This window comes from Solea senegalensis, linkage group LG18 (genome assembly GCF_019176455.1).
Source record: "Solea senegalensis isolate Sse05_10M linkage group LG18, IFAPA_SoseM_1, whole genome shotgun sequence".
Taxonomy (NCBI): Eukaryota; Metazoa; Chordata; class Actinopteri; order Pleuronectiformes; family Soleidae; genus Solea; species Solea senegalensis.
The window spans coordinates 6,751,421-6,966,523 of record NC_058041.1 but is presented as its reverse complement, the minus strand read 5'-3'; the positions used below and the strand labels follow the sequence as shown (position 1 = coordinate 6,966,523).

Genomic DNA, 215,103 nt, shown 5'->3' with positions numbered 1-215,103 from the left:
TTTAAAATCATTAAACATCATTAAACAAGCAGATGTGAAAGTTAAAGTGGTTAAAATTGGCAACATCAGAAAGCTGCAGTAAACAGTAATGTTTTCAACCCGGATTTAAACAAGCTGACAGTTTGTGCACACCTCAGGTGTTCAGGGAGCTTGTTCCACAGGTGAGGACTATAGAAGCTAAATGCAGCTTGGCCCTGCTTGGTTCTGACCCTGGGGACTCTGAGTAAACCTGTCCCTGATGACCTGAGGGGTCTGGATGCTTCATACCCAACGAGCAGCCCAAGACAGTACAGGATTTTAAACACGGTCCTTTGACACACAGGGAGCCAGTGCAGTGATTTAAGGACAGGTGTGATATGGTCCATTTTCTTGCTGTTGCTCAGGACTCTGGCAGCAGACAAGGTCACATTTACCCATGCACCTGTAGCATATTTTCTGTCTTGTTATGGAAACACAATAAATGATGCAGAAAAATATTGAATGACCACTAGTTTGTCATTGTGTGGTGATTAACTATTGACCAACTGGTCATTATCTAATAATTAGTCAATAATCAGTTAATCCTTTGGTGACTTCCCTGTTTTAAAGTGTTACAACAATACTTCAACAATCCAATGATGCGGCAAATATTGATTGGCACAGTTGTTTAAGTGCTGGATCACTTCAGGCCAAAACTCTTCCGTATTTGAAATGTCTTACTTTGTCAAACATATTTTTACTCTGTCATGGTTAGTTTAGAAGATGAAGGGATGGTAAAAATGTCCAAAGTCACCGTTGTACATGTCACAACAGTATTATTGTTGTTACTGGAAATCTATTACACAATCAGAAAAAGAAAAAAAAACACAAGTGTTCCCAGTCTGTAAACGATCCCAACAAACCCCGCCCCCCGGGGATTCCTATTGGCCATCAGGAGCACGTAAATAAACAGTTGCGCCCCGTGATTGGCTGGAGCTCCTGTGGATGTCCTGCAGCTGCTTCGCCACTGACTCCTCATTCGGAGGCATGTTCGCGAGGACGGTTCGGCTCGGGCGAGTTGCGCGGACCCTCAGGTTTGGACACAGAGGAACATTTGCAGCAACAATGAAGCTCGTCAGGTTTATCATGAAGAATGCTGCTTTGGCCAGTGTGCCCAAACATATCGAGCATTTCTCCAAATTCTCCCCGTCGCCGCTCTCCATCAAGCAGTTTATTGATTTCGGTGAGTACTGCTGCACTGCTGGATAATAATGTGGTGTAGCGTGAAATGCTGCTGGAGCCGTTTTGTGTGTTTTGCAGAACTGCAGGTTGTGCGGGCTTGCCCCTGTGAAGGCTGGGCTCTGAGGCAGCAGAATAGTGCTCATGACTGCACAGAGTTGCGTCAGCTCAGTTCGTTGTCCTGTCTGGACACTGTCCCCGTGAGAATCAGCTGTTGTGCAAAATCTGCACATAAACAGACACAAACACTGATATTAGGTTGCGCTGTTACTTTTTTAATGTATGTACATATATATATATATATATATATATATATATATAAAGAAAATGATTGAAGGTCATGAGTTTCTCACATCTGCAATTTGCCAACAGTTCAAAATTCAGGCTACATCCAAACAACCCCAACCTTTATTTCTACAGGTTAATTGCTTTTGTGCACCTGGGCTGAATTTTCTAAACAATATATAATGTCTATGTACTGCACAAATACACGTCATGTCTGTCTCCCGAGTTTTCATTTTGAGTTATTTACAGATTCCCGAATTGTAGTTTCTAAGCCTTCCAATAATGTCTAACACATGGCAATCTACAAATATTTGAAGCATTTGAATGTCAGCACTCCTCAAATTAGTTTTGTGAGAAAACCACTCTGAAGGTTTGCATACAGCAGTGGAGATATTAGCTTAGAGGCATTGTTGGGATGCAGTTGGAACATCAGTTGCCCCATTTTAGTGGAAAAAAACATTAGAATGATCTATTTTTGCACACACACACACACCAATTATTGATAGTGAATTTGACCTCTGCATTTAACCCATCCTTATTACACACCAGATGGGCAGCACTTATCTTCTAATGGGGGGATTGGATGCCATGCTCAGGAGCACCCTGACATTTCTGTCCTGCTTGGGTCTGGTCAGTCAAAACATCGTCCTCGATTCAACAAGTTCCCGTCATGTAACTCCTTTTCAGAAAAACATCCACGGGTGATAGTAACACAGAAAACTGAACTTGTTGTCTTCGCCAGCAGCAGTTGTGCAGTTACATTATTATTATTATTATCATTATTACCATTATTATTGTTATGTTTATTATTATTAATAATTATATTTGTGCAAACAGAGGGGATGTTGATTTTAGCCTCTGGGCAAATTACATTTGTTAAAAAAAATGTTCATTTTCATCACCAGTGACTTTAAATTAAAATATTATTCACTCACTCACATCCTCTACTGCTTTATCCTCCACATGAGGCTTGCAGAAGGTGGTCAATTTAGAGTGTCTTTGTTTTATTATCTTATTAAACTCACAGATAGAGGCTGTACATGACTTTGGTTTTGTCTCTGTGTCTACTCAGGTTCCATCAACGCTTGTGAGAAGACGTCCTTTGTCTTTTTGAGGCAGGAACTCCCCGTGAGGCTTTCAAACATTATGAAGGAAATCAACCTCTTGCCTGATAAACTGCTCACAACACCGTCTGTGCAAACGGTCCAGAGCTGGTAAGTCAAACAGAGGGATGTGGATATATGCATTGCTATGTTATATTATTATCCAACCTCTTTGGAAAGTGTTTACAGTACTGTGCAAAAGTCTATTGTTGAAGATATTTTTCAACATGAATGTTTTAAGATGAATAAGTTTTACGAGCTGTCGTTCAGGTATAAGGGTAGATCACACCAAACTGTTGACACTTACACGTACTCTTACTGTATACATACTTCCTGTGTTTTCTGGAAGCATTGATAAATGAACAAATCCAACTGTAGCCTGAGTCTGTAGCACAGTACTGTATCAAAACACAACAGAGGAAAATATGCATGTGGATTTCAGCCACTGTGATAATCCACTGAAACCACTTCAGCCTCTGTGTTCCATCCACTCGTGACTGAGAGGTAAACAGCCATAGCTCATGACTTGTTTACTGCTCTATATTTCCTCACTGTGTCAACATCAGGCTCAGTATTTGAAAAGCAGCCGATGACCATGCCATCAAGAGTGGGGGAGGTGCTTTCAGCTGTGAACTTTACCCTAGTTTCTCGTCACGAGTCACATGACCTTGTTTTCAACGGGTCTGTTGTTCTTTCCAGTGTGAGAAATGCAAGCTGACAATAATGTCTTTGGATTAGTAAATAGAATTGCTTCTTTTTATTTTACGTGAATGATTTGTTTGTTACTTTGCATTTTAATGGATGTCTCTGTGTGTTTATGACTTTTGTCAGGTACATCCAGAGTTTAATGGAGATCCTGGAATTCTTAGACAGGCATCCTGACGACCACAAAGTCCTGGGAGAGTAAGTTTCAAATGTGTGTCATTCTGAACTGCTGGCTTGTGATCGGATTTCATGTTTTAAAGAGACTCGGCGTTCCATGTACACTCAGGCTCCCTTTACACCTGGCATTAGACTGCATTTTCTGTCATCGGACAGTATTGAGTCACATGCATTTACAACGTCAGATTTATACTCGATTACAGTCATCCCCTCACGTGTCACCTTCCCTTCACAACTCATGGCTGGATGTCTTTTTGTCCGTCCTTCCCAGGTTTGTCGATGCCTTAGTTACCATCAGAAACAGACACAATGATGTCGTGCCAACCATGGCCCAGGGCATCATAGAGTACAAAGAGGCCTTCCCCCAGGACCCAGTGACCAACCAGAACATCCAATACTTTCTGGACCGGTTCTACTTGAGCCGCATCTCCATCCGTATGCTCATCAATCAGCACAGTGAGCATAGTTTATTTTTACCCGTTGTATTATTCGTTAGAATGTGGATTATACAGAAATTAGAATATGTCATAATTCAAGTCAAACGATAGTAACATATGCATAGAAAAGCATTGCATTGTTCATGTCACCTTGTTTATACAATACAGGATGTGTCACAAATAAGAGTCTTGAATTAGCACATTAGTAAGACAGCATGCGTCTCATGCCGGCAAACTTTAAGAGTACTATTAGTTACTGTCAGCTTTTAGAGGTGACTCCAGTCATGTGAAACAAAAGATTGTTGATTCATATCATTGTTATGATAATGTGGTGTTAGGAAACTACTGTTGCATGAGGGGAATGTTTTTGACCGATTTGACATTTAAATCTTACGTTCATGCCATTATTATCTTTCATTCATCTCTAAAACTGTATAACTGTTGAATAGCTGTCAAACACACCAGCAGCAATGAAAAGCTGTTAAAAGTTAACATTAAATGCCGTTTGACACATTGCTTCATGTTAAAGGTGTTTTCACTCATTTTTGACCTAATCTTGTAAAGACAAATCCAGCTAACAGGTTTTGGTACTGAAATACAGATACACAACTGGATGCTCTTTGATTAATGTGTGTGTTTTTTTGTTGTTCTCTGCAGCTCTTATTTTTGATGGCACCACCAACCCCGTTCACCCCAACACCATTGGCAGCATTGACCCTCACTGTCAAGTCGCAGATGTAGTTCAGGGTAAATATCAAATTATGTTTGATAAATTAAAGTCATCAGATAACCTGTCTGTCTCTTTTGGCTGTAAATATCACAATATCTCACCTTCTTGTATCTCCCTGCTTTTTGTCAGATGCCTTCAATAGTGCCAAGATGCTGTGTGACCAGTACTATTTCCGCTCCCCTGACCTGATTCTACATGAGATGAGCCGTAAGATCACACTGTTTTAATTCAGCAGATTAAATGCCGTCCCAATGGGGCAGACGTCCTCGTAGTCGGTTGGTGATATTTTAAATTTAGAACAAACAAAGCCAGCCCTTCTGTGTATACATACAGTGTAAGTGGTCTTAAGTGAGCTTGCATTCAACCAGATGGATTTGACGGGTTTCTAATTATAGCACTAAGCCGTTACTTTGTGGACACACACACACACACACACACACACACACACACTTTCCTCTCCATCATCATGAACCATAAAGCAAGTGCGAAGCAGAATCATTTGCCACCTGTGGAATTAAAACCTAGTGGTGAATGAAATGAATATTGTTTTCCCTCCCTGTGCAGGTAAGACCAAGAACCATTCAATAAGCATGGTATACGTGCCCTCTCACCTGTATCACATGCTGTTTGAGCTCTTCAAGGTATGTACAGTACACTCAAATGAAATGTACAATGATTTCCAAGAACCCTGTTAAAAGGCACTTATTTTGCCATAATTTCCCCCTTTCTTGTAGAATGCTATGCGAGCCACCATTGAGACACATGAGAGCAGCAACAACCTACCACCCATTAACGTCCTGGTATCTCTGGGAGGCGAGGACATGTCCATCAAGGTGGGTTGAAAATTACAACATGGATGAATAATGTCATTTTTCGGTTGTACATTATAGCCAATACTTTATTTATAGTGCACATTTTGTTCCAGAGGCAAGACCAATAGATACTAAATGCCTGTGAGACTATACAGTATGTGTCTCAAAGGATATGTAAAACACACAACGCACTGTTTAGACCCTCATTTTAGCCCATGGTAAAAATAGCAGCTCCTTCCCCAGCTTTGTTTTTGCAAAGTGTGTCTGTGGTTTTGCATTCTGTTTCCTCCCATCATATTCAGTGCACACACTAATAGCTGGTGTATTACACTTTGAAATGGTCTACAGTAATGAGTGGGATTTCTTCACCTGTGAATATGAAATTTTTTTTTGTTTCATTCAGTTGAGTCATTAAAGTAAATTACCACCACAACTCTTCACCAAAACTTCACCATCACTAACAGGCACTGACTGGTAATTCCTCCATGTTCTCATGCTCAAGGCCTCACATCATCCTCTGTCTTTGTCCTCCACCCCCCTCTATTTCTGCCCCCTCCTGTAGGTGAGTGATAAGGGCGGTGGTGTCCCATTTCGGAGGATCGAGAAACTTTTCAGCTACATGTACTCCACTGCTCCTGCTCCACAGATAGGAGAATACACACGGCCTCCACTGGTAAGTAGAGGAATAAGAATAACACGTTTCGAGTGTTAATATATTTTACATTTAATCTTTTTTATTTAGACTCTTACCTCTTTAAAGTTTGGTTTCCTTTTAACAAGCAAACCTGTTAGTTACACTTGCTTGTAATGTGACATTCAAAAATCTTGATCTCCCCTCCATTATTCAGGCTGGCTTTGGCTACGGTCTGCCCATCTCTCGTCTCTATGCCAAGTATTTCCAGGGGGACCTGCAGCTTTACTCCATGGAGGGTCACGGCACAGATGCTGTCATCTACTTGAAGGCAAGCCAGACGTGTTGGTCTTGCATGAAACTGTAACTGGATGTCAAGAGCTTAAACGGCCTTAGACAATTGTCTAAATGGCTGACATAATGGTCATGCTGGATGCATGTGCAGTATGTGACAGCTGCAGTGATGATCTTGTGCAGCTCAGGGAGCGTCTCTGTGTTCTGCTATGTTTTATATAGGGTTTTTTCTTTGAAAATTCATTCAAATATACCATTAAATCCTCTAAATACTCCTCTGCACTCAATACCAGGACTCTTCAGGATACAGCTGCACATTTCTGTTAATGAATGGATTCAGGGAACTGAAAAGTTGGAGCGTTTTAACTTCGGAACCCGAGCAGCGCATGTTGCGTTTGTATTATGCAACATATTTAGGCACTGACATTGTGAATAAATATCGTCTTCATTGTCTATTTTTGCTGCAGCTCATGGTAAAAATAAATGAGACTTCCACTGACAAAAAGAGCTTTACAGCTCTCGCAGCCAGTGTTTGCCAAAATGTTACCTTTGTTATTTACAAACTGAATTCTGGAGACTTGAAGAGTCAGTTCATTATGTTCCTGGCTTCAGTTATAGCCAGAGGCCTGTTTTTCAAGTTGCTCATTATACATTTGGCTGACTTTTGACAATACATTGTATAAGGAACACTTTTTTGTCCATGAGTGAAGAATTTAAAGCTGCAGTCAGTCATTTTTGGTGATTTTTGTTGTTGTTGTTGTTATTTGTCTTGTAGAGCTGATATTGTTAATCAGCTTCAATGTCATAGATGTATGTTTTATATTTAAGTTATATACTACAACAACATTTTGACGTATCACCATGGATACTAATAACACTGTGGCTTCTTGTCTCTTCAGGCTCTGTCCACAGACTCCATTGAGAGGTTGCCGGTGTACAACAAAACTGCTCTCAAGAACTACAAAGTGAGTCAAGAGGCTGACGACTGGTGCGTGCCCAGCAAAGAGCCCCTAGACCTGAGCACCTATAAGGTGGCCAAGTGAAGATGCCTTCAAACCAGGGAACCTCCAGAATATCTGTCTTCATAACTCTGCGTCATTGCCTGCTCAAGCAGATTGGGGATGATCTGGTTTTAGCATTAGCATGCTCATGTTCCTGTTGTCCTTCCGGTTCTTCATAAGGGAAGTACACAGATCGGAAACAGCTCCTGACAGAGAACAATTTACACCATCACCTTTCAAAATGTAGCTCCAACATTGCTTAGCATCAGGGGGGGAATGTGTGTGTTTGTGAGTGGACACAGGGCTCAGAGTCACTCCCAGGTCGGGAGAGATGGAGGCCACGCCCAGCATGCTTTGGGATTCATGTGATTCTGACAAATGCAAGTTAAGGCTTGACTTTTCAAGTAAAGCAAATTTTTCATTTAAACAGGGGGGAAAAACCTGTTGTCGAGCATTTGAAACAGATTCACTAATGACATTAAGATACCTTTGGTGGAATGACTCTTCAGTTTGGCATTTCAAAGAACAAAGAAGCAAAAATGATGACTTCCTTTTTTTCTGTCTTAATCTCCAGTTAATCTTATCTCCGCTGTTTTACACCGCCCACATACAAGTGTGTTAATATCTGAGATCATTCAGACTACAGACATACTCTGCCTAAACCTGCAAAAAGCCAAGCAGTGTTGGAAGTTTAAAGATGGCGTCTTCTGTAGGAAATGCCACCCAAAGCTTTACAGTAGCAATATTGCCCAAAGGCACATTCATTGAAATGACTTGAACAATTTAAACAGATACATTTGATGCACTTTGTTATGTTTAAAGTGCTATACTAACATTGAATTCTTCACCAAATGTATGACTTGTGTGGATTTGTGTTGGGGATTTTGATATTTCACTCCAATTGATAAGATATTTTGTTATCTTTAAAGTCAGCTTTTTGGACCAGCCGGAATACAACAAGCTGTCCTGTGTGTGGATTTGCATTAATTGCAGAGGTTATTATGTAATAGAAACTACAGCACCACAGGGCCCAAGCTCTTTTTGCTTCAGGCAGATTTTAGTAGGAGCTGTAAAACTCCAGGAGACAATTCAGGCTGTGCTTGAGTTCTGTACCGGTCAGTGATCCTGTGAGGAGAGGCCAGTCTCACATCGTTTATTACGCATTTGGCAAAATGAAGATAAAATGCTTTGGGTCCACGTGTGTTCAAGATGAGTATTATTTTTTTCTTCTGTTGTATTTATCTTTGACCATATAGTATGTGAAATGTTATTTTTATAGCTACACACTGTGACTGAAATGATTGTAAATACTGTAAATACAGTCCAAATGATTAAAAAAATAATAACATTCTCCGTGCAATGTGTTACCTCATATTATGCTTGTGGGATTAGACTGCACTTGACTCTGTTGTTAAGGGGATTATATTAGAGTTTCTACCCTGCAGCGATTCCAGCGAACAATGCTGAGGCACATGAAATTTGTGCTGTGGACATGGACACACAGGATTTGCCAGTAGATGTCTCCTTGAATGTATGAAGACTCAAGCCCCTATTATGCCACTGAAGTGCACTGGATTTCTTAGCCCAGAGCCTACTGGGATAGAGGTCGTCACCACAGAGGAACAGACAAGTGTGCTTGAGATCAAGGGGAATAAGAGACACATGCAGCTCATGGGTTCACAACTCAAGTCATTAATAAAAATAATAATAATAATAACCGGGAAGCAGCTATTAAATAATGATTCAATTAGAGATTTAGTGGAGGAAAGGTCGGTGCAATGGCAAAAGCAAACTGTTGTTTGCTTTTCCCTATGTGTGTTACCTTACTTTCACTCTTACTGTGTGTCTCTGCCCTGGATATAACCGACTGCCCCAGCCTGTAGCCTCTGCTGTCATAGCATCTACACTAACAGCCATAGTCCAATATTTGATTGTGGGAAGGAAAAAACAAATAAAACTGGCAAAGTACACCTTTTACTCTGTGTTTCCGAAGATGTGTGTACATCATACACAGACACACAAACAAGAGTGTGAGTCTTTGTTGCCAGCTGCTCGCTCATGGGGGAATGGATGAAACCAGTGTAGACTGGCTTTTTTTATGGAAAGTGTCCAGAAATAACTTTTTTTATGATCCCATTAAAAGATTCACTTGACTTGACAAGGGAGTAAATGACTCAGCTTGGGCTATTTGACATATTATCTCTCTGTCTGTGTGTGCGTGTGTTTCATTGAGACCTCCCCGTCATTGAACAAGTCAAATATTGGTTAAATAATAATAAAAAACTAAATATCTTGTAATATTTGATCTCTTAAACCCATCTTAATATGCAATATAAATATAATATTTTATTCCTGTGGTTTAAGTTCAATGGTTTATTGTACGTTTTTTTTCAAAGTGCTGCAGCACACGTGAATCAGGTTAAAAAGTCAAATTTCACATCACAACAATGCTGTGGTCGCCCTCTAGTGGTCTGTTTAACAGAAACAAACACTTCTTCAGAGGATTAGTTTGCACCTGCACTTGTAGAAGGATGTTATTAATGTTATAAATCCTTAAAAATGAGCAGAGTTTTCTGTATGTGATATATTTTGTCCAATGTGTCATTTTGGCATCAACTGAATGATTCCCAGCTATTTTAACAGTGTCATCATTATTTTTCCTCCAGTTTAATCAGCAAGACATCTTAAAGGTCAGTCTTATTATAAAGTATATACCACTTAGTTGAAATAGAATCTACATCTATATCTACACATCTGAATAAATAGAAATTCAGATGTTGGATTTTTACACTTTGTCCATCTGTGAAGTAATTACAATGAAAAAAAGGACAACTTTCAAACTTCTGCCACTTACTCTGCCGACCACACAAACTGACTCATACAAACTCTGTGTTTGCAACGCGTCTGTGAAAAGTAACACTTGACTGAGAGGCAAAAATGCTGTGAACAATAACAACGGGTAATAGTCTTTTGTTTGAGGATCACTGTCAGATATACAGTACAAGGTCACACTACCATAAGGAGGTATGTGTTTGTTGTGAGTGGAATATGCATTTTGAGGTGACACTGTAGTAATAAATACAGTATTTTAAATGATCCTTTTTTTATCCTCTCAGTGTCTTTTCCTGGTGAACTCCTCACACAGCGCCCAAACCAACAGTCTTTGTGATTGCACACAAAGGAACAATCACTAAATCACTATAATACTCTTATTATTACTGTTATTTACTTCTTCCACTAGTAGAAAATATAGGTAAGCTTTGCAGCTTCATTTTGTGCTTCTGTCATTTGTACATTGATCTGCTAAATAATTGCGCATGTCAAAACAATTACATTATTCAAATCTCAGGACTAGTTATTATAGTGAGCAAACTACAGTAGGTGTCAGATGTCTTATGCATTAAGTTCACGTTTCCTTAAACAAAACAATCCAACAGCATACGAAGGCAATGATTCAATGGGATTGATCAGTGAGTAAATGAGTCCTGTCATCATTTCCATGATGCTTGTGCAACTGTTGTTGTTTTGCAGATGGTTGCCAGTAGTTCCGAGCTGTGACTGTGTTTGTAACGCTGTCATCGAGTGCAGCGTCGGCTGCTCAGGGAACACATTCTGTGAGTGTGAGCTTTGTTCACCGATGCTGCAAAGCTAAACGGCAGATGGAACGTGAAATTCATTCATTATGCAACAAACCTTCCCCATTTTCCCCAGATGTTGTTTCATGCAGACAGAACTGTGCTACGCTTTCACACTGAGCGTAGAAAGAGAATAGAACATGCCGCTCGTGTGAAACCGATCACTTACACAGTCCTGTGACAAACTCAAGGACTGAGCTGGCACTCTGAAGTGTAGAAAACCAACCTGCTGCTGTTCAACCAGCTGCTGTGTTCAAGGTGATAGAACATTCTTCAGATTTTCTGATTTGTAGTATACTCTGCAATCAAATATGTTGCAAATTGGTGATTGGTTGGACAATGCAGAGATTTGTCACAACTTAAAGAAAGCTCTTGGATAGTTTCAAAACCAAAGAAAGAGAAGCAGATCTCTGACCCACTCCCAAAGTTCTTTCAAGGCCTGACATAACAGCAAAATCCCGCCATCTTAAAACTTCAAACACTGCTTGGCTTTTTGCAGGTTTAGGCAGAGCATGTCTGTAGTCTGAATGATCTCAGATATTAACACACTTGTATGTGGGCGGTGTAGAGGAAAACAGCAGAGATACGATTAACTGGAGATTAAGACAGAAAAAAAGGAAGTCATCATTTTTGCTTCTTTGTTCTTTGAAATGCCAAACTGAAGAGTCATTCCACCAAAGGTATCTTAATGTCATTAGTGACGCAGATGGAAACATTGTGAGGAATCATTTGGCTTATTTATGCATTGTTTTTGCTCACATGCACATAGTTAGATGAGGAGACTGATATCATTTGTTTTGAGGGCAATACATATGAAGCTGCATTTAGGGAATCGGTGGCTGCAGCAAGGAAACAAGAGATTTTATGTTTCGAGCGCTGGAGGCTGTGGTATTTATGCTACACTGAGCTAAACATCTTCTGTCTGTAGCTGTAACAAGTACAAACAAAGTGGAACATCATATCGCCCTCATTAATCACTTTTCTTTTTTTCACAGTTTTAACATTTAGTTTTAGTGTGCTATTTCTAACTTTATATTGATTGCTAACAACTCTGTCTGTGTATATGTCATTTACTGTAGTATCAAAAGTAATTATCCGTTATAAAATGCACTTAAGTTTCAGAAGTAAATGTATTAAAAAAGTCTTTCAACTGGAAGGTTGTGGGTTCAATTTCTGTGTCCTTGAGCAAGACACTGAAGCCCATGTTGCAGCGCGTGGAGGGGTATGATAGATGTGTGAATGAACTGTAGTGTAAAGCAGCTCATCAAGACTAGAAAAGCTCTATATAAATACAGACCATTACCAACTCTTCTTCTTCTTCTGATTTTATTTGATAGTAACGAGTGACAAAGATAGGTACAGGAAATCTAGTGGAGTACACGTAAAAGTGTTGTACTTAAGTACAGTAACAAAGACACCTTAAATCTGCTTTTGTGTAAGAAAAGTGCTCTATAAATAAAACTGGCTTCCCTTAATCTGTCTGTAAACAGCACACAACAGGCATTTCCCTCGCTTTTACACTAGGTGGCGCACGTCCACTAATGTAAACCTGCTGTATAATCTGCTGAGTGTGTTCTTGATGCTCGGCTCCTGGAACAGGAGTCTTCTTTTAGACTCGACGTGACCTCACTCACCAGAGGAAATGGTTTGTTGTGGTGATACCTGCGATAATGGTTCAAAGCCAGTGGGGTAATTAAAAACAACGCTTCATCCTCTGTGGTTTCTCTACTTTTTCATTCATACACTCTGACAGCCCTCATTTGTCCTTTTATGGTAACACAGGGCATAATAAAAGTCACGCCAGCACATCATGGTTTTCCTGCTGCGAGTGTTTAACAACTTTAAATGTGGCCTCGTCACCGCTGAAATATGTACCGGGAGCAGCGGAGGGAGCAGTGGTCTTCACGAATACTTGTAATTCTTAGTAAGTTAGACACAGGAGGACCAGTCTGACCAGCACCTCTCCGCAGGGCGAGCAGGGCGAGGAGGGCGAGGGGGGCGGGCACTGCACGAGGACGCTCCCGTCCTATTGGTGACTGGTCCGTGTGTGTGTGTGTGTGTGTGTGTGTGGAGTACAGGAGACAAACTCCAGGAAAACGGACGGCGCTGGCGCACGATGCGGCTGCTTTAGTGACACTTTTGTGGCGCAAAGAGAAGAGTCTGTGTGGACATGAGGATATTTTTTGGGGGGGCAATTTCTAAAAGTAAGGCCACTCCGTACAGCCGCGGGATAATTTTATGAGCGCAATTACAAGTGTGACTGTGACGGTTACTAATGAGATTGCGCAGCGACCACACAGCTGTCCACTGAGGAGAGGAGGTGCCGCTGAGCGACACCCGCCAATGTTCACCTTTGGTTGGAACTTCACAACAAACGGTTAAGACAGAAACGTACGTTTCTTAATTGTTTCCCCTCGCGCTGCAGTCAGTACAAAAGTGGGATAACAAAAATGGCAGAGCACGAGAGTCTGGAGTTTGGAAAAGCTGACTTTGTGCTCCTGGACAACGTGTCCATGGAAGAATTCATGGCCAACTTAAAACTCAGGTAAGACAAAAAGCCTCACCTCACCTTCACTGAACACAAACACACGCTCGGGGGAACGAATAGTGTGAGTCCAGTCATGTGTGGTGACACACGGAGTTGTCTTTGTAACACACAAGACACGAATGTCGCTGTCAACAGGTGCTGCTGAGTTCAACAGTTTCCTCTCATTGTGTTGTTATCAATGACCAGAGCGTGACGTCACTACGTCCACATGCACACCAGTAGTCGGACTAATGACCTTATTTTGAATAACACTATTATTCAGTCAGATAATGGGTTTACACAGAATATTACAGAGAATAGTTTGGGTTATGACTCACACTGCAGAAAAAAAACACAAATAGGACTTTGTAATCTGATTTAGGGGACAGTTCAACTTTTATTTTCATGTCATTTTGATTTGAGCGGTGACAGCAAAAAACAATAAAACAAACAATAATAATAACAATAGCATTCTGTTTGGGCCACACGGGTGGTGTAGTGGTTAGCATTCTTGCCTTTGCAGCAAGACTGCATGGAGTTTGCATTGTGTGCGTCAGTTTTCTCCATGTTCTCCAGTTTTCTCCCGCAGTCCAAAACATTCAGATTTGGGGATGAAGCAAATTGGACACTCCGTAGATGTGATGGATGTGGATGGTTGGTTCGCCACCTTTCGCCCTATGCCAGCTGGGATTGGCACCAGTGCCCCCCACAACCCTCTTGTGGTGGATAAAGCTGTAGAAGATGAATGAATGAACATTCTATTTGCTATACTGGACATACAATATAGTTTACAATGCTGTCAGACAGCCTTTGAACAGTTGATCTGCCACATTGTAACACAGCTCCTGTTATTGCACATGTTGAGGAAAATATAGCACCTAAGAAAGTGGCTCGCTGAGAACATGGCAACCATCTGAAGATATTTCATATATAGCGAGGCACATCAAGGCAATTCATAAATCGTTTTCCAGTTCACCCTCTCCGAACAGGCTGTGCTGTGTGTTTAGGGCTGTCTACTAAATGTAACACCCTGACTCTGCAAAAGCACTTCATACACTGCTGCGTCAGTGTTTTATTCACCACATTGTTAGAATAGTCAGTGATACAGATGTTGTTGCTTCACCTATGTTTGGATTTTGACCTCACATAACAGCTCTTGGGTGCAAGTACAATAAACTAACTGTGACTATGAAAAGTTGTTGGAGTATGAGCCAGAGTGAGTGTTGCCTCTGATCAAACCGGTATTTCCCCCGTGAAAATATGCTTTAAGAGACTCCACCCAGGGCGCACACACACACACACACACACAGAGCTCACTGTTGTGTGGGAGCAGATTCTCCTGCAGACCAGTTTCTATCAGCTGTGTTGTCAGTGGCTGGGTGTCAAGCATGATGTCAAGCATGCTTTGTGAATGAAGAGAGGAGTGAGTGTGGAGGGTAGCGTTGCGTTGCACCTGGGCTGTGACTTTCCCCCCTGTCCCCTGTCCTCAGCCCGGCCATCTGTGATGAAAGTGCAAGCTGATCCCTAATGGCAGTTTTACAGAGCTGTTACTCAGCAAGATATGGTGCCTGTTACAGTAGACGGTTTTGTGGAGGGAGATCATCAGTTCAGCTCTGTACAACAATCAATTTCATGTGGGTCCCACTCAATAAAAGTTATATTGAGTTATTTCACCATTAATACATTTATATTGTGAACTATTAATCGTTGCGTATCAAAACAAACACATTTTGAAATGATGTGAAATATCATCATTAAAAATGATTATTTCAATGTCTTCTTCTTCCTAATAAGTTTGACTTTTTTCGTCTTCCAGGTCATTTGAGTTTAAGAGCCCTGCTCTGTGATGTTAAAGTGATTGTAATATGTGTGTCAGTATATGGATCCCTTAACGAACAATTGTGTCATCATAATACAATTAAAAATAAGCCTTTGTCCAAGTTTTAGGGAACATGTTAATGCTGCAATGCATCACCTTTGGTGATTTCATTGTTCTGCCTCTGTTTGTTCCTGAACAAAAAAAAACAATCTAACATTATTTTTTATGTGTTGTCCTTTATCTGGAAAGGGGAATTGCCAAGCAATACTATCAGACCTGACTGAGGGTCAGCGCAGCAAACTGCTATCAACCACTGTTTTTAGAGTTGGGGGGGAATTTACTTACTGCAACTTTTCATGGGCGGTATTTGCATTGTCAGTATGGATGTCCTAATCCTGATCTAAAGAGTCATTAATTTTAACCTCTTGGACACTGGCGATCACTCTGTTTACCTCTCTATAATCCTTTAATTCTCCAGCTGCAGAGCTTTCCACATTTGCCGTCTGTCGGCAACTTTATCCAGCAGGTGCTTAGCTGTTCTCCTGCTCTGTCTTTTCTGTTTAAAAACAACACTGTGTTTGTACAGGAGTAAAATTTTGTGAGTAAGCTGATTTGTCTAAATTGAGCAGGGCAGACTTTTACTTGACTTAACGATGAAATGGCTTGACAGAAACGTGGGACATTAGAACATCAATATCTTTTTTTTTCTAGTTCACAGTTATCAGTATTTGATAAAGACTTAATTAGAATGTTGCAGCAATAAAATGAACAATCTGAAATAGAGGTCTCAAACACATTAAGTAGAACATGGCGAGTGAAACAAGTAATAGCCATTTAAAATCCCACATAGTAGTAAAAATACTTTATATCCACAACACAATTTTAGCATTATACTGTATAAATCATTATGCTGGATAAATGATTCATTTGCAGTCCATGCATGTTGGGCATGACACGTCATTTCAGTCTCTATAATTTCGTCGTTTACCGCTTCCTGCTGCATGAGTTAATAAATTACATTTCACAGCCAGCCTATATACAGTATTTTACACAAACTGCCAGTAAAGTAAATATTTAGAAGATGTCAAGGACACTGGTTGGATGTTGTTTTCTTTTCATGCTGGCTAACAGGCTGTGTGGTGTCTCTTTTTCCTTGTATGGCCACAGAGAGTGAGCTGCAGAGCCTTGACAAGAGGAGTTTCCTTGGCACCAACATGTTTTTTAAACCCTGCTTATCAACATGATCGATAAGTCGAAAATGGCCATGATATGTCACCGGGGATTAAGGAAACCCGTTTAGATGAGAAATTAAACTGGCCAATGTATTCATCATTTTAAATTTGATTAATTGCCTTCAGTTTGTTTTGTGGAAAAGGGCAGTTCGTCACAGATTCATCCGTCAGTTCATGTGGGAGTGGATCCTCAAAGTACCTGGCAACCTCAGGTCTCTGGAGAGGAGAGGGAGGGGGAAAATGCCGTCCAATAATTTTATTTGGAATGCAGTACCCATTTTAAACTGTTACTTGCGTCTTACATGTAGTCCTTTTGAAACGACGGATTTTAACATTTGAAACAGGGTTTGAGAAAGTACTTAATAGACATTTAATGTCAACAATAGACCTAACAGTTTAGGAGATATATTGATAATATGTCAGGTTGTGAGGTGTAGGAGGAGAAATCATGTTTCATCAAGAACAAAAAGGTTGTGGTTAACACTGTTTTTATAGCCATACCTTTTCAATTAGATGGACATATGTGGCGTGAACAGTAGCTTTGGCAAGCAGTAGTTAGAGTAACCAAACAGCAACAGGCCTCTTTTTTTCTCCCCCAAGTCTCTCCCATTTTCTGTCTGTTTGTTTTCCCTCCAGCTAGACATCTTGGTCCGGAGATGGCGTGTGCAGATTGTTATTTGTAAAGGGTGTGGCCAGCGACCAGTGCTTCCTTTTGCTCCTTTTTTTCCGTAGTCTGAGGGTGTGCGTGCACTGTGCATGCATGTGTGAATATGTTTTCCTGAATGGGAGTGAACCACTTGACAGAGGGATGAAGAGAGCACGAGGCATCCATATGTCCTGCGACAGTTGTCCAAAATAGTAGTGCTGGAGCACGTTTGCACATTTCTCCTGGGTGTATTTTACAACATTTGTAGAACCTGATCCTCGCTGTTGAATGTGTGCCGTAATAAAAAGCTCAGATCTAGACACACGTCACAAATTCATTTATTTGAACAATCTTTACAAGTTTCCAGAAGAGCACACTCGGCATTTTGTGTGCTTTGAAAGGCTTGCCCTTTGAAAGACAAATTTTGTTCACTTCTCCAGAGCTTGAAATGTGAAAATCCCCAAATATTTTTATTTGCAGCGGGTAAAAAAAGCAGAGCTTTGGTGTGGAAGCCAACCCTCTCTTCATAACCCCACCGCCTGAGCTTGGCGAGCAACCGACTGAGTTGCCCTGCTGTGCGGGGGAATTTCTACTTTCTTGGTTAAATACCTGCCATGTTGAGTTCCTAATCAAGTCACCCAGTGGCTGCATGTGAAGGACGGTTTTGGAAAAGGCTGCTCGTTTTCCCTCAGAACAGCCGGACACGCTTGTTCAAGTTAGCATTTACTTTGTTTGACTTGAGGTTGAACTTTGTGTCCTGTTCCAGAAAGACTCCCAGTCTGGAAATAGAGCCTGGCAGATGCCTAGTCTCTCTCTGTAGAGATGTGCGATAGGATAAGAGTTCAAGGCAAATTCCCGTATGGGTCTTGGGAAATTTTCCTGAATTGCCGCGTCAGCAGATAAGACGTCATGGACCACGGCTGGATTGGCGTGTGTTTATGTAGGAGAATCATCGCGTATGTAATTAAAAATGAGTCACGACCGGAAGATATAATAGATTATAGATAAGAGGGCAGTTTTTAACTCTGATCGCTCATTCATTCCATAAATTGACGCTTAATTGATGCCCACAGTGATTCCACAAGTCATGCAGACTTTACCGTGGAGTTCCCCTAGAAAAAGCCAGTATTTAGTGTCTTAAAAAGGACGGATGCTAAGCATTAACCTGTCTATATATAAGTAATATACTATATATATATATATATATATATATATACATATATATATATGTATATATATGTATATTTGTATGTATGTATGTATGTATATATATATATATTTATATTTGTATGTATGTATGTATATATATATATATATATCTATATATGAGAAATGAAGACAAAGTATGCAGAAAATGAATACTAACATCTCTTGGTTAAAGCATTCTGTGAGTTTAACTGTCCTGTAAGCCAACAGTGTGTGTGTGTATCCGACCGTCGAGGCACAGTTTTATTGCTGCTAAATGTTTTTATAAGGCAGCATGGTTTTGTCTCTCCTCAGGAATCCAGGGAAAGAAAAAACATTCTTGCAAAACTGCTGCGTGTTTCCCAAATAATTAGGGAGGGATTGTTAAAATTTTTTTGCTAAATTGGCGTCCGATATTCCACCTCGCATAGTTGACATGCACTGGGCGATGTCTTTTTTTATTTATTTATTTTTGCTGGCCAATGAAAATAGGTCAGTCTTACACCTTCTTTGGGTAATATCAGGGTTTTTATTTATGGAGGTTTAAGATTGTGAAATCCTTTTGTTTGGCGGTATGAGCCGCTCCAAGTGATTTGGCCTTTGAACCTGTTAGTGGGGAGTTAAAGAGGACTTTGAACAGGAAGCCTCCAATAATACGAGGCACGCCAACCTAGCAGGAAAGCTGGTATTTCCCTTGCCTTTGCTGCTCACGTTTCATTGTTTCCTGCAGCTCCTCTACCTAACCTTAGCTGGGAATCTTGTGTGCAGCAGATGGGACATAAATGAGATTCAATACTGTGGTGATTTTATTCTTAGTTATTCCTGGTTATGCAACTCACAATCCTCGTCTGTAAATTCACTCTCTATATCTAGTGTGTCATAAATGTGGCCATAAATTTACTTTACTGGATAAAACTACTTTATTAGAGGTGTGGTGCAAAATGTCTCCTCCTGAATAAACAAAAGGATCAAAGAATCAATAATATATGGCTCAGATGAGGTTTGAAACTCAGCATCAAAGATCACCTGTTGAATTCCTCAGTCTCCTGGATATGAGGCAGTAAATAACGCTGTACCAGTTACAGGTGCTGGCATCCGGGGTCTTTTCCTCAGCCAGATCCTTATTTACCTTTTTTTATTTTAGGCCTTTGTTCTTTCCTAAGCCATAAAACCAAAGTCCACATGCAGAACACACAAGCCATACACTGCAACAATGACGGGTGATAACGTGCAGCAGATGCCTCTCAGAATATGAATCCCAACGGTTTAGAAACATTTTATTCTTCTTAGTAGTGGTTAGTAACTGGAATAGAAATATTTATAGCTGGATATTTTGGTATTCTCCTGTTACCTTCCTGTTGATTTGTCGAGTGGCACTTGCCAATACAATGATGAGGCTTTAAGATGCATGATCTGAAGCAGACAACAGGCCAATTTAACCAGTTTTTTTTTTGGTTTTTTTAGGTTTATTTCTTCAAATCTCATGAAAACATGCTTTCGTGCCTCAGACTGACGCTCCCTGGAGATTTTTTTTTGTTAATCATGAAAAAAAAACCAAAAAAAAAAACGTCTCCCATGAACAGGCGGATTCATAGAAGGCTCTGAGAGAAATGCCTCGTAGGCCTTGCTCCCCTGCAATCCAGCAGCCAGCAGTCCAGTCTCGCCACAAGAATTTCCATACAACCGTCTGTAATCTGAAACACATTACCATCCTTACATAAACAGGGGCTGTGTTTGGTGTAGCTTTATTCCCCTAAAATAAGTTCACCAGCTCTCTCAGAGAGAGACATCTCATTTGTGGACTGCCTGAGTTGGCAGGCGGGGTCGAGAGTGGGCCATTTTAGCACAAGCTCTTAGTTCTTCACTGTGTTAGTGCCCCTGTGTTATAGGCATTTTATAATATTCTACTGTTTCATGTCAAAAATGGCTGGCCTGCTTGAGCCTTACATTCACATGCTGTGTGAGGTTATTATGAGGTTAACTCTCTGAAGACTTGTAAAGTTGTAATTTTGTAATTTTGGCATCAGGAAGGCCAACAACAAGCTCAGGCTTTCGCATGGTATTGTATGCCTCTTGGGAGGAAGGAGATGTATTTATTTAATTTGGCAATCCTGCTTCATGATATTGACAGGAAAGGCAGGGAACAGTGAGCGTTAGCAGAGGCTATTTAGAATTTCACCCTCTTTTTATTGTTTTATGTAATAGTTTGGATGTCCAGAGATTTAAAGGCTAATTGTTGCTCGTGTCATTAGTTCAGTCTCGCTGCAGGATTTGATGTCAGTAGGTGACACACTGAAGCTGTCTGGCTCTGACTGCAACATTACCCCCAGACACAACTTCCCAGAAGCCCTTGTTATCTCTCTCTCTCTCTCTCTCTAGCTCACTCCAATACACACACACACACACACACACACACACACACACACACAGGGGACATGATGCACTCATGAGTTGCCGTTATCTCATATGAGAACATCATTCACTCAAGTCATGAGTGTTCATTTTTTTCAGGAATCATTTTGCATGGTGCTGTTGTTTGGGAATCGGTGATTATGTGACTCAGGCAGCTCATGTTATCTGTGTGTCTTTTCTTTCTTTGTGTGTGTGTGTGTGTGTGTGTGTGTGTGTATGTGTGTGTCCAAGGCAGCAGCAGTGATGTCACCCCCTGCTTACAGCATTGTATTGTTCTCCTGTCCACCTGTTGAGGCTGTGACCTGAGCCACTGTAGTGGTGGAACTGTTTACTCACTTTCACAGCCAGCTCTGCACATCACATAGTTCACAGTGACTCACACACACACACACACACACACACACACACTCCCCTGTATTATTTACCGATACTGCTGTATGCACTCTTTATTTTCTCTTTGTTACGGTAGTATCAGTAGTTCCTAGGTTTAAAAGAACGTGCACTGGAGTCAATGCTACTTTAACTTTTTCCCTTTAACATCTAACACTTGCCATGAAAATACGATGATGATAACTGTTTGAATGATTGAATTAAAAAAAGGAAACTGTCCAAAAAACAAATAAAATCAGCATTATATTGGCTGGACTGATTTCTAAAACTTGGCCATAGAAAAACCCATGTTGGCCTTTTACTTGTAGAGTTTATTAAGGTTTTGTGTACTTGCTCTAATACCATTGTGAAGTGTCTGACAGTTATTACTTCGTTTTGTCTTTCCCTGTCCATTTCCTCCCTTTTGTCTATTAATGATGTTGCCCATTGTCCATCTCGTCTGTTTTTGTCCTTTTCTCTCTCTCTCTCTCTCTTTCTCTCTCTCTCTCCCTCTCTCTCTCTCTCTCTCCCCTGCTTTTAGCCCCAATAGAAATAATAGGCCTCTCCAGAAATAGCATGTTGAGTAATGTCTGGTTCTTTTGGATCGTTTTCGTCTCTCCTTCTCCGTTCCGTCACTCATCCCATTTTATGGCGGCCGTCCACTGCAAGGCTTACATCAGCCACTGCTGGCCAGTGTGTTAAAGTGTGAACAAGTTCTGGATTAGTATCACAGCTAAAAACCCCTCAAATCCTCCACCACCACCAACCTCCCTCCATATTCCTGTTTTAAGAAGACTCTGTGTCATTTTTTATAAATAAATATATGTATTTTTAGATTGGATTTAGTGAGATGATTCTACTCCTCCCCTGAAAATACTTTGGTGTGTGTTGAGGGGTGTGGTGGTCAGCTGTGATCCCAGCCAGTGAAGAAAAGAGAGTGAGCCACCTGATCTGCAGCTTGGCTGTTTCCACATGCCTCCCGTTTCCCCAGAGTATCCAGACTTTCCAGCCTCATGAGAACGTCTCGAGTGTGAGAGGCCTCATTTGCCTGATGTACTCCTGCCACTAATTAAAGAAGATTGTTTTCTAAGTGTACACGGGCAATGAATGTAAACTTGAATAATGAATTTGAATGAATGGTCACTGTGTAAAGTCGCTGTCAAGCAGTGAAAAAAGTAGGAGGAGGAGCTTCTTTGAAAAGTAAAACTGCAGGCATGGATGTGGTCACCATGGTAACAGTAATGCAGTGACCATTCCTTCATCCATCTGTAAGGTGCTCACTCCTTTTCCCAGAAGCGTCTTGTTTTCATGGCTGTTTTTGATGTGGTTCAAAGAAATATTAGAAAAAAATATTATTAAAGTATAATTTATGGTGTTGGGAAATTGTGACACACATTTTTGCACTATTCTGTGGTGCCATTGTTGGATTCCACTTAAAGCTGACGAGTGATGGTATTATGTTGTCAACATAATTTAATGCTCAAGATAAAGTTTGTTACCAGTTTCTTAGCAGTGGAAACACCTTGCAGTGCATCATCGTCTGCCTCTCTCTCTTTCTGATATCATATCATTTCCTGTAAACATCTGTACTAGAGTAACTGAGGAGCTTTTTGCATCTTTGCTGGTAGCAAAGCATGTTCCTGACTCCCGAGGGATGGTGGATGTGTAATGTATACAGACTGTATAGGAGCTGCTGTTTTAGCACCGAGCAAAAGTAACAAAGCGGCGGGAAAAATCCCTAATGTAGAACACAGATGTGTGACGGCTGCAGAGCGCGAAAGAGGCAGCTGTCACACTGTACATAAGACCGCGATGACGGAGAGAAAAGTTGAAGCACTTTTGACTTGTTTCTGGTGGCTCTCCAAAAAGGAAACGAGTGCTATGTCTGAGAATTGGTCCTTTTTTGACAGGCACGACCAGACTAGTTTTATAACAGAGGATGTCCTTTATTAGCCACGCTGAGGAGCAGTAGTCCTCATATGCACTGCGTTGCATAATGATACGCCTCACTCAGCCAAAACTCACATTCCACCTCCGCCTTTAGTCACCTTACCTGGCTTTATTTATTTTCTTTTTATATCCCTTTAATCATAGAAGTCAATGACACCCAAAAATAATTCATTGTCATTATCATATCATTCATTATCATCTCCACAGCCAAAAGTGATGGCCCCACCATCCTAAAAATATATGTATTCATCATAGAATGTGTTGATAAAGAGAAGAAAAGTGTCAAATTCTTACATTTGAGACAAAAAAGATCAGTTATTAGGTTTCCCTTTTTCAGTTAATGAATAATTTTTAAAGTACAACAATACAGGTGATCCACTGTATCAGAGTCTGCTGTTTTTATAAGAGAACCAGTTTTTGAAAGGACTAGAATTCCCTTACCCAGCAGGCATGGGGATAAGCCCCTAAAGCATTCTGCTATTGCTCTAAACAAGAGCAGTGTTGATAATGAACTCGGAGATGAAACTAGAACAGCCACAGATTATCTCCTGGCCCTTCATAATTCCTAGGATGAACCCTGAAGTTCAGACACACAGTGATGACAACACGTGCAGGGGAAGCTCTCAAAAATATGGACCACAGGCTGCAACATACAGCACTGATATAGGACACAAACACAGAGAGATATCAGATTATCAAATTACTAAATTGGTACAACTTCAAAAGTACAAAACGTGTAAGTCAAATTAATTTCCTTCAGCAGAAACTAACAGGTTGAACTGTCTAGGACGCATCAGAACACGCATTACTTTTCATTTTGGAATTGCTCCGTATAGAACTTTTTTATTGGATCACACTGGGTGATTTCACTGTGCTGAGATATTGTGATTTTTGCAACAAATAAAATAGAGACAGTCGTAAAATATCATAATTAAACCATTGTGTGCAGCTCAAGGGCATGTAGACATGAAGAGGGTGGCATTTTCACATCATTATTTGAGTCATAGTTACCTCTCAATTCTTCTCTGGTGTTTTTTTGTTTTTTTTTTGCTTTTTTGTGGATAGAGGGGAGGGATATGCTGGTGAGAAAAGGTCATAAATCGCTCACACTCCTCCCTGAGTTAACCATAAAAAAGACCCACCCAAACAAGATTGGAGACAGCGGTTGAGCTCGGCTTTGGTCTGTAATTCATATCTGATGAGAGTGTGTCATGTGTGTATGTGTACATGCAGTACGTTTGTTCAACAGTGTGTGACATTAGGCTTCCACAGATATTTTTAGGGCAGACAGAATCATTTTCCCTGTTTTTATGTAAAACAAAAAAAAAATCTTTGAAGTCACTTTTTAAACATTAAACCATTTCTCTCTCTTCATGTTTGTGTGTGTGTGAATCAGAGGGAGATGGAGTAGAGATCTGCTGGCATCAATTTAACTGAATATCACAGTGAAACACTCTGATAATAACAATGCAGCCAACAATTTCTTTTAGAGTCTCTCAGCGATGATTGGGAATTTTCCGTGGCCACTGTGAACACAGCAGCAGCTCCTGCTTTTATTAGTACTTTTATGTTTTATTGGCTACAAGAGAGAGTCCAGAGAACCAAGCCATTCTTTTCATCTCCTGCTGCTGTGCCTGTGACTTGTTCTGCTAACCTTAGCAACTGGAGCGAAGGTTAGAGTTTACATAGGTTTGCAGTGTTAGGTGTGAGAGGTGGTTGTTTGTGGTGGTTGTACAGCTGCACCTATTTTGTCCACATTTATTAGAGAAGTTGGTGCCAATCCCAACTGACATAGGACGAAACGTGGGGTACACCCTGGACAGGTCACCAGTCCATCACAGGCCCACATAGAGACAAACAACTAGAGTTGACACAATTAATCGGTCATTTATCGATTATTAAATTCATCAACAACTAATTTGATAATCGATTCATCGGTTTGAAGCTTTTTTTCATGATTAAAACAAGATTTTCAGATTGTTTAAACTTCTTAAATGTGAATATTTTCTTCATTTCTTTGCTCTGCATAACAAAGAAATCATTAAAAGTTATTCATTTTGGTTTGTGGTCAAAACAAGACCTTTGAGAACATCATCATTTCCAGGTTAGACGAACACAGATCAACATTTTTTAAGGTTTTCTGATATTGTATGGACTAAACGATTAATTGAGAATTATGATTACGAAAATAATCGTTAGTTGCAGCTCTACAAACAACCATTCACACTCGCACCTATTGGTCAAATTTTTTGACTGCGGGAGGAAAGTGGAGAATCTGGAGAAAACCCACTCACACGCACACACAGTAAGGCCCTTGTTTTGACCGGGTCACAAACCCAAAGGCACTACACCAACTGTGTCTCCCGTTTGCATGAACTGTGTGATCTTTTTCCTTTCTTCCTCCTCGCTTCAACCTCTTCTGTTTTAACTGTGTTTGTCACTGTCTAATTTCCTGTCACCTCTCCTCGAGTCGTCCTTTCTTGGAAGGACATCACAAAGCTTCAGATCAGGCAATTAGAGACACACTTCTCTTCACAGCTGTACAAACTGATAAAAGTGGTAAATGGCTGGTATGTTAATCTCATTTGAGAATGTTTCTTTTGAACTTCAACTGTAATTTGACCTGTGGTTTCACAGACAGTTTCACAACAGACAAAACCCAAAGAAAAACAATAACAACATGATTTGCAAACATACATTTCGAAACTGACATTAATAGACGTACTGTCAAACTGAACTGGTGTTGCTCACTGAACATGTTGTTCATTTTTAAATGGGTCTATTTGGGGTGAAATAATTCATTTGAGAGTGTGTGTGTGTGTGTGTGTGTGTGTGTGTGTGTGTTCAAGTGTGCAAGAGTAGGGGGTTCATGGCTGAAGGTCAAATGTTTGGGAACCACTGATTTATTGCATGAAGTCAAACTAAAAAAAAACAAGCAAACAAACCATCTAACCATGACCATGTAACCAAAATTCAATCTGGCACCTATAGATAACATTTCCGTGAGTCCATTATGACCCATAAGGTTATCTAATATCTGTCTTGTGTGTCGTTTAAATCTTCCGTTAATGACAGTGCAGCAGATGGAGGAGGCCGGTGCCGAGTCTGTGTTGACACAGCTTCACAATAACACAAGGTGATGTCACTGAAGTAATTACTGGGAAAAGAAAGCAGTCTCCATGTGTCACGTTGTGTAAGGAAGCATCTTAAATAACTTGGTAAATAACTAAAATCAACTAAAAGGTTCAAATTTAACTTGGATAAAGCTCAGTTACCTTGATGTTAAAATGATTTCATTTCTAGCTGATCTTGATTACATAAAAAAAAGAGAGAGATTTCAACAGTATTTCTAGACATTTACAACCTGTTTTGTTCCAGCTGGTGCACTTCACTTCCCATTTGTTTCCTCCATTAAAGCCCCTCAGTGGCCATTATGTAAAAAAAAACCCTGTACACCTATTCATTATGGAGAGAGGAGACAATGTTACCTTCCTTCTATACTCACCCAGCTGGGATCTCGTATACACTCCTTCCACCATGTGGACCACTGTTGGCAATCCCGCTAGAGGCCATTGTACATAATGCGTTACGTGGGCAGCTCGTTGTGTTGGCCCGTGCAGAGGGAGACGGACGGCCTGTCTCGGACAAAGACCTGCAATTGACATTTGAACAATGGAGCGGGCACACAGCAGCCTCCTGACCAAGCAGAGGGACGGCACAATGAGTCTTTTTCTGCTGCACCAAGGGTGGAAGAGCTAGTATGTTAGCACAGCTGCTTACACTGTAGACATGATGGTGGACCTGCTTATTCATAGCAGTTTGAATTAACTTGTCAAACCCCTGAAGAGTGGTTATTTTGCATTTCTTGCTGAAGTTATACCTATCAGTATATAAGATCGTGACCATTATTGAATACATTTTCTTAATTGTTGTGTCCATAAAATGTCAGAAAACGTTAAAAAAATGTCGATCATGGAAATAATGAGGTTCTTAAATGTCAGAAGAATTCAGTTGTAATGACTTCTTTGTTATATGAAGCTAAGAAATTAAGAAAATATTTACATATAAGAAGCTGAAATAATAAAAAAAAATGATTAATCGATTATCAAAATAGTTGAAGATTAATTGAGTAATTGTTTCAGCTCTACAGCGATCATTATTTTTAAGTGTATTAATATTATTGTTAAACATTACTCTACTATGCACATTGTTTTATTCCAAAATACCAGTTTTGTAAACCCCAAGTTGAGTTAAATCCTCAGCTGAACAAGCAAACCATGTTACATAATCTGTCCACTGTTGTTTGCATCCTGTTGGATGCACAGAGAATGTGTCAGAGTCCATGGAACCATGTAATCAATGTTTGGTCCTTGGTAAAATAGAACTCATCTAAAGAAACTATCTTATAATTCCATGTGTGCTTTTCATCAGTATACTCCCAGATGTTTTTACTAAGACCATGACAAAGTTTAGAGAAGATAACGTGGATCAAAAAGGCCAAAGCTCATTTACACACTCTTTAAAAAGTCAAGGTCTAAAGAATTGAGATGTAACGGTGTCATGGACATCTGTCAGCAACTTCACCATTAATGACTTCTTCCTCAGTGCTTGGTTTGTGCTTTAAGGAGTACGTCAGCATTTTGGTCTTGAAATTGATGAATCTCGATATCTGACAGGGTCTCGAAACTGACTGGTTTCCTGGCAACTGTTTAAACCCTTTGTAACAAATAGACCTTTCAGGAAAGTTTTGGAATAATGTGCTTTTTGGCTTTGTTTGAGTTTGGGAACTGTGAAGAAATGGATCATTCTTCTCCGTAGAGAAACTGGGATCCTGGTCCTATTTGGAGAGGAAGGAAGTCAGACAGGCAACAGGCAGAGGGAGAGAGGGAGGGAGATATTTTGTGTGTCAGCAAGTGTGTGTGTGAGAGAGAAGGGCAGGGCATAAAAGAGGTGTTTAAAATAATTCTGCAATAATTCAGAACTGGAGGAAGGAGATCAGAGTCCGCTCAAAATTCGAACAAGTAAAAGGGGAGCATTCACAAAGCAACACACAGGCCTGTTACAAAGTGAAGACTCACTGTCTTAGGAGAAATGCATGGTATGTATCTGCCTCTGTGGGTGTGTTATCACCCTGCCCTTCTGTACTCACATAGTAGGAAGTGATAACATTGAGTATATATTCAATACCTTACCTTATGTGTCTTAAAACAATACAAAGGGTCACAGGTCACAGTTACATTGAACATTGCTCTTCATGACGTACATGAAGTACATCATTTCCATCACAAAAAATTCCAAAAGTATGTAGCCACCTGAAAGGTGATCGTTAAAGTGATTATTTCAAAAACTATGGGCTTTTATGTGCTGCTTATTACTATCATCCTATACTTGCAGCAGAGACACGTAGCAGGATTTAACCCTGGGTAAAAACAATGTTTTTGTGGTGACGACGTCGTTGTTGACAGTAATAAACAAGTGTGAAACAACTTCCTCAGAGCTTTGGACAGATGAGAAACCACAAAGCCAGTATTATAATATATCCATGTAAACACATTATTGTTGAAATGTTCCTGGCCATAAAAGATGCATTAAATATTAAGTGATTATGAGAATAACTGAATTTGGAACATTCTTCTGAAGGAGTCTGAAAATCTGCTGGTTGCTTTTATGGCCTCCCAGTGGGATTGTGCTTCTATGATGCCCTGGTGTTTAAGACTTAAAGAGAACTCAAGACTGGCACATGAATTATTTTAATGCAATCCAACGTCTTTTGAAAGACTCAAATTTGTTCTTCAGCAGCTCAGATGAACACAACTCTCACAACACACTCAGGAAAAGTTTCTTCTTCTTTGATGATAATGTGAATAAGAATGTCTCCCAATTGTCCCAAAACTACTCCTTGATAGAGAGTGGTGTTGTTTCTCATTGTTAAGTTTCTTCTCTCTTTGAAGCATTCATCTGTTAAAGAATGCGTACTAATAAACAAAGGAAGTGAGCGTATTGTTTTGGCACCAGAAAAAAAAAGTCACATAAGACTCATGTATTTTACTTCCATATTATATGAACTTGTGTCCTCAGGTTCGAGAAGGGGAGGATTTACAGTTATATCGGAGAGGTGGTGGTGTCCGTCAACCCCTACCGTGCCATGAACATCTACGGCCGCGACACCGTGGAGCAGTACAAGGGCCGCGAGCTGTACGAGAGGCCGCCCCACCTCTTTGCCATTGCTGACGCTGCTTACAAAGCCATGAAGAGGCGGAACAAAGACACTTGCATTGTCATCTCAGGTAACATGGGAAGCCCCCCACTCTGAAGACTAAAAGAAGCTCATTGTGGACGTTTGCTGACAGAGAGACGGTGTCTTTTGCTTTGTTTGGCTTTTATGTAAAGGCTTTCCTGAATTTTCATTTGTCCTCTTCTAGTCATCTGATTTTCGGACGGAGAAAATATTGAAAAATTCACCTGCACTTTAGTTTTTCTTAAAAGAAATTCACCCTTTTCATAAAATGAGAAACTACGTGGAGGATGAAGCACCACCCTGTGGTTAGAGGGGGAACTGAGCCCTTGTGAAGCTTGATAAGCTTGTCTTGAATCCATACGAAAGCACAAGGGCAATATGTTTATTTAGTGTCACATAGAGATATATATAAATATATATATATATATATAGATGTGTAACTGCCTTTGTTTAACTTGGGATCATATTACGTCTGTCGGTTTCATTTGCAGGGCTTAACTTCCCCAGAGAGTGGTTTATTTCTAATGACCTGTTTGCACTGCGCTTTTTATTGCAGGGGAAAGTGGAGCAGGAAAGACGGAAGCGAGCAAGTATATAATGCAATATATCGCTGCTATCACCAATCCTAATCAGAGGGCTGAAGTTGAAAGGTGAGCTGCTTTTATTGAACACACACGGTCCGTGCACAGGTGGCGATTGCTGGCGAAACAGCAAATCATATCTGCTATGACTCTCTGTTCTGGTTACACTAATGAGACGCCAGATGCACGCAATATTTTATTCTAATATGTAGGCTGTGTCGAAACTGAACCACAGGCTGCACAGAAACATGTATCTCCTCTGGCAAAGCAGAGTTTCAGCCCAAAAGAAAAACAGCCTCTGGCATTTCACTGCCTGACCCAGCTTCAGTGTGTTCATAGATTCTTCCTGGGTGTTCAATTGTCTTCTTGACAGTGCAGTTACTTGTATTACAGGTTATCTTTTGTTTTCTTTCTAATCACAGGAATCCTAATTTGAAGCAAGCTATTGTCATACTCCAGGACTTGATACAGCCAGTAGTCAAAGATCATACTCAGACATGGTTACACCTCGCTTAGACTTTATTCCCTGATAGGAGAGCGGGTGGTGGCTGCACCTGTAGATAAAGGACATTTGAATGGTATGAGAACATGGTTGTGAAATTGTCAGAAGAAAAAAAAGAGATTAACTTTGATACAAAGTAAACTAAATGCAGGTCAAAGACAATAAAAACATTTAATTCATGGATAAAGTTTGATGGTCAGTCTTACTGTTGGACTTTAAATGGTGGTGAATACAATTTAATGACAATACATATCACTATATTAGCATTTATTTCTTATTTTAGTGTGATATGTAATTGCGTACTAACCACTGTTGCTATTAATACTGGATATAGTATTGTAAAATACATCATTTATTATGAACTGCCTGTTTCTACCAAGTACCAAGATGAAACAAAGACACTGAGAGGTTGGCAAACAATTGTCTTGTGATCTTGGCCCATCTGTTTTTCTAGATATTTGTCCTTTATTGCACATGCTCCACACTGTACATCATTTGTTTAACCTGGTTGCACTAAGTCGACTACTTTACCTTTTGAATATGACCCGTTTTTCTCCACAGGGTAAAAAACACGCTGCTTAAATCCAACTGTGTGTTGGAGGCGTTCGGTAACGCCAAGACCAACCGCAACGACAACTCCAGCCGCTTTGGCAAATACATGGACATCAATTTTGACTTCAAAGGAGATCCCATCGGAGGCCACATCAACAACTACCTGCTGGAAAAGGTAAGACTGGCCTCAGACGTAACCTGGTGATAATGCAGGCAACAATAAAAACTCTCCGGATTCATTATGTTGTAAAAACATGCACATGTCCTTCTATAGAAGCCAACATTATACTTTCTACCCTAAGTCTATGTTAATCAACACAATATTATATTTTTATTATATGATGGTACAAGGAAACAAGGAAGACAGATGAAAGACAGACACATTCTTTACTTTTGTCCTCATGAAATACTGAAAAGTTTCCCCATTTCTGCTTTGTAGGAGCTACTTAAATGGGGTGAGGCTTTTAGGCTGCAGTTGACCTCGTGCTTGTGTGTGTTTTTTCTTTTTATCTCCTGCCAATAGTGCAGGGTGATTTTCCAGCAGGAAGGAGAGAGGAGCTTCCATTCATTCTACCAGGTAAATGTGTGTTTGTTTACATTTGCATTGGCATGTGAAAAAGGCACATATTTGTGTTTTGCATATGAAAAACAGACCTTGATAAGAATCAATGCAATATTTCTGAGGCTTCAATAGAATCTTTATTCCTTCATGTTGGAGTGTCAGTGTCAGTTGACAACCAGCCACAGATGTACTGACTGTGTTGCTGGGAGAAAATGGAGCAGAAAACACAGGCTGCACCACATGTATGAATAGATATGTCCGAATTTATAGTTGGCACCATGTAAAGTATTGTAACCGTATACTTTGTTGGCCAGCAATGCAAACGCACAACTAAAAGCCCTGGATAATTTGTAAGTAAACTTTGTGCTGACTCTGTTCCACCACCAGCTGCTCAGAGGAGCGCCAGATTCCTTGTTACGCTCGCTTCACATCCAGAAGGATCCAACAGCCTACAACTACATCAAAGTCGGAGGCCAGATTAAGGTACTCCTTATATGTTCTGCACACTCACGCACGTTTTTATAATTGTTAGTATGCAAACCACAAAAAAACACAGCCTACATGTGTCTTCTCTTTGCGTCTTTCACGCCCATCTTTGGGGAACAAGCGTAAAGTGTGAGGCGATGACACTTTTTACTGTATGGCGCACAAGTGTGGCCTTTAAAGAAAGAAGTCTTCATTTAGACATCTGTTGTGCTCAGCGGCCTTTGTTGGAGCTTAATGAATAGGAAGAGAACTACTTGACAGCAACACACGTCATGTGACATCATGGAACATGGATTGTTCAACCAACCAGCTGAGGTGGCGGTTTCTGCCCCAGTTTTTATATTTTATAGCCCGACATCACAAAAGGAAAAGCCGTGACTCTGGAGTAGACCATACATGTCTCAAATCAACCATAGGCCTATTTTAAAAAAAGAAGTCTTCTCCATCTCATTCTCTCTCTCTCTGTGTCTCATTCCCGCTCTATTTCTGTCTTTGTCCGCAGTCTTCCATCAATGACGGAGCTGATTTCAAAGCTGTAGCCGATGCCATGAAAGTCATTGGCTTCACAGGCGACGAGATTAATACTGCTTACAAAATCCTGGCCACCATCCTGCATCTGGTAATATGTGATATGATGACAAATCCCTGCCTATGTTCTAATGCCAGAACGTTTTTTTTTTTTCATTTATATTTGTGTATTTTTAACTAAAATTTGTGGACTTTACTGTTTTTTTTTTTTAAAATGAGATAAGGACTTATTTTCCCTGCCTGCCCCCTGCACTGCTACTGTATAAAGAATCGCTCCCTCAGTCAGGTCCGATGGTATTGCTTGACAGAGCCAGTTTTCACATGGACACAACAAACCACAAAATTTACCAGACATTATTCACTGTAGCATCCGCCTAAAATCATTCAAACTAGTTTAGTGAAACTGTGCCTTTTAACCAAATGAAACTTGAGCCTAATGAATCCTTACTCTGTCATGTCTCTCTCCAGGGAAACCTAACGTTTGGTGTGGACGGTGACGTGACGTTGATCGAGAACACAAAGCTGGTGTCTGTGATCAGGGAGCTGCTGTCCACAAAGGAGGAGAACGTGGAGAAGGCCCTGCTCTATCGCACGGTGGCCACGGGGCGAGACGTGATCGAAAAACAGCACACGGCACAAGAGGCCAGCTACGGACGCGACGCTCTTGCCAAGGTTATTGTTGGAAAGACGGGGAAAAAAAGATTACATGTTTGTCGTCACCGCACAAAGTGGGAACGATCCACACTGGGTTGCTGAAGCATGAAGGGTTGTCACATTTCACTTCATGCTAGGTGTATTTTTACTGCGGTTCCCACTGATTCCCACAAGCATGTGAGTCACAGTGTTTATGGCTCCAGTCAGAGGCTGGAGGCTGTGAAGGGGAAAACAATGTATGTAGGCAGCTTCAAGACACCATGTTGACTCACTGACATTTCATGACATTTAACTTCCCACCTATTCATATGTTACTATGTGTGTGACTAACTGCTCTCCGCTCTTGAGCAAGGCACTTGCTCACCAGCTTGCAGTTTGTCAGCTGCCCACATCTCACATGGAAATTGTCGTCCTCAGGCCATGTATGAGCATATGTTCTGCTGGATTGTGGGACGAATCAATGACATCATCGAGGTGCGAAACTATGACGCAAAAGTCCACGGTAAGAACACGGTCATCGGGGTGCTGGACATCTACGGCTTTGAGATTTTCCAGAACAACAGGTTAGTCCGTCACCGTTTGTATTCCGTCATTTTGCACTGAAGTGATGTTGCGAAAGTTAATCTTATTTCTGTTTCTTGTGCTCCAGCTTTGAACAATTCTGCATCAACTACTGTAATGAAAAGCTGCAGCAGCTGTTTATCCAGCTGGTGCTGAGGCAGGAACAGGAAGAGTATCAAAGAGAAGGCATCCCTTGGAAACATGTATGAAAGACATATTTCGGTTTGCGTATATTTACTTTGTCAGTGTGGATATCTGTTTTTATTTTAACACATCCAGATATACTCATCTCCTTTGACCTGAAACACCTTTTACGTGTCGTCCTAATTTTGCTCCTTCTGTGCTCCTGTCTCCTTCATCAGATTGATTACTTCAATAACCAGATCATTGTGGATTTGGTAGAGCAGCAGCATAAAGGCATCTTCTCTGTCCTCGACGAGGCTTGTATGAACGTGGGCAAAGTCACAGATGAGGTTTTCCTCCAAGGACTTAATGGCAAGCTGGCCAAACACGCCCACTACACCAGCCGAAAGGTAGGAAAACACTAAATATACTGTGTGTCTGATCAATCCAAAGATTATGTATTTATGTTGTTGTTTAGACAAGCACATGACAGATATTTCTGTCACTTAGGGTGGAGTACTTTTGTGGTATCCCCTAATAATAAAAAATGTGTTGATCATTATCAAATTGTAATCAAATTCAGATGTCTAGTGGCTAATGGGTCTAAATCTTGTTTGACATCTACATGACACACATACTCATTATCGTGCTTCCTTTCACTGCTATTAGTCCACTACTTTTTCCTTTTTTTTTTCTTCTGGATGTTATTTATTTATAAGCTGATCAACCGTTAGTTGAGTTGCGTTTAGCATAAGCAGTGTATAAGCTTTAGATGATGCACGGTGTGGCTGTGTAACTTGAGAACCACAGAGGGCTGATTACACCATGCTGTAAGTAACCATTAGAGCCAGAGGAAAAGCTTGGACATAATCCTGTTTAATAAAAAGGAAGGCTTACAATCTAATTCACTCTAATGGGCTGTGAGCTGAAACTTAATCCTGAGGAAAATAATGTCCTTGTTTTGTGTTTTTGGATTTTAAAAAAAAAGGATTAAAAGTGGTACAAGTCACTCAATTATCACTAATGTGGGATCACTATATTCTAGTTTATCTGCCCGTGTTAAAGGTGGAAAGGGTTTTTGTGTCCCCGATTCCCCGAGTAGACTCCAAACCACAGTCGTGTTTTTATTCAGACGGCTGCAATTTCATCTGCGTACGCATGGGGGCGTCAGCTGTCAGAGCAAGAGCGGGAAGGAGTCTGACTCAACACTTTGCACAAGTGATGTCACTGCCAGCCAATGGGAGTGTATAGAGCTATGGTATTGGAGAGGATGTGTTTAGACATTTATTAGGAAAGTCATGCAGAGAAACTGGAGTACTGGAGAGAAGAACGGCGAGTGATGCAGTTCAAAATAAAAAAGAAATGATGACATATGCTAAGTAAACAAACATCTGAGGCTACAAAGTGAGCCACTGTGTCTGAAAGCCTTTTCAAATGCTTCCCGAAAGCTGCAATGCAAAGAGAAGAAAAAATATCGAGCCAACCCGGTCTGTACTGACCCTGCAGACACTGTTGCTCAGTGAATAAAGTGCACAATTAGCAGGAAGCTGAAGCAAGGTTGAATCAAGATGAGATAAATATTGCACTGTGCTCTGGGGCATATTGATTGGAGAAGCCTCCTTGCCTCATAACATCTGGGAGTCGATATGCCCCCCTGCTGCTCTGTGACCTGCACACTTTTAAAGGCCCGTGAAATTAAAGGGTCTGATACAGAGCGATCCAGCTGTTACTTCCTGGAACCAGTATTGGCATGAATCAATATTAGTCGGCGATCTCATTTTTTGTGCCGTCCCGTGTCCCGTTGCCAGGCAACATTGACATAATGGACATTTTCTCAGGAAGTAGTGTAAACTGTAGGGAGTGTTCGTAGATCTCCGGGGCGTTTTTTGAAAAGGATAGACTGTGAGTATTACCATTTATATTAACAACCTTGAAAATGAATTCATCTCAAGTGTATTAGAGATGAGCTTATCACTTGCCAGTCTAATTGTGTGTGTGTGTGTGTGTGTGTGTGTGTGTGTGCTTGTATTTGTGGCTTTGTGAGGACCAAATGTCGTATAGACTATACAGAGTGAAGACATTTTGGCTGGACCTCGCACCTTTAAAGGGCTTTTAGGGGTTTAAGACCTGGTTTTAGGGTTAGGGTTAGAATTGGGTCTAGGTAAACAAAGCAGTGCAATAGATGGAGTTCTGTGTAAATGAAGGTTCACTTTCACGACTGAAAAGAAATAGCAAGCCTCTGGTAAATAAAATGAAAATCTGTTGCTGCTGAAAGTGGATAGACTGAAATGACTGAAATTCTCCTTTGACGACATATTTCATGTTGTTACAACAGAACATCGTGTTGCTAATATAAATAATATTTGAAACTACAACCTGCATAAATGCAGCGAGTAAATGCTAAAGATACAGTATTTTCACGACAGTGACCTTGATGTTGGATTTACTGAAATTCATATGATTACAGTGGCTTAAAAAAAGAAAGTGTTAGTGTGAACTTGTTATCCATAGGTATTATATGATATTATAGAGATTTGTGTACATTTATTGATGTCGAAGGTCTTATATCTGAAAGCTTATATCAGCTGAACTTGTCTAACTCAATGTTGTTTTTGCTCTTAGCACCACTCAGTGGTCAGAGTTATAGTTGCAGGTTTTTTTTAACCCATGAAATGAGATATTGGCATACTGTTCCTGGTTGTTGTGGCTTTTCAAGTGGTTGTTATAAAGCCGACCTAGTGAAACCCGAAATGAAATGTGATGTTGTTATTTTTGTTTGAATTCTGAATTTTTTTTATTCTGCTCTATCAATCATGCTCTTAGTTTGCAGCCCATGTGTTTATTACGTTAACATGGATATAGATTTTCTATTCTATGAGGGGAATGAACTTTGACATTAGTTCGAACTAAAGGAAAATAAAAAGAAGAAACCAATTCTTTGTGTGTGAACCAAAAAAGTCTTCCTACCCCACACTCACTGCAGATTAGCTCTTGGGAGAGTTCTGAAAATGTCAAGACTTTAAAGGCCTTCAGCCTGATAGCTTTTTTCATGTGTGCCAAGTCTGCCAGCATGAAAGTGTGAAGGTTTTTTTAAAAAGGAGGAGACGTGTGAGGTGAGAAGGGGATGCACCTCAACCAGAGGAACGATTGAGTCCAGTAGGAAAGAAGTATGAAGCTTGTACATTGAATTTGCTGAAGCACACAAGTCAGTGTTATGCTTAAAAAGTATCACATCTTTCATATTATAAGAGGATTAACCGACAACATGACTGTGCAGCTGCACTCTTTCTCTCTTTTTTAAGCATTTCCTGGCCTGAAAACCATTGTGCTCAGCACCAGATGGCAGCAAGGCAAAGTTAGCACCTAGATTGTGAGGTTGAACAGCCCACAACTAAAAAGGCAAGATGTTGTGAGCAGATCAGTGCTAAGAGGAGAAGAATGATTATGGATTTTTATATTCATCGTCACAAACATCTGAGTAATGTTGGCTTTACTCTATGTCTCCTGGGTTTGTTCTCATCAGGTGGTGATTAATTGGACTACCTGTCACAAAAATGAGAATAAATAAATAAAAATTTATTTATTTTTTAGAAATCTTTCAAAAACTTGTTTAAAACTAAACATTTTATTGTTATATATTTGGCAAATCACAAACTGAGTTCACTCTTTTATAGCCACATTTTAGCCATGTTACTGGGCTTCTTCTCTGAGAACATTCAACCAGTAAAACTAAATGTTCTGTTCAGGAATGGAGGTAAATAACTATTTATAATTTTAATCAAGAAATAATAATGTGCTTTCGTATTTTTCCAGTTTTTTTAATAATTTTTAATAATAATAATCATCATGATATGTGAAAAATATAATTGCTTCTACATACTGTTGTATTAACCATTACAGAAACATAAAATGATTTTTCTATTACGTTAGGGCAGCTGTGGCATAAACCTTCTATAATTTAAACCTAAAATGTGTGTAAACCTCTTGAACGCATGGTTACAAGGGTTTAGCATAAGGATAAAGTACTTGTGTTACTTCCTAACATGAAATACAATTTCGAAAGACTGTTGGCGAGGCGAAAAAAATGAACTCACAGTCCTGTCACAACCTGTGTCTTCGTGCCGTCACTGCCACGAAGCGAAACAAAAGCACAACTGTATACGTGACTGCGTGTCGTCAACATGTGCCTCAGTGTGCAGCACTATTATTAAAGTCTACTGCTAAGAGTCGAGGAGCCTTGGCAGAGGCTGAGTCACACATCTATTCAGATGATGTTCTGTAACACGATCTGTGCCGTGTGTCCTCACACTCTGGATGATGCCGGACTCCATCTTTGTGATGCTGTCTACATGTCTGCAGCACACATACACACACACACACACACACACATACTCTAATCATTCATTCATTCAGATACTTCAAAACCTGCGTTACACACTCACGTGCAGTGACACATGACTGTCAGGGCCATGAAAGGAGGGAGAGGAAGTTTCCTTGAGTCACAGATGCAGCCTGCTGTGACTTCCAAACTACCATTCCAGATCTCAATATGTCATGTTGCTTCGCAGTCTGCTGATGGCAAATTCTTTTTTTAGTGGATTCCAGGCTTCTCAGCCTTGTTAATGAATTAATCAGGGGCCTTTGATGCGTGGAAGCCACAGGCGTGTTTACAGAGCTCAGTCGCTGGAATATGATCTGCTGCCAGTGATGCTGCGCTCTGATTTCTTTGTGCTTCTGCGTTGACGCAGTAAAAATCCAACTGTCTTCAGTTTTTTTTTTCTTCCCCCACGAGGTTGCGTTTGCTAAGCTCTGCCGTTTCATCACACTGAAGTTTAACTACATTCATTCCTAATGACTTCCTCACTTTTTTAGCTTTTACTGCAAATACGAGCTGTTGAGCAACGTAAAGGCATAACTTTTGCTCATAAAGGAATGATCAATACTGTTTGCATTCAGATATCGATCGATTAGGAATGAGGATTCCAATCTGTGCCACATTTCCTACAGCATTACATTACAAGGTCAGGTCCACTGTACACTGCAGCTTAAGATTTCTGTTCTTGGCTGACAGGAGTGAAACCTACACAAAATATTCTATGACTGAGTAATAGTGATTGAAACTTAGATAGTAATCCCCTGATATCAGTTTTTTGTTTCTTTGTCACTGAATAGATTTATAACCTAACTGTTCATTAGACAACGTTGTTATGTTGTACAACAAACCAACAGATTTCAACCAACATATCTAATTTCACATTTCTTTCCTGCAGTTTTGTCTTCGGCCTCTCTTTGTCTCCGCTCCTCCTCGTACTCCCCCGTGATTTGCTTTGATCCAAAGTGTTTCATCGTTTGCTGACACATTAGTTCCTGTCGGAGCAGCAACTGTTTCTCTCCTCAGCTCTCTCTTTTGACAATCACCTGAGCACGTGGCGTGACAAGTGCAGCATACTAACAGGATGCAATGTATGCACGTGAGTGTGTGTGTGTGTGTGTGTTCTGCACCTGCTGCCACGTGTATGAATGCATGTAGACGGCTGCTCTAACTGGTAAAGCCTTCACTGGCCATGTGTTGGTGATGCTAATCACTCAGTCACTCTTATTACCTTCAGGGAAGGCTCAAGGTCAACGTTAGCAGCATCAAGGACACGGAGGACTTCAGCTGATGTATATTATGTGTGGCATGTGACATCCAGTGCGCCATTGTCAGGCCAGTTTGATAGGTTTTATGCGAGACGTACTCATACACAGTATATTTAATAGTTAAGTCTGTCCATAACCAAGGATGCAAGGATGCAGCTTGACATACAATGGCTTAATAATACCCTGACAGCTGCCACTCGGTGCACATGGGCAAGAAAAGCAAAATCCGTCCAGTCATCTGCCGCCTGGGTCTGCTCCCGTGTTACCCGCTGTGATTTGTTGACAGGTTTGGAGACAGTCAGACGCTGCTCCTCAGGAGATCTGGCTTGTTTCCTGTCAAGTCCAAAGGCTACAGAGCAGCAGGGCACAGGTGGCAAACAGGACCTGCAGGTGCTGGAGGGAGAAAAATGTTAGAGTCAGACTGAGGTGGGATTCTCTCAAACCGGGGCTCACAGTGATCATTGTATGCAGAGACAATGAAAAGTCAAGACACGATTTGATTGATCTGATCCACGACGATTACAGCAAACAAAAATCTATTGTTGAAATATTAGAATATGAATTTTAAGTCTGAATAAATGACTAATTACTTATCTTTTAAAGGGATTAACACCGTTCTTCCAAAGCACTGACTGTAATGTGGCTCTGTCACTATGAAGTGCAGCTGAATATACAAAAGAATCGGTTAAAAAAGTGTGGTGGATTTTAGCGTGTGTGTGTTCTCGCTCTGCTCACAACATCTTCACTGTGATAAGAACTAAAGGTGAGAAAGTCGCATGGAAGCGTCTTATCATCACTTCCTGTCACATTAACATCAGGTGCTGTTACTGCGTGTACCTGAGACACTCGGTGCGCCGTGTTCTTGTTATTTTGTCTCTGTCTGTCACTCGACTTCTCACCTCACTTCTCCCTCTATTCACAGCTTTTCCACAATTTTTGTCTTGTTGGTAATGTTTCTGCTCACCACCACCACCCTTACGCCCTTACGCCCTTACGCCCTGTTCTGCCTTCTGAAAAATAATTTTCACCAACCATATAAACACACCTGAGCAAAAAGTATTTAAAATTGGATCATGTCACAGTTCACTTGGCTCGTTTATATGAACAAAATAAAATAAAAACAGTCTTTCTTGTGACTTCTGCACAATTATCACTACTTTATATCACTCATAAAAATGAGATATAAAATGAATCATAACTTTGACTCAACAACACATAAGAAGATGAAAAAAACCCACACATTTTGAAGCCTGAATATGTGACCTACAAACACACACCCTGAGGATGTTCAATATAAGGAGTTGTGTATTATTCCCACGGCAATTTACCAATTTACCTGTGAACCCTAACCCTCTGTGCGTTAACAACGATCACCATTTCTTGACGACAGTATCACACACTCACTAAACAATTAATTGGGCAAATAATCAGGCGCAGTTGTCTCTAGTACTCTTTGCAGCGTTTGTGGCCTCTGACTTTGCTGACTCCGCCATCCTCCTGCTTAACATTCATGTGGTGATTTGCCTGAAGCTGCTCAGCATAATCACCATGTTTTACTGCTTGAATTAGCATCACTAGCATTTCCTCTGGACTGGCTTTGGGTTAAGTGCATCGCTCCACAGTTAGGTCTTTAAAGGGGGAATAAATTACATTTATTCCCCCTGCACACACCATACCGTTACTTATTTCTTTAAAGCACAATATTTGCCTGTTTTTAATCTGAAGTCTGTCTTGTTTTTATAAGAAAGTAAAGATGTTTAAGACTAATTGTAAAAAAAACCCAAAACATTATTGTTATTTATATATTTAGTTGGATTTTATGTCCCTCTTATGTGAGCAATATTAATATTGATGTCAGTATTGATGTTAAACGTGGCACTCTGATGTCTGATTTTAGAACATGTGTGTTGTACCAGACAACTGATTTGCTTGCCTTAATGTAAACTGTAATATTTCCTGTAATGGAAACTATGAAAAAAAGAACCGACAGTCCAAAGTTTGCTTCATTCACACTAATTAAAAACGGAAAGTCAATAAAATCGCACATTAAGACATTTTAGCGATCAACTCTTTTAATTTGTTAATTTTTGTTAATGTCTGAGACCAAACCCATGTCCACGATGTAGGCTACACTATGTCATTTGGAAGGAGCACATGCAAAAAAGGGGTTAGATACAACGGTCATGTTAATCTCTGCACTTCCTCTTATCATTACTCTGACCTTGTTTGGTTTCCATTAGTTTGCCCTAGCTTTACACACACACACACACACACACACACACACACACACACACACACACACAGCCACCATTAGGTAAATCCCAAATGTGGTGGAGGTGGGACTGATGAAGCTGCCAAGAGTGTGTGTGTGTGTGTGTGTGTGTGTGTGCGCGCTGTGTGATGGACTGTGACTGATTGAGATGGATGATAGTCAGCGTGGCTTCCAGCAGATGCAGTCTGTCTGTCTGACAGTGCATCTGTCTGTAAGTCTGTCCGGTTTGTCTGCGTTCACGTTTGTGTTTCCTGGTAATATTAATTAATTCTCCCCAGGAAAGTGTGTGCATTTTCAATGTCCACACAGATTATGTGCTAGACTGTGTAGACAGTTGGAAGGATTTGGTTTCGCTGTCCATAGGGAGAGAGAGTCCAGGCAGCCTTCAAATTAAGATCTTGAGCAGTGGGAGCTTATCGGAATGGAACCGCGACCACTACATTAAGCAGTATGCCATTTTAGAAAGTGTTGCTACAGTATGTAATCTTTCCTAATAACCTTTTCTGTCCTTTGTTTTCTGAGTGCGCAGCTGTCGGCAATAAAAAAAACTTCAGAGAGGATCAGTGCGGGCGTTTGAGCACTTCAGTAGTTTCTGAGGTGTCAGGGAGGTGAAGAGTCTTATGATTTCACTGAGGAATTTCACTTGAATGTGTGAGAGATTTACTGCGGGGCTTTTGCAGTTTGATTTCCAGTATTTCCAGTTTGCTGTGTGTGTTTGTGCTCGTAACATGTAGGTGGACAGTGATAGTTAAGACTGTTAATTTGTAAGGGTTGTTTCGGGTTGGTATCATTACAAAAGAATCAAACACATTCATTATCCAGTAATAGATGTAGTTATTATGCTAAAGGCTATTCCATTACATAAATTATTGATTGAAATGCTGATTAAATGTTTCCTTTTCCTTTTTTTGTGGGGGTGGTGTTTTAAAAATGAATGTTACCATGGCAACAGTATCAGCCTTAGATTTGTGAAACATGCTCATTCACTTTCTGTCTGTGAATGAAATTTCATGGAATATGCATCAAAAGTGTGAGACTAATCTTCAATCTTCTTCCTCCAACATCACAACAAATTGTTAAATGTATTGTAAAGAAAATATAGATAATAAATATGTCGTCGAGATTTTCCATAGTCTTCTGTATCTGTGCCATGCTGCTTGCTTTTTTTCCCCTCTTTGTTTCCCGTAGCTTTAATCTCTCTGCATCCAGTAACCTCAACCTTCTGTCCCTCTGTTCTTGTTGACATTGTGATGAGAGAGCAGGTCCTGTCTGCTTCTAATCTCTTGATGTCAGCGTAATACTTTTAGTCGGTCACCCACTGTGACACGCAGACACGCTCACACAAACAGAGTTTCTTTCTTCCCACGTTCCCCCGGCTGCTTTGCAGTTCTAGATAAACCGAGCAGCTTCATCACACTCATCACAGGCCTCTCTCTCTGCATTGCTATTTTTTGCTTCTTCCTTCTCGGCATCACACGTGTACTTTCACACTCTTTTTCTTTTTCCGCCTGCGCCGTCTCTCCCTGTCACATCGCATTCATTCCAGTTCTTGCTCAGCCCTCGTCTCATCGTCTCTCTTGTGCCCACATTCTTGAACTGTATACGTTACCGTCTTGCCCGTTCTTCTCACTCACCGTCTCCCATCCCTCCCATGCTCTTTCCCTGTCTGTCTTCACACAACCTGAGTGTGTTGGTGTTCTTCACACCTCTGTGTCTTATAAAACTGGCGTGCTCGGACATGTTTAGAGTCACAACACAGCACTACTTTTACCCAAACAGTCCAGATGTGGGAAAACACCACATCCGAAGTTCAAGGGATGTTGTCCTCTAAAAGCTTCTTAAAAATAGTGTGTACAGTATCTGTGTCCCACTTTTAAGGGTTTTGAATAATAGCAAAGTGAAGATGAGATTCTTTTTCTTTGCTTTTTTTTTTGTTGTTGTTGTATTTTAGTTTTCTGAAATGACCTTCGCCGTTGCTCACTCGCTGTTCTCTGTCACTCCGCAGCTCTCACCGACCGATAAGAGTTTGGAGTTTGACAGGGACTTTCGCATCAGGCACTACGCAGGAGATGTTGTGTAAGTATCCTCATTTATTCACAAGAAGCCTTTACTGGTGACTCACCTTCTTTTTGAAATTGTTTACATATTCATGCCTCAGATCTTCCTACTGAAATCACAGACGGGTGACGCGTGGAATGCTGATGATGTGTGTCCACAGAGCCCCATCGAGGCTCCATTTGACAATTTCATACTGAATTACGAGCATTTCCGTTTCTCCCAAAAGAGAGCCAGAACACAAAACACTCCACCAATGAAAACCTGTGTTGCGTCTTACTCAACATGAATATCAGTGAGGTCATGACACACATTTACACTCGTTTTAAGCTTTGTTCTCTGTTATGAAAGGGTCTACGTGCATTAAGATAAATTGGGCCAGATGGAGAGTACATCTCACATTGGAGTCTGAAGCGGTGTAATCACACAAAACAAAATGACGTTCAAATGGCACTTTTGCCTGATGACGATTGTAGAACAGTCAATGGTTATAGCATCACATTTAATGCGTAACCACACGCATTTATAAATCCCCATAATGTATTTTTGTGACCGTGATTCTTGTGGCTACAGTTCAGAAAGCAGAATGAGCCGTTCACTCATAAGAAGGTTGAAAAGCCACTTCCTTCAGTCTGCGTGCTGGAGTAACCTTTGACACGATGTTTGCCGGACGTGTGCATTTGCGGGGGGAAAAATCACCGGAAACAAAACAACAAAAGCTTTTTGTTGTTTTAAACAATATGGTTTTAAAGATATAATATGTAACATTACTGCATGATCTAAAAAATGACGAGACACATTTACAGTAGAAAACATGTTCCAACACTCTTTAAATCCATAGATGTCTGTATTTCTATTCATAGTGTGTGTATTTGTCATGGCTGCTCACAACAATTCCCATGATCCCTCGCTTCGTCCCGATGTCATCAAACATGCGCTGTTATAGCAGCAAGCGTTCAGACACTTTAAAGCGTCTCCACACAAACACTGATGTATACGCTCATGAACATTAATCGTCGTCGCACATTTGTCCCCCTTTTAAAAAAGGACCACAAACCAATCCCCAGTCCCTCAAGTACTTTTCACACAAAAGTGAATAAATCACTCACTCTAAGCCCCTAAAATATACTCTGAGGGAAACACGTTGAGCCCATTTACGAGAGCTGAGTGTCTGCCACCCGCGGGATGACTCAGCCAGAGGAGGAGGAAGGCCCAACTGGCAAACCTGATTGATCCCTGAGCCACTTAGGCCAGGCAGGAGGCAGAGTGCAAAAAAAACATGTTTCATCTGCTTACATGGTGACATGTCGCATTCTTGTCAGGGCTGTCCTATTTCTTAAGGCTCAATTTCAACTCTTACATCTTGTCATTCGATTCCAAAGGTCCTATGATTAAAGGGGGAGGGGTGAGACTAGACCGTCAATATTAAATGGGTCAACTTGGATAAGGATGTTAGGACGAGGTCTTGATATGTCGCTCTATAATTACAGTTTGTAATAAATATAACAAAGGTGCTTCCAAACGTGTGTGTGTGTGTACGTAAAAAAGCACTTCCTGCCTTCTTTTCCCAGGTACTCAGTGGTGGGTTTTATTGATAAGAACAAAGACACTCTGTTCCAGGATTTCAAGAGGCTGCTCTATAACAGGTGAGACAGACACACACACACAGTTTCACCTCCACCTCCTGTATTATTTCCTGCGGCGCTTTGATTTCCTGACACTCCCCTAGAAAGACGAGCGCAGGACTTTGTAAAAACTAATCTCCTCTCAGCTTTTTCCTCCTCCTCCTCCTCCTCCACTCTGCTGAATATGAATGTGAGGTCCAGTGATTCTTGACACAGGACAATTTGAGATAGCAGATCCAATCTTTTGTTAATATTTCCTGGTGTGGGTGTTGTATCCTGATACTACAAGAGAAAAATCTTGGAAACATTTAAATATAATTGCCTGAGCTCTTGCTCCTGAAAACATTTGGAGTAGAAAACAAAGCTGTGACTGCAGCTTTTCATCAAAGTTGTTGGCAAGTCTTTTATCATTTGAGATATTTCATATAAAAAAGAACGATAGAGGGAATAGATTTTTCTGTAGAATAGCTTTTTTTCACCTGAATCACTACTTATTGAAATATTATATTTTTACCTAAAATTACTTTTGCTACTACAAGCCCGAAAATTCATTTTTTTCTCTTTCGGCCGTCCAGTTCTAACCCAGTACTGAAGGGGATGTGGCCTGAGGGCAAACTCAGCATCACTGAGGTCACCAAACGTCCACTGACGGCTGCAACGCTCTTCAAAAACTCCATGATCTCACTGGTGGAGAACCTGGCCAGCAAGGTGAGGAGCACTGACCCTGAGAAACAATATCCACACTGAAATGTGGGTCAAATGTTGCCGCTACATACTGGGGTGAAGACTGTTGATATTCTGCATCTATTTTTGGAGTAGATTAATAACATTTTTCAAAAAGTCTATTTTGTCTTGTATACTACAAATGTGATTAAGGCTTGACGGTTTGGGTAAAATATCTTAATTGTGATTTTTCTGACACATTTCATTTACATTTTAATTCTTTAAGTCGAGCTTCAGTTCAATATTTACTGTTACAATTAATAATCATTTTTGAAAACAGTGGAAAATGTGTGTTTCTGCTCCCTAGAAGGCAAATTGTCTATAACATGCATCCATCCATTTTCCTCCATTATCCTTGGTTGGGTGTTATCAGGCAAAGCAATCTAGTCTCACTAGTTGAGTGTGGATTATTTGTGTCGATCGTTGCCTCTGCAGGAGCCCTACTATGTTCGCTGCATCAAGCCCAACGATGTCAAGTCGCCTCTGCTGTTTGAGCACGAACGCTGCCGCCATCAGGTGGAATACCTCGGGCTGCTGGAGAATCTTAGAGTGCGCCGTGCCGGCTTTGCCTACAGGCAGACATACCCACGCTTCCTACAGAGGTACCCCGACATCGTCATCTTCCAAGCAACTTAATCTAGTGAAGAAGAAAAAAAACACTTTCAATCCAATCAATTCAATCCAATTTAGTGAAAAACAACACCTTTGACCAAAGTGAGTACAGCAAGTGACACCCTCTGTCATCACACCCTCACATGGAGTGAGGGGATTCTTACATACATGCCTGGAAAAACCTAGAACGCTCTGAAACAGCATCAACCAAAGAGGAGACTCAGACACTTGTTGTAGCCCCCGGTCTGATTCCCCCGGCTTTCACATTTCACCCACTGCCCTCCCAGAAACCATTGTGGTGGATGGAGGATTAGGTAATGACTCTTTTGCATAATGTACTCTCAAGTCTTCCACTTGTGTCACTTGAATCCCCCTCACTCATGTATTAGTACTTGGTTCTTGCATCACAGTGCTGACAGTCAGCCGTGAAATGATTTCGGGATGTGGTCTAGAAAGGAAAGCTCAGACTCTCTGGATTTTGGAAGAGAATATCAGAAGAGCCACGTTTGACCCCTCTCCTTAAAACCTGTATGACCCATAAAATATTGTATTAAAATGGCATTATTTTCATTCTCGGATATTATATAACGTGAAGTAAAAAATGAGAAAATGAAAAGAAATGAAAACCTTTTCAAGTACGGAGGTGAGAGAGTCCGAAAATGAAATACGTTGTCAATGTCAGAAGTCGAAGATCTCATAAATGACCGCTTATTTTTGTGAAGTTATTCACCGCTGCATTTTTCTCATGCGAGCCCTTTTGCGTCCTCCAGATACAAGATGATCTCAGAGTTTACGTGGCCCAATCATGACCTGCCGTCAGACAAAGACGCAGTAAAGAGGCTCTTGCAGGGATGCAGGTTTGACCACGACGCGGCCTACGGCAAGACTAAGGTCTTCCTCCGCACACCGCGGACCCTCTTCAGCCTGGAGGATCAGAGAGAAGAAATGGTCCAAAGGATCGTCCTCTTTCTCCAGAAGGTGAGTCAGAGTCTACCTCAGAGCAGAAGTTGACACAGTTAAACAGTTTGACACTTGGAAGATTCCTAATGTTTGAAATAAGTCGTATAATATGGAGTTTTACTTCATATATTCCTTTTTATTTATCTCATTCCTCTCCCTGGTTGTGCCTTGGACCAACAGACTGATAAAGAGGAGTATTTAGTATTCACAAACATCCATCAGTGTTAATGCTACTGATTGCCAGTAATCACCAGCTATAATCTGATTAGAGCCTTGGAACAACATTATGAGGGTGTTATGCTTTCAAGGTCTGAGTCGTGTTTTCACTTGAGTTCACCAGTCCTTGTTTTGCATTTGAATAAACTCAGTGACTGGAAACATTCTAGTTCTACTGAATTCTTAGACAGGATTTCACAAAGTCTGAGCCATAGAGCGGGTATAATTTAGCGTTATTACCTCAAACAAGGAGGTTATGTTTTCATCAGCGTGTGGGTTTATCTATAAGTGTTGTCCTGCTCTAAGCAACTTCCTGTCTACAGTTTTTGACGAATCGTACTGAATTTTTTGTGACGGGTCGGGGATCATGCAAGTATGTTTTCCCAGTACATTTTGGAAAGAATCGACCCACTGATGACGTCATAAAGTCTCAGGGGTTCAATAAAAACAGGGTTTGCTGGGGTTCAATATGTAAACATTTCAAGTTTAAGCCTTGGCTGGCGGAGTTCTGCGTTCGTTTTCCGTCTTTTGATGTTAATGCTTTGATACCTCTTTCCCAGTCGTGAATCCTCAATCACACAACTCTTGTACAGTTATGAGATGAAATAAGTGGATCTTATATTTATAGTTTGAAACGTTGCTGTTTTGGACAGTGGTAGAGCTGAAACGATGAATCGATTATTAATTAATCAACTATTTTGATAATTGAATAATCGGTTTGATGCTTTTTTCATGATTTAAACCAGATTTCCGATTGTTTAAGCTTCTTAAATGTGACTATTTTCTTCATTTCTTTGCTCTGGATAACAAATAAATCATTAAAAGTCAATCATTTTGGTTTGCGGACAAAACAAGACATTTGAGAACATCATTTCCAGGTTTGACGAACACCGATCAACATTTGTTAACGTTTTCTTATATTCCGAACCATCGATTAATCAAGAAAATAATCGACAGATTAATCGATTATGAAAATAATCGTTAGTTGCAGCTCTAGACAGTGGCACTAATGATTAAAATGAAATAAAACGAGTTCAATGCAGAAAATTCAGCTCAGTGCCTGCAGATTGTGGCTGACGCATTTGGAACAATATTGTTAAAAATATTGTTCCAAATAAAAACTCAAAGAAAAAGGAACTCCCTTTTCAGTCCTAGCTGATATTTTACAGCCTAAATAACTAGCTCCAGCATTAATATAAAAATGTGATGACTATAACATTGTGTTCGGTTTTGTTTTCAATCCTGAGCTTCTATGAATACTGATCACCATGTGTCTCAGTATTAAGTGTTTGGGATGCTCGTTATGCATCACAGGTTGGATGAAACCTTCAGGTGAGAATAAGTTAGAATCAGAAGATGATCGCGTTACATGTGTGTACATGTTACAGGTCATTGTGCAGAGTAGAACTTTATTGCTTTGACAGACGGAGACACTGGATGTAAATGAGGAGCTCGGCTCCAGGAGGCTATTAAATTAAGCACTTGCTATAAAAACTGCAGATTCTGTCCACACTGGACACATTTCCCCAACTGTTATTAGATTAGAATCATGTGGACAGATTCCTTCACACCATGTTGCTTTTGTGTCTTTCTCAAGGAGTAACTCCAAGCGTTCAAACATGAAAGGATCTCCCTGCCAAATTGACTTCTGTTGCAGATTGATTGCTCGACCTCTGTATTGATCTAGACGACCCTTTACGGGTTCTTCCCACAGACATACGAGAGGGGGGCGTTTCTTCTACCTTTCCCTCAGGAGAATCCTATCTTGTATCTCCCAGGATAAGCAGGCTTTAATAATGTAGGGGAAGCCCAGGGGAATAGTAGCTTTTCCACCAAAACAAGCACAGCATGGCACTGCAGGCTCTTTTTTTATCTTGCCCTCTGTCAATGTGAAGGCCAAGCATTTGCAGTGTGTGCTTGCCCACAGAGACACGCATGCTCGCTCACGCTACACGCACTGACACACAGAATCATCACATCGTGATGTGACACCAGAATTGACTCCTGTGTCTTTCATGCTGTTGCTCAAACAAACATCCCAGCCCAAGTCTGACCTGCTGTGCAAACCAATCCCGTTATCAGCACCTGGCACACCACACAGCCTTATGCCAGTCAGGACCGCGGTGCCAGGACTGTCGGCTTACAAGAGAGGCTCAGTCTCACTTCCTGTGCCTCGTGGGGTTTATTGTAGTCGCTCTTTATTTGCTCCATCAGTGGAGCTGCAAGATATGGTGATACATTTATATATAATTGGTACAATTTATCATTTTTTTTTGGCATCTTTTATCGTCATTGTGTCATCTTGATTTTTTAGGCAGTGGAATACCAGCATCACTGTTTTGACACATATTTTGTCTTCATCAAATAATCGCAGTGTCTTCAGATTTAGACGTTGCACTTTTACAGTGCGACTCATCCATGAATGACAAAATTCTGCTCGCTTCCCAAACACAGGTTGCTCACAGTGCCACGGCCCAATCAATCTGCACAAGCGCTGTGTTTTTCTTACTTTACCCTTTGAATTACCGCAACCTCCATTAAAGAGGGGAGGCGTGAGGGGAAAGTCACTGGGGGCATTTAATCCAGCCATTCTCTGCGTTCTTCAATCTCGTCCTCCCAGTCTTGTGCTTCATCCACTCACTCCACCCAGCCTCAGATTTATTACCCAGTTAGACCTGGATGCATGACCCATCACTGCTCTACCTCCTCTTGCTTTGTGCAACAGTGCGTCAACAGCAATGCTTGAATCTCTGTGTACGACTGAGCAGTTCAGGCATTTTAAGAAATGGTCACTTGAAGAATGGCGAAAAAAAAAAGCATTCAATCCAATGTAAAGAAAAAAAAAGAGAGCTTATAAAATATACACAAGCCACCCTCCCCCACCTTCCATCTTTGTTAAAATGAATATTTCATAAATTCAAGCTCAGTCATCCACATCACACTAACTGCCGCTGCTCGTCTGAGTAGCAACAATGGGGGGAAAAAGAGGACGCCCCCCCTTTCCCCTCCCCTCCCCTCCTGTGTATTCTGAGCTGCTGACTTAATTGCTTTCCAAAGCTTTACATAGGTTTATCAGATGTGGCGTGTGTTATGTCTCGGGTAGAAAGCTTTTTCCATTGTGACCACTGGGGGCTTGTCTGGGCATGAGCTGAATGAATGTGTCCGTGTCGGAGGAAGAGCTGTGGGGAGAAGTCATATCTTGAGGCAATGAATAGGTTTGTTTTGGGAGAAGCTGAGTGACGTGAAATGACTGAAATAGAGGCGACATAAACTGTCCAGAACTGATCCGTCTCCTCAGACCTCAGCAGGAACATGATCTCTCATCTTTTTATTCCCTCTGAACCTGCTAAGTGCTTCACTTGTCATCACCTCGACAGAAACTTGGATTGGTTAATGTCTGTAGTTGATCAAAGGAGTTTCCTTTGGTTTCCTTTCCTGTTTCTGCTTGAGGTTTCTAAAGGGTTTGGATTTATGGAGCTTTTCTTTAGCTTTTCTAGTCTTGATGAGTCCAGACAGTTATGGCCATTCATCCATTCACCCATCAGCATGTAAACTAGCTGAGCGAGGAATCGAACCCCACAACCTTAAACCTTTTAACACTGACTTTTTTTTTGCTTATTTTAACCATGAAAGGACCAAAAAATGTCCTGTAACTCAGTGATTTTCGCCATTTTTTCCAGAATAACTTCCAATATCTAGCAATTATTTATGATTTACTGTTAAAATTCTGTCTTAACAATTTAAAAGGAAGAAAAACAAACAGGTTTAGTTTGAAAAACACTGCAGTTGTACACAGATAACAGATTTTGCATGCTTAATTTGAAATTTGAACAGTATAAAACATATTAACAAACACATTGTGTTGGCTTTGACGTGCAACTTCTCAGCTTTCAGAAAGCGTTGGGATTTTTCTGATAGCACAAAACGTCTAACTACAGTAATGCAAATTGTGTCGTCAGTGATGCACTCGGTTTTAAAAGGGTTAAGTTGAAAGACGACTTGCTCTACCAATGAGCTGCTGTCTACCTGTTTATTAACGCTGATGGCTTTCTTTCTATTGTAAGTTCTTGTCCCTACTAAATAAATTTTTTTATGATGTGTTGAAAAAGAAACACCATCGATGATTTTTTCTTTGAAGTCTTGGCATTTTTTTTATTACATCTGCCCTAAACCACAGTATGCAACTGACCTTCAATTTTTCAAGGCTGACTTTGGTTTTTTTTTATCTTTCAACGCTGCAATCCAGAAATAACTTGTTGAAACTCGCCCTCTTTTAGGAAGTATATAAAACTCCAAAACACTGTAACCATGGGGGCTGTCTCCATGGCAACTTCCATTTGGAGTGCATTCATGGTCAACACAGTTTTTTCTTTTTCAGATTTTGCTCATCGACGTCACTATTCAAATCCTCACTAAACAATCATTGTAACATTGGTTTTAAATGATTCCACATCCATCCATCCTAAAGAAAAAAAAGCTTTTATATTGGCTTCACCCTGAGGATGCCTGCGTTGCATTTTGGTTGAAAACTTGAAATCTGAGTAGAATTTTATTTGATTTAAAAGTGAAGTCGACACGACACAACCTTACCTGTCAACTGTTATCAGCTTTATTAATATGTAGGGTTCATAGTAATTAAATAAAAGGGGACACATATTACATGCATTTGTATTCACGCACATGCTTTTTTGGAAGTACTAAATCACGTCCGTTACTGAGAAAAAAATAATAATGTTGGCCTGAATTAAAGGTGAATTGGCATAAATTAAGCTCCCTGTGTGAGTGAGAAAGTTAAAGCATTTGTGACTGGTTTTGTCAGCATGTTAATTTATAATTGTTTGCCTTTAATTAAAAACAAATAATGTTAGATTGCATGACACAAGAAAGAACCCCAACCTTGTTAAAAAAGTAGCTTTTCTACTTTAACTTGAGTAAATTTTTAGACCAGTACTTGTATTTGTACTTGTTAAAATGTTATCAAAGTACGGGTACTTTTACTCGAGTAGAATATTTCAGTACTCTTTCCACCTCTGGTTGCACAAAAGATATTTTATGCAACGTGTTGTTTTTTTTGTTTTTAGTTGATAAATAGTGATTTACTTTGTCAATAAGCTGATTTTATTTGTGCGTGATCCTTCAAACATGCCTGACTAATGCAAGTCATTTTAAGCTTATACTGCTGACCAGTGGCGATATTCCTCTAATCTATTTCCTCCTGTCCCATTCAATTGATGGATGGACCGTCCAGAGCCATTCAATCTCTTCTTCAATACTGTCCCTTTCAGTAGGACTGTGTTGGGGAGGATCCACCTCAACACAGTTCTTTCACGTCATTAGAGTATATTAACTCTGAGCTAAACATTGAATATGATACAGCCCTGGGATTCAAGATAAGAGGGATTCAGCCTCTGATTATAGTGAGTATGCACTGCTCACCCAAGCTTTTTATTGACTGACGATAATGACTGCTGGCCTGAGCCGCGGCCCAGCGTCTTCCCTTGATGCGTTGCGGTGGGAGCACTTTGCAGGTTCACTTAATTGTGTCACACACTCTTGATCCCGCCTCCCCTCCCTCGCCCACCGCGTGTATCGAGCATGTCACTGGGAAGCCCACTCAATATCCCCCAGAGGACGTGGAAACTCGGGTGTTCCACATTGGATCGCAGTGGAGCGTGTCAGTGGTGCACACCGGTCTATCTGTCTTTCCGTGTGAGAGTTTGGACATGTCTTCTTTTATTCTTTCACAGTGAGGTGAAGGGTTGTTTAAAGACAGCCAGGGCTGCATCACAGTTGATGTCCTTTGGTTAAAGCAACAGTCCTCAGTGCTGTACGATTAAAAGACTTCCAGTTGTAAGTCATGGGTGTTGTCTGTGTTCTCAGCTGAAACCTCCCACCTCTCACCGTGTGATTTGTGAATGCTCTTACCCAGTATGCATTTCAATTCTGCCACACCCCGCCCCTCCCCTCCCCTGAAACAAAACCACAACATGTTTGGCTTTGTTGCGGTGGCGAAATCCTCAATCTGGCTTTGATGATCTCGTAAATCCTGCGCCTGGTGCAAGGTGAGGGCAGCCTCCATGATGGCAGAGACTCTAAAGGGATGATCAGAGGGCTTTATTGGCCAGAGGGGGGCGGGAGGGGGGCAGACTGTCAGGGGCCTTGTTATTGGTCTGATTTATCCACAGTTCCCTCGAGTGCCATCTTCATCAGCTTGCTACCATCGTCGCGGCCAACCCGCTCTGCTGTTTGAGGGGCTGAAAGTGTGTTTATGCCCCGATTGTCTCGTCATAATTCTAACCCCTCGCCACTTTCCACCTGTCTCACACCTTAATGAGGCTCCACAGACGTCGGAGACAGTTTAAGTCTGTTGTTATCTCACTCACTGTGGCTTTATGGTCTTTTCTTCTCGCCTCCAACCCGAGTCATTTACAATGTAATTAGTGATTTATTGCTCAAATTAACACAGTTGTTGCTCTGGCAAAAAGGACTGTGCATCATGTGGACACCGGGCAGGCAACATTTTCACTGAGATACCAGTGAAAATCAGATTTAGCCACTTTTTGCTTTGCGACTGTGGGTATTCTGTATTCTTTGTTCGACATGCTGAGATTTTTCTACATTTATGTTTCTAAACACCATCAATGCTGAGTTTATTATATTACGAAAGCCCGACACTATTGCCACATCAATAATGGAGAAACAAACATAATATAATATCATTTACAGTAGAAAAAAACCCATAGAATACCAATATGTGCCCTAGAAAAAACTGCAAAAAAAAAGAAAAAGAGGGAGGCCCATAAATATCATACTAGATTTAATTGTGTATTTTTGGAAATTCAATTTGAAATCACAATAATACGATGCGATTTTACAAAATAATAATTGGTTGCATGTTTGATTGCAAGCTTCGTTTCACTCGCAGTGTAGTATTTACACCATATGGCCACTTTGCCAATCATGTTTTGAGATGATGATTTACCATAATGTGCCGAATATGGCTCGCCTCTTACACACAGACGACTACATCAGCTGCCGTCGAGCCAGAAGGTGGAAATTATTCATTTTCTCCAACTGCCGTCACCATGAGCATGTGGGCGAGTGATCTCAGGGGTCACGTAGTGATGAATATGTACAGTAGCTGTTCTTGAACGACGTATTGAAGCTATGATCCAGTTCTGCCATGTCGGCCTAAAAGCTATGAGGAATTTTGTACACAGAAAGCAGGTCAGTATTTTGTATCAGTAATTTAAAACTGGGAATCCAACAAGGCCAATTTCAGCCTACTGGACAAACCACATGATTACACTAACACGGAAGCTTTAAAGATCATAAAATAAAACCCTACTTTTCTGAGACTGGCCTAGTGCATAGATTGCTGCCTGACCTTCTTTCATTGTTCTCAGTTAATAGTCAGTTATTATGACTCTCACAGCAGAGACGACTCCATGCTGCATTCCTTTAGTCCAAAAATGAGGTTACACATTATAAAATAATGCCAAAGTACAACATCAACACATATTCTAGACTGAATATGTTGCAGATAATACTGTTAAAAGGTTATCACATTTCGATGGACATGAAACGAGGATTAACCTTCCAGTCGGACATGACTTATCTTCTTTTTCGGGCCATTTATTACGGCACCAGTCCCATCAGGTGAGAACAACCTCCTCCACAGTTTAAATATGCAAATAGGAAATCCTTTTTCTTCGCCCGCTGGCCTCCCCCACACTTAAATATTCATGATCTCCATGAGCACTGTGCATTATTGCAGTGAGATGAAATCCTGGAGGTGGCCTGTGAAGCAGAGTGTGTGTAGCTGTACTATTGCTGATTGCATAGTGTTATTGAGGTACAATGTAGTCATTTAAATATGTAAATAATTGAGAAGGTGTGTGTGTGTGTGTGTGTTGGAGAGAGAGAATACAGTGAAAGGTGAAGCATATGGAGGTGATTTTTAGTGAGAGTGGATCAAGAATTATGGTTCCCTTGGGTCCTACTTACATCTATTATTCATGTTTTAGAGGGTCTAATAGCCATTCAACCTGTGCTTGGTTACAGGCATGAGGGTCCTTATTTCACTCCATATTTTTGCCTGAATCCATTCATTTCCACCGGAAATTAATATCTAACAGTGTCTAGTGAATTCTAATAATATACAGCGATGATATAATTTGTACAACTGTGAGTTGAAAAACACGCACATGTGGCACACATTTGTAGTCGAGCCACTGCAGTGCAGTTGTGCTGTATTTACAGATGATTTAGATGTTAAGGCACAAGGTGGAGCCTCTTCATGGTCAGCTTTTTTACCACCAGTGCGTAAAGCCTAAAATAGCCTGGGGGGGAAGTGATGACAATTCTGCTAAATAAATCACATCTAGATGTAGCAGTTCTAAATGTCCCATAATCCTTTCTGCATTAGTGCAGCTCCTCCTCAGCTTATAGTTGTCAGTTGTTAAATAGCTTATGAGTCCTCTTGTGAGCAAAGAGTGAGAACTACTCATTTTTCTGAGATTGCAGAAGAAATGAATAAATGAGACGATAGCAAATTCTTTTGAAATGTATACAAAGATCATCTCATTATATTACACTGCGATAAACGATGTCAAATAACAAAATGAAATCAGTGTAAATAGAAAAGCATAAAAACATGAAACATTTAAAAACGATACAGAGCATAGTAAAAATGCATAAGAAGTAAAACAAACAAACAAAAACAATGAAGTCCAACTCAACCTGTGTTAAACGCCATGGAGTAATAGTAGGTTTTCAAAGACATCTAAGAGCCGAGGAGCTGCCATAAGAAAATAAAATGAGAAAGACACATCACTTACAAAGAAAGAAATGGTGGTGAAATGATAATTATTGAATATAAAACTGTATCGTCTGTCGTCTCCAGGTGTGGAGGGGCACCATCGCCAGAATGCGTTACCGGCGGATGCGAGCGGCGCTCGTCATCCTTCAGGCGTACCGCCGCTACAAGGTGAAGTCCTACATCCGTGAGGTCATCCGTCGCTTCAAGAACGTCCGCTCCATGAAGGACTACGGCAGACACGTGAAGTGGCCGACGCCCCCCAAAGTCCTGCGCAAGTTCGAGGAGGCGCTCAAGAACATCTACAACAGGTACTCAGACGGGGTCGAGAGCAATGCCGGTGATTAAATAAGTAAACGGATAAGTGATAAGTATGAAATGAGACCACATGTAAATGTTGAATAGTTTACTGTGTGTTCAGCCAAGACGGGGATGTATCTCTTACAGCCAAAATGTTTTTAAATTTGCCCTTTGTTGGAGAAAACTCAGCAGCAGGACACAAACACATCGGGCCTCATGTGGTACTTTACATCCAGATCACTCCATTTGAAGAATCTTACACACATTTCCTTTTGCCTCGGGCTCACACTGGTCATTGATTTTCTTCCTCCATCAAAGACTTATCACGGCCTTTCATCACAACGTGTGTTTGTTTTGTTTTTTCCCATTTGAAGCTGAACACAGTTGGGAAAATAGCCGTCCTAGAAAATGATGTTGGCTGTCAGGGTCTATGAGTAAAAGGCCAATAAATACACCACACCTGGCATCTGCTGTAGTCCTGCTCTGTCACTCCACTGGCCCAACCATCAAGGAACTGTACACTACTCTCAGTAGAGAAAATAGTTGTGTTTTTTTCCCCCTCCATACTCTTGATTTTCTCTTTGTGTGTTTTGATGTGTTTACCTCCAGGTGGTGGGCATGGACACTGATCAAAGGCCTTTCTCCAGAGGAGACTCTGCAGGTGAGGGCCAAGGTAGCCAGTCTGGAGGCCCTGAAGGGCCACAGGACGGACTTAGGCCTTCAAAGAGCCTGGGAAGGAAACTATCTGGTAAGTAGGAGAAAATCTGTGAATCTATGTATCAGCTGGTGTTTGTGTCTCTAAAATTAATTTCAGAAAATGCCTGTAAAATTCATATTAATGCTGTAATGTATATGATATCAATATTTCTTGATTCATAACAAGAATCCTACTTAATCATATTATTATTATTATTATTATTTCAAATAATACATGACCATCATCTATGGTTTATTTTAACACATACTACATACTACGTCTTACATGTTTATGTTGATTCTTTACCATACCATACCACCAAGATGTTTTTGATGTTCACAACATCTATTTATTTAAATAATCAGTCTCTATTAAAATAACTAAAGACTGGATGTAGATTATCTTTAACATTTCCAACAATTATTTAACGATTTTATTTTGTGTCCTCTTATGATGTGCTGTCCTCCGTGACACAAATGTGGCAAGGGGCCAGTGAATATAACTAAACATGAATATTGTATTATTGATACTTCTCCATTTAGGGGTCGCCACAGCGGATTATCTGCATAATAGATATTTGTTCTTGTTCAAAAATAAAAACTTGAGACACGAGAAACAAACACTAGACAAGTGAACAAATCCAGTAGTGGACCCTGAAAAGTGATTATTCGGGGCTGTAATAATGAATTGGACAGACAACCTAAAGAGAGAACTGGCATCTTGTCCATTTAAAGCACTGTCCTGATAGAACAGGTAGATTTTTAATGACCTTTAAGTGAGAAGGACTGTAAATAAGGTGTATTGGGTTGATATGAGCCGGAATAAGTAACTGTTAACTAACTACTTTCTATGCTGAAGTGTTTTTAATGGGTTCTCTGCGTGTGTGTGTGTGTGTGTTTTATTTAACAACGTCTCACAGAAGCGAGACAGCCCCGACACAGCAGCGTCATTCACACTCGTCTCCAGCGAGCTGCAGCGGAAAGACAAATTCATGAGAGTCCTGTTCTCCTGCAATGTGCGCAAGGTGAATTTAACCAACACTGACCACACGCACACACACACACACACACACACACAGTCCCAAAACGTATCTAGATAACAGATACACCCAACTGTTGGTGTGTTTGTGAGGGCTTAACTGTGTCCTGTGGGGTGACTAATGAGGAGCATTGTGTTTCCCAGATCAACCGTTTCCACAAGGCAGAGGACAGAGTGGTGCTCATCACTGACCGCCACCTGTACAAGATGGACGCCCTGAAGCAGTACAAGCCCATGAAGAGCATCCCCCTCTATAACGTATGACACTTTCTGTTATTAGAAAAAAACAAACACCACAGGGTATCATGTTTGATGACATATACTGCACTTATTAAAGCATTTTAGAGCAGGTATTGCCAATATCCTTTGCTGTGAATCCAGCCAAGGGGGGCGGGGCACATCCATTGTACTCCTAGTGCTGGTGCCAAGCCTGAATCAATGGGTGGGTTGCATCAGGAAGGACATCCTTGTGTAAAAAAGAAAAAAGAAGATGATTCATAATGTAGAGTATACTGGCTGAATATAAGTGATTATAGATGCAAATTCAAAAAGCACTGCTTCATGTTTTTGTGAACCAGTGTGCGTTACATTGAGAATGGCTCACGCAGAATTGCTTTGTTATTCGTATTAAATTGCAGACTTTACGCAGCCTGAAAATGAAAATCTAACGGCGCACAATACTTATGAGTTTCATATTTATATATGAAGAGGAAATATGAATATGTGACAAATTAAAAGCTCACGTCTGCCTCGATTAGAGATTGTAAGAATTCAGGAGAGGCAGTTTACTCACAATCTAACACAGTTTCTTTGGCATCTTTGGCAATGTGATAACAAATTACATTCGCACTCAAAAGTTATGTTTATTTTTATGACTTGTATCTTGTTGTTTGATTTTTCTTAAGAACACCTTCAGGCTGTAAATGATTATGACCAACCTGTCATTTACGCGTCTGTTGCCACAAACTCAAAGATGTGCAACTTGATGGTTATAAAATGAAGATGAAACTCTCTTTATGGTCATTTAACCAGCAAACACAGATTCACAGGTTTAATCAAAGGAAGTAGTGAAAATGCTGGTACTTTAGTTTCAGTTCTACACCATACAACACAAGTAATTTTTCCTCTTTACAACTCGTACAGTTTTATGAGATTTTATCATGGATTGGTGTAAACTCGTTTATTGTGATTGAAAACAAGTATTAGCTGAAGCTCTATTTGAGATTAGTGCTCTGATGCACCGGCAGAAGCTGAGGTGACACATGACAGCGTTACCTCTGATTTCCCACCAGTCCTAGTTTATATTTGGCAACATTTCAATTATGCAAAACTTTCTCTCACCTCAATAATTGGCTTGTTTGGATTCTTATTCATGCTCTGATAGGTCGCCCGCACATGAGGCTGTTCCCATGGCAAATGTATCCTGTGTGTGTTGACTTCATTCAACAACAACAAGTGCTGCAAAAAAAAAATATTGCATTTCCCCCAGTCATCTCACACACTCTGCTTTTTCCTTTTAATGTAATGACCTAGTTAGAAAACAGCAAATACACTTTTAATTTCCAGTCTTTATTCTAAGCTACCTGCACTGATTCTCAGCCTCGTCATGTAATATTCCGCTGATCTTATGCTTCTTTTTTATTTCCTCATGGCTAAAATCCTCTGGGAGGCACAAACTCAACAGCTATTGATCAGCTTAATCGAGCAAATGGATTTTGTCGTACTTAATGAAAAGAAAAAGGTGTCACTGATAGAGAGGAGAAACCGAGAGCAACAAAGTTATAAATAAAACATGTGCATGATACAGAATTGAATAAGACACTAAGATAAGATAAGAAGATAAGATTTTGTGTTTTTTTTCTCTCTGTAAATGTGTTTAATCAACATCCGTGCCACTATTTGACAATTTAAAAAAACACATTCTTCCCAAATTCCCATAAACAAATTACAGATGTATATCAAACCCGTTATCTAAACACACTCTACACTTCAGCAGCCGTTTGAAGTGAAGATAACCAGCTACTGCAGTATACCATGTCCTCATGCTGAAGGTTTAAAAAAAAAAAATCATATCACTAGAGCATATGCATGCTAATTTATGCAAGGTCTTTCGCACAAGCTGCAATATTGGAAAACATGAAAAAGAAAGTGATATTCCTCATTAATGCTGTATTATTGCTAATACAGCTCAGTGCACCACCGACCTTGGAGGTGAGAAAGAAATAAGACAGGAAGAGAAGGTGAGAGCACATTAATCTCTGTGCCCCCCCCCTCCCTCGTCATCTGGTGAAATGAGTGAGATATGAAGCTGCTCTGCAGTGACAGCCATGACAAGACATCCCAGTGTTCAATCTGACAAAGTGACAAGAGGGAATTAGAGAGCCTGGAGACGGACACGCAAAGCTTGTATCGCTGCATCTGGAAGTAGAATGTGGAGATGGGAGTTTAGACAGATGGTGGCAGAGGGAGAGAAAGAAATTGAGGGAGACGGAGAGCAGAAGTTAAGGGGTTTTGTAGTTTAATGGTCATTCAGGGTGTCACACAAACTCTTGACTTGATTCATGAGGCTCCTTCTCACACCCAAGGCACACTGGGAGCCATCAGAGTTGTAGGACAGAAACAGGGGACTTTGACCAAGGCACTATAATATACAGAATTAAATATTCTACTTTTTGTTTTTTCCAAAGCCAAAAACAAACTGTAAATCTAGCGACAAGTGTTGTTTATGTATCAACAGCCTTAAATAATTCTATTCCCTTTGAGCCAAAGAGCTTCATTAAAGTCCAAAAACAAAACGAAAACACATCAGTGAGTCACACTCGTGCACTGACATGTTCCCGTGTTACTATGAATACTCACGCACACACACATGCTATTTTATGATGACTCAGTCCCACATCCACAGTCATGCTGTTGTTAAGAGGCACAACAAGGTCAAATGTTTACGAACTGAACGATTTTGGTTTGAGGAGGATTTGCGCAGTAGATTCACAGTCGCCAGCTGTGAGCCCGAGACTGAAACACTGTGACACTTGTGAAGAATCTCATATCTTTGTTCCCCTTAAAAAAAAAACCTCATCTCTTTTTTCCTTTGTGCTCCTGTTGTCTCATGATGACGTTGTTTCCTTTTCTACAAACACCCTTACACTTGTGAGTTTGCCTCGTGTCTTGATTTGTTTCAGCTAAAAATTGTATTTGTGTAAAAAGGTAAATTATTAATTGGTCATAATTTGTGGTGGATCATTGCTACTGCTCCGTTGAATCCATAATATTAGGCTTATTTAAACGGCATTGGACAGTAGATTGGTCAAGATAAAAGTCAAGAGGAGTAGCAGAAAGAAAACACGTTGAGGAGGAGGAGGAGGATGAGCCAGCGATAGGGATCTAGACTGAGAGTCACAGCAGCGTGACGTGGAGCTATATTGATCGTAAAAGGTCAAACAGAGGGGAGAGCAGTTAGCTCGTTGTTGATTAGCACCAATGGGCTAACACCGCAGAATGCTCTTGGCTGTCCTACACCGTGTACTTAGTGCCGCTCCTGCAGGGCAGCAGAAGAGAATGGCCCCGCTGATAGATGGAGAGTACTTTAGTGAGGAGCCAACAGCCATCTGCCAAAGGATTTATGCACCAACTAATGCCTGCGCCGCAAAAGTGAGATCATTGCGCCACATTTCTCACAGAATAAAGGAAACACTGCTCAATAAATATCTGATCTGAAGTGAGTCATCTCACAGCTTTTCACCGTCTCTGTTCACCTTTCAGTTTCCATCTTTTTCACTCTATTTCTGACTCCCCCCCATACACACGCCTCTCCCTATCTTACTGTTGTCTTTCCCCATCTTTCCCTCTCTGCTGCCGCTTCTCTCTTCCCGTCGTTGTCATGCCAACTTCCCAGGAGACAGCGTTGTCATGGATACCGAGCAGCAGGGCAGATCAGCTGATGTCTGGTGTCGTTCAGGCATGTGCACAAATCGGTCTCTTTTCCTTCCATTTTTTTTCTTCTGGCAAAGCTTATTTTTGATCCCTGCTTCTTTTGTTCTCTGTGCATTTTTTTCTCGCCTTGTTTGTTTGTTTGTTTGTTTGTTTGTTTGTTTGTTTTTCTACATATTGATCCCTCCAAACACCACCAAGCTCCAGTGTGTCCATATAGACGTTATAGTGAACACTTAAGTTTTATGAACAAAAAAGTGGCTTCTTTCTGGAATAATTTCTCAAATAATTCAAATCTATTAATACATAAGATCTAAATGAGGATTTGACTAAATTGTTTTTGCTAAATTGATCATTTCAGATGACTATTTTTTAAATGTCCACTGCAATGCACTCACAGCCTCACAACATGAAGGGCTGCACAGCTAAGCTGATTATATTAAAGTCATTTGATCACCGAGCCTCCAGTGTGTGCTCGTGCTGCTCTCGTCACCCCTCATATCATTACAGCACTGTTGGGATGTGTTATATAACCAATAAGACTCTCCCATAAGAATAAACCGGGGGTTTAAATTATGTCCTCATGACAACCAGTGAATTCAGACCAGAGAGCGCGTGACACAAACCACCGTGGTCCAAGTTGTCTCTCACTAATACTGTAGTGCCGAATAGATGCAGAATTATACACAATAGTCAATACTTGATCAAATTTCTCATCAACAGTCTAGGATAAAGTAGAAAATCTTAAATATAAGAAGCAGGAATAAGGGAACATGATCAGCAACGACCAATCTCACTGTAATAAATCAGGAATTTTCTGTTTTAGTTTGGATTTCCTACAGATTGCACAGCATGCAGTCTGGGGCCTTGAATTAGCACAAATGAACTCACAAATCATTGCACAATTTAGCCTTTAAATTCTATACTCTTTATCATTCTCATCGCAGTAATGAAATGTTTGAAGATCCTCAGGTTTTTTGTTGTTATTTTTTTCACATTTGCCGCAGATTGCAGTGACAAACAAGTGAGCAGATGGCCGGGTAGATAAATGCCTCTAATGGATTTCATACTTGGGGTAAAACTGATTGAGCGACTTAAGACAAAAGCAAACGCAACAAGGAAACAAATCAAAACGTGTCATTAGCCGATTCATTAGAACACAGTCGCTCGTTCCAATCAGTTAAGCCTTTAATAAAAATGTAAATGTCACTGGTTTCGCACAATTAACTGCGCTTGGATTGCGAGACAGAGAGGTATTGCTCAAGGCCCTCATTCATGGTGATGATTATGTGTAGTGTTTGTTTCTGAAGTCACGGGCGTCACGCTGGAGCTAAGTAAACTAGCTAGATGTGTAGCCGCCGGTGACAGACTGTCCCCGTTCATCTCCACAGCGTCACAGTGTTGGTGAGTGGATATTAATGCATGTGGCTGACTGCCCCATGGCTGTTTCCTTCACACTCAAATGCCTGAGCTCAGATCACAGAGACATATCACAACACAAGGGAGGAATGTAGAGACATTATAGGATAGTATAAGACAGAATACTATGTTGTTCCTGTTTTCTCTGTTTTAAAGCCGCTCTGCTTTCAATTGATATATCGGAAGTGCTTGGGCCGATACCCAGTATCGATATTCCAGTGGTTGTTGCTGGTCTTTGAAACAGTGGAAGCTCTTTTCAGGCCCAGTTATTGATGCGTACATTCTGCAAGTGAGCAACCAGAACAAGGAAACGCGATTATTATGTATGAACAAGATGCTACAAAAGTGTTACAGTGTATATGTACAAACTAAAATAAATACACAGACTTCAGACTTCCCCTCGTGTCCGCACCCCGCCCACTGCTTCATTGACTCCCAGAGAAGCTGAACTTCCCTGGAAGTGACGTTTTTGCCGCATTTCACAAATCACCGTCGAGCTCACTGCAGTGAAAAAAATCTATTCTGTGTCGTCCCATAGAGAATAGTTGAAGTTGAGCTTCTAGTGGTTTTAATTCAGAGGCTTCTACGGGAATACGAAAATCCGTGATAAACAGCTGATTCTGAACGAAGCAGTTACACAAGTTCTAATAGCACTATAGCACATGTTTAGTATTGAAATGCAATTACAACACAGTACAGTTCAGTAGTGAAATTAACATAATATTTTGCCTGCACATGTCGCATCAGAGGTAGATATACATTCTTAATTGAGCAAAATAAATAAATGTAAAGTTAAGTACTAGTTGTAAAGGGAGCCAGTGTAGAAGTCAAGGAGGTAGAAGCCTATTTCTCCTGCTGGTCATGAGTCATAATGTCAGATCTTGGTGTGTTTGCAGATATAGACGATAATACATTTTAAAGCCAATATCGTGCCGATAATACCTTGCATTCCTAGTCCTTTGAGGTCCTGATCAATACAGTTTATTTCAGCACAGAACTGGGAGGAGAAATCCGACACATCTATAGCCCCCAGATGATTTATGTGTTCATTCATTTATGTGGTTGCTTTTGCTGAGTTTTTGTGGAACAATCCCTCCCTCTGTATTTGTGAAATCAATTGAAGTAGGTAATAAATAATGGATCATGAAGATCTTTTAGAATAGAAAATATAATATCATTTTACTGTGCCTATTATGACTGTCATTCACAGCTGTGCCTTTTCTGCTGTGTCAAAAAATCTCCTTGAGGAAACCAGTAGCATGGTTATTGTTTGGGTGGTTGTGGCATCAATGCTTCATCTTCTGAGATACACAGAACAGTTTAAATGGCAGAGTTTAATGGATAAGATGTATTTCTACATATAAATGTTATTATACGTTTTTTTTTTCCTATTGAATGAAGAGATTTGCTGAACCACACCACAGTCCTCTGGTCCTCTCCTTCCTTTGGATGTGAGGGATGATGATTTGTAGTGTGGTGCAGTCACCCCGGGGATTTCATGTCCTTTGGGCTGTGTGTAGATTCAAACTCCCTGATAAGCATGTGTGCAGCTGTGTGTGTGTGTGTGTGTGTGTGTGTGTGTGTGTGTGTGTGTGTGTGTGTGTGTGTGTGTGTGTGTGTGTGTGTGTGTGTGTGTGTGTGTGTGTGTGTGTGTGTGTGTGTGTGTGTGTGTGTGTGTGTGTGTGTGTGTGTTTGTGTAAATGCTGCATTGGTGCTATAATAGATTTCTCCATGCGTTTTTCCTGCCCGTGTGCATGTTTCTGTTTCTCTGCAGTTTCCACAGTAAGCACATGTTTATCTGTGTTAAATTGTATGTGTCCTGTCTTTCATGGCTCTGTCACAGGTGACAGGAATGAGCGTGTCCCCTGGGAAGGACCAGCTGGTTGTGTTCCACACCAAGGACAGCAGGGATCTGGTCGTGTGCTTGAAGGGTATGGTCCCTGCCAATGAGAGCCGCATTGGGGAGCTGGTCGGCACCCTGCTCAGCCACTTCAAGAGGTAAGCAGTGGGGGAATCAGTGGGAAACAAGTAGTGGTTGAGGTACTCGTTTATCGGCCAGTTTCATCTGTTGTCCAAAAAAAAGTTTGTTTGAGAAATGACCTGTGGCTGAGACCATGGCAAAGGTTTCAGCCTCTTCTAATTACTATGCACACAAAAAAATCACTCTTCGTTAATAGGCGGTGTTTCCCACAGGTTGAGAATTTACTTGAGGTGGTGGTGGGTGGCGTATAATCAATGTGCGAGCAGAATCTCATGTGGCCAAGGCTATTTTCTCTCACCGTAATTACCAGGTGACCTCTGAATGTTTCACACACACACACACACAGGTGATTGTTAGAGCACCAAAAAAAAAAAGCCCACGAGTTCCCACTCAACGTCTGTTGCACACAACTCAGACAAATGTGTGGCCAGTGATTAGCTTGAAAAAAATGAAATAAGGTTGTTTTGATCACTCGGATTCTTGTTGAGTTTCAGTGCTAGCTCGTCCTTCAAATGGAGATTTTTTTAGGGGCACGCTTCTGTATTTTTTTCCACCAGATTAACCAAATCCAAGGAAACTAATCTCATGAAAATTGCAGTTTTTTTTACTTTTGTTTTGTGTGTTTGTTTGTTTGTTTGTGTGTGGTGATGACATTACATTGTTGAATCTTTGAAGGGGTGACCCTTGAAGCCTCCCTAGTGAAGCTGATAAGCCGAAACACTTCAAATGACACAATATCAGATCAAATACTTTTGGCCCATAAGTGAGGTGCTCACCTCTGTATGACCTGTATGAGGCTGGAGGATTATCGGGCAGTCACAGCTGTCCTCATTTAAACCGCAGTGGTCAGTTAAGCTGTGCTGAGCGCTCTCTTCAGGACAGGACAGTGAAGGCGAGAGTTAGTTTTGTTTCCACCCTCCAAAGCAGAGGAACACACTAATATAGATGCTTAAATGAAGTCACCATGACACCTTGAATTCACTTCTGGAGCATATAAATCCTTATTTGTCACTTAAAGACATTCTAGAATAGGCAAACAGCACATGTTATGTTATGTGTTTGTTTTTTGGGTGATCACAATACGGTATAAGGTTACACTCACTGCATGTGGATTTCTTGTCCGTCCCACTTAACATTAGGTGAGGTTTGATAAGGGCAGTCAAAATGTTCCTCTGATTCACAGAGAGCTGTATTATATAACAGAAAGAGTTGTTGTGTAACAGACTACTGTTGCTAAACTACCAGTCAAAGAGTTATAGAATGTTTATGTTGAAAAACATTTTCTTTTGTCCATCACACTTTTGTGAACACAATATCTTTGGTACAAATGTTCACGAATGTAAAACAGGACTTTGGTTAAATAATAGTGATATTTCAGGAACTTCTTTCAGATTAAGCAGAAACATACTGTTACCCACTTGTAACATACACAAAAATAGGACTTTATTTTTAAATCATGATGGTTATGGTCAGGGGTGAGGGTCACTGTGACCTCAGATGTGAGCGCTTTGTGGCACTGACTTATTAGGATTAATAATGAATCTTTTATTTTTACATGAGGAACAATCATGTACCTGCCATGGCCAAGGTCAAAGGTCACTGTGACCAGAAACAACTCAATGGTACAGTGGTACTGTCACTCAAATCGGATCATTCTTATTTTTTGGCCCATTGATGAAGCATGTTTTTATTTAATTTGACTGGTGTTTGAACAGACTCCTGCACAATGTGTGTGTGACTGTGTATGTGGGTGAGAGACGGAGACAGAGAGAGTGTGTGCACGCTGACAGATGGGCATTCCTCTCATATTGGTGTGTGTGTGTGTGTTTGTGTTGTCTCGTATCAGAACCTTTTCTAGCTTAAACACTGACCTTGTGAGGACCAGTAGTCCTCATGGAGACCAAAACCTGGTTCCAATGAATCAGTTTTTTTGTCACCCACTTTTTTCCCACTTAAATGAAGAATCAACTTAAAATCATTATGATGCTTCTGTGTTTGTCTAATTTACATTCTATTACAGACTCGGATTCAATCTTTTACTGTAAAACTTGACTGAGACACAGTAAGTAGGGCAGTGTAGGGCTTTTATTTTCTTTGAAGGAAGTGACTATGACATCGAATATTTGTCAATTGTATTTATTCTTTCTCAATCCCAGCGTCCTCTGTTGTTGTTGGAATGAGACATGTATCTCAGATCTACTGTCTGATGATCGAATAACACATTTAGCTCTGGAAATTAGTAAAAATCTGTATTTTTGGGTGAAGTGGCCTGTTAAATGAATCTAAGTCAGTGCATTTTCCTTAAAAGGATAGCTCCTTGAACCCGTGTGTGTGTGTGTGCGCGCGTGTGCTCCATCATTGCCAATCTGTGATGGTATCTCTTTCATTGTGGAGCTCACTTCTCTGTAGGTGTCGGGCTATGAAAGGCCTCCGCTGGGCCTCACGTAATGACCCGCCATGTGCTTTGCATGCCGACTCATCCATCATTGTAAAACCACCGACAGGACAAAGGGCACACGGTGCATGTGCAAATATGCCTGTTTGTTTGCTCGCATTTCTGCATAAGGAGGAATTCCTATGAGGAAGCGTGCGTGTGACTGCGCTTGTGGCTAAGTATCTCCACAGCATATGATCTTTTGCATGCAGTGTCCCAGTATATCGCCACTCCCTGTACACGGCTTTAACCTTTATCTCTCCTTCAACATGCTGCAGAGTGCACAATATGCACAATAGTCAGCAAGGCAGCTTACAGCAGCAGCGCTTTATCCACTTGAAAGTGACAGCGAGGCAGAAGCAGACTGTTAATAAACCCTCTTCCTGTCATGTCTGTGTCTGGCTATTTAAATGTCCATGTGCCATATTTGTTTTGAACAGTGTTTTTTTTTATTTGCATGTCATTTTGAATTAGATTTTGGATACGGTTTAAATAGTGAAGTAATATCAAGTAGTTATGTATCAATACCACTCAGAGTTGCCACAAACCAAAGTGATTCTCAGCAACTCATTCATAACAAGATCACCCTCTTATCAGCCATGACACACCACTTGTCTAGAGACATACTTTATTCTTATTTTACCCATAAATGAGGAGGGATTAGATTTCCATGCTTTCAGCCCTCCTTCCCCTTCACTCCTCATCTTTCGTTTCCCCGCTCTCTCTCTTTTTGCATTCTATTTTTGGCTACTTCTTTGTACTGATCTCAGTCTACCCCCCACCCCCGGAACATCCCCCTTTCCTCCTACTCATCTTTTTCTGTCGCGCCTAGTCTCCCCGTCTCTTTTTATCCCCTGGTTTCGTGCTTCTTCATTTCTGGGGAGAAGGCAGCGATGAAATATTTATGGATGTGCTTCTGCTCTGGCCTATATTTAGACGAGTTGTGTAGACACTCTGCACCCTGCATCTGTCTCAGAAACACTCTCTGTAAAACCTAGTGGACTGTTCAGGCGATCACAGTGTTCCACCCTCTCTAATTGATAACCAAAAAAAAATTGTCCAACCAAGAGATGAGGAAACCTGGCTTGATTTGAAATAGACTTGTTTTAGACATGGGCTTGTATTCTAAATGTACCGAGATTATTTTATGTATGCTTTAACTGATTTTCTGTTTAATTCACTGTGGTTGCTTTCTGCATATCGACCCATTGATGAAATAAAGGTAAAGAAATCATGCAGCTCAAATAGATCCATCAGTGCAAGAGTCATGTTTCAATAATGCATTGACAGACTAATGTTCCTGGTTTCATTCACTAATATTTAATGACTTCTTCCACCTTTTTATTCCATAAAATAACTGCTGACTTATCACTACATACATATTTCACATTAAAATCCCATGCAAAGTTACTTATTTTAGCTCTTAAATACAAATGAATATATCATAATAATAAGTAGTAGAAGAATTATAGACTATGACCTGTCATTATACCCATCAGTATGACATGAATGTGTGGGTGCATAGTGTTTTGTAGCTGGTTTCTCTGTTAACGACCAAACCGTGAATGAAATAGAAATGGAAGCTGTGATTTCAGATGAAGAGGAATCTGCTGTGCCCTGAAGCAAGATGTTTTACCCATGCTACAGTAGACTGGCTGAATGATGCCCAGAGGGCAATCAGAGGTTGGAGGAGTTGTTATGAGTTGAATAGGCAGTTTTACTTCATCTTTTATAATTTTTTTGAAATGTCTTCTCATTCATTTGTCTTACTTTGCTCATAGTAATTCTTTTGCTGCAGTCTTTCCTACATCACACCTTTCCCATTGAGATCTGAAAAGTTAAATGTGGAAATGTCCCACCACATCCTCAATTCTCAGATGGCAAACTTCTTCTACTACTACTAATAATAAAATACTTATTCTATAAATGTGTTTAGATCATGCCGCTGTGCAAAATGTGTTTACTCTTTTTCTCTGAGCCGTCCTATGACAGCTATAAATCCCAAGATCTCATAATCTCCACTGTCTTCCTGTCATTGTAATTTTGTGCGTTGTGTAAGCAGCTGAAATTGGTTTTTCTTAAAAAAGCTCTGTGGATTGTTTCTGTAGCAACAGCTTGACTTTGGTTCCACCGACTGCTACCTACCACTGCTGACAGTGTCCACAGTGACTGATTGCTTGTATGTGGGTGTGTGTGTGTGTGTGATGGGAGTCATTGACAGGAAGTTATTAGCCCTCGGCCAATGTCCTCTTTGACTTTTGTTGAATCAAAAAAAGACGGATGCCGCTTTAACAAGCAGATAAACGTAGCATTTAATGGGGACACATTTTATAAAGAACGGTCTTACTGTGCAAATCCTTTTCATACAACGACGCTAAACTCAGTTATTATATGTTCAGAATTTAAATGGAAGATGTACAAATACATCTTCCATTTTGCTATTTTTCTCTTTATATTGAAAATTACTTTTTGGGAGTTGATGATCCACTAGATTTCAATATATGGGCTGCGTCATAAGAAGAAGTTTAGTGGGAATCCATGACTAACTGTTGCTTAGATAAATCTGTCTGAATCAAAACTGCGGGTCTGTGAAGATTTTCCGTCGCCAGTGTTTTGGGGAAACTCTGGATTAATGGATTAATCGATAAAGAAAATACTCATTTGTCACAGCCGCCGATGGTTTATTCTCGAGGTTAAGAATTGATGTCAGCGTGACATTTGTCTTAGTTTCTCTCCCTTCCTCCTCAGCCCAACCTAAACTGTCCAGATCCATCTCAGAGATAGATGTGTACACATTTACCACCCTCATATCTGTCTTCAAACACGACTATGTCCATTCATAATTTCTCTTTCTTACTCTCTTCCAACCTTCACCACCACCACTTGTCCTTTTACCTCCCACTCGCTCTCATTCTTCCTCTCTTTCCCCTTCTCCTCCCCCCTTTCCCATCCTACGCCATGAGTCAGCATTAGTGTGCAGTGCACAGTCTTTTATCGATCTGTGGTACACTGTTTATGCCCTTACTCCTGCCCTCTTCTCTGAGGACCCAAAACATTTAGCCCCATGTCTCTGTCGCTGCCAAGCGGATTGGATTTGTGGGAGCGCGGAGTCCTTGGTCGGTGAACAAAAAACAGGATGAAAAACTGAAGGATTGTGGGAGAAAAAGTCTGGAAAAAAACGGGGAGATGGGAGGAGTAAAAAGACGTGGAGTATGAGATCTGTCGTATTGATCAGCCTGTGCGTTCCTGGTTCAGATGACCTATCCAGAATCACGTTAGTCTGCAATAGTGATACATGGCCATGAGACATGTCAGTGAAGTTTACTCATTTGTGTCGTTTGAAACCGTTGTGTTTCTCCACAGTGACACGTTTAGGTGTATGAAGTCAAGACGTCACCTATAAGAATCTGAACTCATCAAGATTCACTATTTGACTTAGGTTTTAATCCAGAATTTAGAGACCACCTACAACCAGGCACCTATCTTGGGCAATAGCAGCTGTCATTCAAATGGGGGTCCACTCATGTGATCGTTAATTGTCTATTTTTCTCTAAATGGGAAGATAATGAACCTCATTTACAAAACTGAGAGCTGAAACTACCAACTGAGACCATTGACTCCTAATGAAAGTCTTTACTGACGTTGTAAATCATGTCGGGAGTTTCCCCCAGGTGGCTGTTCAGTATATTTGTACTTCCTGGTTAGCTTTAACCAGTTAAGTGGAAGACCGCATCCACTTATAAACAGTCTAGGGCTTGACCATAAAGTAATTACGCAAAAACAAAGGAGCAGGATGTGAGGGCTGGTGCCCATACCTGTTAAAAAGATGAGTGAGATGAACAGAATGGCAGTAAAAGATTAAAAGAAAATGTAATTGCACTAATGTAAAGAGCATGTGATTTGCAGCACATCATGTATCTTTCTTTCACAGAAAGTATCCGATTTGTTGAGTGTTTTAGTTGCAGAGGCTAGTACGTGTTTAAGAATAAAGACTGTAGTTGAATAAATGTGTCAAAGTGCATTTTTTTGTTCATCTGGAGATGAAGCTAACATTATTTATAACAGTGAGACAAAAAGGCGATGACAGGGAGGGTGGCAGAGAGAAGTGATGACAAAAACAGAGAGAGGGAAAGCCGAGCTGCCTTTGTCTCCCTCACCAAGGTCACCCCTTTCTGCTGAATCAAATATTTCAGACTTGATAGAAGTGGGCTTCTTTCTACTCCTCTTTCCCTCCATCCCTCCGTCTCTATTCCCTTTTTTCTCCATCCATCACCCGTCCCACTGCTATTCCTCCCCCTCCCCCACCTGTTTTTCACTTCACATTCCACTTCTCTCCATCCTCCTCCCTCCCTCTCTCTTCTCCTCTCTCTCCTCTCTGTGGTGCTGCGGCTGCAGTTCCCATGGCAACCACTGGATCCATGCATGTCTGATACATATGCCATCCATTAATAACCCTGTTGGCTGGAGATAATAATGGCACATCTCGCCCCAGACCACAGACAGAGGAATAGAGACAGAGCTACATGCTAACAAAACAATGGAGTAGAGAGCAGGAAAAACAGGAGAGGGATGGAAATGTGTATCAGAGAGAAAGAGCTTAACAGACCGTTCAAAAATGATTCATCATAGTATTTATTATAAACATCCTAAAATATTTGTGTGTGCATCTGCCAGATGTAAAATCACTCTCAAGGGTGAAGACGGCTCCCATGCTACTTATTATTTGATTCATCAAGTTTTAAAGATTTTTTTTCTGTATGCAAATGTATTCTACAGGTGCATGTGTTTACACAACATTCCACATTTTAAGATTTTGCCTCTCATGTATCAAAAAAGTGTTGTTTATTTATTCGCAGTAGTTTATTGTTTAAGAAGAAGAATTAGATGCTGCCTCCCTTTTGGTTGCCAAAGGGTCTTGAAGGATAATCTTTGTGCATTGTTGTTGTATAACTTCCAATTCTCCCAAGTCCCAAGTTCCCAAATTCTCCTGCACACATAAATGAGACTTAGACGCACACTTGGAGTCCTTGTTATGTGGGACAGTGTGGAGGCCGGCTTGTCTCATTGGCACGGTGCTGCAGCCTGAGGGAGGAGGCTGGTTGTGGATGGAGTTATAGATGCCAAGTGGCCAGGCCAATTTGTGTGTGTGTGTGTGTCTGCATGTCTGTGTTTATGACCGCAATATTAGACTCTTCTTTTCTGACTGTTTAAGTGAAAAGGTGTAGTATGTGTCCAGGATTTCTGAGAATATGAGTTACTCTGACCTACTTTTCCTCTGCAGAGACCTTTAATACCGAGCAATCTTTCTGTCACCATGTGCTACACCAAGGACAAACACACTTTGCAGTGTATGTTAATTTGTCAAAAGTGATGATCTTACTAAAGCCTCTTTTGCACTAAAGTCAGGTAAACAGACCAAAAACAAACATTTATCATTCCCATTGCCTGTGGTTGGTCTGCATTCTGGTGTTGATCATGTTAAAGTTGTTTTTTGTAACTTTTACCACAGTTTTCACTAAAACAATGTTTTAGTGAAACAATGTTCACTAAAAGATTCATAGCTACCAGCTACGCTAATTTCCTGATTATGAATGGGCATCTTAGTGTTAAGCTGGAACTGATGGCAGAATTTGATCGCTTCCAAAAATTAAGCAGACGAAGAAGGATTAGCTCACCCAGGTCTTATGTTCTCATTAATATCATTTGGATTCATAGCCAATAAAAGCCTGCGCGCATTGGCGGATAATTTGACTCAAGTGTGAATTCCGATTAAACGTATTCATACTGGTCAAAACCCCATTTAAACTTGGGATTAAGTGGGATTTTTGACCAGTGGGAATGAGGCACAATACATTTTTCTAATGTCAAACACTGGCACAAAAATGCATCCATGTGAATGTGTCAGGGATAAAGAACACTTTGTGAATTGGGGATAAAATGACATGAGGAGTCAACAAAAGCACTGGATCAGTTGTTTTACTGAATTAACTTGACAATCCATGGACCAAACCAAGCCGTGTGAAGACATCACTTTAGGATCGAAGACATTTTGATGAACATTATTTCTCCATTTTCATTTCAAGACATTTTACTGATAGAGCTAAAAAAAAACAGCTCTTTTCACAGCACTTTTCACAATGAAGCCTTCTAATTTAGCTTTGACCCGTTGACAGATCCAATACTCAGAAAAAAAGACATTTAAGCCTCATTTAAATGCTGTCTGAGATAAGAGTTGTTTGTATCTAAAGTTTACACAGTTTGCGTGGAATTCCCTCTGCCTCTGAAGTGTATTTGGAATGCTGTCACTTCATTAGCATTTATATTTCATTCAGAAACTGCTTTTTTAAATTGTGTTTATCAAAGCGTTCTGCTCTGAATGGCTGTACAGTACAAAAATACATTTAAACACTGTCCCCTGCTGTTAATTAGCTTCTGTTTTTGAACACCAATCACAAACACATAGCAAGTGCAATTAACTTGAAAGGCTCCCTCCAAATTTGCCTCCTGCTGTCACACCATTAATTTAAGACCTCATCTTTTTTGTAGGATTTATCGACAGTATGCATCTTCTGTCGGCTTCTCCAATTTAGACGGTCACCACAGCAGATCATTTGCCTCCATCTTGCCCTATCCCCTCTTCTGTGATACCTCACATGTCCTCATGTCCTCCTTAACAACATCCATAATCTCCTTCTCTGTGGTTTTCCTCCTTTTATTTATTTTTTTTACTCCTGCCAAGCAGCTCCATCTTCAACATCCATTATCCAATATAATCACCATCCCTCGTCCTCTCCCTCGTCCTCTCAACCTTGCCTATGTTACTTTATCTCCATATACACACACACACACACACACACACACATGCAAATGTCTTGTATATAAGCCTTATATATAAGGTCATCTGTTAGCTGCTGCTTGGCCACTCACTTGCAAAGAGACTGCCTCTGTATTCCCATGATAATATATACATATGTGTGTATGTATATATATATATATATATATATATATATATATATATATATACACACATATCATCACTTACAATAGTATAGCATCCGTCTGTCACTGTGGATAAAAGTATCAGTTAAGTGCCGTACAGTTAAGATGCTTCAGTTTGAGCCTTGCTATAGCATAGACTCCATCTCATCATTGACCTCTACATTTGCCCCACAGTCCCCACCCCCAACCCCCAAACACACATGTTCCACCCAGCAACAGCGGCATACCATCTTCCATTGTCAGACCACTTATGATTGGCCTTATACCACTCTCTCCGCCCTCCTTCACCCTTATGCCTTTCCTTTTCTCCCTGCCCCTGCTCCTTCGTTCTCCTGCCCATCCTTCATTCAGCTCCCGTCCCCGCCTCCTTTCTTCATTTCCCACCTGCCATTAATCTGCCCCACCTTATGTTTTTTCATCAAGCTTTATTTCGCGTGTCCCCCCTTCCGTCTTCTCCCCGTCCCTTCACCTTTCTTCACACCCATACTTCATCTTCTTCACATCACTTTAGTCAATGCACCTCTCATTCATCTTGTGCTGCAAAACCAACTTCTGCAGCCTCCCATGTCCTTTAATGTCTGCCTTTGCCTTTGTCCTTCCCTCTAATGTCCCAGAGTAAATCAACCTCACTGACCTACGATAGACATATATCAGCTCATTATGTAGATCCAACAAATGGTAAAACATGTGTGTCAGGTAAGCACAGAGGAGTTCAGAAGCATAAAGGACTTAAAATTCTTCAGTCTGCTCAGACGTCTCATACAGCTATACATATTCTTTTTTAATAATTATAAAATACACCGTATATGTCAATAAAGTAAAAATAATAGAAGTCGTTTGTGTAGAGGTTTCACTTTTAAGACTTTATCCTTAAAACCACAGTGAAACTGATTGATTCTCCATCTTCAAACCTTCCCACCACAGAAGCAGCATGTCAGCAGAAGAGAATAGATGATCCTTTGATTGACACATTGATTGGCTTTAATGAACAGAATTGGAGGCGCAGACACTAGAAAAGTGAGTGGTCTCCCTTCGGTAATGAGCAACTAATTAAGGCTGCCTGTCTTTGTCTCTGTGTGTTTGACTCACTGTGTGCCAGCTTATTAAGTTACACGACATGTTTTCAAGCCAACCCTTACTCATGCTTGACATGGTTAGAGGGTCCGACTGATCACTGAGTAACGTTTGACTCAGTAGTTTCATGGTATAGAGAGAAGAACAATGGTAGGATTCAGAAGTGGGTTGACCTACACACTTGTGTAACCCTCCCACTGTTTGGCTTTTGTGACTCGCCAGTGTGGGACCATTTCCACCATCTGTGCTGCGACTGCAGTGTCCCCCAGAGACAAGCGTGTTTGCTCCGTACATTTCCGGTTCTGTTTCATGTCCCGCTGATCACTTAAACAGGGTGATGTAGAGGTGACGAGGCTGTCTTTTCTTTAACCAAGGCGTCTCCGAACACAACAGCTTGCACAAGTGGTGGTTATTGATAGCCGTCACTCACCCGCTCACCCTAGGGAAATGGGGGAGAGTGTATCTCCAGATGCCATGTGGTCAACGCGCATGTTGTAGCCCACTCCATTTTCTCTCCTTGCAAAGAGTTGTAAGGAAAACATGTCATACCATCCACCGGTTATCAGCTGCTTTAATTGTCACTATTAAAGTGTAATTTAATCACATAGTGAAGATCGATATTTATATGAATGTACATTTCTGTTATTGGAGACACTTGTAGTCAGCAACTCTATTTCTTCACTGCAGCATTCCCACATCTCGCTTACTGTGCAGAAAGAAAGAGAAGTACTATGTGGGAATATTAACAAGGAGGCCTGATTTAAACCTGTTTTTACTGTTCATATGTTGCCACACTTCAAGTGGAGCCTTAATTGAGTTAATCACGTTAATAAAGGCAAATGTATCTTGAGGCACTGCCGTGCACTGATACTGTATATACGGCAGTGATGGAAAATTGGTTTACAATGTAAACCAGTGGCCACTTTGGCACAGTTTATCACCACTCTCTTTGTCTGGCTTGTGCAAAGCCCTGGAGCAGGACTGATGCTCAGCAACTGTGTGTGGACTGCTTTGCTTTGATGTAAGACTCACTTGGCAGCTTCACCTCTGAACTCCACTTCTCTATGTATACTAAGAACCGACCGCCCCACCCTTTTTGTTCTTTCTTTTTATATCTTTTTTTTTACCCCCTCCATACACATTTTAATCAATACCATTTTTGCTGTCAGTGCATTTCCCCTCTGCTAGTCTATTTAATGGCCTACTTGTTAAGCTCTCCTGTTGTGAGTACAGCTCTTTTGTCTGCAGCAAGTAGAAAAGATAACAGCTGAGAGGTGGAGATACACAGGGAGAGGGGAGGCAGCAAGCTGATATAAAAGGAGATGTCCTTACCTGGACCTGCTCTACTGTTCTGTACCTCAGTAAACACTGCAAGCAAAAGGCTGCCCATGGCATCATTTGTTATAATTGTTAAGATTCTCAGTTATCTTAGTCATTCTCAGTCAATTCTAAAATAAATCTTAATTATTTCCAAAAGGTTTTCCGTTCTCCATTGGACCTAGATTATAAAATGTCTTTTTTCCTGTAGTTTTGTGTTGTCTAACGCAATAACCACTGAGTGAGATAATAATGCATTTTATTTATATCACACATTTAAAACGACTACATTTGATATAATAATAAGCCTCAAAGTGCTACATGGCAAGAGCGATAAAAACACACAGTGAAACACCCAGGAAAGCACATTAAGAGCCCATACATAAGCCATTTATATGCTTTTGAGAATAAAAAAAGTTTTAGATGAATTTTTTTCAGCATGAAAGTGAAATTCTAATTGATTAAAAGTCAGGTTAAAAAAAAGGATAAGGAAGCCTCCTAATGCAGAAATAATCTGCCGATGTTTCACTAATTTTATGTCCAAACTCTTGCAATATTAAGCCTTTTTTTTAATTTTGAGTAAAAACTTCTGTATCATTCTTCAAATAGATAATCGAAAAAATCTTCTTCTAAGAACATCTGCATTGTCTCGCTCTCTGGAGCTGGAACATTAGTAAATCATGTACAACTGTGCAGCAATGCTAGTGATAGAACTGCACTGACGTTAGCCTGTGGACAGTCATTACACTTACACCCTCCAGGAGCATTTCCTGTGTGATTGACACCATGCTTGGCGTGTGTCTTTCCATTTCCTCTGTAGCGTGAACGCAGCACACTTAAGCACGTGCAGCCATGTGAGACAGAGGCGGCGAGGGGGGCGGGCAGGTGGGAGTGTGTGACAGTGAAAGGAAGATGTGCTGTGTCAGGTCTGGTGTTAAAATGCAGATCCATAAAGTCAAGAGGGTGAATGTGTGGGAGAAGACAAAAACACATCCTCTCTTCACTTTTTTTATCTTAATGCTCAGGTGATTGAATTATACAAGTTAAAATACTATAGTGGTACTGAATCTTGGGTTTTGCCATTTAACGATGACATGAAGATGAATATTCTGATCATCTCAAATATTCAGTCATGCAATTGTGAAATAACTGTGTCAGACATCTTTGCGTCTTCATTACATCATCGTTTTGATATGAAGGTTCTGATTTATTGATGAACTCACTTAATTATACCCCAAATGTTTCCGAAAAAGCCCACATTGGTGTATTCAACTCAGGAGAGATCGTTTTATCATTATTGTTATTGTTATTATTCCCTGTAGCATCCTCCACTCTGTCTAAATTAAGAGCAAACCCTTCACCCATCGACTGACGTACGAGCATTAATGCTTTCTCTATTTGTTTGAAAATACTGATTATTTAAAGCAATTCAACTGTAAATGAACCAACAGCGTGCTGTTTTTTAAAAGCTCACATGTGCTCCTGCTGTGGCTGACAACAACATGTTCATAATGTGTGGAGAAGAGCCTTTGTTAAATCTTCGTAAAGGCTGACACACACACACACACAAATGCACATGTTTTTTTTCTCTTATTTCCCTCTTGATTTCAGTGTGGTCCCACAAACTAAAATATGAATGTATGGACACTGTAGTTTCCTTTTGTTTGTTTTTTTATTGAAATTAAGTTGCAGCACCTGGTCAGAACTGTGTGAGAGGAGGAGGTGGAGGAGGAGGAGGAGCACCGGGTCTTTGAGACATATGGACCTATTGCTGGAATCTAAACATCACTGGTCTCCTACTTTTTTTTTTATCTGTTTTGTGACCATTTCATTCCTTCTGTCCTCGGTTCACCTCGCACAGATGCAAATATCACCTCCCGTCGTTTGTCCCCATGATTGAATAGGATTATGTTAAGAACAGACAAAGAAAGAGACACCGACAGACTTTTAGAAAATGGCTGTCTCGCCATTTGAAGCGAGGAAACTTTGATCAAATCCTCAAATCACTAATCTTTAAAGCAAGTCAGCTTTGCAGCGTGGTACTCCTCCATCTCTCCCCCCCCATCCAACCTGCAGCACTCATATATTTTTCAGCAGCAGAGGGCTTGGGGAAGAGCCAGGTACACTATTAGAGGGATGACTCAGATGTGGTACTGGATGGCTTCATAGACTGAAGGTAATCCTGGCTCCTCAGCCCCAAAATAGCCTGAATCATTGTTCCTACCTCTTTCCCCCCTAACTCTCTTTTTACCACACTTAAATCACGCTGATGCCTTTTTCGCCGCAACAAAATTTGCACTTACTGCATGTTCTTCATTTTCTGCAGAACCTCTTTTTCTTTTTTCACCACTTTTAGATTCACCTTGTTCGCCCTCTTCCACCTCTTTTCCTCCAAAGACGGGCAAAACTCTTTTGGGGATAAAGTGAGCTTGGACTTACATGCTATTAAGGGCAAAGGAAAGAATCGATTTTTCCAGGCCGATCCAGGCCACACAGTGAAGGACAAAGTCTGCCCTCGGGGCTCTGACTGCATGGCTCAGACCAGCTGCGGATGGAAAGGCCATCCACTGACCTTAAGACTCAACTGATCTTGTTTCTCTACTCTCAGATGACACCTTCTCTGGGATTTTATTGAAATGCCAATGTAGCACTGTGGCGCCGGCGCCGATGCATAAGCGAGGTGTACTTAGTATTGGCTCTGCAGAGGCGTGCATGTTTGTGTGTCTACCTGTCAAACGCTGTCCTAAAGGGACAAGTGTCACAACATGCTATGCACTTGACAACTGTGGACAAAAGCTGCGCCCCAAGGAACAAGTGTGTCTTCTGACAGCGAGTGTGTGCGTTTGCATGCGTATGCGATTGTACTGTATACACACACTCTATTTGTGATCATATTCCTGTGTTTGTGAGCCAAACCCAGTGTTCCCGCTGTTGTTTTCACATGACGAGAGACGGACACACAGAAAGAGTAACGGTACCATCGGCTGGCTGGCAGCCATGACAGATGGGAGAGGTTAGTTCACTAAGGGGGTTGCCGTGGAAACCATCATCAGCGCTACCCGAGTATTTCAACTCACTTCCTAAGCTGTGATGCAGAGCTGCGCACACACACACACTGCAGAGGCGTGCAGCGTGGGCAGCAGCAGCAGCTTTTCTCCTTTTTTTTTCTCCTTGTTTATGACTTATTGTTGTGCAATGTGTCAGCTTTACCTGTTTCATGACCAGGTTTAGAGGTGAGGGACACAGACGGGTGGCTTTGTTTCAATCGAAGAGGAGCTGCGGATGATGGGAGTGTTTGAAAAATGACGCAGCCGTTGTCGTTTTAACTGTGTCAGTGAGAAAAGTGTGTCACAGCCAGGACTACAGAGGAAGGGGATGTCTGTTGTGCTTTTAGCTTCCCATCGCCGCCCCTCCTCTCTGGACCACTTCTACATTTACATTAAACCCCGCCCCCACCCCAGCTGGAGCACGATTATGGCACATCATCGTCTCGCTCCCTTTCCCATTTAGATTATGTTACATTCTCCCTCTGAAAGACGGCCTCACAGTTAATGCCGGTTTTTCTCGCACTCTTTGATTCCCGTCATCGATCCTGTTTAAGAGCAAATGAAGCAAAGCACCCATTCACACAGAAACGCTCTAACTAGATGTGACGGGCACTAAAAGCCAATCCACTGTTGTGCTGCTGCCCGGCAGCACTATATGGATCATTCCTTCAACCGCTCTCCGGCATGAGTTCTCCTGTAATTCATCATAATGTTCTTAAGTCTCTACACATACACATGTGAACACAGGCGCTGTATGGGTTTTTTTGCGTATCTGCAGCTTCATAATTTTGCACATACCCTCGTACAAACTACACACTGCAGCTACCGACTATCAGTGAGTCTGTAAACCAATTAGGAGCCGAGCATTTCCCACTTAATACTTTTAATGAGTGGGTAATGCGCTTCCTTGTGTAAGTAAGTTGAGGAGATGGATCCCCACTCTCACATCGTTAAAATAAATGTGAGATTTCAGCCAAGGACAAGGAAGGAAGGAAACGGTGAACCTGTGTCCAAAGCTCTCTGACCAGAGGATAAAGTCTTGTTCTTGAGTTTTCCTCTCTCTTGAAAAATAATAAAAATAATAATAGTATGTTTTGTTCTTCTAATTTTTTCATCTTTTTCATTAAGATGCTAAAGTAAGTTGTAATTATGAATCCTATTGCAGTTGCAGGGTCTGGCAAAAATAATCACAATATGACTTTTTGACAATATTGGGCAGCTCTTGTGTTTGTATATACATATATGTATGTATATTTATATATATATGTACATATATATATATATATATATATATATAATAGTAAAGCACATTTTTATTTCTTGAATAAGATGTCAAATTATAGTTATTTTCTTGCATTCCTAAACAGAAACATTAGTTTTAGTGGTTGATGTTTGTCTTGATTAATCTCTCTCTGTGTCATTGCAAATTGTATGATACTGCGGTTTTTGTGTTACTTTCATTAGGTGCATATCGAAGCAATGTATTATTCTGCACCCATACCCGTTATAACAGTTATATCTGTTATGCAAAGTACACATATTCATATTTTTCATTTTGTCTCATGAAATATATGCACAATCATTTGCATTCTCGCGATACTCCAGGCAAAGATATACTGCATGTGTGACTGAACATTGATCAGGTCTGATTTATGGCCCAGAGACCGTTAACAGCTCAGTAGTGCTGCATGAAGTAAAGAGTTATGGGGTTTTTTTGTGAGATGATGCCGCTGTGTATGAGAGCAAGTATGATTTATGGCCTAAACAACCTCTCATACTTCCTCTCAGGCACACATGTTGACACTCACGCATCTACATACAGTATATTCTCGTGAATAAGCAATGACTGAGTGTCATGTGAATCCACGTAGTTGAGGTGTGATTTGTTAAGAGGGTAATAAGGGTGTAAACACATGGAATAAACATGAATTATACCATACATTAATGTGGAAGTTCCAATCTTAACACCTGCTCAACGTTTCCTTTTTTTTCTTCCGTGATCTTGTGTCGTCTCTGCAGCGAGAAGAGGAAGCTGCAGGTGAACATCGTGAGTCCCATCCAGTGCAGCATGAACGGGAGGAAGTGCACGGTCATCGTCGAACCCAAGATCAACCAGTCACAGCCGGACTTCACCAAGAGCCGATCTGGTTACATCCTGGCTGTTCCTGGAAACTGAAATGGGTCGAAAAAACAGTGGCAGCTGATTCCAAACCAGGCCAGAATCATAATTGATGAATCACTACGTCGGGTTCATGTCTTGTTGTTTTTTTTTTTGCAGAGCTGCTGATGATGTGGCATCATCACAGCGGCTCTGAAGGAGGATTGAGAGTATTTGAATCTTCAAATTGCTAAGCCATGCCAAAATTAACCTTTTATTAATATAATTTCTTTGCAATATTACGTTGAAAATTAAGTGTACAATTTGCTTACATGCAAAATCGTCATAGCTGAATATAATGCACTACAAGATCATCCATCAAGTGATGCTCTTCTTTTTCAACCCCAAAATGATTTGCTATGTGCAATATAGAGTTTAGTGGATTGATTATTGTCAGGGTTAGAGAAGATATCGCAGATACTGCAGATATTGCATCTTCTGTTGCATAATTGCACAAATTAAATGTAAAGGTTTTGCCGGAATCGTTATTCCCACGCAATTCAGCAGCAACAGAAGTGAAACCCTAAAAAAATTAGGATATATATGAGAAATGTTCAATCAATTTGCTTTAAAGTAAAAGAAGAAAACAGTGGTTGTAAATTATATTCTAAGGAATAATAATGTCAAAGACCAAAGTAGTAAATGAGAGGAATATAGCTTATTAAATGTTTACAGTCACGTATGGAAACATCCAAGTCACTGTTTTCAGTCACAGGATGTTAAGTCGGATGTGTTGAGCATATCCGGAACATCACAGCCTGTAACATACAAAGTGCTAAATTTTGTTAATTTAAATCCTTGCATCTTATATTCTCTTTTACTTTTTATAACACTATAACAAAAAGCAGCACAAGATCACAACTATGTGTTTACTCAGCAGCAGCTACACTGCATTTCATGTGCAGAGGAAGAAGACGTGTATGAATATGATAACCAAAGCTTTCGCTATTTTTGGTTCATAAATCTTCTCAAATGTAAGTCTTAACGCTTTCGCTGAGCAACAAAGTGTTGCTGGCCAGTACTGTATAATCCCACGTTAAATCCCGGGCCCTGAACTAGGTCTCATTTGCTGTCAGGTTGTCTCATTTTGTCAAGTGAATAGCCGAACGACTTGTCGTGGCCCTCAGTCCTTTGAGATAGTCTTCTCCTCTACAAATATCTGCTTCATGTGAGTGTGTGTGTGGATTAGTGCTCTCAGTTGTCTTCTCGCTGCAGCGACTGGGAGCCTGGCCAGTGTCCAGAGTGACGAGGGAGACGACGGAGGAGTCTGTAATCAGACTGCTGTCCTACTTTACCTTCTCGTCTAATGGTGGGAATGACTTTTCGTGTGAATGCTGGACTGTCGGGGGAAGGCGGTGCGCGTCTGATCTCCCTTCACTTTTATGCGGCCAAATCACACTGATCCACGTCGCGATCGCTCAGTTCGGTTTGCACTGTTTGCACGAGCTGTGTTTTCACTGCTTTCATTCGTCAGTGTCCTGAGTTTAGACACATTTTTTTCAGATCGGAAAACAATTTTAGTATCTAATCTAGTGTTTTGTTTTATTTGATGTTATTTTCTGATCAGTCCAGTCCTCCACAAGTGTACAATTGCTTTAAAAATAAAGAATCAGCCATTTATGTACATTTTAGACAAAGGCCTTTCATTACGCAGGCTGCCATCATAAATAGGCCACCATGTTTCTACAGCATCGTTCATTTCTTTCACTAATGACACACACCGGACCTTCGCTTAATATCAAGTTACAATGACTTATTTCTGTCTCTTTTTTTTATTTACAGACTCATTTTGCATCACGTTTATCGTGAATATTTCACTTTTATTTTGAAATTCTGCAAAATATAAACAAAAAACATTTTTGCAATATTATTAAGGAATGTTGTGATATAATTTTTCCCTCAAAAAGTTGGATTTTTTTCACGTCACCGGCTCCCATCCTGATCAGACAAGACACTGAGACCCCTAAACTACAGTCTTTCTTGATGGATTGAATTGATGCATAGAGTGATGACTTTATTCGAGTGCCATCATAACGACATGGAAGTTAAAACCCAACTGTGTGTCACCTTCTTTCCCACAGGCACAGTATTGTCTCTATGTTAAGTGCAGAGAACACTTTCTCACAGTGTGTGAATCCGGGCTCCCTCTGCGCTTGGCCTAGTTGAAGAAGCCGGGACACTCTTGTGACCTTAACTTCAAACTTGTTAGCGGTCACTCTATCCGTGGCGGCACAGCCCTCTTGTAATTGTGCCCGAGTGTCGTCTGAACCGGTCGTTTATCTTAATTAGCTAACCCTCTCATCCTTTGAAGAAGCAAATCTCCACTGTACCTCGCAGCTCTGCGGTTGGACGACCTCGGCGTGTTGTGTGATAAGGCACTTCGCAATTTTGGGGCGTATTCATCGTGTGGATTAAGGAAGTGACATTGGGAGCATTAATACACAGTTTTCATCGCAGCTTAGGTGCAGCGGCTCACGCTGAGTGTGTGTATGTGGACTATGCCACTGTCGCTCTCCATATCCTTCAGCATGGTAATCTCCCACAGGGCTTCTCCTCTCCTCCACTGCTCGGCTATTCACCGCTCATCATTAGGATGGACTCGATGTCACTTCTCACTTCAGTGCTTCTCTCTGGGCTATCTTAAGGCAAAGGGAGGTTGGTGAGCAAAAGCCTCGCTTGGCCTCCTCTCCTCCACTCCCTCTGCCGTCTTTTTCCTCTCCCCTCCATCCTTTTTCCTCTCCCCTGTCAAATCACTTGGCTCCTCGCCCACCTGGGCCGAGTGTATCGTGCTGCAGGGCAGCGAAGGTTTTTTTTCTGTTTTTGTTTTGTTTGTTTTCTGCTCGCTCTCCTGTGCCCAGGAGGCATGGAATTGGAAATGGAAAAGGAAAATAGACATAGTAACAGAACAGATCACACAATGGGACTATCACGCAGCAACAAAAGACAAAGACAAAGCAGATTATGTTCACCGGGAATGTCAATACTGTGGTTCTGGTAAAGATGCAGCTCTTATTGTAAACAAATCCCATGTTAAGACCAAAACCTGCATTGTTCTATATTGCGCAATTTGTGTACATATATATATATATATGTATATATTTATATATATATATATGTATATATTTATATATATGTATATATTTATATATATATATATATATATATATATATATATATATATATATATATATATGTATATATCCACACTTCTCAGTAGGACCTGTTCATTGTTGGTTTGGTCTTTTATGAGTTTTGTTGTGGAACATCACCAGACTGGTCATTTAATGAGTTAGTTTTTGTTGTAATTACTGTTCTGTTGTGTCGATGATCAGCTTGACCACAGTGTAATTGATGTCATTTCCATTAGGAATGGTAACACTATAGGGGTTTGTGCCAAAGGGAAGAACACAATTCTTCCCTTTGCTCTCCACTATAGTTTTCAGTACTTTTTATTTCTTGGACTAACACACTAAGACTCTTATTATCAAACCTCCATGTTGGCCAAAGAGTAACACACCCTGTTTTCTTTTATAATTTATTCTGTAGCTTGAAGCGGCAACATCGTCTAAATGTGTATGTATTCAGCATTCCATCAGTATGTGCCTAATTTTATGTTAAGGTTATATTTGAATATTTTGTGTAATATTTCACTACTACCAACCATGAATATACTGTAATACTCGGGCCAAGTCTAAAGGGAACTGTTCCTATACTGTTTAGTGCACATATATTCTGTATAAATGCAGATGATGCATTTCCAAGATGATCCATAATGAACAAAAAATGAATTAATCTTTTTATTAATAAATTTATTTGCTTCACATTTTGTACTCTGTGTGTGTGGTTTCTACGTCAACAATCTCCCTGTCATGTTATGGTGACTCGAATGTGTGATGTGTCAGTATCTGGGGAGACCTTGAAGGTTAATCCACCCACTGCCAGCTGTTTCATTATGTGACACAGAGGCGCCTCGAACCCTTGCAGTCAGCGTGACAACACCGCTTCCCCACATCCACCGTGTCAGCCATCACCTGCTCTTTCGGCAGAGGTTCATCATCCGCTGGCTGATGAATGCCTGTCTGCTGCAGAGAGTCAGGCGACTCCCCTTTTTTCCAGTGAATAAGTAAGACTGAACCTTGTAGTCAAAGAAATGGGCGTTAATGTGCAGGAAGTGATTTGCAAGGAGTGACCTGACCACAACAAATCCATTTGGGAGACTTCCAAAACAGCAGGTATACATCCACTCCCGACTATTTATAAAAAACAAATGGAGTCTTTAGATTAGCGGCCTGAGGCTAAACCGCAAGTAAGACTATATTGAATAGCCGCCAGCTACTGGATAGTTGCAAAAACAAGTTATTTGTCCATGGAAAAATGAGGCTATATCACTGTAAACTTAAATTATGAGCCCAAGTGAGGTTTTGGTTTTAGTTTATCCAATTAACAATATTTTATCCAGATAATTTAATTTTGTCCTTTATACAAACTTGGAAGTTAAAGTTATACTAACTACAGTTTTGCTCACCAATAGTTTTGTTGTGATAATTTACCTATTTAGTTTATGTGATCAATCGCTATAGTTTCGAGTATGATGTCACGATGTTCCCAAAAGTATAGCACTTACACAGTAAGTGGAGACCAGTGTGACTGACAGCTGTCACCTGGGGATTGTCCACCCAGGTGCCAAAATCACAAATCTCAAGGCTTCAATTTGCATGAGCTCAGCAACAGTTTAAGGATTCTGAACCTTTAGCAAGTGGATACACATAGATTTACTCTTTAAAATGAACGAGGAATACACCAGTCGGTAAAATCAATTGAGCTGAGCTTTTTAACCACAAGGACACTTGAGTTTGTGTCGTGTCTTTTAGGTAATGGCCACAAGATGCTCTCAATTCACAATCATTCTGTTGTAGATAGCAGTTGTATTTCATGTCCATCCATCTTCTACCACTTTATCTATTTATTCATTTATTCATTCATCTAATCCCTATTTTTATTTGTACCGGAGAACGCGGAGAAAACCCATGCACACACAGGGAGAACATGCAAACTCCATGCAGAAAGGCCCTTGTTCCGCCCTTATTCCGAACCAAGTGGTGAACCCTGGTCTTCTTGCTGCAAAGGCAAGTGTGCTAAGCCCTGTGTTTGTTACTGTTTTACATCTAAAGCAAAGAAACAGGGTTTTTGTTTTGAAATTTGTGTGATTACAGGTTCAGGGATCAGGGATAACGCATTGAGTGAAGCTCCAGTTAACTGTCAACCTCTGGTCAACACACTGAGGCTACATGGTGTCGTTGGTGGTGTGGTGCGTACAACTGTGGATCTTCCTATTTGACTGTGAAACACAGGAGACATAAAAAGACGAGTGATGACCTAGAGCGATCAGTGCATTTTATTTTTCCATCACAGTACAAAAATAAATTAAAGTAAGCAGAAACTAACTGAAAAAAAGTTTCTATTACAGCAACGGCTTTTGTGTCTTTTTCAAAAAGGTTTTTTATTGAACAGCATCAACACCCCCCCGTCCCTTTATCCCACCAACGCAAATCCAATATCCTGGTACGGGTGTGGTTGGTTGGTGTTTGCTCCTTGTCCATAAGAAAACAACATGTCACACATTCTTCTGTACAAATAAAACAACGTCCTTCACACACATTCGCACACACACACACACACACACACACTGCAGCCACTGAATGCCTTGCCTTTCAACGCTTTTAACCACTGTTTGATTTTTTTTTTATCTACAAAGTACGCAACAAGATACAGAAAAGAATCTTGACATAAGCCTTAAACTATCACTTGAGACTTTTTTTTGTCGTATTTTATCAACTTTTATCAACTTTTGAAAATTCTCAAACAACTACTAAATGATGCAAAGTGGGAAGAAAAGAAATGGCACATTTCGAGTGAGTCAGGGCGAGTGGACACAGAGAGAGAGAGAGAGATTCAGGGTCATCTCTGTTTGACACCTTTTACTCCACCGTCCTGCTTTCTTTGTGACAGACTGAAAGCCCGTCCGAAGCGCATGTCCCTCCATTGTGCCAGTGCAAACACTGCAAATGAACTGTCCCTCACTGGTCTATCTCCACACGGCAGCCACAGATCCACAGTCATGCAGGGGCCGTACTATCAGACTGTCAGAGTCGCTCATTTGTCTGATTCACACAGAGCAGCAGCAGCAGCAGCAGCAGAAAGACCTTTCGTTCACAGGGAACAACTTTAAAACAAGATAGAAGCCTTTTGTCTGCCACACCAGTCAGTTTCCCACCCCAGCTGAAGATGAATTATACAGTATATGTATATATATATATATATATATATATACATATATATGTAGAGAAGATGAGATACATGTGTCTTAGTGTCTTATATCAGTGCTGACTGAGACAGCGAGGATCTGCAGTGGAGGACCTTTAAATAGGACTACCTCAGCCCTATGAATATAAAAAGCTACATATCTTCCACGGTTCTACATGCGCTCTGTCGCGGTTGCCATGGTGTTCCCTCTGCACACTGCGGCATGTCAATCTTAGTCGAGTGAATTCTTTTCATTCAGCGTGAGATTTTTGCCACAGGGGGACGATTAATCTCCCGGAGACCATATAGGAGACTGCGGTGTCACCTCGTGTTTGATTAACGCAGAGATTATGCTGATGGTACGGTCCTCAAGGTAAGCTGTGCTTTTCTGCAGTGATGATGAACAGCTGTCACTCAAATGATTTATTTATTTGCCCCTGGAGAAAATTGTGTGCTTTCTGATATGTGTTGGTTCCCTAGTCCGGTTGTTTTCAGGGCCTTTTCTCCCTAATAAAAGCTGCTGCTGATGATGATGATGATGTCACTTTGGCGATGGTCAGATTGGACATTGGTTTTGATCAATGAGATTTTAATTAGATATTCACTGATGAATCCCTGGGACATTCATTAGCAGAGACCAGATCAATCTTCATTCCCACCAAAGTTACGCACACCTACACCAGCAACCCCTCCCCTCCCCCCCATCATTTCCTTCTCAGAGTCTTTCTTTTACATTGAATGTGCCTAAATAATAAATACGTCAGTGGCAATAAATTAGGTGTCAGTAAGTCATTATTTGCAGATGAAAATCCACTCCGTCATTCTACGGCTGGACGGCCAGGCCAACATCTCGCAATGTTCTCGGACCTGTGGGATTTCCATCAAAGATATGGCACTGTTTTTAAAACATTTTCTATGCTGAATCATAAGCACAAAATCAAAACATCATTCCAAAACTGGTTGCAACACAACCTATCGACAAAAAGTACAAAAAGAATTTCCCTGGTAAACAAATAGCCTATATTAGCAAGCATAGCTAAATAAACTAGTGTCACTTTGTTTACAGCATTCTCTAATGCAGATGCAGTTGGTTTATAAATTAAGTAAAAAGAGGAGAAGTAATAATTGCCCTCGCAGGAACTCTGAAAAATTGCATGGCACACGTGCAAAACATTACATTTCTAAGTAAAAAAAAAAGAAAAAGAAAAAAAGAAAGTCAAAGGAAACCAGAAAAGCAATAAATAAGCCTCCATCAGTGTAAACCTCTGGGGTGTAAAACATCCATTAACTTGTTTTGTTTTTTTTCTAGATGAAAATAAAGTAGGTCTTTCTGAACACACACGGTATGACCACACAACACTGGCCATACGTCCTCAGGTTGTTGTTTTATATCAAAAGTCCCACAATGCAATGCTTGTTTATTGTCCATCTAGCCGTACTGTACATGTCCTGCTGCAGAGCCACAAACAGAAACCCACACAAAGTATATGGATCCAGTATTGATGCCACAAACCCCCCCAAAACCCCCCCCTCCAAACCCCAGCTGTCCTTTCTCCTTTGATGGCTAGATATGCATTACAGCAAACACAGTCCATCGTATCCACATGAATGTTTGGGAACGTGGTCGTTGGCGTTTCCAAAGAGCCAGAGTTTGCAGCCGGGGATCCCTGTTCATCCGTGATGCATGAAGAAAGCTACTCAGGCAATGGCCCTCACCCTCCTGCAGTAGGCAGTGCACATCACAAGAGTCAGAAGGTCACTGGTAGGCTGCTGAAGCCTCAGTCCTGTCCACATTCAATGCTGTAGATGTATGCTTCCTTTTCTTTTTCTTTTTCTTTTCTTTTATTGTCTGAATTGTTTTTAAAGATTTTCAGTTTTTCCATATAGATATATATCTGTATGTTAGCAAAGGATTTACTCAAGTCTGGCATTTTGTCTTTTAAATAGCTTTGCCAAAATGTCTCAGGGCTCACACAGAATCCACCTTCTGCTGATTTCCAAATAGAATTTCTCTAATTCTGATAATGACAGACTAACAGAGCCTTTGCTTTTAAAGGCCCATGACTAATAACCACTGCACGCCAGGACAAGCTTTTGAATTAAAAATTGTTATAAATGTCAAATACTTCTACATCCACTGACCTTTTGTCAATAATAAATATTTAGCATCACTAATTTTCTCGAGATTTGTCAAAATACCAGACTGGAATATGCCCCACCTCCCCTACACCCTCTGTCCACCCCCCTCCCACCCTCACACCCCCAGCATCCCCTCACCGGTCCAGGCCGATGAGCAGGCGGCTCCTCTCCTCCTCCTTCTGGCTCTCATTCTTCAGGTCGGCAAACACCTGAGTGAAGTAGTGCGGGTCAGAGTTGATCTGGAGCATCTTTGCACTCATCAGGTTGATGATGGAGAGGCAGCGGTCCCAGAAGGTCTCCTTGGAGCTCTCCACCAGGAAGGGCTTGAGAGGGTAGGATATCTCATTGCCCATGTAAGAGTAAGACAGGTAAAGGCAGGTGAGCAGCACAGCCTGCAGCTCATGCTCCGTGGCCACCTCGGAGGAGACCACGTCACGGCACAGCATGTAGACAAAGACCACGTTGGCAGGCGTGATGAATCCCTGGTCCTGCCAGCCCTGCAGCAGCAGGGAGCGGTCCACGCTGCGCAGCCACAGCACTGGGTCAGTGGGGGACAGGTGCTTGAGCCGATAACAACGCCGACACAGAAACTCCCCAAGGCAGCGCAGCAACTCACTGGTAGAAGCCTGGACAATCACTCTCTTCGGGGTCCCAGGGGCCACATTGGAAGTGGTCAAAGGTGCCTTCTTGACAGATGAGGCTGTATTGTTGGAAGTCTTGGTAAGAGCTGGAGTACTCTGATCCTGGGTGAAGGTGGACAGATTAGCACAGGACTGTGACTTCTTCAGATTTTCATTATTCAGGTGGGTGACATTGTTCTGGTAGGTGGCGTTGGGCTGCACCTTCTTGGAGCCCTTTTTTTTGGCTGACACTGCTACAATCCGCTTCCAAGGGAGCACGTTGATGAGCGAGTGCCGCTTCAGGTTCTTGTCCTTGGCATTCTTGCTGTTCTGGACTGCCGTGTAGTGGCCCACAGTGGCCGGGCCATCCTCAAACAGAGCCGCCTTTCGGTAGCTGGGTGACAAAGACAGCACGGTTCCCATGGTGATTGTGGGGGGACGTCCAGGGGCTTCAGCCGCACTGGGTCAGAGGTGTGTCTGCCAGGGGAGATCCTGAGGGTCTCAAAGCTTCAGTGCTTCTGGGAGTCGGGAGTCCCCGGCTACGGGCTGCCTCTGGGCATCTACAGCATTTAAGGAGAATGTCCTGTAAACTGCTCTCTGAGGGGATGACAATCTCCTGGACTGAAAGTGTCTCTGCTGTATTTCAGCTCTTTGTCTGCGTCTCCAGATGGCCACTGCTGGAAAAAGAAAAGAGATCAATAGTAAGAAAACAATTGGTAAAGGGGCTAGTCCACTTTATATTATCTGTTTTTACAAAGGACAGGAAAACAGATATATCAGCTCTATCGTTTTTCAGCTTTCATTGGATTGTTATCAGGTCTGTAATATTCTCATGAACATGTCCCTAAGTGGTTCATCCTCAGCCTTATTAGCAGTATTGATTTGACTCAGTATAGTAGTGGAATGGATCAGCATATAGTCTGGCTCAGATTATATTAAGGAATTCAAACTGTATAGATCCTACTTTGCAGCATATATAATATCCAGGAAATCATCATCACAATGGAAACATTTCAGTCTGAAATTACACTGCAGGTCATATTTCTCTGCACTGCAAATCACTCGGACATTATACTGATATAAATGGTAGCTTCTACTCCATATATGATTGAGGATGGATCCTATATGATAAATTCATGAAGATCCTATCATAAGAGATTCATATTTTATGGGCAATGGCCGACAAGTAGAGCCATGCGCCACCCTCGCACTAAAATGGAAGACAGGAACGTAAACACCATAATAACAGGTGAAGGTCGCACTGAATGTATAGTCAAATCTTGGCACATTAAAACAATAAATCCAAGGTCATTTCATTTACATTCATTTAAACTCAGATAAATAGATAGATTATCCATTTATCTAGGCTCGAGATGTTTTCTTTCACACTGCAGCCAGTGTATGTGAAAAGACAGTCGATGCAACGACTTTGGCGCAGGATCCGAGCTGCTCCATCCGTCATTCCATCACCTCGTGATACTGATTATTATCTTATAGTCGGATATTTAGCTGATCCGTTTTAAGGACATATAAAAACGGTGTGTTTTAATGAGATTATACACTGGAGTAAAAATAAATAAATCAAGAGCTGTGTACGTTGGGTGCTGTCCGTGGTGCTGAAGCTGAGCGTCTGCGTCGAAATGAAAATGTTGATCGTAATAGGCGGTGCCTTCAAATGGACCAAATCACCATCTTAGATCCTTATCCTTACATCATATACGTTAACATCTCGCTGCATTTGGATGTGTAGTGTATCTAAACATCACATCTAAAGGCCATCCGCTTCCAAATCTAGGCTACATCATCGGAGCTGCGCATCAGCACCTGTTTACGAATCTACTGAATCCACACGAAAAATGTGCAACCTAATTTAGCGGTTTACCCCATCTGTGTTCCCAAAAATCAAATCAAACTCACCAAATCTCCAGCCTGATGGGGGTGAAATAAGTGCGTTTTCAAGATGACGCTCCGCGTCTCGAGCTTGTTATTTTTTTCCTTATATGGCTGATGATTAAATCATAAAATCATCTCGGAGAATATAGATGCGACGAAGAAAATAGTCCGTGCCGGGGCAACAAAAAAAAGAGAGGGACGTCTGTTGTCGGCAGTGCGCAGACGATGGCAGGCAGTTGTGGAATGGATGCTGAGATGAGGATGTGCTCCTCCTGGTCCTCCTGGTCCGTGAGATGCGGATGCTGCGAGAGCTGATGTTGCGTGTGTGTGTGTGTGTGTGTGTGTGTGTGAGAGAGAGGATGGTTGACGCAAAGGCTGTGGTGGGGCGCCGCTCTGTGCTCTGTGTGCGGATCTGCTTTCTCTGCTGCATGGGAAACAACTACATACACACACAGACATGTATAGGCTGAACCCGCTGAACTCATGTGATGTTTTTCTTCATGACAACAACCTAATTAGCTATAGGGAAGGAATCGGTAGCCATGTGTTTCCATCGGTAACAGTAGATGACCTTTAAATAACGGGATCCTGTCGCCGTTTAGGCTTTTGCAATATAATATCAGTCCGTTTGTTTTGTTTAGACTCCATTACAAACATGCCATTTGGACAAATACATACATTTTCAGTGATGGCTGACGGGAATTCTCCGTTTGAACACATACAGAAGCCACCAGCAATCGAAACCATTTTTAATTTTATTCATTTAATTATGTTGTTCAAATGTAATTGTGTGTATATTCCTAAAAACCTCACTAGGATTAGGGCCACATATAAGATTGTTTTCGAAACATGTGTGTTTTAAAGCGAGAATTCTGAGATTAAAGTCAGAAACAAAGAATATTTTACAAGACATAAATGATAATATATCTGTTTTATATAAACTATACTACAGTATTTTGTCGTGTGACATCTAAAATATGGGCCTAATTAGACGCAAACTACAGATTTGTTCTTTTCTGTTTTTATTTGATTATTCCAGGTGCAGACAACAAGAGCTCCATCTATAAATCCACGTGACAGAGAGCCTATACATGTTTACTGCTGCTTTTAAATGGGAAGGAAAATAAATACATTTCCCAGAAGCCTTTGTACGCCGTTGTAAAGTGACGTCATACACGCAAGAAACGTAGTGCACGCATGTACTATTCATTCAAGCAGTATTTGAATAAGGAAGATGGCGGCTGCAGCAGTGGTTGAGTTTCAGAGAGCCCAGTCTCTCATTAGCACGGATCACAACGCCTCTATCGACATTCTCCACTCAATAGGTGAGTGTTCGGCTGGTGTTTTGAGATGGACATAATTCTCTTGACCCCCCGTTTGTGATTTGTAATTCCTCAGTCAGTGTTCACAGCGGGCTTAACGTGCTAGCTAGCGGCGTTGAGTAGCAGGAGCCGGCGGTGTTCCTTGCTGACTCACTGCTGAACGGTGGGCAACGACATTTGCTAGTGAATGTTAGTTAGCTCGCTTGTTAGCAACTTTGCTATCTTTAGGCCTGGGAGTGAAGTATGGTGTTGTTGTCATCAGTGTTGCTTTTATACTGCGTAGCTTTGTCTTGTGATGTTGTGTCACGGACCACAGTTTTTAAAGCTAACTATCTTTACCTTTTATTTAACTCACTGTAGCATGATTTTTGCTGCGGCTAACGTGATTAGCTAGTGGTCAAAAGCAATATGCCTGTGTTGTCAACGTACTAAAAGAGATTATAGAAGGTAATTGGTTGAGGTGTTCTTCTCTGAATGTATATATTTTTGTGTGCACTTAGGTTTAAATAGAAATTGCGATGTGGCCTACTGTAAACATCCTTTACTATTGTTATAACCCTGTCCTCAAATTGCCTTGTCACACCAAGCCATTAGCTGTCAAGTGTCTGACATAAACTATGGATGTGTTTGTCAGTGCTGAATGACAACCCAATACGCTGTTATTAATAGCTTCATTTAAAAAATTTAAAAAAGTAATTTTAAAAAAACACTGAACCAAGCATAAGTGGTTGAATAAACTTCCTGTCTCAGTTAACAATTCTTGTAAATGTAATGTGTTTAGATTTGGGACTTTTAGATTAGTACAATAGTGATTTTGTTAGACTTTCAAGAAGTTCATAAAACAATTTTCGTAGTTCTTTGTTCTTGTAATTTTTCCTTTGTTTCGCATGATAAACAATCAGTAATATGTGTGTGTATATAAGTTGTTGCTGTCCTGGTTGTGTAAGTTTTAGTCTTGTGTAATTAATAATTAGTGCACATAGAAAATGGATTAGTGAAATCTCAAAAATATAACTCAAGATCAAGTAGGGTCACAGTATCCAGAATTGACTCTTCTGAGTGAGAGATGAGCTCACTGGTTGTTGAAAACACAGATTTTGTCATGTAGGGACTTCAACAAAGTAAATTGTGGAAATGTTCAACTGTTGCTTCTTTCAAACAGTGAGGAGAGATGTTCAAGAGAATGATGAGGAAGCTGTCAGGGTTAAAGAACAGAGCATCCTGGAGCTGGGAACACTCCTGGCCAAGACGGGACAGGCTGCAGGTAATGTTGAAACCGGGTCATTTATCCATGTGATATATTCTGTAAAATACACTTCAAGATGAAATAGTATTTAGTGGTGATGATCTTTTAGTTAAGTTTTCACTCCCTTGAAAACATATTTGTTTTTTTTTTCTCCAGAACTTGGCGGTCTGCTGAAATTTGTAAGACCATTCCTGATTTCCATCAGCAAGGCCAAAGCTGCCAGACTGGTCCGTTCCCTGCTGGATCTTTTTCTTGACATGGAGGCAGCAACGGGACAAGAAGTTGAGCTGTGTCTTGAATGTATTGAGTGGGCCAAGACTGAGAAGAGGACCTTCCTACGACAGGCTCTGGAGGTAAGGATGATGAATAAATCCTTGAGGGTGCTATGACAATTCCCTAAAAGGCACACATTCAACTTGCTGCAATATCAACACGTTTCACTGCCAAAACTGGCCAAAGGAGCTAAAATGACCTATTTAAAGTCATCATCTCTGAACCACCAGTAGTGCACCAGAGAGGGAAACTATGGTAGTAAGGGTTTTATGTCTGTTTAAGGCTATTGCAATAACAATAACAGTGTACCACTTGTGCTCATAAGGCAGATGTGTTAAGATAATCAATTTTTGGGGTAGGCGTAAAACTGAGCATTTGCCATAATTCTACAAATTCTAAAACAGCTTATGCTTTTGTCGTCTAGTTTAACCTTTGTTAGCACTGATATACTATGCCTTGCATTTGAAGTGATAGTGAATATAAAACAATCATAGTGAATAGCAGCACATTATGTGATAGTGATAGTGCAAAGCATCTGCCTCTTCATGGATATGCAACACCATCACTGTGGTCTTACTTTTGGCCAAAAGCAAATTAAAGTTTAAATAAATACAATGATGCTAATGTGTAAAATGACATCGGTTCAGATTTCACATATAAAATTTGGAGTTGTACATTGAAAGGAACATAGAAAACAGCCTTGTTGGAGTTTGTTTTAATGCTGATGTTGTTGTAACAACATCAGCATTGATATGCTACTTTCTTTTCTCTGGCCCAGCTGTTCTCTGGTTGTTTAACAGAATTATCTCCCGTTTCAGACACGGCTGATCTCACTCTATTTTGACACCAAAAGATACCAGGAGGCCTTGGCACTTGGTGAGTTCTGAGAAACCTTTAGTGAATGGCAACACTTGCCATTTGGCATTGCTACTGGCACAGATTTATTGTATTTTACAAACATGAATACCATACAGATGTTTGTCACAAAAAAAAAATATATATATCTTTCACGATTGAAGACTTATTCTCCTCTGAATTAATTAAATTTGTTTTTTTCCAAAGGTGATTTCCAACTTTTTACAATATGTTGTGCATCCATTTTCTGTTCTGCAGGCTCCCAGTTGCTCCTGGAGCTAAAAAAGATGGATGACAAAGCTCTTCTGGTAGAGGTGCAGCTTCTTGAAAGCAAGACATACCATGCACTCAGTAACCTGCCTAAGGCCCGGGCCGCCCTCACCTCAGCCAGGACGACCGCCAACGCCATTTACTGTCCCCCAAAGCTCCAGGCAGCGCTGGACATGCAGTCAGGTCTGATGTCTTTGCTATTGTCACTTCTAAAGCTTACTATAGCCAAATTATTGCCCTTTGTCAGTTTAGAATTAGTCACATTGGTAGGATAAGCTAAATAAAAAGGTAATTAGTCATAACATGGTTATGGTTAGGTCACTTACAACAACAGCTGAGGTCCCAGTTTCCAGAAAATCTCAAGCTCAAGGTGGTTCACCCTTGCCACTGCTAGAGCTAAATGTGGCTCATCTTTAATGCTACGGGGAAAGTGTGTAATAGTCAGAGCAGGATGAAATTATTATTTATCAAAGCCACCATGTATGAGTTTTAATGTGATATAGCTTCTGTCAGATTAGCAGCTGGTTGTACTTTACTCAGTGCCATCATCTGTTCAAGCGGTAATGCTCGTAGTTTCTATCTAATTTTGACCTCTGGGCTGAGGTCAAGACCTCAAGCAAAACAATCCTTAATTTATTTTGTTTTTTGGCCACTGGGGGGTGCCAGATGAGTTTTACAACCTCAGAATTCAAATTTACTCAGTACTCAACAGCTGCTTAAAGAATGTGTGTGTTCCTTGGTGATTCAGCTGACAATCTCAGTGTTCCCTAATGTGAAAATAGAATCGATATAGTGTCATGCTTTATCTTTGGTTTTTACAGTAGCAGCTGTGTGAACTTGGAAAAAAAATGGTTAAAACCTACATTATGATTGAGTAGAAAGCCACCACATCAACTCAGTTTCCATTGGTTTTAATTTAAATTTGAATCACACAGTTACGTGATTTCTGTTGACATCTGTTGAAATTCCTGAAGCAGATTGTATTGGCTATAGCTGATAACCATCATGCTCTTTTTAATCTGTTGCAGGAATCATCCACGCAGCAGAGGAGAAGGACTGGAAGACGGCCTACTCCTACTTCTTTGAGGCCTTCGAAGGCTATGACTCCATTGACAGCCCCAGAGCCATCACAGCACTCAAATACATGCTTCTGTGTAAAATTGTACTGAATTTGTGAGTAATGTGGTTTAACTTTTAAACTGCCCTGACATTTGTTTGGCACCTGTAAATCACAGTAATGAATAATTTCTGTTATTTTACTCTTCTAGACCAGAGGAGGTACAATCCCTGATCAGTGGTAAACTGGGCCTACGATACGCTGGCCGACAGGCAAGTGTCAATCATTACCTACAAACAGCAGATAGGAGAACACAGTAGTTGTATATTTCAACTCAATACTGACAGTTGTTTTAATTATCCTGAAGAGTATGCATATATGTGAAACATAAATATGATGTATACTATCTATTCGATCTGTTGAATGACACCTGGATTTTCTTTTTTGTCTGTGTTCAGACAGATGCACTGAAATGTGTTGCCCAGGCCAGCAAGAACAGATCATTAGCAGACTTTGAAAAGGTAAAAGTCCTTTTTGCTCCTATTGTATTATATAATGTAATCCTCCTTTACCTACTACATAACTAGAGTGGCACTTGAATAAATAATTTTTATTGTTTTCTTCAATGTTATATCAAATGACACCAGTTTTGCAGTGTTCTCTAAAGTCAGTTTTGCTTTCTTCAGGCCTTAACAGAGTACAAATCAGAACTGAGGGACGACCCAATTATCAACACTCACCTGGCTACGCTGTATGACAACCTGCTTGAACAAAATCTCATTCGTGTCATTGAGCCATTTTCTAGAGTACAGGTAAGAGACTGAAAAGACTCGCCTTTAAATATTCTGCACTCATATGAGTATCTTTCTTCTGCACCTTATCCTTTTCACCAAAAAAATCAAATCTTCGATTTTTTTTCCAGATAGAACACATATCAGGTCTAATCAAGTTGTCAAAAGTAAGTATGTTTGGTGTTGTTCAGGTGTTCTTGAGCATTAAATGTCTCTTGTCTTTGAAGTGAGTTTATCATTTATTTTCTTTCTTTTTAAAGGGAGACGTTGAGCGAAAATTATCACAGATGATTCTGGACAAAAAGTTTCATGGTAATTGAAAATGTCTTTGTTTATATGTGCAAATCTGAAACATTTATCAGACAGCCTGAGAATTTTTTTTTTTTTTTTACACTGTTGCAGGAATCCTTGACCAGGGTGAAGGAGTATTGATCATATTTGAAGAGCCACCAGTGGACAAAACATACGAAGCAGCCTTGGAAACGATTCAGAACATGAGCAAAGTTGTGGACTCGCTTTACAACAAAGCGAAGAAGTTGACATAGGTATGGTTAAAATTGTATACATCTAAGAATAATTAGTAGGGTTTGCATGTTTGTTCTTTGCTAAATGATATTCTTTTTTTTTTCATCCTCAGAGTAGATAACCACAGTGTCATGGAGGAACTGTGTGTGTTTGACCAGCGTGTGTAACATTTTTAGAAGGCGTCAAGGGAGAACAACAAGAAGTTCCACAAACTGCAACAAACAGGATTTTCTCCCATAAAAGTTTCCCCTCCTTTCCTTCAATGGACAATTTCATCACTTCTCGTTTGTTTTTTGTTCCGTTTCTTTTTTTTTTTTTGTCCCCCCCTCTTTAATTTTGATGTCTCTTCAGGATTCTGTATAACACTCAGCGGCCAAATCAGGCCATCAGGGAATATTGTACAACCACAGTAAAAAGATTAAAAGGTTTAAGAATACATATATGTTTATATCTGCTGTAAGGTTGGGTTCAGCTAACCACTGAAGGCTCCACTGCAACTTTACAGGTGCAACTCTGACCTCTGTGGCCTCAGACTCTGCTGCCAACTAGTGTATGTAGAAATGAGGCTTTCTGCTTGTCCATATCTTTCAGAAGCACACTGTTCAGTTTTTGGAAGGTTGGGATAGTCCTTGGGATACTGGGCTTTGGCCTGAGAGCTCCCCCCAGCTCCCATTTCTTTTCTCATCATATCAATGCCAACAGTTATGTCCCCACTGTATTTCACTGTATGTATTAAAGTCACTTAATTCTTTTCTTTCTTTTTGTAAGAAAAACATGGTTGCCACACATCTGCCCCTCCTGCATATGTAAGTTTATAGAACAGACAGGATGCCATTTCACCACTAGTGCCACTTTTCGGCGCTTCTGTTTGCCTCAGTGTTTGGGTGCAATATGTAATCAGAGGGCAGAGGTGGGGGTTGCCTCTGTGTCTGAGCTATCCTCGAGTGAGTAATGTTCCATTGTTAGTTATTAGCACTAGTGTGGTATGCTAGTAACCAAACAATTTGTATGGTTTTGATTTGGTTTTGAGTTTTTTTGTTTTTCTCTTACAAAGACATTTTCAAAATAAATATTTTGTATTTTAAGGATTTTTTGTCGTGTCTCTTGGGGGAAAAAAATGCTGATGGCAATTTAATCTCATCCCTGTGTCAGGTTTCAACTGAGTATGTTCATGATGCATTATGTTTATGACATTGGCTTACAGATGGTAGTGTGAAATGGAGGCATGACTGTTTTCTAATAATGGGATATCTGACCCTCTGTTTGAAATTATCCCTCAGATTGAATTCACCTGAGTTCCTTCTGCTTTATTTGTCACTACTTTGAAACGGCATCTTTACATAAAAGGGCATTAAATCAGTTTAACTGACCGCTTTGGATTGTCTTCATTTAATATCTGAACAAGCAGAGTTTCACCCATGTTGTAAAACACAGCAAACTTGTTTAATTGACAATTAATCTTCTATTATTGATTAAACCATGATTGGCTGTACAACATGGCTGTGCATTGAGGTCAAAAATAAGATCTCATAAGTCTGGAGGCTTGGGACAATGGACAGTAGTTTCTCCGTGGTCAAACTGTCTGATGCTGATTTTTAACGCCCTCCTTACAAGAGTTTTTACGGTAGAATGCCTGCGATACAACGACTCGGGCTGATTTGTAAGGACATTTACATCTGGTTTTCAAAATAAAACGCCACCGTATCTCTGTGTGTTTTTATTTTGAAAACCGGGTGAGGATGCCCTTACAAATTAGCTTGATGGTTTGGCTAGAATGCATTTTACCGTAAAAGTCTTTGTAGGGAGGACGTTAAAATTCAGCGCCAGTTAGTTTGACTAAGGAGAGACAAGTATCAGATAGCGTGACCGCAGTCTCTTACTTATATGAAGCCATTTAAAAGACATGTGGAACTTTTGTTTAGTGCTGTTTGAAGGGGGAACCGACTATCTGGATTATCCAGTCATTCAAGTGGTTATCTGTAGTTGCAGGGCTATTACATGGTTTACATAACAAATGTATTTTTTTTTCAAACGATTAAAAGATATATGCATCGTCTTCGCCCATCGACCAAATCACCACTTCTTTTCAACGTAGCCTTCAAAATAAGAGCCACTGATTCCGTCAAACACTACTTCCTATAGGTATACATTACTATACTATCCTTAATGTATAGACTTTTTGCCATAACACAAAAAAAAAAAGTTTTAGTGGTCGTTCTTCGAAATAAATGTATACATTTTATGTTAACTTTCGTTGCAGTGGTCATTCCACGACTGTCGTGAAACAGGAAGTAGCCACACTTTCGCACATGCGCAGGACAAACCGGTTTTCCGGTACAGGTCGGGTAGTGACAGCCATCTCTGCTCTGTCAGCAGAGCATTATTGCTGAGGTTTACTTAAACGGGAGCGGAAAAAAGCAGATAACACAATGATGAACTTTCGGGTGAGTTCATTTGAAGTGAATATTTAAACTTGAACACAACTACACTACTATTGGAAGCCACAGAATGTTAACCATAGTGTGTAGTTGGCTTTTTGTAACATGTAAAGTGAGCCAACACAGCACTAGCCTGTGTAGCAGAACTACTTGTCATTCAAAACTTCGTAAGCAGCCGGAAGAAAGAACCTTATGACCAGTCAGACTGTTGCTAACATGTAGTGCTGCTGATTTAGCTTCAGACTAATGTGTCTAACCGCCACAATGTTTTAGCCCCGAGCTGTTATGTCGCTTTATTGTTTTCTTAGTTGTGTAAGAAGCATGTAGGAAGTGTAACCTAATACCACTTAAAAAGAAGACACAAGGGGAGTATTCACGCTCACATTTACACGTAGCTGCAGTGTAAACAAAGCTTTGAGTTTGTTCTCACAAATGAATCATGCAGATGTTCTGCACAAATATGGCCAGTTTACACACACAGTCATTCAAAATAATTAAAGTCGATAAATGTAAACAGTTTTGAGAGTATTAAAAAGTACTTTATAATACTGTTTTAATGGCAGCCCTGCGATAAATGGTCTCCACGATGGCTATGGATGCAGCTAACGATTAGTATTGTCACTAAAATGATAGAAAACCAATCTAAAATGTAAATACAGTAATCTAATGTGAAATATACGGCTACTTTATATAACACAGAGAAAAGCACTTCCGATAATAGGTTTGTTGACATGTTTTGTCTTAGATTTAGAATTAATTCGTTTTTTATATCAATAATTAGGTCAGATGTAGGTGAACAACAATCAGCTCAGTCAAAGCAGAATAAATAACAATTAACAACATATTTTGTTTTTCTTTGTGAAAAGTTTCACTTTGACAACAGCTCTTGGCATCTCGTGGTCTTCCTCATCACATGTAATTGAGGAACAGTTTTTTGCATAACATCAAAATGAGGGTTTCCTTGACTGTATGGTCCTTTGACAACTGAGGCCTTTCTGTACCTTATTTACGCTTATCATTTGAAGAGATTAAATGGGAACAATTTAAGTATTTGGAAAGGCATTTAGAGTTTTTCATCATTATAAATGTAATCAACGCAAGTGGTTTTGTTACATTGTTAACCCTGCTAGGGAACATGTATCAAAATAATGACTCTAGGTCAAACATAATTGCAATGAATCATCCCATTTTTATTCTGTTGTTGTCAAACAACATTTAACCCAAGGAGTTTATGTAAAAATGTGTGCAGTCCAGAGCAGAGGTAGAGTTAAAACAGTCTTCTTCTTTTTGACATCATGTATATGCTTTGATGACAGTTTAGTATTAACACCTGTTGTCAAAATCAATGTTGCTGTAGAACTTTATAGCAGGCAAATCTATTTATCTTTTATTCTATTTATCTGTTTATTGTTGTAATTGGTATCAAAGCACCGTTGCCTTTAAGGTGCATTGTCAAAGCCATGTTTTGTTATATTAACCTTCGTATGTGCCTTGAAAATCTATCTATCATCAGAACCTGTACGAGTTGTCGGTTTTACAACCTAACTAACTAACTCTAGTTTGTAGCTAACTAACAAAATGCTGTCTAACTAACTAACAAACTGACTAATAACTGTCTAACTGACTAACTAATAACTGTCTATCTATCTAACTAACTAACTAACTACTAGCTGTCTAACTACTAACTGACTGCTGTTTAACTGTGTATGTGGAATAAACCTTCAGAAAGACAGTCGAGTTGTACCCGCCGTACTTGTTCTGGTTACCCTTTCCAGAAGGGAGTACTGGGCTGAAAGGATCAGCCAGCAGAAATCTGGACAGTTGTAGTCTAATACAACACTGCTCCATTTATATAGGTGATAATGGATAATCTTCAGTCATTTTTGTTGTTTATAAGATATGTTTTATGTAGAGCTGCAGCTAACGATTATTTTCATAATTGATTAATCTGTTGATTATTTTCACGATTAAATCGATTAATTGTTTGGTCCATAAAATATCAGAAAACCTAAAAAATGTTGATCGGTGTTTGTCAAACCTTAAACAGAGTAGAATAATGTTTTTTTTTAAACAACTACACTGACTGTCTGGAGACGCTTTATCAGTTTAAAGAGATCTCTATGGCAACATATGGTATGTAATGGTGGTTTTGTGCAAATGAGCTATCCGCTGAATGGGGAGTCAAACCTCAGAAGTGCTGACCTGCATAATCTGCCTTTCTCTGTTGCTGTACAACTGTTTGGAGTTCTACTGTAACTTGACTATAAACACTGTGCCCTTTGTAACATGTCAGCAGTGGCATGAGCAGATCTTTTGCTGTGTGTCCAAATGTTCATGACAGTAACTGGTTTGTTTTTGCCTCGATTAATCGATTAAAGGAAATGAGAACCTTTTTTTTAATGTTTCATAGAATTGCTGAATTTATTATTCAGATAACAAATTAGGGTAACACTTTAGATTAGGGAACACATATTCACCATTAACTAGGTGCTTACTAACATGCATATAAGTAGCATATGTCGTAATAGAGGTTGAATAAGGTTATGTAGAATAAGGTGTTAATACGTGCTTAATAATTACTAATAAAGGGCGAGTGTGCTATTTTTGCATGTTAGTGAGCACCTAGTTAATAGTGAATATGTGTTCCCTAATCTAAAGTGTTACCCAAATTAGTTGCACCTCTAATTCAGATACTGTTTATGATTCCTCAGTGACATCACGATTTATATTTTTTTCTTTTTGTACTCTTCAGGTTATGCAAGTGGTGCGATGCCCTACAGATGAGCTTTCATTGACCAACTGCGCTGTCATCAATGAGAAGGAGCCACAGATTGAACAGTGAGTTAATTTCCTCTACGTGTATATTCCAACCATGGCTGGTTGGAATTCACTTCTTTTGTTATCTCACTTCCTGAGAGATAGATCATTACTGTCGGTAACTTAGCAGTCTTTGAGTGTGTTCTCTAGTTTTAACGTTATTGCTTTGAAAAGCTGAAAAGCTATTACATCTTGTACACAATCCATTCTCTTTATGTCCATGCAGACATGTGATTGTACGCAACTCAACCCACAAGTTTCTATTCACCTTGAGGAAGCATCCGAGTGTTACCTCTGGAGCCCTCGCCTTCAGTCTGCCACAGGTAGGGTTCACTGTTTAAAAGGTGGAAACACACACAGTGAAAGCAACACATGTGTGAGACCTATGTGTAAATTAGCACTAACTTGTTTGTCAGTGTGAAACACCCAAACCACATATCAAGTCAAGCAATAATTAAGGAACAAAACACATGTGAATAAAAGGACAATTTTATCACTTTCCTTCTGCAAATATTTTTATCTGAAAATCAAAATGTGACCAATATTCTGACATTAACATCTGAGTTGTGTTGATTCTTTGCATGGGCCGCTTTGTTTGTCTCAATCTGTATGTTATTGCTTTTTTTCCCCTTTTGCCTTGCCTATCTCTGCCTGCTCTCGCTCCGTCTATAAACTTGGCAACTACAACAGCACACAGGTACTACTGTAACCTCCTCACGATGGTCTTCTCTTATGCCAGCACTGAATTTGGCAGCACTGATCAACTCGTGCTCAATGTGGCATCCATGTGTATAAAAATAGTCTTGTGATAGTCATGAATAAATGTGATTTATGTGTTTGAGCGTAAGGAAGTGATGTGAAATAAGACCCAAGTTGCAGAGGGATGTTACACCGATGTCTCCATGAAACACAGTTGTTTATTTTTGAAATGCAGTTGACCTTTGACTGATATCTTTGTAAGTCTTGAACTCTGGTGCCTTTTTTCTGTTGAAATAATTTGAAAGGAGACTCTGTTTATTTCCTTACAGCGAAAATGGGCAGGCCTTTCAATTGGACAAGAGATTGAAGGTAAGCTTCATGTTTGCTGCATGATTATCTTAATGTTTCACATTGCCAATAATGCACATTAAACTAGATTAGGTGTGTTGCTACTTAAACTGAGCCAAGTTTAAAGGTTAGACCTTTAGAGAAGCAGTGTTTGGTTCACTGCTTCTCTGAAGGTTGATTTAATCTAACCTAAGTAACATCAGGTTTTACTTCCATGTATCAGCAGAATATGCAACTTTGAATTCAAAACAATACGAGGGGGACATTTAACATGCCTGAATGAATGGTAGCTTTTTGAGGACGCAAAGCCACAAATGAAATGAATATCAATGCAATGATCTTTAGTCTATTGTTAAACTGAGCCCACTCAGTGCCTGATTTTTCAGTGGCTTTTATCAGAGGCTCACATGTATCTACAGGCTGCACAGATGTCTCACCATTTAGGCAGCAATACAGGCAAAAGCAAGCCATATTCTTCCATATACCTGGAGCCAATACAGTGTGAGTTGGTCAATGTAATTTGTTAATAGTGTAGGTCAGTGAGTGATGCTGTTGTCTGAATGCTACACCTCACATCCTATTTTTTTCCCACCTACAGTAACAAACTACAAGTTTGATAGGACCAAACAGTGTATAAGCACCATGATGCTGGAGATAGACTTCCTCCAGAAGAAAAACGTGGACAGCAATCCATACGACTCTGACAAGATGGCCATGGAATTCGTCCAGCACTTCAACAACCAAGCCTTCAGTGTGGGCCAGCAGGTGCTTATTATATATATCACTCTCTAGCACTGGATAAACCTTTTGATTCATTGTTGTATTTAATCGAATTTAATAGAATAGAATATTTTAACTGTCCAATAAAGTGTTCAAATTTGTTCTAAGGGATTTTTGATTCTACATTTACTTTGTGGAGAAAGTAAATTGTTTGCTGTTCATATTTCCTTTTTTCCCTAGCTGGTGTTTAGTGTCTTTGATAAGCTCTTTGGCTTGGTGGTAAAAGATATTGAGGTCATGGACCCCAGCATCCTGAGGGGAGAAAATGCCCCTGGAAAGAAACCGGAGGTACATGACTAATAATTTGTCTGTGTAGCATGATGTACACACGTTCCCCTTCTCAACTGTGCTGTAATATAAATGAAGTCAATTTGGTTTAATGAACATAATTTATTTGAACCTTGGTAATTATCATGTTTTCTGTGTGTATTTCTTTCCTCAGGCTGGCATTGGTTTGTTGGTGGGAAACAGTCAGGTGATTTTTGAAAAGTCAGAGACCTCATCCATGACCCTTGTTGGTGAGTGTCAGAGCCACCTTTTATTTTAATTCAGTCACTGTTCCCTTTCGCCAAAGCAAATATTAAGTATAGCCACATAAACTGGTATATGCTGTCTGAAGTGCGATGCTCTATAAATCCACAAGGGGGCAACCTTTACACATTTAGCTTTGCTTGCTTTCCCTGGCACATTTTCTTGTCAGCATCAAGTCTCGTGATGCCATGAGGCACCTGCTATGCAGTTTTCCTTTATATCAGTTAAAAAAGTAATATTTTCTATTTCTTCTGGACATTTTAATATAAATATCAATAAAAATGTCTGAATGAATAAAGACTATGAATATGATATGAAAAAGTACTTTTCATGCATACTTTATTGATGTGTTTGAAGTTTTCAAGAAAGCATCTGTATTTTATAGGGAAAAGGACAAAGTTCTGATGATGTATTTATCTTTTTGGTTTTCCCTCCCCCTCAGGTAAAGCCAAGACAAGGGGGTCTCGTCAGTCCATCATCAACCCAGAATGGAATTTTGAGAAGATGGGAATTGGTGGCCTTGACAAAGAGTTCTCTGACATATTCCGAAGAGCTTTTGCCTCTAGAGTCTTCCCTCCTGATATTGTGGAACAGATGGGTGAGTTCTTTGTTTTCTCATATATCTTGCCATCACTTTTTCTCCCACATTTTGTACAATTTAATGATATCATATGATTGTATGTATAATGAGGACATCTTCATGGTCACACTTTTATCCATGGCTGTCTTAAGTCAAATTAAGACAATGATAATATAATGATATAATACATATCTTGAATAATGATATAACATTCTGTGTTATCGTAAATAAAACTCTTATCATAATTGCTCCAACTCCTGGAACAGTGGTCACCAAAAGAAGAACAAAAGATTGTCTCATAAACGTTTTTCATTTTGTATTTTATAATTTAAGTAAGTGACATGAATTGTTTTGCACAAATTTCTCCTCAACATGCTAAATGTAGAAAAAAAGTGTATTGTTCCCTCAGTCGTAACAAATAACAGTTTCCATCAGGGTGAACAGATTAGTATCATCTGCCACAGATGATCACTGTTTTTACTTATTGTTCAGTTTGTGTTTAATCCTCAAATCAACATTATGGCAAACCAAACATTAATAATTCCTCTGAGAATGGTATCAATGCCTGAATCAGCAATGCTTAGAAATCAGTAAGTGACAGGCAAGAGAGTGTTCTTCTGTGGTCCCTCGACTGTGACTAAAAACTCTGGCATCCTCTGACAGTGATCCCTGCACACACTCATTAATAGGTCTTTGACAGCTGTCAGATTACGATGATTCACTCTTCAAAGAGCAGCAGTTCATTCTAATGAAAGCCATCAGCTCATTTTCTCTGTGACTCAATCGCAAAAACCTCCCTTCTCATACGCATGTGCTCACAATCACATCAGCCCTAATCCTTTGCTCCTAGATTTAGAAGTCTTGTGAAAACCTGTTGAAACAACATTTGTGCTTGGCAAATGCACACTTAACATTAATTTGGCACACAGAGACACACCGTGCCCATAGTGCTCAGGGCCTGTGGCAGTGTCCACACCAGCAGTGTGTGAGCTGACATTTAACGGGGTGGTTGTGTGCAAGAGCTGGCCTTTTGCTGTGGCCAGCTGGTGGCTGTAATGAGATGGTATGCCTCGATAGAGCATCCAGCTAAAGGTAAAGCTGTAATTGGCAGGCACAGTGTGCGGGGAGCAGGGAGCGCAGGTGCTGAGTGACGGAGAGAGGTGGTGTGCATGTGTAGTTCACGTATTTTGTGTGTGTGTGTGTTCAACCAAAAGTTTGAAAGTTTCACCTTGTCTCCCCTTTGCTCCCAGAGAGGTGAAGCAGACAGACAGAAACTTCAGTGCTTTCACTCCCAAACCCCAACACAAACACATCACAAGCCTTTCCCTTCTTTTCACTACCCCCCCACCTGTCATCCTGACTGCTTTTCCTTCAGCAGGCCCAAATGGCAGCTCAGATGGTTATCTGGGGCCTCTCATTTAGTCTGGGCTAAATGTCATTAGGCAGGTGCAAAAGGCCATTAAAAGACCCGCACTGTAAACTTGGTTGAGTGGAGAGCGCTCGGTTCACACACTTGATCTTTATGAAGAAGGAATTAAACTAAGGAAATCAGAATTGCTATGATGGGAACTGTTATAGGCCTGTCATCATTCATTCTCCTGACATCGGCATGTGGACAGCTTAACTAACTGACTGTTGCTTTGGTCCACTGCTGCAACATTTTCCCCAACTGCATTATATTCATGATCATAACACTGTAAAACTGTTAATTGTGATCTCTTCAGCAAACAATAATACACTTAAAACATCAACCTTGTCATGTCACATTTTTATTAGCTTGATTTACATTTACATGGATTGGGATTTACCAGTAATTATTATCACCTCGTCATACATTTTCAAAATAAGAGCATAATAACAAGTCAAAGCTATCCAACAAGTCCTTGAAGAAATATTATGGCAAAGGGAAAAAAAGATGTCAGATAATCATTTTTGGACAAAGAATTATCCTTATGTGATATGAAATGCATTTACCTTTAAAGTTCAACTTTCTTTCCTTCATGTGTCACCACATTAACCCCTGTAAAAGGAAGGTTTAAAAAAACAGCATTTGCTTGGTTTAACAGCAGTTCCTCTCTCCCTGGTTGTGTGTCTGTCTCCAGGCTGTAAGCATGTGAAGGGAATCCTGCTGTACGGACCCCCAGGTTGCGGTAAAACCCTGATGGCACGACAGATTGGCAAGATGCTCAAGGCCCGGGAGCCAAAGATTGTCAACGGCCCCGAGATTCTCAACAAATACGTCGGGGAATCTGAAGCTAATATCAGGAAGCTTTTTGCAGACGCTGAGGACGAACAGAAGAGGGTGAGGACAAGACTCATTATCGTATATACTTGCATGTGACAACAAAAGGCTCCAGCTGCTTGTGGCTGTTGTTTAAAGCACGGCTAAAATATCTAAATCCACATTAAAAATGAAAGTCTTACACACAGCGCTGTTGTTGACATAAGAGATTGTGTTATTAGAGCTTCCAGTATTTTCCCTTTTGTGCTACAACTTGGCTCAACTTATTATCTACACATGAGATCAAAACCAATATCAAGTCTGTACTTGGTGAGCAGTGTTCTGCTATTGTCCCAAAGAAATACAGACAAGCATTTTCTCTATTTCAAAAAAAAAAAAAATCTAATTTCTCCAGGAGTGGAGAGATCTGCCCTTTAACTAGACATAGTTGTAATGGCTATACAACTAGTTCATAAACCCAGCAGTGATGGTTGGTTTGGATGGTGAGACACTAACGTCGAGCCTCACTCTTCACCACCTAATGAGGGGCTGGTTTGTCTTTGACCTCCTATTAGACCTCCCTACACACAAACGCACACACACACAGACACATACTCACTCAGACTCTATCCATTGTGTAATAAGGATAGCTCCACACCTGCCTTAAATGCTACGTCTCAGGCTGACAGGACTGTAGATGGAAGATAACCCCCCAGCCTGCAGCTCTCTTACTTTCCATCTGTCTCTCCGGTGAGGGTCACCCGGCAAAGATTTGGTATGAAACAAAAGCATCAGCAGTGTTTTTCAGACACCACACAATAGGTGGGAACAGTGTTTTGATTTCATGTGTCAAATTTAATTTCTTTCTATTTGTGTGAGAGGATGGATACACAAACCGTTCCCATTTGGACTGAATGGCACCCAACAGGTTGAGCCACGTTTGAACAAAAATCCCAAAATGATTGTCGGGCTCGGGTTGGGTTTCGGTCACATCAAATGACACACACAGGCCATTGAAGCCGTCCGTTGTTGAGACTCTCCTTTTCCTCTGCAACAACTCAAAACAACAAATCATGATGGTTGGATTTGTGTGAGTAGTTATCAGAGGTTACATTTCAACAGGAGCTAATAAAGAAGAAGTGGTTGTTGTTTATAGCGAGTCTGAAATTTTATTACGCTCATAAGTCGTGTTCGGACAGAAAACTGTGGCCTGAGCTCCGCTCTATTGTGTATGATGCCAGTAGATAAAAGGAGTTATTTTGTTGCAAATTAATAATTAAATAAAAATGATTTATTAACCTCACAATGCCATGAGGAATGATTAAGAAGGTGTCAGAATACTGCACCTAATCATTTCTCAGATCTTCTAAAAAGTAATTTCAGAGTGCAATCAATGATTAGGTTTGGGGAATAATTTTGAATTTTTTCAGTCAGTGTGACCCCATACAATACCAATTATGAGACTCAATGTCATCGAGCAATGAAGTGATCCGTGAGCCACTCAGTGAAACACTGAAAGAACATACAGTATATCATGGATGTGAAATCAGAACAATAGAGATATGTGCTTTCAATTTGAGAAACATGTGAACCTACAGTCAGTTGTCAATAAATTGGTATTATGTATGTATATAAATGATGTATAGTACATACATTAATCATCTTTCTCCTCCTCCTCCTCTCTGCTGAACAGCTTGGTGCCAACAGCGGCCTTCACATCATCATCTTTGATGAGATTGACGCGATCTGTAAGCAGCGTGGCAGCATGGCAGGCAGCACAGGAGTCCATGACACTGTCGTCAACCAGTTGCTGTCTAAAATTGATGGAGTGGAGCAGCTCAACAACATCCTGGTCATAGGTGCTCAAACTGCACACTCACAAAGACACAATGATGTCATGCCGCAGCATCTGCTTCTTGTCTCATTCATTCTTTTCCTCTGCTTTCCCTGCTTTTTTACCATGTGTCCATCTGTCACTGCCTCAGGTATGACCAACAGGCCAGACCTGATCGATGAGGCCTTGTTGAGACCAGGAAGACTGGAGGTTAAGATGGAGATTGGTAAATTTTAACCCCACTCATAATTTTAATTTGCAATGGCTAGTATTAGTGGACAGGAAATGGAATTAAATGTAATGATACTAAATGCTGAACGTTTTCCTTAAATTGTGGATGTTTTTTAAGATAAGTAGACAAGAAGGGAGGGACTGATACATTTATACCAATCAAATTGAAATTACTTTTGCTACAGCAATAGTTTGATTTACTGAAAAGGTGTTGTAGAAACTTTAGAAATACCTAGTCAAATAAATGCATTACATTCAGTACAAGAAGAGCTGTACAGAAAAATTCTACTTAATTTGTCAACAAAACCTCCCTCAAGGACGATATATTTCTGTTGTAAAAATCTGAATATTTATTATTATTTATATTATAAATTATTACATTACATCATTGATTTATTTATTTTTACTTGTCAGGGTTACCGGATGAGAAGGGTCGCATTCAGATCCTCAACATCCACACAGCAAAAATGCGTCAGCACGACCTGCTGACCGGTGATGTAGACATCAAGGAGCTGGCTGTGGAGACTAAGAACTACAGTGGTGCTGAACTGGAGGGTCTGGTCAGAGCTGCACAGTCCACTGCCATGAACAGACACATAAAGGTCAGAAGACGTTAAAGAAATTCTGTGTGTCTGTGTTTTATTTATAGTTAAAGCTAAAGTGCGCAACTTTTAATGATTATATGATGATATTGATGTTGGTCTTGAACAGAAACGATAAAAAAAAAAAAAAAACCTTTGAACAACACGTTTTTACCTACCTGTGCACTTGTTTTTACGTGTTAAGTGTTGTCCGAAGTTGTTTTAAGTGTATGCCACACACACGATGTGCATGGAATATAACTGTGTATAGTGCCAGTTCACTGTAGCCTCCCAGGTGAGAAACTCTTAAGGAAGAAAACCCTGTGTGCATGTGAGTGCACACATGACTCAAGTGTTTTATCAGGTGCATAGACTTAAATGCACAAAACTCTGCGGGACACATGGATAGGGTGAAGTTCTCATCTGTTTTGTGCTCTGTCCCAACACGCACACACACACACACACACACAGCAGCCAATATTGTAGGGTGATGATAAATAACAGACAAGGGCCTTACACATGTCTGGTGGCTGTGACGTTTTTCTTCACTCCTCTGAGCACTTATTCTCCCCTGTCTCCTCTCTCTGCTCTGTGTGACCTTTCTGCTCTGAGGGAGCACATTGTCTCCTGACACATTGTGCAATCTAAATGCGCAATAGTTCATGTAATGGGTTTCTCTCGTTGGGGCATCGAGTTCATCCAGTACCGAAAAGAAACTCATTATGTTATTCTCTTTGTTGTGCAATGTGTTGTGCGTGTTTTTATATTTATATGTGTTTGTTGTAGGCCAGCAACACTGTAGAGGTAAACATTGAGACGGCAGAGAAGCTACAGGTCAGCCGACTTGACTTCATGGCCTCGCTGAATAACGACATCAAACCTGTAAGTTTGCTTTTTCCAGTTCTCGTTTTCCTTTCCTGTGTCAAATAGATTTTGCACTCAAAAATGTCACTTAAAATAATGTTTATAAGTCTCTATCCCCACTTTCATCCTCTTTTACCTGCAACCGGTTGTGACGTGACTGAACTTCCATTTTGAAACATCATTTTGAGTTCTTTAACCAGCACTTAATGAACAATACCAGCTGTCAATCACTATTTCCCTTTAAATGGGAAGGTAATTTACAAATTTGACATCATTTTCTATTGAAGTGATTGAGACCATCAACTTCTCAGGAAAAGCTTTCATGACAATTAAAATAAAGTGTGAAGTTTTCGAAAGATGTCCATTCACAGATTCAGTAAATAAAGAGCACGATAGACTGTTACACTACAGCATATATTTCTTTTCTCCAGGCGTTTGGTACTAACCAAGAGGACTATGCCAGCTACATCATGAATGGTATCATTCGCTGGGGTGACCCGGTGTCGGCAGTGCTGGAGGATGGGGAGCTGCTGGTTCAACAAACAAAAAATAGCGACCGGACACCGCTCGTCTCTGTTCTTCTGGAAGGTACAACACGAACATCAATTTACACACTAACACAAGGCCAAACATATAGCTATAAAAAGTCGTAGCCAGTAGTAGTGAAGGACCAAATAATTTGCAGTGTTGTGAACAAACACTTTTTGATTGCTCACCTCCCTCAGGTCCACCTAACAGTGGTAAAACAGCATTGGCAGCTAAGATTTCAGAAGACTCCCAGTTCCCATTTATCAAGATCTGTTCCCCCGACAAAATGATCGGGCACTCAGAGATCGCTAAATGCCAAGCCATCAAAAAGGTAACACTCTCCTCATCACTTGACAATTTTTAAATAGTAGTATTATTGTCAAAAGAAAGACTACAAACCTGATAAGAGAAAAAAGAAATGCATGCAACAGTCTCTCTTTGATTCACACCAAACTCTGTTTTTTTGTGATAGATATTTGAAGATGCCTATAAATCCCAGTTGAGCTGTGTGGTTGTGGATGACATTGAACGCTTGTTGGGTAAGACTCTGATTGTCACTGATTTAAATTCATTTTATATCTGAAGAATTTTATGTATTTTTTTATCCAGATGAAAAATAATGAATTTACTTGATAAAAATCTGTCATCAGACTATGTTCCAGTCGGCCCTCGTTTCTCCAACCTGGTGTTACAAGCTTTGCTGGTGTTGCTGAAGAAACCTCCTCCAAAGGTAACAAAGCCTTTGTTTTGGTATTAATTTGTAACAAACTCACTGTGGTGTTGCTAGTCTTGAAGTAGCAGAAAGAGGGCAGCAGATCTTATGGATGCCAGTACAAAGTTTACTGAGGAATTGTTGGAGGTCTTTGGCTGCGACTGGCATGTGTGAGTGTACGGTTATTAGCCAGTGTTTTGGTCCAGGCCTGTTGTGCTCACAGTGAATGGTGGTGGTAGAGACCCATTTCTCATAGTTTCTTTGGTTGTAGCTTGTGTGTGTCTGTTGTTGATGGGTGTGTGAATGAGAGTATAGCCCACTATATGGCTGCATGTGCATGAGAAGTGGCGCGGGGCCTGGTGTTGAATGCCTGGCTGCAGTGCTCCTCTGGGGTTGTAAAGCGCTGGGCTCAGCGGGGAGCCTGGGGCCAGGGGAGGCCAGGGGGACACGGAGGAGAATGAGCTCTGTGAGAGAGCCAGGACCTGGCAGCACCACCGCCTGTGTGGCACCTCATCTGCATGCAGCATCACAACCCCCATCGCCATGGGGGGGCAACCAGCAGCCATAATCCCCCTGTCTACTCGCCACTCCTCTGCCTCTCCGCCTCCGTCGTCTTCTCCTGGTCCAGCTCATCAGCTTAGTGGAGCTACAGTTCTTTCGTCTCTGTTCATATTTGCCTTCTCTTCTGTTGTTTTCTATTGCGTTTGCCTTGTTTCACCCTCTTCCCCTCTCTCCAGTTCCCTTCTTTTATCTATGATCTGTTCTCTGTGATTTAAATGCAGAGAATCTGTAACTGAGTATGCCCAAAAGTTTCCATCCATTACACATTAGGTAGACAATGATTGTAGTGGTATCAATTAAGTCTAAGGCAGGACACAAAGAAAGAACACATAACTTTTCAGGATGGTAATTGCTATCATTCTTCCTTGAAAACTATGCATCATCGTCTTATTATCAGTAATGCGGCAACATTTAATCACAGCGATATCATTACATCTATTCCCAGCTTGTTGTAAGTCTTGAGGTTTGTGTTTTCTCAAACAGTTGCACATCAGCCATGTTCATTGTTCTATAATTGTCTATAATCAAGTGGTTAACGCAGTAAAATGCTCATCCAATAATCATACTAATCATACAATAAATTGCGTTCTTCATTATGATTGAGAGAGACAGTAGTCTTTGTTTGCTTTGTAATCAGAGGTTGCTTTGGTTTGGGTCAGTGTTTCACCACACAAACAGTGTTGTTGGTGTCTTTGGTGTTACTTTAGGTGATGACACACTGAATGAATAAATCACGTCTGCCTCTCTTTCAGGGTCGTAAGCTGCTGATCATTGGCACCACGAGTCGAAAAGATGTCCTCCAGGAAATGGAGATGTTGGATGCTTTCAGCACCACGATCCACATCCCCAACATCTCGAGGGGAGAACAGTTGGTTGAGGCTTTGGAGGTAATCAACGTAACTGTATGCAGTTCGTGCACGCAGACTATTCCAAAGTAGACTTTATTCATCTTAGTAGAGCTTTTTCACATGGAATGCAACAAAGATTTTTTTTAAAGTCCATATGCAGATTGGTACATGTGTTAATTAACTCAGGAAAGCAAATTAATTCACAAATGTGCTGCTGTAGTCCCATCCTGAGTCTCTCTCTCTATTTGTCCTGTCCCCACAGCTGCTGGGCAGTTTCCAGGAGAAGGAGCGGGCCATGATCGCAAAGGCAGTCATGAACAAAAGCCTGTGGATTGGGATTAAAAAATTGCTAATGCTGATTGAGATGGCTGCGCAGGTGAGAAAGAGACACTTCCTTTACCCCATTTACATTTTGTTAACCTGTTAGAACAGTAGCCACTGAGTTCCACATTACATTACATGTCATTTAGCAGACGCTTTAATCCAAAGCGATTTACAATGGAATTGAGTACAATCAGCCAGGGGCGGAGCGACCATTGCAACCATGATATCTTTCGCAAACAGGCTACCGGTCTTAACCACTGAGCCACAAAAAGTTTGTTTGGCTTCCAACAGACTGAGCTTTGTTAATTTGGTAATCCCCTGACTTTCATTCTAGGAATTTGGTGCAGGCATAATTGTCCCCATCCTTTCCCTAAAATGAAATCTCTTGGTTTTTAAGGCTTTGGTTTATGACCAAAGACTGATAAAACAGATTATATACCTCTGTGCTTTGTGCCAATAATTATATCTTAGTGGGCTTATATGCTAATTAAGATGGTGAATGTGCTATATATCTGTTACACATTGTCCTTGCAACAGATTTCATGATAAATCTAATGAAGATACAAGTGATGATAGAAAGGTCAAGTCACCTTAGTTGTAAGTAAACTGGGAGGAGTCCGGCTGACTCATCCCTTCACATTTTCTTGAAACGCACATTCCAAATTGGTCGAGCCTCTGTGTTATTGTTTTTCTAATGGCGAGCTCTGACCAGACTGTCCCTCCTCTTTCTCTACATCTGACCATCAATCTCAGCAGCCAACACACTCTGTCTCTCAGGCACACAAAAAAAACCTGTCGTATATCAACTGTAATGAAAAACCATGTGGCCTTGCCGATGATTTGTTGAGCCGCCAAGATCCAGTACATTTCCCGTTTGCGAACCATTCTCCAAAAACGGTTGCAATCCAACACATTCATAGTTAAGGAAACCATGTTCTTCTGGACTTTCCAAGTCACATTATAATGTTCTGACTTTCAGGGAAGGAACTCATAAGAGCGGTCATATGCACTTCATGGTTTTGGTTTACCTACGTGTTAGATCAGTCATTCTAATGGGCCAACAGATGTGACAGGCTACAAGAAAAACTCATCTATCTATAGAAATGAAAGTGAAAACATCCACTATCAACTCACGGCACATTCTTGGCTTCTTCTCAATATGCCAGATCGGGAGGCTATGTATAGAAATCACATTTTTGTGGGTTGGCTGAGATAGATAAAGTATGGTTTTGTGCATTTTTAAAAAATGAAATCTGTTTAGTGTGTCACTTCAGTTTTTGTGGTAACACATTTAAATGATTAAATTAATAAAGAGATGATTACACTGTTAGGAATTGTTGTAAGTCGTAAGGATGACCGAACTGTCACAGACTTGTGTCATAAGGACTCTCTCCCCTCCTGTCTGCTTTTTGTACATCATTTAATTTAATTATATCACAAAATTATTCATACGCCTGAATGAGAGGTCGGGCCCACCTTATTTTAACTGTCAGGACATTGAAGAGCCATAATTTCACATAGCAAAGTTCAGATTGTGGTCACCATCAAGCAAAACACGCAAATTTGACTGAAGTATTAGCCCTTTATATTAAAGCAGGTCAGTTGCGATAGTATTTCTTCTGTGTTGTTCATCTCTCTTTTCCTTGCGCAGTTGAGACGGTTTGTTATTGTTTAAAAGTTCAAATATGTGTCAGAATTCACCAGAGTTGAGTTTGAACTCGAGCCCTAACCGAATTTGTTTAGGCCTCTTGAGCAAATCCACGGATCACAGTGATTCCACTGAAATGAACCCAGGTACAAAATGCAAGGGTTGTAAATGTGACCAGACGTTTAGTTTTTGAACGTCCTCTGCGACTTTGTAAATTTACAAACCACCGTACTGTGGTTTGGCGTTTATTAAGATGTCAAAAGCATAAATCCTTGTTCTTCCAAACTGGACATCCCAAATTGTATTTCATTGCCTTGCCGCTGCCGGTATATAAAACAACATGCTCCGGCACTGTTTTTTCCAGAGTGAACACGGCCGGAAAGTCAGGATATGTCGGGTTTTTCGTTTCCCTCAAATCCCCCCAACTTCATGGAAGTGTAAAAACTGATCCAAACATCCTTTCATTCACTGCAGCTTGTTTTTCTTTTCTGTCCATCTCAGAAGTCAGCTCCACTGGCTTCCAGGTGTTTGGTTACTGGACTAAGCAGGTAGCAGTAGTAACTGACCTGAATCTCATTGGTTGGCTGGTGTTCATTTCTCCCCTTGACTGTCTGTGGTATGTTGATAATGTGCGCAGCGCGTTTGCTGAGGCTGGATGCTTTGTAATTGCTGAGGTATGCACAAATGCAGCCATGTTCTACACCCTGTAGCCACCCCCCCCACACGCCACAATCCCGCACTCCATCTCGAGCCCGCAGAAGTATGAACCCGGGTTTGCCGAGTCATGCTACAAACAGCCGCACATGCAGACTCGTCGTTAGTCTTTGGCTCTCTCTTTATCGTCTCTCCTCTCATTCCAGTGTTACTGACTGCTCTCATGTCTTTATTCTAGTAGCTGCAGGCGACTCCACACACACTGTAAGTGTGTTCAAACTGCAGCACAAAGACCTGACACTTTTTTTTGTTTAAAAAGTGCTCTAATGTTAAAGTTAACCAATGCTTGTTCCCAAAAACCTTTTTTTCTCGTGCGCGCGTTCGCACTAACAAATGACGTCTTTTTTCTAGATGGATCGTGACCACAGAGTGAGCAAGTTCCTGAGTCTGTTGAGAGATGAAGGAGCGTAAGTATTTTTTATTTTTTCAAACTCGAGCGAAACGGGTCCACTGGTGACACTGAACACTCACGTTACAGTATGTACACATCTGTCACTTTAGGAGCAAAGAAAGAATGAAAAACCTAGTAAAACCCACCCAATGTTTACATTAGGTCATCGTAGCAAGTGTGATTAATAATAGACATTTTGTGTTTTGTGTTTTTTTTTTTCCTCCCCACAGACTGGGTTCTGATAAGTTTGTGGCGATATAGACTTGGAGGAGCCACAGTGAAAAGAGGCATCCTTCAGTGGTAAGACCTGCACCAGGCGGTGTGTTACATTTCCACCATTTTCCAGTTGGCAATATGGGGCTGTGTGTTGATATCTGTTAACTGTTAAGTCTGGTCTCACTATGTGTCCACTCAAAGCAAAATGTCTGCCAAAAAGTTTATGTTTATCATGTTGTGTCAGAGAGAAGTGTTTCCTAGAATCTGTTTTTAAAAAAAGACTCATAAATAGTATTGTATCCCAAACAGAGATTCAGACTTGAGCACAATCTGCAGTCAAACTTAAAGGTCTAGTGTGGAGGCTTTATTGGCAGTAACTGAATACACATTAGGAAGCTTTAAAATGATAATAAAAAGTAGTCTAAGAATAAAGAAGTGTTTTGACAAACTAGCCAGAGCAGGTGTCACATGTTAAAGAAGTTGGAAATGAAGAAGAATGACATCCTTTCTGGTTTGTGCAGGCCACCGTACTTCCATTATCCACTCTCATCATTGGTGTCTCTATTTCTCACACACCGGACCTTTAAGTGCGGAGGTTCTTGCACCTTCTACAGCTTTGAGCTCATTGTTGTGTTGTAGCTCAATATTCATTTGCGGCAAAATCAACAGAATAACAAACACCGTTGTATTCAGAGCAGTGTTTTGTTTTTGCAGAGCAAGTAAATGTGCAGTGTTACCTTATTTTGCAGCTGCACCTGCTGGAGCATGCATCACTTGCAAAGACCGTAATCCCCCCCCTCCCTGTGTCAAACCCGGCAATAATCTCACACGTAAATATGACGAGTCGGTCCGTATTTACACAGAATGAAAACTAGAATGGTTCTTTGTCTTTCCTTTGGTGTGTGTGTGGGTTTTTTTCAGTACCTTTGCCATGTCACTAATCCATTCTTCACAGTGTCTTAAGACAAACTAATGGAACATTTTTGCAAGCTTTTGTTATTCATTGTGAGAATAACACCGCCGATCTTTGAATTTTTATAGAACACTCCTCCTGCTGTATGTTGGAGGTGCAAGAATGTTCACAGTGACTTGAGCATTATGATCTCAGGACCTTTATTATGGTGCTATTGTAGAAAACTGATTTAAAATAGATAAGTAACTCCTTATTTTCCCCATTCTCTGACTTGTTGTTGCTGTAAGCTCTGCTCTAAAACGTTGCATTATCTCACTGTGTCTGATCTCAGTCTCAGTGATTTATGGTATAGCTGTGCCTAAAAATAGGTCAGCGAGACAGGTGCTCTCTTGTGGCAGCATGTCTCCTTCGCCTGTCTGTCTCTTCTCACTTTTATTTGTCTCTCTTCACTCAGTTGCTGAGGAACTGTATGAAGGAGGAAGCGAGCGAGAGATGGATAGATTCCATCTCTCTCTTTGCGTTTCCACCCCCGAAGCTGTATGTGTACCTGTAACAACCCAGGCTGCCTCCTCCTCCTCCTCTTCAGCGACGTGTGAACATGTAAATTAAGAGAATTAAGTTGGTTTTCTGTATATACAGCATTACGCTTCTGTTGGACTCGGCTGTGATTTTATACTTTAAAAAAAAAAAAGAGTGAAGGAAAAAAGATGAATTCCATTGGGAAGTAGACGTGCATGCAAAAAACACTAATGATGATGATGATACTGTTCACTGTTTATATCGGCCTCGTATTTTTGCGTGCACACATTTGTTATCTAATCATTCCAGGTCATGGTGGCTGCTCAATTCTGAGATCTCACATTTGTATGCGTTTATGCCTTTTTATTTTATGAATAAATTAAGTACTACTATCATGAAACTCCTTAGTATCTGAATTTATTTTGCATTCCAAGGGGAAGGTACCTCAGGTGTCACCAGTGGGTACGTGAGCTACGTGGATATGAAACAAATGGGCGATGATGATGCTTCGATATCAGTGATTCTTGCATGATTTATGTTGGGGGTGGGAATCGGTGTCGGATAAAAAAAAAAAGTAGAATGCTATATATCGCATGCTTCACTATGCACAGGCTGTGAAAAATCAGCAGAGCCATTTTAGCTGAGTTGTATTTGGGTCTGTTTATTTCTTCTTTTTGGGAGAACAGTATTTGTTACACAGTTGGAGATGTATGTCTGTATAATGACTCAGCACAAATGTGTGTTGTTAACCGCTTCATAGTTCATAAATGGTCTAAAATGACTGTATTGGAATAATATCAGTATCGGTAGATACTCCAGTTTTTGATATTGGTATCAGACACAAAACAGTGTTCGTCCCGTCCCTATTTTATATGCTACAAGTGAAAGTTGTGTTTCTCATAAATATCTGTAACCACTTGTGTCCCTTTGAGAACTGTGAAATAATTGTGTGATACAACTAGTGCGATGTTTTAAAATGGAGGTATGCAAACTACTTCTTCACTAATATTCAGTGTTTATGTTAAATTGCATGGCAGCCATGAAATTATATTTTTCTGTCACAGATTCCATGAACGGACTAACCCTGCCTTTTGCCTATGTCGGCTGAGACTGGCGCCAACACCCCACGACCCTCAAGTGCAGGATAAAGCGGTAGAAAATGAGTAATGTCTATTATAGCTTTTAACAAATGCTACTCAACAGGAGCAAATGTGCCATTATTTTGAGAAAAGGCTGAATTTATAAAAGTCACTTAAGGGTGATTTTATGGGATTCAGTTATAAAGGCTGGCCTCCATTGTGTGTGTGTATTTGTTATCTATTTAGGATTTTCATTCTCGCATAAACACTGACCTTTGTCAGGACCAGTAGTTTTCATTGAGACCAAAACCTGGTCCTTATGAGGCAGGATTTCATTTGTGGTGAAGGAACTAGTTACGTTTTGGGCTAAGGGTTAAACAATAATTGGTTATTATTAAGGTTAGGGACATTGCTTTGTGTGGGTTCGTCGGTGCAGCTTCCAAGAAGAATAACCGCACAAACCTGTGTGAGTGTGTGTGTGTTTTATTAGAATAACATGTATGTACAAAAGGAACAAGTTGGTATCATAGTTGGTTTCTGTCTTTCCATTTTATATATATGGGTGTGTAGAAAAAGCACAAGACAGCAGTTCTGTTCTTCAAATATATAATCTTAGCTCAGTCATACAGATATATACATTGTATAATAAATAATATTTATAAAAACATAACATTTACGATTATAAAATAAAAAGGAAATGATTCACTTTAAAACATTTGTACAAAACTTTGGATATAGCGGGGGGGGGACAGGGGACAGGGGACGGTGGGGGAACTGAACACAGAAAAGTAGGCCCAGGCAGGGAAGACTGTGTGGAAGAGGATGAAAAATGCTATGCTATATCAGCCTACAGAGGACAGCCTATACACACTACTGTGTAACTTGTAGTCTTGCTGTTGAGTATAATTTATAGGAAGTAGGCGGGGACTGTCAGATCCATCATCCATCCGTCCACTTCTGTGTCACTAGCAGCCGTCATGTGCTCACACACACACACATATTCACATCTTGCACAACTCAGCGTTTAAATGTTTTTCAGGATCAGGGATCAGGAGTCGACGATCACCCCTCCCCCAAAAAAATCACAACTATTTTCCTGAAGCATTTTAGCAAATAAACCCTTGTTAAAAATGATCCGGCGGGCAACACTGGGCTGACATCTGTGCCTCTTAAAGGATCATTCTGAGGAAATGACATCGTGTGCTGTTCTTCCAGGATCTCCACAGCAGTGAGCCAGGGTTGTTTTGGGGGTGCACTGACAAGAACACAAGTTCATAAATCAGGCTGCTGGAAAACCCTCACATGTCTGACTGAGGGAAAATATGGAGAGAATGAAGGAAGGAAGGAAGGATGTGGAAGCCAATCTGAATCTGGTCTGCATTCTGGTTTCCACATGTCATCACATGTCCCCCTTACTTGTTTTTTAGTACAGTGATTTAAAAAAAAAAAGAAAAAAAGAAAGAGAAAAGGTATTTTGCTCACTTTACACTTTTAACCAAAGTATTAATGTGAAGTGTGCCGAGGCTTGACTCATGTCCAATGCATAAATCCACAAATGAAACGACCATGGATGATCTTCTTCTTCTCGTGTGTTTACTGGTCGACTCTTCTCCAGTATCATGTCTAACTCTTCTGTTGCATCACACGTGTGGAAATCATGAGTGGTTTACAAGTTGACCCATCGCAGCAGCAGCAGCAGCAGCAGCAGAGTTGTCATTCATAAGAACTGCTAACTTGTAATGAAAGAGGAATTTTGCAGACTTTTTTTTTTAAACCACCTGGAGTTGTGTGAAACTGAATAGTGCATACATATACATGTGTAGGGTTGTTGTGGAATGAGCATGTGGTTCACACACATGCTCCCTCCTGCATACCTCCACTCCCAGCCCACTGGTAATATTTCAGAAATGCAGGGATATAAAATCAGGCTGTAGCATATATCTTCCAGGCTTCCTGGTCCACTGGTGCAGCAGAGTTGATCAGCAGGGAGGAGCAAAACTGAGGATTTCATCAGCTCAGTAGTTTTCAGTTCAGTTCAGTTCAGTTCAGTAGTCACGAAGCGATGTTTTTTCTCGGGGGGGGCTGCGTTCCGATGTGTTCAGTGTCACTTATGGCGGAGTGACGGTTTAGAGGTTGGTTTAGTTTATAAAAACAGAACAAAAAAAAAGGTAAACCAGCCAAAACTGGCCAGGGAAGTGAGGTGTTAGTCAGAAATGCTTTTTTTTTTTCAAAAGCAAAGTGAGTCTGAAAGTTTTTTTTTTGTTTTTTTTTCCTTTTTAACTGCATTAATCTCACATGTAAGATCTGTTATTGTACACGCCACGAGCACTGTGTTGGTGGCATGGAGAGAGGGAAATAAATAAAGACACGGGGGGGCGGTATTACATGGAATCACATCTCTAACATCCGAGAGCGGACACTTTCTGATCGGATACGACGGAAGCGGAATGTAGTGGTTTGGACGACTGGAGGAGGGTTTGTTGTTTTCTGTACAATAAAAGGGTGTAGAAGTCACTACCCATACGGGCCTGAGTGTGTTTGTGTGGGATGTAGTGTCTGTGTGTGGAGAAGCAGGACAGTGGCGGTGAGTTGAGGGCTTGAGTTGGGCAGCAGTCAGTTTGTCTGAAAGCACAGGCCTCTCTCGTTCTCTCGCTCTCTCACTTGCACGTGTGCACGTCGTACACTCGCACGCACTCCTGACAGCTGACGTAGCAGCACCAGTGGAAGATGCAGTGGCACTTCTCCTTGCGCTTCTCAGTCCGAGTGTTGTGGCCCCGGCCGCAGCACAGCAGGTCACAGCCCTCGATGCCGTGCGACGACACGTTGCAGACCCGGTCGCGCGTCCCGAACGAGCCCGTCTCCTGATTGGGCTCGCAGAAATTGGGCGAGCCTTCGTAGTAGACGAGGTCGCGCTCGGTGGGGTGCTTGAAGAAGGCGTACTTGACCCGCAGCGTCTCCACCCAGCCCCGGGACTCCCGGTGCTTCTCCACCACCATCTCTGAGGCGCTGTCGTACTTGTCCTTCAGGTAGTCGCCCAGCATGCGGAAGTCCGGCTGCGCCCACCAACAGGTTTTCACCTCACAGCTTCCTGACAGACCGTGACATTTGCAGCGCAGGTGCATGTGGTCGAGGATGGTCTGAGGAACACAGAGGACACATTTAGGTTGACTTTGATGGACTGTTTAAGCCAAGCACAGTTATTTGGCAGTGCTGTCACTAGATAGCGGACTCAATGTTGGAGATTAAAGCATGTTTTCAGGATTATTAAGTCCTTTTAACTCATCTACAGTTCGGCATTGTTCAGTTTAATTCTTGTATCTGACGTCGCACTCATGACTCTTACAGTGACGACACTCTCTGACCAATCAGTAGCCGGCAGTCTGCCAATTGGAAGTACAGAGCAGGTACTAAAAGAAGTAGGTACTATCCCTAATGGAAAAGCAAAAAAAAAAGAAGAGTCGAGCCGATTCGTGCTCGAACTGTATAGTGGAAAAGCGGCATAAGTCTATCAGTTCCACACTACAGCATTGTCCAGCTCTTGTGTCGACTGGCGACATTCAGAGTGACTCATTTTATATGAAGAAGGTTGGAGGCAACGTCAACGTTGCTCGAGTAAAGCGAGATGGCTGCAAACAGGTTGTCTGAGTATGTTTGAAAATTGCCCGCGTGGTTGTTCAACAGTTCTTCTTGTCTCCGTCTGTTCCTGCACTGCCAGAGAGATGCAGCATAGAGATAATATTCATAACGACCCAACAGAAGTACTATTTTCACAATGTTTTTAAGGAAAAGCCTGTCAAGCAAACCGTTGGACAGTTATATGATTCACACATGGACAGACAGACTTATTCTTACTCTCCTAAAGGAAGGGGCACATCTCTTGATGTTTGGCTGTCAAAACCATAGTTGGTATATTTCATTTATAATTTATATATTGTTAATGATCTCAATCCCTGGTCTCAGGTCTTCTTCAACAGAACATTCATTTAGTATTTTGTAAACCAGTGTGTTTGACGGCAGCAATTTTAGTACTACTATTTATTTATTCACAAGCACTAAGCACTGTTAAGCACTATCTACAGATCTACAGACACCAGCACTCAAAGAGTGCATCTTGAGTAGAGCATCCCTCACTTAGTTAAACTTAAATGTGCTGGCATTAATTCCCTTTTAATTAAATAACACTCAGGGCTTGCGGGACTGTCAAGTCAGTCACCACCTTGCTTGCGATGAAATCTGATGGTTAGAAATGAGCAGGAAATTCAATAATACACCAACTAAACCACTAAAGACTGGCAGGGCAGACCAAGAAAAACAATACGCCACTGGCTGCAATTTGCAGCTGTGAAGTACAGAGAGGCTGCGCTGCTGCTAAATCCCTCTGAAGTCACTGGCTCACATGAGTGTGCTGCTGCAGGGAATGTTTTACCTTTATGTTTTGATTTTGCTGTGCTTTAATTCAACGGCTATATTTAGCCGCAGAATTCCCCCAGCTGGGGCGGAAGGCAGGTGGCTGTGGCACCTCTAGGTGAGAAGGAAAGGGAAGGGAGGGAGCGAGTGAGTATGGGTGAAAGGGTTGGGACACCACACTAGTGACATCACACGGTGAGCTTGTCATGCCGACATCAAGTCCCAGAGGCCCTCGGGGCTAAATAATGGAGCGTGAGAGGGCCAGGTGGAGACTCCTGACAGAGCTGCTGTTCACTTAGCTTCTGTGGTCTGTCTGACTGCTCCTGTGTACTCAGATCAAAGAGCCGCCTTGTTGCCGTGTGGTTTTGCCCCTCAGCGAGCAGCCAGGGAGCCCATCTTCTCCCAGTGGTGACAGCAGCCAGTGAGGTTTTAAGTCTGAGCTGATTTCCTCCTTGGACGCCCCCCCACCCCCCACCACCTCTCCTCCTTTTTTGCTTTTTTGATTGTCAGGGAATTTTTTTCATTGCGAGGTGTGGGGGCAATACTGGAGTGAGGGTGTTGCTGAGACGAGTAATTAAGCAGTCATTCAAAGTCAAGAGCTCATTTTCACGTGGAAGCTCAGAACTGTGCACAAGTCAAAAGAGACAATCCCTCCCCCCCGTCACGTGAACAATTAGTAATCCCAAAGTCTCCCGCTTCCTGGACAAATCTATTCTGTCTGTGAGGCGGTTTTGCGTCGTCCTGCGTTCTGTGTGTTCACTTCTTCACCTTTTTTGCTGCAATATGTAACACCGCACTGTGTCGGGGGTTGTCACACTAATGTGATGTATTGCAGCTGTGCTGTGGAGCACAACCAGCTGACTGTACTAAATGTACACAACAATGGAGCCGGAGTTTATCTTGCAGCCAGCCAATGACACCCAGTACGTCTTGTAAATGTTAAACCACTACTGTCACATTGGTTTAGTCTTGTAGTAAACTCAATATGTACACTATCGAGACAAAAGTATGTGGACCCTCCACGGTTCACGTCTATTTTTGTACACTCAGTTCCTGTGAAAGTGAAATCATTATGCTGCAGCTCCTGTGCCACTTTGACGAGGACTATTTCCTGTCTCCACAGGACAGTGTCCCCTCCCTGTGCACAAAGCAAGGACCTGTTTATGAAGGACATGTTTAAAAACTGATTAACGTCTGTTCAATGTCCAAAATTGTCACGTGACGTGGTGTAAAAATAACTTGATGGTGGTATGATAATCCAGATTCCCAGAGATTACTGCCCGAGATTTTACAATCACATTAAGGGTGAAGTTAATTAGAAAATAGTCTGTAATTTTATGAAGTGCCTGTCTAGTCTTGGTGAGCACTCATTGCACCCATTCAAACCCATTTACTCGCACACTGGCACTCACGGCCAGCCTACCCATAATGATCAGGGACACATGGACTAATGGAGCCTGGAATACACCTGCCAACCATCCAGTTGGACAACAACGTCAAGTACAGAAAACAGGTTCTTCAAATGTGTCTGACTCTATTTACCGTGCGTCCTGCTTCGTTGTTGTGCCGGTTCATCGCAGAGCGAGCATCTGGTCGGTTCTCCCTGGCGTCTGCGAACTCCCTGGACACCAGCACCCCGAACTCTGCATCCTCACTGCAGCCGCCCCACTTCCAGCCCTCCCCAGGAGGCCCCTTGTGGTGGGAGTCACAGCCGCACATCGTGGACGTGCCCTCAGCGCAGGACCGTGTCACCGCGAATGCGACGCCTGCCGAGGCTATGGCGTGGACAAACGCCGACTCCCTGGTTGCTGAGAGAGGGACAGGTGAAGACGGAGGGAGGGAGAATGAGATGGGAGAGTGTGTCAGGCTTGTGTTCAACACACACAGTCCAATGTGTACATCTGGCATCATCCAGACGGAGGCACAGGTGAAAGACACCTGCAGGCCTTTCATCTTTGAGAAGGCATTTGTGTCCCTGTAAAAACATACCTCCACTCTCTAACTTTGCTTTATGAACATTTTGGTTCAGGATGTCTCCCATGATGAGGACGCACATACATGAAGGAGCCTTAAAGTAGAGTCCCTGCAGTGACATCACCCATTCTAGTAGTGTCAGGGGGGCCTAATGCTCAGTGGGATCTTATAGTGACCCCCTGTCATCCCTGAGGTGTGCTGCTTTGCATCTGGATAGTGTTTCAGGAATGTTGTCACCCCCTCACCCACCCACCTTTCCCTGTTCAGAGCCCAAGGCCTCCTGGTGAAACCTAGTAGTGTGTCGGCCTGCTTTTTCTTTTTTTCTTCAGTTTGAGGGATGGGGTTACGCCTTCTTTGAAGGCAACAGCTTATTATGTAACTGGACACCATTGTTTCACAATCACAGCACACTTACCAGGGCTCACCGATTACATTCAACTGGCTCTGTAACAGACACACAGGTATGGGGAGGTGGCGAGCCACTTTTCTACATTGAGAGGACTGATGTGTTAAATTGCATCTTCTGAGTTTCTGAGAATTAAGTGTGTAATTTTGTTTCTGCTTTTTTCAGAACCACAGCGGCTAAAAGCCAGAAATTCCTGAGCAACTCCACCACCAAGGAGGCCATGGAAGCCACAGATAAAGTTTACTCATGTTTGGTTGGAGGCAACTCATATTTTCCCACCCTCAGTGATAACAAATAATGAACTGAAAAATGAATAGAATTGCCATTTTTTGGACCCACAGGGCTTGTGTTATGTCACTCATATCAGTATTTGGAGAGGTTTGTTATCATCACTAAAGACGATTCTTTTGCAACTCTGGGAAATGTTTGAATGTACGTACGCAATACACTGAAACTACTGTATAATTGCTTAATATTATACATTTTTAATACATTTTAGACATTTAGTTTGTTACTGTTCATCCCCGTAGGCTGTTGATAAAAAATATGTAGTCTGCTGTTGGCAAAACTCCTGTTTTGATTTGATTTGCCATTTCTCTCTATCAGTTACACGTATTAACTCACGCGCTGTGTTTATCGTCTATTTTCCTCTAAATGGGAACAAAATGAACATTATGTTCTATGAAAAACGTTTACAGTCAAGTGAGAATTAGACTTATTTTCCTATTATTTTCCATTATATTTTTTTTTATATCCAACTGAGTCACCCCCTGGTGGCTAACTGCTACATGCCTGAAAGGCTACATCCGTTTTCATACACACTATGTTAATTTCCCTGTAAAAAAAAAAAAAAGATACAGTTTTCAACTGAATACCCAGTTTTCCTCTGAACCCGTGCAAGATTGGATGACATGCCATCCCCAGGTTGGGCATCCCTGCTCACCCTGGCAAGACTAAGTAGGTCCTCCACAACATGGTCCTGTGAGCTCCGTGCCCCAGGAGTGCTGGCTGTTAGCCAAGGCTAGCGCTGCTCCTGCTACCTGCTGGGCCCATCAATCCGCCTTTGTTTCCCTTGTGTCACACTGTATTATCCACACAAAGGGCCCAGCGACTCGCGCCCCCACAGTCCCGTTCTGCCCAGAGCTGGCATTCCCCAAACTCCCTTGCTCCCCTCCCCTGTCCCTCCACCAGCACCCTGAGCTGAAATCCCATACACCACCACCCTCCACGGGACCTCAGCCCCCCTATTTCCTAGACCACCACCACCATTGCCAACACACGGCTTATCACAGGGGCTGGTGCTGGTGGTAGGTAGCTATCCCTCTCCAAACTCAAACACTTCCATTTATCGTTCCCCAAACAACATTTCCCACTCTTCCTTCCTTCCCTCCTTCCTTACCTCCTTCACTTCCCTATCCCAAAGTGCACACCCAGGCTAGGTTTGGAGAGATCCCCTTTCAGCCTGTTTTCATGACAGAGTCAAAAGGGCGTGTGAATGGGGCGTCCGTGGGAGCTGGACTGTGTGAGGCGATCACTGGTCTTCATGCACAGTAGGGGTTGAGCGGAGCCCCCCGGCCCTTTTCTATTGCCTGTAATCTCATTTGGCCTCCCCTCTCCCTTTTATTTGACGGTGGAGCTTGGACTGCTCACACTGCCCATTTCTGCCCAGATTCCTTCCCCTCTGACACACAGGGTAATTCATTTCCAATCAACAGCCTCACTCACAACACACAAACCTCTACCTTTTTAATTAGGGACCGCAAATACCAATTACCTCCACCTTTTGTTTCCTATTGTCGGGTAGAGTTGGATGTTGGATGTGGACAACTACTGGTGCTGTCTGTGAAGTGACTGATGGATGTGTCCAGTATATCATCTTTGCATGTCTGGTTTTGTTGCTGCATTTGCCACGTTGACCCTCTTACATGAGTAAACATGGTTGAGGGGGGGGGGAACTGGAAAAAAAGTCTTTGCCTCTACAGAAATACGTGATGCTAGAGGTGAAGATACGTGGAAGTTCAATAATGTGTCAGTGCTTGTACCTGCATTTATTCCTTACTGCAGCCAGGAAAGGCGTATATTATTGTAATTGCCCAAGCTAGTCAGCAGAAGCCCAGAACACAGGCAGTGCTAAGCCTTAGGGTGGAAAAGTGGTAAATGCTACGTTTTGTATCAGCTTGCAACAGCCTCAGTTACAAAGCCATATTTTATAGGTGGGTGTTGTTTGGCACAGACACATTTAGATCATAATTCATTTCATACTTTGAGCTGAAGATTCGCGTGTACATCATTACAGAATACAGCAGTGAGTAGTCATGGGAGGCCTCCTTTCTTTTTCTTGTATTTGTACTTGAAGTTATATATAAAAAAAAAAAAATATATATATACCTTTGTCTAAAACAGGGCCAAAGATGGCAAGGTTGTCCTTGATGGTCGTACAGTTCCATCGGCGCCCCCTGAACTGGTGCTGGCATTCCTGGATCCCCAGCTTGACACCTTCAGCAACACTTGGCATGATCTCGATGTAGTTGCGACAGAAACGCAGCTGCTTGGGCACCAGACCTGGGATGGAGCCACATAAGATGGGTTGTGAGCCCAGAGATGAGTACTGCTGCCCAAGGGCCAGGGACCTGTGGAGCACAGAGTGGGACATGTTCAAGTCCATGCTCATGTTTGCTGGGCACCTCTGCACCTCTGCTAAGCGCTATAGGGAATTAAAAGAATTGCAAGGTGATCAAAAGAGGCCGTGTATTGAACCTCAACACTTGTTGACAGGCTACCACTACAAATGCCTGATGTTTCAATCAGATAGCTACTGGTTTGAATTACAGTGTTGCTTGCTGTATTATCTGAGAAGTGCAGACGTTCTTGAAAGGATTCACATGTTTTGACCGTAGACTGGAATATAAAAGTTCACAAGTGAAGCCCAAGACGTAAGGCTGAAGTAGCAGGAGACGACTCTGCTGGTTGAATGGAAGGAGAGGAATGCGCTAATGGTCTCAATCGCTTCGTTTCACGTCTTTTTTCAACAGAACACAACATCAATTGTATAAATGATGTTCCTATGTAGAGGAAATTAGACAATAAAACATGACACGTTTGCGTGGACACCACTGTGATTGACAGCTCGTGTATTCTCCAACATATTGTCCAACTGTTGCTGGTTTGCAAGAGACATAAACACCATCAAATTATATATATCTTGAGGCTTCAAATGCACAATCTATGACTTTTTGACAATATGTAACATACTTTTTTCAGATGAAGAAAAACAGATATTTCTAATGTGATGTTTTTTATGCTGTGTCATCCCCAGTGCATTTATACGTCTCAAGAATGTGGGAATTATAGCAGCTTCTCTCACAGTACAAGTCTGTGCCCTCCGTGAACTCAAGCCTACAATAGCAATGATGGTGACCTGCCAGCGAGGCCTCTGTGAAAAGCATCCTGCTCCTCAAGAGGGACCCGACCGCTCCTCTGTATGCATTTATCTCAGGTTTTTACTGTAAGCAGCTCTGTGACAATACACTGATTCATACTTGAGTGTTTTATTGACTTATCTACTTAATGTAATTTATACTAGGAGCTCCTGTTTATTTTGCCTCTTAACTCCACCAGGAGGGGGCGGGGATTAATGGGCCCAATTCAGGGCAGGGATACAAGCTATTAGTACTGACTTTTCAAAGTGTTCCCACTTGTTAGCATACACAGATCTTCCTGATCCAACAGATAACACACAACAACATGTCTGTGTAGTTTAGGAAAAGTCCCGCATACAATTTCAAATATATGACAACACTTGCCCTTGTTGTTCCATCATTAATTAGTGGTTTGCCTCTGGAGTTGATGTTTAAAGAATGACACTGCATGTAGCCCGAGCTCGCCGGTGAAGGACAAAAACACTGTCTATCTATAGCTATGTGTCTCACCAGGAGGCTCGTGCAGATGTGCCTAAGCAGGGATTAATCACCACAATGAGACAGCCAAGATCAGCTTGTGATGCCAGTAACCATTATAGTTTCATTCAAGTCATTAATTTTAATTGCTTTCTATTAAATAAAAGAGAGAGAGACAACATGTTTGCCGTGCCCTTGTTTTAACATGTTTTTTGTGATGACAAGCTTAAACAAAACTGTTCGGTACCTTCCAGCAAGTCATGCATTTCTTGTAGTTGATGTCGGACTCAGATTTCCTGTTTATTTATTTACCAGTCGACATGATACTGCTTAACAGCAGCAGCATAACAGCTTAGGAAACATACGTGTTTCAGAGCCGTCTGCGTTCTTTAGAGGTGTGTGTGTGTTTAGAGGCTTGTGTGAGAGAAGCCACGCTTCAGTAAAAGTGTTGAGAAGACTCGCCGGCACTTGGCTGGAGTCTGGCACTCATGAGAGGATCATGCAGGAACAATTGACACTGATCAGATCAGAGCGCCACTCAGGATGACCTCAGGATCCCCGCGGGGCGCAACCCAATCATAGCAGCCACTGACTCTGACAGATGAGTGCAGTGCAGCGCGGCCACCTCAAAACAAAAAGTCGAGCCATTGAAGTCGGAGGGAGAGAAGAAAAAAAAATCCCCCCTAGATAGGTTCGTGGCTCTTGTGCGCTTTTGCTTTCTACTAATGGCAACCACCTATACCCTGCCCCCATGCCCCATCACCCCGCTCCCCTCCCCTACACTGTATTTGATCTCAGGTGAGCATTGTTACAGTAGGCTCCTAGGGATCAAGGTTTGCCAGGGGAGCTTATGAACTGAGACCTGCAGCTGAGCTGCTTTTGCTTTTACAGCTGGTCTTATGGCTATATGATGATCACATAATCAGCTATGAGTCACTGGTGTTGTAAGCATGAGCTTCCTGGTTGACACCGATGCAACAACAAACAGCTCAAAGATCCTCAAAGACGGTACAGTTAACTGTAATAAACAGAAACTATCAAATACTACTGTGCATACAAAAAATAGAGCATGAAAATCCAGTTTCTCCCAAGCGTCTAAAATTAGTAATTTGATAGAGCTCATGTCCTTGTCTTGAGTTTACCCAATGCAAAGGCAGCCACATTAGCTCATCAGCCAGTCCCAGCCACACCAACATCACTGAGTTTAAGTGTTGCTGACTTCACTCTGTCTGGTGACTAAGGACCTTAATTACACCGTCTGCTAGTTCAGTTACTGCCCATTAATCTCTCAGTCGTGGGATGGACCGGAGCAAAAGAGTCCTTCCGCAAAACTTGGACTTGAACATTGTGGTGTCACGTGACCTCCCCAGTAACATCTGACAATTACCACATCAATTTGTTCATGCAGAGATATCCTTGCACGACGGCATTACCAGCATCTGTCAGATGTACCTTCTGCCTTTGTCGGCAAAGTTGGGATTCTCATGATATCAGCAATATAACCACATGGTACTTTGTGGTGGCCATAGCACGTTTAGACTAAAGTCTATTAGTCTTTGTTTGTAAAGGCATCATTTGATCTGATGGACAGATGAGATGACAGGGATAGCTTTTTGGCGAGGTGCTAATGAGAGTCTTAACCCTGAGGGGTTATGAGGCATATCGTGCAAACAGACACATGCAGCCTCATGCATGTAGACCACATGTGTGCCACGCTGATCCTGCCTGCTTAGCCTTACTTCTCGTAAGCCACAAGCAACGTGTCTCAACCGAGCGAGGGAGCAGCAGACGCACAGACCTCCGCAGAGGCAGAATGCCGGGGGAATCTGCTGCAGGGGACGAGACTAGCAGCAGAGCAGCAGCAAAACTGCGGGGCTTGGCAGGTGCATGCCCGGGCAGGTCTGTGTGGGGCCTCTGCTGGCCTGGGGGGGTTTATGGCTTGGTCGGGGTTTTTCTCTGCATCTAAAACTGCGCTGATGTAAAAGTATGATGGGCCGCTGAAACCACAGAAATGAGGCAGAGGAAACAAAGGGATTCCACCACACACCTTGCTTGAGAGTGGAAATTCACGCAATCAAGACTAACACTGTCAATGAAAACTTTTACCGCAACCACTCCCAGTGCAATAAAATCACCTCGAACTTCTCCATTACCTGGTTGAACAGGTGAATCAAGATGTTTTTTCTAAATAACATATTGTTTTGTTTTGTCTATGAGTAAGCTTGAGTCAGGGGGTGAGTCAAGGAATCCTGTATTGTCAAAAATATGTTGCAGCTGCTGTTATGGGAGGTCTGCATTACAGGGGTCAGTGTGTAGCACATGTCTGTGCACACATGAGCTTTCTTTGTGTTATCCCCAGAGGCACAAAAAGCACCAGATGAACCTCTGAACCTGTTGAGGAGAACATGACATATGACCTCTCTGCCTTTAGCCCGATGGTCCATAGAAACTGTGAGAAGTTCATTATCAGGGTCTACATGCAAGTATCAAAGAACAGCAGAGCCAATAGGTGCCTGGTTGCAGGTGATGTCTGTCCAGGCTCGGGTTGCCAGTTTCCTGAGCAGTTTTCCCTTTACATTTCACCACGTCTCTGTCGTTACGATACACAGGACTCACGGTGAAACAGGTCAACCGACAGATTGAGAAAGCCTGACAGCAGGAGGGGGATTTTATTTTCCCCACATACAAATTGCACAATCTTCATTAGTGGACTAATCTGTCATTTTTCTGTCATGGTTTTTTGTTAAATTAAATGTGTTCTGTATTTGTTAAATACAGAACACGTGTTTCATCTTTCAAATGCGCAACTCTTTTACGGAACAGTTGGCCACCCTAATCCAGGCTCACTGTGATGAGGTACCTGCTAAAGTTTAAATTCTACACTTGAGATGTGATTGAATGTTTTATCTTATTTGAAGCAAATCCAGTGGAGGCTCTACATCTCCTTTGCATTTTGGATACAAAAAAATTGGCCTAAATCCTCTCACACAAGCACAACAAAGGGGGTTTTCCAGGAAAAAGAGCACATTTTGTGGAATTATTTCATGCATTTTACTAATTTGAGGCTTTACACTTAAATACCCACTGGCTGATGTGACAGAATGAGCATGGAGATAATTATGTCACTTCTGGCTGGGCTCTTTGGTTAGAAAGGATAAATTAGTACAGCATAGTGATCTTTGTCATGCAGCAAACAAACGCAAACCTTTTAATTTTAACTGTTTGATGAATTATCTGAAAATATCCATTATAAAACAGTGGTAAGTGTTCTCAAACTACTAAAACAACAATTGTCTTTGATTTAGCTTGAAAGACAATTAGCATTATGTTAGCTCTATGTGCCCAGTGAATGGGAACATACAATATATATGTTTTTTGTCTGGAATATTTGTTATACATTTTACTTACACATGTTAAGTGATATTATACAGTATATTACAAACATATGTATAAGTATCAAAGGTTTTAAGCTAGCAAAATAATAGTACATCTGTGATATCACTGTTAGACCTAAGTTCTAGACTGTTTCATGGTTTCTTTTTTTTAAATTTTGTTTTAAAATATGTTACATTAATTAAATACTGAATTTACAACCATTTTCAGTTCAAAACCAACTGATATTTCTCCACATCTATGTATGTGTACTTTTACCCATACTAGCAAGTTTTACACATACATTAGCATACATTAGCATAAAACTTTGATCCTGAAACTTCACTTTCAAAACTTCTTTACCTAAATTGACAAACAGTAAAATGGATTAAACAGTACTCATAATAACAATATGTGTGTATTATGTAGGTAAGTTATGAAGTATTCCATTTAACAGGTTAGCAACTAGCTGAAATATGCAATAGAGTCAGCCGCTACTTATGATATTGACTGTTAGCACATAAAAAGTCATGAAATATAGTAGCTTTTTAACGTAAGAATTATGATAAATAATATTTGTGTTCTATTTTGTTTCAGTCAGAGCAGGAAGTAGCACCCCAGCTCCTTTACTATGTAAGTAAAACACTCAACAGCACATTGTCATACAGTTTTAAACTGATTAAGCCTTTTACACATGCTACATGTTACTGTTGTCCAGTACTTTAGCTCACTTGCTATAACTTGTGCATTCAGACAACTGTGCTGTAATAAATCAGACCCTCACGATAGGAGGAATGGCCATTTCTGGTTTGTTGAAACAGATTTGAGGCATTGAATGAACCTTACAGTAATTTGGGAGGCTAAAGTTAGTGGTTCTGTCAGTGTATATTATATAGCGCCGATAAACGAAATGTTAGAAACACACTTTAGTGTAATGTAACGCCTTAAAAGATAAGCCGTTGTGGTCATTTTGCACTACTGGTTGTCTGCTGAATTTATTGTCCTATATGATTCGGTGAAGTTAGAAGTTAATTCAAAGTTTATAGGAGTTTGACGTGGAATGCTGAGGTGGCAAAGTTATGAGTGCGAATCGGAGAGAAAATGAGGAGGATTAATCCTGTGTATGCATTATTCCTTAGGCACTTTTTACAGTCTCATAGAAACCTGTGTAGCCTACACGTATGAGAGCTTAATGACCTTCACAGTTTTGTTTCTACTTGTTAAGGTCCTATACTTCCAACAAGGTTATCACTAATGACACCGACGTTTTGTTCGTAATTCTATACAAAACATTTAAGCAGCCTTTTGTTCTGTACCAGGCATGCACTCTTCAGAACATGCTGAAAACTGTTACGCACGATGATATAATTTTCCATTTCGTTTAATCACAAGCTGGGACACTCTCCAGGCTATTGCTGTCAGGTCAAGTACGGCTGATGATGTTTTATACAACACCTCATTCATGTAGGGCCACAATTAGGGTTGGATTTTGAAGGTTAAATTTTGGATCAGTTTCCAACTGTGTAAAATTCCTGGAATGTTTTTTTTTTTCAGTTCTTTTTATTTTTTTATGCCTGCCATTCATTTTTATTTGCAAAGAGTTAAATACAAAACACTCTTTTCAGATGATTTTGGGCAACCACAAAGGACTAGACCATTACAAATACTCTGACTCACATCCAAAAATGTTGTTTGCATTAAAGAGAAATGATGTGAGTCTAAAGTTTTTGTTCTGACACCAAGATTAGTGTTTACATTAAACTTGTATCTACCTCTAATTTACCTCTATATGTTCATGCCACAGCTCAGCTTGACAGATTTGCCTGGAGGAGCTTCTAAACAAGGCCCTAGCAGAGAATGTCAGCGAGATGCGTTGAAAACATTGCCATCAGAATCTCATTTATAAATCCCACATCAGAGTCTGTAGAGAGGTAAAGACACTTAAGTGGGTAAAGAAAGTAAGTGGGCCAAGGAAAGCCCGAGGATGGGACTTTTCCTGGTGGAGGCTGGAATGCAACGCATCTGCCTGTGTTTGCTGTTGTCTTCTCTTTCTCTTTGGCACACTTTTGATTTGTGGTCCAACAGCTCCTGGCTGATCAGATAAAAAATGACAGGACCCCTGAAAAATGTTTCAACCTGTTCTCCGGTCTACCTCATCTGCCTCCCCTCCTCTGGTGCAGACTGGTGTGGAGTTGGGACAAGAAGCCTCTGTAGTCACAAATATGGAGACAGAATGACGGGAAGTGAACAGGGTTTAAACTTGTAAACCTGCCTGTCAGGGAGTAGGAGAATCTCAGCAGCGCAGGAGTGCGCTGGAGAGTGCAAGGCAGTGACATACGCATGTCAGACTTGGACGCCTGGTGTCTTGGTCTGCCTGTAGGACACCACAGAGTCTGAGCTGTTGTCTTGAGAGGACAGGGCTGGTTTGAATGAGAGTCGTGAGGCACTGTGAATGAACCACAGCTCAAACAGAGCATTGTTCCCCGATGCTGCTCATTAGTGGCTGCTGGTTGGCACCGCTGCTTGAATTCTCAGCAAAATGCATCCAATGCAAATCTTAACTTGTAATGGATTTTCTGCAATTTTCTATTTGTACATCTGGAATTTCTTTGTGGAAATATCAAATACATAGTGGCGTTTAAAAAAAAAGAAAGAAAAACAAATGCTTTGAGTTATTCATGCTTGGTTGATTTGGAAAAAGTAAAAAAAAAAAAAAAAGACAAATCTGGGAAAAACTACTCTGGTATTGAAGCATCCTGCAGATACTTCTAAAGTGTATCCAGTGCTCACAGCCAACACTGGTTAACAATCTCCAGCTCTACACATCTGCTGTCTGCTGAATAAATCCAGCTGCCACACAGAGTTTTAGATTTAACCTTTATACCCAAGGAGCTGTGTTTATTGGTACAAGTTAAAATGTAATAAATGTCAAATGACAAGAGCTGTTGTCAAATGTCAGGACAAATTCACAATTTTGCTTTTATCATCCTTGAACTGGATATTTATTTAGATGTTTAGATGTTTTTAAATAGCAAATGTTAGTAGTTATGTGTTCATATGGCTTCACCATGTTAGTGTTAATAATAGATAATAGAGCGATTGCCTTTTATAAACCGGATCTTTTGTAAATTAAAAGAAAAAAGAGACGTGTTGGTCCTCGCTACCATTCCACACTGCATAGTAGTGCATATGACCTGGTCAGTGACCTGGTACAATCTGTACAGGTGTGATCAGAACGTCTTTGTCACTGACCTTGTGTGTCAGAGAAACTGCTTTCTACTCATCATGACCCTCTGTAACAAGCCGTACAGGTGAGACCAGCCAGGTAATGAAGAGTTTACGTGTGTGTCTCCCCGTGTGTGTGTGTGTGTGTGTATACAACACCACCAACCCTAATGATCTCTTTGCCCCTGGCCATTTCTGTATTCTCTTTGATGAACTGTCCTGGCCTGTGTTTTAGTGCACCTAATAGCTGCACTCTGCAGGACTTGGTCATTTCCTACACGAGCACTTTGCATGTCCTTTGATGATGCCTGAAGATTAGGACTCGCCCTTGCTGCTTTGAAATACCACTCTCCTTTGAACCTCTCACCTAGCCGGGGTTTGACTGGATAATGTCATCCCGCATGGTTGCGCGCTGACGACAGACTCATAAATGGTCTATGATGTAATGTGTTGGACCCAGCACATGGCCCGGTGTCATTTTGATCGTTGTGATCGGGAACGATCGATATAAAAAGCCATAAACGCTGCCGCGTGTAACGTTTGGTGTCTTTGTGAACAGTAACAATGTGACTGTGAATCTGTCAAGCAATACTATCAGACCTGACTGAGAGACATTTGTGTCTATACAGCAGCAGAGAACAACAACACAAGAAGTGTTAGAGCCACGCGTGAAGAAAACATATTTTTGCCATGACGCAATTAATAAAGTTGGATTATCATGTCGAGATTAAACTCGAAATTTCGCGAATGAAGTTGGAATATCTTGGGGGATTACGACAGGTACTGGGTGTCCCAGTTTATGACCTTATGACGGTCGATACTGTCACAAAAGCGAGAGACTTTATACGTTATTTTTATTTTACCACTTGCAGTCAGCAGGTCAAAAACTCCCATTCACATTCCAACCACGCCTGAGACTGTCCGGATTCAGCAGCAGCTTCTGTGGAGCGGTCGCTCTCTGAGTGACATGTCGAGATGAAATGTCGAGTTTAACCTCTAACATGTGGCCCTAGTACTCTTTTTAGAATTCTGTCTCACTTTACTAGCACAATGTTACGGTTGCCTCCATTTGTTTTGATATGAAACAAATCACTTCCTGTGTGCAGAGTGGAATTATTGCCAGGTGACACACAAGTCCTTAACACTGCTGTACTGACAGAGTCAAATAGGCTTAGTCAACATTGTGTGAACTCCTTCCACAATGGTTTGAATGTAAAAGTAACATACTACAGCTTTAAAAAGCTTTTCAATCAACATTGCCTCAGCACATCCTTGATACCAGAGCAGAACATTCTTCACATAGACATACTGTACATATGTTTGACGCACATGCCCCCTTTTATATTCCTGAGGAAGTCACTTGAAGTGGAGACATTTTTTTCTTCCTCTAGGGCTTTAGCCCAAAATTACCTTTGACCCTGGCTCTGTGCAGCAGCCCTCTGCCACTTAAAATGAAATCCTAAAGTTTCTTATGAAAGACATTCTTCTGGACCTTTCCTGCTTTTTTTTCTCTACCTTCCAAGGCCGCCTTGTTGAGAATAATACCCACACATCCTTGATCTTCTCACACAAGACGGCAGACGGAGGATTTTCTCGCAGTGAGAATCATTTAAGTGACCCTCGTTCCATTGGTAGGGGTTTTTGGGGTTGAAGATTGGATTGAGGATTGGAGGTGGGGGGGTGGGGGGTGTCACGGTCAGATAATGACATTCCTGAGACCCAGAGATGGGCTCTAGAGCCCTCTTTAAGCTGCTCAGGTTGAACTGGAAAGGTTTGCGTATAGATGGGGCAGTTTGGTAAACCTAGATACCTTTTTTTTAGCTCTTTTGAGAGGAATGCCGCTGATCCGAAGTAGTTCCTCTCATACCACACGTAATCTTAATCAGGAAACTACATTTAAGTTTATACATGTGCAATTAAAGGGCGGTGGAATTAAATGAGTAAAAGCTTTTTTGTCCAGTGTTCTTGTAGTTGTTGCACTTTCATGTAGGACGCTTTAGTGGTAATAAAAGTAAATTATAAAGCAATAAATGTATCTGATTCTACAGATTTAATCTCCATGATTTAATATTGGCCCTTAAGGACTGCTTCACATTTCTCATGATGTTTCACCTGAGTGCAGCTGAAGTAAAGCCCGGTGTGTGTGATGATTTTAGCGACAGCAGACCGTTCAAAACTATTCAGGGCAAATTTCCAAACCTTTTGACTACATTTTCCAAATTTCCTTGCAGGAGTTCCCGTTTGCATCATCCATCCTTCAGTCTCTCACCTTAGCCTTTGTATGTTGCTTTAACCACAAAAATGATAATCTTGGGAGCGTGAGATATGAAAGGGGAGCGTAGTGTTTCTGTTTGCAGCTTTAACAGCTGCAATGATAACAGAGGATTAAGAGAATAACGGTTATTGGATTTGAACATGTCGTGGTTGTGCGGTGCGATGTGACAGAGTTAAACCAATAATCGCCGCTGATGCTTGATGGCTGGTATTGGACCGTGTTCAGCTGATAATTCCTCGCTGAAAGTGACTGTCATCATTCACTTACTGCCAGTAATGTTTATGCAAAAGCCCAAACGCACTGTTGGCTGACTGAGTAAACTCTTGAGTTAAGATGAGTTAAGCCACACTGACTGAATACAATAGTAGTGCAGTCGAGACTTTTATCACCAGCTTTGATATATTTATAATGTCATAGCCCTCGGCTTTAACTTTATAAACATAAATATTCCAGGTTTTTTTTAAGTTTGGGTAAAATGTGAAACAAAAACATAAGTCAAAGAATTTTTCTTTTTTAATTTTCAAACCACTCCAAGAGGATGGCGTTGGACAGATTTACTGTCAGCCCGTGGCTCATGTACAGATATGTAGTATCACTTTAGGCCGTCGTAAATTCTCTCAAACCTTGATTTTGCACATTTTGTGCAAAATGACAGTTTCCCCAACATTCTTGCATTTCAAAAAAGGCAATTTACTGCCCTCTCTCACCTCTCCAAACTCACCTCACTTGTTTGCCATTCCCCCTCTCTCTCTCTCTCTCTCTCTCTCTCTACCTCTACTACACTTCATCTTCATCCACGCATATGTGCATATCACTGGAGTTATTTATGCGCTGTTTTGTTTTCAACACCCCATCTTGTAAAAGCAAGGCTGCCAGGCATAAAGCAGTCAAAACTCCTCTTCCCTTCAACCTGCCCCACCGTGGCTGGAGAATTTATGGCCAAGTCATCGCCTCTGAGACAGAAGCTGAGAGGAGTCTGCCTGGGCCCTTTCGCTGAAACTCGGCACCTTCTTGTTTGACGCACCACCTTATTTTGTCTCCTTTTGGACATGTTCAACACCGCGGGGTGATGCCACTGACAGCACTGTTTGACACCCATTCCTCAGCACCTGCCCATTCACCTGGAGCTACAGCATGGCTTTTCATCTCTCCCCCCCTCGCAGTAACCCCTTCCCTCAGCCTACATTTCAAAAAATTTGTTACCCAAAATCAAAGGTGGTGCGCATTGTTAAGGTTCGAACATTATACCAGTGTCATGCAAGCTCCTTAAACAATGCAGCTGCAGGTAATTCACAGGGAGAGAGAGAGAGAATCCAGGCTCTTTGTCACCAGTGTCTGATGGTTGCTGCTGAAGCCAGGAGTGGGTGTAAAGTCCTCTTTGCCATTAACACTTCAACCCTGTGGCCTGTGTGCTTGGCAGCTGCCTGCTCTGTAAATGAAACCAGAAGATGCTCGCGGTTTGGACAGCAGAGCGGTGGGACCATATGCTGGTTGGGCTACTAAAAGTGCAGTAGCGCTGACAAGTATTGTGTCATGAGCCAAGAGAGCTTTGTCATACGCCTACGCAAATATCATCAAAATTGAAGCTTTATGTTACAAAGGACGACCAGGAGCTATGAGGTCAGCTGCATGGAGCTGAATTTGTAATGAGATAAAACCTCTAAATTTCAGTTGTTGGTGCCAAAAGCGATCTGGGATAATTTAACAAAGAATAAAACCCCGCGGCACCTAAACATATTGTCTCCTGACAAATCCGTCGTGGAGGGGGTGAATTGTGGTACAAATTATAAGCGTTGGTGTTTTTATTTTTTTTATTTTATGTATTTATTTAAATTACAACTGATGCCCAGTGGCAGAATACATTATTTTATAAAATTTTTTAAATTGTCTTTAACTTTATCACTTGCAAAATATTTGTGTTCAACGCGTGTCACACATCCACCCAAAACAACAATAATTAAAAGGAAAAAAAAATGTTTGTTTAGGGGCCGGCGGCTTGATGTAAAATAGCAAACGAAACAAAATGACACTGGTCTTCTAAGTCGTGATAACGTCTTATTAGGTGAAAGAAATTGATTTGGATTTAGAAAACGGGAGCCTTTCTTGAGGCTTTGTTGAGTGTTCAGGGGCAACATTGTGCTGTCATTGTGCTTGAGTGATACCCACATTTTATCTAATAACGAATGATCACTCTGTCCTTACAGTGTTGCTGATAAGTTAAATCAACATGGCAGCCACTCACTAAAGTATTTTTTGTAAATGAAAAAAATATAATTTGACTTTTTAAAATAACGTAATGGTTCTCAAGAGTAAAAAAAAAAAAAAGAAATCACCCTCTTTGCATCATAACATACTCCAATATGATAAATGGACATGAGTGTGGAGGGGAAAAGAACGGCGAGCCTTTTCCGTTACACTAGTATTTGAGGTTAAGATTTTTTGGACTGGGCAGCAGAACATTTTTCCACGCAGTCAACTGAAAGTGCACATTCTGCCCTCTCAGAAATGATCATTTGACCAAAAAGTCTCTCTCTCTTTATGTGGCCATATAGGCTCTGATGCTGACACTGTGGATTTGTACTCACCACCAGATGGGATAGCCTCCAAGCACCCGTGAGCTGGACAACCACACACACATCAAATATCCAACCAGATACAAATCCATGAGGTAAGCCTTGTAGTGTGTGACAGGGTAAATGGATCAATACATAGAACTTCCAGTAGGCAATGAAGAAGAGTTTCCAGGAAGCGAAGCGCTAGGGCAGCTTGATTGTTGAATGAAGGGAAAATTAAAATTATATTGAAAAAAAAAAAATCTTCCTCCTGTTTTCGCCCCTTCTTTGAGTCGGGCCAGGAAAGTGTGTCTGTCTCCTAGTAGTTAAGAGAATAAGTGTCTCTTACACACATGCACACACGCTCCTACCCGTCCTCTCCTTCCCTCCCTCTCTCTGAGGTTCTTCCCTAAGGTAGATATCTTTTTCTCTCTCTCTCTACTTTTTTCTCCCTCAGGATGCCTCATCCACAGGCCCAATATTAAAGAGGGGGGGTGGAGGGTGATGGTGGTGGTGGTGGTGTTGGTGATGGTGGGTGGCGGGGTTGTGGGGTGAGGTTTGGAGATGTCAGCTGGCAAGCCAATCACAGAAGATGGCCTTAGGTTACGAAAAAAAAATTATTATTCGTTCCCATCTGTCAATCACACGCCACCCCCTGGTAATGTGGAAAAGAAAGGAACGAGTGAAAAGAGGGAGGGAGGGAAATGGGAGAGGGAGGTATAGGGAGGGACACATGAAAAAAGGTAAAGTAGACTTGTTACTCAACTTGTTTCGTGCATGAGGACGGGAAAACAAAGTGGCAGGAGCTATAGGTGAAGCGGAGTCGGACCGGCTTCTGCTCAGGAGACTTCACACACACACACACACACACACACACACTCTGACGTACACGGTGACATATTGATTTTTTTTTTTTGGGGTTGTGCCCTGACTAATTGATCCGGATACATGTGCATACACACACCCATGCAATGGACACACACACATATAACACCTATCCCTCTCACGGGCACATATACAGTGAATTTTCTAAATTGTTGTCCGCCCACCCCAACAGGGGAGCACATAAAAGGGGACACAATAAAGCCATAAAGTGTGGTGGTGGCTGGGCCCGGCATGCAGAGGTTATATGCTTCAGCGGCCCAAAGGCAACACATTTTACATCAATACTATTGTCATTCTGATGTGCTATGGGGCAAGCAGCCATGGGACAGGGGGAGGAGGGAGAGGAGAGAGAGACGGAGAGTGAAAGAGGAGGGAGGGACACTTGTGATGGACTTAGCCTGAAGTAACCATGCGCCCGATTCACACAGATACAAGGAAACTGATCAGGAGGAATACAAACAAGACACCCAGGCAGAGATCAAACAAAGTCTGTCGTAGTGATAACAATCTACTTAAGAGTTTTGTCTCAAGGGATTAGCAGTGCGCCTTCGTGGAAAGAATGAATGACCACCAAAGATGTGACTACTGTAAAAGACATTTTAAAAAACCAATAATGACGGGGTGCATCTATGCAAATGTCATATTTGACTTCACAGAACATAACTTTTTTTATGAAAAGCGAAGCTCTGAAGTTTCTTCAACACTTAGGCCTGTTTTTTTTTTCTTTTGCATGATTTTCGCTGCATGCCCTCAACAAACCCATGCTGTTATTAACCAAGTATGTCGTTGCACTGCAGATTCCTTGTAGTTAAATGTTACAGATGAGTATAATTCTTGAAATGAAATACAAATACAAATAAAAAAACAACAACACTTCTGTTGTGGGCGATCGGTGGACTGTATTTAAAGACCTTTTTGGACGTAAAAAGCCTACAGTAGTTTTAAATATGTGAAGATTTGACGCTTAAAATACGTCTTGCAGCTTCTTCAGACCAGATGGATTACCTCACTGCAGACTCACTGAGTGTGTGTAGCCATATGGAAACCAGCCTTTGGGAGATCTGTTTCCAAGTAAGGAAGGTCATGATACGTTCAAAGACAATTGTTTTATTGATTTCATCCTAATTTAATAATGCAACAAACACTGATACCTGTTTTTATTTGTGTTTCTAAAGTGTTCCGGTGAAATGCCGCTCACTGTTGGTAAATGCAGTGTTTATGATGGACACTCTGTTGAAAGTATATATTTTTTTTTAATGTACTTGCAGTATTTATACTCAAGCGAGATATTTCACAATCTCCCTGTGATGTCTGTTGCCTGGGGGCCGTGGTTTCTGTGCAGAGGACCTCCGGGGCATGACTGAGCTCGGCAGACTGAAGGGGCTAGAAGGTCGCTCAGCAGGGGCTGGGAGCGTGCACTCTGCAGAGAGGAGGCTGTGTGCCCACTGCAGGGAGAGATCCTAGTGACCAAAGTCTGTAGGTCAGTAGTGGAGTGCCCCCCCCCCTCACCCAGTCCCTCTGTGTTTTATCCCTCCATAACAAAGAGGATGGGGAAACAGGCAGTGACTGAGCAACACTCGACCTACCACCCAGCTTTGGTTTGGGGGTGGTAGTTGGAGTGAGGGGGTCCTCCAAGTCTCCAAATGTGACAATAATTGATAGATATCTTTGTGAAACTTGTGTGAAGCCAGTCTCAAGCCAGTCGTAGTGGGGAGTCTTCTATATTATACCAATAAAGATGTCTTTTCAATGCCTTGAGTCAAGATGCGATATGTCATGGCGGTGCTGACAATGAGGCAGGTCTGTTTTCGATCATGAACATTGTCATGTGTTACGGCATTGTCAAAAATGTGCCGAGCTCAGCTCTGGGACTTGGATAGCAGTTGCTCCGTAGGAGCGAGAGACTGTGTGTAGGGCCAGGGATGGATGGTGGGAATGTGACAGTGGTCTAATTTATGAGCGCAGGCAAAGGAATCAGTCTGCGGTCTGCATCTGAACAACATCGAAACCACGTTTCCCAAGCTGAGGCCACAAGTGCAGTCTGGAGAGGCAACAGCGATTAAGGTCAAAAACACGGGTGCAACAACAACACTTGCGGTGGTGTTTTGTACAAACCTCTGTAAAGGAAGGCCTCAGTCTGCATGTCTGCGTCGGTAGGTAGAAGAGGGAGGCACACCCAGAGGTTCCCTACCGGGCCGGTTTCTACGGTGACCTGAGAAAGGCCGTAACCAGGTCCGGCTCTTTCTCAGGCCTAATCAGCGCATTACAACAAAGGAGGACATGTGTTCTCCCCCGCCTCCCACCTCTCCACCCTCCCTACTCAATCCAACCAGCATGGCTGGACACAGGCAGCCAATAAAACCAGGATTAGGAGGGTATCTACACACAGTGGGCTGAAGCGACAAAGTTTCTGAACACGCCCAATCCCTCCCTGCTCCGTTCACAAACTTCTTTTCATCGTTCCTCCCTGTCTCTCATTCCTGCCGTCGTTCATTTTATTTCACCCGCTCCCGTGTTTATATCCTTGCTTTGCCTCTTCCTTTCAGAGCCCTCACCCTATAAGCTCTTCACACAATGGGGCATCCAGAAATTACTCATTTGGCGAGAGCAGTTCAGCAAATTCCCAATGCCTCTTGCCCAGCTCCTCCTTTAGTCTCTGGATCCTGTGCTTTTTTTTTTTTGCTGTTATGATAATGAAATGTGCTGCATCACAATGACAAAGCTGTGTGTGTGTGTTTGAGGAAGGCAGAGTTTATATGGTTTCCGTCTCCTTTACATACGTTTGCATGAATTCATGTTCTCCTTCATCATTTGTGAGAAGGAAACCCCACACGAAAAAGCATTCAATATCTGATCAATTAATAGCGGATAACAGGAAGCAGGAAGTACATTGTGTTTATTGGCATGATTCAAGTCGACTTAAGTAAGACATGTGCCTCTCATGTGACTGAAAGACTAGCTTCACCTCAGCGTCTCTACTGACGTGTCCTGGAAATGGGACCATGTTAAAGATGATATCAGTGCCTTTGTCGGGACTTTTTTAAGACACGGGACAAAGGACTCTTCCCCCCAAATAAACCTTTTTTCATTAGAGCAGCAAACACTTCATCCCTCCGCTGGGTGAGCAAAGCTCTGCTGGTGTGTGCGAATCACTCAGCAAGGTCCCACATGGAAGAGGCTAAACCCTCAGTGGTCTTCAGTCGGACACTGAGGCGGCCTAATTAAAGGGCACTTAAGATCCACAATGTGCTGTGGTGCAGGTTGGAGGTGGTGGGGGTCCCTGCCGAGAGGGACAGAATTCATGGCACTCGTAAACAAGGGAGTCCAGGACAGAGGGACAGAAGAGGGCTATGTGCCAGAGACTTTGTTCACACAAGATGAAGAGTCAACAGCCTCCCTATCCCTCACCCGTCCTCAGCCATCCCCCCTAATAACCACCTTCTTCAGAGGAGCTGCAAACACAATGCCATCCCACTCCCCTCCTCTTGCGCTCAATCACTGTTGGGACAATGAGGAGAACCCCCATTCCACCACCTCCACCATCCCTCTGCCCCTCCCGGACCCCCAAACAGACACTTCTTTTATTGAAATTCTTTGGTGTTCTAATCCTCAGCTTCCTCCAGGCGCAATAATAGACTCCCTGCGTCAGCCTTTTCCAGCGAGGCTATGATCCAAGCCTGCCTGGGTCACAAGTCCACCTCTGCCATTGGAGAAAAGCGCCTCGGCAGTGTCTTTCCTGCCACTTTCAGCTCGTCCATCGACCAGACAAGCTCCTGTGCCACCGACCTGAGGAACTTCACTTTACCCATGAAGTTATATAACTGTTAACTGAAACCTGTTATACCCCCATAGTCACAACATTACGCCTTTCCCGTTAGATTTATAGGACAAGTTGTAAAGAATTGAATTAATCAGCTTTCTTCAATTTGAGCAAATCCCCCTTTTGGCTTCACCACATCTTGGTTTATCTGTACGCCAGTCAGACGCAGAGTTCACCAAGCGTGTTCATGTTGCCCAACCGCTGGCAGCGAACGTGTGGAGAATGCTGTAAAATGAGAAACTGATAAGATACATTTATCAGCAAATTGCACGGGGTGAAATGCCACAGTTGAGGAGTTTTGAGTGATAAATAGACTGTAGTGAAATATGACTGGGATTAATCCGACTCAAAATAAGAAACTGAAAATACTTATAATTAAAACCTCTCTAAAACATTTCAATAAAAACTGCATATTATAGCATGTTGTTGGATCAGAACCCACTCATGAGGTGTCCCCCAATAAATGTGTTATAATACATAGAGGTACTTTTTATTTGTGCTCAAACGTTGCAAAAAAATTGGCTTTGACAGCAAGTTAGCAATGAGTGACATGCAACAACATGCACTTATGTACAAGAATAAAATGTGCATAGTTATTAAATCTTTCCGTCTGAATGCTCCACTGGGCTTGTGCGGCTTTAAGTGAGCTTTAATGTTTGCATCACAGAAGCAGCTCTGCAGGACGGCACAAGTCAGTCCACGAGTGTGTCGATGGTGACATCTGCTGGATGTGCACACGCAGCAGCGCTGGTTTGTCAAGTCCATGCATGTATCTCTGTATCAGCTCTGTAACTATTGTGATTATTTGTTGTCAGGAAATAATTGCAAATATGCACATCACAAGTTTCCAGAATCCTAAAGGTACAATGTGTAAAAATGTAGATGACATTATTTCCATTTGGAAAAAAAAATGGATCATGATATATGCTTAAAGTTGTGTAAAAAAAATGTAATCACCTGATTGTATAATTGTTGTTTCTCATTACCCAAGAACGGTCTTGTAAAAAGTACCTAAAAGGGATACTTAACGTATTCAAGTATATGACATTTACTGTATTTAAATATCAAAAGTAATTTTCTGATATAAAATGTACTTCATTTTTAGATGTAAATGTAAAAGTATTGAAAAGGCGTAAGGACTGACCCATGGTGACTCAGTGGTAGGGCGTGTTGTCTTTCAATTGGAAGGTTGTGGGTACAATTCCTGTCTCTGCTCGTCTATATATGTGTCATTGAGCAAGACTCTTAACCCCATGTTGCAGCGTGTGAATGGGTGAAAACTGTTGCGTAAAGCAGCTCATCTTTTTACTAATTGGACTTCAATGAGACAGAATGAAATGATTCTGACTGGGAAAATAAGTGCAGAGATGTAAAACATTTTATGTGACGAGATGTTTTAATAGTGTATCCAAACCAGATCAGCCCATGAGAGAAACGTTAGATATCAAGTGAACATAAAGACATACGCAGGATTTGATGGCGACAAGTTGATAAATTTTAACTCCACCATAGAAAAAGACACATTCTTTGTCGAAACAAAAAACACTGGACTCAAAGCGAGAGACAGCCGCTCATGCCAGAACAGATTACAACATGAACTGCATCTCCTCATTAAAAGCTTTTTACCACTGGCAAGAGTCCTATTAACGGACTCACGTTGCATCTGGAAAACCTCAGCCACATGACCTGTGGGCATTCGCCAAAGTGTAGAGAAATGTCATCTATAGAGAAACACATCTAAACACCTATTAAATATGTGGTTGTGAAGAAATCGATACAACCACAGGACTTTGAAGCTTTGATTGTATCATCAGCAGTGGCAGCCAGAGTTGTCTTATGTCAACGATCAAATATCCACTCTCTCTTGGAGTAAATCTTTTCTCTCTTTTTTTTTGCAACTGTTTTTGAAAAAAAAAACAAAACAAAAACACTGTGTTCCTTTAAAATATGTCCCACTTGTTCTGATATTTTCTCCCCTTTTTTTGTGCGGTGCATTCCATCAATGTCATTTACTCGTCCATTGTTCCAGCGCCAACAATGATCTCACAGCGCTGTCATCCAGACCTCTAGGTTTACATAGTTAAGACACCTACAGCACCCGAGGCTACGAGCATATGAGAGAGTCCACTGTCAGTCGGCCAAACCTGTCTGATGCCTCTCATCACAGGGCCACTACCCTTAGAAACAGTGGGTGTCGTGTGACATCGCATGCAAGTCGAACACAGTTGACCCCTTTAGCCTCGGGCCGCTCTGGGCCTAAATTAGTATTAGGGCTTATCTTTGGATCTCGAACATGACACTGCTGATCTTTGATTTGGGGAGCAGAGGATCAGTGCCGTCAGTCAGTTTTTCTTGCCTGCAGGTCCCCGTCTCACCTTGGCTTCATCAGGAGTCAAGGGCCTCCTTTTGTTCGGAGGTATCGAGTGCTCGCCAAAGATGCGTCACAGCCACTTTCAATTTTCACCACTGTCAAATGGCCCAAGTCAAAAAAGTCAAATAATTATTATAATAATAAGACCTGTGACTCATATGTCTAATCTTATCCCTGTTTTTTGTATGGATGGATCATCATGACGTTTGCATAAAGATTCATGATCCCGACGAGGATGAACCCTCCTTACTATAATGATATCACTATCATAACATGAGGTCACTGATATTTCAGGCATCCATTCATTCATTCATTCATTCATTCACCAGGATGAAATGTAAAAATGTAAATCTTTGCACTGAATCTTTTCAACTAAAGCTTTGCTGAGCTGATTACATGCATTTTTTGTAACAATATAAACAATTAGATAGATGGATAGATAGATAGATAGATAGATAGATAGATAGATAGATAGATAGATAGATCTTTATTGTGGAAAATTGTCTTTGGCTCACAAGATACAGACGACAAAACAACACCAATACACACTAAAAACAAGACCTAAAACCATAATAAAAGCACATTGAAATGATTTAAAATAACAGCAAACTTTAAAATGTGAAAGTAGAGCAGTTCAAGATATGTATATATATATATATATATATATATAGAGAGAGAGAGAGAGAGAGAGAGATTTAATTAGGCTTTTTAGATTCAGTTATAGATAACAATAATAATAATTAATAATGAATAACACTTGTTATTGTATTATATATTATATAAATTATAAGCACATAATACATCATTTAAAATAAGAATAATAGACAGACAGACAGACAGATAGATAGATATTATATGTAAGATATATTTACATAGTGTCAGTCACGCTTGTGTGAGGCTCCTCCCCCGCGGTGACGTAATAACGGGGCGTGAACTACGTAATTACAACGCATCCGAGGATGATAGGTCACTTTTGGCCACGTGAAACGAAGCAGCCAATCACAGCTGAGTGCGAAGAGCGAGGGTTAAAAAGACTGACTGTACATTTGTGTGCGTGTGTGTGTGTGTGTGTGTGTGTCGATCAGCGATGACGTGAGGTGATTGTTGTCAGCAGCTGTTCATCCTGAACACGAAGGAAAAGTGGATGTGTGTGAGTGGATCGCGTGTCCGTGAGCGCACCGTGACTCGTCTGGAGTGGAGGTAGTGGCGCCGGATGACCCACGGACTGAGACACCGGAGCCTCGGCAGTCTCCCCGCCGCCGTGTGGCTTACATAACGGACGGCGGCATCGTTGAGAGCAGATAACGGACTCGATTCTCCAGCGCAGGTCGGAGTTGAAGCCATTTTCTCTGCAGTGAGTGTGTAAAGACACATGCACTCTAATATGTGTGGGCTTTCAACGCAAATGAATGTTTCCTGCCTCTTAATGAATCATTATGAAGCCTATACGTCATACACTACTTCATTTTATCCTCCCACAACTTCAAACAGCATAGTTCAGTCACCATTGTTTACTCTTGTCAGACAGTTGTTGTTGTTGTTTAGCAGACTCATACACACCTGCTCTATAATGTACCTGTCTGTCAAAGTCAGCGTCAGTGTCACATGTGGTTTCTGATTGGCTCACAGGTGCCTGTCATAACTGAGCAATTGCATTAAAGCTCCAGTATGTAACATTTATGAGGGCTCATTGACAGAAATCAAACACAGTCCAGATAAGTGTATAATCGTTATATATAATGTTTGGTGTTTGTAGCTTTAGAATATACATTTATGCCGCTTTTACACTACATGGTCCTGGCATGACTCAACGTGGGCGGGGTCATCACAGCCGTGACAACCGTTTATACACGACACACACACAAACTAGTGACTTGTAAAGCAGTTGTTGTCAGTGTAACTAAATGATTAGATTAGTTCAGTACTTCCTGCATGACTTCCTGTCACTGAACTGAAATACGGCAGAAGGGGATGTGATGCGGCTCGATCGCGTTCTTTCTGCAGTGCTGTCGCTAAATACGCCAGACTCCTCTTAAATATTGAGATTTTAGACATTTCCATGCTAAATGTTAGAGATTAACGTACATTTTCCGGTCTTTTTAGTTGATCTACCATTCGCATTGTTCACTTAGATTCTTGTGTCGGACGTCGCGCTCATGACTCTTCCAGTGACGACACTCTGACCAAGCAGAGGCCATTTTGGCATCAGCTCAGCTCACCTGGAGCCTTACCAGAGCGGGTACTAAAAAAAAGTACCAGGTACTATCACTGATGGAAAAGAAAAAAAAAAAGTGCTGTTTGTCACAATCAGATGTCACACATTTTTAAATATTAAACAGATAAACGAATAGATTTGAAATGATTAGTCATCCAATGAAGTACTACAGCAGGGACCTGATATTGTTCTGTAACAGTATATTCTGCACTTAATTGCCCTCTAGATTCAAATTCTTACCGCAGATGCAGCCTGTGTCCAATCATGCCTCAGATTTCTCTCTGTTTATCTTGCAGCAGGCAGACAGTCACACCAGCTGAGCTCAAAGGCATCATTTAGTGTCCGTGTGCACGCCGCACACAACCGCCGCCGCCAGCATGAACGTGGGCACGGCGCACAGCGAGGTGAACCCCAACACCAGAGTGATGAACAGCAGAGGCATGTGGCTGTCCTACATCCTGGGCATCGGCCTCCTGCACATCATCCTGCTCAGTATCCCCTTCGCCACCGTCCCTGTGGTGTGGACCCTCACCAATCTCATCCATAATCTGGTCAGTGCAGCAAAACATGCAAAGGCACCAACCAGCAGCAGCACTAGTTACATTAATGAAAGAAAGAAATAATAAAGAAGTCAGTGATTTAGGGAGTGAAAATAATAAAAATTCTGCTGTGTCGCAACATGAAGTTTGATGATCTAACCCTGTTTGCCCTTTAGTTTCTCAGAAATGTAATCTGTGTTCCAGAAATGGATTTAAAAAAGTTATGATTTTGGGTCATGTCGGCTTTATTTAGTTTAGTTTATGTATTTAGTTCATGCATTTCACAGGAACAGTCCTACAAATGACAGCCTTCAAAACTCCTGTGGATGTGGTTTCTTGGGTCAGTCACCTATATTTAAATCATATTGACACTGCCTCATTGTAACCTACGGTACAAAGCACTGCTATCATTCTACCTCATCTCTCTTTAAAACCAAGATCCGTCTGCCTTTAAAACACACTCACAAACCGCACTGGAACTGATCCACGGATCCACTCTTAGCTCAGTAAACTAGCTCTTATCTTTTTTTGCCCCAAATAAATGTTCTATTACCTTGTCCTGAAAGAAAACCCAGGGCAATGCTGTAAAAGGGCAGTCATTTCTTCCCCTGAATATACAATGATGTATTTGTTCCAGCAGGTTCCTCGCTCTCTGTCTCTGACTCTGTGTCTCTCACCTGTCCACAGTGCATGTATCTCCTCCTGCACACGGTCAAAGGGACGCCCTTTGAGACCCCGGATCAGGGCAAGGCTCGCCTCCTTACGCACTGGGAGCAGATGGACTACGGCGTACAGTTCACCGCGTCACGCAAGTTCCTCACCATCACACCTATTGTCCTGTAAGTGGCCATTCAAACCTAATGCCTGCCTGAACTGGCACAATGTTGCCTCCGCCTGTCTTGACATCAAATGAATCACTTCCTGTGTACAGGCTTTTTTTCCCGCTACTATGTTAAAATGTATCTACAGAACTTATAAGAATGTGCTTTTTCTTTCAGCACAACCCTTTAGGCAATCACATTTTTTCCGTTTTGACCAACTATGTAAACACACCAAAACAGAAAGTACTAAATTTTTACTAAATACGTCACAGTTCAAAGTTCGCTTGGCTCATTTTCATAAAAACAATCCGTCTTGTGGCTTTTGCACAATTATCGCAACACACTAATCGCTAAATAATAATTTTTCTAAAGCTTGAAGATGTGACCTATAAAGCAGAGGTGTAAAGTAATTACATTTACTCACGTTACTGTAATTGAGTAGGTTTTTAGTACTTTTTAAAGCCATTTTAAGTATGTTTTTGGTAGTACTGTACTGTTTTTGGTAGTACTGTACTTCACTACATTTTAAATCGCATCGGTTAATGAGTAAAAAAAAAAAACTAAATAAATTACGCAGTGAATGATGAGGACAGGAAGAACAACTGATGTGAGATTTGTCCTTTTTGCACGACACAAGAAAGCACCCATTTACTCTGAGTACATTTAAAACAAACTACTTTTGTTCTTTAACTTGAGTACATTTTTTGACCAGCACTTTTACTAGTACTCAAGTAAAATTTTATGAAAACAGTGGTAATTGATTAGAATATTTCAGTTTTCCACATTCGAGTCAAAACATTGTCAGCAAATGTGTTCGTTGACCCAAAAAAAACACTCTCCCACGTCCCACCTGTGAGTCCTGACCATGTCTCTTTTGTAGCGTACCAAAGTTTGACATTGGTAATGCTGCAGACAAAAGACAGACCAGAATAAATCACTGGCATCCCACCCACTTGTACCACTTAACAGGGATTTGAGCTTGTGTCTGTGGTGGTGGTGGTGGGAGTGTGTTTTTTTTTCACCTGTGCCTGCCAAGCATGTGGATCTGCGAGCTATTTTAAATGGATTTACAAAAGTGTCCCTTCAGTCCAGTCTAAACTGTCGGCTACAAATTTGTCCCAGACGTTGAAACCACTGCGTACAGTTGTTATGGTCCGTCTTGGGAAACCCTTGTCGGAAAAGTCGTATTTTTGAGTGTTTATTGATCCGTGCGTGCTGCTCTTCTATTAGTCAACCTCAGGTTTTAATCAGAAGCTCAGTATTCACAGCAGCGCCTCGTGCTGCTTCTGTGCTGCTTTGTGGAACAAGGAGCGTTGCGTGAAAGGAACTCTGGTTCCCTGGTGCTGATTTGTCAGCTCAGCCTGAACATTGTAGTGATAGCAGTTTTGCAGGTGTATGCTTACGCACACACACACACACACACACACACACACACCCCCCCTTCTTGCTTGCACTGATTTCAAACAGACTCAGACATTTTGTTTCATAACTATCAGCAGGAAGAGGTCAGTCTCTTGAGGCTCCAGCTGGAAAAGCTTGATTTCTGGGGACCTTTTCTTACATGTGCTGCGTTGTTCGGCAGAGAACACGAGGGGCAATTTCTGTCACAAATTCCCTTTACATTTTACCACAGACTTTCCGATTGTTTGTCTCAACACTGATGAGTTGTTTTTTTTAGTTGTTTTATAATCACATGATGTTGTAATCCTGTTGCTCAGCCAGTTGAAACACGTCCAGTGCTCGAGCTGAGAGAGAGTCCAGTTTGGGAAACATCTTGTTGTGATTATTAGAATTATGAGTAAAAAGCTTTTGTATATTTCAGTGAATGTGCTTATTTAATCCAAGAGGTTTCTCCCCCCCCCCTTTATGTTGTTATCAAAACACATGAATATGTTTACCCACAGGAAATCTGCTCGGAAATGTTACCCCATAATCATCTTTATACTTGAAACATCCAGAGAAAACATGGCAGTTATTATCTCTTCGGTTTAGAAACATTCAGCGGGCGTAACCAAACTCCTTCTTCCTTTTTGATTCAGGTACATCCTCACCAGCTTCTACACCAAATATGATCGGGTCCATTTTGTGGTCAACACTGTCTCCTTGCTCACTGTTCTCATCCCCAAGCTGCCCCAGCTTCATGGCGTGAGGATCTTTGGGATTAACAAGTACTGACAAGGCAGTAGAGGACACCCCCCTTTTTTTTGCCCGAGTCCCCGCGGACTGTGAGAGCACACAGAGGGTTGGCCTTAAGTTGGCCGCAGCTCCGCGAGGATCTGTGGCTCTTTGGCTCCCGACTCTGAACGAATCCGGCTGGGGACACTGCCATGGTATCAAACTCCAGGATAGAGACACAGCACTCTGTAGAGAGAGAGAGAGCACAAAGGGAATGTGTTCTGTTGTGACTGTTTGAGGTCTGTCTCTCTCTGTCTCTCTCTCTCTCTGTGACACTTAAAATGCATTTGTAATCAGAGAAGTGTTCTGATGAAGTGTCTGAGGAGACAGAGGACAATGTGGTTGCACAAATGTTACGTGCCGTTTTACACGCATTCGCACACTAAGGCAGTTTCCTTTTTGATAACAGACTGCTGTGTTTATTCAGCTTGACTCTCTTGTTAAGCGTCTTCTTTCCTCAGGTCTCTGGGAAAGTAATGCCGCTTTTCCACTACAAGTTTTTTTGGCTTTTACATTAGTGAAAGTACCCAGTACTTTTTTTTTAGAACGCCGATATGATGCGTGACGTCGTCAGACTGCCGTCCGCTGATTGGTCAGAGTGCAAGCCGAACAATGCCGATATGTCGATCAGTTAAAAAGACTTAAAAATCCTGAAAACCTGCATTAGTCTCCAACATTTAGCATGGAAATGTCTAAAGTCTCAATATTTCACAGAGGAGTCCGGTGTATTTAGCGACAGCACTGCTGAAAGCCGGCGATTGTGATTGTGATTGCGATTGTCTTTCAGTTCACTGACTGTGTCTGAGCTCCAGTCATGCAGGAGATACTGAGGTAATCTTTTTAATGAACTGATTCTAATGATTCAGTTTCATGCAGGCGATGAACCCGCCCACATTGAGGAAGTAATATATTATAATTGAAAACCAACCAATCCGCGTAGAGTGGAGTCGTGCCGGGACCATGTAGTGGAAAAGCAGGCATAACAATACCTTAACGTAATGGTAAGGGACATGTGGACACTGTAGCCCTCACTACTCTGCTCAGGGCCAAGAAGTTAAGTTGGGCAACTCTTATTTTATCTCACCATGTCCATATTTGGACTCCTCATCCGGGGTTGTGTCACAGCAGGCCGTCTCTCCGCGGAGTCGTCTGGTCTGTGAGCAGCAAGAATGCACAAGCGCACTGCATCGTCCATCCAACAAAACCAAAGCTTCTGAGTCTGCAGTTTAAGAACCGTTTCTTACGTTATTCATTGTTACAAACGGATGAGGTCTGGTCAAAACACTGGTCAAAATCTGGAATAGCTTCTCTATCACATAAATGCCTTACTAAGCACATTCTGTAAAGAGAAGCATGTGTCACCAGTGTCATGTGACCAGCTGTGTGTACTGGTTATAAGAGAAAAGAAGAGAAACACTGAACAGACAAGTTTAATTTCGTAAAATCACTATCACCATACACACACAAGGTTGTGATGTCACTGTCGAACATCAATAATTGTCTCGCCATCCTTAGGTGTTAGTTTATAGTCTGAAGCGAGCCAGCACAACAATCCTCCTATTAAGTAATGACATTTTCAGCTGTTTATCAAAGTATCACACATCCATGAAATATATATATATTATTTCATATAATATGAAATATGCTTTCATTAATTATCACGTAAAAACAATTATTGTAGAACAGTTGTGTTTCTTTTTTTAGCATCCCAGAATGAGCTGTGTTTGTACGGCAGCCCAGAATGGACAAATCAAACCCCTGGCTCTAGGCTTTGGCTTTTCATGGTTCACACATGAATGGAGAGCGTGAACTTCACCCCTGAATCCTACACACATACAGAAAAGTGAACTACAAGCAAGTTATTTATTTACTTTTTAACGTAGTTGAGGACGAAACTGACATTTCTTTTGTATGTTTTATTTTTTTTTTTTTATTTGCTGTTTACAAAATGATTTGGTACACGGTTCATTGTAAAAGTGCCAATTGATGCAGCTTTACATTTCTTTCTTTTTGACTTGGTTAAAGTCAAGTTGAATAGCTGTAATGATATTGGTCTACTAAACTTCATGAGGTTAATAAATGAATTAATACTAGGTAAAATGGTTGTTTTACTCTCCCATCTTTTTTAGAATATGACTAGGGACATTGTTTTGTTGTCGAACAATCTCGCATAATTCCGTTTTATTACTTTATGTGGGGGGAGGATGACTGAAGTGTCCATGAGCCATTTCATCGAGGATAAGTTGGAAATGTTAGTCATGATTTCAGTTGACTCACAAAACAGAAATTCCCTCCCTTTAGGATCAAGTTTGTATCTGCTTTAGAGGAAATACGGAACGGACTAAAGTTACATCTGACTGACATGTTTGACAAAATGACACGTGAAATATGAAGTCAAAGGTCATGTCATTGTCATCATTTGCTCCCATCTGTGTTTTATGAACATATGAAATGTGTTTACTGACGTTATCCTGAGCAGTGTTAACATTAATAGTGCAGCAGTTGCAGCTTTTCAGTCACAGACTAGTTTTATTCTGTTCCGTGTTCTGTTCATTCTTGCTGAAACCAAAATGATTCCATTCTGTTAGGAATTGGCATATTTTGTAACTGACGCAGCCAATGATGAGCATGTCTCTCTGCTGCTGCTGCTGCGGCGTTCATTTCATCACCATCTTCACAATAAAGGGCTTTTTTTAAGGACATGCTGTATGATTCGGTACATGTGTTTCTTTTCTTTTTTTTATGGCCGCACTATTGAAGATGTGATTGATATGAATGTTGAAACTCTTGGCTTCTGTTTGGTGGGAATTTTGACCAGATTTCTGAATGAAATGTGAAATTTGACCCCAAAATACAGTATTTTCCAAGTGTCATCTCAAAATTCCTTATTATTCATTAAGCTGAAAAATAAGTGAAATGAACAACATGTACTTTTATGTCGTGTGTCTAATGAACTCAAGTGTGCAGGTCCAGACTGAGCATTAAAATGTGAACGTAAACATTGTAAAAGGCAGGAACACAGTTCTTTGGAATACTGAGTCATTGTGTTGACTTGTGTTTATTTTTGAAGGTAAAGGTCACTTTTAAAAAAAAAAAAAAGTTTAACAGTAAATCCCTTTAATCAAGTGGATTTCCAGTACAGGCAGAGGTCATCATTTAAAATGAAAGTAGTATATATTATTTTAGTTATGAGCTGTCTCCAGAGCGGTGGTGTGCAATCCTTCATACATTTTGTGTTGTGACAGCAGTTTAACATGTTTTTTGTTAGAAGGACACCAGGAAGTCACAGAAAAGCAATAGTTACTTTAAAAATGTGCTTTTTGTCCCTAAACGTTACAGCTTTTACTGTAGTGCTGTAGTGCTGTCTCCTCTGTCAGCTCCAGCTGGAAGCCAACCCGCACTTCAATGCCAACATTGCAAGCCGATACAGGCTCTGCACCAGGCCTTCTGTTGCACAACACCACAGGCTTTTTAAACATTGATTAAGTGAAAGTAATGATGAGGATGGGAGTGAGTAGAAAAAGAAATAAAATCTGAAACTCACTGAATGAAATTCTCAGTGTATCCATTCACTGTAAACAGGAGGTCTTTTTCTTATACTTTATTAATCCCCTTAGGGAAATTATTTCTCTGCATTTCATGTAATTATACTGTTGCCAAGGATAAATGGTTATTTTTAATTAAATCAATGACAATAATCTAATAGATTTTAAGCAGAATCAATCTCCTCCCCCTCAAGATACAGTCTTGTGTTTTAATTTTCTCCTCGTGTCACATGAGCTTTAATAGATTTAACGCCTGGGGCAAATGTAAATGGGGAAATTGTTAATGTGAATTCACGGTCCAGTGCTTAAAGGGTTATAGTGCGTGTGCACTTACAGTTGGAAAAGAAGAGATTAATGTTGCTCTTTATTTCTTTCTCTTTTTTTTTACCAATGATATGTAAAACATTTGGAACGTTTAATAGCACTGTCCTTGTCCACTAGAGGGCAGCAAAGTGTTTTTATTCACCTTGATCTGAAGCAACGCTGGAAAAATCTCTTATCTGTTTGTCCAGAGGCTTTTTTTTCTCCTCAGCTCATTTACTGTGCACATGCAGATCTACATGCAGATCTTTTTATAAACATGGCCCATAAACGTCAAAGAACCAAAATGAGAGACTTCATGGAAGTGATGTGTCCAGACATTTCTATAGTAGTGTGTTTTATGCACAGAGTTTACAGTGTCTGTGTGCGCTGCTGTGATTTGACTCGAGCTTGATTTAATGACTTCTACATGTTTCAAAAATTTCACATCGACTTCAGAGCTTTTATGATGGAAAAAAATATGAACTTATTCAAATAGATTCTGTTGCTCGAATTGACAGTTAACCTAAACTAAATGTTTGGTTTGAAAAATACAAATAAAAACACTGCCGTTGTCATGGAGACAGCCAGGTTTGGCGAGTAAATGTCCATAAAATAACTACTTGCATATAGAAGAAATTGAAATGATGCACAATAAATATAAACATGTACGAGTGTGTATCTCACACACGCAAGCTGCTGATTAAAGACAACATCCACATTATTGTCAGTTTAAGGCAGGAAACATGGGTTTTTGTTTCTGACTGAAGACGTTTTAAGACGTTTTTTAGACCATGTGTCGTATGGAGACATTCATGCGCTGCACACAGGAAGTGATTCGTGTTATGCCCAGACAAACGGAAGCGAAGGCGACTTTTCGCCAATAGCGTGAGATGTGCTGCAAACTCTCAGAAGCAATGAGATGAACGCTTCTTGTCCCCGTCGTCCCCTGCTCTGCCGCTGTATACACACAAGCGCTCCCTCAGTCAGGTCTGATAGTCTTATATGAAGAAGCGTATTACAAATCATTTTATATTAAAAACACTTTCAATCTGTGAGAATCTGTCGACCGACACTTGAACCACAATGTATAGTCTACGTGTGGACTGATTATATAGAGTCAAAGATGGACTATCAAAATATGAAGACCACATGGAGGTGGAATAATATCAACAACAGTAAATATCACCGTGCTGCAGCTTTAAGTTGATTTATTTTCCTTTGTCGTGAATGTTTGTGCTGACAGGAAACAGGCATCATATTACAAACTCACACGGCTGCATCACACTGAACATAAGCTCGTCCAGAAATGCAGAACAAGTCCTCAGCATCCGGGAGAACATGTGGCAATGCCATCTCCTCTGATTGCACATTTGAAATATGCATGCCCCATGCTGGGAGGCTCCTGCTGCGAGTGCTCTGTTTTTCCGGTAGATGTGACAGCATCCGGAATGAGATAAACACACGAGAAGCTATACGTCCATTTCTCAAGTCACCCCGCTGTGACTGAGACAAAGTTCAACGGGATAATAACATGCCTGATGATGAGCAGTGAGTGTGTGGTGTGTGTAGGATGAATGACACACAGGTGTGACTGTACTGAAGGGGGGGGGCTATAAATAGAACCAAACAAGAATGTGATCAATTACTCATGAGCGCTGGATAACCTGAAGGGTCTTTGAACAAAGTGAGAAATCCAGGGACAGGACTGATGACAGGAGACAGCTTCAGTGCTGTCACTGAAATGCACTGCGGGGGTTCCAGACACTGGCTGTGGGCTTTCTTAGGTCAGCGTGCTGCTTTAAAACACAGATTAAACACAAGATTATTTGTGCTCAGAGTTGATCGAATGCAGGAGAGTATTTTTGTATGTGGTTGTTTTATAGTCTTCAGCATTTACTCTTAAATATTGTATTCTAGTATTCAAATGTGTTTATATTTGTCTTCCGCTCTGTGGCTGATAATCATATCTGATCTGATCACAGATGCACTTTTTATGTGATAAACAGGATGTGGCATCATCCTTTGTCACGTCAGTTTCACACCGGTGAAAAGAGCACAGATAAAACACAAAAGCAGTGTTTGTAATGTAACAAAGTACAAATACTTACTGTACTTAAGTACACAATTCAAGTATCCCTGCTTTACTTTGTTATTTGTATTTCTAGCATTTCTAACAACAAACCTTTATTTGTTTTAGTGTTCATTATAGTTTTGTGTAATATGGAGTAGTTGCCACGTGCAAGATTCAAAAAGGTGATAGTAAGTAATGTGTCTCAAATAAAACCTTTCAAAATTGCCAGCAGAGGAAAAAAAGAAATACACTTCATATTATGTATGAAATAAATTTACAAAGACGTCTATTTTTTTGTTTTTATTTCAGTCACCCTATGCCAGTGCACTCGCCCCTGCCCCTTGACCTTCATGTGGATGAGAGAGTGAGTGCTAATGAAAACAACAAATCATAAATTCAGGGGGCTGCACAATCCATCCGTCCATCTTCTACCTCTTTATCCTCCACATGAGGGTCGCGGGGGTCGCTGGTGTCAGTCCCAGCTGACATAGGGTGAAAGGCGGGGACAGATTACAAGTCCATCACAGGGACACACAGAGACAAACCACCATTCACCCTCACACTCACACCTACAGTCAATTTAGAGTGTCCAGTTTGCCTAATCCCCAAATCTACATGTTTTTGGACTTTTAAATACATAAATGACAATTTTATACTCCCTTTTCCTCCATTTTCTCCTCCTCCTCCAAATCTAATCTCAAATCTTGTCCTTCAAATGAGAAGAACAATAACAAAAAGATGTGGAGCAGATGTGGAGGCATCTGATGACTTTCATGTCATTTCATGTCAAATCTGTGTAAATTGATTCCTGTTTGTCACTGTCACCCTCTGAAACCACTGGAAAGGGTGACAACAGTATCAGGAGTTTCACCGACTGAACCCAAACTCTTTGACAGGAGACTGAAGATCACTTTGCTGATGTTACAGATGAGACAGTGCACGCGGTGACACTCTCAGATAATGAAGCTTTTAAGAACGAGCCGTCTGCCCGGGGGCTGAGCATTACGCCAACTCATAATGCCTCCATCCGATCTATCACAGGACTGATGAATATTCATAAACTGCCCTTGTTTTACATTATTAACACACTCATCCTGACCCGGGAGTAAGATTTATGACTGCCCTGTGACATCCACAAAATTGAAGCCTGGCTAAATGAAATACCCCAGTCAGCGCGGTTGTGCTGCGTACACCGAAAAACATAATCCAGAAATGCGGTCATAAATAAAACACAGCACATCTTCAAATATCGGCCTAATTAGCTTTCACTGTGCTGCAATTTTGCACTGTTCTGCAGGGTATTAATACTTGACTGAATATGAACATCGTTAATTAATTACCCAGGGCTTACTGTGCATTTTGTGCCAGATTTGTGTTATTTCTTTTTTATTAGTTTGTTTCATTTTCTCCCTCTTCAAGGACACTCGTTGTTTTCCCGCAGTGTTTGTCTGTGGATATGTGGGTGGAGTTTTTTTATTTTTTTTATCTCACTCTGTGTGAGCAGCACGCACGCGGGTAAAGAGAGGAGTGGGCTGCAGAGATGAAGCAGAACTGTCGTCAAGAGCTTCTCAAACTTGGAGATCCAACTCTAAGGATGTTTGGGATGGAGTCAAAGCAGAGAGAAAACAAAGGCAAGCACGTGTTATGCACAGTGAGACTAATATAACTTGTACCAAATGAGGCTGCTTGGCCTTCAGGAAAGAAGCACTTGCTCACTTCAAAACGTGAATGTTATATTAAATGTGAAAGACAGACAGGAAAAGAAAATAGAACTGAATCACGTAAAGACTAAAAAGACAAACCCACGTCTGGAGCTGAGACAAATCCCAGACAGTCGTGTGTGGACACTGGTGTCATGTCCTCAGTCCATATGGGAATTTCCAGGTCTTAGATTAATGGATTTTAAAAATGACACGATATCTCTGGCACAGGTGCACCCCTGGTAATTTGCCATGGAAATAATACACAACTCCTTATATGGACATCCTGTGGGTGTGTGTGAATAGGTCACATATTTTTTTCGTCTTCTTATGTGTTGTTGAGTCAAAATTATGATTCACTTTATATTGCATTTTTAGTAGTGATGTAAAGTAGCAATAATTATTGTGCAGAAAACACAAAAGTCAGTTTTTCTTTCAGTGAACTTTGAATTGTGACGTATTTCCAAATTTCACAAATTCAATCCGATTTTAAAACATTTTGAGTACTTTTTGCTCAGGTGTGTTTATATAGTTGGTGAAAATTAAAAAAAAAGTCTTATATAATAAGACACTCTATATATAGCCTCTGTATATAATGAACGTTTTAACATAGTATTGAGAAAAAAACAGCTGAAATGCTCTATGTTCTAAGTGTTAAATTTAACTCCAGTTTTGACCTGCGATAGCTCGATCCAGCATAAAAAGTTAACATTTTTAATTTTCATTTTATTACCTTTATTAGACTTTTATTAGATTAGTGACAGGGGAGTAATGAAGGGAGCTGTACATGGTCTTGTCAGCCAGCACTGACTGTAGTGTGGCTTGTGTGGGAAGCTTTCAAATGCTGTTGTCATTCCATGTTAGAAAATCTCAGCTGACAACTATAGAAGTTCCATATGAAAGTACATTTGTTTGGGTTTATACCCCTTTAGATATCCTGATACGTCAGCCTGAAACAAATGTGTGACAATTTGAGGCACGTTTCTCCGTGTAACTCACACTACAGTATTAGGACACTGCGGCAGAGTTGTTGCTGTAAAACAAGTCACCAGGAAATGTTAAACATGTGAGCTGACGTTCGTTTATTATGATGTCCTGTAGACTAAATGTCCTTAGATTGTATTATTTCTGGCCAAAATGTACAGCAAAGCAAGGGATCTGGTATTTCTCAGAAATACATCAAGGATGAGGCTACAGCCAGATCCTATAGGAGGATCAGATTTACACAAGACATCAGTGAACAGTTAAACAGTTAAAGCAAACGGAATAAAAACAATTTTTGTGTGGAATGGTCAAAACTTTCCTCGGAGTTTGGTGGCTATTTTAATTTGTGACATCAGTATTTTGGCTCCGGCCCTGTAGAGAGCTCTCTGAAGGATCTGCTCCACCACAATTACATTAAATATGCTCCCACTCTTGGGGTATAACACGTATACGGCGTGTGGAGGTGTTGGTAAAACACATGACGCACAGGAGTTGCATTTTGTCTGGCTAACTGACAACTTTTTAATCTCCTAAAGGGGTTTCAGGTGAAGTTCACGCAGGATTAGAGCCACCCGGAGGCATCAAATCATCCCAGAATGCTTTGTTCTCCCTCTGCTGCCTGCACACATTTCACTACAGATCTGAGTTATTGCTCATTATATTTTTATTAATTTCCAACAATCTGTAGATATCTTTAAATGTCTGTTTATTTCAGTGGGATGTGCAAAGATAAAAGAGACAATTTAACCATGATGATTAACACTAATTCATGATTAGCATTTTAATGATTCAGAGCTAATGTGTGTCTGCATTTAATCAACATATCTTACACAAGGATATTTTTGTGTGTGTTTTAAGGCTTCACAGCAGCAGCAACAGTGTTTCACCGTGTCGTCGAATCAATGAGACTCTTGTACAGAATGAAAATCATTTCATTCAATTTGTTCGCAATATAAACTGGACCAATTTGAGTTTTTATATGAAGTGAATGTCCTTTTTTTCTCACAAAACTCTCTCCAACGGGCGTTTATAATGAATATAAACAATAGCATATGCTCGACTTTTGAAGTGGAATCACTCAAGTTTCTTTTAAAAGTCAATTTTTCATTTCACCCTGTGCTCCTTATTACCAAGTCTAACTGACAGCTGCTGCCCAAGGGCATGTTGTATATACAAAAATAATTATTAGAGGCACTGGTTCTACTTTGACTGTTTTTTGCACTAGAAAAATGGGCTTTTAAAAATAAAAGTGTTTTCCCACTTTTGAACTCTTACATTTCCAAGACAATCAAAAAAGATGGCAGTTTATGGAGCAGTAATGGACATTATATTATCAGAACTGATATATTTTCAGACTTTTCTTCCAAATAAGAATAAGAATAATTTTATTTTACCTAAATATTATTTAAATAAATATTTTATTACAGTGCTTTTTATACTGTGAATAAAGCAAAATAACAATATTGTGTGTGTTGCATCACGTAAAACAAGCTCATTCTCAAAAGTCTGCAGCTGATTAATGACGTCTATTTAACGCGCACAAGCCACGCCCACTTGTTTACAGTGAGGCGCAGGTGAGGTAATTGATTTTGTCTCCTGCAGAGACTGAAAGTATGGAGCCTCAGACGTGACGTAGGGGGGAAATAGAGTTTTTTTTCACCCGCATACCATGTCTGTGGCTCCGTGGAAACTTTACAGGTTTGGAAATTCTGCTCCTGAGTCCAGGCAGGAAGAAGAGCCATCTTCAATCGTCACGTGTGGCGGAAGAGGATCAAAATATGGCTGTTCAGGTAACAAGCTAGCTAACAAGCTACCTCAGACCATTGTTATAAGGTTGACTTTTTGGTTTTGACTGATGCTGAACTAACAAAGTACAATTGGATTATTAAGTAACACCGTCCTATGAAAGTAATTTTGTGCATCAAATAAAATAATCTACTACTCAAACCTTGGCATCAACGCTAAGCTAAGTGAAATAAAGCTATGTTAAATAAAGAAATTTAAGCAGTATTTCATCCTTATCTCAGAGGTGATCTGGGGTTGTTATATTTAAACTAGAGCTATTAAGGATATATGAAATGTAGGGCTGCAACTAATGATTATTTTCGTAATCAATTCATCTGTCGGTTATTTTCTCGATTAATCTAGTAATCGCTTGGTTGAGAAAATGTTTCAGACCTGGAATTGATGGAATTCTTAAATGTCTTATTTTGTCCACAAACAAATTATTAAGTTTTAATGATTTCTTTGTTAAATGGAGCAAAGAAACCCTAATAATATGCATATTTCATTGTTATTATAAAGATTTTATACGTTTTTTGTAGATAAGCAGGTGAATGCCGCAGGTGAAAATAAGCAAATGAATGAAGGCTGAGTTCCATTTAGCTGCTTCAGTTTCACACTTTCCTGGGGTCCTATAGTCTTTATTTGTCCAACACATCAATACAGTAGTTTTATATACAGGACATACAGTATATAAAAAGCCTGCAAAAGAAGAATGTAACAAATGAATAATACTGGAGTTAACACAAAGTTGGAAAGGTACTGGAAAGTGTGACAGCAGCTTATTGGCCATTTCCTCATGTGTAAGTGATTCCCTCCTTTCCTGCCTCAAAGCATTATGAAATCTAATACTAAAAGGGCATCTCTCCCCCCACACACACATTTTTACCAATTAGTTGTTTGGCTCTCAAGTGACTATGTCTTCCCTCTATCAATTTTATGGAGAAAAACACAAGGAAGGTTGTTTGCTGCAGAAAAGATACTTACTACTTTTTTTTTTTACTACAAACAAAATCAATATAATTTGCCCTATAGATGTTTTTTATACAGCTGTATCAAGTATCAACTCTCTCTTCACACTAAATACAGACATTAACGTTGAGGAAATGTGAAACCACTTAACATGTTTTGGTATTGCTTTCTAATGCTTTGATATGAAAAAATTAAATCCTAATAAGTGGACAAAACATCCCCCTGGGAAGACACTGGAAGGCAGCCAGCACATTCATTTAAATTACTCTTTACTGTATATCTGACATTTATTAGCACTAATACTTTCCAATTTGAGTTTATTGATTTTACACAACTTGAACACTGTGTGCTTTTACTGTAAAGCTGTTATGCATGGCAGGAGAATGTTACTCAAGAGGGAAATCTGAAAGAGATGAAGTCTGTGACCAGAATGTTATAGTTTATAAAATGAGATTAGCATATAACCCTGCTCCACTCTGCCAAACCTTCGGGCTTTAGAGTAGCCTGTAATGTTTCACACCTGGATTTGGTTGATAATAACGAGCTACTGTATAATCACATTTTAATGAAATATACTATATATAGCCTATACGTGGTCACTGCATAGCAGTAAGGAGCAAAACTAACATGACCTAATGTGGACTGTACTGGTACCAAGCTAGATCTCAGCTTGATTGAAGTGTTTATGGCTGATCCTAGTGGAAAATGAGTTGGTGCTAGTGTGCTCTTTGGTTGTTTTGATTCTTTTGGACACGTGGAAAACTCCAGGACGTCTGAAACACATCTCTTCCATAAGGAAAAACAATACATACATACATTAGTAAAGGGCTCCAGCAGCAGTCTCGCCTTACAAGATTAATTCTCCACACATGCTGAATCTGACTTTTTTCCTGAGGTTATTTCTGCTTAATGTGACCAGCTGTAATGTCACGGATACCATATTTAGACTGTTAAATGTGACTGCTAACATGGGAGCGATTTTAATGCTCATTAAATATTTTATCTTCTGTTACCCACAGATGGAGACAAATGCTGTAGACGAGCATGAAGAAACGGTCTGCACGAGCCTGTGTGACACCAGCACCAGCGTTAAGGTAATAAGTGCAGAGTTTTTCAGTTCCTCTCAAGTGTATGTCTCATCGCGAAACATGCTTCTGTGCATCAGTTTATCCTCAAACTCAATGAAAATGCTAAAATAAGGTCAACTGCACGTTACGTGTTAGTAATTGTATTTGTCTGTTTTTTTATGTGTTTTGTGGACATTGCAAATAGTACTGTTATATCAAATATTTGTCTAACTCTATTAATCCTTGATCAAAAGTGTAAAGATAGTCGATTATTAAGCAATATGTGCGGCTGTGACCTCCTTGTTTGCTTATTTTATGGCTCCATTATACAGCATATTATTGAAAATTGAGTGGAAGTCAATTTTTTTTTTACTTGAACCAGGGACCCTATGGTTCAAGGTCAGCTTCTTAGTATCTTAGTTGCCCACTGGGCCTCTCAGTAAGAGAGTAAATGGTGGAAGTCTCTGCTGACACCTCAACAGACTGGACAAAATATAATGTGGCAAGACCTGAAAGAATGTGGAGCACATGGTTATATTTGCACCCAAACTGCTGCATGTTCTGTACTCCAGAACTCCTTATGTTAGATCGTGCTGTTAGAATAAAATCTAATTACTGCGTTAGTTTGACTAAAACCAGACCTTTTTAGAATACATGTAAACATAAAATGGAACTAAACCAAATGACTTAAAGTCAGACTAACACACCCAGTGTGCATGGGAAACAAATTACTATTGCATGTTTACATTTAACCAGACTCAAACTGGTCTAGATTTTCTGTGCATACTTCACAATTCCTGCCCCCAGGCTTTGATTTAGGAATAATACAATAAGCCAGTACACAGAAGAAGACAATAGTGAGAAAAAAACATGGCAGAATCCAGACCTCTGTATTTTTGGACACACAAGGAACCAAGGACCAAATGTATGCTCTGATAATATAATTAAAGAATTAAATATTTTGAAGTTAATGGATGTCAGAGAGAAAACGTAATGAACCTCGACATAGTATCAATTAGCTGCCCGCTAAAGTTGATTTAGTCTGTGACCAAGATTGGGTCAACTTGAAAATGCCTAATACTAACAAGCAGAAAGGAGAATACTGCCATCTAGCCTCATGGATTTGGACACGCTTAATTCAATGCATCCGTTCTCTGCAGGTGCTTGTATACTGGGTCAAGGACAGTGGTGCAATTAAATGGCTGCAACCATAGCTCAACTTAACTGTGCATGGAAAGGTAATGTTTGAGCAGGGGTGGTGAGGCACAGATAGGTAGCATAGGTGTTCATTGTTCATCACAGAACACCAGTGCTAGAAACACAGATGGAGAATCGTTATTGTAAGATCATGCTCATGTTTGTGTTCACTAACAAGCAGCAGCAGAGACGATAATGGAAAGGGATCCATTTTATGTACCTGTACTATTAACACTAGCATCAAGTTTTTTGTTGTTTGTCTTTTTTTGTAGTGATACTCGGGTATTGATTTGTCAATCCTGCTTAATTTGCACATTTATGTTTTGCTGGTAGTAGCGTCACACTGTGCTACTTCTTCAGTAACTGTTTTTTTTAATCCAGGAGACAGGTTTTGGATTTTCGGACACACGTGACTGAATAAGTAAATAACAACATTTCACATTTTGTCTTTTACAACCATCAGTCACTAGAGAATGTTTAGCTTATTCTTGTAACTGTGACTGACCTCTAAGTTAGTGTTTCCCCCTGTAAGTTCACCCTCTCTTCCCCTCTAAATCATCAGACCCTCAACTCGTTATTTCAATAATTCATAGGTGATAGCATGTAAATGATGAGTGAGGTAAGTCACCCTGGATGAATCTGGTGTTGCGATGAATAATGCAGACTGTGGCAGGATCCCAGGACACCAGACACAGCAGTGCCCCTCCTTCTGCTTTATGTTCAGTCCTTATTTCATCCATTCCTTCTTTTAACTCTGAACTTTATGTATCATCACGCTCCTCTTCCTCTCTTCTCAGTCTTTGTCTCCAAGGCTTATTTGTTCTCTGTCTCATTATCATCCAATTCAACTTTTCACCGTCTCCCTGCTTTCTTGTCTAGCTTTTTCTTTCCCTGTGTTCTCTCGCTCTCACCCTCCCTTCCCTCTTTAGTCCTCAGTGGAAAGCATTAAGAAATTGAGAAGAAATGTCCTCCCTTAGACTGGGCTTGAGTGCTTGGCTGATTTGTGAGCAGGACCAAGGTCAGCCACAGTGGCTGCTGCTATGAGAACATCTCTTCCATTAGCCCTTTCATACATGCAGCTCTCATACGTATTTCAGTTGTTTGCTTGTCGTTCTGTCACATTTGTGGTGTTCGCATCACCTCATACCACTACTCTTGGAAAGGTGAGATAGAGGCCTTAGTTGTGCATCCTGACCCTATCAGACTCAGCGATTCCTATCCAAACAGCTTTTAGTTATCATAATTTAAAAAAAAAAAAAAGACGCATCAAATTAATTTTTTGTTGTTCCCCACTTTCACTTTCCCCACTTTCAGAAGATCAGAAGAGCATCCGAGCTATAAAAAAAAAATGTCTTGACTAATTTTCAACCACTAAAGTCCTTGTTGCGCAAAGAATGAAGACGGTACATTGAAGTGATACTGAGACTGCAGCAGTTTCATTTGTATTTTTACACTTTCACCTCATGAATGTGTGAATGATCACTCTTGTCTGGTAGGAGCAAAGGTATATGGTTTTACCATGCATGGAGGAGATGCGAGTGTGTGGTCATGCACACGCAGTGGACATGATTCATAACCATATTTTAACCCAGTGCTTAACTACAGTGGTTTCATACATTAAAAGATGAAGTAATTTATCGTTGCAATAACAACGGTTGGTTGGTTGTTTGGGAGGAAGCTGACAAATTATGTACGAACTACCCCTGTCGTTTCAGTTGTAATCACTTTTGCTTTTCTTTGTATGTTATACTTACCAATGACGTCATCACAGTTCTTATCCTAAATGTTTCCATAGTTCACCCATTGTTTTCCTCTCAGGTCTCAGCTTCTGGAGAGATATATGTGATGTAACGATTTCTTATTTTGTATAAACTTACCAGAAACTTGGGGAAAACTGACATGTATATGTTACTGGCAACACATGAGGCCTCCACTGTTATTAAAATGGTGGGGAGATCAGTAAGGTTAGCCTATCATGTTTAATTAGGACGAGTAAAAGGATGCAGAGAGAGACTGACTCTGGACACTCGGTTGCACAGTCTAAGATTACGTTTCATTTAGATTGGCACCGGCAGCCTTTACTTACAGTAAGTGTAGCATTGGAACAGGCTTTATTCCCCATATTCCCAAACATTACATCAACCAGTTTTTGTTATAGACATGTGTGGGTTAAAGGTTCCAAGTCCTAAGGACGGGAAATTGTAAGAGGGGCAGGATTTACAGGACGGGATGTTTTTGCTTTGTTGAAATCCCTCTCAAGTTGACCTGCTTCCTAAAAGTCGACAATTTTAATTCTTATATGGGAATTGAATAGGATTCTGTCTTCAGAATTCTTGTGTAAAATAGAAATAGAGTAGAATAGAAAGTGTTTATTGTCGTTGTACAAGACAATGCATTCAGTGGATACTTCTGAATACAGAAGACTCAAACAGAAGTCAAATCACATCTGCGACAGGTACGAGTGTCTCTCTGCACCCAGGGTGAGATTGAGGGAGCAGCTCAGAGTGATAACTTATACAGTATATAATGTATACTGTATTATCTTGAGTGTCATTGTCACCAAGTACCACCAAAGCTGGTTTAAAAAACCCGCATTTCACTTATGCCTTCCTTTTATCTTGTATGATATTAAATTTGCCCCACCAGCATCTGCTATCTGTCAGGTTTTCAGTACTGCCACACTAGAGATTAATTTCATGTGTGAAATCACTGTAAAAATCAAAGAAATGAAGCTGCAGCTGGTTAATAGTTTTCTAATCAGTCAAGCCCATTTTCATAGGTTTTGGTTTGATAACACAGATTTAATATTTTTAGTTTGTGTGTTTGGTACTAAGATCGAGGTATCTTGCATTTGTATACTGTAAAATAAATTACCCTTCTACATGATTGATTTGGCTGATCTTATCGACCACCTTTTCAATATTGTGGAAATATATCATAGACAGAGCAGGGCTTTTCTCGGATTACTTTCTAAACAGAATATTACTGACTCAAGTCAAAACCTTGCCCTGATTATTAGAGTCAAAAAAGCCTGTCCAAATGTAGTAGTTGATGGCAATACATCATGAATAAATGATTGTTCTGTGAACTAAATTTTGCTGATGCCCTTTTAAGGAGGTCATACAATCACATGTGGCCTTAACCGCAGCATTCTGTGTGTCTAGATGGAGATGGAGCTAGATGGAGCAGACGCAGCAGAAAGAGAGAGGGGCAGATAATGTACAGTATGTATGCATGACATTGAGCGCAGACAGGAAGGGGGAGGTGTGTGAAGAGTGCAACACACGGCCTGCCGGCCATTAGCCATGGCCTGACTGAGACATGAAGCATGGTGTAGAGGCAATTATCTGACAATGACAAGACGAGTGGCCCGTCTGTCTGCCCCGCTGTACATCATGCATACATGCCATGGCTCTGCTGCTTGCATTTGTGGTCCCATTAGGGAAACGGCACTCTGTCATATTTCTTCAATCTGGGCTGAACCGATCGATGAAACGAGACGGACTTGCTGCCATCAGGCCACTTGTGTCTGAGTGGGGGCCCTCACATCGCTCCGCGTCCACTCTCCAGCGGACGTGGGGAGAGCTTTGCCTCAGCACTTTGCCTGGTGGTGAACTCACTGGTGATGAGTCACTTTCACAAGTTGTTTATTGATTGCCTGCGGGTCATTACATCTCAGTGGTCGTTAAGTATGCTGTCTGCTCCTCTGCTCTGCGTCTTTGCAAATGGAAATGATGATCTTTGAGAGCGGCCGCGTTAGCTCCGTTGAATCCTCATCATGGTGTCAAAAAGAAGAGAAAAAACTAAAGCTGATACCAAGGGATCAGATGTTTTATTGTCTTTTGATTCTTTTTTTTTTTCACATCAGTTTTAGTTTCCCCTGGCTGATGTATAGAAAAGGAATTAATTACAGACAAAGCAGAGATTTTCCACCATTATGTATGAATGCATGTATATGTTTGTGTGGGCATATGCAGACTTGTGTGGGGCCTATTAAAATTCCACACACTGCACACACCACACACTGCACCTCTCTCCCTCAGTCTGCCAGTCTTCCTTTGTGCCATTTGCACATTACCTCCAGAGATTAACCATTTTGTTTAAAATAGCAAATTCTCCCAAGGACGGTCTGAGTAGACATGAGCAAAATGAAGAAGCGGCACAAAACATTTAGAAATAGCAACCTAACTTGGGGCTGGGTATTACTTAAAATCCCATAATTTTCAGAGTTTTAATTTCATAGTTTTGAAAATCCTGTGACCTGTGATTTGACAATCGAATGCTGGGATGCCAACATGTGCACTTTAGTGTATGTGGAGGTGTGCAGGAAGTGGGTAAAGCTCAGTGATCTGTATTAGGGAAGAACATCTCAGCATGTGTCCTCCATTTAATGCTGCACTTCCCTCTAATCTTTGCCTCGAGACATTTCTGTAGACTTCACTTTAAATGTGGTTTCCCCAGAGGAACACAGGCAATATCGACAGCTGCATAATGAGTGTGAGGTGACAGGTGCTTTGAGTGTCTATTTGTCTTGTGGCTACAAATGATGATAATTAAGAGTTGCTAGGTGCTTTGAATAAAGTGATTGAGATAGTGAGAATAGAAAATATGGCAATATAACATGCAGCCAAAAAGATAAAAAATACATGCAATAGCATTGTATATAATTATCACTGAAAATGTAATAATACGATAAAAGATAAAAGTTTAAGAAGAGCTTTACATGACGGCGGTAGTACTTAAATTCAAAAGCTTGGAGCCAATAATGATTACTTGCAGCCTTTACAGTTAGATTTTTACTTTTTACTTTCCCTCTTTAGACTTCTGTGATGTCACCATGTTTTCTCAGACCTACAGTATGATTTTATTTTTTTGTAGGTGCCACTGTAGTTGCCATTTTTCATTTGAAAGGCATTTAACCCAGAGAGTTGACATGAGCAGAGATGGAGCCTGGCAGCCTTGTGGAACAAAGTCCACACACACACACACACACACACACACACACACACACACACACACACACACGTCAGGCAGGCAGTGTGGGTGGATGAGGTAAATGTGTGGTCTGATGTGGTGTTTTTATATATATGTGTGGATCCTTGACCTTGAAGTGAATGTCAGTTTGAGGCACAGAGCAGAAAGCATTGATTTTGACAGGCACTACATATACATTCCACTTTCAAAAGGCAGAAAAATAAATAAATAAAACCACTTGATACTGAACACCATTAAAAGACCTTCAGTCTCCACGAGCATGATGTTGACTGTGTGTCAGATGTCAGAAGTAGTTGTGCATGAAATGTGCTTGTATAGCTTTACAGTTGCTGACAGAAGGCACTGAAAACACGTCAGTCTTAATGGAACAAGTGAGATTACCTCAGACATGCAAACATTTTTTAGTGAATGCTGGAATTAAAATGTGAGTATCCTGGACTGTAGATGGCACACACAAATTAAAAAAGGCGAGTGTCCTTTTGTACCATCTCTGGGAATTAATTGAGTGGTTTAGAATTATCTTATAGCCATATAGATTTCTACAACATGGTTTCTGTGCAAGGACAAATTTATTCTTCAGTTGTAAAATGGCCACAGTTATTTAATGATTATGTTATTCAATGCTAAATGTTGCATATCAAAATGTATTAAGTGTGCTATGTATCATGGGTTAGAGCCTGTTCATTTCTCAGTCATTCCAACACACGCTAACGTGTAAAATGTTATATACTTTTATACGCTGCAGAATGTCTCTGCAACTCTACAATACAATACAGCATTGGTGCATTGTTTTTGTTTGCAGAGGTGCCCAAAAATGACATTAGCAGTCATGCCCTAGCCGTCTGCAATTCTGCATCAAGGTGCATCACAGTGACACAAATGGAGCATAGTGTGTGTTCAGGCGGGTAACATCCGTCCATGTAATAAAAGGGGGGGAAAACACTAATCCATCATTATTGGTCCATTTAAGATGTCAGCCACATACCCCTGTAATTTACATGCACCTGTCGTACTGTTGAGCTGTTTGTTTCCCCTTCACTGCCAGCTCTCCCCCCCCTCTGGTTACCTCTTAAATTACATAGAAGAGTTTCTATTGGGTCCCTATTGAAGTGAAATCTTCTTGCAAAATTAAAGCAGCTTGTTGGATTTTCAGTAAAATGCATATATAGCTCATGAAAGCAGCACCTGTGCCATCAGTTAAACCATAACTGTTGCTGATGATTGCTTATACTTCAGTGTTCATGTCTAAAATGAGATTTGAGAGATTAAAGCCTGTCAACAGATTACAAACCTCTCCTGGATGCTCTTTTTTTTTTTGCATATACAGAGTGACATTTTGTCTTTTTGATTGATTCCTAGAAATGCTAGAGGAATGCTGGTGTCTGTCTATCAGCCAATCTTTGGACTTTTTGATGTTTTAGATGTATTGATATTTAAATGGGGTTTATCTCAACTGATTTGGTTTTATGTAGTTTGTAGTTGAATATATTGTTTCCACATCTATTATGTTTTAAAAGCAAAAGCCATGAAACGGGTTTGCTTGTTCACAGTCTGCTGTTGTATTTTGTTGTTTTTCAATTCAAGCTGAGCATCACCACACATTTAAAGTACTTCACTTTAAATATGGAAGTGCAAATTATTTAGAAGCCTCTTGTGATCTTTTGCCGTGGTTTGATGTAAAAAAACCAAACAAAACCAAACAACACACAACTATAATGAATGGAGTTTATAGCGTTAGAGCCGGCACTGGTACTATATGATCTGTATTTTAATTTTCACATGATCACCCTTTGAAAAGTTCCCCACATTAGTATTTAAAAGATTTCACATGAGCACATGATTCTGTCATAACCACATGGTCAAAATTGACGTTTTTTTTTTTTTTAAATCCTAGACTGTAGAATATTCAACCAGTATGAACAGTTTTGTTTTTTTTAACTATGGAAAGACACATGTTCTTTTTTCACCAACACATTTGATCACTAAATGGATAAGTCAGCAGATGTAAGAATACTGTCTCTTATTTATTTGCGGTTACTCTTGAAAAAACAGTGTCAAATATCACGCAGCGTTTCAGTTTAATTCATGTTAGTCACTGGGAGATTATGAACAATCAGTCTGTTGTTCTCAATCAACACACGCATTCAGAATGCTAATAATTGTTGCTGCAATCTAATTACACTAAAGATATCAGCTCACTCACTAAAATAAAATCACTATTCCAATCTATTTTCATTGAATCACCTATGCACTGCTTTCTCTTTTTTATACCTTTTTAAATGTTATTGTATGTAGTCTTTGCCCTCAATCGCAGTCATAATAACACCAGGAGTTTTATTGCATGTGTCTCGGTGGGTATAGCTTCAGGTCTTACAATGCCGTATGTTATATTATATCCTCGATTTATTAAAGTAACATGCCTTCAATAATAAGATACAAGTGGAGAAAGTGGTAAATGGTCTCCTTTTACATATTTGTTTGAGCTTTGTACGAGTTTGGAAGTGATCTTACACAGGAAATTAATTCTGCCACAATATTAAACTGTCCCGAGATCCACCACTGAGATATGTATGAAATAATAATTTACTCATGGAGAACACATTACATAATGTGATTTGGTACAGTAATGAGAGCAGTATAGGGATCAGAGCAGAGAGTTAAACAAAAACATGCCTTTGACAGAAAAGACATTTAAAGCAAATATCTGTTGTTGTTTTTATAGGAGTTTGTAATAATCGAAGCTCAGTGGGGTTTCTATCAAGGTCGAGGAGGAAAAGTCGCTGTTTAGAGAGAGAATAGAAATGTCAGTGGGAGGCAGCTTTAACTTCATATGTATTCATAGTGGAGCTTTTTGAAGATGTTCTCAATCGGACGCTTTCTGAATTCATCCCAAGGTTTTTGCTTGGTTTTGTTTAAAATATTAGCCGCCATGACTTGAACAGCTGGGATTCGCAAGAGAAATTAAAGTTGGCATTGAGCAGCTGGGTGGCAAGCTGTATATGAATGTGTAAATGGAGACACGCACGCATGCACACGGTCATTGGTGTGCTCCTCCTCGTCCTTACGGAGATTGCATTTCTCATTCCCTTTTCTGTGGCTGTCCTCGCGTTTCTGCGTGGCCCTTTTTCTTCCAGCTGTTGCTTTGATATTAGCTTCATGGAATCTGTGTGAACACCATGGACGTAAGTAATCTGTCCCACTGTGAGGGCTCGTTCAGATAGTCTCTCTCGTTCTCTTCATATCTTCTCACCTCTTTCATCCTCCCACTCTCGACAGAATACAAGAACCATCACTCATTACTTTTTCCCCCTCCTGCCTTTCATGACTTGGAGCAAGTTAGGTGAAAAGATGTAATGGTTTTCTTCTCTTTATGGAAATCGATCTGTCCTTTTTTTTTTTTTACTTTTGATGAGGTTTCCTTCCAGGTGTCCTGCTGGTTAATATTTTGTCTTTTGCTTAACCGTTTTGTACCTCAGGCACAAGGTTAGGGACACTAATGGCATGGACAATAAATTCTAACCTTAAATAAATAAAACACTACCTTTTTAAATAGAATTACCCAAAACTATTTTAAAAAGTCAAGGCCATCTGTTGGTTTTTTCAGCCAATCCTTAAATAATCAAATTTATTAATGCAATTAATAATTAGGTGTAGTCTGGAATTTTTTTTTTGTCAAAATCAGGGTTGCGCTCTGAACCTTACATGACATGGGAAAAAACAACTCTGATTTGTGGCCACAAAATAGGTATTAATGTCCATCTATCGATCTATCTTCTATGACTTTATCCTCCACATGATGCTGTGCTGTGCCAATCTCCGCTGACATAGGGCGATAGGCGGGGTACACCCTGGACAGATTGACAGTCCATCACAGGGCCACATAATGGAGAAAAACAACCATTTACTCTCACACTCACAGTTATGGTCAATTTAGATTCTCCAATTTACCCAATATGGCATGTTTTTGGACTGTGGGAGGAAACCAGAGTAAAACCCATGCACACATGGGTAGAAATGGGTATAATGTGCGCACAAAATCAATAATATTAATAGCATTCTTGCATATTACCTGCAGAGCTGCACAAATACAGCGAGCGAAGAGGGCTGAAGCTTTGGGATGGACAGAGATGTTGTGATTGAGTTTTATTTTAGGTTGGGAATGAGTTAGTTTACATGTAGCAACGTAATCCCGCCTCTACCTCGCTGAATGCACACGCGCTCCCACAGCTGGGGATACAAACCCTGTCGGGAGAACTACATTGGGACGACATTTGCAATGCCAGGCTTTTGACTATCTTTGGAACTCATTCCCAACCCAAACTAAAACTCTATCACACTATCTCTGTCCATCCTGAAGCTTAAGCCCTTTTCGCTCGCTTTACTTGTGCAGCTCTCCAGGTAATTCATGACAATTTTGGTATTATTAATTTCTTGCACACATTATACCTTTTTCGTGGCCACAAATCAGAGTTTTTTTTTCTTTTTCCCCCATGTCATGTCTGGGTCTGGGTCTGGGTAGAACCTCAATACCTTTTTGAAGCATGCAGAAGATGGTGACGCAGTATTTGAGACAGATCCTGTTTGAAACATTATGGTGCTTAGGATAAGTGAGTGCGGTTAACATGCGGTTTATCATGAAGGCCGCTTATCTTTATTAATGAGAAAAAAAATTACATTCAAATCAGTTAATCCAGTGGAAAAATAAAGGTCCATGTCTCGTAGATGTAATTGCAACAGCATGGAGGAAAAGTCTGGCCATCATTAAAATCAGTAAACCTCATTCACAGGGGAACACGAGTGTCTCCGCAGAATTCCATCTCCAAGTCGAGATTTTTCAGCCTCCTTTAAAAACCATGCGGAACTCCTGTGTGGAGCAAGCGGTATTGATTTTAATGGTAAACATATTAACCCTCCCCCTTCGCGTCCGCCAGTTCAGGACCCATTAACCTTTAGCTTTAAAAAAGGTTACTTACAAAGATGATACCCCCTTACTGTTCCAGAGACTTTTCCTCAAACGTGTCAGAATCAAAGTATCGACGTCTTCTATTGACGAGTGGATACAGCCGCTTTCAACTTTGACCGTTAAATGTGATAATGAATGGGATGCCTCAGACCTCATTAAGTGTATCAAGCATGAATTGGGAGTCTAAGTCTTTGGGGACAACTTTTCACCGTTATTGATCTGGTCTCACTCCACTCATGGCGTCCACTGTCCATTAACTTTCAATATTCCGTTAACCACTCGCGTAACTTTACGCAACTCGAGTTGTGCTTTAGTTTAAGAATTTCAAGCTGCTGATGTCTCCGAGACGAGAGATAACTTAATTTAAAACCAGGACACAGACGCTGTAACTGCACACAAGACGAGGCTCTGCCGAGATCTGAACAGATTCACTTACACGTTATAGTCTACACATAAAAATCAGATTAAAGTGAAGAAGGATGTGTTGCAGTGACATCCGCCTTCAAGATAAAATATATCGCACCACGAGGGATGCATTTCCCACATAAAAAATTAAGTATGCTATGCTCAGCATTTAAAGGCAATTTTTCCAAAATGTCATTAATCCTAAGAGAAGGGGTCACATTGTTCCTGTGAGTGTGCTGGATAGATTTTTGTTGGTTGCTGCAGCAACCGGCAAAAAAGATAATTTGGCTGACTAAGGATAATGACCGGTCATTAACAGTATTACTAACATGAAAATGTTTGGTCTTTATCATTATATGAATTGTATGTGATGTTCTGGAAGCAAGAAAATAACCCCCCCCCCGCAACAACTACTACATCTACTTATTTCTCCAGCAACATGCTGTCAAGAAGACACATGAGGGTTTAGACTAATGGAGTCTAATGGATGAGCAACATTTTTTCTCCAGAGGGCCACACTGACACAGATGAAGGAAGAGAAGGGCCACATATTATGAATACACCATGAAATACACACATTTTCACATCCTAATGTGCAACATGTGTAATAACATTAATATATTTAATGTAAAAAAAGCTACAATGAGGTTTAAACGGCCTTTGAGTGAAAGTGTCATGGGAAAACGTGCACATGAAGGTTGAAAACAAAAGTTAAGAAACTTTTTTTTAAACTTGTTTTTTTGGTAATTTCATTGCGTATACCGTGATTGCTTTAAAATGAAAGTCCAGCGTTGTAACTTGACACGCTTTACAGCAGTAGGAAAATTACATTTTAAGTCTGCACTTGCAGTAACCTAATAAGACACTCTACTTGAGGATGTTGCAGGCTGGATGAAACCAGTCTGTGGGCAGGATCAGGCCCTGGGACCGAATTAGCTTTATCTCTTTAAAACTGCAGCGTCAGTCACACATTAAGAATGTTTTCTGATTTTCAGTAATTTTCAGGCAAAACCAATTATAATGACATGACACAGTAATGTAATCTTTTAGTGCAATTTTAAAGTAGTTTATTTTAGACCCCTAAATCATGTATAATGGATGTACATTTATTTGATTATTTCTTTGTTATGCTATAAAATCATTTTGGCTTCAAAATCCTTGGAGTAATGCATGTAGGACACTTAAAATGCAGATCAGGCCATCATAGTTTAATCAGCTCTTACATCAAGGCCCTTCAGTATATGTTTCTGGAGCTGCTTGCCATAAGGCCATGTGTCCACATCACAGGTATTTCTTTTTGAAGCTGCTTGAGCTTTCCTCTCTATTCTTCCATTTACATGCCTTGTTTTCGCTGTTTTTGTGTGAAGACATTTGTATAAGTGCAGCTCAGGGTTGAGCGTTGTTTTGGGTAGCGTGTGGTGGGGGCGTTGTTGTATGGAGGAAGAACGGCATATTAGCCCTGAAGACTGCAGTGTTCTGTTCACACAGGCACATTTTTTTGCATGGAAACCCAATCTCGGCAGGAAATGCATGCCAGGAAATTACAAAGCTGTAAATAACACATCCACACACTCCATGATAATTTCAACACATCATTCCCAGCTGACAAACACTCTGCCAGATACACAACCCCTAAAGAATACATTATACAAGCAAACACTTTAAATTTTAAATTAAATGGGGATTAGCACCATGCTCTGGCAGTTATTGTGAAATCTGCTGTCATCTGCCATCAATGACACATTAGAGTAGCTTTTACTAATGTGTGTAATAATATTTCTGCCCGATAAATCAGCCATCACTTTACAAAAATTTGTTAAGGATGTGTTTATTCAACTTATAGTGGTGTTGTGGCACCGCATTGCAGAAAGTGATCACAGCAGTCATATTGACACATTATGAAAACCCACTTGTCTCATAAAATACGCAGCTGCTTAAATCTACAATGTCATAAGAATAAATGTTCTGCTTTTTCTTGCTGTTGGACAAGGCTGGACAATAAAGTTTGGCAATCCCTTTCTCTCTACAACAAGTTCATAGAGAAAAGCAGCGCGAGTTTAGATCCAGTGCTGCTCAAGTTCTAATGTGTTAACTCGTGACCTTGGTATTTGAAATCCTTTGTTCAGATATACCGTATATAGTCGCAACAGTAGAACCAGCAGCTTCTCTGTCCCCATACTTACTTCACTATACTTAGAAAGCTTATTTACTTACTCTCCCTTCAGTGTTTCACGGGTTACTCAGGTGCAGATAAACTTTGTTGTTCTTATGGATGTCTGCTGACTATATTGATCTAAAAACCCGCCTGCCACACCTGCAGGGCAAACTTACTGCAGAACTTCTCTTCTATTTTGCACTTTAATCCAGTTAACCCATCGTGTTGCCGTTCTGTTGTCCTCATCTTACCACTTCTAGTAACTCTAGGACTAATTTATTGAAGAAAGCTGACATAGAGACAGAGAAGTTAAAAAACACATTCCTGTTCTTTTTTTTAATGATCCAGTATCAACTATTGAAATGAATTATTTGTGCATTATCTTGGTATGCATATACATGTGTGCAATGTGCTCATTTTTGGCCGTGTTCACTCATTAATAGTGGTTCACGTGGCACTGCGTCGTGTAAAATGTCTTGGCTCCAAAATGTGTCATTACAACATGCACAAAAAAGGTTAAGTGGTGGCTGTGTGAGCCATCTTGTAAAAGGAATAATAATAAATCATGAAAGTCTTGGTAGACCGTCGTTACTCAGGATGATAAGCGGACTGTGGTTGATTTGCCAGATCTAGAATTTGTATCTATGAGACAAACAGACTGATGTGAGCAAACACCTGCAGATATCAGGTCCATATGTTGTTAACACAAAGATAAACCGACTTTCAGTTTCCGTCTGTTCCCAGAATGATCAGATAAATGGATGGTCTGCGTTTTGTTTAATTTATATGCTCTGTGCGGTTGCATCTGCATAATCCACACATAACAACAATACCTTAATGGTGGAGATATTTTATTATTCTTTTCACACGTATAAGCCTAATACATTCAGGGTTGCGTGTGATGTTTTAGTCACTTTTCATGTGCCGAGGAAAATAAATCCTTAATCCACATATTTACTGCTGGAAAATGTGCTTGCAATTTAGCCTATAATGTGCTTTCACAAAATTTTATATGGAAGTAAACAACACAGTGTGTCAGTGTGGCTATACAACAGAGCCCTAATATCAGAAAAATGCATATAGTCCATATATACTGCTTGAATCACAGCAGAAATGTGATGTTGATGTTTGAATGCAAACTGAGATGAGGAGACGAGAGTCAGGTGGAAATGAACATATTTCCCCCCCAACTAAGAAAACTTCCTGTGGCTTCTATCCTTCATCTATTGTTCTATTAATCTATTTATACAGTGGATGTATCCTGCAGTCATAGTCATATCAAAGGACCAGTGCAGGGGCACTAGAGCAGTTTTCCATGACTAATGGTAGAAATAAAAAGGATTAAAATGCAATGGTTTGCAAAAAAAAACCCACTGACATGAGATGGCTGTTAATGCACTGCTGTGCATCAGTGAATCTTTCACAGAACAGAAATGATGGCCCAATCATTTCCTTTCTGTTTCTGTTCTGTTTCCAGCAGCAGAACAATTTGTTTTTGTAAACCTTTATTTCAACAACGCGACACTAGGCTTGGCAGAGCCTGGATAATTGTAAACCAAACACAGATGCAAAAAAAGCTAAATAAAATCTAAAATATTTACAATACAAAAAGAAGATATAATTATGATATGATAACTTTTAAGGTTTGTTTTTGATCATTTACTCATGACATGAACTTACTATGTAATAAATCATTCTTTATATAATGTAAACAGGGTTTAATTCAGAAGAATTTACATTTGTAGGAGAAAAAGAAGCATAACCAGGTTTATTTTACCTTGTTAAACCTGTGTTTGTCCTACTTGAGGGCGGCATACAACCTCAGTGTACAGCCTGTCGGGTTTTATTAGAAGAAGAAGGAGAAGAGAATTTATGAGTTGTATGGGCCATAACATCTCATTTCTCATTTCTTGTCTCCTCTTGACTGCACTGGAATCATCTCCTGCTGGCTGTGCAACTTTTATCATTGCTTTAAGCATTGAGCAGACGCTTTTATCCAAAGCGACTTACAAAAGAGGAATAAGCTACATAGAAGTCTTGGAAAGAACTGCACTAGATAGGACCAGTGGACTGATAGAGTAAGTGTGCAGAAGGAGATCGTGCAGGGGAGGGGGTATGGTAATTGCTAGGACAGAAGATGCTCTTGCAAGAGCTGGGTCTTCAGAGTTTCTTGAAGATAAACAGGGACGCCCCTGTACTGGTAGCGCTCGGGAGGTCATTCCACCAGCGTGGAACTTTAGCACCGCCAGAGATCCTGACAGTCACTAACTGTTTACATAAGCTTTAGCAGCGTGATGGGCATGTGTGAGTTACATACCTTCTGAACTATGAAGTGATGGTATGTGTGACTCTTCAAAAATTGCCTCGTTCTTGGGATGCGTGTGAGAAATGGATTGGAAGAACTGCGTCTGGACTGCATTTGTATGATAACCACTCAAAGTCACATTCACATGGCAGAGCATGTATGCAGCAGTGGTAATTAGACATTCAAGGACACTTCAGGATGCAGAATAGAGGAGTCGACGACAGAATGACCAAAGACCTGCTCCACCTGCAGAAGCACTCACACAACCCACATCTAAATATCTCTCTATGCTCATTCTATTAAAGCACATTTACGCTTTACACAAATGTGTAGTTTAGGCTATAATTGAAATTTGACTCATTAGCTTCAAGCAATTTATTGAGTACATCAGAGACCTAGAATGTGGGTTTCATTAGTCTGAAACCTAATCAACTGATAATGAACTCTCACCCTGTTTACACCTTCCGTTAACACACAAGCTTGGTTATCAGATTTTTAATTAGTGCAAAATGAAATCACTGACGGTTTCTGATGCAGCACACCACCTCCACTGTTGGTTAGAGTTGATATTGATATTGAAACAACATTTTACTCATTATGTTGGAAATATTTTGGAAATGTTGCTCTTTCGTCCATCGTTACTTTATCTTGTGTGAAATACAGGGGGCGGCTGACTGCTGTACTGTACTTAATAATTCTTAAGTACAGTAGTTTGACTGCTTGGGTCGGCAGGATGAGGCCCGCTCATCGACGGGAACTTGTCCTCAGCTATTCCTGCCTTCAAATGGAACTTGTGAGATCTTGGTTATGACTTGGGAAGCAGTGTACGTAGAAGTAAAGTCATGCATGTCCTGCATGTCGTGTTTGTTGCCCTATCTTACTGCACAATTCTTTTCTGTGGCAAAGCAAATTAGAAAATCCACCTCCTGAGTTTTACTGCTGTCAAATATTTAGCATCTCTACATTCCCTCAAATTGCCAGCAGTGAACCTGTGCAGCACCAGTACCAGTAATTAATAGTTTATGCTTAAATGCACCTATTTTAAAGCTGCATAATGAGCACATAACTTATAACCACCATCTGAAAACCCAGCTATATTTAATAGAGCTTTACACACAGCATGACTATTCATTTGTGATGTGTAAGGAAAAACTGAAAATATGCCTGCTTTTAATGTCAGACAGATCTCTTGAGTATGTATTATTGATGGCAAGTGGACCAGCAGCAGAGATATGACCCTGTGTACCTCCAGCTCCCTCTGCTCATTACTGCCTGATAAGAGCTGAAACATTTCTGCAGGGCTAAGGCAGTGTGCTAATAGCTGCTGTATGGTGGAGAGCAGCACAATCCATGTGACAGCAGCAGCAGCAGCAGTAGCAGCAGTAGCAGCAGTAGCAGCAGTAGCAGCAGTAGCAGCAGTAGCAGCAGTAGCACCTCCTTGTCAGCAAAAGTGGTCGTAATGCAGCAAGTACAAAATGTACAAGTGATAACAAGACACACAAGATTAGTGTCATTGTTTTCAGCATATTGCTCTCTATTCTCTCTATTTAAATACAAATGCTATGAAGTGCTGGGATTCTGTATTGGATAATTACATGTTGAGAGATCATTTTATTCGTTTTTGATAATGTTTTATCAAAATCCACCTAGTTAAAAAGCAGAGTTATAAAACGAGCCTTCTTTTTGTTTAGTTTCCACATTCCTACTGTTTGTTATCATGTTTGTACAGCCCGACACAATAAGCTGATACCATAGCGAACCCCCTGCCAAGTTCCCATAATGCAGTGTGCTCTCTGAGCTTTACGTTTTCCTGCATTTGTTGACACGATTATTTATTTCCAAGTAATCATTTCCCGATGTTTACATTGCCCTGGTGAGCGAGAGGAGACAGCATTAGATGTACCATTGTTCTTTACCCCACCATGTATTATGGAAGACGTTGTTGGACATAAACAGGAGCTTAAGTATTTACAGAGGATTGGGTGTGGATTATTTATATTTATACTTGTGTCTGGATATTAACTTTTTTTTTAAAAACCATAGTTCTGTGGTAAACATGAAGAAGTAAGTCGTAACAGCTGGTGGACTGAACTTTTACATAAAGGGATACGTATTTCATTTAGGTTCTTGCACAATTTCACGGTGTGAACTCCGCAAGATGAATTTCTGGATTTCAGTTGTATAGCAACCTGGTATAGCAGGTGTGTTTTATCACAAGATTTGCCAGAGCTGTAGAGAGGACACCTTGATGCATAAGGATGAGTGTTGGAGAAGGAAACGTCAAGAACATAACTCTCCCTTGTCAGAGTGCGGCAGCTGAGAGAACTGACCTCTCTGGAATGAAGAAAATCTCAGCTCAAGTGAAAGTCCGACAGATGTACATGAGAAGCAGCATTAGTGGTAAGTTCTTTTCATCGTTTCCATCTTTAAATCTAACATTTGACGACTTAAATGCACCTAGATCTCTGTATTTGATGCTTTAATGAAATCTATATTCAGCTGTTTGTTTAGAGGCCTTTAACAATCTTGATCATTTCTGACGTTTCTTAGCATCTCTTTTTTACTTTATGCTGGTGTTTTTGAGTGGACAGCAAAGTAAGAATTTCATTGTACAGGGAAACGTGTTTCTTTACTGTGCATATGACAATAAACACTTTGAATCTTTGAATCTTAAGAGTGAGTCATGAAACATGTGAAAACAAATACCTAGTAAATATGTGGCGATTTGATATTTCCTAATTCACCGTGCTACAGTGGCTTACGCGAGACTTTGGGCTGCAAACGACGCAAGTTGTGTCCTTCAAAGTTAGTTCAGCTGCATTCAAAGGTGCATTTGCAATAAGCATGACCTTGATGGCGTGTTCCGTTTCAAAATGCAGACCTTGAGCCGCTGAAGCGAGATCCTGCTCATTTGTCTTGAGGATGGAGGAGGATACAAACATGGCTCCTCAGACTTCTTGTTGTAAATTTAGCTGAATTTACAGTCATTGTGTTTAATGAGTCTTAGCAAATGCAGCCACACTGTGGGTTGTAAAACAGTGTTTTTAGACCTAACAGAAATGATATTTATAGCCATGAAAAATAAGCCAGATTTAATAAGTGAATTAAGGTAGAATTTCTTTTTAAATTTAAAATTAAATACGTTTCACCTATAGGCCTTTGTAGTCTTCTCCATAATTCATCATAGAGATATGTAGTTTGATCTTCCTCTCCTTCCTCCCCTTTCTCCTTCAAAATGTGCTTTTTGTGAGTAAGCATTTAGCCATGTTGGAAATAGATTTTGCTATTTTCTATGTAAGATTTTTGCCATTTTATATAAATAAGTGAATGCCTCTCATTCACATGTTTCTTCTCAAATGGTGTCTGCCACGTTAAAATCAATACACCCCTGACAAATATTTGAATGAATGTTATTATAATTAGAAACTTTTACTTCTCTGGAAGATGTTCAATAGTTCAATTTAACACCCTTCTAAGAAAATGGGTTTAGGTGAAACCACGACACTCTGTAGATGCATTTTAAAGCTAATTATAGTGTTCTTAAGGTCTATTAAATCAAAAGCAGTGGCAGTAAATCAGCCTAGTTATCACACTGTCTCTACATGGTTGGTACATTAACAACATTATTGCTATATCTCAAGACATAATAAAGTAGTGATAATGCCACTCATCAACATTTTCTAGCAAAATTACAGTTACACTCAATAATTTGTACAGTATGAACTTTCAAGGTAACGCTCTCAATAGATTTTAACATCCACCCATGGACAGAATATGCAAGTTATAAATCCATCTCTTACGGAGCAAATCATATCTGTTGGAGGTGAAGTACACCAACATACACAGATAAGCACTCATGTTCACCTTCTCTGGTGTAGACGCATCATTGTCAGCGACCAAATCCGAAACAAAATTCACAAAAGCTGTATTTGTAAACTGCTCAGGTTATTTCGGAAGAACTTGACCTATCACAATGCAAATTAGCCGACAGCGGTGGGTGTTTCTTTTCCCTTGAGTGTGGGTCCGCATAAACATACCACACTGTCACACTGCTTCGAATTTATTACAGCGGCAATGATTCACCGATAATTGATGCGAGTGCTGCACATTTTAAATTCTTTTTCAGTTCAACTTCATGTTTGTTTTACCAAAGCCGTTATTTATGTGACCTTTTGATGCCGAGCTCCGGGCCCGAGTAGGAAGACATAAATGATGCACTACATAAGTATACATCAGCCACTTTAATCGATGCTCGCTCAGAATGCTGCTCACATTGTTTGGCTTGAGGCTTCGGTTGTAAAACTGTTGAGGGATCTCCTTCACTTTAATGTGATATTGGATATTCATGAGAAAATGACGCAGGATTATTTTTACCACATTAAACTAGACATCTGCAAACTAGAAACTAAAAGGGAAAAGAAATCATCGCTACTGTATTTTGTATTTTACTGGGATTCCTAAAAAGTCAAGTTCAGTTTTGTTTGCGTTGTAGTTGATTAAATTGATTATTTTAAAGTGGACACCTTTCACAATACTGCCTTACACAGGAAAGATGACTTATTGATCGCACATTGGCTTCCTGATCCATCGTGTCTTCTTTAAATTTGTTCATATTTTTGTCCACAGTTGACAGTAATGTGGAAGTACTGTATGTTTAATATTTAATATGGGGGTAATGTATCCTCTGGCCCCAGGAGATGGACCGCTTTCCTCTTCCTGTGCTGTGCTGAGTTGGCAGGATGTCTTTAGCCACTTAGCCACTCATTCGCCACTAAACATTTCTCTCAAACATTACACATAAGCGCACAGTGGTCAGTAGCTACTTCATAGATGAAGTGGACTGACAGGAACACAAAAACACACCGAAGCAAAAGAAGAGACTAAAGAACATGCCAAGTGCTGGCTTTTCTCAACTCGACGAATCAGAATTGCTCAAACTTGCACGACCTCCTCTTGGCAAATAAGTGAAAATAAGTGACAAAAAAAAAGAAGAATCCTGCTTCTTTTAATTTATAAATGACACATGTCTGATGACCTGTATTTATTTATATATAAGTTTTTTGTTTGTCACATAGCACTTGGACATTAAAACCTTTCCAGTTGAGCACATTACTTAGAGTACAGAGTCAGGTCTATACCTTACTCAAAGAGCTGTGTCTTTTTCTGCGTGTACACTGTAAATGGAACGAGTCTTGTTTTGTTTCCATGGAAGCATGGGGACAAACCTATTCCACCAGTCATGCATGAAAACTGATTATAATTGATCATTTTCTTCCAGACATGTGCTTTGACATGTGAAATGAAGTTTTTTTCCTTCCTTGGATCCTTCCCCTGCGTCCTCTCACTCACTCACACACACACACACCTGTAGACTGACCCCAATATCTGCTATGGGACATAGTGATAGAAGGCAATAAAAAAGCAAGGCTTCATTGTGGAACTGCAGATCAGTGGAGCTTTGATTTTCTCCTCTTGCCCTCTCTGGAATCATCCTTAAAGCCAGTGGTGCCAACAAAACCAATAACGGCCAGCTGGAAATATAACAGTGTTGGCTTTGATCAGCGAAGATGAGATATTGAAAATGGAGGATGAGGAGCATAACACTGGTTAATGAATGGCCCAGATGTATTTGATTTTGGACCAGCTATTCTCTATATAGTAGTTATGTGTCTATCTTGGAGTGTTGCCGACATAGCATACCGTTACTTGTTTTTTACACATGCCAAACACTGTCTACCAAGACGGCTCGAGAAGGGAGATGTTTATGAAGGATTGGAGGTCTTAGACTGGCTCTTTTTGTATGTACAGTATTTACTAAATATAAGCAGCAGACGTTTTACTCCAGCACAAAGGAGGAATTCTTGCACCGCATTGTTATTTTATTACCTGTGGTATCGGTCTACTTTTTAATCTCCTGGGAAAAGCAGGTGTGAACGGCAGAGAATATAACGGTGTATATAAGACCGTACATAAAAGCACTTCATTCAGATCCGCAGGGATAAAGAGATTATATTTTCTATTGCCTTTAAATTCTGACGAATATTTTCTCACATGTAGTTTTCCTCCTGCAGAGATAACACACAGTATAGTCCCAAAATGTCTCCTCTCTTACCATATTTGACATATAATTTACAATATTTCATAATCACAACCAAATACTTACTTTTAAACTCAATTGTGTTTACTTGGATAACACATGTCCAATTTTTTACTGTACTTCATGGAAATGACATGGACTACTTTTGGGATAATTCTTATGTACAGTCTGTATCGATGCACTGCTAAACACAAAACAATTGTTGACCTTTCGTCCTTTGTTTCTCTTGGTCTTTGTCTTTCAGGGTGGTTTATATTTAGACGTCCATTCGCGACAGGGATATTCTCTATCTGTTCATTTTGTTCGTCCTCTTCCAAAGCAGCGTCCAGGTCAGCATCTATGCATTGAGAAAGAGTCGGAGGGCTATGGAAGAATGGAAACGGAGGTTATCTACGTGTGGGGAGATGCATTTGCAGTATTACAGTATAGGAGAAGAAAAAGCTTTTTCCCCGATGAAGGACTGACTCATTTGTGTGACTGGAGAGAGGTTACGGCTGCACACCGAGAATGGCAGCTTAGAAAGTGTAGCTGTGCCAAGAGATTTTAAAGATACATTAGAAGCATATGTGAGACTCCATACATTCATTTATAATGAATGTAAACAATCAAAAAATGTGCGCAAGGTAGAGATTTGAGCCAAATAATGATACATGCGATGGATCTGTCATGAGATTTGATTCAGTTTATACAGTATTTTCTTTATAAATACAATTGTATTATTAAATCTTAAGTGCCTGCTGCTTAATGGTTGTGTTTCATCCAAAATCACTATGATCAACACATTGACACTATCCAAAATCAGAGATCTCCACACTGAAACCAGCTGGGTGACACTGAATTCATGATCGCATGAAGGATGCCGTCAGATCACACAGTGCATCTAGAAGTGTATGTTAGTGTCTTCAAGGACCCCACATCTCCAGTCAGATGAAATGTGACCGGCTCAGTTTCCCATTCACTGTTTTCTGTGTCTGTTAATCATCAAAGTGTTTGTTTCGGGACCTTGTGAGATACAGATGTGTGATGTGGTTGCAACCAGAGTAAGACTCTTGGCATTATTCTTTCATATTCCTCCCTTTTATGGTAGTGGTTTAAATGTTACGTATTACCTCCTCTTCTCTGTGCAGAGCCCAAACTCCTCTTCTCTGTGCAGAGCCCAAACATCCACCATTCTGCTTCCAGACATTGACTTATTTTTCACATTATGATGGAGACAAGGATTTGATTTCATCACAACCATTCAGTAGGAAAAATTGTTCTGTTGGTTTTTGAACGTGGTGTGGACACGTTATGAGATAATGACTCTGTGTAAAGGTCATAAAATGTCACACAGTATGAATTACTTTAAAAATAGATATGGGACTTCTTCTAGATTGGTTATATCCATAAGCTGGATCTGGTTTGCCAGGTGAAGCTAGTCAGGATGTAAGAAGTTAGTGAATAGGAATGAAGTCTTTAGGAAAATAAGCTTACTCCTCACTTGATTTGGCAATGGGCCCCCCATCGGTGGAAAGTGGAAAGGGGACTTGGCTTGTAGCCGGAGGGTTGCTGGTTCACGTCAGGTTCAAGGTTTCTAGTAGAGGATGGGATTCCCCCTGCGGGAGTGATAAAGGACTCATTTATAATTTATTTACATTGTCAGTGAACATTTCCTGAAAGATTAGATCACTAGTTTCAGCTCTTCTCCAATAGGACATTATTTAAATTTTGTAAATGGTGTTCCCATTTAGAGGAAAATAGACATAGTAAGTATGACACACATGAGTGGACACCAGTGTGATTGTCTGGTTGCTAAATCTATCACGGTGCTGGTGAAAATGGGTAAACCTAAAAAATTTAAGGACGTATGAACAGGAGCAGGGCATGGACAAATTGGTAAAATGAAAAAGAGGGAGAGAGAAATGCTTGAGTGAGCAAAGTGTGCACTCTGGGTCATATCTGCTCTGAACTGCTCTGATTTATTTGTTGGTGTTGTGCCCAACAAAGAAACAATTCAGTGTCGGCGTCAACGTTGCGTAAGTAATGTATGGGTTTCCCGCGCTTCCAACAAAACAACCTGATTTAATCAGTGTAACAACAATTCCATGTCTGCCTTGCTCTCCATGGCTTTTTTTTTTTTTTATAACCTAAGCAATTTGACAGATAGGGATACACTTTATTGATCCCCAGGGAAATGTAGGCATTCAGCAGCTCAGACAGATGTTCCAGGTAAGAGGTAAGAGTCCTGTGGCGCTACAGATGCAGTCGGATGAGAGTCCTATTCAAAGTTGTCACATATTTATGGCAGGCATTAAGATGAAGGGGATCATCTCAGTGAGCATAGCGTGTCCTTTTGGCGTGGTGTTCTCCATTTATGCGCACTGAATTTTTTATTGTTGCTATGTTACATGGGGTATGCGATAATTAATTAAAAATCTCGGGGGGGGATTATGGTCGAGCATAACAAGCACTTATCCAAAATAAAAGACATTTGGTTTGGCAGCGGCACATGTGAGAAATTCTCCCTGCTCGCATACCTTTACAGCTTTTCCTCCTCTGCTTTCAGTGTCTTGTTTTCTCAGGCTCGTGTGGAATAAGAGACATCTGTGGAGAAATGGGCGCAGATCACATCTAGCGCTGAAGCCGCTCTGCAGTGTTTATTTTGGCTTGGGGCTGTAGATGAGGTTAATGGCAGCTGTGGTCTCAGACATGCGACATGATAAGGAATCTCATGAGTTCAAGGTTACATCAGTGGCAGACAGATTCATGACACTGAGGTGGAGATGAGAGCGCGAGGTTGGCTTTCATAGTAGTTGATGCCCAGTGCAGTTATCATTGCATCCACACCCGCCCAAGTTATCTTTAAATGATTTTTACATTTTATTTGACGGGAAGGAAATGGAATATGGAAATGGAAATTACTGTATATGTGATAAAATGTCCCTTCAGACTCCTAGATGTTAACATACTGACAAACCGCAAAAAAGAATATAATAAAAAGACAGTTACAAAAAACCCCATCACTATTTGATTAAACATGAGCAGGAAAATTATTCTCGTCCTTTAACGTGATATAAAACCCAACAGGCCAACGCAATTTCATCAGTTCTTTCAGGTGTTTGGCGGAAAATACACACATTCAAGGCCCAGAGGGTTGGAGATCTTTTTCATTCATGTGTAACTGCAGGTTTCCCTTGAATGCTTACAACTTTTATTTAAATTGTGCCATGTGTAGACCTTATTTCTGGCTGCGAAAGTAGCTCGAGGTCCGACTTCCTTTTTTTCCTGCAGTACTACCAAAACTTTTGTGTGAACAGAGAGAGTTCTAAACAATCTAGTGGGAACACTAGAAACTATCAATAACAAATTGAAGTGAATTTTATGAGCATATCTTAAAATATTTTATGCCATCCCTTGGTGTGGACAGTTGAATTACACATTTGCACAATTTTATGAACGGCCACTTTTGACACCAGTTCTGACCACTAACAACAAGTAATCATAACTACAGTAGGGCTGCTCATGTCCTCATAAGACAGAGTTGTCAAACTCATGGCCCACGGGCTACATGCGGCCCTGCGGTCGATGTCATGTGGCCCTCCACTTAAAATCACGTTATAATGTTATTTGTGCATGGTTTTTTTTCAGTAATAGATACATTTTGCATCCCTAATAAAATTTCTATTGTGAACTATATATCATTCCATATCAATGAAGACACTTTTATTTTGAAATTATATTTTTTATTGTGATATCATGATGGAATATCATTGATTCAATGATTGAATTGATATTTAACCATTGAATTGATTGAATAGTTGCTTTTTTCCAAAAAACTTGGACTTTTTTTTCACTTGGCCGGACCCCTCCTGAACAGACTCGATGCTTGGTGGCCCCCAAGGTCATTTGAGTTTGAGGCCCCTGTCATAAGACGTCACCTTGGTATTTTTACTGCCACTTCATAGCCAAGTCACTTCTACGGTACTGGAAGGTCTTTTCTATGCTGGTCTTGGAAACGGGAAGCTCGTTTCAGGCCGTTATTTATACATAAATTCTGCCCTCCACTCTGACACCGTCAAGCTCACTGCAGTGAAAGACAGCTATTCTGTGTCGTCTCATTGAGGTGAATGCATGAGACGAAAATCTCATTGGAGGATCTGTGATAAACAGCCATTTCTGAATGAACTCGTCATATACTTGATGGCGTTCTAGCGCACTTTTAGCAATGAAACGTAAATACAATGGTGCATATTTAACCATTTTTTGACATTTATGACATTTTAGGAGGAAGCAGAGCTTCCATTGTCATCAAAATCAAGCAAACAGACATAAGGACTCTTCGGTGGCTGCTTTAACTTTAACTATGCAGCCTTTATATCTAACTGTTGGACCTTCACTTTAATTGTTTACTGTTTATTTAACAGTTCATATTTCAGTATTTTTTAAGTGTGAGATTGATGTTCTATAGACTAAAGTTCCCCATCTATAAATACCACAACTTTTAAGTTCATTAGATTTTGGCTTGAGAGGTTCAAGATGACCCATGTCTCTTATAATGATTATATTGTAGTCACGATTCTCTTTTGCAGCGATGGTCAACCGTCATGGACCACTGTGCATCTTTTCCACATTTGTTAAATTAACAATTAAGAACCGTCTAGATTTAAATCAATTTTGAAATAGTTTAATTCTGTAAATGTCTTTCTTTTTTTCTTTGCTACGCAGGAGCTCACATCCATGCAATAACTTTGACAAAATAGATTTCTAATTGATAAAGACGTGTCGTTTGCCGTTTTTCTTGCAAATGCAACTGCCCTCTTTATTTTTGTGGCAACTGAATCAGTACGACCAACCTTGACAAGGTCAAATACTTTGAACGACGTAGTCGTAAGTGTGACTGGACTTTAAAGAGCATGCACCTAGTTTTTGGAGCAATTAATCAGGAGATCAGCATATGCCATTCTCATCATGACTCATGCCTAGGTGTGATTCATATCATCTTCACCTAAGGACGACGTGCTGTCAGAACAATGCCCATCCTCATAAAACAAAAGAAGATAAAAGGTCTTTACTTGCCAGTGTGCAGACTGAGAAAACATGGCCTTAGTGCGTTGCGAGCTGTCAACACTGATTTGTACTTTACAATGACAAATATACTTGCAGCTCCGGAAAAAACACTTTTCAATCAAGGCCACTTGTTGTTGAAAAGTTGCCCAATCTCCATGGCTCTTTTATGTCCAGCTCTCAGGTCCTTTGCAATCAGCACACCAGCAGATCTTCCATTATCTACAACACAAAGGCTCATCGAGATCAGGGCAGCGTCATCATGTTGTTGAGGACATCAGACCTTTATGTGAGGAAAAGGGGTCAGCGTGTTGCAGTATTCATTCAACGACACTTATTTGTGTATTTTTTGAGGGGATTTAAAAAGCAATGCAGAGGGATGTTTTCACAGATCACAGCAGAACTGTCTGCAAGATTTCTCTTCTCCTTCCCGCAAGTTCGACGATCATCTCAAATAAGAGTGCTGAAGGAGTGCATTTCAGTTGGTAGAGCAGGTCTGCCATTCACCATAAAGGTTGTTTTGAAATGTCCTTGAAAAGAACACTGAATGCTAAATCCCTTCCTGGTGCATGTTTATGTGAAAATTGTTGATCATTTGGATAAAAGCATCTTCCATACAAATGCAGTGTGTGGCGCTTCTTCCCCGCTCCAGCACTCCCGACTGTGATGAGACGGGATGATGTACACAGACCACTTCAAGAGCACAAAGCAACACACTCGCACTCTACCCAACAAACAGCCCCTTAGTTTTCTTCACACATTCTCCCAACGTACAAACACAATGTTTATTTTTAATTGTCCATTTTAAAGCTCCCTTATTCGGAGAACACGTAGAAAAGCATTAAACTTATATTTTTACTTGTCCATTTCCACAGCAGTGAGCGCAACACAGTTCAGTTCCACCCATGTAAACATCCATATAACTCGGTAAATGCAAAGTAACTGAAGAAAGGTAATTTTACATGTTCATAGATTAGTAGTATTAAATCTATGGTAAGTGTGTCCACCCCTTAATGAATTTGTATCAGACACATGGACTGTTACCTCTATGATATAGCTAATTAGTGCTTTCTATATCACCTGCAAAGAAACCTTAGTTTCATGCTAAATTGAAAAATAGCATATATCTAAATAAACACTGAAAAAGCAACCTTACTAACTTTATTAAAACCATCAAAAAGGGAAGTTTTGCTTTATGTTATGGACACAGTTAAGTGGAAAGATATATATAAAGTCATAACTAAGTCAAGAATATGTGAGGCTATTTATGGTCATCAATTTTTTTCTAAACTTTTCTTGTAGAATCTATTACACATTTATACTCTGGTAAAACCTTGTTTATCATAGTAATATTATCTGTAAATTGATGCAACAATGTAATTGACAGTTAAACGGTTACTACATTCATTGCAAACTTGATGATAGATTGATTGGGTCGAGTGTTTTTGTGGACAAACAAAACAATTTGAGAACATAATTTCCAGGATAAAGCATCATTTTATCAAACAAAACCCCCCCAGAATTGACTTATTGAGAAAATAATAGCAGCACTATCGAAAATACAACTTATTATTGCACCTTGTCTTGCTCATAATATTAATATTGCAACCCAGTATTTGGTTTAATCTAATCCAATTCACTTTGTTTGTACATCTGAGTTAAGCTTAATCATATTAACAAATACAAGCTTAAGCCATCATTATCACCACAAGTTGTGATTCAACATCTGCAAATACCTACAGTAACTTTGCATAATGAGATTTCTTTGAGACGCACATCTTAAGGTTTTTAAACGGATCCTCCACAGTGAGCCCACTGGGCTGTGGTGTGTGAATGTGAGCATCAAGTCGGCTTAAGACGGCTCATTTCCCATCTGCTGGCAGGAAGTATGTTTTTGGAGGACATGTGCTCATATTCTACTCCTTTGCTATGAATATCGAGCAGGACTTAGCTTCCTCGCTGTGGTAAATCCTCTGCACCTGCAGCGACAGTCTCCAAAAGGCTCCAATGGAGCAGCGCTTTGATCCTCTGTGCAGTCGAATCAACGCAGCCTGTTTGTTGGAGTGCTGGCGTGAATGCGATGAGTGATTTTATGATGACTGCAACGTTCAAACAGTAGACGGCACTAAGAACTCCAGGATTAAACATGGGTATTAATTTGCTGGCGGTTTCTGCTAATTTCAGTTTTCTATCATGGTGTTTGTTGCATTCCAATTTGTTCAAATCCTAAGTTTTAGTTTCGAAACATAATTTTGTTTTAAGTCACAGGAATTGTGTTGTGGGCAGCATCTTGTTGGGTCTTGTTTTGTCCCTTGAATGCATGCAATCTTTTTCTGGTGATGCTCCACATGTACTGTCATTTTCATTTCCTGTCACCATAAACAATGCAGTTGCGACTCTCCCCCTATTCTTTGAGACAGAAAAATCACGTTGTCTAATATAACTGCTTGGATGTGTTGCTACTAGGGGTGGGTCAAAAATATGATATGGTCATATACCGTCGTGCATTTTCATGGACGTTCTGTTTTCTTCAGTTAGACAGATATCGTGATGTATCGCTCTATGATTCTCTAGCAATATATTGATTTTCACCGAATCTCTGTGTTGTGATGTTATTGGTATCTTGGACCACTTATCGTAACACGTGGTACCCTGTGATCCCCACCGCTAGTTGCCACGGTGGCTGCCAAATGCTGATAATGCGACTTTGACTCCAGCTGTTTGGCATAACACCTGCACACCTGCACACGTGATGACACGTTCTCACCAACCTCAGCTGTTCTGTGCGCTTAGTGTTAATTAGCAAACGTTAGCATGCTGATCTTTAACGGCAACATGGGAGACATTATACATTATATTTTGCTGAACCTCAGCATGTTTCCACCGTCACTGTCACATGAGTTTACTTGCTTGTGCAACACTAGACGTGGACTCTTTTGTCTTTTGTCCTGCATCCATGCCAAGACAAGAGTGATGTTATGATGTTTTGAGGTGACAGTGGATTTAAGGATTTTATTTTTCAATATCAGATCTTCCAAGTATACATAGCAATATCAATGTGTAGTTCTCAGCAGCTAGTGGAGAACAGTGCCATGAGTGTCATCAGTAAATGAAGACATTTCTCTTGCTGGCTGAGCACAGCTACACACTGAAGTGATCTCCAATGAAATACTGTAAGTGTGTCTCCCCCCTCTCTCTCTCTCTCTCTCTCTCTCTCTCTCTCTCTCTCTCTCTCTCTCTCGCTCTCTCTCGCTCTCTCTCTCGCTCTCTCACACACACACACAGGCATACTCTCACATGGACTAAAATTATTCAGATTTAGCTTCAGATCCATGAAAGCTCCCAGGCACCAGCCTGGCATGTGTTACAGGCACGTTTTTGCAGAACATGCAGGCCTTGTAAGCACTGCCAGGAGCTGGGTTTCAATGTGGGGATCCTGACGCATTGCAGTGGGAAGCCAATCTTGGACATGACTCTGTGTTCACGCACACATGCACACGGCATTGGCTGTACACAGATTTCACTGACGCGCGTTGTCGTCGTGACCGTCGGTTATCATGCTCTATCCTCGCTTGTCACTCCGTCAGCCCGTGCATTAGATGCTCTGCCCTGCTTGGCAGAAGAAGAAAGGCGATAGCAGGGGGAATCTGAAGGCTGTACATTCTATCAAACAGCAACATTAGTATTCAGGGGAGCCCAGGAGCCAAAACACAAGCCGTCAAGACGCTTCTATAGCTGCTTGTAAAGGAATGAGCACTTTCCCCTCATGCCAAGGTATGCTGGGACGCAACCCTAATGTCCTTTCAGCTTAAGAGGCAATTTAGCACATTTATATGTCATATTTCTAACAAGGTTTTTTGATTTCTGAATTATAAAAACTATAAATGACTGTCTGTAACAGTTGACATCACTGATTAAATCCTTGGGAGTCCTGGGTTATTTTGATATCCCTTTAATTACTCCATTATATCCCGCATTAAAAACATTTGGCCACTGCAATTTTGGTACCTTTTTGTACATCATAATTTTGGTTGTAGCACAGGTTTTAAAAGCAGGAAAAAATTTATTTATTTGCATGATCAGACAGAACCATTGGTTGTAGCTTTTTTCTGATTTGGGGTAAACTGACCCATGAAATTTCAGCAATATCTGCACAGATGGGTTTAGAGGTATCAGTTTATTTTTAAATCTGTATCACAAACAGTATGTTGCACACAAAGACTGAACAACACTGCTAACACACAACAGTAAATGACATGATAAATTCACAGTCATGCCGTGAATATCAGAGACAAACCATTGGTGCTTCAGGACTCACTCGGACACAAAATGTCTCAATTTTGCTCCGGTGGTGTTCTCGCTGTTGTTTGCTGCCTCCTGACCCTCGACACAAAGACGTGGCCTGTATTGTCAGTGATTGTGTTGTCGCCTATTTGCCTGGGATCTCTGCTGCCATGGACACAGAAGCACAATATGCGCCAACACTCTCAGGACTCTCTGGATGCCCCCTCACAGCATGCGACTCTACTCCTACAGAGCGCGTGATTTCAGTGAGCTGAAATGTAGCACGGGGATCATCCCCACAACAGTGTATGCGACGGTGGGTCATTTAATCCTGTGATGGAAAAGTGGGTGGACATTTTTGAACAAAATCCTGTTTTAAACCTGTGAGATTTATGACTCGGGCAGTACCAGAAGTTTGCATATGTCACCTGCAGACAGCCACCTGCTGTCAGTCACATTGGTGTCTGTTCATATGTGCTGTGCGTTATTGTCTACTTTTCCTCTGACACATAATTTATAAAAATTGAGATTGTATGTCATTACAGAAGACCTGAAAGTAGCATTTTAGACCATCAGCTCCTCAGGAAAATGTATTGTGATGTTCTAAGTAGAAGCTTTTTTCTATAGATTTCCATTCAAATAATGGATTTCTTTTTGTTGCCCCCTCGTGACTAACTGCTTCCTCTGTCCTACTTGTGGGCTGCACTTTTTCAAACCACAAGACTACATCTATTTTTAAATGCACAGTTTATGGTGAAGACACATGAGCTGTCGTGCTTTAACAGAGCAGATATTGTGTAGATTTCAATAACGTCACAATTCGTGAATCGGCCTCCAAAAATAAACTTAAGCACACTGCTTTCTCTTGTTTTTGTTTTCTGTTGTGGTGATGGCTTCATTGCACTGTTTTTTTATATTGCTGCTGGCGAGGCCGCGGTATTATTCTGAATTGGTAACTGTACGACGATCATGTATGTGGTGATTGGCAGCATGTTTATATCTAGAGATGGGAAGGTATTATCAAGTTATGAAATCTGAGAGGAATTATTAACTGTGAAGTTGTGTTGGTGTGTTTTTTTTTCTTCTTTTTTCCCCTGCCTCCTCACTGGAGCGAGGATAAATGATAAACTAGCTATTGCAGCTGTTATGGGTCTGCATACATGACCGCGTCACTAAATGATGGCAGCGGCCTCTGCGGCATACAGTATACAAGTCAGGATTCTTCAATTGGCCGTTTCTTCTGTTCAATCACGGCGTCATTTATTCTGTCAGAGAGAGATGTTGATTATAGACACACTGGCTGAAACATTTTCTCAAGAGCTGCAATTCTCTGCTACTTTTCAATTATGGTTCCATTACCGGCTCTGTCAACACATGGATCTCTGTAACAGCACTCTTTGAGGTTTTTAAAATTTGATGAAAGAAATCTCAAAAAGACTTTTGCTTCCATAACTAACTAGTTTGCAATATCTGGCAGGGTGCTTTAGGTTACCTGTATTTCGGTCCGATTCGTTTAGTCACTGGTCACATTTTGTGGGAAATTTGAGTCCCGTAATTGAAAATGGTTTACAACCAGCGAGTGTGGGCAGTAGCATGTGTTGCCCTTCCCTGGATGATGTAGCAGTGTTCAGTATATGAACATTTCCAATTTCAGCGGGCAACTACTGTAGGCTACGCCTGAGAAAACAATGCCATATATCTGACGATGATAAGACGAAGGCGCTGCTGCTGCGTCAGACACCTCCAAAGACGAGGACGTGCTCTGGAGGCATATAGTGACTTGCTGCTCGGGTGTATAGCTTGGGTCGTGGGAAAAGTGTGCCTACACTGCAAATGAGTCACACGGGGGAGCTGAGACCACCCTCTCTAGGTGGTCTCAGCCCGGTTTATTTGTGCTAGAGCAGCGGGCAATTGCTGTGCTCACACAAGCCCATTAAAACAGATCTGGGGGGGAAATTGCCCCCTATTTCAGAGCTTCTAGTAGTAGTGTTGTAGTAGTAAAAATGGTCTCCTACAAGAACACGTTAGATGTTAGACATTTGCTTATGTGTAAAGGAAGAGCTGGGTGGTGTGGCCTCGATCGTATATATGGTTTCACAAAAACTCCTCTTTCTTTTCACTGTATACAGAACTTTGTTTCCAAAACAAATCAGGATGGGCTCTGACTTTTCCCCCCCAGAAGATTCTCTGTTCATTACAAAGTCTCCTATTGTTCCCCATAGGTTTCCATGTGGCTGTGGCTGTTTTACACGTGCGCAGTGATTTGTGCACTTTTGAGGATATTGTGTGTATCTCAAGTTATTCCCTGTAGCTACATATTCCAGATGTCCTTGCCACATTTTTGCAGACTATAAGACTATAGACGCTACAATCCAGCTTCCTGTGCATGTGATCGATAGATGTTGTGGCTGTGCACACGAAAACCTCTACTTCCCACTTGGCTGCTACACCACATGCAACTCACATCAGACGAGTCTTTGGCCAAAAGAGTGACATAAGGGATTGTAATGTAAAAATATACCCTACTGGAAACCAACTGATGGACTCTGTAGGGCCTTTGTACACCTAATGTGCGTTTGTGCATTGGTGCATTTCACTGGTATAATTACTGCTGAACACTTTGACAAATGTACCCATTATTCAGATATTATTTGCAGTATATAAATAGCATACTGCATAATTAACACCACAGTGCCCCTTTCTACATCACATGATCATGTAAAACACTGAAGGACACAGTAATAAGAGTTTAAGGTAAGTTAGAATCCATCTCACCACATGAGCTCTTAAAGACATGAATGTTGTCCTTAACAGGCATGATGTATGCTTAAGCTTTTTAGTTTTGGTCATTTCCAGAGAGAATGAAGATGCACCTGTGCACCAGTGTCTCTTTCACGCCGCAGTCAGGGTTTGAGCCGCGTGCACACCATCATGAACTATATCAATTCTGGGAGAAACACTGTTTAATATTTCTCTGAATAACAGTTGTCACGACTAAACACGTACTTGAGAACCAAGGCGCATGTTACCTTGACATATCTGCGATAGCTCTGGACATCGTCAGTCACCTAGATCCTTATCGATCAGCAGAACCCCGACACTCATACATGTGTGTTCAGCGTCAGTGTCAAGAGCGACATGGAAAGAAAACATTCCTCTTGAACGTTGACATGGTCGAAGACAATCTCTGCGCCGTTAGTTGATCCCTAGTCTTTTCATTCCTTTGATCACTTTCTCTTTTATAGACCTCTCTGCTCATGTTTTCATGCATGCGTTGTTCCTGACCTTAATCTAATCTAATCTGTAAATTTTGTTCCCAAAGGTTGCCTTTGAAGGGATCTTTAGCTCACATGCACACGCACACACAAACACACTCCCGCTGTGTGAAATAGAATGAGAGAATAGAATGAACACACGTACTGTATATGAGGATGTTCTGGCAGGGAGGGAATTCAGAGAGCTGCGGGGGATAAGGGTTTAAGAAAGGTCAATTATGTCGCGGTCATCAGAGCTCAGCGACACATTTTCAGACCAGGCTTCACCCACTAACCATTACTGGTACTGTACTGTCACTATTTAAATAGCAGCAATGAATAAGTGTTTGTTTTTCTTACTGATGATGAGTCACTCGGCCAGCCTCGGTCCTAATCTCACTCAAGCTCTCGAGAATAAAGCCGTAATTATTATTCAAGCAAAATGTCAGACGATCAGCTTCGACCTGCGTCGAGATGAGAAAGCGGAGCGTTTCGTGAAGTTCCGTTTTGAATGAGGCTTCACAAATAAAGAAATACTTTTTGTCACGTCGTCACCGCGTTATCTTTAGCATCAGGACTTTGTAAAGATCGTGCAAGAAACCCAGTCTGTTTGAAGGAAAGAATCACACAGACTTGGAAGAAATCATCTCTTTTGTGGACTGGAGGAGGAAATGAATGGTTAGTGGCAGGACTTTATTCTCGTAAAATTATAACTTATTTAATATTACGACTTTGTTCTCATAAAAATTACGACTGTAGATGAGTATTTTTCAGATATTGACCAGTGTCTGGTTGGTCCATGCCGTGCGTCTCCTCTGTCACTTGTGCCTGAAGGCAGCGCCGCCACACTCTCCTCAGTCTGGATCGGTGACAGGCTGTGGTCTGGCTGAAGCTTGAACTTCAATATAAAACGACTCATGCATTTCATGCATGGATTAAAGTAAATGTTCTAACCTCAGCTGGACTTCACTTGTCAACACCATCTCTCCTGACAGCGGTGGTGATTTCTCTCCACCCTGTCGCCTTCTGACTTCCTTTGATCCCCTCCTTTTTCAGGCTGACGAACAGAATTACCTTGTTCTGTTGAAATTCCAACATTATGAGGGCTATATTTAGCTTCTGAGGCCTGTGTTCCACATGTTGGTGTCGTAAAAATTAAGGGGCGAGGAATATTAAGGGATGTGGTATTCAAACTTTGATCATTTTCAGCCACCGCATACATTTTTTCAAAGCCTGACCAGGCAAATGCTGGGATTTAATGAGTGAGTTGATGTTGATCCTTGAATTTAAAAGGATGCATAGGAACATAAACAACAAATGACATTAGATAAATTGAAAACTTGAACTTTTAATCTGACCTGTTTGGCACATGAGGTTTTCCCCAAGGTTAAGCTAAAACTCTCAAACTCTAATTAAAAGCCAACATGGAAATCTGAACACTAATCTTCCCACAAGCAAACTTCAGAATGCTGATAAAGAAAAGCAGAAGAATAGCCACTAAAATGGATGTCGAGGTGAGATTGTTTTGTCGGTGAAGTATTGACTTGCAAAGTACATTGAAAGTGTAATCAAACTGTCTGCATGTATTTTTCCACCCAGACAAATGGGGTCATTCTACTTGTATTGCCAGTTTAATAGGGAAATCCACCCAAGGCCATGGAATCATTACTCACTTGTTTCCTCCACGTAGACGGCGATTACGCTCATTGAACTGCTTCGTGGGTGTGAAGATGGCATTCATAGTCATTGGAACATTTTGTAAATGTGGCTTAATTGTATGTTTTTTAAGTGATCCGGGAGCAGAGAGTCGTGCATGCAATTATCGCTGCTTTTATGGATTGTTTCCAGGTCATCGTTGTGTTTTTGTAAGACAAAGGAAAGAAACTGTCCATTACCTGACAGTTTGTATTTTGTATTTTATTTGCTGTCAACCTTGAGTTTTGTATTAATGTGGAGCGTTGTCCATCATTTATTTGCCGGTTTTTAATGCTATTTGTTTAAATCCTCTTCGTGTCTGGACAGCCACCATGAAGCGATGATGTTTAAGAGAAGGAAAAGTAGCATAGTAGTCACATACAGTACTGTACGTCTGCTCTGTCTGGTCCCTTGGCGTCACTTTACAGATGCACAAGGTAAACTTCCGCCAGAGTATGAGGTTAGGGTTACATTTCCTTGACCAATAATAAATCATATATGATTACAAAGGGCAGCTGCTCTGAGCGTCTCAATGTGCGTGTCTTTCAAACACGGAAGGGTACCCTGTGCGTCTGAGGGGACAGCGCGGCGGTATGTAATGCTCTCGGAAAAAGAATGGCCTAACAGGAGAAGTCTTTGAATGCTTGCAATTGCAAATGATGCAAATAATACATCCCACCCCCTGCTGTTTTTCCTCATGTCAAAGGTCCATCCTCAAACCGCAAAATCATGGACTGCTTGGACAGGGAGAGCACTGGAAGGTCTGACTAAACATCATCATATTGAAATGCATAGGTTGGCTTATTTAAAGCAAACCGCACCAGCCAAATGTATTGATAGGTCAATTGGGCATGTAGTAGTGCAGTTGAAACGTGCCCTGTGCTGGATTACAAGGCACAATTTAAAAAAACAATTGTGGAATTTTCATGTTGCTCTTCGGTTCATACAGACTCCACCTCATAGTCACCAAAATCTGATCCTAATGAGGCAGAACCTTATTTCTAATGAAGAGGTTAGGTTTAGGGCTTAGAGTTAAGGTTCATGTTAGGGATAGGCTGTTAACTGGTAACAGTTGTGGGTAAGGCTTTGTTTAGGCTTTGTTTAGGCTGTTTAAATGAATTGAAGTCACACAGATTTGCACAGCTATCCTTTTAAGGATTCTGTATTGTGTGTGTGTGTGTGTGTGTGTGGGCCCCCTTTACACCTGGCATTCATGGAGTTCAACTCCAGCTCTGTTGCTATAGTAACTAAGGCAAATGTCATGGTAACATACTGTTAAATAACTGAAGAGGCGTGGCCAGGCTAGTGAGCCACTTTGTGTAATGAGACACTGGCTAGCATACAGACCTCCTTGTTGCAAAGTCAGGCTGCCTTTGAGGCAGCAATTATTGAACCTGTGAACTCTGCCCTTCACTAATGAATCATAAGCTCTTTATCAAACAGACGTGATTTTGTCACGTTGTGTTGCTCTTATCTCTTCATTAATTAATGAGCCTGGAAAAAAAGGCTCCCTTGACCATTGATTATTGTTATTTCCTCCAGCTAACAATACCATCAACCATTTCTGGAGGTGGATGTACACACCAGGGACCATGTTGTCAAACCCTGTGTACAAACAAAGACTCATTAAACTCATTAGACATCCCGATAATATCTTAATCTCATTACATTTACACTGATATGAATATTTGTGTTCCTGTGCTGAGGTCTGATTACTCTTTCCAGCAAAAATAGAAGAAGAATGGATGATGGCATTTATCCCTGAAACTGTTATTGTGTATTGTGCTATTGCTCTGCTGATTAAGCATAACTCTCTTTATGCTTTGCATCATGCGTGATGGAGGCAAGTGAAACCATTAAAGCATTGAGTCCTTTGTCCTTTCAGAAAGCTCCACAGACTTAACTGAGGAATGGGGGAAAGTCTGGTGTCAGTGCCTGCATCTTTGGCCGACGACACCAAGAAAGGTGTCCTCCTCATCCTCACAGTGCTGACTAGTGAAGACAGCCTCTGATTTGAACACTTTTCATGAAGCAAACAAAAACAAAATACACAAATTGCAAATTTAAAAAAAAAATCGATTTAATCATTCAAAAATATTGTATTTTATTTTTTTGAAATACACATTTTGTTTGCTCTGACTCTTTTACGTCTGCACTCCCTCACTTGTTATTTGCGCCGTGGTTTTTGGTTTGTGATTCTAACCGTAGGCGGGCCTTTTGGAGTCGCTGTCCGTCCGGAACTGACAAAATAATTGCACGTATCTAACATTTACAATCTGACAAACGTTGGGTACACGAGCGGGAAAACTTGGGGAACGAGACAGACAGCGACTCCAGGCCTGTCTGACAACTTCCGGTCCATTGAACTGTCGCTCCAAAAGTCAGTAGCCAATCAGCATTCAATATTTTTGAATGATTAAATGGATATTTTATTTTTCAATTTGTGTTTTTTTGAGTTTCTGGTTAATTTTTGTTTTTGTTTTGTTTTTTGTAGTAGAAAATAGCCACTGAGAAACTATTGAGAAAAATACCCTTAGTGTCTTTGATTCACTGCTCTGCTCACTCCTTATTCCACTGGTGTGGGCTTTACATCGCTGCTGTGTCATTCATCCATCAGATGTAGCTCAGTGGCAGTGATATTGCTTAAATGTTCTTAAATATTAGAAAAAATTATTCATATAAAGTCTTATGTAAGAGTGACGTTATAGAAATAGACTTAGCAAGATGCTTCACAAGGAAGGATGACATGGAAAGATCGTTTGCAAAGGGAAGAGAAATGAGGCCTGTCCTGATTTTACATCTTCTTTTGATACCACTGTTGAATTGCTGTCACAAAAAAAGGAAAAAAAAAGTTATACATTTCACATGCTGAAATAGCAGCATAGAAGATTCCTCTCTGTGAGAGTAATGGCTAATTTTCTCGTAGCACTTTGAGAGAAGCTAAGCTCTCCTTGGTGTTATTACAAGCAGAGCTTTTAAAGGAACATTAGCGAGTATTTGTGCTGTATACAGGTTTGCTGGAAAAATGGTGTAGATGCAGAGTATAATAGAGCATAAATACTGTTTTTAGCCTCTTGGAGAAAAGTAGGTTACTCAAGCAAGCTTATTAGCTCAAGGGCATGTTGTTTGTGATTAGTGCTGTAGCAGTTACCTCATCTGGAACATGTTCTTATCTGGCGTGCGTTTCTAAACATGCTGGGTTTAGGCAGTGACTGGAGAATTTGATACCCAGTAGTAATGATTAAAAGCATTGATCTGTATCAACTTTGGAAGTGAAAAGGGAATGGAAATTCATTCATAAAGAGTGAACAACACAGTATTTAAATCCGGCCCGGAGCCTCCAGATGGATCTGGAGAGTTCCACCACTGATGTCAGCAAACCACTTTTTTCCCCTTCATGAAAGCCCCTCAGTCTGATGTCTAGAGCAGTGGTTCTCATATGTTTTATACCAAGTACCACCTGTGAAAATGATGAGCTCTGGGAGTAACACCATTACGTCAGTATTTCTGATTTTCCTCCAAATTACTACCAGAGGAAGCCCCAACACCGCCGGTGCTACACAAACCACAGTTTGAGAACCCAGGGTCTAGAGCGCCAAAGGAGAATGTTCAGATGTCGAGCTGTGAAATACAACAATGACAACAAGGAAGAGGCGAGAAATAATAACTGATTTCTATCACTGAGATGAAAACCTCAAGCGGCAGCGACGACAAATAGTATTATTGTGTGATGTTTTGGACGGATTTATTTCATAGCTACATGGTACAACGGGGTGATTTAGAAAGTGATAACAGGGTCCAAGAGAATATGAAAGACGATACTTTAAATTGTGATGAAAAATGCTTCTATGAGTCATTCCGTGTAAGTTACAACCTCTTGTCTGAAAACCGCCATCTAACTCTAACGTCTCTTCTTCGTCATCTTCTAGTTTCATCACAGCCCACAATATTTGAAGCTGCGGTCAGTCAGACCCTCCCCCCATCACCATCAATAAATATAAATAATAATAAATGCCACCCTTTGTTTCTCCACCCAGCGAGACAATTTAGCAGTAACCTAACACAGCTGAAGGACACTAAACACCAGTTTAGATTACAGACTAAATCTTTTTTGTCCCCTGTAAAAGGATAGATTTTTTTCCTCTCGATTTGAGGGTGTCACCTACTGTCCAGACTGCAAAGCTGTGTTGGTGATGTTGGGCTATGTAAACAAAAGTGACTTGCCTTATTTTAAAATCTTTACACTTTTATGGAGACTAAATACAGAGAAATTCTCGTGTCTTCTAAAATATCACTATCTTTCAATAGAGACAAAATTGGGCAAATTGCTGCACAATTTTTATGAAATGGAATTATTCATCCAAATAATAAAGATCACTAAAATCCCCGTCTTTGGAACTTGGAACAACAATTTCATAAATCACGGGTACTTTCGCAGTTCATTAATAATGCATCGCCGCGTAACCTTTAGCGCAGTGCAGTCTTTATGAACCAAAGAGCAACATGTTAACTTCAATCAACTGGGAACTTTATCATGGACTAAGCCAGGTATTGGTGCCATTAAGGCAGCGGCCAAGCTGCAGATGGAGTGATCCATTATTCAGAGCAGAGCCTCTCCACTATCAGGCTCCGACAGCCATTTGTTAGATTAACTCTCACTTGTTTGCATTTGGATAAAGGATGATCTATGCTAGGAAATGTATGGGCTAATTGGAAAGTGTCACATCTCGACCTATGTACACATGGCTCTTAAAGAGGTTTAGGTAAAACTGGCAGCTGCTGGCAAGGTTTTCATGTTTATATGCAGAAGGGTTCAGATGCTATTGGTTTGTTGTCATCGCTTTGCCGTGGGAGGATCTGCTGGTGAAATGTCATAGATGTAGCCTGCCATTACGTTTGTTGTTACTCCAACAAAAGACAAAATCTCTGAAAGGGTCAAGAATGCAAGTGCAAATTGGCAGGAAATGAAGGTGAGCTGCAGGAAGAGACGTGAACTGTGTTTCTCAAAGGATCACTTTAATCCCATGGTTCTCAAACTGTGGGTGGAGGAAAATCAGAAATACTGTTCTATTAAGGTTTGGGAATCTTTGGGTGTCTCATTAATAGATTACGATTCACGGGCCATGATCGGATTGTAAAACGATTATCGATGCATCCTGAACTGATGCGTCTTTCTTCAAAGTTGTGTCTTTTGAATGTCTTTGTCTCGCTCTGTGATCACCCACTGCTATTTTTTTTAACAATAGTGCATTTGTAATGAGGAAACATGAGTTAAACTCATTTCCATTAGCATCTGTGATCAGAGTGGAGCTGAGGAAGTGCGTAGAAAATGACTAAATAACCTAATTCACCTCATCTCTCGCTGTATTTTAACGTGGGCGATAATGTAATTACTTCGAGAGCTCAAAATTTGCTGTAAAAGGTTTGAGAACCACTTGTTTTAACCTCCATTTGTACCTTTCTGTCTGCTAAATATTCATTTATTGAGCTATATTCAGAAACTCGGCTCCAATAGCTAAATCCTTTACACTCACACTAGATAATTGCTCCTGCCACACTTATTTGTGAGGAAAATGTCCCTCCTTGGCAAATATAAACAACGGAATTCAACAGTTTTACGACTGTAAGTTTGCGCTTGCGAAACAGACGGCATCTGTAAAGCGGTCATGGGTTCCGATTCGGAGGAAATCTGCAGGAAATCTGAGGGTTGATCCAGTTCATCACACACAGACAGTTTCACTTAGCGTCTAAACCCTGCTACCAAATGAAGGCAAATCCTTCAAAGCGTACAGTGTCGAGCACAAGGGATATGGTTAAATTTCATGAAAGCCAAGATTGCCTTATACTGAATCAGGAAATGCAAAGGCTCTTTTGAGGACAACTACGTCTGGACTTTATTTATCAATAGTAGGGATATTAAAGGTTTTAAAGTATTGAAGCACTTGTGTGTCACTACTTACAAGTCTGCTTATGAGCGTTTGCTCGTGGGTGTTTTTTACAGATGGACACAATTATTTTTTTAACTTTAGGCAGACCTTGGTAAAACAGAACACATTACAACCCAAGGGTAATGCACCGCTATAAACAGTGCCCTAGGAAACAATCTAACGCCACCATTAAAAATGTACATTCCCAGTGTAGTTTTGTTTCACCAGACTGTAACATCCCAGAATCACGACACAACATGTAATAAATCATTAGCAGGTGAAGATGAATGCTCTATGTGTTATTCCTCTGATCAGGTTCTCAGTGAATGCAGCTTGCTTGTATTTCGGATGTTCCGCTTTTTAGAAGATCTCCCTGGAATTTGAAGTGGAAATGAAACAAAAAAAAGATAGCAGAATGTGATCAAATACCATCCACCATAACATATTTTATACACTGGCACACACTGAAATTTCTATTTGCACACAGACATCGATAGTGGTTTCAGTAGAAATCCTTTTTATTTGTGTGCCGCAGTGGCATTTGTGCTGAAAATAAACCATTGTTCTGCCACCAGCTTATCCATTTGTGAATTTGAAAACCAAATAAATGCAAATGCCACTTCTGCTGGGTATTCGGCTCCAGCCGAATGTGTCACTCTCACAGCTGGCGATTTCCTGCATATTGTTTGTGTGCTTATTTGATTAGTCGGAAAGAAAAATACCTGTATGACTGTGTGGAGGCTTCAGTCACTGCAGACGGTGCACAGTTTCCTCTATAAGATTGAAGAGAGCCAGGAGAAATCTTTCAAATTGTGGCCATATGATTGAAGATTGTTTCATAAACCTGGCCTGTACTACATATAGTTTTGGTGCATGTCATATTAAAAACAGGATATAACAAGTATAATTCACTTTTCCACATGTAGACAGATTCCTCGGGTATACAGAAGATGTCAGTGTGCATCCAGATTGAGAAAAGGTTCTTTATTTTAAGTTTATTAGTTTTCTCTTGAAGCACAAACTATCCGTATACCTGTCCATACATAGATTTGTCATAAAGTAATACAGTTGTATAGATTATACACAGGATATGGTTCTTGAAAAGACGAGTACAAAGTCAAATGTCCCACAGAATATTATGTGGTTCTACATGAAATAACTGTGATATGGTTGTTTTCATCATTCATCGATGAATATGGTGTCTTTTTAATGATGAGTCATTATACAAAAAGTCAAAAAACAGTGAAAAATCTAAACCCCAAGTGTTCAGACCTCGAGGTTACGTCTTCAAAGCTGATGTAGCGGCACAGAATAAATTATGGCTGAAACAATTACTCGAATAATCAATTACTATCGATGAATCGTCAACTATTACCATTATTCAATTTATCGAGTCATTTCTGGTTTCTTTGCTCCATATGACAAAAGAAATCATTAAAAGTGGCTCATTTTCGTCTGTGGACAAAACAAGACATTTGAGAGCACATTTTATGGACCAAGCCATTATTCGATTAATCGAGAAAATACTTGACAGATGAATCGATTATGAACCGTTAGCTGCAGCTCTAGAATGAATTGCCAGCAATGTGTGTTAATCATTTGACCTTTTAAGGTCACCTCTTGCTCTTAACTTCACACATTTGAGAAAAACATTGTGTGTTGTGATGCGGGAATAAACAGATTGAGTCAGCATCTCGTGATGATGATGAGCTGGTGAAGGAGACAGAGGAGCTTGTTTTGTTCGGGAGCATAAACTTTACCATGTCAATACTTAAGGACAGACTTAAGGATGTTTGTTAGACAGTGTGTTTTGAGAACGGTCCTCTATGTGGAAACGGTCCCAGAGGTCACTTGCATTGACTGTAAACGGGTTTGAAAAGTATAATAAACATACAATTAAATCAGAGACTATGTGTGTACTGTGGTCTTAAATAAAACAATTTTAGGTGATTAAATCAAATTAGTTCTGCAACTAACAGTTATTTTCATAATTGATTAGTCTGAAAATGTCCGAAAATGTTGATCAGCATTTCCCAAACCTGGAAATGATGACGATCTCAAGTTGTTTTTGTCCACAAACCAAAATAATTCAGTTTTCATGATTTCCTTATCATATGGATACCAGGATCTTATTTCAAAAGTCGAACTTAGTATTTAAACTCATCCTGAATTGTTATTAATAATCCATTACTTGTTTCAGCCCTAGATGAAATCTGACCACACTAAGGGAAATCCAGTTGTTACTATGAGTAGAATAAGCAATGAAAAGATAAAGGAATTACATTTTAATAGAATAAAAAGCTATTTTTTTCTATATATTTGATGTGAGTATTTTGACAGCATAAAGATTTATACAAAATGCATATTCAGTTTCTGTCATTAAATCCTCCTTTAACACTGGCTTTTTGACTGTAGCTACTCCATGTTAAATCATTTTATTTAAACAAACAAACAAAACAAAAAAAACACCCCATCACACTGGTGCACAGCTGTCTCCTTGTCCTGT

The 215,103-nt window shown here is 40.7% G+C and overlaps 7 protein-coding genes across 16 annotated transcripts; 5 read left to right on the top strand and 2 right to left on the bottom strand.

The window, feature by feature from the left end:
* Window positions 1-975: 975 nt before the first annotated feature.
* pdk2a (pyruvate dehydrogenase kinase 2a) lies at window positions 976-8,720 on the top strand. Its single transcript, XM_044014453.1, has 11 exons — window positions 976-1,201; window positions 2,555-2,696; window positions 3,417-3,488; window positions 3,739-3,923; window positions 4,562-4,651; window positions 4,764-4,841; window positions 5,199-5,275; window positions 5,369-5,467; window positions 6,009-6,119; window positions 6,295-6,408; window positions 7,271-8,720. Exons 1-11 carry the CDS (start codon window positions 1,006-1,008, stop codon window positions 7,412-7,414), a joined length of 1,308 nt encoding a protein of 435 aa, XP_043870388.1. The 5' UTR covers window positions 976-1,005; the 3' UTR covers window positions 7,415-8,720.
* A 4,347-nt stretch (window positions 8,721-13,067) lies between these two features.
* Window positions 13,068-87,072, top strand: myo1d (myosin 1D). The gene is made up of 22 exons (XM_044013988.1): window positions 13,068-13,552; window positions 29,226-29,434; window positions 29,942-30,035; window positions 31,030-31,195; window positions 31,544-31,597; window positions 31,970-32,065; window positions 32,571-32,687; window positions 33,065-33,268; window positions 33,668-33,813; window positions 33,900-34,014; window positions 34,174-34,344; window positions 43,852-43,922; window positions 45,473-45,547; window positions 46,102-46,234; window positions 46,685-46,851; window positions 47,632-47,839; window positions 56,943-57,166; window positions 57,765-57,903; window positions 58,772-58,876; window positions 59,035-59,148; window positions 66,083-66,237; window positions 83,111-87,072. The coding sequence occupies exons 1-22, from the start codon at window positions 13,458-13,460 to the stop codon at window positions 83,265-83,267; spliced, it is 3,015 nt and encodes a 1,004-aa protein (XP_043869923.1). The 5' UTR covers window positions 13,068-13,457; the 3' UTR covers window positions 83,268-87,072.
* Window positions 87,073-88,618: 1,546 nt separating this feature from the next.
* cdk5r1b (cyclin-dependent kinase 5, regulatory subunit 1b (p35)) lies at window positions 88,619-94,524 on the bottom strand. Of its 2 annotated transcripts, none has more exons than XM_044014701.1 (2): window positions 94,229-94,524; window positions 88,619-92,988 (listed from the first exon to the last, which is right to left on the bottom strand). In XM_044014701.1, the coding sequence occupies exon 2, from the start codon at window positions 92,732-92,734 to the stop codon at window positions 91,826-91,828; it is 909 nt and encodes a 302-aa protein (XP_043870636.1). In that variant the 5' UTR covers window positions 92,735-92,988; window positions 94,229-94,524; the 3' UTR covers window positions 88,619-91,825. The 2 variants fall into 2 exon arrangements, with proteins under 2 accessions (XP_043870636.1, XP_043870637.1); XM_044014702.1 differs by having other exon boundaries at window positions 88,619-92,985.
* Window positions 94,525-95,399: 875 nt separating this feature from the next.
* Window positions 95,400-101,912, top strand: psmd11b (proteasome 26S subunit, non-ATPase 11b). Of its 2 annotated transcripts, none has more exons than XM_044014740.1 (13): window positions 95,400-95,529; window positions 96,689-96,790; window positions 96,929-97,125; window positions 97,864-97,921; window positions 98,159-98,353; window positions 99,199-99,343; window positions 99,439-99,499; window positions 99,686-99,748; window positions 99,914-100,039; window positions 100,150-100,185; window positions 100,279-100,330; window positions 100,421-100,563; window positions 100,661-101,912. In XM_044014740.1, the coding sequence occupies exons 1-12, from the start codon at window positions 95,439-95,441 to the stop codon at window positions 100,561-100,563; spliced, it is 1,269 nt and encodes a 422-aa protein (XP_043870675.1). In that variant the 5' UTR covers window positions 95,400-95,438; the 3' UTR covers window positions 100,661-101,912. The 2 variants fall into 2 exon arrangements, with proteins under 2 accessions (XP_043870675.1, XP_043870674.1); XM_044014739.1 differs by having other exon boundaries at window positions 100,656-101,912.
* A 969-nt stretch (window positions 101,913-102,881) lies between these two features.
* Window positions 102,882-133,782, top strand: LOC122759177 (vesicle-fusing ATPase-like). 4 transcript variants are annotated; one of them, XR_006358241.1, is made up of 23 exons: window positions 102,882-102,987; window positions 105,734-105,819; window positions 106,025-106,121; window positions 106,827-106,866; window positions 107,444-107,610; window positions 107,806-107,913; window positions 108,068-108,143; window positions 108,599-108,754; window positions 110,839-111,038; window positions 112,651-112,816; window positions 112,943-113,017; window positions 113,437-113,624; window positions 114,390-114,485; window positions 114,899-115,055; window positions 115,193-115,326; window positions 115,468-115,534; window positions 115,646-115,725; window positions 117,021-117,155; window positions 117,379-117,492; window positions 120,154-120,209; window positions 120,424-120,493; window positions 129,873-129,960; window positions 133,024-133,782. XR_006358241.1 is itself a non-coding variant. In XM_044013809.1 (22 exons), the coding sequence occupies exons 1-21, from the start codon at window positions 102,973-102,975 to the stop codon at window positions 120,452-120,454; spliced, it is 2,244 nt and encodes a 747-aa protein (XP_043869744.1). In that variant the 5' UTR covers window positions 102,882-102,972; the 3' UTR covers window positions 120,455-120,493; window positions 129,873-132,065. The 4 variants fall into 4 exon arrangements, 3 of the variants coding, with proteins under 3 accessions (XP_043869744.1, XP_043869743.1, XP_043869745.1); XM_044013809.1 differs by lacking the exon at window positions 133,024-133,782 and having other exon boundaries at window positions 129,873-132,065; XM_044013808.1 differs by lacking the exons at window positions 129,873-129,960; window positions 133,024-133,782 and adding an exon at window positions 121,777-122,241.
* wnt3 (wingless-type MMTV integration site family, member 3) lies at window positions 125,163-145,220 on the bottom strand. Its single transcript, XM_044013812.1, has 4 exons — window positions 145,061-145,220; window positions 132,096-132,337; window positions 128,870-129,135; window positions 125,163-126,057 (listed from the first exon to the last, which is right to left on the bottom strand). The coding sequence occupies exons 1-4, from the start codon at window positions 145,138-145,140 to the stop codon at window positions 125,578-125,580; spliced, it is 1,068 nt and encodes a 355-aa protein (XP_043869747.1). The 5' UTR covers window positions 145,141-145,220; the 3' UTR covers window positions 125,163-125,577.
* A 7,925-nt stretch (window positions 145,221-153,145) lies between these two features.
* ormdl3 (ORMDL sphingolipid biosynthesis regulator 3) lies at window positions 153,146-161,261 on the top strand. 5 transcript variants are annotated; one of them, XM_044014724.1, is made up of 4 exons: window positions 153,146-153,430; window positions 154,618-154,869; window positions 155,545-155,696; window positions 157,718-161,261. In XM_044014724.1, exons 2-4 carry the CDS (start codon window positions 154,696-154,698, stop codon window positions 157,851-157,853), a joined length of 462 nt encoding a protein of 153 aa, XP_043870659.1. In that variant the 5' UTR covers window positions 153,146-153,430; window positions 154,618-154,695; the 3' UTR covers window positions 157,854-161,261. The 5 variants fall into 5 exon arrangements, with proteins under 5 accessions (XP_043870659.1, XP_043870658.1, XP_043870660.1 ...); XM_044014723.1 differs by having other exon boundaries at window positions 154,615-154,869; XM_044014725.1 differs by having other exon boundaries at window positions 153,146-153,457.
* Window positions 161,262-215,103: the final 53,842 nt, after the last annotated feature.

Bases quoted from the DNA above. Each gene is read 5' to 3' on its own strand.
- ormdl3 (XM_044014724.1), top strand. From the start codon at position 154,696: ATGAACGTGGGCACGGCGCACAGCGAGGTGAACCCCAACACCAGAGTG. The intron at 154,870-155,544 runs GTCAGTGCAGCA...ACCTGTCCACAG, and splicing joins CCAATCTCATCCATAATCTG to TGCATGTATCTCCTCCTGCA. The intron at 155,697-157,717 runs GTAAGTGGCCAT...TTTTTGATTCAG, and splicing joins ACCATCACACCTATTGTCCT to GTACATCCTCACCAGCTTCT.
- wnt3 (XM_044013812.1), bottom strand. From the start codon at position 145,140: ATGGATTTGTATCTGGTTGGATATTTGATGTGTGTGTGGTTGTCCAGC. The intron at 132,338-145,060 runs GTGAGTACAAAT...TGTGCTCCACAG, and splicing joins GGAGGCTATCCCATCTGGTG to GTCCCTGGCCCTTGGGCAGC. The intron at 126,058-128,869 runs GTAAATAGAGTC...TGTGTTCCTCAG, and splicing joins ACAACGAAGCAGGACGCACG to ACCATCCTCGACCACATGCA.
- pdk2a (XM_044014453.1), top strand. From the start codon at position 1,006: ATGTTCGCGAGGACGGTTCGGCTCGGGCGAGTTGCGCGGACCCTCAGG. The intron at 2,697-3,416 runs GTAAGTCAAACA...GACTTTTGTCAG, and splicing joins GTGCAAACGGTCCAGAGCTG to GTACATCCAGAGTTTAATGG. The intron at 4,652-4,763 runs GTAAATATCAAA...GCTTTTTGTCAG, and splicing joins AGTCGCAGATGTAGTTCAGG to ATGCCTTCAATAGTGCCAAG.
- psmd11b (XM_044014740.1), top strand. From the start codon at position 95,439: ATGGCGGCTGCAGCAGTGGTTGAGTTTCAGAGAGCCCAGTCTCTCATT. The intron at 97,126-97,863 runs GTAAGGATGATG...CTCCCGTTTCAG, and splicing joins TCCTACGACAGGCTCTGGAG to ACACGGCTGATCTCACTCTA. The intron at 100,040-100,149 runs GTAAGAGACTGA...TTTTTTTTCCAG, and splicing joins AGCCATTTTCTAGAGTACAG to ATAGAACACATATCAGGTCT.
- LOC122759177 (XM_044013809.1), top strand. The intron at 108,144-108,598 runs GTGAGTGTCAGA...CCTCCCCCTCAG, and splicing joins CTCATCCATGACCCTTGTTG to GTAAAGCCAAGACAAGGGGG. The intron at 115,535-115,645 runs GTAAGACTCTGA...ATCTGTCATCAG, and splicing joins TGACATTGAACGCTTGTTGG to ACTATGTTCCAGTCGGCCCT.
- myo1d (XM_044013988.1), top strand. From the start codon at position 13,458: ATGGCAGAGCACGAGAGTCTGGAGTTTGGAAAAGCTGACTTTGTGCTC. The intron at 30,036-31,029 runs GTGAGCTGCTTT...TTTTCTCCACAG, and splicing joins CAGAGGGCTGAAGTTGAAAG to GGTAAAAAACACGCTGCTTA. The intron at 46,235-46,684 runs GTGAGGAGCACT...TTGCCTCTGCAG, and splicing joins TGGAGAACCTGGCCAGCAAG to GAGCCCTACTATGTTCGCTG.
- cdk5r1b (XM_044014701.1), bottom strand. From the start codon at position 92,734: ATGGGAACCGTGCTGTCTTTGTCACCCAGCTACCGAAAGGCGGCTCTG.